General features: G+C 33.2%; 33 protein-coding genes, 3 long non-coding RNA genes and 1 other non-coding gene across 75 annotated transcripts in view; 10 read left to right on the forward strand and 27 right to left on the reverse strand.

Annotated features, from left to right (window-relative positions):
* The window catches only part of LOC123884658 (dnaJ homolog subfamily B member 12-like), a 2,518-nt gene extending 2,004 nt beyond the window's left edge, over positions 1–514 (reverse strand). Inside the window, exon 1 of the mRNA XM_045933807.1 lies at positions 456–514. The gene's annotated coding sequence lies outside the window, so the exon portion shown is untranslated. The remainder of the gene's footprint in view (positions 1–455) is intronic.
* A 3,167-nt stretch (positions 515–3,681) lies between these two features.
* On the reverse strand, positions 3,682–8,691 carry LOC123911055 (probable pre-mRNA-splicing factor ATP-dependent RNA helicase DEAH2). 2 transcript variants are annotated; one of them, XM_045962395.1, is made up of 3 exons: positions 5,848–8,300; positions 5,098–5,409; positions 3,682–4,161 (listed from the first exon to the last, which is right to left on the reverse strand). In XM_045962395.1, exons 1-3 carry the CDS (start codon positions 8,122–8,124, stop codon positions 4,051–4,053), a joined length of 2,700 nt encoding a protein of 899 aa, XP_045818351.1. In that variant the 5' UTR covers positions 8,125–8,300; the 3' UTR covers positions 3,682–4,050. The 2 variants fall into 2 exon arrangements, with proteins under 2 accessions (XP_045818351.1, XP_045818342.1); XM_045962386.1 differs by having other exon boundaries at positions 5,098–8,691.
* A 1,456-nt stretch (positions 8,692–10,147) lies between these two features.
* On the reverse strand, positions 10,148–10,834 carry LOC123888771 (dnaJ homolog subfamily B member 12-like). Its single transcript, XM_045937935.1, has one exon. It carries the CDS (start codon positions 10,832–10,834, stop codon positions 10,148–10,150), a length of 687 nt encoding a protein of 228 aa, XP_045793891.1.
* A 3,276-nt stretch (positions 10,835–14,110) lies between these two features.
* Positions 14,111–19,308, reverse strand: LOC123911067 (vesicle-associated protein 2-2-like). Of its 2 annotated transcripts, XM_045962416.1 has the most exons (9): positions 18,838–19,275; positions 18,676–18,746; positions 18,501–18,582; positions 17,654–17,769; positions 17,366–17,542; positions 16,943–17,025; positions 16,246–16,828; positions 15,174–15,251; positions 14,111–14,599 (listed from the first exon to the last, which is right to left on the reverse strand). In XM_045962416.1, exons 1-9 carry the CDS (start codon positions 18,887–18,889, stop codon positions 14,489–14,491), a joined length of 1,353 nt encoding a protein of 450 aa, XP_045818372.1. In that variant the 5' UTR covers positions 18,890–19,275; the 3' UTR covers positions 14,111–14,488. The 2 variants fall into 2 exon arrangements, with proteins under 2 accessions (XP_045818372.1, XP_045818363.1); XM_045962407.1 differs by having other exon boundaries at positions 16,246–17,025; positions 18,838–19,308.
* A 4,739-nt stretch (positions 19,309–24,047) lies between these two features.
* Positions 24,048–26,345, forward strand: LOC123911080 (acyl carrier protein 1, chloroplastic-like). 2 transcript variants are annotated; one of them, XM_045962428.1, is made up of 4 exons: positions 24,048–24,283; positions 25,016–25,126; positions 25,707–25,829; positions 25,924–26,345. In XM_045962428.1, exons 1-4 carry the CDS (start codon positions 24,221–24,223, stop codon positions 26,050–26,052), a joined length of 426 nt encoding a protein of 141 aa, XP_045818384.1. In that variant the 5' UTR covers positions 24,048–24,220; the 3' UTR covers positions 26,053–26,345. The 2 variants fall into 2 exon arrangements, with proteins under 2 accessions (XP_045818384.1, XP_045818391.1); XM_045962435.1 differs by having other exon boundaries at positions 24,058–24,279; positions 25,015–25,126.
* Positions 26,346–38,295: 11,950 nt separating this feature from the next.
* On the reverse strand, positions 38,296–40,652 carry LOC123902320 (protein CANDIDATE G-PROTEIN COUPLED RECEPTOR 2-like). Of its 2 annotated transcripts, XM_045952011.1 has the most exons (6): positions 40,119–40,652; positions 39,291–39,482; positions 39,038–39,200; positions 38,848–38,950; positions 38,677–38,758; positions 38,296–38,568 (listed from the first exon to the last, which is right to left on the reverse strand). In XM_045952011.1, exons 1-6 carry the CDS (start codon positions 40,392–40,394, stop codon positions 38,491–38,493), a joined length of 894 nt encoding a protein of 297 aa, XP_045807967.1. In that variant the 5' UTR covers positions 40,395–40,652; the 3' UTR covers positions 38,296–38,490. The 2 variants fall into 2 exon arrangements, with proteins under 2 accessions (XP_045807967.1, XP_045807966.1); XM_045952010.1 differs by having other exon boundaries at positions 38,848–39,200; positions 40,119–40,639.
* Positions 40,653–55,171: 14,519 nt separating this feature from the next.
* On the reverse strand, positions 55,172–61,269 carry LOC123902672 (sodium/hydrogen exchanger 2-like). Its single transcript, XM_045952454.1, has 15 exons — positions 60,806–61,269; positions 60,066–60,432; positions 59,304–59,422; positions 58,957–59,054; positions 58,654–58,713; positions 58,529–58,575; positions 58,252–58,446; positions 58,092–58,138; positions 57,719–57,785; positions 57,530–57,630; positions 57,319–57,420; positions 56,984–57,122; positions 56,819–56,881; positions 56,562–56,645; positions 55,172–55,799 (listed from the first exon to the last, which is right to left on the reverse strand). Exons 2-15 carry the CDS (start codon positions 60,240–60,242, stop codon positions 55,464–55,466), a joined length of 1,635 nt encoding a protein of 544 aa, XP_045808410.1. The 5' UTR covers positions 60,243–60,432; positions 60,806–61,269; the 3' UTR covers positions 55,172–55,463.
* A 5,921-nt stretch (positions 61,270–67,190) lies between these two features.
* On the reverse strand, positions 67,191–73,307 carry LOC123907271 (probable serine/threonine-protein kinase At1g54610). Of its 2 annotated transcripts, none has more exons than XM_045957470.1 (8): positions 73,052–73,307; positions 72,139–72,600; positions 71,603–71,887; positions 71,171–71,494; positions 70,022–70,249; positions 69,011–69,111; positions 68,035–68,152; positions 67,191–67,847 (listed from the first exon to the last, which is right to left on the reverse strand). In XM_045957470.1, the coding sequence occupies exons 2-8, from the start codon at positions 72,514–72,516 to the stop codon at positions 67,521–67,523; spliced, it is 1,761 nt and encodes a 586-aa protein (XP_045813426.1). In that variant the 5' UTR covers positions 72,517–72,600; positions 73,052–73,307; the 3' UTR covers positions 67,191–67,520. The 2 variants fall into 2 exon arrangements, with proteins under 2 accessions (XP_045813426.1, XP_045813434.1); XM_045957478.1 differs by having other exon boundaries at positions 72,139–72,543; positions 73,052–73,304.
* A 3,853-nt stretch (positions 73,308–77,160) lies between these two features.
* Positions 77,161–79,661, reverse strand: LOC123921452 (RNA-binding motif protein, X-linked-like-3). The gene is made up of 2 exons (XM_045974011.1): positions 79,087–79,661; positions 77,161–78,984 (listed from the first exon to the last, which is right to left on the reverse strand). Exons 1-2 carry the CDS (start codon positions 79,520–79,522, stop codon positions 77,576–77,578), a joined length of 1,845 nt encoding a protein of 614 aa, XP_045829967.1. The 5' UTR covers positions 79,523–79,661; the 3' UTR covers positions 77,161–77,575.
* Positions 79,662–82,240: 2,579 nt separating this feature from the next.
* LOC123885336 (gibberellin 20 oxidase 1-D-like) lies at positions 82,241–85,958 on the reverse strand. Its single transcript, XM_045934613.1, has 3 exons — positions 85,354–85,958; positions 84,343–84,664; positions 82,241–82,697 (listed from the first exon to the last, which is right to left on the reverse strand). Exons 1-3 carry the CDS (start codon positions 85,884–85,886, stop codon positions 82,419–82,421), a joined length of 1,134 nt encoding a protein of 377 aa, XP_045790569.1. The 5' UTR covers positions 85,887–85,958; the 3' UTR covers positions 82,241–82,418.
* Positions 85,959–86,904: 946 nt separating this feature from the next.
* Positions 86,905–103,680, reverse strand: LOC123921700 (WD repeat-containing protein 48-like). 3 transcript variants are annotated; one of them, XM_045974355.1, is made up of 20 exons: positions 103,051–103,680; positions 101,365–101,471; positions 100,225–100,383; positions 98,342–98,407; positions 98,145–98,234; positions 97,674–97,976; positions 97,434–97,531; positions 96,656–96,691; positions 96,424–96,544; positions 96,063–96,299; positions 95,475–95,570; positions 95,304–95,369; positions 95,148–95,186; positions 94,756–94,890; positions 93,795–94,156; positions 93,088–93,181; positions 88,370–88,581; positions 87,752–87,877; positions 87,253–87,325; positions 86,905–87,146 (listed from the first exon to the last, which is right to left on the reverse strand). In XM_045974355.1, the coding sequence occupies exons 2-18, from the start codon at positions 101,461–101,463 to the stop codon at positions 87,859–87,861; spliced, it is 2,232 nt and encodes a 743-aa protein (XP_045830311.1). In that variant the 5' UTR covers positions 101,464–101,471; positions 103,051–103,680; the 3' UTR covers positions 86,905–87,146; positions 87,253–87,325; positions 87,752–87,858. The 3 variants fall into 3 exon arrangements, with proteins under 3 accessions (XP_045830311.1, XP_045830308.1, XP_045830314.1); XM_045974352.1 differs by having other exon boundaries at positions 87,253–87,323; positions 87,751–87,877; positions 88,393–88,581; positions 103,051–103,195; XM_045974358.1 differs by having other exon boundaries at positions 88,388–88,581; positions 103,051–103,195.
* A 2,513-nt stretch (positions 103,681–106,193) lies between these two features.
* Positions 106,194–110,621, forward strand: LOC123908682 (kinesin-like protein KIN-14U). The gene is made up of 10 exons (XM_045959398.1): positions 106,194–107,176; positions 107,262–107,345; positions 107,455–107,616; positions 107,742–107,848; positions 107,952–108,136; positions 108,500–108,664; positions 108,756–108,974; positions 109,274–109,311; positions 109,478–109,605; positions 109,687–110,621. Exons 1-10 carry the CDS (start codon positions 107,002–107,004, stop codon positions 110,305–110,307), a joined length of 1,884 nt encoding a protein of 627 aa, XP_045815354.1. The 5' UTR covers positions 106,194–107,001; the 3' UTR covers positions 110,308–110,621.
* A 453-nt stretch (positions 110,622–111,074) lies between these two features.
* LOC123888780 lies at positions 111,075–112,958 on the reverse strand. The gene is made up of 2 exons (XM_045937944.1): positions 112,863–112,958; positions 111,075–111,591 (listed from the first exon to the last, which is right to left on the reverse strand). Exons 1-2 carry the CDS (start codon positions 112,956–112,958, stop codon positions 111,181–111,183), a joined length of 507 nt encoding a protein of 168 aa, XP_045793900.1. The 3' UTR covers positions 111,075–111,180.
* A 2,597-nt stretch (positions 112,959–115,555) lies between these two features.
* Positions 115,556–124,329, reverse strand: LOC123894804 (serine/threonine-protein kinase EDR1). Its single transcript, XM_045944913.1, has 13 exons — positions 123,599–124,329; positions 121,685–122,107; positions 121,025–121,128; positions 119,718–120,826; positions 119,182–119,222; positions 118,275–118,343; positions 117,868–117,968; positions 117,651–117,729; positions 117,469–117,567; positions 117,254–117,322; positions 117,094–117,143; positions 116,300–116,476; positions 115,556–116,156 (listed from the first exon to the last, which is right to left on the reverse strand). Exons 1-13 carry the CDS (start codon positions 124,037–124,039, stop codon positions 116,021–116,023), a joined length of 2,898 nt encoding a protein of 965 aa, XP_045800869.1. The 5' UTR covers positions 124,040–124,329; the 3' UTR covers positions 115,556–116,020.
* A 2,970-nt stretch (positions 124,330–127,299) lies between these two features.
* LOC123902730 lies at positions 127,300–130,266 on the reverse strand. Its single transcript, XM_045952519.1, has 5 exons — positions 130,084–130,266; positions 129,879–129,974; positions 129,688–129,789; positions 127,809–128,217; positions 127,300–127,718 (listed from the first exon to the last, which is right to left on the reverse strand). The coding sequence occupies exons 1-5, from the start codon at positions 130,108–130,110 to the stop codon at positions 127,561–127,563; spliced, it is 792 nt and encodes a 263-aa protein (XP_045808475.1). The 5' UTR covers positions 130,111–130,266; the 3' UTR covers positions 127,300–127,560.
* Positions 130,267–133,110: 2,844 nt separating this feature from the next.
* Positions 133,111–135,768, forward strand: LOC123888789 (late embryogenesis abundant protein 47-like). The gene is made up of 3 exons (XM_045937955.1): positions 133,111–133,215; positions 135,024–135,332; positions 135,435–135,768. The coding sequence occupies exons 1-3, from the start codon at positions 133,111–133,113 to the stop codon at positions 135,597–135,599; spliced, it is 579 nt and encodes a 192-aa protein (XP_045793911.1). The 3' UTR covers positions 135,600–135,768.
* Positions 135,769–136,685: 917 nt separating this feature from the next.
* On the reverse strand, positions 136,686–167,313 carry LOC123903083 (protein MON2 homolog). Of its 4 annotated transcripts, none has more exons than XM_045952957.1 (44): positions 166,964–167,313; positions 166,274–166,459; positions 165,952–166,041; positions 163,793–163,866; positions 162,923–163,078; positions 162,139–162,259; positions 161,893–161,948; positions 160,967–161,021; positions 160,801–160,857; positions 160,590–160,691; positions 159,840–159,920; positions 159,696–159,748; positions 158,431–158,500; positions 158,248–158,311; positions 155,450–155,598; positions 155,242–155,369; positions 154,740–154,797; positions 154,557–154,654; positions 154,359–154,443; positions 154,176–154,241; positions 154,037–154,096; positions 153,041–153,127; positions 152,705–152,891; positions 152,502–152,545; positions 152,285–152,416; positions 152,071–152,202; positions 151,924–151,976; positions 151,796–151,844; positions 150,482–150,540; positions 150,143–150,282; positions 149,884–150,053; positions 147,781–147,909; positions 147,617–147,702; positions 144,113–144,228; positions 143,906–144,018; positions 143,611–143,722; positions 143,402–143,523; positions 142,010–142,178; positions 141,660–141,879; positions 140,526–140,847; positions 139,759–139,898; positions 139,088–139,209; positions 138,787–138,994; positions 136,686–137,628 (listed from the first exon to the last, which is right to left on the reverse strand). In XM_045952957.1, the coding sequence occupies exons 1-44, from the start codon at positions 167,066–167,068 to the stop codon at positions 137,535–137,537; spliced, it is 4,920 nt and encodes a 1,639-aa protein (XP_045808913.1). In that variant the 5' UTR covers positions 167,069–167,313; the 3' UTR covers positions 136,686–137,534. The 4 variants fall into 4 exon arrangements, with proteins under 4 accessions (XP_045808913.1, XP_045808912.1, XP_045808911.1 ...); XM_045952956.1 differs by having other exon boundaries at positions 154,359–154,446; positions 166,964–167,304; XM_045952955.1 differs by having other exon boundaries at positions 141,992–142,178; positions 166,964–167,293.
* A 5,832-nt stretch (positions 167,314–173,145) lies between these two features.
* Positions 173,146–176,830, reverse strand: LOC123903089 (cysteine synthase-like). 4 transcript variants are annotated; one of them, XM_045952967.1, is made up of 11 exons: positions 176,671–176,829; positions 176,528–176,585; positions 175,795–175,904; positions 175,616–175,673; positions 175,253–175,516; positions 174,919–175,056; positions 174,784–174,835; positions 174,246–174,325; positions 173,978–174,037; positions 173,631–173,711; positions 173,146–173,510 (listed from the first exon to the last, which is right to left on the reverse strand). In XM_045952967.1, exons 2-11 carry the CDS (start codon positions 176,564–176,566, stop codon positions 173,421–173,423), a joined length of 972 nt encoding a protein of 323 aa, XP_045808923.1. In that variant the 5' UTR covers positions 176,567–176,585; positions 176,671–176,829; the 3' UTR covers positions 173,146–173,420. The 4 variants fall into 4 exon arrangements, 3 of the variants coding, with proteins under 3 accessions (XP_045808923.1, XP_045808924.1, XP_045808925.1); XM_045952968.1 differs by lacking the exon at positions 176,671–176,829 and having other exon boundaries at positions 175,795–175,900; positions 176,528–176,651; XR_006807822.1 differs by lacking the exon at positions 173,146–173,510 and having other exon boundaries at positions 173,649–173,711; positions 173,978–174,056.
* A 2,016-nt stretch (positions 176,831–178,846) lies between these two features.
* LOC123903090 (cysteine synthase-like) lies at positions 178,847–181,629 on the reverse strand. The gene is made up of 10 exons (XM_045952970.1): positions 181,487–181,629; positions 181,210–181,319; positions 181,037–181,094; positions 180,340–180,603; positions 180,123–180,260; positions 179,960–180,011; positions 179,725–179,804; positions 179,492–179,551; positions 179,265–179,345; positions 178,847–179,150 (listed from the first exon to the last, which is right to left on the reverse strand). Exons 1-10 carry the CDS (start codon positions 181,523–181,525, stop codon positions 179,061–179,063), a joined length of 972 nt encoding a protein of 323 aa, XP_045808926.1. The 5' UTR covers positions 181,526–181,629; the 3' UTR covers positions 178,847–179,060.
* An 886-nt stretch (positions 181,630–182,515) lies between these two features.
* Positions 182,516–198,928, reverse strand: LOC123903084 (benzyl alcohol O-benzoyltransferase-like). Its single transcript, XM_045952958.1, has 2 exons — positions 198,416–198,928; positions 182,516–183,556 (listed from the first exon to the last, which is right to left on the reverse strand). Exons 1-2 carry the CDS (start codon positions 198,881–198,883, stop codon positions 182,672–182,674), a joined length of 1,353 nt encoding a protein of 450 aa, XP_045808914.1. The 5' UTR covers positions 198,884–198,928; the 3' UTR covers positions 182,516–182,671.
* LOC123903086 lies at positions 186,039–198,201 on the reverse strand. 5 transcript variants are annotated; one of them, XM_045952961.1, is made up of 7 exons: positions 197,889–198,201; positions 197,839–197,847; positions 188,268–188,579; positions 187,941–188,179; positions 187,628–187,846; positions 186,483–186,803; positions 186,039–186,385 (listed from the first exon to the last, which is right to left on the reverse strand). In XM_045952961.1, exons 3-7 carry the CDS (start codon positions 188,575–188,577, stop codon positions 186,320–186,322), a joined length of 1,155 nt encoding a protein of 384 aa, XP_045808917.1. In that variant the 5' UTR covers positions 188,578–188,579; positions 197,839–197,847; positions 197,889–198,201; the 3' UTR covers positions 186,039–186,319. The 5 variants fall into 5 exon arrangements, with proteins under 5 accessions (XP_045808917.1, XP_045808915.1, XP_045808916.1 ...); XM_045952959.1 differs by lacking the exon at positions 197,839–197,847; XM_045952964.1 differs by lacking the exons at positions 186,039–186,385; positions 197,839–197,847; positions 197,889–198,201 and adding exons at positions 187,257–187,360; positions 187,442–187,534 and having other exon boundaries at positions 186,665–186,803; positions 188,268–189,459.
* Positions 189,816–197,055, forward strand: LOC123903092. Of its 13 annotated transcripts, none has more exons than XR_006807826.1 (19): positions 189,817–190,065; positions 190,185–190,223; positions 190,318–190,377; positions 190,457–190,627; positions 190,760–190,892; positions 191,111–191,235; positions 191,368–191,416; positions 191,505–191,620; positions 191,942–192,081; positions 192,645–192,687; positions 193,862–193,978; positions 194,188–194,316; positions 194,395–194,467; positions 194,558–194,668; positions 194,758–194,910; positions 195,038–195,103; positions 195,576–195,617; positions 196,209–196,510; positions 196,830–197,055. It is a non-coding gene; the product is annotated as an uncharacterized LOC123903092 (long non-coding RNA). The 13 variants fall into 13 exon arrangements; XR_006807829.1 differs by lacking the exon at positions 191,368–191,416 and adding an exon at positions 194,065–194,132 and having other exon boundaries at positions 194,235–194,316; XR_006807824.1 differs by lacking the exon at positions 191,368–191,416 and having other exon boundaries at positions 196,209–196,289; positions 196,369–196,510.
* A 7,435-nt stretch (positions 198,929–206,363) lies between the features above and the next one.
* LOC123903088 (cysteine synthase-like) lies at positions 206,364–210,712 on the reverse strand. 2 transcript variants are annotated; one of them, XM_045952966.1, is made up of 11 exons: positions 210,459–210,712; positions 210,303–210,360; positions 209,725–209,834; positions 209,552–209,609; positions 208,851–209,114; positions 208,635–208,772; positions 208,467–208,518; positions 207,929–208,008; positions 207,663–207,722; positions 206,867–206,947; positions 206,364–206,757 (listed from the first exon to the last, which is right to left on the reverse strand). In XM_045952966.1, the coding sequence occupies exons 2-11, from the start codon at positions 210,339–210,341 to the stop codon at positions 206,668–206,670; spliced, it is 972 nt and encodes a 323-aa protein (XP_045808922.1). In that variant the 5' UTR covers positions 210,342–210,360; positions 210,459–210,712; the 3' UTR covers positions 206,364–206,667. The 2 variants fall into 2 exon arrangements, 1 of the variants encoding a protein (XP_045808922.1); XR_006807821.1 differs by lacking the exon at positions 206,364–206,757 and having other exon boundaries at positions 206,891–206,947; positions 207,663–207,741; positions 210,459–210,615.
* Positions 210,713–211,348: 636 nt separating this feature from the next.
* Positions 211,349–215,262, reverse strand: LOC123903087 (cysteine synthase). Its single transcript, XM_045952965.1, has 10 exons — positions 214,997–215,262; positions 214,653–214,762; positions 214,168–214,225; positions 213,681–213,944; positions 213,451–213,588; positions 213,273–213,324; positions 212,723–212,802; positions 212,138–212,197; positions 211,930–212,010; positions 211,349–211,699 (listed from the first exon to the last, which is right to left on the reverse strand). Exons 1-10 carry the CDS (start codon positions 215,036–215,038, stop codon positions 211,607–211,609), a joined length of 978 nt encoding a protein of 325 aa, XP_045808921.1. The 5' UTR covers positions 215,039–215,262; the 3' UTR covers positions 211,349–211,606.
* Positions 215,263–218,066: 2,804 nt separating this feature from the next.
* Positions 218,067–227,856, forward strand: LOC123903093 (5'-3' exoribonuclease 4-like). Of its 4 annotated transcripts, none has more exons than XM_045952975.1 (22): positions 218,067–218,565; positions 219,282–219,384; positions 220,085–220,161; positions 220,246–220,437; positions 220,617–220,736; positions 220,836–220,898; positions 220,990–221,136; positions 221,221–221,385; positions 221,575–221,652; positions 221,855–221,941; positions 222,051–222,131; positions 222,412–222,507; positions 223,475–223,545; positions 224,558–224,686; positions 224,761–224,837; positions 224,924–224,964; positions 225,057–225,131; positions 225,605–225,756; positions 225,857–225,961; positions 226,040–226,115; positions 226,466–226,548; positions 226,831–227,856. In XM_045952975.1, exons 1-22 carry the CDS (start codon positions 218,359–218,361, stop codon positions 227,444–227,446), a joined length of 2,841 nt encoding a protein of 946 aa, XP_045808931.1. In that variant the 5' UTR covers positions 218,067–218,358; the 3' UTR covers positions 227,447–227,856. The 4 variants fall into 4 exon arrangements, with proteins under 4 accessions (XP_045808931.1, XP_045808929.1, XP_045808928.1 ...); XM_045952973.1 differs by having other exon boundaries at positions 218,077–218,565; positions 225,599–225,756; XM_045952972.1 differs by having other exon boundaries at positions 218,124–218,565; positions 225,599–225,756; positions 225,854–225,961.
* Positions 227,857–228,784: 928 nt separating this feature from the next.
* Positions 228,785–230,367, reverse strand: LOC123903094 (probable transcription factor At3g04930). The gene has a single exon (XM_045952976.1). It carries the CDS (start codon positions 230,240–230,242, stop codon positions 229,088–229,090), a length of 1,155 nt encoding a protein of 384 aa, XP_045808932.1. The 5' UTR covers positions 230,243–230,367; the 3' UTR covers positions 228,785–229,087.
* LOC123888796 (probable transcription factor At5g28040) lies at positions 230,356–233,091 on the forward strand. Its single transcript, XM_045937981.1, has 2 exons — positions 230,356–230,602; positions 232,139–233,091. Exons 1-2 carry the CDS (start codon positions 230,356–230,358, stop codon positions 233,089–233,091), a joined length of 1,200 nt encoding a protein of 399 aa, XP_045793937.1.
* A 339-nt stretch (positions 233,092–233,430) lies between these two features.
* Positions 233,431–235,367, reverse strand: LOC123903095 (guanosine deaminase-like). 3 transcript variants are annotated; one of them, XM_045952980.1, is made up of 4 exons: positions 235,232–235,367; positions 234,203–234,387; positions 233,846–233,950; positions 233,431–233,742 (listed from the first exon to the last, which is right to left on the reverse strand). In XM_045952980.1, exons 1-4 carry the CDS (start codon positions 235,263–235,265, stop codon positions 233,578–233,580), a joined length of 489 nt encoding a protein of 162 aa, XP_045808936.1. In that variant the 5' UTR covers positions 235,266–235,367; the 3' UTR covers positions 233,431–233,577. The 3 variants fall into 3 exon arrangements, with proteins under 3 accessions (XP_045808936.1, XP_045808934.1, XP_045808933.1); XM_045952978.1 differs by having other exon boundaries at positions 234,203–234,393; positions 235,232–235,363; XM_045952977.1 differs by lacking the exon at positions 235,232–235,367 and adding an exon at positions 234,911–235,184 and having other exon boundaries at positions 234,203–234,393.
* Positions 235,368–235,751: 384 nt separating this feature from the next.
* Positions 235,752–236,529, reverse strand: LOC123903096. The gene is made up of 2 exons (XR_006807836.1): positions 236,057–236,529; positions 235,752–235,976 (listed from the first exon to the last, which is right to left on the reverse strand). It is a non-coding gene; the product is annotated as an uncharacterized LOC123903096 (long non-coding RNA).
* A 353-nt stretch (positions 236,530–236,882) lies between these two features.
* Positions 236,883–240,974, reverse strand: LOC123903102 (guanosine deaminase-like). The gene is made up of 4 exons (XM_045952988.1): positions 240,850–240,974; positions 240,520–240,710; positions 237,447–237,551; positions 236,883–237,365 (listed from the first exon to the last, which is right to left on the reverse strand). Exons 1-4 carry the CDS (start codon positions 240,866–240,868, stop codon positions 237,216–237,218), a joined length of 465 nt encoding a protein of 154 aa, XP_045808944.1. The 5' UTR covers positions 240,869–240,974; the 3' UTR covers positions 236,883–237,215.
* Positions 240,975–246,697: 5,723 nt separating this feature from the next.
* Positions 246,698–247,111, reverse strand: LOC123903105. The gene is made up of 2 exons (XR_006807837.1): positions 247,017–247,111; positions 246,698–246,920 (listed from the first exon to the last, which is right to left on the reverse strand). It is a non-coding gene; the product is annotated as an uncharacterized LOC123903105 (long non-coding RNA).
* Positions 247,112–248,692: 1,581 nt separating this feature from the next.
* On the reverse strand, positions 248,693–252,470 carry LOC123903097 (probable serine/threonine-protein kinase WNK9). The gene is made up of 7 exons (XM_045952981.1): positions 251,945–252,470; positions 251,818–251,855; positions 251,387–251,614; positions 251,045–251,265; positions 250,643–250,800; positions 250,122–250,554; positions 248,693–249,883 (listed from the first exon to the last, which is right to left on the reverse strand). The coding sequence occupies exons 1-7, from the start codon at positions 252,017–252,019 to the stop codon at positions 248,859–248,861; spliced, it is 2,178 nt and encodes a 725-aa protein (XP_045808937.1). The 5' UTR covers positions 252,020–252,470; the 3' UTR covers positions 248,693–248,858.
* Positions 252,471–255,712: 3,242 nt separating this feature from the next.
* On the forward strand, positions 255,713–255,784 carry TRNAM-CAU. The gene has a single exon. It is a non-coding gene; the product is annotated as a tRNA-Met (tRNA).
* Positions 255,785–261,012: 5,228 nt separating this feature from the next.
* On the forward strand, positions 261,013–262,051 carry LOC123903103 (uncharacterized protein At4g04775-like). The gene is made up of 2 exons (XM_045952989.1): positions 261,013–261,627; positions 261,713–262,051. Exons 1-2 carry the CDS (start codon positions 261,445–261,447, stop codon positions 261,977–261,979), a joined length of 450 nt encoding a protein of 149 aa, XP_045808945.1. The 5' UTR covers positions 261,013–261,444; the 3' UTR covers positions 261,980–262,051.
* A 6,419-nt stretch (positions 262,052–268,470) lies between these two features.
* LOC123903098 (zeta-carotene desaturase, chloroplastic/chromoplastic) lies at positions 268,471–273,762 on the forward strand. Its single transcript, XM_045952982.1, has 14 exons — positions 268,471–269,031; positions 269,740–269,864; positions 270,081–270,215; positions 270,372–270,444; positions 270,599–270,672; positions 270,834–270,938; positions 271,238–271,482; positions 271,567–271,654; positions 271,746–271,788; positions 271,882–272,038; positions 272,172–272,300; positions 273,030–273,102; positions 273,209–273,373; positions 273,479–273,762. The coding sequence occupies exons 1-14, from the start codon at positions 268,854–268,856 to the stop codon at positions 273,641–273,643; spliced, it is 1,755 nt and encodes a 584-aa protein (XP_045808938.1). The 5' UTR covers positions 268,471–268,853; the 3' UTR covers positions 273,644–273,762.
* Positions 273,763–274,369: 607 nt separating this feature from the next.
* LOC123903100 lies at positions 274,370–276,684 on the forward strand. Of its 4 annotated transcripts, none has more exons than XM_045952984.1 (8): positions 274,372–274,711; positions 274,790–274,953; positions 275,174–275,271; positions 275,404–275,469; positions 275,855–275,937; positions 276,034–276,080; positions 276,168–276,246; positions 276,353–276,684. In XM_045952984.1, the coding sequence occupies exons 1-8, from the start codon at positions 274,640–274,642 to the stop codon at positions 276,434–276,436; spliced, it is 693 nt and encodes a 230-aa protein (XP_045808940.1). In that variant the 5' UTR covers positions 274,372–274,639; the 3' UTR covers positions 276,437–276,684. The 4 variants fall into 4 exon arrangements, with proteins under 4 accessions (XP_045808942.1, XP_045808940.1, XP_045808941.1 ...); XM_045952985.1 differs by having other exon boundaries at positions 274,378–274,711; positions 276,168–276,268; XM_045952986.1 differs by lacking the exon at positions 276,168–276,246 and having other exon boundaries at positions 274,370–274,711.
* A 347-nt stretch (positions 276,685–277,031) lies between these two features.
* LOC123903104 lies at positions 277,032–277,756 on the reverse strand. The gene has a single exon (XM_045952991.1). It carries the CDS (start codon positions 277,549–277,551, stop codon positions 277,123–277,125), a length of 429 nt encoding a protein of 142 aa, XP_045808947.1. The 5' UTR covers positions 277,552–277,756; the 3' UTR covers positions 277,032–277,122.
* Positions 277,757–282,450: the final 4,694 nt, after the last annotated feature.

A 282,450-nucleotide genomic window follows, 5' to 3' on the forward strand; every position in this document is an offset into this window, starting at 1 on the left:
ATGGTGTCCGATGCCCATATTTGTGTCGGTGTATCGTTGATTTAAATACAAAAAAATTACAATCACAACGAATTTAGATCTTCAGGAACATGCATAGCAAGTAAACAGTAATCAAGCATGAAACACAACTGAACCAATCTACCATACACATTTGTCACAATAAATAACTACAACAAATACGAAATGTGAAAACAAAGTTTCTGTAAACCAAAAAAAAAAAAGTTTGTACATTTTTCTATTTACCCTAAATTCCATAGCGCAAAACAAAATAAACAACATAACATTTTCCCTTAATTCCGGCCGATACTACAAAAAAAGACTATTATAATATTAAAAAAAAAAGTGATATTGATGATTAACACGGAATGCAAAATCGAACACCGAGAGGCACAAAGCAATGAAGAAAATGGGGAATAATATGAGGAAGAAGAAGATGAAGAGTACCCGGAACTTACTTGCGAGTTGTGAGTGCGAATACAGAGAGAACGCGCCACAAGCAGATGTTGGATTTCTTTAATATTTTACCGGATTTTTTATATTTCACCTACATTACTTATTTATATATTTCAAAAGATTTGTTATTTTTATTTAGTTAAGGTTGTTATTTTTATTTTTACGATCTTTTAGAAGATTTGTTATTTTTATTTTTCACTATTATTTAAGCTAAATTATTGTAGTTTTGAAGGCATAGTCTTGATTCAATAAAATTATATAGAATTTTCTCAAATTTGGTGGATTCCAAATTATTTTTTTTGGTGGATTTCGGAAATTTGGTGAATTCCAGAGTCTTTATCTAACAGGATTAGCGCTTGCTATTCCTTCCTGGTTCTGTACTGCGTCACAAGCCATGAAGTGAAACTGTTTAAAACACGAAAAGTCAGAGTCCGAGGAGGAAACATAGGGTTGTTTGTTACTCCCTCCGTCTCAGATGACTGTTTCATACATGCCAACATATAAAAAATTAATATTTAGAAAATATGCATTGAGACGAATCCAATAACATCTTATATGCTGATGTTTATTTTTATTTATCGGTAGAAAAATATGGTCAAACCAAAATGTGTGAATGATGCACAACAGTCAACTGACTCACTCAATTTAGGACAAAGGGACTATAAATTTTTAAAAAAGTGAATTTTTCTTTGTGTTTTTTTTTTTACTTAAAAAATAAAATTCTTTGTGATTTTTCTTTGGTCATACAGAGAGTATATGACTAAAATTATTTTATTTTAATTATATCTAATTTAAAAATCATACTAATGATGATTTATGATTAGGTTGACAATGAAAAATTGGCATAAAAATATTGGATTTTGATAACAAAATTATGTGTTAACAAATATGCATCTTGAGCAATGCTATGGATCTACCTTCTTACTTTTAGATTTGGATTTACTACATTTGAATTTCTTATATTAATCTACATTTAGTGTAAATTTTAATAAAAGATAAAATAGAGAAATAAATATTAAGTGTATAAAAGATTAAAATAAATTATATGAATCTTACAATCCGACATCTCCTTGATGAACATTGGAAGTATGTTTTTTAGAAAGCTAAGATCATCTTTAATGGTGAGTACTTATTTTGTAAGTACTAGTACCTAATAGGTACCACCATTGGAGCAAAACATAAATGAGTACTTACTAGGTACTAGTTCTACAATAAAAGTGGTACTTATATAATTTTTGTGGGACCTATTTAAAATTATGTAGAGTTATTGGAGAGGTGTGTTATTAGTGGGACCGATTTAGAATTTTTTTTTTTGACAGACGGACCAATTTAGAATTTTTTAAGACGTGTTGGATTGGAGAGAATGAGTACTTATTAGGTACTATTATTTAAAAATTATAAATAAGTGATGTGTACACGTGATGTCCAATTAAGTACTCAAAAAATGAGTAACTCCATTGTGGATGTTGTAATGAACGTGCATATATGATTGCAAAGATCAAGGGAGTAAAGATGTAGAACTGTGTTTTTTGATGACCCTTCTTTTAGGGTAGCTCATATTGTTATTAATGATGGTAGAGGTGTTTCTTTCTTCCGTTTAATTTTTGTGTAACCTTTCTTAAAATCCATTTTTGTGTGTAAATATTGACACATACTTAAACAAATTTGTTTAAACTTGTAACTTTCACATATTTTAAAATTTCTTCATTTCTCCAACCATTTCTTCTAGTTGAATTGTAAGGGTGTCGTTCCTATCCATTTCTCTTTCCAAAATTCTATGCTTTTACCTTCACTAATAACACTACTAATATTATTAGCAAACCAACCCCATCCTCCGCATTACCCAATCGCCAAATATCGTGCCACCATATTGACGCACGTTTGAGACCTTCACTCCTTTCACCATACAGAAAATTAGCTGCAAAGGATCCATAACGAAAAAGCAAAAGATTGTGCCACTGAATTGAGCTTTCGTTCATGCATCTCCACTTTCATTTACACAAAAAGTGAGGAATTAAAAAGTTCTAGATTTTTTATTCGTAAACCTCATTTTTCCTTTGGTTGACAAACACGATCCCAACTAACCCAACACATCTTGTTTCTATCTGCTTCGCCTCCCCATAAAAAACTTCTTTGAATACACATCAATTGGTTTATCACACACCTTGGTGCCTTATAGAAAGAGAAGAAATAGAGAGGTAAACTAGATAGAACAAAATTAATAAGAGTAACTCTACCTCATATAGATAAATGACGACCATTCCAAATACTCAATCTTTTTTTTTCATGGATTCTATTATAGGTAACCAAGTAGTCTTTCTTCTCGGATTAGCACCAACCGGAGTTCCTAGAAAGCGAAATGGAATTGACTCCACTCCGCAGTACAAAAAAGACGATGACGCACACAAAAAACTATCTTCTAGATTGATTCCATAAAGCTTACTTTTATAAAAAATTAACCTTCAAACCCGACACAATTTCAAAGCTTCTCAACACAGTTTTAATAGTCCAAAGATTGTCCCAATTACCATCACCTACTATGATTGTATCATCAACGAATTGAAGCGTATGAAACATAATGTTATTACTAACTTGATCGTGGACTATCTTTCAATGGCTAAACTCCAACTACATAGACTTTGTGACAGTACCACATCATTTCTCTCAGTTTGGAGAATTAACAAAATGCAAAAATAGCAAGCGATTCTGGCACATCATTTGGTTGGCGACTACGTGGAGTATATGGTGCACCCGTAACAACATTGTTTTTAGAGGTGGATGTATCAATGTGTCTTCTCTAGTGAACCATATTATTTACATATCTTGGATATGGTTTATATAGGCCGCATAGGATGCAATGCTAATTTAACTTTTTCTGATTGGTGTAACAATCATTTAGTTTGCTTCCAACACATCTAAAGACTAAAATAATTATCTTTGAATTGTAAGGGTTGAGTAACTCTTGTACTCTTTATAATTCAATTTTTGCTTATTAAAAAAAAATTCTTCTAGTTGAACCAAAAGCACCCTAACACATCTTTTAACATATAATCGGGGTGAAATTTTGTAAATTATAATAAATTATATGAATCTCATTCTTTATTGGACATGGTTCGAAAAAGAACCCTCACATTCATAGTTTGCTATCAAAGAAACAGGTTCGTGCAAGTGCAACTATTATTTCAAAGGCAGTATCTGTTGCATTTCGAGTACTATCAACAATCAAAATGGACGATCCATCACAGGTTGTATTCATTAATTAATGCCATAACTCAACAAAATCAAGACCAGTTTCAAGTTCACAGGGAAAACGAGAACAATCTCAAGCAACTTACATAACATTTTTCAGTTTTCCACTAATCTCACCACTATATATTTTGTACTATCTGTACCTTTACAAGTGCGAAATTCTGCATATACAAACTCAAAATGATTATGGACTAGACAGACCAGATGGAACATCACTGACCTCAAGTATAGAGAGATCCCTGATTATATTTATAGATATGAAGTGACGTTGTGCCTAAACTTCTGCTATAACAAACTTTGAAACAATTCAAAAGTTAGTATCTCCCTCGATGATTGATCCCCCAGATATCAAGAGTGTAAACGGTATCCCAAAACAACACAGATAAGTGCCACCATACAGACATAGAGAAGTGGGAACCCAACTTGAACTTTTCTTGGACTCTTGTTAATAAAATCAGCCTGTAAAAATGTAAAAGAACCAGCCATGAGTTTCCGAAATGAAAACTTTAAAATTGCACAAGTTCAAGCATGTAATGGGGAAGAATTCTCAAGTAGCAAGCAATATTTGTATAGACAAGAAAACTCTGGAATTGACAATTTAAATATCAATTTTGATCAACACTTCATCAATTTTGTCATTGTATTCAAATGTCAGGGTGGTTAACCCCTAAATCCCCCTCTCTTTTTCCTGCTGCAATTCAATTGTGACTTGTTCACAAGCTCCAAGGTAACTAATGATCATTTTATAACAAAAAAAATACAAAGTAAACACTAGAAAGACAGGATGCATGATAGTGAAAATGTATTTCGAGATTAGCATGAAAGTCAAGAACCACTAACAAACATCCAACCCATTTTAATAAGATTAGGAATCCCAGCTGCTTCATCACCGATGTTATATACAAAATATTGAAAAACATTTTCACATAGGATTGAGCATTCAGATGATCATATTCCACAAAACAGGACGGTATGTGAAGCCATATAATTTAAGAGTTTAATAACTACACATTGGAAGTACAGTTAGGTTTAACACATCTAATCACATGTCATCTCGCGAAATCATTAAAATATGTTTACAATTGCACCATAGCAAGATAGTGAAATATAATTGGATGTTTGTTTAAATTTAAAAACCTATTTAAACTATCAATGTACAGTTATTAACCTAATAATTTAAACAATGTGCCAATAAATATTACAGCAAACAGGCAAGAGTTTAACTAACATCTTAAATCTCAAAATTGAAAAACATGACCAAAAGAAGGGCTAAAACAAAGCATTCATAACCAAAATCTTGATGCGGTAACAAGAAAAGTTCATATAGAAAATTGTTTCGACATGCAACTGCAAGCAGATAAAAGAAATTCGCAGTAGAATGGTGGAATGCCTGACCTCATTTAGCTTTGATTCAAGTCCATCTAGTTTTAACTTCATCTCTTCAATGGCTTCCAGCAGTTTCAGCTCCTCAATACCCTTTGAAACTCTTGACTCGGCTTCTTTTTCTGGCTTCAGTTCCTCAACATTCTTTACTGTCTTAATCACCGTATCTTTTGAAACTTCTAGTTCTCTTTCTATTTCTGGTTTCAGTGCCTCTGCATTTTTTACTGTGGTCAAATGATCTTTTGACACCTTCATCTCTGCTTCATTTCCTGGTTTCAGTTCATCTGCATTCTTTACTCTGATTGAACCCGAATCTTTTGACACCATATCTGCTTCTTTTCCTGCTTTCAGTTCCTCAACATTCTTTACTGTCTTAATCACCGTATCTTTTGAAACTTCTAGTTCTCTTTCTATTTCTGGTTTCAGTGCCTCTGTATTTTTTACTGTGGTCAAATGATCTTTTGACACCTTCATCTCTGCTTCATTTCCTGGTTTCAGTTCATCTGCATTGTTTACTCTGATTGAACCCAGATCTTTTGACACAATCTCTGCTTCTTTTCCTGCTTTCAGTTCCTGAACATTCTTTACTGTCTTAATCACCATATCTTTTGAAACTTCTAGTTCTCTTTCTCTTTCTGGTTTCAGTGCCTCTGCATTTTTTACTGTGGTCAGATGATCTTCTGATACCTTCAGCTCTTCTTCTTTTCCTGGTTTCAGTTCATCTGCATTTTTTACTGTGATTGAACCCGGATCTTTTGACACCATATCTGCTTCTTTTCCTGCTTTCAGTTCCTCTACATTCTTTACTCTGATTGAACCCAGATCTTTTGACACCTTCACCTCTGCTTCTTTTCCTGGTTTCAGTTCCTCTACATTCTCTACTGTGATTGAATCCAGATCTTTTGACACTTCTAACCCTATTTTTTGCTGTGACTTCAGTTCCTGTACACCCTTCACTGGGTTTAACTTGTCATCTTTTTCTTTCTCTCGTTTCTTGTAAAGCTTTTCAAGAACACGCTTTGCTTCACATTGTGGGAAATTAGACAAATCATAGTAATGCGGTGCTATATCAACTAACCATTCACCGCATATATTTGTCACAGTACTTATATAATTCCGACTGGTAAGAACACATTCATTATAGATAACCCACTCAGGCTTGTGATCCAGGCAATTTGATGGATGCAAGTGTACCTCCTGGTTGTTTTTCACTGTCAAGTAGTATCTTGTCCGCTCAAGATGAGCCACCTGCATGAAATATCCTGCTAGCATTGCCTTTCTAATGTTGACGTAGTAGTCGTGACTATTGAAGTCTGTGCTGCATAACTTGAAGTTAAACCTAGCCATGATACGAACAAGTTGTTGTCGAACATTATCAGCTGATTTGAGCGCTCTATTATTAATGAAGTTGTCATAGCACCAAGAAGCATCCTCATTGTTTTGCTTGTAGGCATGATATACATTCAAGAGCATTAGATGATCTCCATCAATGTGTCCAAACCTAGCTTTCGCTTCATCCGCAGCTTTTTGTGCATCCCTAGGCCGGATAAAGCAATTGGGTACTGATAACATGGCTGAAATTGAAAGAATCTCGTTTGAACAGTTGAATTCAGGACTAACAACAAGCATCTTTGCCATCTGAGGGTCCAATGGAAACTCGCTCATAATCTCACCCAATTTTGTTAAGTTGCCTTCATCATCCACTGCACCCAAGTAATTCAACACTTCCAAAGCACGCATAAACGATTCAGGTGCAGGAGGGTCTATGAAGTCAAAATGAATTAAATCATCTATACCCAGTTTCTTCAATGTAAGAACCGTGTTGGCAAGATTAGATTTATAAATTTCAGGATATGTCTGTGGTTGAAGATCATTGTTGAAACTTCTTTCGGTATAAAGTCTAAAGCATTTCCCTGGTTGAGTTCTTCCAGCACGCCCAGATCTCTGGCGAGCAGTAGCCTTTGATATTGGAGACACCAACAAAGACTCAACACAAACTCGAGGGTTATAAACCTTTTGCTTAACAAATCCAGGGTCAATGACATAGACTATACCATCAATTGTCAACGAAGTTTCTGCTATGTTTGTTGACACCACAATCTTCCTTCCAGGGGGGCCTCCCTCCTTAACTGGAGGCGGAGCTGGCTCAAATATCTTCTGCAGCATAGCCGGCGTAAGAGTAGAATACAACGGTACTACTTTCACAGGGCCAACCTGATCCTGATCCCCCAAATTTGCAACTTCTTTCGATATTCTGCTGCATGCATCTTCTACCTCCTCCTCTCCCGTAAGAAAAACAAGTATGTCTCCAGCAGGTTCAGACATGTGAATCTGCACCACTGTCCTAATAGCAGCCTCCATGTAATCCCTTTCGGGTTCTCGAGTATAAAAAATTTCCACCGGATGTAACCTTCCAGGAACTTTCATAAGAGAGGCACCAAAAAAAAATCCCTTAATCTTTTCAACTTCAGCTTCAATCATTGCACTCATAACCACCAACTTCAAGTCAGTTCTGTTTTTAAGAACTTCCTTAAGAACACCAAACAGCACATCAGTAGCCACAGTCCTTTCGTGTGCCTCATCTAGAATAATTACTTTGTATCGCTTCAAAAGTGGATCCATCATTGCTTCTCTCAAAAGCATATCATCAGTTAGATACTTCAAAGCTGTCTTTGCGCTACTACAATCTTCAAACCTAATGCTATAACCAACTTCTTCCCCAATAGTTACATCCATCTCTTCCGCCACACGGCGTGAAACAGACATTGCAGCAAATCTACGAGGCTGAGTGCATGCAATCATCATCTTATTCTCTAAATCAAGAGCTTCCAAAACAAATTGAGGAATCTGAGTGGTTTTACCACAACCAGTTTCACCAACGAGAATCAAAGTTTGATTATTCTTCAAACGCTGCAAGAAATCATCTTTGTGGTGCCAAATGGGAAGGATTTTCCTCTTTTCTAGAATATCGTAGTACCTTTGAGAGTAGGGTTTACCGTTCCAGTGGTTAATGAGATTGTTGCCGTTGGATTTCACCATCTTAGCAGAAGTAGAGTCGTCGACGACGTCGAACAAACTCAGTTTTCTATTCCTCTCTGTACAATTGAATGAGACGAGAGTGAAATTGAAGGAAAACCCTAGAAAACACGCTCGCAGGCCCTCGCTCTTGACTTTTGAATTTTAAATTGAATGAAAAAACACAATTTTCATCTCAATTTCTAGTTCTCTTTAACCTTCTTTGTTTATAAATGTTTATTTATTATTACTGATTTGTTTCAAAGCTTAATTTTCTAAAAATGAATTAAGAAAATTTGAAAGAAAGAATAAAAAAAATATGAATGATTTATATTTGTCAAAAATTAATATTGAATTCAAAATGAAACATGGAAAATGTTTTTTAGATGGAAGAATGAGTTATTTTTTAAGAAGAATAATAAAGAAATAGAAGATATATAGTGTTCAAAATATATAATAAATGAATGTTGAAATAATGTGTTGACGAGATGATGAATGAATGTTAAAAGAAAAAAGATAGTGAAATATGAAGAAGATAAAGAATGAATGTTTTGAAGAAGAAAAAAGATTGAAGTGGGAAAAGCGATGAATGAATGTTGAAAGAAAAAAAAATGAAGCAAAAATGAAGTAGATGATGAATGTTGAAGTGAAAAGAATGAATATACGTAGGGGTGCTCAAATCCAAACAAATTCAAATAAGGGTCATGTTAACTTGTGCCCTAAGGGCACATGTTAAGCTACCTAAAAATAGAAATATAGCATTTAATGATACAAAGAATTTAATGTTTAGATAATTGAATACACCACAAGTTCAATAAATTTTTTCCACATTTATCTTCTTAACATGTGCCCTTAAGGGCACAAGTTAACATTCTCCTTCAAATAAAAACTGAAAATCGATCCAAAAAAACCGAAAATCGCAAAAAACCGAAGTTTTTTGGATGTGTTTGGATGTTCTTTGTGAAAACCGCTGGATCGGATCGGATTTCGGATTGATTTCTTAAAACCGATCCAAACCGAACCAAACCGCATACATATATTTTAATATTTATTTATCTTTTTATTAGTATAAATATATATATATATATTACATTAACCTTTTTTTTCATTTTAAATTTTGTTAATACTATGTTAGTTTAATTTAATCTATTTTTTTTACTTTTTATATGTTTCAAATATAATTGGTAATTGTCATTCCAAAATATTAATTTTTAGTATATTATATGTTATATTTTAAATCAAACTTAATATTTATTTTGTAAAAAATGTCAAACTATTATTTTTTAGCGTTTTTTATAATATTTATATTTATTAAAAAAAATTACAATTTATAATTTGGAAATCCAAAAACCGATCCAAATTAAACCGCATAATATTGGATCGGATCGGATTTTTTTTATTTGTCATCCAAAACCGAACCAAACCGCAAATGAATTTATTTTTGGATCGGATGAGTTTTTGCCTCAAAACCTTAGGAAATTGTTTTGAAATTTTCGATTTGCATTCCTAGGAAATTTTTCTATGAAATGTTTTCAAATTATATTTTTCCCCTAATTTTTCAAATTTTCAATTTGGTTTCCTAGAAAACATTCTCATTCTTAGTAAATTTCAAACTTCATTTTCCCGCCTAAAATTTCAATATTTGTTAAAAAATTTGAAACTAATTTGTAATTAATAAAGAATTCGAATTAAAGTTAAAAATAATAACATTCCCAAATAAATATACATCATATTGAAATTAAAAGTTAAAAGTATACAAATTTATACTCACCACCACCCTTATAGGAAGATGAAATCCTTCATCCTTGTGTTAAGGGAGGTTAGTGTTGATTTAATAAATAGAGGAGTGCGAGTGAGCAAACTTTAAAGGAGGTGGGTGTAATTTACCCTAAATATAATTACATAGTGAGAATAAAAACTTCTAGTCTTCGTCCTCCTAATTATCATACTCAAATGAGTCAACTAGAGCTGCATGTTATGATGTAGATGGCGGTACCGATGGGGGTTGACAGTTCATATTGGACACAACAAATTGCATAATTTGCTCTTACCATTTTCTTCTCCTTTTAGCTTCCAGCTTCTTCCGGTTCCGGTCCATCATTTCCCTTATTAATTGCGTTTGTCGAGACTGCAGCATTTCTAATTGCTTTTGTTGAGACTGCAGCTGCTGCACTAGTCTGTCTAAAGTTTCCCACACCTCAGGGTTCAACGCTGCATACATGTTCCCATTTGAGTGATGGGATGGGGTCTTGGGTACTGCAGTTCTCGCTGCAAATTTGTTCCCATTTGAGTGATGGGATGGGGCCTTACGCTTAGGTGCTGCAGCTCTCACATGGGCTTTAACCTTCATGTCATGTAAAGACCGCTTTGCTTGGTCACTCAACACGCTATTGGCTTCCCCAATCAACTTGAAAGCAGCTTCTGCACCAGCAAACTTATTTTTATCAGGATGAAGTAGCAGTGCAAGCTTTCTGTACTGTTTCTTTATGATTGCTTCCTCAGAGAGTCTTTCTGTCTGAAGAATTCGATACCAGTCCATTTCAAAACAAGAGAGTTTGTTCAATGCAGCAACGTGAACCTCACAAATTGCAAGGATCTGAGCAATGTTATCAACATCAGCATACATCTTTTTGGCCTTGTTAGCAAACTTCAGTGCCTCTACAAATTGACCCCTTTGCATTCTACTTTCTGCCAATTGCTTAGCCCTCACAGCCTCGTCCTTGTTGCACTCCATTAGTAAATTGATGTCAAAAGATCCAACAATCACCTCAGTTTGCTCAATATCACACAAAAATAATACCCCCTTGTACTTGAGAATATTCAAATTCCACAAGCAGCACTTTGTGTTCCACCTAATTAACACAGGCCAAACAAAGCTAAAATTAAGCCAACTCATCACTACTCTAAGAAGCAGCAACACAGACACCATTAAACACGACAATCACACATAGATATAGGTAATAATTTTTAAAAAATAAAATAGAAACACTTGAATAAAAGTGAAACCATGTGTTCACGCATTACAAGCATAAAAGATAACATCATAAACATGGTTTTATAGAAATGATTTGTTCAATTCAGTTCAGTTCTAGGCTAGCTAGCTAGCACACATGAACTGAAATGAAACTCATTTCAAATATAACACTCAAACTTAAATGGGGCTCTGCTAAAAGTTTCCAAGAACAAAACATGAATTTCATTGAGAAATTTAAACAAATAAAAATGGCAAGTATTTAAATGCCAATGTGTATCAGTATACGTGTATCTGTGTCGTGTCCGGTTTTCTTATTTGTGCCACTGTTTCATAGATTTAAGTACAATAAATTACAACACATTGAATTTACATATACAGGAACTTGCATAACAAGTTATCAAGCATCAAACACAATTCAACCAAATACTTGAATGAAACCATGTGTAATGTCGTGTCGCCGGCTCTATCATCAATCACTACCTTAATATATCATGCATTACTAACATAAAAGATAACATCATGAACATGGTGTTATAGACATGATTCGTTCATGCAAAAGAAAATGCAACATCATATTCATAACAATCAATTCAGTTCTAGGCTAGCTAGCACACATGAACTAAAATGGAACTAATTTCAAATATAACACCCAAACTTGAATGGGGGCATTACTGAAAGTTTTCAAGAATAAAACATGAATTTCATTGAGAAATTTAAACAAATAACCATGTCAAGTATTTAAATCTATGAAGCACAAACACCCTTCAGATTAGAGTATCCCAATGTCAGACACGCATAGATGTCTAATATGACACCGACACATATGATTACATTAAATTATGTAATTTGGTCAAATTATTATCGGTGTCAACATATCAGTGTCTATGTAGTGTTCGGTGTCCATATTTGTTTGAGTACTTCATAGGTTTAAATACAAAACAATTACAATCACAATGAATTTAGTAGATCTACAGGAACATGCATATCAAGTAATCAAGCATGAAACACAATTGAACCAAGTCATTTTCAAAATAAACCATAAGAATTATCCAATTTATTCTACCATACACATTTGTCACAATAAATAACTTCAACTACGTAGAGAACAACTCAGTTTTAGTTCCATAGTAATCAAAATATGAGGGAATTGAAATCAACAACTACAATGCAAAGCTAACATGAGATCCTAGGTTTAGTACTCACTGGCTTCATTGTAAACAACAAAAATTAACATGCAATGTTGCAAAATATGAGGAAGAACCGAAGAAGAAGAAGATGAAGAGTATACGGAACTTACTTGCGAGTGCGAAATAGAGTATCCAAACAGTTACTACACCAGTTAGCACGAATACAGGGAGAGAAGTTAAAAATATGGATTATTGTAGCATTCTAATAATGGTTATGATTATGACTGTTAATGGGATTATTGCTGGTAGTGGGTCGTTACAACTTCATGGGTAGTTTTATTTGTATTAATCTTGTTCAAAAAACGTTTTATTTGTATTAATTTCTGTTTAATAATTTCATTTATTATTATTTTTTCAAACATAATCCTACCTTGCATTGAAAATACGAAAAAAATCAACTACATATACATCTTTTCACAAATGACAATTTAATAATTGTATATCCAAAAAGTACACATTTATTACACTACTAACTTTTCTTAATATGCGTAAAAAACTTGAATGGGGACTTCGGAGGGAGTAAGACTTTACTAGTTGGTAGTAGCATTGGTCGAATATTTCAAACTTCGCTGTCGAACTCTAATTTACTGACTCTTTTTTTTTAAATTAGAGAGTTAATGTAAAAAGAGCTAAATATATTTTTAGAAATTAGATAGTAATGACTGAACTTAAAAAGGAAAAGCTTTTTAGTAGTAGTTTATCTAAATAAAGTTTGTTTATTAGTCAAGTTACTATAGCTTTCTTACTATATTTTCTATGTTTTATGTTTTGTAGGTTTATGCATGAATAAGAGGGAAAACGCACAAATAATGCAAATTTTGATGACTTATGGACAAGGAATTTTATGAGAACATTGATAGGCATTCCTTAATGAAGGGAAAGTGAAAAATCAAGAGGCAATAGTTATTTTTGTGGGTTTAAAGTCATAAAATTGTTACTAAAGGCAAGGAAATGTGAAAAGTCATGTTTTCAGCACACCGGGAGTCTGACACAGCCGTGCCACGCCATGCGGAAGCAAAAGAGACATGCCCTAGTGTCTGTCACGGCCGTGCCTCTCCTGTCACAACCATGAGAGACCCTACTGTCAGCATACTTCAACTTTTGGCTTTCCATTCCCCTCCTAATTTTCAATTATTGGTTTGTAACCCTCACCATTCCCCTTCTATATAAAGGCATCATTTCTTTGTAAAATGTATCAAACATTGCATTGTAAACTTTCCTTCGTATCAATAAAGTTATTTTGAAAAGTAATTTATTTTGGAACAAATTTTTTTTTACATTATACTTCACTTCACTGATTATGGGATGAAAGAAGTAGATGACTAAAATTATTTTATTTCAATTATATCTAATTTAAAAATCATATTAATAATAATGATTTAAGATTGGTTGTTAACTTTTGTCAAAAAAAAAGAAAGATTGGTTGTTAACTTGTAAGAGTGAAAAAGTACTTGCATAAAAAATGTGTTAACAAATATGCCCTTTTTTGTGTGTTACTAATATTGACAGATACTTAAATAAATTTGTTTAAACTCGTAACTTTCAGATGTATGTCAAAATTTCTCCATTTCTCCTACTACCACTTCTCGTTGATCTATAAACACAATATTTTTATTTTCGGTCGAATCAAACACTATTTTAAAATACCTCTTTCCTTTCATTCACCTCCCTCTATTAAAATTTATCCCTCTTCTTGTTTCCGTTGAACCAGATGTACCCTAACACATCGTTTAACATACAACTGAATGAAATGAAATTTTGTAAATTATAATAAATTATATGAATCTCATTCTTTATTGGACATAGTTCCAAAAAGAACTCACATTCTTTAATAGTTCGCTATCAAAGAAACAATCAATTTGGACGATCCATCACAAGGTTGTATTCATTAATGCCTTAACTCAACAAAATCAGGATCAGTTTCGAGTTCACAGGGAAAAGGAGAACAATCTCAAGCAACTTACATAACATTTTCCAGTTTTCCACTAATCTCACCACTATATATCTTGTACTATCTGTACCTTTACAAGTGCGAAATTCGGCATATACAAACGCAAAATGATTATGGAATAGACAGATCAGATGGAACATCACTGACCTCAAGTATAGAGAGATCCCCGATTATATTTATAGATATGAAAGTGACATTGTGCCTAAACTTCTGCTATAACAAACTTTGAAACAATTCAAAAGTTAGTATCTCCCTCGATGATTGATCCCCCAGATATCAAGAGTGTAAACGGTATCCCAAAACAACACAGATAAGTGCCACCATACAGACATATAGAAGTGGGAACCCAACTTGAACTTTTCTCGGAGTTTTATTAAGAAGATCTGCCTGCAAAAATATAAAACGCACCAGCCTTGAGTTTCTGAAATGAAAACAGTAAGTTTGCACAAGTTCAAGCATGTAATGGGGAAGAATTCTTAAGTAGCAAGCAATATTTGCATAGACAAGAAAACTCTGGAATTGACAATTTAAATATCAATTTTGATCAACACTTTATCAACTTTGACATTGTACTCAAATGTCAGGGTGGTTAACCCCCAAACCCCCCTCTCTTTTTCCTGCTGCAATTCAATTGTGACTTGTTCACAAGCTCCAAGATAACTAGTCATCATTTTATAACAAACAAATACAAAGTAAACACTAGAAAGACTGGATACATTCTCTCCCTTCCCCTCTCACGCATGGAGAATGTAGATGAAAAAGTGAGGTGAAGAAGCTCACTTCAACTTAAGTGGGAAAGTATTATTCATAATCACTGTCAGATTATATCAACTTTTCTTTTTTTCCTTTAAGTGCTTACTGAAAAATTCATCTAAACTGGTAATATGGCAGGAACCCATAAGTAAATCCCACAAAAACATTACTATTTACTAGCAAACTAGACAGCGATTTTCAAACTTACTAGTTTTTCTTGCAAGATCCTTGTCTCTTGATTGCTTAACCTCCTCTCTTCTGTTAACTTTGATATTGTTACTCCAGACTGCAAAGGAAGTAAAAGCCTGATTATCACTTTAATTAAATCAGTAGAGATTAGCATGAAAATCAAGAACCGCTATACCAAACATCCAACCCATTTTAATAAGACATATGCTCCATTGCTTCATCACCAATATTATATACAAGTGTTGAAAAACATTTTCACATAGGATTGAGCCTACAGGAATGTTTGGAGGAGCATTCAGATAATCATATGCCACAAAACAATATTGGTATGATGGAAAGAAAGTGGGAGGAAAGAAAATTACGCACACCAATGAATGAACTTCGACTAATTGGTTTGCGTAATTTTCTTTCCTCCCACTTTCTTTCTATCACACCAACCAAATATGTCTAAAAAGACATTCTTTGCTGACTCCTTTGTGGCCTTTTCTAATGCCAACTTATATTTTGTGAAATTTACAATGTATCAGACCTCAAATGTGTATACAATTTAATCAAATGAAAACAAAGGAAAAGTGGTGTAGACAAGGATCAAATATAATCACAGGAAGGTATGTGAAGCCATATAATTTAAGAGTCTAATCACTACACATTGGAAGTACAATTAGGTTTAAGATATCTAATCACACGTCATCGTGTCGTGCCAAATCAAAATATTACCTCTTAAAATATGTTAACAATTACACCATAACAAGATAGTGAAATATAATAGGATGTTTGTTTAAATTTAAAACCTATTTAAATTATCAATGTACAGTTATCATCCTAATAATTTAAACAAGGTGCCAATAAATATTACAGCAAGCAGGCAAGAGTTTAACAAACATCTTAAATCTCAAAATTGAAAAACATGACCAAAAGAAGTGCTAAAACAAAGCATTAATATTTAATAACCAAAATCTTGATGCGGTAACAAGAAACGTTCATATAGCAAATTGTTTCGACATGCAACTTGCTAGGAAGCATGTCTCACTCCACATATGCAACTGCAAGCAGATAAAAGAAATTCACAGTAGAATGGTGGAATGCCTGACCTCATTTAGCTTTGATTCAAGTCCATCTAGTTTTAACTTCATCTCTTCAATGGCTTCCAGCAGTTTCAGCTCCTCAATACCCTTTGAAACTCTTGACTCAGGTTCTTTTTCTGGCTCCAGTTCCTCAACATTCTTTACTGTCTTAATCACCGTATCTTTTGAAACTTTTAGTTCTCTTTCTTTTTCTGGTTTCAGCGCCTCTGCATCGTTTACTGTGGTCAAATAATCTTTTGACACCTTCAGCTCTGCTTCTTTTCCTGGTTTCAGTTCATCTGCATTGTTTACTCTGATTGAACCCGGATCATTTGACACCATCTCTGCTTTTTTTCCTGCTTTCAGTTCCTCTGCATTCTTTACTCTGATTGAACCCAGATCTTTTGACACCTTCACCTCTGCTTCTTTTCCTGGTTTCAGTTCCTCTGCATTCTCTACTGTGATTGAATCCAGATCTTTTGACACTTCTACCCCTATTTTCTGCTGTGACTTCAGTTCCTCTACACCCTTTACTGGGTTCAACTTGTCATCTCTTGACACTTTCAACCCTGATTCTCCTGGCTCCTTTGCATCCTTAATAACATCCAACCCCGTATGCTGTGACTTCAGTTCCTCTACACCCTTTACTGGGTTCAACTTGTCATCTCTTGACACTTTCAACCCTGATTCTCCTGGCTCCTTTGCATCCTTAATAACATCCAACCCCGTATGGTATTCTACATTCAACTCCATATCCTCTTCAAGCTCTACATCATGAACCTTACTGTGCTGTGGTTTTTTAAGAACCTGGCATATTTCAAGAACATAATAAAACATTTGAATAACATAATTAATAAGAAGTTGAAAAATTGATAGTCCAACGCATGCATATAGACAACATCGGCGAGGATGACAACAGCAGAAAAACAAGGGAACTTGTTAAAAGAGTACCTTCCCAAAGGGAATAAAGAAAATACGCAAGAAGGATTTGAAAATAACAATCCAGAAAAAATAATCAACAAACCCTTAGAGTGTGGGACTAAGACTTTCAATTATCTTTCTGAAGGATTTTATATGTCTATGAAACAAAAAGAGGTGGTGCAAAGAAAAGAACCGAGATCCAAACATCAATGAAGTTTCATCTAACCATGGGTTCAAGGGACTGGATTTCAAGTTCATCTTTACTGTGCATCTGAGCTTTTTCATGATCAAACCCATTCTTGGAGTTTCCATTAAAAGGAACTAGTTCTGGTGAATCAGGTGAGCTGATCAAGGCCACCTTCAGCTTATTTTCTTCGATATATCGCACTCCGTCTTTGACAAACTTCCATTATAAATTAAAAAAAAAGTCAGAATAGTTTAAATAAAAATAAATAAAATGGTAATTAAGGCTACCAGATACCAAATTACAACAGCCTAAGAAGTATATCCATACCAAGTTGGAAGTAACATCTTCATCAGTTGTTTCATTAGAAACTAATGTGCTTTGGACTAAGAACTTGTCTTTGCACACCAAATCTTCAGGAGCCACCCGTTGGGCTTGCATTGTAACTGTTTTGATGAAATAGTTTAAAAAAAAATACAAGAAAAAAATATTACGGGGGAAATGGTGGATCAACTTCAAATGTTGTCTTAGAAAACTAATATTCCCAAAAAATATTTTTGTTTGAAAATTTTATGATGCAAGGATACATTAAGCTTGAACTATAACATGTAAAATTGAAAAAGCCATGCTAAGTAATCATAAAAAAAGCCTAACATGAAAAATTCAAGTCCATTCGATGTGTATTCTAAGATTTGCCACCACTAAATTTCACTCTCAATAGAGTTAGTCTTAAGTGTATGTTTAAAATCAGATATGCCACAATCACACAGTGAACCACCACGATTTTGCATAAGCTACACTCTTAACTCATTTGGAACCACAAACAGATTTGACCTAAACTCGCTTGCAAATTTTCATCATAAGTACCTCGGGATTCGACAAAAATCACAGTGGTTGACCATGATTTTTACTCACTATGATACCAAACATGCACAATAATTATAAGTCTAATTGATAAAATCCATCATAAACTATCTTACTTACTCCCTCGGTGACATTTTATAAGCAAATTTCACCTTTCTATGTTCATTGCATAATTGCCCAGATATATTATTATTAATTATGCAATGAACCTAGAAATGTGAAATTTGCTCATAAAATGTCACGGAATTATAGAATACTCCTATAATATAACAAGTCTAAAAAAGATGAAGATGAAGGTGAAAATAAATGATACCTATGAATTCAGCAGTAGATTTTGGCGCGAGAACTCCAACATTTGGTCGCACTGAATATTTCTTAGGCGACGTCGTTTTCACCTGAAAACAAACACCATACCAAAAACGATAAATCTCTCCAAAAACTCCATGCCTAAAATTGAACGACGATAAATCAAAGAAAATTGCTAATACCTTAAAAGCGACATGGTGATAAGTATTATTAGTCACTTTAACCGAACAAGAACTTTGTTTCTTCAATTCAACTACAACGAAGAAAAATCAAAGCAAATTAGTGAATGGATCACACACATATAATACTACATTACAAGCATTAGAACGATAATCATCACTTACATATGAATTTGAGTTCCCTTGGTTCAATTTCGAGAATCGGTGTTCTGTTCATGATGATTAATCCAGAAAACAGTAACCGTAATCGAGATCAACGGCTAAAACGACTGCGTTTCAGTGAAGTCACACGATTCGAGAAGAAGAAGAAGAGGAGAACGAGTCAACTCAACTGAACTCGTACTTACTCTGAGAAAAACGGGGGAAAATTGGTGGAAAATTTATATGACCTATTTTCCAGGGAGAAATAGAAGGAAAAAAATAACGGAATCAGATTTTTATTTTTGTTTCTTTTTATTGATGAAGGATCATAAGTGATTATTGAATGGGATTAACTAACTTTAAGTGTGTGAATCGTGATCTTGTCTTGTTTTGTTTCAAACTAGTATAAGAGAGTTGTTGAGTTACTGATGAAAAATTGGAAGGGGAAGTAAATGTTGAAATGGAAACGGTTTTTAATTAATTTAAAGATTATTTAAAGATTATTAGTACTACTAGTTATTAGTAATAAATTAGTAATAAATATGTTGTTTATGGTAAAACGCGATTTTCATTTTTTGAAGTGAATAGCACGTAGTATCTCAAGGGAAAAGGACTTATATTGAAGTCACTGATTGTACTGGCTTTTTACCGACACTTGGTTGATTCCTTTTAGCGGCTCGGCGCGCTAGCGTTAACACAACAACGCACCGTCTCTGCTCAATATTGCAAAAAATTATTTATTTATCTTTTGATAAGTATTAAAAAGCAAAATAAAATATAATTCAACCTCTGCGTTTTTTATAATTTGTTTTGTAATAGAAAAGAAAGGTTGGCAAGGCAACCGTGTGCATGTTTTAAATTTTTAGATAAAAATTAGCTAAATAGAAAAATAGGATAAACGTTCACCAAAAAAATAAGAAAATAGGATAAAATATTGAAGTGTTAAGACAAAAATTAATAATCTAGGAAAGTTTTTGACTTTTTATTGTTTTAATAAAATTATTTATTTGTCATATAAGTACAATTCAATTATTGTCACGTAAATACAATTCGATTGATAGTTGTAATGACATGTTGAAATATTATTGCCTTTGTTGATAATTGCAAGAGGTGTTGAAGATGGCTAGGGATTATGTCGAAGTGGTTCGAGTTCAGCGTTTGTGTATGGAATCAGATCAAACAACCATCTTTATTGGGTGCAAGACTTCGCAGATGAGTTGAGTTAAACTAAATTCTGACGAGTCTTGTAAAGCGGATTGGTTGTGGTGGTGTTGTTAGAGGTGGAGAATGACTTATAGTGGTTTGGCTAAGTGTATTGGGTGGAGTAATGCATACATTCTAAATTATGACGCATGTTTGAAAGATTACGTTATGTTAAAAGTATGAGATTTCGCACGGTAAAGATTAATGTTGACTCTAAGATTATTGTGGACATTTTGAATGGGCAGAAAGATGGTGGTGCATTAGGTTGCTCGCTTGTTTGAAGGATACAACGTCTAATGTAGCTTGATTGAGAGAGATGGTGATCCATCACTCTTAATCTTATATTGAAAGTAACTATTGTGCAAATACTCTTGCAAATATTAGAAACTTAATTGGACTCTAATATGTTTTAATTTGATTATTTTCCCCCCTCAGATCAACCATATGGTGATTGTTGGTATTTTGATTTCTCATATAATTTCATTGTAATTTCTCTCTTGAACGTTTATCCCTCTTAATTTTAATAAAAAAAATAAATCAAAGTAATACAATGAAAAGTTCGAGATTAGCAAAAATGAAATTGATGAGAATTAAAAAAAAACTTTATTCACTAGATTGATTACAATTTTACATTGCTAATATAAGAATGTAAACAAAACAATTGCTTATATAAGAAATAACTCAACTAATTAATTTCTAAACTTGTCGGATGTTTATCACAAAAGACTTTGCTAGTTAATTAAAATATTATATTTAAGTGATTAATGAGTTCTCCTTATGTCAAATCGTTCGGAAAAACCCAACTCTAATTCTTGATGGAAATAATTTTTGTCGAACTTTACTTATTTATTTTCTGGGCTCTTCCCCTTACATTAATGCCAAAAAAAAAAAAAGCTTTGCTAGTTCTTGAGTTTTGTAGCCAGCTGCATCCGTGGCTCATTACTTGCCTGGCCCCAATCCCATAAAAGGCGATTCAATAATTTAAAAGTGAATCAATCTTTCTTTCCACTTTTACATCATGGACGGTGCTTAAGTCGTGGCGTTGTCGATCCAAGATCATGCTAGTAGTAGTGGTAGTAATGTAGTTTTCAATTTATTTTCTCTCGTTTTTTTTTCCTTCTTTTTTTAACATTATAACATACCTGCGCATGAGTCAAAAAGAAAATATAAAAGGCAAATGCTAACATGTGCCCGAACACATTTTAAGGTGCATTTAATTAACTAATATTCTATTTAATTTACTTTAAAAATAGTAATAATTAACTTTATTAATTAAAAGATATGCTCCACTATATTTATTACCTATTTAAAAGAAATGGAAAGACAAAATATTATATGCTGCCAAATTTAATTTATGATGATGCGTCTGATTATACGACCATAATTATATGATTCCAATTTTTGTTTTTGTTTGTTAACAATCAGGCTTATAGTACTCCTGATAATACTACTTAATTAATGATAACTTGTGTTTTTTGCTTTTTCTCGGTGAACAAGACCGAATATTATAGTATTATGTTGTAATGGTAACGATTGTTAGTACTATTTTAGCTTTTGAATTGCTAATATGTTTTAGAATTTTATAATACTTACTTATAATTTAATTTTTTTTTTCAACTTAAAAAAAAGGTTTGACAAAAAAAAAAACTTTGTAGCAAATTTGTTTTTGACCAAACGTGTGATCATACATCAAGTATTTGGCAAGTATCATATTTTGTCTATGCAGTTTTTTTAAATGGGTAATAAATATAGTGAACTATATCTTTTAATTAATAAAGTTGATTATTGCTATTTTTAAAGTATATTAAATGAGATATTAATTAATTAAATGCACCTTAAAATGTGCCCTTAGGGCACATGAGCAGAACCCAATAAAAAATACATGCGCATGATTTGGTTTATTTATTGTTTATATCCAATCCAAGTGATTCATTATTATTATTATTTTAATAAGGAGAATGTTAACATGTGCACAAAAAAATATGTTAAGAAAGCAAAAATAGAAAATATTAAATGTTGAAGCATTAAATTTTAATCTTTTAAGCATTAAATTTTTGTATCATTAAATATTAAATTTTTATATTAAGATACCTTAACATGTGTATGCACATGTTAAATTTCTAATAATAATAAATTCTGTTACGTTTGCAGCCGTCACCTATTCAAATTTTAGCTAATAAAATGACTGTAAGGATAGTTTACACTTCATGATGCATGCTTTCTTTCACACCATATCATTTTTATTTTTTTGAAGAAATATTTTTTCTAACTTTCAAAATCGCTTTCCAATGTTACATTGATCAGCTTCTTCTTACCATTTTTTGTTCTCTTTTCCTACAAGCACTTATTATCGGATTAGATTAATGCTCCAAGGCACTTTTCATAAAATAAAAATATTCCTTTCTGGTGCTTTCAGAACAAAAAAAAGGGAAAAACTTGTCAACAAAAAAAAAAGTTGCCTAATTAATAAAAATGGAAAAATCAAATCGGTGTTTGGTGGAGAATCACATTCAGGAACGGTCTGTCAAGCAGCCCAAACAAGAAATTTTAGACACCAAAAATTAAGTAAAGAAAAAAATCTCATATAAGTGATAAGTCTTATAGTCCAAAGCTCTAAATTCAATATTAATGAATGATATACACAATTTCAATAGACGATTGTGGTTGGAGGATTTATAAAAGTTATGCATTTTGTTTGCTAGGGTTTATTGTATCTATCTAGAACCACGCTAAAGAAATTATATGACTACGGTATACATGGTTGGATATTTTGACAAACCAAACCATATCCATATTTTTTTACAAAGACCTAACCGTATTATATAAACAAGAATGTTTATTGATTATTTTCAATCTCAACATACTTTTGGTTGGATGAAGTCACATATTTATTAGTGCATGTAATCACCGAGTTGTTGCTCATTTGTGGTTGAAATTGCCCAACAACCGAAGAACAAAAGATTTAAACAAGAGTTAAGTTCACATTTCATCATTTGCATTTTTTTTAGAGTGGTTGAATTCACCCCCTAGAATGTGAACCATGTATAAGCTGTTTGTTTCCTAAGCGAACCACTCCGATTCTGATGCTTTGTTGATCCTTTGCTGATTCAAATATGTTCTTTTTTTCTTGTTTAGATATGGAAAATATAGCCGAGGGATGTGCTAAAGGTAAAAGGCCAACTGCAGCAAGTGCATATGCTAAGAGAGCAAGACTGAGCATAAGTGTCATGCTTCTCCCGAGCTTGAGACTGAGCATCAGGGCTAGGTTCCACCTGCCAATGATAGTCACCTTAATGGTGAAGAACAAGACTAGATTCTTCATCATTTTCAACAGTTTTGCACTTAGAAGGTCCGTGGTTTATTTTCAGTCCTTCATACGCCACTTAGCTACTACAACATACTAGTTTAGTAGCATGAGACAGTTCCATATGTGCATGAGAAAATCTCATTGGAGTGGCCTCCGGTTCGGTTAGTCATATCATTTTCAATTTGGACACAAAAAGTTCATCGTCGATTACCATATCGCTCCCAGCCACGGTGACTAAACAACACCGAAGGGAGTGATATGACTAAATAACGACGATGAGAGAATGTGTGAAAAAAAAACTCACACAAATGGTCTCAATTTATAGAATTCACCATGAATTTTAATTGATCGAACCCATGTCACAACCACACACGTGGCCAATCACATTTGGCCACGTGTCACAAGAGTTTGACTGCGTGGAAGACTTTTTTTTTTTGTTAGTGCCAACAGGTTCGCGGCCTACAATGCGAATTCCGTTCGCAGTGTAGCTAGCAAACTATTTTTTTCTCATTTTTTTTTTGCAATTATACACACACTCGCTGCTGAAGTAGCAAGGGGTAAAATTGAAAGACCAGAGGACGCGTAAGAAGCTCGGGAGGCGCGAAAAGAAGAACTCATCATTCATTCATGTACTAAACCCATATTGGGCCATGTTGGGCTGCATGCCTTAATTCCGGCCCAATTACAGACTACTAGTCCACGACTATCACACTCTCTCTGAGTTAGTTAGAATAGAGAAGAAAAGTGATGAATGAAGTGTAAAGAGAATCGCATGTATTTGTTCCTTCTTTAACGATTTCTTCATTTCACACCCTTCGCATTCTCCGCCACCTTCTCAATTCTCTCCTTTTCTTCATTCTCCTTTCTCTTCATCTTTCCACACACCAACCTCCCTCCATGGCGATCAATATGCAAGCAGCTTCACACTCTCTGCTCTCTCTTAATCACAACATACTACTGGTATCACTTTCATGTCAAAATTCTATTTCGATTATGTTTAGTGTTTCTTTATTTTTTAGGAATTATTACTATATTTTGTGATACAGAAGAACGTATCAATTTCATTGATTCAAATTCAGATTAGTTACTAGTATAATACTATTATATAAGCTATTTCTATATATAGCAAAAGATTAAATTAAATTAAATTGAACTGTTTTTGTATATGTTAATAAGCTGTTTTCACAAACTATTTTGGAGAACTTTCAACTTATGAAAATGATCAGCTGAAAAAGTGAATCTATTTTTATCAATTTTCACAAACAGTCTAACAAAATTTATGCCGGTATAGAAACTCAAATAAGTCGATCCAAATACGTCCTATATATTGAGATTGCAAATAAACAATCCAGCCTAAGAAAATGCTTTAGTGATTATAGGCTATTGCTTTATAATTAAAGAACAACGATTCAGAACATTTTATTTTCTATCAGCTTTACTTGCAAAACGAAATTATGGCTCCATTTCCACAAGTGTTAGTGAAGATTTAAATTAAATATGAAAATTTTGGACCAGAATTTAGTTTGCATATTTATCAGCGTTGCTCATCAGAAAAATATGCTATGCTCATTGTTAAGTATTGGTTTGTGATTTTTCTTTTACTTAAACAGAAGCAACATTATTATTTAGTAGTTTTTGAATATTTTATATTAATTCTCTAATGAAATTCATTTGAATGCATATGTTGAACAGCCTGTCACTTCCACTGCTGGGCAGAGGTCATCCTTAATTTCAAGCTATGGGAGATGGAATGTGCCTTTTAGCTCACAGCGACGCCCAATTCACCTTACAGTTTCTTGCGCTGTATGTCAGACTACTATAAATGTGCTATACAGAAAAACTTAGGTCCATTTCTTTAGGTCCTTTTTGTATGGTTCTTAACATAAAGTTATATAACAAACTTTGAGAAAATCATAGTTTGTTATGTTAAGAACCATTCGAAAAGAACCTAAAGAAATGGACCTAAGTTTTTTCCTACGGATTTTACCATTTGCTTGCATGAACTTTTTAAAACTATATAGGTCAATAGTATTTTCTTATATAAACTGCACTTTTGATAAGTTTTACATTTGGAAGATGCGACAATGCACGAATAAGAAAATTTATGACGTGTTCATGAAAAACTGAATAAAAATACAAGATCAAATAGTATACATATTTATATTTGGTAACATATAGGGTGTGTGCTTAACATCTTTTTCACAAGAGATTATTCTGAGTTCTTGAATCCTGTGTTTGATGAAATTTTAAGACACCTTATAGGTCAATGTTTTATGTAGACAGTTTAATGCAGTCTAACTATACTTCCTTATGTGTGTTTTGGCCTTTTGGGGAGTGTATCTTCCATTTTCATGCTTATGCTGAATACCTTTTACTTGTTCAGGCTAAACCGCAGACAGTGGAAAAAGTGGCCCAAATAGTAAAGAAGCAGTTGGCTTTACCAGATGACTCTAATGTTACTGGCGATTCAAAATTTGCAGCTCTTGGGGCTGATTCGCTGGACACAGTAAGCGAAATCTTGTCTGACATTACAATCGATTCTGTATAATGCTATTTGGATTCATTTACTAAAATCCTATTGTAAATTAAATGCCCTTCAGGTTGAGATTGTGATGGGACTCGAGGAGGAATTTGGCATCAGTGTTGAAGAAGATAGTGCACAGAGCATTTCAACAGTTCAAGAAGCTGCAGATCTTATTGAGGATATCATCAGTAAACAGAGTCCTTAAAAGAAAAATATATCAGATGTAAAATGCTGTTGGTAGACATGCAAAGTTATTATTATCCTTATTATTTTTTAGTACGGGTGGTCGAGTCTCGAGTCTTTTATCAGCATAGTCTGCTACTGTCTTGTTTCTTAGGCCTCAAGAAAAGGCTGTGTAATCCGTTTTTACTTTCTTTGGCCATCAACAAGGGCTTATCAAATTGTTTGTAGCACTTCATGTTATTGAGCATGCAATACATAAATTGCTGCATAATAATGACTAATGAGCATAAGTGATTGATGTAACTTCTCCACTGACCATACCCACCTTCGTTACTACAATTACGATAATTAGTCTGCATAATATAGACTTCTACTCTGTATAGGTCAGAGGTAAACTGTTTTAAGGTTTGTGATTGTGAGGACCGGGGAGATCTAAAGAAATATTAGTTTTAAATCAAAATTCATCATAATCAAATTAAGTAAGGGTGCATTTGGCCCAACTTTATTTAAGGTTAGAAGCAGCTTTAAAACTAAAAGTAATAATAAGAGCCTTAAAAAATAAAGTAAAAGTTGTTTGGTAATTTTAATTTTTTTTTTTGTTTAAAAGTAGATTTCAAACTATAATTTGTTTGATAAATTCTGGATATATATAAACAAGTACTTTTTTTTTGAATGAAATATAAACAAGTACTTTACTAAATATATATGTTTAAATGAAAATACTTTGTATTTATCTCTTGAAATTGCACCAGAAGTCTTCAATTAGATAAAAAAATTATTGATATATGGTCCTTATCACGATCACTAACAATTGAAGTAGGAATATCATGTAAACGAACTATCTCCTTGATGAGAATCTCTGCTAAATTAGCTGTATGGGGATGTTTCAAAGGAACAAAGTGACAATATTTTGACAAACGATCCACAACTACCATCACAGCTTCGAATCTATGAGAGACCTACATAAGATAAACACAAATCTTAGAGACAACAAAATCGAAGAAGACTTAAACCTAAAACACGCCTCTAACAACTTTCACTTATTAGAAATTAATACCAAATAGTTTTTTGGTTCTATTTTATGCAAATTGTTTACCACTTATCTTTGCATATTTGCTACTAATGTTTACCACTTATCTATTTAGCCTTGAAATGTACTCTTTCTTTTATTTATGTTATTGCACATTTGGGTGCGAATCTGGTCACTCGACTTAATAAGGTCTCAAATCAAATCTAACTTAGATCATCAATAAGAATAAACATAACCTATGTAAACAACTATATGATCATTGAACAGACAACCAAATTTAGTTTATTATAATATTATCAAGTTGTGGCTAAGGTTACTCATTTTAGTGTATCCATGAGAGACCAACATAAGATAAACACAAATCTTAGAGACAACAAAATCGAAGACATAAACCTAAAACACGCCTCTAACAACTTTCACTATTGGAATCTGATTCACAAATGTTTGATGAAATACTAAGAGGAAAGGTAAAAGAAATGGTAACTTGTCTTCTTCAAAGTTCTCTTCATGCCAAAGTTGATATCATTCTGATGGGAGACTCAACTTCTAGGTATTAAATTTTGCTAAATACTCTGCTTTTTGCTTTAACTTTACTATATATATGGGGTTTGCTAATTTAGACTACCTAAAAACATGATGGTCTGAATTAGCAATCCACACATTTTCACTTTGGACAAAAAACCCTTGACATTTAGTTATTTTATATGGTTAGTTAGGTAAATTTTATTAAAAGTTGTGTATTCATTTGCTAATTTACACCCACTTAATAATAAATATATGCAACCTAAATAAACAACCTAGGAAATAAAAAAAGACAATTTGATACAATCCAAACATTAAGGTTTTTATAAATAAAGTGGGTGTAAATTAGCAAATTGGGTTCAAATTAAGGAATATATTTTATGTAAGGTACAAAACTATTAGTAGATGCAGAATTCCATAAAAAAGTTGCAGAGAAGGAGAGAGTGCCCGATGACCTTGCCCTTGCTGAGCATGAGACAGTGGATGCAGAATTCCATGAAAAAGTTGCAGAGAAGGAGAGAGTGCCCGAGGACCTTGCCCTTGCTGAGCATGATATAGTGGCCGAGGAGGAGGAGGAGGACCTTGCAGAGAAACATAAGGTCACTTCACTTAGTTTATATCGTCTATGTCTAAGAGTTTCATACTAATTTATTTTTGATTTTTTATTTGTCACTCTCTGTGATTGGTGAAACTTTTGTTTCACAATCACGACGTTTTCCTTATGAGGAGGAGGTAAGAGCTACTAGTGCCCCGAAGGAAAAGAAAAGGTAATCCTCAGCCACTCTGTAATTATACAGTTTCAAAAGAAATATCCTAGACATAGTATAGTTACTTGTACAATAATGTATTCTGATTAAACAATTCTTTTATGTATTAATATCCTTGTACAATAATGTATTCCTTATGCAAATAAACAATTGTTTTATGTATTATTATAAATGTGTCAAGATAGTTTATGAAAAAATAGCTTATAAAAATACAATTTATGTTACTTGGAACTAATAAATTAACATAATAAAAACTTATTTATTTGCCCATAGGCCACCAAAATCATAGAAACGGGGTAGAAGAATCCAAGGAAAATGTTGAACACGAGAAAGTGGATGCAAAAATCGATGAAGTAGTTGCTGAGCACGGGAGAGTGGCCGATGACCTTGCCCTTGCTGAGAAAGGTGTGTATATATATTGTCCATGTTCTAGATGTAGATCGTTAACTTTATATTAATTTGTTTGATTTGAAATTCAATTTGTGACTATGCATCGGTTTGTTTATAGAACGTAGATCGGTGCCTTTGAATATTATTTCATTCTCTTTTTAGTCTTCACCGTTGATTTTGACTTCTTACTTTCTTTTCATTTCTTTTCGGATGATTATGATGGTCCTGATCCTGAAGCTGAAGAACATGACTATCCCTCTGAGAGTGAGGAGGCTGACTTGATAATTTAGATCTGGATCTTGACGATGACTATTGGGATTGGCTTGAGTTTAAAGATCAAGTTTTGGAGCAAATTCCAGTTGAATTTTTACATGAAATTCCAGAGGAACCCCGTGTGTATATATATATATATATGTTGATTTCAAATGCGTGAATGTTTAAAGTAATTTTTTTTGTTAGTCTTGACTGTCAATTTGGATTACAGTTCATCTTTATTCGGAGCAAACTGTTTTATCTGCTTATTTTGAGCATCGACTCACTTATCCAGAGGAGTTAGAAGACTCCTCAGTGTCGTATTTGAGGGAGGGCGAAGAGGGCGACGACCCTAGGCCCCTATAAATTAGAATTCGAGGAAGATGTTGAACACGAGAAAGTGGATGCAGAAATCGATGAAGTAGTTGCTGAGCACGAGAGAGTGCCTGATGACCTTGTCCTTGCTGAGCATGAGACGGTGGATGCAGAATTCCATGAAAAAGTTACAGAGAAGGAGAGAGTGCCCGAGGACCTTGCCCTTGCTGAGCATGATATAGTGGCCGAGGAGGAGGAGGACCTTGTAGAGAAACATAAGGTCACTTCACTTAGTTTATATCGTCTATGTCTAAGAGTTTCATACTAATTTATTTTTGTTTTTTTGTTTGTCAGTCTCTGTGATTGGTGAAACTTTTGTTTCACAATCACGACGTTTTCCTTATGAGGAGGAGGTAGGAGCTACTAGTGCCCCGAAGGAAAAGAAATGGTATTCCTCAGCCACTCTGTAATTATACAGTTTCAAAAAAAATATCCTACGCATAGTATAGTTACTTGTACAATAATGTATTCTGATTAAACAATTCTTTTATGTATTAATATCCTTGTACAATAATGTATTCCTTATACAAATAAACAATTGTTTTATGTATTATTATAAATGTGTCAAGATAGTTTATGAAAAAATAACTTATAAAAATACAATTTATGTTACTTGGAACTAATAAATTAACATAATAAAAACTTATTTATTTCCCATAGGCCACCAAAATTATAGAAACGGGTAGAAGAATCCGAGGAAAATGTTGAACACGAGAAAGTGGATGCAAAAAATCGATGAAATAGTTGCTGAGCACGGGAGAGTGGCCGATGACCTTGCCCTTGCTGAGAAAGGTGTGTATATATATTGTCCATGTTCTAGATGTAGATCGTTAACTTTATATTAATTTGTTTGATTTGAAATTCAATTTGGGACTATGCACCGGTTTGTTTATAGAACGTAGATCGGTGCCTTTGAATATTATTTCATTCTCTTTTTAGTCTTCACCGTTGATTTTGACTTCTTACTTTCTTTTCATTTCTTTTCGGACGATTATGATGGTCCTGATCCTGAAGCTGAAGAACATGACTATCCCTCTGAGAGTGAGGAGGCTGACTTGGATAATTTAGATATGGATCTTGACGATCACTATTGGGATTGGCTTGAGTTTTAAGATCAAGTTTTGGAGCAAATTCCAGTTGAATTTTTAAATGAAGTTCCAGAGGAACCCCGTATATATATATATATATATATATATTTATTTTTTTTTTTGAAAACTTGGTATCCGGCCTTAGGACCGACTAATCCAAGGGGACCAATCCCACCGCCCACTTGCGGGGGCCCCATTTAAAGCCAGAGTTTTTTTGCTCTGTATGGACTTGGCCCACCGAAATTGGCACCGAAATTAATATATATAAATTAATTTTTTTTTGTTAGTCTTGACTGTCAATTTGGATTACAGTTCATCTTTATTCGGAGCAAACTGTTTTATCTGCTTATTTTGAGCATCGGCTCACTTATCCAGAGGAGTTAGAAGACTCCTCAGTGTCGTATTTGAGGGAGGGCGAAGAGGGCGACGGCCCTAGGCCCCTATAAATTAGAATTCGAGGTAGTGGCCGAGGAGGAGGAGGACCTTGCAGAGAAACATAAGGTCACTTCACTTAGTTTATATCGTCTATGTCTAAGAGTTTCATACTAATTTATTTTTGTTTTTTTGTTTGTCAGTCTCTGTGATTGGTGAAACTTTTGTTTCACAATCACGACGTTTTCCTTATGAGGAGGAGGTAGGAGCTACTAGTGCCCCGAAGGAAAAGAAAAGGTAATCCTCAGCCACTCTGTAATTATACGGTTTCAAAAGAAATATCCTACGCATAGTATAGTTACTTGTACAATAATGTATTCTGATTAAACAATTCTTTTATGTATTAATATCCTTGTACAATAATGTATTCCTTATACAAATAAACAATTGTTTTATGTATTATTATAAATGTGTCAAGATAGTTTATGAAAAAATAACTTATAAAAATACAATTTATGTTACTTGGAACTAATAAATTAACATAATAAAAACTTATTTATTTGCCCATAGGCCACCAAAATCATAGAAACGGGTAGAAGAATCCGAGGAAAATGTTGAACACGAGAAAGTGGATGCAAAAAATCGATGAAATAGTTGCTGAGCACGGGAGAGTGGCCGATGACCTTGCCCTTGCTGAGAAAGGTGTGTATATATATTGTCCATGTTCTAGATGTAGATCGTTAACTTTATATTAATTTGTTTGATTTGAAATTCAATTTGGGACTATGCACCGGTTTGTTTATAGAACGTAGATCGGTGCCTTTGAATATTATTTCATTCTCTTTTTAGTCTTCACCGTTGATTTTGACTTCTTACTTTCTTTTCATTTCTTTTCGGACGATTATGATGGTCCTGATCCTGAAGCTGAAGAACATGACTATCCCTCTGAGAGTGAGGAGGCTGACTTGGATAATTTATATCTGGATCTTGACGATGACTATTGGGATTGGCTTGAGTTTTAAGATCAAGTTTTGGAGCAAATTCCATTTGAATTTTTACATGAAGTTCCAGAGGAACCCCGTATATATATATATATATATATATATATATATATATATATATATATATATATATATATATATATATATATATATATATATATAAATTAATATATATATATATATATAAATTAATTTTTTTTTGTTAGTCTTGACTGTCAACTTGGATTATAGTTCATCTTTATTCGGAGCAAACTGTTTTATCTGCTTATTTTGAGCATCGGCTCACTTATCCAGAGGAGTTAGAAGACTCCTCAGTGTCGTATTTGAGGGAGGGCGAAGAGGGCGACGGCCCTAGGCCCCTATAAATTAGAATTCGAGGTAGTGGCCGAGGAGGAGGAGGACCTTGCAGAGAAACATAAGGTCACTTCACTTAGTTTATATCGTCTATGTCTAAGAGTTTCATACTAATTTATTTTTGTTTTTTTGTTTGTCAGTCTCTGTGATTGGTGAAACTTTTGTTTCACAATCACGACGTTTTCCTTATGAGGAGGAGGTAGGAGCTACTAGTGCCCCGAAGGAAAAGAAAAGGTAATCCTCAGCCACTCTGTAATTATACGGTTTCAAAAGAAATATCCTACGCATAGTATAGTTACTTGTACAATAATGTATTCTGATTAAACAATTCTTTTATGTATTAATATCCTTGTACAATAATGTATTCCTTATACAAATAAACAATTGTTTTATGTATTATTATAAATGTGTCAAGATAGTTTATGAAAAAATAACTTATAAAAATACAATTTATGTTACTTGGAACTAATAAATTAACATAATAAAAACTTATTTATTTGCCCATAGGCCACCAAAATCATAGAAACGGGTAGAAGAATCCGAGGAAAATGTTGAACACGAGAAAGTGGATGCAAAAAATCGATGAAATAGTTGCTGAGCACGGGAGAGTGGCCGTTGACCTTGCCCTTGCTGAGAAAGGTGTGTATATATATTGTCCATGTTCTAGATGTAGATCGTTAACTTTATATTAATTTGTTTGATTTGAAATTCAATTTGGGACTATGCACCGGTTTGTTTATAGAACGTAGATCGGTGCCTTTGAATATTATTTCATTCTCTTTTTAGTCTTCACCGTTGATTTTGACTTCTTACTTTCTTTTCATTTCTTTTCGGACGATTATGATGGTCCTGATCCTGAAGCTGAAGAACATGACTATCCCTCTGAGAGTGAGGAGGCTGACTTGGATAATTTAGATCTGGATCTTGACGATGACTATTGGGATTGGCTTGAGTTTTAAGATCAAGTTTTGGAGCAAATTCCAGTTGAATTTTTACATGAAGTTCCAGAGGAACCCCGTATATATATAAATTAATTTTTTTTTGTTAGTCTTGACTGTCAATTTGGATTACAGTTCATCTTTATTCGGAGCAAACTGTTTTATCTTCTTATTTTGAGCATCGGCTCACTTATCCAGAGGAGTTGGAAGACTCCTCAGTGTCGTATTTGAGGGAGGGCGAAGAGGGCGACGGCCCTAGGCCCCTATAAATTAGAATTCGAGGTAGTGGCCGAGGAGGAGGAGGAACTTGCAGAGAAACTTAAGGTCACTTCACTTAGTTTATATCGTCTATGTCTAAGAGTTTCATACTAATTTATTTTTGTTTTTTTGTTTGTCAGTCTTTGTGATTGGTGAAACTTTTGTTTCACAATCACGACGTCTTCCTTATGAGGAGGAGGTAGGAGCTACTAGTGCCCCGAAGGAAAAGAAAAGGTAATCCTCAGCCACTCTGTAATTATACGGTTTCAAAAGAAATATCCTACGCATAGTATAGTTACTTGTACAATAATGTATTCTGATTAAACAATTCTTTTATGTATTAATATCCTTGTACAATAATGTATTCCTTATACAAATAAACAATTGTTTTATGTATTATTATAAATGTGTCAAGATAGTTTATGAAAAAATAACTTATAAAAATACAATTTATGTTACTTGGAACTAATAAATTAACATAATAAAAACTTATTTATTTGCCCATAGGCCACCAAAATCATAGAAATGGGTAGAAGAATCCGAGGAAAATGTTGAACACGAGAAAGTGGATGCAAAAAATCGATGAAATAGTTGCTGAGCACGGGAGAGTGGCCGATGACCTTGCCCTTGCTGAGAAAGGTGTGTATATATATTGTCCATGTTCTAGATGTAGATCGTTAACTTTATATTAATTTGTTTGATTTGAAATTCAATTTGGGACTATGCACCGGTTTGTTTATAGAACGTAGATCGGTGCCTTTGAATATTATTTCATTCTCTTTTTAGTCTTCACCGTTGATTTTGACTTCTTACTTTCTTTTCATTTCTTTTCGGATGATTATGATGGTCCTGATCCTGAAGCTGAAGAACATGACTATCCCTCTAAGAGTGAGGAGGCTGACTTGGATAATTTAGATCTGGATCTTGACGATGACTATTGGGATTGGCTTGAGTTTTAAGATCAAGTTTTGGAGCAAATTCCAGTTGAATTTTTACATGAAGTTCCAGAGGAACCCCGTATATATATAAATTAATTTTTTTTTGTTAGTCTTGACTGTCAATTTGGATTACAGTTCATCTTTATTCGGAGCAAACTGTTTTATCTGCTTATTTTGAGCATCGGCTCACTTATCCAGAGGAGTTGGAAGACTCCTCAGTGTCGTATTTGAGGGAGGGCGAAGAGGGCGACGGCCCTAGACCCCTATAAATTAGAATTCGAGGTAGTGGCCGAGGAGGAGGAGGACCTTGCAGAGAAACATAAGGTCACTTCACTTAGTTTATATCGTCTATGTCTAAGAGTTTCATACTAATTTATTTTTGTTTTTTTGTTTGTCAGTCTGTGTGATTGGTGAAACTTTTGTTTCACAATCACGACGTTTTCCTTATGAGGAGGAGGTAGGAGCTACTAGTGCCCCGAAGAAAAAGAAAAGGTAATCCTCAGCCACTCTGTAATTATACGGTTTCAAAAGAAATATCCTACGCATAGTATAGTTACTTGTACAATAATGTATTCTGATTAAACAATTCTTTTATGTATTAATATCCTTGTACAATAATGTATTCCTTATACAAATAAACAATTGTTTTATGTATTATTATAAATGTGTCAAGATAGTTTATGAAAAAATAACTTATAAAAATACAATTTATGTTACTTGGAACTAATAAATTAACATAATAAAAACTTATTTATTTGCCCATAGGCCACCAAAATCATAGAAATGGGTAGAAGAATCCGAGGAAAATGTTGAACACGAGAAAGTGGATGCAAAAAATCGATGAAATAGTTGCTGAGCACGGGAGAGTGGCCGATGACCTTGCCCTTGCTGAGAAAGGTGTGTATATATATTGTCCATGTTGTAGATGTAGATCGTTAACTTTATATTAATTTGTTTGATTTGAAATTCAATTTGTGACTATGCACCGGTTTGTTTATAGAACGTAGATCGGTGCCTTTGAATATTATTTCGTTCTCTTTTTAGTCTTCACCGTTGATTTTGACTTCTTACTTTCTTTTCATTTCTTTTCGGACGATTATGATGGTCCTGATCCTGAAGCTGAAGAACATGACTATCCCTCTGAGAGTGAGGAGGCTGACTTGGATAATTTAGATCTGGATCTTGACGATGACTATTGGGATTGGCTTGAGTTTTAAGATCAAGTTTTGGAGCAAATTCCAGTTGAATTTGTACATGAAGTTCCAGAGGAACCCTATATATATATATATATATATATATATATATATATATATATATATATATATATATATATGTCGATGTCAAATGTGTGAATGTTTAAATTAATTTTTGTTAGTCTTGACTGTCAATTTGGATTACAGTTCATCTTTATTCGGAGCAAACTGTTTTATCTGCTTATTTTGAGCATCGACTCACTTATCCAGAGGAGTTAGAAGACTCCTCAGTGTCGTATTTGAGGGAGGGCGAAGAGGGCGACGACCCTAGGCCCCTATAAATTAGAATTCAAAGAAGATGTTGAACACGAGAAAGTGCAAGCAGAAATCGATGAAGTAGTTGCAGAGCACGAGAGAGTGGCCGATGACCTTGCCCTTGTTGAGAAAGGTGTATATATATATTGTCTATGTTTTAGAGTTTCAATGTTATGTCTTCTCTATGATTGGTGAAACTGTTGTTCCACAATCATTCTGTTTTTCTTATAAGGAGAAGGAGGAAGGAGCTACTTGAGCCCCGAAGGAAAAGAAAAGGGGCATTGAGAACCCCAATCAAATTTAACTTAAAACATCAATAATAATAAACATAACTTATGTAGACAACTATATATGATTATTGTACAGACAACCAAATTTAGTTTATTATAATATTATCAAATTGTGGCTAAGGTTACTCATTTTAGTATATCCATGAGAGACCTACATAAGATAAACACAAACCTTAGAGACAACAAAATTGAAGAAGACATAAACCTAAAACACACCTCTAACAACTTTCAATATTAGAAACTAATACCAAAACAAAAAAGTTTTTTGTTTCTATTTTATGCAAATTGTTTACCACTTATCTATTTAGCCTTTCTTTTATTTATGTGATTGCACATTTTGGTGCGAATATGGTCACTAAGACCTCAAATCAAATCTAACTTAAAACATCAATAATAATAAACATAACATATGTACAACTATATGATCTTTGAACAAACGACCAAATTTAGTTTATTACTCCCTCCGTTTTAAATTACTTGTCGTTTTAGAAAAAAATTGTTTCAAACATTGGTTTTTTAAAAATTTGTTATTGGTACATAACATATTAATTTTTTTTGGTACATAAATATATTAAATTTATTGGAAATAGAAAAAGTGTGTGCAAAAAAATAATTATTGGTAAATTAAATTAAGGGTATAATAGTAAAAATTAGGTGCAAAAATACACTTTCTTAATTTCTTATTTTTTTTTTCTTTCTTAAAACGACAAGTAATTTGAAATGGAGGAAGTATAATATCATCAAGTTGTGACTAAAAAAAAAACTTTCCTTTTAGTTTTAAGGTTACTCATTTGTTAAAAAGAACTAAAATGCATTCAAAACACAAACCATGTGCAAATTCACTAATGCTACAGTGCTACCACAAACCACAAAATCTACCTGCAAAACACCATCCAAACTATCATAGTAAAATAATTTTCTAAAAAAGAACTCGAGGAACCGGGAGAGATAAATAAAAAAGGAACCATTCACCAAATCAAACTAAAAACCTAAAAAGGAATTGGAAACATAACATTTTACTTTTCTTTACTACTATGAGTTTGTTACTTGAAGCATATTCCTTCTTTGTACCTTGGTTCTATGGATTAAAATTGTGACTTTGTAAATTTTGTAGCACAGCTATTATGGATTGAAAGAAGTTATTTCAAGACTAAGAGAAGATTTTCAGGTGAAGTTAATGCATGAATGCTTTTTATAAGTAGAGAATGAATATTTAGATGATTTTTTAGATTTTAGATTTAGATGATTTTTTTCTCAATAAGATAATGAATATTTAGTATAGTTTGGTCTGAATGCAACATACCAAATCAAGTTCAACTACTGTCTACTTATCTATGACAGATTTTTTTGAGAGAAATAATATTAATCAAACATTCGAATTAGTCAAAGTCTGAAATTTCATAATTGATAGGTTATACGTAAATTTCAATGAAATCTTGCATAAATTGCATTGTACGTTTCTCCCTTAACTTAAATTTTTTTAATATTCAATTATAGGGTATATCTGTCTCTTTAGTGAATTTCAACAGTTAAAATAATTCAACAATTATAACTTATCCGAAAGAGATGGGGAGTTTTAAAAGAGATCCAATTCTCAATTCCATATACGGCAACATTTTTATTTATTTTTTTTGTCGAAGAGCTTAATGACGATACTCAAACGGACTAAATTAAAACTTGCACCAAAGTATATCAAATATTCCGCAACTTGTTACCATCTGAGTTGTACTCACGTGATATGATGCCTTATACCGTTATACAAACTATCTTGTGTATCGCTACACAATTGACGGAAAAGTTGAGGCTACAAGTTACAACAACATAACAAACAATATCATCTATTATTAGATTATATATGCTACCATTCCTCTTGCAATTAAGCAATCTTCAATAATTAACTATGGTATAGCATAAACTATGACAATTCTTCCCTATCCCCAAAAGTTTTCAAGTATCTTTTGGACAATAGAATTCCACATCAAAATCCCAACAATAAACACACAATATTTTTTCCTTACTTGATTCAATCAGTGGGATAATTAAGATGTTTGTTCAAATGCCCCTTACTCTTTCTATGATTCATTCATTGCTTGAACAGGCTTCAAAATTTAAGATAACCAGCATAAGAACTGTTAATATAATAATATCTGTAACCTGCTGTGGTTGTAGTCTGGTAAAACAATCAAACACTCAAGGAGGCTACTGTCTACTACTAGTAATCAGTGTTTTTTTCAGAAGAAAAAAAAAAAGAAAAGGAAAAGAAGAACAATATACAAAGCGATCTACGAATATATTTACTTTATTTACAAATTTCGTGAAAGTTATGTCCTACAGTATATTGAGGACTTATTAATCTAATCTAACAGTTAATACCACATCACTCCCAATCCGATTCGAAAAAACCAGCATCTTTCATTTCAGAGTAATACACATTCTCCATGTGAAAATCTTCCTCCTGTAATCCAAACAAGAACAATCAGTCAGGCTGTCCAAACTACAAACAATACTGCATTTTGCATGGTAAAGAACAAAAACCGAGCCATCAAGTAAAGCGCGTCAGTACCTGAAAAAAGTCTGCCAGAAATGTAATATATAGCAACGGAAGATAAAAGGCATGGTAACACACAACAGTGACATGATAGAACCTGCAAGCAAAAGTAAACACAAAGCTTTAGAAAAAGAAGCCATAGAAGAAGGTTCAAAACTATTGTGTCAAGTTATAGAATAATCTAACCAGAAAGCAAAACCAGCGCCATTTCCGGTAAGCCCGCAAGCAAACAATGCAATTGTATTCAAGATGAACATAATAATAACATACTTGTAGAACGCAGGTCTTGCTACAAAAGAAAGGAAAAAAAATGCTATCATAGTCACAGAAATAATAGCAAACAAACATAATGTAACAAACCCTGAAATTAACTTACCAGGTAACCTTTCTCTCCACCTAGAATGATACATGGACAATATCAATCCATAAACAACGGTAAGGACTAGCTTGTGGACAACCCACAAGTTCCACTTCACGCGAGGAGTGCCGTTATCAGTGTCGATGAATAATGGGACCCCAAATGCAAACAGATATATAGCCTAACAAAGAAAAGGTCAAACTATTCATACATATACAGTAAACAACACCAAAAGGACAGTGAAATTTCTAGTGAAAAACAGAAGAATTACCTTTAACAAGACATCAAAACCAACAATGATACCAGATATACCAAATATTCGCGTCAACGCTTCTACGCCACTTGCATTATTACCCTGAAGTAAAAAAGCCAGCAAGCTCACTTCTAGAAAAAGCATTCCGGAAGAAGTAAACAAGGTCAACAAGTTCCAAGTGAGCTCTTTCCCAGGAGAGCACTCCCATACCTGAATTATCACCAGAACAAATTCAACAAAAGGGTGAAAAAAAAGTATCCATTGAATTTAATTATGCTAAATAGATTTATATAGTTGCTACTCTACTTCAGCTTATTACAAACCAATAACTAACTAGAATAGTGGAATCGAACTAGGCCCTGTTTGGATAAACCGTTTAATTAAGTGATTGTAGTAAGTTATAACAAAAACATTTATCAAATAAGTGCAAGCTTATAAAAATAGCTTATGCAAATAAATAAGCTTTTATGTTAATTTATAAGTTCTTGCTAGTAAAAATTGTATCTTCATAAACTATTATTTCATAAAATACCTTAACAAACTTATAATTAATGCATAAAAGCTTGTTTATTTGTATAAGTTGTTTTGCACAAGCTACTCTAGAGAGCTCATAAAAATAAGCCAAAAACAACCTATTCAACTAGATAAGCTCAAATAAGTCAATTCAAGCAGAACCTAACCACTTCTAATTAATAGACTTCAACTACTCTATAATATGAATCAACCAAACAATTGAAGCAATTTCACAACCCAATTAAGAATCATTGCATCAACATTTCACCAAACACCACAAAATCATTAAAAAAAAACATCATGCAACAAAAAAAATTAAGGAAAAAATAATACCTGGGAAAAACACCAAGCAAGATTGAGGATGCTAACAAGCCAAAGAGAAGCATAATATGAAATTATAATATAAGAGCGACCATTAGTGAGCTTAACGAAGCTCTTCTTCGCTTGAAGTGCCAAATACAAAACAAAGAGAAAGGAAGCGATTATCAACACAGCATTGTGCCAAAACCCATGACACTCGAAAATCCAATCGGTGAATCCCTTTGATAAAAATCTGTTAGAAGATTCTGAATCTTCATTTGTTATTGATAGTACTGATTTTTCAACCATTTGTACGAGAAATTATCGGTTTTTGGAAAAAGGGGAATGAAAAACCCTAATCCCAAATTTATGCGGAGAATTAGAATTGAGAGATGGAATAAGATTCAGTGATTAATTTGAGTGAAGCTGAAGAGATTTAGTTGCGGAAGAGTAAAAACATGTGAAATCGTACGATTCGGAGAAACGTTGATAATCGATTTTGGTTTTTGTCTTTTCTTCGGAATTGATTATTCAAGATTATTTATTGTATATTTGTATTTCTCAAAACGACTATGGTAAATGTCGGTTTTCTTAATATTAATCCTAATATTGTCTTGTGGTTTGGATGTCACTAATGTTTTGGTTTGCCTTTTCTTTTTACTGGCAGTTTAATTTGGTTCGGATGTTAATTTTGATATTAAATGGTTTTAATCCCCTTTCAATCTGGTTTGCTTTAATCCTGTATTGTTAATTTCGATCATAAATACAATATGATTTATAATTTTTAAAAGATAAAATAAATTTTTATAAAAGAAGATAAAATACATAAAAAAAGCACAAAATATATTAATTTTTTAAAACTGCTCTGCCCGCAACTGTATACATTAATATCTTTCGTTTATGTGTTTAAGTGGACAACAAATTCACTCTAACACTTTTGCATACCCAAATTAATATCATACTCAAGACACTGATTAAACTAGAAGAGACAAGTGACATTTCATCTAAAAGGTTAGAAACATAGACCTTTAAAACAAGTGGAATTATCCGTAAAAATAAAAAAGGAATTAATTAATTTTTTAATTGGCAAAGAGAAATCATTATTAATAAAAGAGGGAGAATGTTAACTTGTGCCCTTAAGGCACATGTTAAGGAAGCAAAAATAGAAATTATTAAATGCTAATTTGTGCATTTTGACTTTTGAAGCATTAAATTTCTTGTATCATTAAATATTGAATTTCTATTTTGGTATATCTTAACATGTGCCCTAAGGGCACATGTTAACAAGACCCATAAAAGAGTTAAACATGTTTTAAGTCTTTACATTTTGGTGGATTTCTAAAAATAGTCTATATATATATATATATATATATATATATATATATAGTAATGTTGCGGAAGTAAAAGAAAACATCATCCATAAAATATTATGATCAAAAGTAGGTAAATCATCCAGAAGTAAATCTAAATCAGTTGTTAAATAGAATATAATTTGAAAAGTTAATATAAGAAAGAAGAAATTATAATAAAACATTTTATTGAATAATAATATTACTTACAATAATTGAGGCAAGTCAAGTATCTGCAGGTTTTTGATCTGAAAATTTTGCATACCTCCTAAAACGAATGAAGGATCCTTTTATAGAGAAAGGAATCACTTCGGACTTCAAAATTAATACAATATAATTCATAAATCCTAACAGCTGTAAAGAGACATAATTATTACAAACGACAAACAGCTGTAAAGAGACATTATTACATCTGACAAAGTAACAGTAAAAGTAATACAGTAATTTCGAATAATTCAAACTAAATGGCCGACAAGAAGATTCCTTCACCGAAAGTAATAACTTGATTTGACTGACCGCTGAAGATAATTTTTCTGATACCTTTAATCAAAGATCATTAATACCATAACAATCATCTTCATTGATATTATCCGATGTACTGGTAATACTATCAGTATCTGAGAAGGCAGACACGGCTTCTTGTAATTTGCTCATAAACTGCTGAGGATTAGAAATAGCAGCTAACGATGCTAATAGCCGAGATCTATCTGATAAGAAATTAGCATCTTCCGGAGCAGTAATAGATGTTTTGCAAAGATCTGGATGCTTTTTATACCATTCTGCTAATCGTTTCGACGAGATTAATTCTGGATTGAACTTAGACCACCATTTCACTGAGTACCTTTTTACTAATTCTTGAGCAGGAGCAGCAGCCCATAAGGGTTCTGTTCCAAATGTCCAGGATGTAATCCAGGTAATTCCGAAAGTAGCACAAAAACACAGTAATGATTTGTAAGCAGGGCACGTGGTAACTTGCGAAAATTCTTCAAATGATTTCTTAGCATATTCTGGGAAAATTTCTAAAATTGGTCCAATGGTTTCAAACCATTTAATAAACCAAATCGGAAATTTTAATGAAATATCTTTATTAAACCATATAAACCAGGTATGGTTAAATGGCTCAATATCTAAAAAATTGTACCAAGCAATCATGTAATCATGGTAAGAGTAATTTTGTGGGATAAAGGTTCTTGAAAAATTTTTTACTTCTGAGGGAGGCTGACCCCAATCAGAAGGAGAAAGGACTTTATTAATTTTAAATTTAGAAAAAATAATTTTTTCTTGATCAATTTTATCATAATTGTGGGTAAGAGAAATAGATTCAGTATCAATGAGAATGAACTCATAATATCTTCTATTTTTGAGACGGTTTAAATCAGTAGGAAGAAAGAAAAATCCTGATGGTAATGCTTTAGAAACAATCTGTAATAAGGAGGCGTCTTGAGAAAGGTATTGGCTTTCTAATGGAATAATGGGCACAAAAGATTTTTTTGTAATAAAGGTGGTTTTTGGGGTAGTTGCTGGAGGAGTATAATAGTTTATCTTATTATTTTGAGGTCTAGGACTTCTTAGAGTGGAAGTAAAGGCCAAAGGAGTTAATAAAGAAGGTCTAATCCCGGCTGTTAAAGCCGAAGGGGTAATTGGGGTAATAGCCTTAGAAATGTAAGATGAAGAACTGGCTAATGTGGTGTCTTCTTTTTTAGTAACCGGAGGACCATATTCGTCCCGAGGGTCGGGCCTTTTACTCATTTTTCCCCTGTAAAAATTCTCTAGTTAAGAAATCTGGCAGGGAATTCTCAATTCCTTTAATATGCTCAATTTCAAAATCAAAACAAGAGAGTAATGCTTGCCATCTTGCAAAAATATACTTTGAAACCAAATTTTTAACATCTTTTCGTAAAACACTGGTTGCAGCTTTACAATCAGTTTTTAGTAAAAAGGGTTTTGAAAACAAATCATCTTGAAATTTGGTAATGCATAAAACAATTGATAAAATTTCTTTTTTAATAGTACTGTATTTTAATTGGGCTGGGTTCCAAGCTCCAGAATAATATCTGACCACTTGTTCCTTATTCATACCCGGTAATTTTTGCTTTAAGATTCCTCCAAAACCAAGATCAGAGGCATCAGTTTCCACTATTAATTTGGCTGTAGGATCTGGTATTCCTAAGCAGGGTAATTTCTTAACTATTGTCTTAAGTTGTAATATGCTCTGGGTCATAGTATCATCCCAAGGAGGTGGGTTTTTTCTAAGTCTTTTAAACAAAGGAATACATATAGTTCGTAAATTGGGAATAAAGTCTGACACATAGTTGACACATCCTAAAAACCTTTGTAATTGGGTTTTATCTTTTAATTCATTAGGAAATTTACTAACAAATTCTAAAGATCTACTAATTGGGGTGTACATTCCCTGAGCTATATCAAAGCCTAAAAACCTAATCTTTGACTGATATATTCTTAATTTTCTCTCAGATAAAACTAATCCATTATTTTTAATAATTTGATAAAATAATTCCATATGGTGAAAGTGCTGATTAATAGATTCTGAGAATACTAATATGTCGTCTAAGTATACTATAGTAAAGTCTGAGTATTTATTGAATATAGTGTTCATGATATTCTGAAATTCTGAAGGAGCATTTTTTAAACCTAAGGGCATAACATTCCATTCGTAATGGCCAAAAGGGACTACAAAAGCGGTTTTATACTTGTCTTTTTCTTCTAGCTGAATTTGATAATATCCAGATTTCAGATCGAATTTAGAATAAATACTTTTATTATGTAATCTGTTAATTAAATCTTTTTTATTAGGTATTGGATACCTAATCCATTTTAATGCTTTGTTTAAGGGTTTATAATTTATTACTAATCGAGGACTTCCTCGTTCTAGTTCTGAAGCATTAATCACATAAAACGCTGAGCAACTCCAAGGAGATTTACTCGGTCTAATCAAACCTTTATCTAAATATTCCTGTATTTCTTTTTTACAATATTCTAGGTGTTGTTGATTCATTTGAATTGGCCGAGCTTTGGTTGGTATATTAATTTCTTTAAAATCTTGCTCATAAGGTAAAGAAACAGTATGTACTTTTCTTTTCCAGAACGCATTGGGTTGTTCTGAACAAAGATCCTTTTTAAATTTTTCTAATACATGACTAATCTTTTCTTTAATAACGGGAGTTTCTAACTGTTCTTCTATTCTCTTAAAATGTATTTCTTTATTAATAAAACTAATTTGCTTCTTCTTTTTATTTATTAGATTGATTCTAGATATAGCTTTTCCTTTGACAGAGTTTAAATCTCTAATTTTTGGTTTATCCAAGAATTCAAAATTAATTTCTCTATCTAATACTGTAGTAGTTATACCTTTTTCATTTACTTTAAAGGGATAAAGTAAGGTTAAGAAAGGGGTTCCTAATATAATTTCTTCTGTAATATTTTTAACTAATAAAAAGGAGGTTATGTAACATATTTTATCTTTACAAACTCTAGCGTTAGATAACTTATATGAAACTTGTAATCTATTACCATTGGCTCCTCGTAATGACTCTTTAGTTTTTTCGTAAAATTGAGTAGGAATTAATCCTTCTTGTATGCAGTTTAAGTCTGCTCCAGAATCTACTAATGCAGTAAATTCATAAGTCGTATCTTTAATTATTAAATTAACTTTCGTATACCATTTGTGAGAAATCATTTTCTCTATTTTATTAATATAGATTTCTTCTTCTTCGTTCTTACTAGAAGAAGGAAGAGCTCGAAGCCTATTCTGCTCTTGAATAATTAAAGTTCCTTGTAATTCTAGAATTTTAACTTCCAATTCATCATCTCTATTTTTTAATGATTGTATTTCTTTTTTAAGGATTTTAATTTCCTCTTGTAAATCCCTTAAGGTTATGGGATTCTGAGAAGGTTTCTTAAAGAGTTCCATAACATCTTTAAATTCTACTTTATGTAATTCTTTCTTTTCTATTTCATTATCGTCGATTATATCTTTAATCTGCCTCATAAAAGCTTGTTTACTTTCAGATTCTTCCATTTTGTCTAATATTCCTATTAAGGTATTAGCTTGATGATTAGTTAAAACATTAATGCTTTTTATGCAATTATTACAATTACAAAAATCTATACCTAAGCATTCTTCTGTCTCTTCTTCACTAGACTCACTACTTTCAATTAAATTGTTAATCTCTTCAACTTCAGATTCACTAGATGAAGAGAAATCTTCATCTGATAGTAGCATTATATTTTCTAAAGTGCGAATTAAATTGTCTTTTAATTCTTCTGATATATTTAAATTACTAATTTGTTGAATTTTTTCTTTAACTTTGCAGTCATTGGCATAATGACCAAATCGACCACATTTATAACACTTAATGTCTTTATTTTTGGTATTATTTTTCTGGTAGGTATTATTTTTCTGGTAAGAGTTTCTACCTTTCTTTTTTCTTGAATTCTTATAAAACTTTTTATTTTCTTGATAATTTTCTTTTTGGTAATTATCTTTCTTATAATAATATTTTTTAAGATTTTTCTTATTTTTACTAAAAGTTCTCTTTTTACTCTTAGGATTACTAGGAGCTCTTATGGGGGTAGCACCGTATTGTTCGCAGAACGATCCCAGTTCTTTTTTGTTATTTGCTTTCTCATTTTTAATCTTATTTTGTATCTTATAATCAGTACAGATTTGTAATCCAGTTTCGACAATATAATTTGATATTTCTCCCATAGTTAATGAGTTAAAAGGTATCTCTCCGTTGTAGTTTTGCCTAATATTACTCTTAACTTTTTCTGCAAATAGTCTAGGTAACCCACTAATGAACCTTTCTTTCCAATAAATGGCCGCTCCATCAGGACGCAGACATAACTTAGAAAGAAACATATCTTTATACCAACGGTAATCTGACATGGTTGGACAATAAAGGTTTAATAATTGATCAGATGCTCTTTGTTGTAATTTTAAAGGTTCTCCTATAAAGAACTTAGTTATCGCATATAATAGGGTTGTAACACAGATTTCTTCATTCGTTTCTAATTTAACTGCCGAATCGATTTTTAATTTATCTTCCTCACTGAGGATATTATCCCACCAACCCTTCAATTGGCCAGTAAATCCCATTACTAGCATATCTTTTGTTTTTCTATCTGAATTCTTTTTAATCTTGAAGGCAGTAGCTGCCATGGTCATATTTTGAATAATATTTAATATATGTTGTTCAGATGCACCATCTATGTTCCATTCTATAATACAGTCTCCGGAGTAACTATCTCCAATGAAACTATTTCTTTCCTCAAACTGAACATCAGCAAAGGAAGGTCTAGGATAGTAGTTTCTAGTTTTTGGCCTAGGAGGCTTATCAATTCGAGAAATAATATTTTCTTCTTCATCTCCAAATGATAAAGTGTTAATTTTTACTCCTGATGTTGATCCTATATTTAAAACTTTTAATCTATCTACTAATTCATCTAGTTTCTGTTCAGGATTAAATCCTAGGGTTAAATCTTTAATTTCTTTATCTGTAGGTATATTATAATGATAGATTGGTCTAGTAGGGTCAGATTCTTTAATTTCTAAAGTTTCTGGTAAAAATTGTTCAACTCTATCTAATTGTTGAGCCATGGTGTGTAATATCTGATTAGTGTAGTTTAGTTGACTATGAATATTATTTAAATCTTTCTTCTGTTCGGTAGGATTACTTATGGCCTTAAAAGGTGAGGCTTCTATTTCGATATTTTCTTTAGGAGGTGTAATTTTTAAAGCTTCTAAGGGTGGATGGATAGAATCAACTATTTCCTTTTTAGAAGTTTTCCATTTAATACTCATTCTGGTTTTTGTGTTTAGAAATAATTTTTTAGCATAAGGGTTTAATATGGTATTATCCAAACAATATAATTCAAACCAAGTAAAGAAATAGATATTAATTTCGTGATGTTCTAAAAACTGATAAAATATTTTAAGATATTCATCTCTTTTATCTTTTGAAAAGGTCTCAAAATACCATTTACGCTTATCTTTATTATAATCTGATAAGAATTCTTCTCTAATCCAAATTTTATCGATTTCAAAAGGTTCTTCAAATTTAATCATTCCTAATATCTGAGATTCAGTAGGCGAAGGAGATCTACTGATTCTCTCTTGATAAATAGGTTGAGGTATGGTTGGAGCGAAATTAACTCCTGCTAAGTTTAGTCTAATTGTAGAGTCTACAGAACGTCTAGCAGAGGAAGAAGATCCTATGCTGGGCGACTGATTGTATCTAAACGATTGACTTCTATTCATTCTAATTCTAATGTTTCCATCTTGATCGGCAATAATATCTCTAATAGATCTCGATTCTAATTTTTCTGGTTGTGTAGTATTTTCTATTATCCATTCTTCCGGAATTTTCTCTTTTAGTTCTGAAATAGTTAATATTTTCGGGGTAATTACACTAGATTTCTTTAGATTAGCTTCTATAATGCAAGTTTCATTTCTAGGTGTAGATCTTAAGGATTTATAATTATAGTTAACATTTGTAACTTTATAGGTTATTCTAGTAATAATGTCTACATTAGATATTCCTTCTGTAAAATTATCATTTTGATGTTGAACGCAAATGACCAAGGATGAACTTGTGATTTCATCACCTAGGCTCATCGAGTAGTTTGGGTAACAGTTAAAATAAACAGGACCATCATTAAGATTAGATTCTAACATGGCTATAACAGAGTCATGAAAGTCTCTAATTCTAGAATCTCGTAAAATTAGTAATATAGGCGAATTTAATCCTAATTTATGTAAGGGCTTTACCGCTACTTGAACTAATCCTAAGTGAATATATCTGAATCCATTTTTATAATGTTGGTCTAGTAGTTTTTTATCTAATAACGTAAAAGTTTCTTGTTTATTCTTTACATTTCTAGCTTGTTCTAGAGTATGTATAATTTTTTGACTTTTAAAATCGAAGGTACTAATCTTATATACTTCGTTTAACTTAATTTCTGGCATATTCCAATTAATTAATTTATTTTCCATTTCTTGTACTTCTAATTCTTGATTTTGAAAAGTATCTTGATTTAATGTGGTTTCAGTATCGGAGGAAGTAGGTGGAACTATAGTCCTATTAGATCTGCTACTTCTACCACTAACACTACCACTAACGCTACTCCAAGCTCTATTCAGCAACCGAGACATCTTTGAATTGATTTTACTTTTTAAATTTTTAACTGAAGCGTTTTAAATTAAAACTTATAAAATTTTCTGACTAATCTTACTGTGTGACTCTCTTCTCCCCCTTATTTTTGTTTAAGTTTTGAAGAAAAATACAACTAGGCTAAACCAACGGTTTCACTGCCCCTCTTTGGGTCTTACTACCTGGACCACCTAGCTATTCAGCATCTTCTTACAAAACAAGCCAACACTCAGGGTTATGGGTTGAATCAAAAGCAAGATAAGAAAGAAAAGATTATAAAGTAGAATTTAAAGATGTTATGGAACTCTTTAAGAAACCTTCTCAGAATCCCATAACCTTAAGGGATTTACAAGAGGAAATTAAAATCCTTAAAAAAGAAATACAATCATTAAAAAATAGAGATGATGAATTGGAAGTTATATATATATATAGGGAGCCCCTAATATGCACCCCTTTTTTTTAGGTGCACCGGTGCACCCCTGTATTTTACCTACTATAGCAGGTTGCACCAGTTTTTGGACAGTGGGGCCCGCAAGAGAGAAAAAATTAATTTTTAAATAGAAATTGTTTGATTCCGTTTTTGTCCTTGACTCTCAATCTCTTTCCTTCATTCATTTGCATAAAAGTTATCTTTCTCTTCTTTTTCAAGAACAACAACAACAAATCTAGACCCAAATTCTAATCCAGAATTTTCATCACCCAATTTAAAAAGTCATCTTTCTCTTTTCTTTTCTTTTTATAAACAAAAATGAAAAAAGAAAGAAAAACACCACCGTTGCAAGCCACTATTTTTCCTTAATCTCATTCTCTCTCAAAACCGAAAACCACCAACCCATGCTCCCTCAATCGTTTCACTCCAGCATAGTTGTTTTGCTCTATATAATAATTTGGTTTTCTATTCTAACTAGTTTATGATTTACTTTTTTGAAAAGAACCAATTTTTTTACTTAAATTTTCAGATTTGATTTTATTGTCTTAAATATATTATAAAGTCTGTTTTTTTAGTTGCAGAGATCTTATGATATCTATGGTGTAATTTCTTTTAATTGTTATGTTGAAGCATTTATGGGTGTTTCAATTGGGACAAAATAAAAGATAAAATTTAGATCTAAAGGAAAAATAAAGGAACTTGTAGGGTTTAACGTGAACTCAAAAATTAATTATGTGTAGCGGTGGTGGAATAATCAGAATCGGAGTTCCATCATGGTGCTTGTGCAAAAGCAAAGTGAGATTTGGTAGGGGGAGAGAAAGAACAAAACGTGGTCGTAGAGAGAAGAGATAAAATGATCATGTATGGTAATGACCAGTGAGAAGTTGTAGGGACTATTTTTTACTATAGGACAAAATTTAGCAACTAAAAATATATTTTAAAAAGAAAATGCTAAATAATGTCTCCGAAAAGATTATTATTACAATCTGCCTATGTATCCATAGTCCGATCGTAAAAATTTTGATTCCCAATTGTTTTTCAGTCCAATTAGGTGATATTGAACGGTTAGATCGATGAAATTCGAATTCTTCAATAAATGTCGGTAGTTTTAGTCAAACTTCTCTACGCTTTCATAGAAACAATGATTCTGATGAGACTGTTATTACAATGTGCAAGTGCATCCGAAGTTCGATCGTAAAAATTATGATTCTCAATTGTTTGTCGGTCTAACTAGGTGATATTGAACGGTCAGATCAATGAAATTCGAATTTTTCAGTAAATGTCGGTAATTTTAGTCGAACTTCACGACACTTTTAAAGAAATAATGATTCACATGAGACTTTTATTACAATTTGCCTGTGCATCCGGAGTCCGATCGTAAAAATTCTGATTCCCAGTCGTTTTTCAGTCCATTTAAGTGATATTGAACGGTCGGATCGGTGAAATTTTAATTCTTCAGTCAATGTTGGTAGATTTAGTCGAACTTCACGACACTTTCTTCGAAACAAGGGGTCCAATGAGACTGTTATTATAATCCGTCTATACATTCGGAGTCCGATCATGAAATTTTTTATTCTCACTCGTCTGTCAGCCCAATTAGGTGATATTGAACGACCAGATTGATAAAATTCGAATTTTTCAGTCAATGTCGATAGTTTTAGTCAAACTTCGTGGCGCTTTCATAGAAACAATGGGTCCTATGAGACTGTTATTACAATATGCTTATGTATCCGGAGTCCGATCGTAAAAATTTTGATTCTCTATTGTTTGTCAGTCTAACTAGGTGATATTGAACGGTCAGATCGATGAAATTTGAATTCTTCAGGAAATATCGGTAGTTTTAGTCGAACTTCACTACACTTTCATAGAAACAATGATTACGATGAGACTGTTATTACAATGTGCACGTGTATCCGAAATCTGATCGTAAAAATTATGATTCTTAATCGTTTGTCAGTCCATTTAAGTGGTATTGAATGGTCGATTCAGTGAAATTTGAATTCTTCAGTCAATATTGATAGTTTTAGTCGAACTTCGCGACACTTTCTTCCAAACAAGGGGACCAATGAAACTATTATTACAATCCGTTTATACATTCAAAGTCCGATCTTGAAATTTTTTATTCTCACTCGTTTGTCAGTCCAATTAGGTTATATTGACCAGCTAGATTGATAAAATTTGTATTTTTTAGTTAATGTCGATATTTTTAGTCAAACTTCGTGGCGCTTTCACAGAAACAAGGGTCATATGAGATTATTATTACAATCCTCTTATGCATCCGGAGTCTGATCGTAAAAATTTTGATTATCAATTGTTTGTTGGTTCAATTAGGTGATATTGAACGGTCGGATCGATGAAATTCTAACTCTTCAGTAAATGTCGGTAGTTTAATTCCAACTTCACGACACTTTATAGAAACACGAGGTCCTATGAGTATGTTATAACAATCTGTCCGTACATACGGAGCCCAGTCATAAACATTCTGAATCTCACTCGTAGTCCAATTAGGTGATATTAAAAATCTCTAAAAAATAATATTAAAAATCAATTAAATAAAACATGATTTTTTTTGTTAAAAAAAAAAAAGAAGAGGTTTCTTCTTTGCATCAAAAAAACAAAAAGGAAAAGTTGCTTCTTCATCATCAACAACACCATTACACAAACAGAGTCACCACAATCATTGTATCATCATCAAATATAGAAACAAATCCCATGTTTAAAAACACAAACCCCAAATTTCAAATCTAAGAACACCATTGGATCCTAAATCAAAAAACACCAAAATCATCATTATTATTAATCATATCTGGATTAAAATCAAAACACAAAGTTTCCTCGTCGGTGAAGACGTCAGATCTCGTCGGTGATAGCTGTTTCGCCGAGATTCAAAGCTTAAGGAAGAGTCAGAATTTGTCTGTTGTTTTAGGTGATTCGAGTTCTAGATCCAGTTCCGATTTTGCCAGGAGAAATTTTTAATTAGTTTTGTGTGATTCCATAAGATTTCGGTAGAAGTTTTCAGTTTATATTTGTTTGGAGTTTTTTTTAGATTTGATGATGGTGATGAATCTGGTATTGTTGTTCATGGTGATGAATAGATGTCGTTGACGATGATGAAGAAAGAAGTTTTTTTTTTTAATTGAATAAAATTAATCATAATAATAATAACATGGGGCAAAAACGTAATTAACCACTCTCTCTTTAGAAAATCTGTTTTTTTTTTATTACAAATTTCGTGGGCCCCACTCACCAATAAAAGGAGCAACCTGCTATAGCAGGTAAAATAGAGGGGTTCATTGATGGACCTTTATTTTGGGGGTTCATATTAGGGGGACCCATATATATATATAGAGGGCTGCTAATTTAGACCCAGTTGGGTCTAAATTAGCAAAGTGCACCTTTTGAGTTGGACAAAAATACCCTTTCTTTTTATATAAAAAAAAAAAAAACATATTGGCGCTGATCCAGTGTCGCGCGCCTACCGCAGGACCACCGTTACAGACCGTTGATTTCCATCAGACGGCCAAGAGATGATCTCATCATGGCTGTCGGATAAATCAGACAGTATAGATCATCCAGCTCCATGATAAGCCAGCGCGTGCACCACACTAGATCTGCGCCTGGAGAGAGAAAATTTTATTTTAAAAAAAGCAGGACACGTGTCAACTGCTGGGTGGTTGGCGTGTTTTTTTTTCATTTAATACTTTAAACTCAATTATTTCGTTGTAAATTAATTTTTTATTTTTTTATTTTTATACCAAAATTCATAATTTTTTTTTGTCTACAAATAGAGACTTGGTTCGTTTGATTTGGACACAAAAAAAAAACTCAATTTTTCACTACCTTTAATTATCTTTATATAATACTGTGAAACCATTTAGCTGGTAGAATGGTTTCACAGTATAACTCTCTGAAACCATTTTACTGGTAGAATGGTTTAAGTGGGTAATTTCTTAATTGTTTGCTTCTGAAACCATTCTGAAACCATTTAGCTGGTACAATGGTTTCAGAGCGTTGTACTTTGAAACCATTTCACTAATAGAATGGTTTCAGGGGAGTTGATTCTTAATTGTTTGCTTCTGAAACCATTTTACTGCTAGAATGGTTTCACAGTATAACTCTCTGAAACCATTCTTCCAGCTAAATGGTTTCATAGTAATATATAAACATAATTTTTCACTTCCTTAATCTCGTTATTTATATGTTCTATTGCATTTTAAATTATGTGTATCGTACTAAGTACGTTACTTGTGTGTTGTAATTTAACACGCACCACTCAATCAACTCACTGAAACCATTATACCAGCAAAATGGTTTCAGAATATAACTCTCTGAAACCATTCTACCGGCTAAATGGTTTCATAAGCAAATAACTAAGAATCAACTCAATGAAATCATTCTACCAGTAAAATGGTTTTAAAGTACAACTCTCTGAAACCATAGTACCAGCTAAATGGTTTCAGAAGCAAACAATAGTTTTTAATTACCGTTTTATCTCATTTAATTAACGAAAAATAGTTTCAGGTCTCCAAAAATTTCATAAAATATACCAAAAGTTTCAGAATATTATCTAATATTTTATTAGAAACAAATAAAAAAACAATTGGTTTCAGAGTACAAATCTATGAAATTATTATTATTATTTGTTAAATGGTTTTAAATAATCAGCGGAATTTGTGAAAATAATTTCATGACTTGAACTAGGGAGAGTGAGGTACACAAGAGGGTTCTAAATAATTCATAGTACTTTAAATAAAATTTTGGAAATTTTTTATGGAATTATAATATTTTTAATTACCTTTTTAATCATTTAATTAATTAAAAATAGTTTCAGGTCTCCAAAAATTTCATACAATATACCAAAATTTCCAGAATATTATCTACTATTTTATTATGAAAAAATAAAAAAAAATAGAGCCTCCCTGAGGCCGCACGCGCCCCCACGCGCCTCCGGTGAGAGTGGGCGTGGGCGACGCGCACTGTTCATCGTCCCCCCACCCGTTTTATGCAGAAACGGGTCGCGCGACCCGGTTTTTGACCCGGTTCGACTCCCTCAATACTCAACGAAACTCGACGTTCCTTATATGGATTTTGATCGTTTTTCAATTTTACAAAGGTTTCCGGTATTAGTTTTTGAAATCGGCGTTCGATTCGCACGTAAAATGAGGTCGAAATTTGGAAGAAATTTAAAAAATGTAATAGATGTTGTTGTTGCATGGGGGGCGCGCTATTTTGGGGGGCGCGCTATTTTATGATGCAAATTACATACATGCCCCAGTTGCTCTATTGTTTCAAAAAAAAAAAATGGGTATTTTTGTCCAACTCAAAAGGTGCACCTTGCTAACTTAGACCTAACTAGGGTCTAAGTTAGAAAACCCCATATATATATATATATATATATATATATATATATATATATATATATATATTTTTAGTTCCACATTTTTACCATTTCAAACATTAGTCTTTACTGTAAAATTTTGGCTGACTAGACAAACGAAAAATATCACACAAATACCACTTAAATTTATGCATTTTAACCTGTTGAATCATTTTTCATCATAGACCAACCTAATTTGTTGATTGGAGAAACTTTCCATCATTCACAGTTTCACACTTCAAATAAACAAATTAATTAATTAAATTGCTACATTAAACAACACTATAGTATGTGAGATTGATAAAGAGAAAAAAAGGGTAAAGTAAAGAAAAAGGACAAGAGATTGGGGCCATTAATCATAATAAAGTTTGCAAAGTCATTTTTTAATATAATCATCCATAACCAATTATATCATGTAATAATATGATAAAATGGATGCCTGATTTAAGAAAAGAGACATAAATGAAAATTGATACCGAAACGAAAATTCATTGCTCTCCGTTAACAAAATAACAACCAACATTGTCCACAAGTTTTAACTCAACTAGTAACAATATGTCGAAATTGTTAGGCTAAATGTCATGGTCAGAGTTCGAACCCTGACTCTCAACTTGTGTGTGAGTTTATAATGATTTTATCATTTTGTCTATCTTCAAAAAAAAAAACAAAAACTTACATTGAAAAACCTACTAATATGTGAGATACTTCTTTGAAGTCATCCATGACCATAACCAACGGCATGTCATGGAATAATAAAGTGACTAAAAAATCATCATTTGTTCATTAGAGGAAGAAGCTGAACGCAAAAAATAAAACCAACACATACACAAACATGTGGCTGAGAGAATCTAAAAAATATTGTAGTTTACACAAGAGACAGAGATGGCTTATGGTACAAGGCCTTCTCGTACTAGCTACACTCAAACAACTTAACAAAATTTCATTACAATGTTCTTATGTGTGTACATACATTTATACATACAATGCTTGATTTTTCACAAATCATACATAGTATACAACACACGTGACATATTTGCTCGTTTTTTCTTCTCAACGCCATACAGTACCATTGCGTTCAGTTGGTGAGCCAGGTTCTACAGGAACAAAACCCCTGCCACCAAATACAGGACGCATGAATGAATCGTCAAACTTTCTCCATAGTCGATGAACTGTGTGAGTTGGAGTGGAAAGTAAGGCACGGATGCTGTTTGGACGGTGTATTTCATGGCCTTCAAGATCAGCTTCAGAATCTCGAGCCTCTCCTAGAAGTGGGACAATGACCGATTTTGGAGTAGATGATTCTGTGGTTGTCATGCTGTTTGTGGGTTTCTGATGATGATGAGGTAGTAGAAGCCTTATAAGTGGCTTAGTCAGCAAACCAAACACCTGATAAATTGGAATTAACTTGTGTTAGTTTCATCTGTGTGCAAATTTTCATATACATTTGTGCTTTTAACATATTAAGTGGAAAAATCAGTTTTTTTGTAGTCCTAATATCATATATAGTCTATCAAATAGTAATTATTATAAGGTTTAAATGTTTAATTCAAACATGTTTGCACGGACTAAAATAAAACCTCTTAGAATTTTGAGTTGGGCCTAGTCAACCTTACAAAACCAGTTTATAAGGTGAGGATTGCCATCATTATAAACATATTTCCAGGCCATCTCAAAATCAATGGAGACTCTTAACACCCCTCTCACGCCCAACTCTATTGGGTTTGGTGCGTGGATATAAATGGTGGATGACCTGATAGCAAAAACCCGATAGCAGGTAGCCCAACGGATCTTGGAACTTTGGATTGAGTCTAACTCAACCTTACAAAACCGGCTTGTAAGGTGAGGATTGTCATCACTTACAAACACATATTCAATTTTCATGTTATCTCTCAACCAATGTGAGACTCTTAGCAAAAAACAAGGATCAAAAGAGTTTCCAACATTCAATGGACTAAAACCAAAGAAAAATTGACACATAATAGCAACTCAAATTGAAAATAGGTATATTTGTATGGACAAAAAAGATATATGAAACTTAAAATAATAGAGATTATCAGTGATGCAGAAGTGACAAAATAACCCCTGTGGTGAAATAAAACCAACGGACACTGCCTAAGAATGCCAGAAACTACAAAACTGATGACTTACCACTGTGCTGAAAAGGACAACGGTGATGGTGCTGGTGATCATGATTGCATTGCTACGCAATTGAGTGTGCCCCGACCTAGTGAACTGCATCAGACAATTATTAGGATCAGTTTTTATGCTGACAACAACAGCCTTCAAGCTTTTCCCCAATAGATGGGATCAGTTATTATTGCTATTTATTTTTTGACTGAAGCAGTGGCCAATTATTAAAATTTCTAGAAACCTCTAAAACTCCTAATCAGCAGTGTTGCTCATACCTGATTATACGCGAGGGCCATTGAAACAGCGCCTCTCATAAGACCAGCCCACCAAATGATCACCTAAAATGAGGAAAAAAGAAAGAAACTTGTAAGCATAACTTTGTAGTAAATTGTAAGCACAAGAAATACAAAAAAGGGTACTTGATAGAAATTTGGCCGTACTTGCTGTCTGAAGGATAACTTCTGATGTTGTTGTTTTTTAGTCAAGTTGGATAAAAAGGATAAGGGGAAAACAAACGCTGCTCTTCCAAGAAGTATTAGACCCAACAATACTGCACTTGTTGCTATAGATGTTCCAGGACTGCAGAAGAAACCAAGTGCAGCACATGAATTGTTTTATTCAATAACAAAAGGAAACAAAACCGAGATTTTAGGAATGTTTCAGTATATCAGATCCATTGTACCATATATAGACATGAAAGAATGAATGAGATTCAACATTTTTTCACTCAGTAAAAAAGGGTAATCATCAGTGCAAAATATAACATAGGACATACCTATCACTAACAAACTTCCATTTTTCAATGTCCAGGGCATCCATACCAACATAAAGGAAGATAAATATCTCAGCAACAAACGACAAGGTAGCAAAAGAATGCCTGTGGAGAGATAGACAATAAATGTTTAGATATATAAAAGATTTGTCTGTATATACAGATAGACTCGGACAGTGCGCATAGCTTGACAAAATCTGTTTAGAAGACATACTTGGTAGTGACTCTTGAACTCTCGGTCACATTATGCCAAGTATAATGAGACATAACAATACCGCAAAAGAATACCGTGAGAATGCCACTTAAATAGAATAACTGCATAAAATGTAGATAAGTCAGCATCGAGCTAGTGACAAATGTTGGCAGCATCCATAAAACATTACGGAAGCTCTTCAAAACCTACCTCAGCCAGCATATAGGAGAGGTATGCCATTAGCATCATAAGAGCAACTTCACGATCTGTAGAGTGCCTGGAAACACAAAAGGAGAGGTATGCCATTCAGCAAAGAACTGTTTCAAATAGTCCTGTGCTCTAAATAGCACTCAAAATGGACACACAAAAACCGACAAATGCACATTTAGAGAGTTGACACATTTGCCTAGTAAACAAGTAATACAAGAAATAGGCAGAGCTCAATTATTATCATACAATTGTTAACAACTTTTAAGTTTTACTATGAATAAACTGCATGTATACAATATAAACACATTGGAATACCATCATATCATAGTTAAATTGAAAATACAATGAAAATGGCAAGAAGTCCAGAAGATACCTGCCAATGTACAGCTTTTTGATAACGTAAGCACTAAGCAGACCTGTCTGCAAGGTGATAGAAATAAATTAGACCAAAACCTGAGTCACATCAAGCAGTGTTTATATATATCTTGTCTGTGTAATGCGTGCATGAGAGTGCTAGACAGAGAAAGACATACCAAAACACCAAGGAGCGTGCTTGCTATAAACAAATACAAGAAGTTGCCCAAAAAGTGCACTGCAATTGAAGGATTAAGTCGGTCGAGATCAAAGCTTTGAATTGCATTGAAAAGCACCACCGAGGTAGCATCGTTCACAACACCTTCCCCAAATACAAGACTATATAACAAAGGTGTCTCATCCTGATTTAGCACCTGCATCATCATTTATAAGGTCAGTAATTATCTGTCATGCATTAATTGCTGGAAGAATGCAAAAAATAGATCAGTTTCAAACCTGTAATGTGCAAACAGAATCTGTCGCGGCAAATATTGCTCCAATAGCTAAAAAGTTATCACAGATTAGTAAGTCGCAGACTGAATTAGTAGTTGCCAACTAGATAAGATTGACTAGTATAATACCTAGGTAATCGCCGATATCCAGCGGCCCAATATCCATCATCTTAAAAGCTTGGGTAGCACCTGAAATAATGCCGCATATTTAAGTTAGCAGGACTGGACAAATTTCCCTGCGGTTGGTGTTTATCAGGTAATTATCTCTTTTACTTGATGAAGACGTTTTCGAAACAAAGTAAAAGCTTTCAATTGATAAAATTAGGTTAGTGGGAACAACATTTGTCGGTGCTCACAAATTATTAGATAACAATCAAACTAAGTCAAATATTATATAAACCTAATAAATAAACCTAAAGCGGTAAGACATACCGAAAGTTATGATGACGCAGGATATTAATGTGCCAATAGCACCAAACGACGTGATAGTCATGAAGTTGACGAAAAATTGCTTCTTTTTCACCTGAAACCTGAAATATATTATAGAAAACAAATTCATACATAAACAGAAATTGCAATCCATCATACTTACACATGATGAAATTATAAGAAACAAACAAGAAAAATGAATGTTTATGAAGCTTTTCATTTTATCAACCAGTTTATGGTTTTTAAAGAGCTTAAACAAAACATCCTTCCCTTTTAATTGGAATTCGAATATAATACATAACCAAACATGGATTCCATAGTAGGAAATAAGATGATGCAAAATAACTTACCCGGCATTGAATATAATAGGCGGAAGAAGGTATATAAAGAAAAGATCTTCACTGAAAACAAGAATATGCGAGCTTTTTCCACCACTTAACAGCAAAATGACTACACCAGTGGCAATACCCTAACAAAAATCCAATCAAATTTAGCAAACATCATCCAATAGAAACCAAAAAGAGGAATAGATGCACCCAATATAGCTCAAAAAGGTTTTAAATAGTTGTCGCTGTCACGTTAAGGATTTTGCGATTTCGGCCGTTACGGCTACTGCATTACGGATTACGGTTGTCGCGGTGTGAATTGTTTACAATATCGTACCAATCTTATTAAAATTGTTTGTACTATCATATATGTATAACAACTTAAATTAGAGATAAATGTATAGTTTTGAACTAGGAAAGAGTTAAAAGGAGATAACACTCTATATATAAGTTAAGTTCATATTTGGATTAAAAATGTGATTTTTATTCATTTCTATTGAAAAAAATGGAAGTCTCCATCTATTAGCATTTCATCGTGGCCGTATCGACGTTTCGGCGTGATTTTTTTACCCTATAAAAACGCTGAAAAACGGTAACGGTAGCTACTTATACCGTTTTGTCGCGACTGTTTTCGTGGTAACAGACCTTTTTTAAAACCTTCTCAAACTAAGCATGTAGAAATAGACAATATTGCACACTTTAAAGTATAGCAAAATATTTGAATTAGTTAGCTTATCTCCAAATAAATTCATTGTCAAAACCAGTTAAAGAAAAATGAAGACTTACGATCAAAAGGGCAGTGATGGACTCATTCATCCACCGATTCTCCTCGAGAAGATGGCCAAGGACAATACAAGCACATAGAAGTGCAACAAATAAGTTCATGGAAACAACGGAGGCATGATCGGACGTGGATAGCATTTGTAACTTCGAGACAACAGATGATGCCACTTCAATAGCCATGTCGTCGTCGTGGTCGTCCACCCTCCAAAAATAAATAAATTACAAAAGCAAACAAACTTAACACAAATTGAGATTATTGCTTAGTTTCCAAATTTCAAATCCCAGTAGTAGTAGTAGTATTAATGATCCAAATTTATGTTTCTGAGCTGTCCATTTTAAGAACCTTCTGATCCCATCAGCAAAAGAATCTCTGCAATCACAGCAACATTTATTTCAAAATAAATCATAGCAACAAAATATGCATATAAATATTTTGCATTAAAGAGATCAAAAGCTCACAACTAGCTCCTACTATTTAGAAATACATTCCTAATTAATTCCAAACAACAAGATAAAAGAAAAAAATAATTATGATAAAATAGAATTAACCCCTAAAATTAAAATTATGTTAGATATATATATATAAATAAATTACATAATTTGTATATAACTAAGATAAGAAATCTAGGAAGAAACATGGTTATTTAGAGAATTGATGATCAAAGGGTGCTACAGAAAACCCTTGAATAAATTTGAGAGCATATGATTGGTTAGCGAGAAAAGAATTAGAGAAAAGTGGTTACCGAAAGGGTTGAAAGCAGCATTATTATGAAGAATTTGAGAGAATCTGAATAAGAGAGAAGGTCCAAAGAATTCGAACAGAGAAAGATAAGAAACAATCCTCCCTGGTTCGAATTCCTGGTGAATGGATGAATCGTTGAAACAGAAGAATGATGAATATGAAAGTTGAAGATTGAAGAGAGGGAGATTGAAATTGGAAAGCTCCGGAAGGAAAGACAAATGGTTCAGAGAGAGAGAGAGATGAATCTGAAATATGAATAATACGATGAATGAATGAATGAAAGAGTAATGATAACCTACGACGCGTTGTGGAGAAGCAGTATGTGTGTTGTTGGTTATATTATGATGAGGTGTCGTGGAAGGAAGATTTTGCTACCTACTGATCGTTATTCGTTTGATCGTTTCTAATAATGTTGTTGTCAGATGTTGTTTTGTTCTTCTTAAACGTGATTCATTTGATTAACACAATTTTTAGATCATAATTAACTAATATATATTCTCATCAATTATTATTATAAATAAAAAATTTGATTTTTTTTTGGTACATTGAAAAAGTAAGTATGTAGCCATGAAATACATCCGTCACTTTTTAATATATATCAAATAAGTCAAGTTTATTTATATTGATGATGATAGAAAGGAGTATGTATCGGTCCGTTTGAACTGTGAGATACAATAAAGATAATTACCGCACAAAATAACACAAGACAAAAAGATTCGTCGCATAATGTTGTTTTAGTATTTTAGACAACATAAAACTGTCATTGTTCAATTTTTTCATTTTTTTTTACTAATCAAACACAATTTAATTGTCTAAGTTCGTGGTTTCGAGATTCCAATTGAATAAAAAAATTAAAATATATTTTTTTTGTAATAAGAAACATTGGATTTGTTCATATTGTCCAAAAGAGGTAGTATTTTTATTGTAGTTTGAACATTTTCAAATAATTACCGTAAAAATATAAAAAAAAACTCAAATAATTGAAAAGTTAGTATGTGGTTGAGAGGGAAGGTAACTTATATGTTTTTTGACTTATATTTCGAAAATATCAAAAGCAAATAATACTAAAAAAATGTGCATATTTGTATTTTTGTGTTAGGATGAATATTGGTCTTTTTTTTAGGAAATTACTAACTGATTAACTTAAAAACACGGAGAAAAATGGGTATGTGTACAATGCAAAAATAATCTTTTATCAAATTATATTATTAACTAGTCAAATTTACCTCTAAAAAGAAAAGTCAAATTCAAGCTTTTAGTAAATTCTTTAAATAAATGTCTAAAATTCATAAACAGTCATTTATTTTACAAAGTAAGTTCCAACTTTTGTTTTTTACCATTGATATTAAGTTTTGTTGCCAACGCAACTCAAAATTTATCCAAATTTTGTTTTTTTAAAAAAAAAAAAAAAGAGAATAGAGTACTCACATTGCTCGACTAGTGAAAGGATTGTTTCTATCTGGAGGTTAGAATTTGAACGTTGAAATGATGGTGGAAAGGGAGGAAGGGAGGATGCATGCAGAAAACACTTTGACGCTCAAGTCAGTATAAGTTTAAGGTGTAAGTAGAAGTTAAGAGTAATGCCTAATTGTGAGATTGTGAGAGATTATATATAGGGGATGTATAAAGTGAGAAAGGGATCCCCGTATTTTTTTTTATAAGGTGAAGAACATCTAGATATTAGAGGACAAATCAGGTTTCGACTCCATCCTTTATCTATATCTCTTTATTAAATTAAAAAAATAAAAAAATATAGCGATTAAGAAATTAACAATGAGATTCTATTTTTAACAGGTTTAGTGATGGAACTTTTGTATTTTTAAAGACAAATTTCTTCCGTCTATAATTTCAACTTTTTTAGTAGTGACAACTATATACCCACATTTTAAAAAACATTTTATATCATCCATTCTCACTATAAAAAATTCGCCATTTTCCCACGGTCTATTAGCCACGGTTATTGTGTCCGTGGGCATTTAAGTCCATTTTCCACGGTTAAGCCGTGACTAAAATAATTTTTCTATTTTTAAACACGCACGCTCTATTTTTGTTCTCCCTTATTTTTCTACTTTCACTTGAGAGCTATCCAAAATATTACTAAAGGAATTGAAACTCGCACTTTGAATTTTTCACTTCTACACATTTAAAATATGTGAATTATCCACTAACCGAGTCAAACTCTTAAAATAAAAATGCAATATACATTTTAGGGCATCAAAATTCATAATTTATTAACTATGAAAATAGTATTAAAATTAATAATGCTCTAAATGATTTTATTTTTTAAAAAAAGACATACAAACACATAAAAGACAACATTTGTATGTAACTTACATGAGATGGCTACCAAAAACTAACAGATCAGATTCAATCTATCTTTATAAGTACTATAAAGTATAAAATGCAAAAGAACATGAAAATATCAACAAAAAAGTATAAGATGCAAAAGTTGTTCTTCTTTATTTTTTTCTACATTTTTTGGCAAAACTACACGTGACTTAACATTATAAACGGAAATCTCATGAATGTGACAATGGCGGGTGTATACCTGTCACTGCCAGCACTGCACCCTAACAACCATATTATATTATGTATGTCTCCTCTATAATAACCATATTATATATCTTCTATTAATAATCACGGGAATCCATCTCAAAGTAATTTTTTTTTTACATGTAAAAATGGAATATATATATATATATATATATATATATATATATATATATATATATATATATATATATATATATATATTAATAAAAAGTAATCGAGGAATCTCCTCAGTACAAGATGTATTGAGATAGATTACGATCAATGTTTTTTTTCAAAGTATTCTTAAAAGTTAAAATTATTAGTGAAGTATAGTTCAGTTAATAATATTAGATTTATCATTGAAAAAATTGAAGTTTGACAAAAAAAATTGTAGAGTTCATTTAAAATTTTATATTGAGATGACGACGGTCACTTTTTATAAATTTAAAATAGACTTTATTTTTAATTTATGTGTGACTTAATTTCTGTAAGACTTAGTTTCTGTAATAGAGTTTAAAAATCAACAATTCAAAAAAGAAAAAAAAAAACTTATACATGGACACCATGTCGTTCCCACACTTTATGTGATAATCACCTACATAGTAATCTTGTACTATAACTCATCATCTAATAAAAAATGAAAATAAATTAAAGGGGTGTTAATGGGAGTTATTTAAGATATCTCTATTTTTACAAATAAATTGACAGTTTTACTAGTATAATTTTCTTTTTGTCTATAATTTATGTCATCATCATCGGTCTTAGAAATGTGTAAAATTTTTGGTGCTCTTAGAATTTGATATCATATCACTGCTCCCAGACACTTTTCAAATGCCCCCAGAGAGGAATTATCATTTTTTGAGTATATATTAGCATGGACTTTGGATGATATTGGACAGCAACACGTAGGAAGTTGCTTTATGAGTAATCTATAGGAAAATACTTAGAAAAAAGCGACTTGACAATGGCAAGTGGGAACAAGTCCAAAATAATAAATAGTTCAATTATTTATCATCTCATTAATTTACAAATTTATCTATCCTATATATAAAGATAATAAATGAGTTTTGGTGTGGACTTTTCATAATACCAACAATATTCTTGATTTTTTTTAGTAACAACAAAAAAATTTATTAACAAACTCACTATAACATAAGATATATTTTGGACATAAGTTAGATACAGACATGCGCGATGGTCCGTTTGTTTAAAATAAAAACTCAAAGTTTAAATGAAATCTCATTCCTACTAGGGATTTTTAGGCTAAATATCGAATAAATAAAAAACCATTATTATTTCTGGCGGGGCCATGATTTAAGTCATAGCCTAGTCATGTCCCTTATATTTATATATATGTCCCTTGACAATCTCATTTATATACCCATGTCTCTTGACAATAATAGTTTAGTTTCTCGTACCAACAAATTATAGATGAATTATTGTTTTTATTTGTTTTTCCATGTCAAATGAGGAACTTACTCGGATTAGGGCTTTGTTGGGGGAACAATTACCTCAAATTGAAAAATCATTCAGAAATCTAATCTCTGATACAATATTAATTACTTAAAAATTTAAACGTGTTTTGATCCCTTATTTTAGAAACCGTTTTGTTTTTTTATATAAGCAAAAATGGAATTATAAGGAGTACTTAGATGTACTCAACCCTTACAATTCGAGAGAGTATCATTAGATGCTTTGTAAACAAGCTAATGGAACATTACACCAGTCAGAAAAAACAAAAGATGAACTATTTTCTATCCTTCCTATAAACCAAAACAAAAAAATGTAAATTATTTGATCAACTTTTTATAGAATTTTGGACTTTCATCTTATTCATTATGATGTTCCCTTTTGTTCATTTATGAATTTGCTCTCACCGTGATGAAGAAAGTTTCGGTGAAGATTTTTGCGGTCAAAAGGATTCTAAATCATATGCATATAAAAGATAGAGATCATAAGACTCTTAATATGTGAAACTAGAGTTGGAAGCGTCATCTTCATCGATAGAGTATCGCTATTATACCATATTTCTTACGATGGGTTTGAGGGGAGCTGTTATATTATACTATTGTTAGTTAGTTTAGTTAGGAAGTTAAAAAGTTAGCTAGCCCAATTGACTCTATAAATAGAATCTTTCATCGTATAATTCCATATATTATCAATTACAATGACACTTCAAAAATCTTATGTTCTCTATCTTTCATATGCATATGATCTAGAATTGTGAAATTCTCTTGGACATAAAAATCTTCCGCCAAAACTGTCTTCATCACAATCAAAGGCAAATTTATCATCACTTTCATATTTATATACGAAAGGATATTGATATTGCTCTAATACCATATTAAAAATTACGAAATCAAAGAATTGAAAACGAATCTCATAAGAAAAATAAGCTTGAGAGCTTGATATATAAAATCCTTAAAATTCATATAGAATGATTTTGATAAAAGAGAGACAAATTGTGTACAAAGTAGTCTATTTATAATGTGATAGAATACACAATTATCATAAGAAAAAAAGTGTGTAAATAAATTATAGCATGTCTTTAAAACGAAAACCCAACATCAATATTATGTGTATAACCGTTTTCAACTTCTATATCTAAATTATATTTTATATTATATCGGATACGGAAATCGTCATTTGTGTGTCTAAATAACACATTTTTTGTCCTTGTGAGTATAATTTAATCGGTAGGAATTTTACATTTTATATGTATGGTTGAAATTTTGAATCTCCCACTTATTCACTTAAGAGATAAATTTATAATTTTTAGACAGAAAAAAAAAGGCTAACCCATTCTTTTATTATATATAAATTATATTATCATTTCCACAAGAAACCGACTTGTCGTTTCATCTAGAGGATTATAATTTATAAGATGGATAATGCAAATTTCATTGAGGCAGACATTGAGGCACCTCCCTTTGTTTCATTTCATATCTTTGGGGTCAATTCTATGACGTACGAATAAAATAAATCAAATCATGCACGACTTTGTTTTTATTATTAGGTCAATAAGACTCTTCAATAAGGTCAATAAGACTCATCATTAAATTGAATAAGATAAGATCAAAATATTAATCCAATGATTAAAAAATAAACTTATTAAATCAACCGTCTTGTAAACTTAGCTCAATTAACATGACGTGTTTGATTTTAAAACTGTTTTTGGGACTGGATAAACCGGGAGTCGAGGAACTGAACAAAAACTGAAATTCTTGTCGCTCACTGAACTACGAGACAACTTTTTATCCTCCGTACAAGTTGTCTAAAATATCAAAATAACTTTTTATGCACCAAACATCTTACAAGATAAAATTTGATCAACACATTAAATTTTGTCCTATGCTATTTTGTCTTGTACTATCTTGTCTAGTACTTATATTTTGCAGATAAAACAGACCCTAAGAGTGAAATTTCTAACCACACGGGTACTTGAAAAAAAAAAAAAAAGACTAAGGGCAAACATTAACAACTGCCTTAAAATATTTACAAAAAAAATAAAGACTATAAATAATTAGCTACAAACAATCTTATAAACACAAATCATCTTGAATATCTAAAACACCCAATATTTTGAAACAATAAAAAAAAAAAAAAAAATTAGGAATTTTTTTTTATAAGCAATGTTTTTTTGCCGGGACTTACCTTGGACCTCATGCTCCTTAACCTTTAGGACAACTAGTTTAACCAAAATTTAGGAATTGATGGAGGGAGAACCCAAAAAAAGAAAGAACAAAATTAAATGTAGAAAGCATACATGAGGACCACAACATAATTTTGGTTTTTGGCACAATTAAAGACTTGTATAAATAAATGAGGACCACAACAACTCAAATTTATTGCAATTCTCAACAAATTAAACAGATTTCAGATATTGACAGAAAAGTTCAAAAACAAAAAATCAAATGTACATCATAGTAATCCTCTATCATACCAACAGACTCCATACCTCCCTCTCAAAAGAAAAACAAAAAAGAAAAACTCCTATCTAAATTAAAACTTTGAAAGAAAAAAAAAAGGTTTTTCAAAACCTTAATAAGAAGGAATTAACTTCACTTAGGAAGCAAGCATGACATATTTTTAGAAGTGCATTTTAAACAACATTTGGATTCCAACACAAAAAAATGAGATTGATTTATAATTTGACTCTAAGAATGTAATAATATTGAATATATTTAAGCTATGATTTTCTTTCCTTTACCCTTATCCTTGTGAGTTCCTTTATATGGTTTTGATAAATCCAATGCATCATTTGCGGTGTTTTTCTTCCGCTTTGTGAAACCGTTGCTAGTAGGATTATTACCTATGGGACCCGACCAAGCTTGGAATGGTTCCTTTGAAAAGGTATATGACATTGAATCCAAAGGGACGTCGTGAGGAACTATATCTGGATCAATATGGTTTGAAGCTCCCAAAGGAAATCCAAGTTGTCCGTCTTCATGTGGCGGAGGAAACTTTTCACTCTTGCTTTTAGCATTCGCATGAGTGATTAGACGCCTTCTCTGTTGTTACACACGAAATCATAGGATCAAATTTTAGTCAATGTTACTTTTTCATTTCAATCATAATAGTGCATATTTTCAATTATAAAAGATAATATTTCTAAAAGCAGTACTGTTGTGAGACCTAATAAACCAATGCATCAAATTATATTTATGATTATCAATAGAAGAATTTCTTTTAACATACATCGATATTGTATTGAAGCTCAGCATTGGCTTCAGGAGCAGGAGCAGCTTTTACAGCACGATCACGTGTTCGATGCTTCTTTCCCCCATCAACTCGAGCTTTGGCTGCAGCTCTTGATCTGAACATTCATATTCCCAGAAACTCAGAGTTGATTAAATATAATAGGGGTGGCTAACTTAAAACTTGAAGATGCAACCAAAAAGAATAAAGGAGCTTTTCACTCCACTTATCACTATATGTGTCAACGGTGTAAGAAAGTTGAAACAGACTACCATTATTTGGTGATGTTCCCATTCAGTGATAAGCTTAAGGGTCAGTTTGGCAAACACAACAAGCTAACTTATAGCTTATAATTTGAAACTCATGAGTCATGACTAAAAAAAGACTCGTTTGGTAACCATCATTTTCTCACAAGCTTATAGCGTTTTCTGATAAGTTAATTCAAGTAGCATACATAACTAGTTTTCTCTCAATATTTTCCTGTTATCTTAATTGAAAAAAAAAAATTAAACATATTTCTTTTATGTCATTTCATATTTATAAGTCGGTTCAATCGCTAATTTTACCCAACACTACAAATTCAATTAGATTATTCACTATCAGCTATCCGCTATAAGGTCATCCGCCGACAACTATAAGCTAGCTTATTAGTTATCTGCTATTGTCTACCAAACAGAGCCTAAATCATGATTAATGGTAATAGTGTCACTACGCTTAACAAAGAAAATATGTAGAGTTTTTCAGTCTCCACTTGTTGTCCAAAAATATCTGAAAGAGGCATTATCATTTGCATATATCTGTAAGTTACACGATAAAATATAAAAATAATGCCTTCCATTTCATCCTCTATGTCCATATGTGTCTCCAATTTCTCTCTCCTAATCCTTTTTCATACATCATTATTTAAAAAATATTCAAACGAACATTTAACCTGTCTCACTTCTAGTGTGCAGAAAGCAAACATAAGAGCACATACCTTCTTGCTTCATCATCGCGCCGTTTAACGTCCATTTCCTTGGTTGGGGGATACTCCGGAAGACTAGAAGGATCGCAAGCATAAGGTTCCGTGTTAAAGAACTGCAAGAAAGATAGGACAGACAAGCAAAGCAAATATATGGTCAAGAGTATAAAAAAGAACATCTAAATTTGACAAAGATAACATCTACATCATATTCAAGAGAAGTTTCCTTAGAGTACAAGATCATCAAATGATATACTATAACGAATGTTTCACCAATTAGACCCTCATTGAGGTCACAATCTTAGATAAAAACTAAAAAAACCGTGTTAATTTTTATGGATTATATATTGTAACAGTCATTATGATGTAACTTGGATATTATCTTCATGAATTGAAGATGTAATTTACATTTTTGAATGGTCAAATAGAACTTTGGTAACATACACTGATATACATAGATGAAAAAAGAAGTTTGGTCCAATATTTTTGACGTTTCTAAACATGAAGGACTAACTTGACACAAAAAATATATAAATGACCGTGTTTGAAACTATAAATTAAGTTAAAGGACGCATGGTGTAGTTTTGCCTATTTTAAAATATAAACAAAGCTTGGGAGATAGATACATTCTCAGACCGGGATAGAATTCCAATGATTACCCTAGGACACATTCTTAGTTCGTTTTTTGTACAAAATATTTAGGGCATGAAGGTGAAGAACCAAGCTCGTAGAAGATTTGTTGTCAACATCAAAAGAATTCACTGGCAAACAATTGCAGTTAAGGAACATCGTGCTTGGTAAAAGTTAAAACTAGTTACACATAATAAATAAGTCATAGGGTTCACACAAGAGTCTGAAGTATGTGTTCAAGGCAATCTATATGCACTGAGAATATATCAGGATCAACCAGCATAAGACGGTCTAATTGGCACGAAATAGTAAGATCAATAAAAAGGTGGTATGATATTCAAAAACACCATGTCTGCATTATAATGACAAAAAGATCAAGAATTTTCAAAAGCCTACCTCACTTCTTAGAGCATCTGTAGCACTCTTCCGCTCTACTGGATCAATTGCAAGAAGAGTATCAATAAGGGGCAGAGCAGAAGGTGGAAATTCTTTAAATACGTCTCTTATGCATCTTTTATATGGCTCTCTAGGTTTGAACAAGGTAGCATTAGGCAACTTTGACTTTTTCCAATACTCATCAGAAGGTGAACCACAAAGCTTGTATATCTTATGCAGTTGTTCCACCTATGTAAAATATTGAAGAATAGAGTTAGAAAATATCCGATGGAGATTTCAAATAACCAGAAAATGTCCTTAATGCAGCAAAAATCCCCTCAAAATATGTAAGATATGTTAGAAGTAAACATAAGATCTAGTATATGACTTAAAAAAAAATCCGCTTAAAAAGGGCGACTAGTGAAACAGACTTAGAGATGCATTTTCACAGAATACAGAAATCCTATACATTACGAGAACACAATTTCCTAGACATCAGTCCATCATCATCTTCATCATAGTTCCTCTAAACCCTTAAATCATCATCACCAGCTCCTATAAAGCCTTACAAATGCAGGACGTGATTATCCTTCTAATCATAAGGGTGCATTACTTGGTTTACTATTAAGCCACAGCTAACTAACACGGTTAAACTATGACTTAATAGCAGTCAGCTTAGATAAAATGTTTTAGGGAAATAAGATATCAAATAGTAATAGTTCAACAATTTCTATCGCGTGCAGTTTTTCTATTGAGAAAACTATAGTTGAGCTCCACCACTTCATTTACCTGCAAGTTTTCAATGAATTTCTTTTGACAATTGTTCACCCCCCTATAATAATCATACTCGTTTTTACCCAGTTTTTGTTCTCAAAAGTACAAACATGTATATTAAACAGCATGAACAAGTTCCTAAACCAAGAAATAATCCACAATAATCAGAGAGACTAGAAGAATTAACAAGCAGTTACAACCTCTTCAATTAGTAGCTTTTTACATTTTCCGAGTACAATTCAATTTCTTCTACTTTTGCTAATAAACTTGAAAGCTCAATAGATGCTTATGCAATTGTGTATGTTGTATGATAGTTTATAATATTATGCAGCAACTGTTATAGATTGAGAGGAACAGAAAGTTCTATTAAACCAAAATAAGACATTAAATTATCACCTCAGTACGACCAGGCATAATTGGTTTCCCGTACAATAACTCTCCTAAAATGCAACCGGCACTCCAAAGGTCCACACCCACACCATAATCCGTGGCACCGAGAAGCAACTCAGGAGGCCGGTACCAAAGGGTAACCACACGATTAGTCATAGGAATAGGATGTCTGCGGTTTGGATCAAAGAAAGATGCAAGTCCAAAGTCGGCAATTTTGAGTACTCCTTCGTTGTCAATCAGAAGATTTGATCCTTTAATATCTCGGTGAAGTACATGTCGAGTATGACAGTGCTCAAGTCCTGATAGCAGTTGATGCATGTAACATTTGACCTGCAATAAACAAGTAGATGGATACATCAATTACTGCAAATTGAAAGGAAAGTACACCAAACAATATCTATTTTATTACTCAAATTATCAAGGCAAACCTGGTCTAACCTGAGGCTCTGTGAACTTGATGTCAGGGCTTGCAGCAAGTCCAGCTAAATCATGTACCATGTATTCAAAAACCAGATACAAACTCCATGACATTCTAGATGTAACTAAACCTTCTAACTTCATAACATTGGGATGATCCAATCTTCGCAGTATAAGGATCTCTCTAGCCATGAATTTCACACTCTCGGGTTCCAAATTGTCAAATCGAACCTTCTTCAATGCAACAATCTTACCCGTTAATAAATCTTTAGCTTTGTACACATTACTATATGTTCCTTGACCGATCTAAACAAAGGGGGAAATATAATAAAAACAACACAAGTTATTAGGGTATGGAAGAAACTTGTTAGCAACAAGCAAATGAAAGATTCTACGCGATTAATCATTCCAACAATGCATCATGTCATGAGTGTGGAAAACATTATCACCACAATTCGCAACATCAATCAAAGATAACATCAGTTTCAAGTTCAAACCACATGAACCCAACAAATAAACTAAAGTCCAAAAAATATAGAAAATAAATACAAACCAACCTTATCTATTTTCTCGAATGTATCAGCCTTTCGCGGAGTCCACCCATTAAGAGCTTCCCCACAAACCGCTGTAAGCCAAGATGGCCATCCAGCTGCTACTTGCTCCCCTTGCAAATGCTTTGACGGATTACTTAACCTCGGATTTGGCTTCGATCTTCTTCTTTCACCCTTCGGCCGCTGAACCCCATCACCGTCACTCTTCTCTTCCTTCTCCTTAACATTCACTTTCTCACCATTCTGAACCTCTACCACACTCTCCTCAACTCTACTCGTCGACACTTCTTCAACCTTCCTACTTGACTCAACTCTCAAATTTCTGTCCTCCTTCGCCTCCGACACAATACCCGATTCCGCTTCTCGGCTAATTACACAACCCATTTCTCCTCAAATCCAAAACATTATTCCCTAATGTAAAGATTCCATTTTTAATCACCAAACGATCAATCGCTACACTAATCCAATCTAAAGAAACAAAACCATCACCATAATTATCAAATAAAAAAAAAACTTATGCATCATGTGATGAGAATAATTCGGAATTGAAAGTTAAAATCCAAAAACTAACTTTTAACTTTTCATCCCTAATTCGGCAATCCTACTACAATTGGCAACATCATATAGTAAAATCCAAAAACTTATGCATCATGTGATGAGAATAATTTGGAATTGAAAGTTAAAATTGTTGATGAGTGGCCCACAAATATGCACGAGCAAAAAAAAAAAAAACCTAATAACGAATTTGGAATTGAGTTAAGGTCAAAGGTATAATCAAGATTCAGTGATCTATAAACAAGGAAAGTGAAAACGAAAGATTATAAATTTAATTGTTTTTGTTGAAATAGAGCACGTGATGGGTTGAAAAAACAAAAGGGGCAAAGAACAAAAAAAAGAACAAAGAGGGTATCTTTCTTACAGTAACAGTAACTGAAGCTGAAATTTCTACGAAGAAGAGATGGTTGTTGTTGTTGTTGTTGTTGTCTTGTCTGTGTCTGAGACAAAGAAAGAGAAGGAAGATGAGAGAATGAGATCTTCGTAGTACTACTCACTGAGATCAAAGTCAAAGTTGCAAATCTCTATTTCTTCTATTTCTTTCTAATAAAGTCATCTATTTCTTCCTTTTTAGGATTCGACTCATTCCCATTGTTAAGGCCCAAAGCAAATACTCCTCCTCTTTTTGGTTTTTACGAGCATTTTAATATCGTTCGGTTCTGACATCAAGTAGTTTCAGCATCCGATCATTTTATTATAACCTTTCATCAACATTTTTCACACATATTAAAAAGTTGATAATGTAATGAATGTGGAGTATTTTTTGGCTATTACAATTACTAATTATTTTTGGTGAAAATATGTATTTGTAGTTGATTTTTTTTAAGTAGCCTAGTGGTTACAATCCCACACATATAAATGTAGAAAAATGTGAAATTAGGGGTTCGAATCCCGATCAATCTAATAATGTCTTTAGTAGCTACCATTTGAGCTACACTTAGGGGACGTAATTGATTTTTTATATTACAATACAAAGTAGAACTATGTTTGGAAAAGTAATAATAAATATGTCTATGAAATTGAAAATTGACTTATATTTTGAGACAAATTTTACCCTTTTTTTTACTAAAAAAAATAACGATATTCATTCATTCCAATAATCGATAGAGTACATACATCAGATCCAAATACAAATTCAACATCGTTAAAAACAAAAGGATGAATCTACGAACAAACTCACAGCATCCGTGTTAATAACATACAACGGCAAAATGCCCACAAATAATAATATGATAAAATTAAAGTCACCGAAATGTCCATGCTTCCGGATTTGCAATGTTGATGCCCAAATCATTGATTGAATCTGCAATTGATTGGAGATGATATTTCGACATGAACTAAACGAACACCGTAACAAGACGGAGAAATCAACAACGTCGTACAAAGACGACCACCAACACAAACGCCGCACTCAGACGACGATATCACAAATACAAAAGAAAAACAACTAAAAGACTCAATCTATGTGAAAAATCACTTATTTACACCAAAAACAACAATAAAAAAGATATGACCTAAAATCACCCCCTAACTAGTAGAGGAAGAAGAAGTTTAGAGAAAAAGAAAATAGAATATTAGGGCCGACGGTAGGGGGGGGGGGAGCAAATGATAACGCCCTCTATATTTTGTCCTGAGACATATTTTACCTTTGTGCTTATAATTAGGGACGAAGGGATTACATAATTTTTTTTTGAATCAATGGAGTACATAATTAATCATACATATACTCTTTTTTCTTTTTCTTTTTTAAAATCGACATTTTTTTTTTGTTTACAATGAGCTTAGAATCAAACTTGGAACTTCTAGTTTAAAAATAAGGAAAGAATGTCGAGCTTAGAATCACAACTAAACCAAACCTAATAGTTTAAAAATCAACATCTTTTGCACGTAATTGTAGAGAATAATCTTTTGAGTCTTGGGAGACTAAAAAGGCTAACAAATTCTCGCTATAATTTTTAATTTTGATTAATACTCAATGTATTTAATTTTGAGAAAATAATAAAAATCAGAATGTTAAAAAATAATTATTTTTATTTATGATGATTACGTTAAAATAAAAAATATAATCTTGATTTCAAATATGATGACTATGTTAGAATAAAATAATAACAATAGGATTAGTGATTTATTAATCCTCGATATTGAATGAGACTTATTTTGTAATTAGAAAAAAAAAATGATAGTATGTACAAAAAAATAAAAAGAGAAAAAAAATGATAGTACCAACATTAACCGTTAAACATGATATTATGGGTTCAAAATAATAGTGATTTGCTCTCGAAATTGACATGTTTTTAGGAATTGGTTTAATGACAAAAAAATTTCAAAAATATGTTATTATTGACTTTTTTTACGTGTGATATTTTTTTTTAATCTAAAGGAATTATATTAAAGAAAAGAATCCAAATCCAAATTATTAATCCCAAATTAATGTGTAATTGTATATTTAAAATATTTGTAATAGAATTGAAAAAATTATTGTAAAAAATAAAAGAGAAAGTTTAGGTTTAGGATTAGCTTAATAAAATAAGCTTATAGTATGTTTAGGATTAGCTTAAGAAAATATGTTGCCTGTCGGTTTTTTCATTAGAAAATGAGCCGTCGGTAATAAAATAGTTAGAATTAAATTGTTTGACAAACAACATATTATTTTGTGAGCTTAACTCAATTGATATGAATATTGTATTATATATATAGGGGTCGGTATTCGGACCCTCAATCATCCCACTTATTCATCTTAAAAATAAAATTTCTAACAAATAAATTACTTGACAAAAAAAAAAATAAAGATTTTTTTTTTAAGCAAGCAAACTTAGTGCATTTCATTTATAATAATAGTTTTAATACAAGGTGGACAATAATCAAAGATTTGGGGACTAACATTAAAACGAGTTGCCTGCGCAAGATCATGAGCTACTCGATTGACTTGTCTTCTAACATAACTGACCTTACAGTTTTGACTCATATTTAATAATCTACGACACGACTCAATAATAACAGCAAACTCGGTGTTATTTCTAGACTTCTTATTTATAGCTTGTACCACTTGGAGGCAATCAGTTTCAATTTGATCATTTGACATATTAGCATTTTGTAACCATTGAAGTGCTTCAAGAACATCCAGTGCTTCCGCCCATGCTATCTCCGGTTTTCCGTCAAGTCTTCTCGTGTATGCACACACAAATTTCCCTTGATCATCACGCACACATGCCCCTATACATTATATGTTCAGCTCCGCATAGCAATGATGTATCTATATTACATTTTACTACTGCTGCTGTTTGTCTTTAATTGCTGCGCCAATTCCTAATCATAAAGTGTGTCTTTTGTTCTTCTAATTACCTCATACACTGTTGGTAATTTCTCGTGCCAACATTTTTGATTCCTCCTCCACCATATATTCCATATCAGCATAGCAATATAGGATAAATCATTAACATTTATTTCTTCCATCATTTGAAACATCATAGAATTAGGAACTATGCCAGCCTTTGATGTATAATCATTTATTTGTTCTCATAAATATGTTTCTCTCCATACTTCTTCAGCTGCTAAACAACCAAAAAAACAGTGCCACTCATTCTCTTCCTAACTATCACAATTGAGACATTTATTATCACAAGTCACACCTTTTCTCACTAGCCTACTTCTAACACGCAAGCAGCCTCCCAGCAAACGCTACATAAATATTTTTACTTTGTTTGTGACGTGTATTTGCCAAAGTTGCCTCCAATTACCTTGTTCTTTGAGATGATTATTGTCAACAATATTCTCCATAGGCTGGTAATAGGCTGACCAAACCGTGTAAGTGCCTTTTTTTACTATACCTCCATATTGACTCATCATCTTGAATAAGCAATTTGAGTGGTATTTTGGAAATTGTAGCCACGTCTCTTTCATTAAAAATTTGCTGCACGAGATCATGATTCCACATACCCGTGTTGTTATTTACAAGTTCAGCTACTCTCATGAAAAGAACAGAGATCTATACACTTATATTCTTTTTTTTTTTAACAGAGATACACACTTATATTCTAAATAAGTATGCTTTTTTCCATATAAATAACATACTACAGTTTTTTTTTGTGACTAATGCAAAAAAATTAATTAAAGATAAGGGAATAATTGATCTATAATAGAAAAAAGATCGTGACTAAGCCACTAGATTTGGTCTAGCGGTGATGGATTTTGGTAATATGCTAGAGATTTTGGGTTCGATCCTCAGCTCATTGTAAACAAAAATAAAAATAAATAGTGCCTGAAAACTGAAGTGTATCTTTGCAAGCTCTTTGGCTTCTCCTTTTCTTCTCCAATTTTTCTTTCGATTACTCCTTATTTTTCTTTTTTAATTTTTATGCCTTTATTTATACTAGTAAATTTAGATTTTAGTCATTAATTTAGGTGAATCAATCAAATTAGTTTCTTGTTTAAAAAAAATAAAATAAAATCAGTTTCTGATTAAAATCACTGTAATTAAATCAAGCCAAACAATTTATTGATTGATGGTCAACCCCCTTAAATGGTAGATACTTAGGCCGGAGAGGTCATCCTCCTATATCACGGTAACCCCAAAGTAATAATAGACTAATAATCATAACATCATAAGCAGCTAATGCAACAATCACAATTTCATGTATACATGGAATGATCAGCCACTAATTGATAAAAAGGGCTTTTACTTAATAAGCACTCCACATGCATATTTATTTATTTATTTATTTATTCATTCCTTCAACCCTTAATATTTTACACTAGAAAAGGTAGACAACCATATAGATATAGGTGCACAAGATCCATACACTTGAAAGGTATACACTAATCTTTAATATAAGCAACCATATATATTACTTAATATTCATACTAGCTTAGTAAAGTTGCTAATTAATTTTCAGACTGTGGTGCCTTTAAACATCTTCTCAGCCTCCCTACTGTCAATGACTGCATCATGGTATCCATAACCATAACGTCCTGAATCATCCCTCCTGTAATAATCATCATCATCATCATCTCTACCATCATCAACGAATGTGACACGCGTTGTTGAATCGCGTGGTCGTGATTGAGGCTGGTTGAAATTTCCATGAGGTCTTGTGATACCGGAGCCTGTCCTGTCGGTAAAGCGAGGAGAAGAATTACCTGGTACACCCCAATTGTCTAAAGGGGTTGGAGTTGGACTATCGTAGTAGTGATTGCGCTTTGCAGCTTCCATCTTCAACAAGTCCATAGCCTTCTCAATATCATGAATTGGCTCGCTTAACAGAACCCCTTTTCTTGGTGCTTTAGTCCAATCTGAACTAATTTTTGGTCCATTGGAATTGGATCTGTTGTTGTAATAATTGACATTATCACTATCATCATATTTAGGATTGCTACTACTTCCAAACGGCTTGTTGTCGCGGTTAGCTATACCATAGCTGTTACCATAGTTGCCATTCCTAGTGGGCTTGTATCCTTCTTTTTTGTTGTAGTCACTACCATATCCATTAGGACCATCATAGTTGTCATTCTTAATGCTACTTACAATCGGCTTGCGTCCTTCTTTGTCACCACCATATCCATTATTATAGCCATCAGGAGGACTACTCCTTATGCTACCTACTCCAATTGGTTTGCGTCCTTCTTTATAAGGATTTGGATCTCCTAAAGCTACTGCACGACGGTCACCACCATAGTTGTCATTTCTAATTGGACTAATTCCAATGGGCTTGCGCCCTTCTTTTTCGTCACCATATCCATTATAGCCATCAGGAGGACTACTCCTTATGCTACTACCTCCACCAATCGATTTACGCCCTTCTTTGTCGTCACCATATCCTTTATAGCCATCAGGAGGACTACTCCTTATGCTACCTCCACCAATGGGTTTACGCCCTTCTTTGTAGGGATATGGATCTCCTACGAATCCTGCACGAGGGTCACCATCATAGTTGTCATTCCTAATTGGACTAACTCCAATTGGTTTGCGTCCTTTGTCACCGCCATATCCATTATTATAGCCATCGGGACTACCTCCTCCAATCGGTTTACGCCCTTCTTTGTGGGGATATGGATCTCTTACAACTCCTGCAGGATGGTGACCACCATACCTATTTGGACCATCATAGTTATCATTCCTAATTGGACTAATTCCAATTGGCTTCCGTCTTTCTTTGTCACCACCATATCCGTTATTATTATAGCCATCACTAGTACTCTTTAGGCCAACTCCTCCAATTGGTTTATGCTCTTCTTTGTGGGGGGGATATGGATCCCTTACGGCTGTTGGACGACGGTCACCACCATAGGCATTAGTACCATCATAGTTGTCATTCTTATTCGGATGACTAATTCCAATCGGCTTGCGTCCTTCTTTGTAGGGACTTTGATCTTCTACGGCTGTTGCACGATATTGGTCACCACCATATTTATCATTTCTAATTGGACTAATTCCAATTGGCTTTCGTCCATCAGCCGTTGGCTGTGGACTATGGCGATCCCTATCAGCTACAGGACCGAACCTTTGAGGATTACGGCTAGCTTCATGATTCTGCACCTTGGTGGGGAACCGATCATCAACTTTACGCGGGGAGTTATAAACCGGGCTTGTTTGACGATACCTCTCATCATCATCAGATTCATCCTCTGAAGAGGCATATTTTTCTGTTGCTGGTTCATCATAAGGCCTGCTAGTAACCGGAACTATTGTTTTTTTGGTAACAGCGCCTTCGGAGTAATTATTACCGTTACTTTTGGGAATGAAAGGAGCAAACGGTTTTATGACAGCAGGCTCACGCGTTCCATTTCTTGTGGTACTGTAAGTCGAGACACTACGGTACACATAACCATACTCTCCCATCACTTTTCTCTCCTTTGTTATAGATCAAATTCTTTTAATTACAAATCTAACTTAACTTCTTCTTATATATAGGAAAAAAAAAAATACAGTAATTATGAAACTTAACATATGATTGATGAACCATATGTTTCCACGGTTCAACTAAGAGACAGAAGATTCAAATTTATTGTGCATCAAAGAATCATATGCTAATTTATGCAAAATCAAGTGGATATGGATTACATTCATGGTCAAGAAGAATCTCAAGATAAATGTTGTCTGTGAAAGTATAGAGAATCATATTCTGTCAACAATAATATGTGAACGGATAATATTAACTAGAATGGAAGCTAACCAAAAATGATTAAATTCTAGTGACTTTTTAAAGTGACATACATCGTTTTCAATTGGATATAAATGCATATGTTCGGTTGATGTTGGAGTCCAACGAAAAGAGAACAAAGTAAAGAAAATATCATAAGAATCTATACAAAGCTAAGGTGCAAGGAAGGAATATGAAGCTTTTTTTTTTTGACAAAGAATATGAAGCATGTTAGTTGGTTGGAATTGGCACATAGGGGCAGCAGGGGTAGAGCCAGATGCGTGCACGGATCTGGATTCGCGGCATTTATAAAATCACACAGTTTTCCACAGTAGTTAATGTTAGCCGTTGATTGGAGATCAGATGGTTTAAATTATATATATCATCAAATCAATTACAAATCATCATGTCCATCAATTCTAGATTGGACGGTAATTGCATCATGCGGTTACTGCGTCAAATCCATTTCCCGCGTGCACTAATAGAAGAGGAACAGTAGAGGTGTGACATCGAACAAATGTGTGATGTCAGTGTAAATATTGGGTTTACATGTGAGTGGTTAGTCCCACGTCAACTATGAATGAGCTAAATGATATATAAGAGACATGAACCAAGTACCTCATTATGAGAAGATGCCGCGTTTTCATCTCTTGTACCCTGGAACATTGACATGTTGTTTCCGTCGGTCCTCGGACTCCCCCAACAGATACAAGGCGGAAAACAACAGGGTAGCTACATAAAGCAAGAGATACCATTATTAGCTATGCCATATAGCCTCCCGTGAAACACCTTGCAATATCAATGATTTTAAATATAAGAAAAAAAATAATACTCTTTTTAGATTCATTGAATAATTGATGTATTTAGTCTAAAATATAGACTAAATAAATCAATCATTAAACGAACTTAAAAAAGAAACTTTGCTTATATTTAAAGTCGGAAAAAGTATTCTGCTTAATCCAAAATAGAAATATTCATTCTTACAAATATCCATTGTGGTAAATTCTAATATGGACCACTTCATCAAGTGGTCCATGGTGGACCAGTCACAAATAACATTATAACGAATACGAATTTTACAAAATCTACCGTTAAATTGAAAGTTTATATCATATAGATCATCCATAGAAAAATTTAGAAAAATTGAAAATCATTTGATATGTTATTGAGACACATCAAGATTAACGGTTTATTAAAAAACGTAAATCTTGATGGTTCTCAATAACACATCCAATGATTTTCAAAAAAATTTAAAAAATTTATGAATGATCTATACGATATAAACTTTTAATCCAATAATGAATTTTGTAAAATTCATATTCGATATATCACTTGTCCATATAGAACCACTTATGAAGGTGGTACACCGTAGCATTAGCCATCAATTGTTGGCCTGTTTGGAAAATAATTGAGAAATTATATAGGGTAAGGGCTAAGGGGTAGAGAGGTATAGGTATTAGGTGGTAGACTAGTATAGTAGTTAGGTCAATATTGTCACAGTATTCCAGTTTCCAAATTAAACGACAAAGTCTTCTTATCATACTAATTTTACCATGTTCCCTATTCATAATCTTCTATCAACCTTTTTTTTTTTTGAAACAATCTTCTACCAACCTTAGATCTTTCTATTGTGACAATAATTTGAATGAGAAGTTGAACATGAATATGATAATTATTGATAATTCTCAAACATGTGTTGACATTTAACACACTAATAAACTTTAATGACACCAATCTTCAATGAATTTTGGACAGTTAACTTGTATCTAACCAAACTCTTCACAATAATAACATCCGACAATACATATATCTTTTAGTTGAACCTTTTACTATATTGATCACTGTAATTATTTTGGAGCCTTATTTTTTGCCCACCTTTAGTTACTAGTCTTCGGAAGATTTACCAACACTCATCATTTGTTGACTTTCTTTCAATGATTTCACCAACTCATCTAGCTGTAGGGTACTTTTTCCAACTAGCATTGACTGCACAAGTGGTTTATAAGATTTTAGCAGCGAAACCAACAAAAGTAACACTTGCTCTTCATCTTTGATATCTCCCCATGCATTCATAAGTTTAGATAACAACTCATTAAACTTATTAATATGATCAAACACATTACTTTTTAGTGAGTACAAATTTATTTTCATCATCAATCGGTTGGTTAATGTTGTCGATGCAAATTTGGACAAGTTTCTTTTACAAATGATCATTTTTGGTAAATAAAAATTCTACTTCACCATTGTTGAAGAAATAAAGGAATGCAAATTAATTCAAATACTTCTTTCAATACGTTAACTCGATTACAAAAAAACAAATGCAAATTATAACCTAATTTATCATCTTAATTATATCCAAAAGTTGTGTACCACGGCAAATATGTCACAAAAGTTTCATCCCTCGACAAGAATTTTTGAATTTAATAATCTCAATGGGCCATAAGAAATGAAATGAAAATCAAGTTGCATAAACAAAAAGGTCCATATGCTCAATTCAATAAATGGAGCTATAGGTAACAATAATGAATACGATAAGGAATGTATCTCAATCAACCAACCTCAATAGGCAAAAACCAAAACAATTTGTTTGGTAAATTAAGGTAAATGGTTTGTAGTTTTGGAACATTTCAACCACTTGATGAAGTTTTGAAGGGTAGCTTCGTCAGCTCTATAGTAATTTTGTGTGAATTGAAGCAATTGTGACCATGTGAATTCAGGATATTGTTTTGTCCCATCTCTACTCACAATATCTTGTGGGGGTCTTAACATTTTGTCATCTTTAGGGCACAGAAAGAATGCCAAGGACCTCCTTTCTTTGTATCTATTAACCACTGCCCTATGCAAGCAACTCTTGTATCTCCCATTTGATAATGCCTAAGTAACCAAACAACAAATAATAACTTAGCAATTTAGTTCATATCTTTATCCTATCTACAATATCACTCGTTTTCAAAGAATTAATTAAGGCATCAAACGGTGTTTTTATCCATAGAAAGATTAGATTAGATTAGACCATATTTGGTCTGTTAATTTCAAGATTAGATTAGGCCATTTGGTTTGTTAATTTGCAAAAAAATTTGAACGTTGACATAGAAAACAATTTTTTATCAATTATTAATTAATATCCATTTCAAAGTGTTTGACAATTTGTTTAAAGAATACAATAACTTAAGTATTTATCCCCTAACATCAAACATTTAAGGATTAAAGAAAAAATGGTAACTGACTACATTGAAGCTTTTTTCTTTCAATATTTATAATAGTCACTTTTATAACCATTTTTAACAAAACACAATATAATTAAACTGAAAACAGGTCCAAGAGAATATTTATCAACAGCAACTATACACCTAATCATATATATATATATATATTTTTTGGTGATAAACTATCATATACTTTTGTAGAAAAAACCTCAAATTTTCAATGGCCGATGACTGTTAAAATATGTCATGCACACGTATACATAGACACGCATCAATATTGTTACATATTTTCAAAACATTTTAGGAAATTATATATGTAAATGTCTTTCAAATTATACATGGACCTTAATTATTTCTTTACTCATATTTTTTATGATTCGTAATAAATACACCATGCAACATGATCACGATAAACATGCATATAGTTAATTGTCTAATTATTAATAACCGATTTTCCTATTCATTTTAATGATCCAACTAAGTGGAAACAGATTTCCTACCGTTACAGTAGGACACAATTTTTAATCTTATCTATCTAATATGATCTCAATGGTTCAAATTAAAAACTGCGTGAAGCTGTTACAGCAGAAAATCAGGATCCCAACTCTGTTACTCTGTTTCTTTTTATTTCATGTATTTCTTTCTACCATAGATAAGTAAACAAACAAAAGTAGAAAGTTATTAAGACATGTGTGTAAAGTAACATAGCATCTAACAATAATGCGCGGTCATACATACATGTACTATGCTTCACCATTATTGGTGTAATTTGATCATCAAAGTAAAAGTGATATGCACATCAGTCAGTTTATAAGAAGCAAAATCTTTGATCAGATCAGCATCAGTTGATTGATTGCAAGGGGATCATAATATGTCAGTCAGAGTACGCACAGCCACAAAGTAAAAGATACAAATATTGTCTAGATATCGGTATCCGATACGGGTATTAATACAGAATACAGAGTTTTTGAAAAATTTAAGGTACCGTTATACGGGTATTAAAAAAATTATTTTTTAAGTAAATTATTATCATTATGTTTTGAATATTTACATTTTTCTGTCTACTGTTTCAATTATTTTCATCAAAGTGAGAGAGTTAATTATAATAAAAAATTAAAATATTTTAAAAAAATTTCAACCGCCAATACGTTTTGTTATATCACCATCCCAAATCAACCAAATTAAAATAGATACGGATCGGTACATACCATACAAATATAGTACGTGTACCCGGTACTGATACACAGACATGTGGTATGAGTATTTAATGATGCATATATGATGCAGTAATATTTAGAGAAGGGCCTACATACCGTAAAAGTATCACCAATGTTAACAACAAAGGCATCAGAACGAGGTGTAACCGTTTGCCATCTCTTGTCAGCAAAGACATCAAGACCTCCAACTTGATCTTGATGAAGTATTGTCAATGTTGTTGGGTCACAATGTGGTCCTGTCCCTAAGGCAACACTTGGTTCTTGGCATGATGGATAATAGTTGCATCTCATGATAGAACAACCATCTTCAAATAAGTACTTATAATGTGACATATCTACTCCTAAGCTTATTGCCAATATCTCCATCACCTTCATCCCTAATTTCTTCATTGCTTCACAGTACTTCTGGAATGCCTCACTGCATAAATTATAGTGCACAAGTACAATAATTTTAAGTTCACAAGTACAAATTATATATAACTCATGTTTTGTGTGTGTCTATATATACCAATATTATATTGAAAAAATTCAAGTCCCAGATAAAATAAATATTAAATCTGACTTGAGTTTAATTATAATAAAAATGACGAGTTAGGTACAATATAAAAATAAGGTATCATAGTCTATATGAAAAAAATAGTGAAATTTTTATGAATCAGAGTGAAGTTAGACTCGCTATAATTAGACAAAACACCTAAAACTAGACATATGAAACGTGATTTAGTGATGTGACTAAGTGGATCTTGAATACATTTTTTTTTTGTTTGTTAAAATCTTGAATAAATACTAATATCCACATAATTAGAAATTTTGTGGTGAAAAATATCTCACACTTAGAAACAATTTTTGTCAATTTTTTTAATTTCATGACATATCTTAGTAAAATATTAATTTATTTTTCATATAATAAGAAAATTTTGAAACTAGTCCACATGAGCATTGCTCAATTTATAAAGATATTGCATTTTATATATATGACAAAAATTCGAATCTCAGAGATCTACCATTTATTAACCTCAATATGTGAATTTCTAGCCGAAAAAAAACTTTTGAAACCAAAATAAAGCACATTAATCTTAATTAACTATAGCATATATATAGTCTTACCCAGCTTGTTGAAAATCTTCCCCTAAGGTGGAATCAAAGTAGTTAGTAACAACAGGCTCAAAGGTATCATTATCATGAAATGGAAAAGAAAGTGTTTCCTTCCAAGGCAATTTAGAGGAGAATCTATCAGCATGAGCACCAGAATAGCCCCACATTGAACCCTTCACTTTACGGACACTAAGTTTTCTATCAATTGGAAGCTTAAAAAAACCATCCATTTGATCATAAGCATCACTAATGAGACTCAAATCAACACCATGATTAATGACTTGAAAAATCCCATGTGTTGAACAAGCTTTAGATATGAGTTTTGCAACATTTTGTGTGTCCTCTTTGTTACCTTTAAGGAAACCATCAAGGTCTATCAATGGTGCTTGAAATTCTTCATTTGCATTCACTAAATACTCTTTTGGCCAAACAAAGTTCATTGGAACATTACGTTGTTTTTGTAACCAAGAAGGGTCATAGAAATGATTTTGATGAACTTTGTTTTGATTGTTTAGACTAGACACTAAGCAAAGACCAGAATCCATGATGACACAAATGTTAATGTGTTTGGAAAAATAAATTAATTGTATAGTTTGAGAAAGTTAAGGAATGTGGAAGTTAATGATTAATATAATATACACATATGAAGATTGGTGGGGTTATTTATAGGCACATATCAATATATCATGTAAGGCCAAAATATGGCATGTATTTTGTAGGTTGAAGGATGGAATATAATGTAAGTATTAATAAAATTGCAACAAAACAAAATAATGCTTTGAAAAGTGGAATCAAATTTATAAAATAAAAATGAGAATGAGAATGAATTGAAGGTCATGCCTCATGCGTGAGGACTTTGTGCCTGAATTTGCACGCTTTTTTGAGTTAACACAATTTGGGACGAATTTCATTATGAATCATGATGATAATCATAGGGATGAATTGGATTGACTAGTGGACCTTTTTCATAAAAATTGTATTAAAAAACTATGAATGTCGTATTAATAAAATGTTGACTTTATAAGAAATACTAAAAGTAAGGTTTAAAAATAAGTTGACTTTTATTAACGAAAAAAAAATTGACTTAAATTTTAGTATGTGTTTTTCTTTAGTAATAAACTACTATGTGCTTTGGAATATGAGAATGCATGATGGAGTGGAAAATTACAGCAATTTTTTTAAGACTAACATGAGTAACAACAATCTCCTCGGAAAAAGTAATAACAACCAAGATGGACTAATAAAAAACTAGACATTTTCAAACTAATTAGTCTTAAACTGCTCGATCGATTATGGGTAAATCATTATGTATTTGTCAAACATTACTCAGTTAAATCTTTCTGTTAAACTTCGTTTGTTGACGTCGTTACCAGCGCTAACATGGTCAGGCAAGTGCCTTTCTCTTTAAAAATCTCAATCTTCTTATAACCATCTTCTTCCCCAATTTTCTTTCCCAATAGAGGGTGACTGATTCTAAATTTAAGAAAATGAGAATAATAGTACTTGCAATTAATGATAACCAAAACTTCTAAATAACAAATAAAAGGAAAAAAGAAAGAAAAAAAAAAAAACAGAACAGAGATGAATAAGAAGGAAAACACATCTATAGAACATAATTTCTAAGTTTAGGTATTTAACATACAGATCAAATGTACAATGGTTTAGTTGCCATCCCTAAATTTGCTACCTACTTCCTGGAAAGAACCCGTGATCCCCACTAATACTCAATGGAGCCAATTATAAACCTTCGTCTTGCAGACTCAAAATCGACGATTCCTGGTATGTCCACCGAAAGTATATTCCAGCTAGATGTAATCCAAAAAAAATAAATTAATAACACATTCCAAGCAGGTTTGAGTAATGCCACTAAATTTGGTTATCAAAAGAGTTTAGAATATACAAATCTCTTACAATGCCACTGATCAAAGCAGGCACCTGACTAGAATCATTGCTCTGAAGTGTTTAAACACAATCAGAAGAAAACCTGCAAGCATCAAGAATAATTAAGTTTGTGAACCTTTCTTAGACATCAAATAAAGAAAAATTAAGGATAACAAGGAGGTTATTTATATGCATTCTATCCAAAGTCTTCCAAAGTTGTTTGTGATACCAATTGCATTGACAAAACTTGCAGAAATGTTTTCCTACAAATTGAGAGAATTATATTGATAAAGTTTGGGCTTCATAATCTCACTATATTTCTCAGCAGCCAAGCTACAGAGAAATGGCTTAAAGCCTTCTCAATTTGGGGAGCAATATAGGCATCAATAAAAGAAAGATTGCAGAGTAGCCTTTTACTAAGGTCTTCCTTCCCCATTCTAGATGGTAGTAGATACAAGTAAAAAATTGCAGGAACATATGCAATTAAAGCAATTATATCTGTAGCTAAGCAAAGTTCAAGATGCTATACCACCATCAATGAAAGTACAGTTTCCAATCACTTCCCAAGAATTACTCTGTAATGTAGGACAAGGTCATCTGTTTTCTTCCATACATAAGCTCGCACTGTGGCTAAGCTCATTTCTGGAGACAATATCTGGAATTAAAAAAACACGGCTATGTTAGATGATATGAAAATATAATATCTCAATATTATCCTAATTATTATCATGATCAAGTGAATATATCCTAAAAGATTAATGAAGTTTCTGCGAAGTATTTTTCCAGTTGAATAAGAGCACATTTTAACCTGATCATTTCAAGGTATTTTAAGGTATATAAAATGGTTTTCAGGATAATTACACCAAAACATTTCAAAGTAATTGTTGTCACTGTTGTGGATAATAGAAGCTGATTAAAGTTGTAGCTTTAAAACATCAAAGGAAGAAAGTCTGATGGAATTATGTCTTTAAATTTTAATAACATGCAGGAAACAACACAATGAGTAACCAAAAATTTCTATAGGAAAAGTGAACAGATTTGAAAGCATATGCATAAACTGAAGAGTAGGCCAACTATAAGAAAATAAAGCATGAACTTGCTCAATCTTGGCATCTAGAAAACTAAATATATACAGACATAAGACTACCTTGATAAGAACACATAACTTGCCTGATTGTTGCACAATATTTCGGTAGAAGGTTTGACTTTTTGCCAAGGTTTAGACCCAGATCGGGAAGATCCATCCCCAACTGTTTGGTGCTGTAACTGTGACCCAGGCCCAGAGGGATGACTACCTTCGGCATTGATACTATCCAAAGGTTTGTCAAGCACAATCTTTTCTACAACATAATTAATAACCTAGCCAAAAAAGTTGAGTTGATCATTAATGAATGCATCATTGAACCGAGAATAATTTGCCAATAATATTTATCTATAAGCAAAGCAATGAATCCTTTTGGAAAGTACAATCAAGGTCAACTACACAACACAGAGCGAAGAACTATAAATTCGTGAATATAACTCCGTGACAAGCGACAAAAGCAATCAACCAAAAATATATTCAAGTTTGTTACCATCAGAGTAGAACTAAAAAAAATCCTACCACTATTTTATCAATTATATGTCTTCACAACTCTTCATTACAGTCAATACATGTGAATGCTAAATTTGTGTTTTCCCACTCGTGGCCTTTCTCGGTCCCTCCCACATAAACCATTTTGATAATAAAAGATATAGACAAGAAAAAAAAAATTACAGTGGCCTCAACTGTTCAGAACTCTATTTTAGTTAATGACCAAAATTAATCCATAACCCATTGAGCACAGAATACAAAATGAGGAAGTGGAAAATGACTTTTTACGGGGAATATGACCAACACAAATAATGAGACAGGTAGAAATAAGAACTATGGATGAGAGAACAAAAATAAAGTGATGTAGGATGAAAAGGACAATGTATGGAAGGGACAGGCTATTAGAGAGAGAGAGAGGGAAGGGAGATAAAAGGCAGAAATAGGAAACTAGTGGTAAAGTAAGTCGAAATCGTAATCTTAAATTCCAGTTTCATCCGAATAACCAAAATTGATATCCGAGTAACCATAAGTCAAATTATAAAAATACTTTCATAACCCAAAATCCATCTTCCTAATACTATTTTTACTAAATTTTCCTTTGTATCGGAATCTATTACAATTTGTTAGAATTCATACTTTGAGACTTGAATTTTATCGGTTTGTCCCTAGAATCCATCTTCCTATCATAATCGGTATTAGAAGCTAACTTGGGGGTATAAGCCAAATTGGATAATGGAAAAAATAAAATAAAATGTTGGTTCATGTCTATAATTCTCTTGCTTGGAAACTATGTGTAGCACACCACATTCTGCTTTTGTAGGCTATTTTTCACATAAAGATGATAAATAGGGGAAATGTTGGAGATGTTAAAGTTCTAATCAAATGGAAAGCTTTGCCTCTTAAATATGGCACTTGTGATTGTTCATCCTTGAGGACAAGGATGTTTGAAGGGGAGGGGATTGTTATAGGAGTTAAGTATAGTTTAATAGTGGTTTATTTTAAATAATAGTTTACCTTATGTCATTTTACTCATTTAGCCTTGATGTTTTATTTAACAAGGCATTGTGCCTCATTTGGTAATCAATCAACATTTGAACAATATTTATCTTCTTTTCTCTAAAACGCTCAATATTATCCTTACTAATTTCTCTTTTGTAGTGGATTCTATTCCAATTTGTTAGAATTCCTTCTCTCGAGACTTGGATTTTATCAGTTCGAGCCTAGAATCCATTTTCCCATCTCAGGACTAAAAAGCAATAATACAGAGAATCCTTGAAGAAAAATAATTTAAATTCCAAATACAGATTGAATGAATAAAAACATAGCATAGGATACTGATAATTACTACATAACTACATATCCCAAACAAGTCAACATCATACAAATTAATTAATTTATTCAACTTACTGTAAATATCTTATTTACGAATTTACAGTAAATTCCCAATCTAAACCAATATGATATATGTTCATATTTCCTTTCAGTGTTGTCATTGGCAGATGGCATGCCTAAATAATGTAATGGTAAAGGAGATTCCCAGGTTGAAAACATCCATGATGTGGTATCATTTACATAAGAGGAATCTGCCAATAACAACACTTAGGGAAAATTATGGGTGAAATAAGGTATGTTGAAATATTTAGTCATTATTAGCCTAGATACTATTTGATTTTATGTTTATTGCGTTTTATTTTAATTCCTTAAATCACTCCTTAAGATGATTGATGATATCGTTGAGCAGGTTGGGGAAGATAATGTTCTCCAGGTTGTTACAGACAATGAAGCGAATTACAAAGCAGCTGGAGTTTGTGGGGAAGATGTTGTGTATTGCATAAGGGGTGATTTCCCCCTAATTAGGGTACTCCGCATGGTGGATTCAGATGAGAAACTGGCCATGGGTTACATTTATGAAGAGATGGAATGAGCAAAAGAGAGGACTCGATCTGACTTCAAAGGAGTTGGTAGCTGGTAAGTGGCGACTAAAACTTTTTTTGGTTTTATAATTTATACACCTTTTCTTGTGGTTTACAATGGAGCTGAGGATCGAACCCAGGACCTCTAGCATACTACCCAAACCCCTCACCACTAGACCAAACCTGGTGGCTTATAATTTATACACTTTGTTTCAATTCTAACTCATTCTTTTCCTTTCTTAGCTACAACAGCTAGGCCATTGCATGTTACCGGCCATTTTCGTAACCCAGTCTTACATTATGCTCCTGAATTCATTATTGATAATGAAGTATTAGATGGCATGTAAAAGAACTTGGAAAATCATTCTAAGATTGATCATCAACTTGAAAGTTTCAAAGAAAATGATGGATTGTTTGGTGGTGAATTAGCTACACTCGCACCATCAAGCCATAACACCAACACAATGGTGGGGATCTTATGGAGGTGCATATCCAAAATTGCAATGGTTTGCTATGTGAGTACTAAGTTTAACTTGTAGTCCATCCCGCTGCGAAAGGAATTGTAATGTCTTTGAAAGGGTAAGTAAGATTTCAAATTTATGAAATAAATTGCATTCAATTCTTTATAGACACGAGTATTTTGTTTTAATTCGGTTTTAATTTATTTAGGTCCACACTAAGAAAAGGAACCGTTGCAAAAAAGCCATGAATAATGTAGTCTATGTGATGACTAATTCAAAGTTGGCCAAAAAGAAGGAAGCTAGGATATCATCTTACAATTTTTATGAAGATATTCATTTTGAAGATGAAAGGCAAGACAATAGGAATGGTAATGATCTATGCAAGGTTGTTAAATTTGCGAGTTAACTCGTAAAATCGTACAATTTCACGAGTCTAGGTAGTAAGTTCGAGTCAACTCGTTTATAAACTCGAAATCTAGTAAAATCGGCGTTGTGGCCAATTTGCTTTTTGGAATCACGAATTAACTCACTCAAACTCGTAAGAGCGAACCAAGTTTACCAAAGTTAAAACTTTAGCCCAACACAATTTAAGCCCAACTAAACTCAATAAAAAATTTAAAACTGGCTTAGGGTCTAGGGGACATTAATTTCCACTCTTCCGAAAGGAAATGTTTCAAGTCCATAGTAATAAAATTCTCACTGTGTACACCGCTTATATATATAGCTAATCTTCCATTCTAATTTTTCAATCTTTCAATATTTTTGAAGTGGGACTCCACTAAAATGCTATTATTCGTATGAGAGCTCATTATACTGACTTCCACTCAAAACAATTTTCTATTAACATAGTTCTTCCAATGTGGGATTCCTCTTTAAGTCCCACTCCAATTATTTATGTCCAACAAACCTAAATCTCCTTCTAAATTGGTATGGTGAACTTGAACATGTAAAGGGACCGTGCAATTACTTTTATGAGTTTTACTATGCAATTAGAATATATCTTTTGTTAGTGATATTGATTGTAACATTATATATCATGTTCCATATATCCATCTTTTGTAGTTGAAATTTTGGCATACTTTTTATTGTGTTGGATAATTTGGTATATTTTCACTTAATAATTAAGTTGAATTTTTGAATTATTAATGTATTTATGATATTATATAAATACATGTCATATATATAATAATTATAACTTGAGGTAAACTCGTGCGAGTTTAAGAGTCGATTCCACCTAGGCAAAACGAGTTGACGCGAAAACTCAAGTCTGACAACCTTGATCGTAGTGTTGTTTTGGGGTATGAATTTATGGTTGCAAACTTATGAGTTTATTGTTATGAACTTGGTTTAATTTGTGATTTAGAAGTTATTTTCTTCATATATGATAATATTTGTGCATGCGTATATATAGTAGGATTTTACGATACGTGCTATGATCCTCGAGTTACGATCTTTCAACCCCCTACCGATCTTGCATAGACTCTCGAGTTTTAAAACATTGGTCCTAGGTGTGAGTGGTATTGTTGAGCCACTTGTATTTGTCCTCCATGCTCCAAATGTCCAGCCCTAGACATTAGAGTCTTGGACGTGAGGGGTTGTGGTGAGATCTTACACCGAGCAAAGATATGGTGAAGATAGTCCTTGTGAGGCTCGGACATTCCTCGTCTCACTAACCGGTTTTTTAAAGTTGAGTTAAGTTCAACCCAAAAGTCAGCTTTATAAAGATGAAATAGATTCATCAGCAAGTTCAAGGTAATGTCTTTAATTTGATGTTAAAAGCAATTGACAGCTTCAAGGATAAAGGTATATCACATTGCTCTCTTGCTACATAACATTTTCTTTTCGTATAGAAATGAAGACTGAAAAAGCATAGGAAACTTTGATTTCGCATTTGTCGATATGAAATATCAAAACTTACCTTATGAATTTTTAATATACGTGGAGCACTTAGCTTCCCTTGAGTGACGATCTGGACAGTAGAGCCTTCATAAGGATATAAATAGAAACTGCATCTGCAAATGTTATGATAAAAATATGTATATTAAAGTAAACAGTATATAACTGGCCCAAGAATAATAACCATAGAGATTTCTAGAATTATAAAATTGCAATTGTGGTCAGAAACTCAAACCAGTATTCTCCCACTGTTTTTAGGTGTAGAAAAGTTCGAAAATAAATTCATCATTTTAGGAGAGCAAAAAATGCTTAAAGATGCTGTAAGAACTACATAAAACCAAGCGACCAATAGTGGACTAGTAGGAAGCACGCCAATACAATTCAATAAAATCACAAGTTGATTTCCATCATAACTGCTATGTTAAAGTACCGCCATATTTGTTGGGAGTTGTATAGAGAACAATCATTATATAACTATCAAGAGTCAATCAGTTCTTACACGGAAGGCAAGGAAAGCAGGACCTTTAAAACATCAGAACATGCTGAAGATGTTGCTTTGAGACATAATATGAAAACAATAGATTGAGGGAATAACTAGATCATGCTATGATAAATTTTAATAAATGCAAATTACCAAGCACAAGCAATCTTTCACTCTTGCTACTATAAGCATGGGTAACATGCAACAATTTAGAGAGAACAAAAATGGACAGGAAGACAAAAAATTACTTGGCATTTTCTCTAGGAGGTAATCGGTTATTCAATACACAGTCCAGACACCACCAGGGGATGTCTTTATCATCCTCAGTTCCATCTAAATCTGTAATCTTTTTCCTCCATGGACCTCCATGAGTTCCCTCGGTAATAATGGAAGGGGGGGAAGCAATTGAGAATTCAAAAGGAGGATAAACAATGGTATCAATCTCAGAACTTCCATCAACCTCAACTCTTGAATGTGAAAGACTTCTAGTACCAATATTATTTTCAGACAATAACTCCCCATTAGCAGAAGCATGAGTTCCCATCCTTTGCTTTCGTTTCCTCAACCAATGAACCAAGAGTCCTTTCAGTGTTTCTCGAGCCAAGTTAATCTGTAGAATAAAAGGAAGAGTCATTAGCTGCTTCCATATTTCATTTATTTGTGTCTTTGTGCATGCATGCATGCATAAGCATTGATTTTGGTGTGTACGAATTTTCATAACTCCGCCTCTTACGTAATGAAACTGTAGATGCATAGGATAGAGTACCTTGACAGAAATATGACATTTAAATAAATACCAAAAAAAGCAATAAATACTATCATATCAGTGATAATAGTATCATGGTAAGCATAATAAAATTGGAAGATCGTTAGTAACTTACAAAAAAAAATGGAAAATGAACACTGTAATTGTGTAAAGTGGGTATTATTTGTTACAGCCAATAATAACTAGTCTTATCAATGGCGGTAAGCTAAAAATCAGCAATATAAACACACCATCGCGGCGTACAGCGCCGCTGTAGCGTGCATCCGTTCACAAATTGCCTAAGGCAGTTGTCCAAAAATCCTTCACACGCCATTCCAACATGGCAACCGTGTAACAACAATGATAATAACGAGCAAAAGACTTCAAATCAGGGAAAATATCAATATGATTCAGAAATTCAAGAAAAGGGTATGCAAATTGCTTATGAAAATGTGTTCCCTTACCTTGTCATCTTCAGGCTTTTCTACGATGTTAAGCTCTTGTGAATAAATCTCAGCAGAAAAGCACTGTGGGGTGTCCAAATGTACAGACAAACTTCCAAGTCTGGTATCCACTGTGAACCATGCAGGAACGCTAACCTGAAGTAATTGGGAAAGCAAATATAAATCAACCGGAACTAAAATAATACTCCGTCCGGTTTTGAATATAGGCAAAAAACAACTTTCTAGGTTCATTAATAAAGTATGTATCTGGACCAGGACCATAAAATGGTCCAAAGACATACTTTATTCAATGAACCTAGAAAGTTATTTTTTTGCTTATATTCAAAACTGTAGTAATATATTTAAAAAAGTGTAACAAAATAATTGATGACGACAAATACATGCAATCATACCATCTCAAATAGCTCTTCCTTTTTCTCGTCAAATGGTACCTGTGTAGTCCCATTGTAAAACATGAGCTATTTTGAACTAACAAATGAGCCCTGTCATCTATAGTTGAACTTTGAAAATAATAATCGGTACTAAATGAAAGTATAACTTATTCTAACCTTTCCATAATCTTCAATTGCAACACCTTTCGTGATTTCCCATAACTTCACCGAACCAGAAGTATCCTGTAAAGGAGTCATTTATCAGCTTAGAAGATAACCATACAACAGAACACATGACAATATTAACATACTTGGCATACTAACACAAACACAAAGCACCGCGATTACCTTAGTTAGCACATGCCTCTTATTATTTAAAACTTCATGCTGTACTATTGCAGGGATGCCAGGAATAGTCAAGATAGGCTGTTTATATTCAGGAACCTATTTATATTTGAATGGCAACAGGAAGAAAAATTATTAGTGGCCCTGCCCCAGAACAGAAAGAATCTGTTGAAAATATAAAGATCAGGGAGAGACGGTGTAAATATTGTGAAAATAATCATCTGGCATTCCCTGTAATAAAGGAATTAAATCAGGGAGATTTATTTGAATTATTATCAAATTTAGATATCTTACAGAGTTAAGATTATTAGGATTTGATTTAATTTCCTTTTTTCTGTTCCTATTGTATCTGTTCTACAACAAACCAAATCAAAAGAACATTTATCTTTGAATAGAAACTTGTTTCAAAAAGAGATCCCATCATATCCCCAAAAGGGAAGCCCTAAAGAGAGACAAGTAAACAATTATTTTTCACATTTACATTTACATGTGCATATGCAACCAGCATTATGTATTCCCAGAGCAATACAACATTTGGTAGATAAAATAGTAAAATTAATGTTCCCAAGAAATAAGTTAAATATAACATACAGGGGTAGATCCTTCTAGAGACACCCTTGCTCTTGAAAATGACAAATTTCCAGCTAAAAAATAATTGCCTCTTTCGAAAATCTTTTGAGGGTTGCATACTTCAGCAGGCCATCTGTGAACTGATGAGTCTGTTGATGCCACCCATATGCTATCATCATGCAAAGCCAATTGAAGGATTGGTTGTTCCCCTGTGCTAAGCAAAACACTCTCTCTAGTATGCAAATCTGTCAAGTATAACTGGGAAAATCAAATAATAGGTCAGAAGAAGACCTCACAAGTTAAACAGAATAAGAAGTCACAGAAAATTCAAATTACAATAATAAAAACATCCAGTTTATTTTTAAGGAAAAATTGCACTCACAGAAGAGTCTCTACCACCACTATAAACATGACTAAACGTTGAATTGCTAGCAAGAGCCCAAACAGAATCTGTATGAACAGCATAAGAATGCACACATCTTTGCTGACCGAGATCCCAAAGCCTACAAGGAAAGATGTGACAATTGTCAAGCATATAGCAAACAACATAAATTACTATAACAACATACACACACACACACACACCACCTTATCGTAAAAAAAAAATACACCACCTTAACATAGAGTCTGAAGATCCTGATAAACATAACCTACAATGATAAATTTTAGAAATATCTCAGCAGCAGTAGGAAGAAAAATATTTCTTAATTCAACCTAACATAACTTATGCAATGAAAATATGTATATGCAATGGCAAAGAAAACCAGATAGCATTCCATTCAGTATACCATGGCCAATCAAAAAGCAACCAATTGGAACATTGCCACTGAAAATATTAAACGTTAGTAATCATTATTTTCATCCTCTAAGTCTAAAGATACAAGCATCATGTGTTTCAATCATCACAATATTTTGTCATCATTTTAGTTCCTCAATAATGCCATAATTTTGGTCCTTTGGTTACCATAATTTAACTGTCTCATTGGCAAATAACATGGCAAGCAGATAACAGACTAGCCTTCAAATAGAAGGTTACAGAAGGACCAAAATGATTACACTTTCAATTATTGACTAAATTGACAAAAAAATAATATTGAGTACTAAAATGGTGATGCTTTTATTGTATCTTTGGATGATGAAAATAGGGATTTATACTGCATGCTATTTATGTTGTAGCTATTTATATTTTGTGGCAATAAATAGAAATACCAAAGCAAAAAGACAAAAGAAGAAAGAGATAGAGGGAAGTTCATAAGTTCCTGACTCCAACGTTTGTAAATGGTAACTTGTCCAAAGTAGAAGAAATATGGTATTTCTGGGTAGGGGCCAAAGGAGACTTAAAGAACTATATGTAAAGTTTGTAAACTAAAAATGTAAGACAACTGAACAAACCTGCCGGTAGAATCCAGAATCAAAGCCCTAATGTTATCTGTATGCCCTTTTAGCTTCATAGTCTTTGATCCAGATCTTGGATCCCAAACACGTACAACCTAGATAAATGAAAAAATTAAAAGCAAAAATAAACCATGCAATATAATCAATAAAAACTAAATGCCCCTTAAAACTCAAACAGTAATAACAGAAGCCAGAAACCGTTAGAACATAAACACGAATATGGATGTCATATAGTACCTTTTCTGTACCACCGGAGACAAGAAGTGTTCCACCTTCATTCATTGCCAATGCATAAACAGATTCCTTATGGCCTTTGGCAGCAACCGGAATGTATCCTTCAGTTTGGGCTTGCATGGATATACTGTTGCTAGAGCCGATGGTACGTAAGCTTGTCATTGGCAAAGAGTTTCCAGAACTATTGACACCATTTGAAGCATCATCATCCATAGCATCATTGCACTTTGAAGCTGAAGCAAGTGCAGCTTCAATATCCCAGATAAAAACCTCCCCGCCAAGGCCACCCGAGGCAACAATATTGCTCTATTAATTCACGACACTATTAAAGGATCAGAAAATGGATTTGATAAGATTCAAACTTTAAATCGAATCAAACAATCTATCAGAATCAATGATGAACACGGGAAATATGAAAATGAAATTTTTCTTGATGAACTTAAAAAGAAGCATGGGAAGTTCCAATAACATTACATTTTTTTCAGCTGCTGCAAGACAAGTGACATAATCTGAGTGTTGGCAGAGTGTCCTGGTACATGTTCCCGTAGACAATGCATTCCATGTCTGGCACAAACATACAGCAGCCAAAAAGGAATAACAATCATATCAGTACTGCTTTCACAGTAGAACAGGGATTGATTACGACAAAATACCATTAACAATCAACAAACCTTAAGGGTTGTATCTGAAGAACAAGAAACAAGTGTACTATCACCCACAAGTACTGCATCATTTACCTGTTTAAAAAAACACTTCAGTATATTTAACAGTACCTTAAGCTGTTATTCATTTCATGTATCATAAATTATGATGTTTAGTTGGTAGAGAAGGCTCGGTATTACAATTCCCAATTAATGCTGCATGTAAATTCATGGGTCTTGGAATTAAAAGAAAAATATATAAGTTGAACGATTGATTGGCTAGATCTTAATAAACGTAACTACTAACTGGAATTACTAGTAAAATAAAATTAGATCCAAGAAAAGGGAATTATTCAAGGGAAAAGAAGTATCAAGCTTTCAAGGCACGAAATGAAACATAATGCAACAGTCAAGAGAAGTACAAGAATTTAATGACTATTGAAGTTGTTTCTTTCAGAAATCAGTGTTAAAACAAGTCTCAGTCATGGTTTTATATTTCCATTACAACAGAAACTGATGGGAATATGGCTACAGTACTGACCTGTTATAACCCCCAAAAAATAAGACATAATAAACAAATAAAAATGTACTCTACAAAATAAATTGTTGACAAGAGGAAAACAAAATTGCATTAGTGAGTGTGTTTGAACTTTGAATTACACACTTGAGGAAACTATATATTATATACAAAGAGTCATATAAATAATATAAGACTTGAATAATTTAGAATGACTTACTTGCATCCATCAAAATATATATAGAAGTGAGAATCCCTCAAAATAAGAAAAAGTGGGAAACTATATCAATATATCAATTCTAATAAATATAGATATAATCTTATTATCTTAATTATGACTATAATCAACACTCTCCCTCAAGTTGTAGCGTATATATCATATGCGTCCAATTTGTTACATATAAAATCGATCAGAGGTCACCGTAGGGATTTGATGAAGATATCAACCAACTAATTATTGGAGCTCACTGAAGAGGTTCTAATAATGTCTGAAAGGATTTTCTCTCTGATAAAGTGACAATCAACTTCTATGTGTTTAGTCCTCTCATGAAAGATAAGGGTTTGAACAAAGATATCATGCTGATTGATTATCACACTGTTATAAGGCTTCAATAGTCCTCCCTTTACAAGTCTGTTTAGTAGGGTTGAGTTAGGCCTTAAGCCTAAATTATGGCGTCAAAGCTTATCCTGTATCTATTAATGAGACAAGATCTTTGTTATTCCACCCATATTTTTCTATGCCCATATGTCCAATCTTGGACGCGTGGGGGTGTTGAGATCCTTGTTATTCCACCCACATTATCTTATGCTTCGTCTGTCCAATCTTGAGCGCGGGGGATATGTTGAGAGTTCCATACACGGTAGAGGTGGCATAGGTAGTGCTTGCAAGCTTCAATAGACCTCATCGTACAAGTCAGTTTATGGGGTTGAGTCATGCCCTAAACCCAAATTCTAAGAACTCCCAACATATATAAATAAAATTTAATATCAACTGAACTTATAACAACTACAGACTACCTTTGCCAATAAAAGACAATAAATAGGAAAATGATATTCATTTCAATCGCATTTCACACATAAGGCCCATCTAATGTATTCTAGGCTCCCAAGAATGATATATAATTTGCACATAGCATAGCGAATAGCTTTCCCGTGCTGCATCATATGCACCTTCTCATTTGACCATCAAATATGGTGTTTAAGCCATAAAATTACTACATAATTAACATGAATTTCACTTACCTATCTATCTTAGGAAAGTTTTGGAGACTATATGGGGCAAGTAGTGTAGCTAAAGCATCATCACTAACCCTAGAAAATAATCATATTCTTAATAAACCATAGGTCACCAGACAATTGTAGTGTGTTAAATTTTGATTAGAGAGATAAGTATTACCCAATCCGAGTGAGATTCAAAGGTCGCAGAGCATGTCGCTGCATCCACAGCTAGACCCCATCTTTTTAGTTTGCCATCACGGCTTCCGGTGAAAAGATAATCAGATTCATCAGATGCTGCAGACTTAAGTACAGCCAAGCAATTTATGCCGGCACAATGCTGCAGAAACAAGGAAGAAGAAAAAAACTTTTGAGTGAATATAGATGATAAACTAAGAAAAATTTCAATGAAAAGATAATCAGATTCATCTGATGCTGCAGACTTAAGTACAGCCAAGCAATTTATGCCTGCACAATGCTGCAGAAAGAAGGAAGAAAAAAAAACTTTTGAGTGAATATAGATGATAAACTAAGAAAAATTTCAATTTTCAAGTTTTCAGCTAAAACCAGCAAAGTTGGTCCTGAAGTAGCATTCTATTACATGTACTTCTAGAAGCAAAATGCCAAGTACCAACTCAAAAGGTAACAGGTACCAAAGTGTATAGTAAAAAAACTATTGATGAAGTTTTGATTGTTTATAAGGTTAAATAGTGATAATTATTAACAATAAGGAGGAAAGTAGTCCCCGTGAGCATGGCACAGTTGGTCCACATTGCAATATGCAGAGCCCCGGGATTTGAAACCGGGATTCCCCACTTATTCACCTTCGGGGCTGAAATTTTGGTCACTAGGCTACTTGGCCAAAAAAAAAAAGGAAAGTAAATATGCCATTGAATGATCTAATATAATATTGAAAAAAAGAAGAGAGAACAATATGAATATTGAATACAACTTTATTAACTATATCAACGACACAATCAGCAAGATTAAAAGAAGTGTTTTTCTTATTGTATAAAAAAGTTATTATTAATTTTTGAGATTTTTATGTAAAGTATATGCTAATTTGTGTTTGTTCAAAATTATAAAGGTAGTTTATTTAACATTTTCTCTCAGCTATCACGCTGATAATATCAGTATATTTCTCGGAAGAAGCTACTCAATGGTTTTTCATTATACTCACATTACTGTTTTATCTCATCGAGTTCACAAGTTTGAGGCAAATGTCAAAGGAAAGGCCCATGGGGGCAAAGAAGCAGGTTATAACAAACATGAAACTTGGCCATTTTTCTGGAATAGATAAAATAAATAAATAATGAGTTACCTTTGTGTCATCAGAATCATTCAACACGTATGTCAATCTCTTCTCCTTACGCGGGCGAGTAAAATTATTTGGATTCCCTACACTACCCGCGTGGTGCATTGCCGAAACTGTGGCAGAGAATAAATAATAAATCACATAGCACATATATCCAGGAGTAAATTAAAGATAATGAAAAAGGTGGCATAGTGGCATACTATACTAAACTTTTTGCTTCAACCACACGAGCCACCCCACATAACATAAAGTATACAATTTGTATTTGAAAATGGTTGGCATGATACATTGCGGATGTAGTAACCTTAACGGAATAATTTACTGCAGTGTGCATAGACATTTGACTTTTATACTCCACAATCAACCCTAAAACTTCTGAAAATCCATACCCTGAATTTTCAAAATATGTTCCACATAAACTTGTCAAACTAAACCCACTAACAAGATATCAAACACCAGAAGCAACGCTACATTTCTCTGCCAATCTAGTTGCTTATGCTTCTAGAACAACTGTAATAGCTTTCTGTACAAAGGAGCTCTCAAGTCTCCAAGGCACTGTCAACTTCCGAAAAGATGATAAATGAAGTGATTTTACCCAATTACCCATCTTAACTATTGGTGTACTTCAATTGTCATAAATGTAAAGTGGAGAATAATAAATTGAAATTGAGGGTACAATTGGAAAAATAGCAATTAATGTTGTATTGGAAACTTAAAATGACAATTTTTTTTTACAAGTTTTTCTCACAAATATGACAATTATTATAATGGAACAGAAGGAGTACCAAAAAGCCCCTCAAAAGACAAGATTGATCTCAGTATAACCAATAACTTCAATTAAATGCAAGAAACATAAACAATGCAATGCAACCTCATGCAAGGCCGTGACATTATGTAAATGACACACAGAGAAAAAAAGCCAAATCAGAATTTGTGAATTGAGGCTTAAATCACATCATCAGAGATTTTTTCCCAATCCATGTCCAGATATGTTCCCCAAATAATTTCCATCAGCCGGTAACTGTTCAATTTCTGGACAAATAAAATCTGTCATTGTTGCCATTAATTAAAAGTACGAGTCATCTACTTGATGTCAGAACTGACCCCCGAACCAGATTAAACCGGTGGTGAAAGCCAAAAAAAAAAAAAAAAGTATGAGTCATCTACTAACAGTGTGCCTAACACTACTTGCCCCTTAACTAACCTACTCGACATTTTCCTGGAGGAAAGGTAAATGTAAATACATTTGTAAGTGCTCTTTTAAGCCCTAAGGTCTTTTCTGTCTTGGACCGGGGCACCATCCCCGTAAACCTAAATTTGCCTTATCAACAAAATAAAAAAACACTACTAGGCATTTGGATTCTATCAATTACACTTAAATTGCATTTGCATCAAACCAAAGCTCCAACTCATTCACCACTGAAAACTCATATTTAATATAGAATTCGCAGAAACCTTAATGTGGATTCAAACAAACTCAAACGCATAATTACAAAAACCAGCCAAAGCAGTAGAATTTCCAAAATCATTCCGAATATATACAAAAAATAACAATTATAATAATAATGATTAATGATGTACCGTTACGAAAATTGATAACCTAATCATAAGAAGCGTTTGTGATGAAATGATTACATTTAATGCTAACAGATAATGGAAACAGAAAATTTGAAATTAAAATGAAGTACGAACCTCGATGAGTGATGAATGTGTGTTTTTGAGCTGGTTCGATTTTGTTGAAGATTTAAGTTTGTTGTGAGAGAGAGAAGAAGAAGAAGAAGAAGAGAGTGAAAATGGATGCAACTGATTGATTTGTTGTTTGTTGGTAATTTTCAATGGAGCGAGGATAAGATTGTCTTTCCATAATTCACAGGTGTGTTTGCTGATTTTACTGCTTAAGTGCTTGATTCTCGATTTACCACATGTCACTCTCTTCTTTATTACTCGCACCACAATTTCATTCAGGATCAACGTTGGGATTTTTTTTTAAGTAGTCTAGTGGGTAGAAAATTCACCTTAGTGTGTTTGGTTTTGTGAAAAGAAAGTGGAATGAGAGAAAATTACAGAAATCGATGGATGAACTTCGATTAGAGTTAGTCCAAATTCATCCATCGATTTCTGTAATTTTATTTCCTTTCATTTTCTTTTCTTTAAACCAAACAAAGCCTAAAGGTGAATACGCAGAGTGTCTCGGGTTCGTGCACATATAATGTAATATCTCTACCAACTGAGCTAAGCTCAAGGGGATATCAAATTTGGGATTTTGATGTATGAAAAAAGCCCAAATTGGTCAAACAAAGACCAACCAAATAATTAAGAGATTTACTTTTCTCCTTCTATCTTATTTTTCACGCATCATACAAACTTATTTAAATATTCCTGTTTGTTATTTAAGTAGCAGATTTTACGATTAAAATCTTGAAAATTTTATTGTGGGAGAGTGTTTTTTCCTCAAAAATCTCATTTTTATAAGTATGCTACTTAAAGGTGAATATGTTAGGTAACATTTGGCCCGACTTCTTTTCCTCTTATTTAGAGCTTATGCAAACAACTTATGCAATTTTTATATATTATTATAAGTTTGTCAAGGTAGTTTATGATAAAATAGCTTAATAAAATTACAAATTTCAGTGAACTTATAAAATAACATAAAACTTAATTTATATTGCATAAGTTGTTTCTATAAGCTCTAGTATAGCTCATGATTGTTGATGATTCTTGGTTCTTTGTGAGGGGAAAAAAATATATGCAAAATTGTTAGCATTTCAACGCTCAAGTTAGTATTTGAATGAGATATAAAGAGGGTAAGTAGCGGACGGAATATCGGATGATATAAAAACGGAAATTTTGTGTCCATGAGTCCTGCTCAACTGGCAAAAATTGCCGAAATTGTTAGGTCGGACGTCGTGACCCGGGTTCGAACCCGAGATCTCACAATTATGTGAATTTATTTTCGGTGGATTTACCACTTCATCTCCCAAAAAAAAAAAGAGAATAGCAGATGATATGGAAACGATAAATTTTCATGTTATGGGTTTTTTTTCCTCAAATTTCTCAATTTTTTATAACGTCCGCTACTTAAGTAGCGGACAAGTAGAAGACAGGTGAAAACCTTGAATTTCATGTAGGATTTTTTTTCTTAAAAATTTCTCATTTTTATAAGTTCGCTACTAGGGTCAAAATGAAATCGGTAGAGTTACAAAGAGTAAATCTCAATAATTAAATTAATATCATATATATGGAGTACTTTTAAATTATTATCTTTTATTTTGTATTTACAATAGTGAAAAAATCAACATAAAATCTATTTCATACAATTGTATTCTATTTTTACCCTGGTATAACAATGAATTCTTTTATCTTTTATTAAACATATTTTTGCTTGTATAGATATCCGTTTGTGGTCTATAAGAGAAGTCTACATGCATCGAGTGTGAAATGAGTTTAAGACCAGAGATTAAGAAACACTGATGAATGTAAGACATTCACAATTTCTTATATTGGTGAATAAAAGTATAATTTGCGATGAGAATAACCGTGAGAGCACACTATAAAAGTGCAAGAGAGACATAAAAAAGTTTAAGAATAAGAACAAAATAATGTCACCGTATTATTCTCCTATAAAGTTTAGAAGCCATAAAAATAATCCAACAATTTTACGATATTATAAGTTTCCCTAGCAACTGAGCTAAGCTCACGGAAACATCTTCAACTTAATTTTGATCGAAATCAATTTTACAAATTCAATTCTAACAAAATCAATTTTTCTCACGGCAAATCCACCGAAACTCTTTCAACATATTGGCAGAAAGGAAGAAGCAACCAACCACGTTGTATGGCAGGCTTGTGTTGGATAAGTGGATTAAGAAATTCTCTGAAGAGCAACCAACGAAGCAAGCACGTTCTCTGTTGCGTCTAGTCAAAGTAGTACTCTCCATTATTCAAAACAAACACTGACATTGGAGGCACTGAATTGTTTGTGTGTTAGTTACCAACAAACCAAAATTAAACACTCCCTCCTCCGCTCCTCACTTACAGCTTTACACTTCATCTGTTCATATCTCAACATCAGGACCAACCGAAATTATTCTTTACAATCTTTATGTTTATTTGGTTCCACTTATCTTTTTCATTTTGTTTACATTTACAATTTTACTTTCAGTGTAAAATATATTGACACCAATGTTTAATAGGAATAAATTATTGACTTTAATTGTTGTGCACGGTTGATATAAAAATTCTTTACACATATATTCAATAATGCGTTGTCACATCATGTGTTTATAAATATCGTACATGATGTGTCAGTATATTATTGGATGCATGTGTAAAATAACTTTACACTGACGGTGCATATAAATTAAATTCTAAATTATTTCTCTATATCATATTTTAGGAGTAAATTTGTTAATGTCATGTTAACTTGTGTCCTACAGACACAAAATAAAATATAAAAATTTGCATTAACAAATATAAAACAATTAATTTTTAAAATGTTAAATGTAGAAATTCTAAAAAAATATTATTACATTTGTGTCAAAATAAAATTAGAGAAAAAAGAATATGTACCGACAATTTTACACTGTCAACTAATCACAACCATATTTTTCGCCACGTCACCCCACTTAACCCCCACCTTCTTTATATGACATGGAAGATTGAATCATTCTAATTGGTTGTACGTTTAAAATTAAATTACACTGACGGTGCCTGTTCATTAAACTCATAAAATTATTACATCAGATGCAAAATGTTATTATATTTTTAAAATATTTTATTGTATTTCTTAATATATGAGGATAATAATATATAACCACATCCCTTTTTGAAATAGTGGGTGGGTGGGAGTACTAATTTGATTAACTGTCATAACATAATAATTTTTGATTAACTGTCATAACATAACCATTTTTATTAAGAAGTGAAGGATTATGTCTAATCAAAATCATGGTCCACCAACAAGATAAGAGTATTGAATCAATCATATTTTATTTCCAATAATAACATGAAAGTCTTCAATCATTGAAATTTGAAACTAACTAACTCAGTATTATTATAGTAATATTTTTTTCTCTGTTGCTACTGAATTTTCACAAGGTGCTTGCTTCAAAATGATCCCTGCGTTATTTGAACCTTGATCCTTACTTCCACCACATGCACCTTCCCCTTTTCTTTTCATTTTATTTGTATTTTATTGTTTAAGTTACAAGAATCACGGTTTTATGTTTTTTTTTCCTCTTCAAAAACAACATTAGCTTCATCATAACGCATGTTTCATTATGTTTCTGTTTTAGATTCTTGTCGTTTTGCATGACAAGTTAAATTTTTCACTGCTTTTGAGCCTCTAGAACTTTCTCTTACCTCATTTTCAACACAAGTCACATTTTTTTCTCATCATTTTATTATTTTATTTCAAAATTTAATTTCCATGTTGACCAATTTGTTGAAATCTATGTATGATTGTTATTTCTCATGATGAGTCAATAAAAGAACAGATCTTTCTTTGATTTGATTTGTTGTACAAGGAATCAGTGATTGATTGTTTTCATGTTCAATCAGTGTTTTGTTTTTGTACAAGGTTTCTAGTTTCTACTTTACTTTACTTTACCATAAATATAAATAAGTGATTGTTGGAAAACAAAAATGTTGGTTTTTAATGAAGAAGAGAAGATTCTGTTGTCTTCAGAAAATGAAACTGAGGTTTCAAAGTCAGATTCAATTGATGGGTCATTACCGGTTTCAACGGTTTATACCGATGTGGGTGTTGTTCCTGAACACCAAAAGAATGAGCTTGAACACTTCATATCCAATTTACAAAGTATATAAATAAACAAAAGTCACTTTTTTTTGGTATTCTTTTTGGTTTTTGTTGAAATAAATGTTAATGATTTTGTTTTGTGCAGGAGAAGTTGAGGAACTGAGGTTGAAGCAAAGAATAGTGGATGAAAAGAGAAGAGAAGCATTGAGTAAGATATTGGATATCAAAGGTAGTGTTAATTGTGGATTCTATATTCAATGTTGATGTATGAATTGGAATTTTGTTTGTTGATATGTTATTTTGGTTCAAGGGTTGAAGACTTTTATTTTTAAATCCAGGGAGCATTAGAGTGTTTTGTAGAATTCGACCGAATCATTTGACAGAGAAGAGAAGAAATTCTGAACCGATATCAGCTGGATCGGATAGGATTCGTGTTAAGTTGGGAGGAACAAGGAAGGATTTTGAGTTTGATAAGGTTTTTCCTCAAGAAACAAGCCAAGGCTAGTATCAAACACCATAAATTTCTGTTGTGTTTCCCGATTTTAACTTTTATTCGAAAATAATATAGTATCGAATTTTACTGAAGTGGAGGTGTTTGTGTTTGCTATTGTTTAAACCTTTGCAGAAAGTGTTTTTGTTGAGGTGGAGCCAATTCTAAGATCTGCAATGGATGGACATAATGTGTGTGTTTTCGCTTACGGTCAAACTGGCACAGGCAAAACATTCACTATGGTCAGTGATTTCAGAATTGTGTTGAAATTTTGTGTTCATGTTCTATGTAGCAGCATGGCTATAATCTGATGTATGGCGTGGCTTCTGATATGATTAATTTTAGGATGGTACAAATGAGCAGCCAGGGATTATTCCTCGTGCTCTCGAAGAGCTCTTTCGTCAAGCCTCGATGGATGGTTCGTCTTCTTTTACTTTTTCAATGAGTATGTTGGAAGTTTACATGGGCAGTGTTAGGGATCTACTGGCTCCAAGACAGTCCTCTAGACCACATGAAAATATGACAAAATGGTAACCTTTTTTAGTATTCTCACTAAAACTTCTATGTGCGTGTTTGGTTATACGGTGACAAAAATTGATTTTGAATTAATTGATTTTGTTTAAAAGTGAGTTGAATGTAAGATACTAAAATGCTCATGTTTGGATATATTCGTGTAAAAGTGAGTTGAACAATAAATATGAGGCTAAATATCAATTGTAGAGGCACAAACTCTAGATTTTAACTTTAAGTTGGAATCAATTTTAGAGGCAAAATCAATTTCACTCGAGAATCAATTTTGCCTACTTCAAAAATGGAACCAAACATACAATATGTATGATTGAATTTCATAGGGTAATTTGTCTGAGACTCTGACTCACCAACTACTTTTACAGTAATCTCAACATCCAAACAGATCCAAAGGGATTGGTGGAAATTGAGGGTCTCTCAGAAGTGCAGATTTCTGATTGTGCTAAAGCCAAATGGTGGTACAACAAGGGAAGAAGATTCAGATCAACCTCGTGGACTAATGTGAATGAGGCATCAAGCAGGTCACACTGGTGAGTCATAGTTCTAATTAGGCACTCGAAAATATTTTCATGGTTTTCTCAGCTTGATAGTTACATTATCTGTTTAGCTTTATATATCTAGCTTGACAAGGATAAGCATATTTAGACGCGGGGATACTTCGGAAGCCAAAAGTGAAACAAGTAAGTTGTGGATGGTTGATCTTGGAGGCAGTGAACGGTTGCTGAAAACCGGGGCCAAAGGAATAACACTTGACGAAGGGCGAGCTATTAATCTCTCTCTTTCAGCTCTAGCTGATGTCCTTGCAGCTTTGAAGAGAAAGAGGTGTCATGTGCCTTACAGGCAAGTATTCTGCTGGTGTTGATTTGTCATATTTAATTGTCTTCTAAGAAATCTATACCTAAGATTCAGATCAAAGTAGAATTTAATTGATTATACTTTGTGTAAAAAATGAAATTACTCTGTCAATCAATTATAATCGTTAGATTACTAATAATGGTTGGCTTTAATCATAACTATTATAAAAGGCATACAAAAGATAATTTGTGATTATTTAACAGTGTAAAAAGTTTTACACCAACAATGCATCAAAATTAAATTCATCGGTGTATTAACATGATTTAATGTTACTTTGTTTGCAGAAATAGCAAGCTGACTCAACTACTAAGAGATTCTCTAGGTATGGTACCACTTTCTTCTCTAATACTACTAACTTATGTATGCAAAACAGTGAAAAACTGAGACTAGAGTAAGAACGTGCGCACATGCGCAAATATGATATGCAATATTTTATGCAGCCTATAATATTAAAATGTCTAATCTTTATAATGATGAAAATACTTAAGGTGATGGCTCAAAGGTCTTGATGCTCGTGCATATTAGTCCTTCTGAAGAAGATGTTTGCGAGACAATTTGTTCGTTAAACTTTGCAAAGAGAGCAAGAGCAATAGAGTCAAATAGAGAAGTACCAATGGTAAACTTACTAAAACCTGTCCTAAACCAAGTTCCACAGTGGAAACTTTTGAAGATTGCTTACTGCATATATGTACTGTAGGAATTGAAGAAGCAACGGGAGAAAAAAATTATGGAGCTCGAGGAAGACATTAAGGAAGCTGAAAAGCAATGTCAGAGTTTAAGGGATCAAATACAGAATGTCGAGTTAAAGTTATGCGAGAATAGAAAGCTCTTTTCAACCATATATAGTCTACAGGAAAGTGATTATGAGTTGGTAACCTCTACTAGCCAAAAAGATGATTTAAAAGAGATTACTGAAACACCTAAAGCATCTAAGAAGTCTACGCAAAGAATTGTCTCGAACTCGGTGCCTCGATTCATGAGTTCAACTGTTGCTAGTCGGCACAGACAGATTGCGTCTGAACAAGAAATTGGCGGGAGATTAAAAAGTTTAAGATCAGTAGCCACTAGAAGTTCAATCCAGTTTTCATGTTCACAATCATTAAGTTGTTCCGATCTTCGAATCAAAACAATACTGCGAAGTTCAACTGGAAAATCTCGGTATGCTGAAACAAATAATGTTCCAAATACAGAAAGGCCTAAATGCAATGAATTGGAATCAAAAGTCATAACTCCTCGAAGTACAACGGTTACATCGTCAGATTCAAATTTGAGAGTAACATTGTATCATCATAGAAGAAGGATGTCTAATCTGATCTAAGGGTTACAAGACATCTTAATATTAATAATGTTATCAAGTGGGTTGCGTGTTAAACTCCTCTCACTTGTCCTTAGCAAATTGTTGCCAAGGGTGTGTTAATATGTGTGTTTTCTTGAGGTGTTGGTGATTGGTGTCTGTTAATTTACTTGTTTAACATTTTTTTTTTCTTCTTTCCCGTTTTTGAGCATGTTGGGTTTTGGTTCTTTAGTCATTTGTTCATGTGATTGTAACTTATTTGGTGGCGATTAACTTTTTGTTAAGTTTGTCACACAACACTTAATAGATATTATGAATACAACAGTTTTTAGGCTTGACTATGTAGTGTGGATTTTTGTACTTCAACAGTGTTACTAAGGGTCTGTTTGGTTCAAAATAGGGGGAGGGGAGGTGAGGTATTTTTATAGAGGGGAGGGGAGGGAAGGGGAGGGGAGGGAAATTTTTTAATTACATATGTGTTTGGTTCAAAAGATGGGAGAGGAGGGGAGGTGAGGTATTTTAATTAAATATATGTTTGGTTCACAAGGGGAGGAGAGGTATTTTAAAAGCAATTTACTTTTTTACCCTTAAAATCTTATAACACTCATATTGTAAAAATTAATATCTCTTTATTATTACATCAAAACAAATAACACATACTTTTCAAAGAAAAAAATATCACATACAAGAAACTCACTACCGCACCAAGAAATTCACGACATAGACATTAAAACAAAAACTTTGATTCAATAAAACACGGAATAAAATATTCAAACAAAGTACATCGTACAACCTCCAAAATATTCGTAAATATTCAAACAAGTGTTCCAAATATTAAAAAACATATTAAAATGCAAATAAAGTATTCATAAACATCATAGCACCATTATAGGATGATTAATCAGATGAACCAAAGACCAGTTGCATTATCACAGCTTTGCGTGCTTCAAGTGGACATTGGAGAATCATTCTAAGCTTGTTAACATCGTTCATGACAGCACAATATATCTCAGGCAATGACGCTGCCTCACACCCGCAACCCTCTATTAAATTCCATGTTTCTTGACCAGAAATTAGAGGCAGATCATATTTTTGACGTTCTCTCATTATTTCATTTCCTTCTCGTAGTGCTTCAGCAACCATATTCATTGACTCTTTCATTTCAATCATTTCATTGTTTGACTCTTTATTCTTAGCCACTTTCAATTTTTTCTTTTTACTACCACTTGCTATAGGAGAAGGGTCTGATGATTGTGTTTCAGGTACAGTAAAATCAAAATGAGGAGCATCAAAACCCTCCAAATTCACCTCATTTTGAGCAACATGACCATCAATGTCTTGAATAGTTTCTACAAAGTCTTCATCGATGACCGATGAACTTTGTTTTCTTGTCTCCTTTAAAGTCCCAGATTCATCGCCATCAGCTCGGTTGGGTCCTTAAAGTGTCACCATCTTCTCATAATTTGGAAGTGGAACATTTCTCCAATATGCTGCTTTTGGTTTTGACTGAAAAATAAGTTTCACAATAGTTATACAACTATTAATTAATAAAAATATTGTAAAATAAAAGATTTATAAAACTTACCGCAATTAGAGCATCCCAAACTTCTGGCTCAGCATCCCATAATTGTGTAGTTGGATTCATAGAAAATCCACTCATACCACCTTTAAAAATGTCGTAATATTCGGTGAAGTTTTTTTTCAAAGTTTTCCAACGGTTTTTTATCTTCACCCTGTCAATTTTTCCCCCAAATAATGCACTGATTTCAGCTGTAATATGGTCATACGCTGTTGATGTGAAGGTACCATTAACTTTGTTACCATTTTCAAATTCATGCATGAAAGCATCAACAAGAGCATCGTCCATGGCTCTAGTCCAATTCAAAGTCCTAGAGTTACCATTGTTGGTTGATAATTGCTTTTTCGATGCCATAAGCTATAAAAATGATCAATTATAACATAACAAAATTAAAATATATCTTAATATGAAGTCTCAGTATCATTCGCTAAACATCATAATAAACTCAGTACTACTTTGACAAAGAACATCAAACATCAAAATAATAATAAAACATACAAGATAAACTATTTAGGCAAAAACATTATTTTCATAATTTAACCACATTTCATGTGCTACACTATTTTTTATAACCCCGCCCAAAGCAACTTCGTCCCTGTCACTTGTTGAAGCTTGATGATTTTCTTGAGATAGATTTTGATTTGCAAGTTCAGCATCTACTTCAGCTATAAGGTCTTCATCTGGGTCTGCGCTCATTAGATAATTGTGAAGAATACAACATGCAAAAATGATTAATTTTTGAGCTTTGACTCCATAATTGGGCTTTGTTGAATTAGATATAATCTCAAATCTTTTTTTCAATACACCAAAAGCTCTTTCAATTGCATTGCGTAAAGATGCATGTCGGAGATTAAACAATTCTTCGTAAAGTTTGAGGGCTCATTCTCAATAGATTTCTACTAGTTTCACAATTACTAATTCGATACATTATTTCTTCACGCACCCTTTCTCTCTCAGAGTTCATGCTATAACTTAATTTTCTCTTACGAGACATCCGAACATAAAGGTAAACAATTGCACACATAAGTTGAGCTACAGCTCTTCGACGCAGATCAAACCATCTATTAATAACAATTTCTCGATCTTGATGATCCATCTAATTCAATAAAAAAATTAAAAAAATAAATTTCATATTTAATAGTTTAACAAACTATCAATAATCCTATAAAAAATAAACCACCTGATATATACAAAAAATATGTTAAACGTAAGGAATATGTATTCATATGTTAAACGAGTGCATTCATATACAAATATGTTAAAAGTAAGGAATATGTATCCATGTGCAAGCAGTAACATATACCTATGAATAGGCACACCAATACACACGTATAAACATATATATATAATAAGATCAATATACAAACAACACACATGAAGAGTGAAAACGTGATGAGCAAAGCAAGCAGTATAAAAACAACACGTATAAAAATATGTTCAATAGTTAGAAAAAACATACACGGGTACGAGCAAGCAGAGGCAATGAGGATGAGCAAGCAGCCGTAATGATGATCAAATTGTGACAGACAAGGAGTATAGGTAATACAGACAACAAAGACCTAATAATAAAAATGGTAATAAGGATAATATTGGAATTTTAAAATATATTGAGGATAATTTTGTCAGTTTAATAAACTTTGAAAAAGCTTCCCTCCCCTCACCTCCAAATCCCCCGATTTGGGGGGAAGCAAAAATTGAGTTTAGGAGGGATTTTGCTTACCTCCCCTCCCCTCCTAAAAATTGAACCAAACACAAAAAAATTAAAATATTACCTCCCCTCCCCTCACCTCCCCTCCAAAACCCCCGAACCAAACAGACCCTAAAACTCCAATGTAAAAAGACATTATTATGATCAAGGTTGTAAGAACCGGACGGGTCATCGAACCGGCGAGCTTACCGGTTTAAGGTTCAATTGGCTGGACCGGATTCAATCAGGGTCGGACCGTTTTTAATTAAATATATAGGCTTAAATGCAGTTTTACCCCCCCTATTTTGAAAAATGCGGAATTTTACCCCCCCTATTTAAAAATGCGGAATTTTACCCCCCCTATTTTATAATTTGTTGGATTTTGCCCCCCACCAAAATTTTGCACAAAATCTGCTTCTGAGCCTCAAGTTCAAAGCTTCGCACAAAACTCAATTTGGATCAATAATTCACCAAACTGGTACCGAAACGACCGCAATCGAGTTAGTTTTCCACAGAATCAAACTCCACTAAATTTGGAGTTACAGAGAGAGATTAATTACCGTTTTAGTGAAGGTCTGTTCAAATTAATTATCGTATGAAACTACTACTGGTATTTTTGTCATTCCTCTCACCCTGTAGCTCATTTTTTAATACTATTTACATGTATGGAAATCTAACGAAATTACCCTTGTTGGCATTTCAATTTCGTCGAATTTGAAGTTACGATGTGTTCAGTAGACGATGTTGAATTTGAAGATCACAAGTAGATTTCTGCAGAATTAGTAATTGGACATACCTTTACTAAAACGGTAATTAATCTCTCTCTGTAACTCCAAATTTAGTGGGGTTTGATTCTGTGGAAATCTAACTCGATTACGGTCATTTCGGTAGCCGTTTGGTGAATTATGGATCCAAATTGAGTTGTATGCGAAGCTTTGAAGTTGTGACTCGAAAGCAGATTTTTTGCAGAATTTTGGGGGACATACCTTCACTAAAACGGTAATTAATCTCTCTTTGTAACTCCAAATTCAGTGGGGTTTGATTATGTGGAAAGATAACTCGATTACGGTCATTTCGGTATCCTTTTGGTGAATTATTGATCAAAATTGAGTTGTGTGCGAAGCTTTAAGGTTGTGACTCGAAAGCAGAATTTTAGGGGGGGCAAAATCCAAAAAATTATAAAACAGGGGGGTAAAAGTCCGCATTTTAAAACAGGGGGGGTAAAATTCCGATTTAATCAAAACAGAGGGGGCAAAACTGCATTTAAGCCAAATATATATTTTAATTAATATATAAATAAAAAATATATGAATAATTGCTCAATATTTCATAATTTCACACATTAAAAAAATAAAATATCACAAGTCAAAATAAAATAAAATTTATAATTCAAATCAAATGAAAAACAAATGACGTCGTTTTTTTGTTTCAGATTTTTTTTTTTAAAAAAAAGTTAAAACGATGTCGTCTTGCCCTGTTTTTTTTTTTAAAAAAAACAAAAATATCTGTAAAACCGCTTGAACCGTTGCGGCCAGTTCGCCGGCTCATCCCAGTTCGACCCCGGTTCACGCATTTTTTTGCCAGTCGGTTTTCTATCCGTTTTTTGCTCAAAATCGAACCATTTTAATGACCGGTTCACAGTCCGGCCGGTCCGGTTTTGATAACCTTGATTATGATTTACGTTGCATAACTCAGTTGGACATAACTCGGTTGGTAAGAGTTCAAATGTAAAAGGACATTACATTATTATGAACTATAATTAACGCCTTTATCAATTTTATAACTATGATTTTTAAAATATGAAATACAAGCTTTCGTTGCCCTTTGGAACAAGGATTTGCTTCCGTTCATTGAAAAGGATGGAATCCTTTGATAGATATTGACAAAAGTAGTGCATACATCATGCATGTCAAGGCGTTAAATAAGGCATTTTTCAGTCCTCTAACTTCCGGATTAATTATATTATATAAATTTGCTAACATGAAATTCGTGAAAAATCAAAGAGGTTATTGTAAAAATATACTTTATTTCTTCATGGTAATCTAACCTCAACAAGGAAAATGGATGGTAAATACTTTTTCTGCAGTACACCATTACTAGATAAAATATCAAACACAAACTACTTCACTAAATTCAAGATTTTCCCGGCAAAACATCAATTGAGACATCTTTTTGGTCGGATCAATTTTGAGACCTTTTCTCTTTACAAGAACTTGAGTACAGTAATTTACACATTATATTTGCCGAGTTTTGATTCCTCAGGCAAGCTATCAACACAATACAAAAATCACTCCACAGTTGTTTAGCTGCAGCAGCTATTGATAATTTGATGAATTCCTCAATAATTGAAACTTTGTCTTACCAAGTTTTGCTGATATTTTTTTTTCCTTTTATTTTTCTTGTTATCTTTATACGCATATAAGTAATATGCAGAAATCCTAGTTATTCACACTTGAGAAAAGGGATATTTTTCATGGGGTAGAATTTACAGAAATCTCCTGAGGCAGAGGTGAAGCTACAGTGTCTTGATAAGATGGGATAACCAGACGTTGCAAGGGCTTTAGAGCCGCTGCGAGCTGTGCAAACGAGGGGCGCAAATTTGGATCCCTGACACAAGAGTGGGAGAAAGAGGAAGCAGAAAAAGATCATCAATAGGAATGAAGTTTAAATCCACATTTTCCTCAACATTTTAAGTTATGAAATATAGAAGAAAAGAAGAGTCAATCAAACTTCAAGTTGAACAGACTTACTGTTGCCAACATTCCCAGATTATTCTTGCAACTAATGGATCAACTTCCTTAGGAATTTCAAGGCGACGGTTTTGGAAACCTACGGCACCAACAACTTGCATAGGATTCATCCCAGTCCATGGCAACCTTAAAGTGGCAAGCTCCCATAGGATGACACCAAAACTATAAACATCACACCTGTACATTTGAAATGATAATTAACAGAGATACACACAAGAGACAGAAGTTGTCACAAGTGAAGTAGAAAACAGAAATTAGTATATGTATTTGAATCTAAATGTTTAGAAATTTTGGTATCATCCTTCTCAAACAGCAGTTACCTTGTCTACCAATCATTAAATTTATCACGAAAGACATAGAAAAACGAAATTCCACACTTATTTAAGATTATAGGGTCTGAAGGGCCATCACCAAATTGTTTATTATAGGAGAAAAATATAATTATGTGAATGAAAAAGAGAATCACTTTTATAAAAAAAAATAAAAAAGGATCACTATGAATTGGCAAACAATTTTTTTTTTTTCTCAATGCGTTCGGGAAAAGAAAATTCATCAAGCAAAAGCCTGTTAAAAAGGCCTACTCAACCAATTTTACTGACTACTGAGTTATGAAGCAGTGGATATATTTTTTTGTAGGAGAAGGCTGGCAGATGGATTAGATTAATAACTTCCACATTTATAGAATCGGTAAAGATTTAGCCACTGATTATAAACAAATATTTATTACACAAATAAGATAAAACATAACAATTACAATCCAGAAAAACATTTATCTTGAATTAATAAGTACTCACTTCTCATTTGAAGGCTCATTGCGGAGAACTTCAGGAGCCATCCATTCCGGCTAACAAGTTGACAATAATTATGTCAGATATACAAAAGACAAACAAGGCACATACTGCATGTGACTAAACAAACGAGCTCCAGAATAACACATAATTTTTTAATTCTCACCGTTCCAGCAGTTGATTTGGATGATAAAAACGTGTTATGCTTCAACCTTGACAACCCAAAATCGCATACCTGAACAAATAATGGCATGCTTTCAAGATCAAATCAAATAAAAGTAAAATCCACCAAGCACAAAAATTGATTTCTCCACAGTTCAAGAAATGACAGAAACAACAGATAAGGCATACAGGACAGCTCATGAATTGTCAATCATATACCTTAACATTCCAGTTCTTATCAACCAAAAGATTTGGGGACTTCAGATCTCGGTGAACAATTGTAGGTGTGCTGGCATGCAAGCAATTCATACCCCTAGCCTGTATAAATTGGGATGTTCTAAAATTTGAAGTTCATCTATGTAAATGACGGTTGACAGAGAAGATGGAAAATTATTTCATACCACATCCAGAGCCATTTTTATTCTTTGTTTCTCGTCGATCTGACAATTAGGGCGATGAAGAATTCGGTACAAGCTTCCTCTGTAAAATTTTACAACAGTAATGCCAGTGACACTCAAATATGGAGAAAAAAGAAAATAATGATGACTATTGTGGCTGATAATAAGTAACATTATTTTGTTAAAAAAATAATGATGAAAAAAGAAAAAATATATCTACCTTGGGAGAAACTCCGAAATGATTGAGAGATTAGGAGGCCGGGTGACAGCACCCATAAAAAGAACAACGTTTGGATGACGCAGCCTACGCATTATCCGTACCTTGCAACAAAAGGACAGAAAGCAGATTAAGTTTGGCCTTTAAGAATAACAATGGTGGAACCTTTCCTATATAATTGTTGTCTTTCATTTTATTATTGCATATCTTACACATTATCCACTCCTTCGCAGGTAACTTATTACTTTTTCCTGACTGGTATCTCAATCTAAATTTTCTGATTAGTTTTATTTTGAAAGAAACATATAATAATTTCTTAAAGTTCACAGGGTTTCACCGTTTCCTTCCAATACATTTTATGCAAGTAAGAAACATAAATTTTGCATGCATAAAAACTAAATAGTGCTTACTTCTCTTTTGAATTCAGACAAGGCGGCACCTGAAAAATCCTGATCCAAAAATTTCTTCACAGCAACCTCCTGATATTCAGAAAATCAGAGATAAAAACTCATTACCTTCAGGGCAAAAGCTTCTGGTATAAAGAAACCAAGAAAAATGATTTTGAGATTTTATTAGCCTAGCAATGTAGGCTTTTAACCCTTTTTTTTTTCTTTCCTTCTTTTATTTTATTCAGACTTACATGGAGTTTAACAAAGATTTAAAATATAACTTCCCCAAGCTCTTTAAATAGTAGTCTTAGTCAGAATTGAAACAAATGATTTTGATGTCCTAGGTCCATAATAAGAGCAGAATATCCATTAATATAGAATTATAGATAGATTGCATAACAGATAGCAAACATAAAGGGATCTCAAGTCATTCAATAGCTGATAACTTCCTGAGTGTTGGTCTTGTGCTTCTAAATTTTTATATAAAATTAAATTCAGTCATTCACATATTGTGCAGTTACTTGTTAAAAAAACATATTGTGCAGTTACTGTGAGTTAGTAATGCCATCATTTTCATTGCATTATTGTCACTATAAACGAAGATAAATGGCTCATAAAACAACTCCAACATGGTCATAATTCTTTATTATTGGAAAACAGAAACTGCGAGAAAAAGATAGCAAAATAAAGAGCCAAAGGCATATATGCAAGAAGCAAGTACACATAATAAGTGACAGTATGAAGAAGGACCTGTAGATCTTTGTATTTATTATTATTGTGCTGTTATTGTTTGATTTAAATTACATTTCTATCATGCAAACAGAGTATAAAACTGTCATCACTAAAAATAAGACAATATAAACAACTTCCATTTCAATCTATAACAATAATCTTCCATGCAAGTATGTAAAGGAATTATAGTACTCACTGTGCCATTCCAGTCTGCACGGTATACCTCACCATATGAACCTATTTAAAAGAAAGCAGGAACATCAACAGATTAATACTCTGAGAAACATATCAATAGACATGCAAAATTTAAACATGCCAGGAACATCCCAAACAACTACTACCAGTCCTTTTCAATCCGGTAAATCACATGTAGAAGAGGAAAAATAAGAAAATTTGAGAAGTGAATACATGTTTGACACAACCTTTAGACTATATGCTTGCACAAATAGAAGAGGAAAAATAGTAATTTAATAAAAAAATAATAATTTAGAAATGGAAAATGTTAGTATTGTTAGTATTTGGTATTATGTTGGGGGTTTGAACCCTCGGTAATTTAATCAATTAAAAAATAGAATAGAAATTAATGTTAGATCTAGGCGATTAATGATTGTATGCATCTGATGCGAACTTCACTTAAATACTCGCTGAAATAGAAAACCAGAGCCACATCAACTTTACAGTATATATTAATGACATTTCTACAAGAGGAAAAAGACAAATGATTCACATTACCCAGACCAATTCTTTCGCCAATAACCAGATCCTCCCATGGAATCTCACATTCACCAACATCTGCATCGTCCAATATTTGATCGACCCTATTTGTAATGTAATCAATTGAAGAGCTAGGACTATCTGAATCTTTTAATTCCAAACTGCTTCCCATGAATCTGTCATATATGCACTTCCTCCTGTCATGATGGTTAAGTTCAGTGTTTTCAGGTTCGCTAACCATGACATTTTGAGAACTTCCCAAATCACCCCTTTTAAAATTAGCATTGAGACCCTCAATCCGGTTCAGTTCACCTACACCAGCTGGTGAGGCTGAACCAGTAATTTGTGCCGAAGTTTGAGAACTAGTATCATTGTTTATATTTGAATTGTATGATGGATTGGAAGTGCTGAGATCAGTATTTTCAGATCTGAAAGGAATATTGGGAGCAAATAAAGGAGGGTTATATTCATTAGGATTATGATTATTTTTCCTGGGGACTTCGTTGTAAGCATGCTGATTCTTCCACATCAGTGGTGACACGGGTCTACCAGAAACGTTTTTGTTTTTTGTACCGTGCACAGGAGGTTTATTTTCCACAGGTTTGTTATGCACAGAAGGCTTCCCAGTGCCTTTTATCAAGAATGGGTTCAGTTCTGCAAAAAGGTTCTGAGGGTCGTTGGGGTTGTTTTGGGGATATGGCACAACATTGACATTCAATCTTGTCCCATCACCAACTGCATTCATTCCAAGAGTACCTTTGTACAAAGAATTACCATATGACGGTGGCAAATTTTCCCGTTGGTTAGGACTCCCTCTATTAGGAATTTTAGAAGGACCAACGCCAGTGTCTCTGTTCAAACCAAAGTTTGAAGGCATATACTCAGACTTCTCGGTATACGGTTTTCCATTCCAAGGCGGCGCATTACCTTTTATCACAGAAGTCTGACTACTACCTTCACCATTAGATGCTAGTATAGGTTTTGAGTAAGAAAGCTCAGTTTCCTCAGCGGAAGGAAAACTCGGCACAATCTTGGGGTTGTAAGACTTAAAGGCATTATCCTTTGCATTTAAAATATCAGCTGGGATGAGTGTTCCAGGAGCAGCCATGAGATCAACTAAAAACTCCCTAAAAGCAAAATATTATAATATCAGTACCAAGGGACTAGAATATCCACACAAATATTTGGGCACACTTACAGAGACTTCTAATGATTCTCAACCATTGCCAGCACATAATAGAATTAAAAAAGAAGCAAAATATAGCGATGCACATACAAGTTAACAACAAATACATGAAAAATACAAGAATAACAAAAGCCTTAACCTTTCATCCTCCAACTTTATAATGTTGACAGCATCATCCTCAACACCAGTGTAATGACTACCTTTAACCAGTCTACAAGGCATCTTAATGTTGTCTGCTAATATCTACATCCATAAAACAAAAACAAAAAGTGTATTACACAACCAACAGATTGATAAGAAAAAGAGTAAGAGTAATCTAAAATGCACATAAATGATACTAAATTTAACAAGACAATTAATTCTCAATATGCAAAACTAGACTTAGCAAGTATACACTATGAATTTAAAGCTTAGAAACCTGTAACAGTGTTAGACTTAGAGGTACCGATAAACAAAGTCAACCAAAAATTTGATGACTCGTTCTTAATTAATTGAGCAGCATTTTCCCATTGAGTTAAGCATACTTACATTCAGTAAAACTTATTTCTGAATACAAAGCCTAGGCTAGATTGGCAGGGAGTACTTTCCCAGTGTGAATAATTCTAAAAAGAAAAAGCATCAGATTCAATTTTATTGATTCATAAATCATTTATTCTCAAAGCAAGTTTTAAGTGATTGCATATTTAATAGTACTGCATATATCATGTAAATAAATTCTTTTTGCAAATAATGACTAGACTTAACATCAAATTATTTATGGCCCACAAGGTTTTAAGCACCAAAATGCCATAATGCTAACCTTGAAAAGTAAAGCACGATGCCTAGAGAGCCCAATATCTAAGGACCCAAGCGGTAATACGCTTGTGTGAAGAGATGTCCTTAACTCTGTACTTCTTTCTGTCCATCTTGCTAATATAATATTAGCATCCTTTACAGGGCCGCCCATATGGCTTGTAACAAGTTCGGCAAGCCTTTGTACCAAAATACCAATCTCGGTGACAGGGCAGTCCAATGATATACATTGTGCTATTTGCACCAGCTCTTCGAGGGCAGGATCAATTGTTCGATTAACTATGACCACTTCAAAGCTAGAACTGCCAGGGTTTGTTTCAAGATCTGCTAGAGATGGCATCTTTCCTTGCATTGCCGGGTCATTGTAGAGTCCATATACATCATAAAAACCATCTACTACTTTCTCCTCATAGTCAAGCACATTGTATTCCTAGTCCAAAAATAAAATAGAAATGCAAGACAACATTAATGGAAAGGTGAAAAAAGTATTAACGGAAAGGTGAAAAAAGTATTAATGGAGATAAAAAAAACTGGCCAACATTGCATATTCACAAAATACAATTTATAATATTAATTTGATTGTTTAAATTTGTTTCCATCTTGGTGCTCAACAGATGAATATAAGTTAAAGAGTACATGTTCACTTGCTGCGAGTAAGCATGTACAGCAACCAATATAATGTGATGGAGCATGTCTGCGTGTATAGAAACTTTACCTAAAGAAGCAATAAAGCATAAAGACACATGGATATAATTTTCTAAAAAAGATAGGGTTTAATATGTTTAGTCTCTATAAAAACATTAAGTTTCAACTTTCAAGTTTTGTCTCTACATAAATTTTATTCAATTTTAGTCCGTATTTTGCTTTTATAGGGACTACGTTTATAATCCTATTAGAGGGACTAAAAGCATCCATTCTTTGTGAAGAGTTTCCAAAATATGGACTAAAATTGAATAAAATTCATGATTTTATAGGGACTGAACTTGAAAATTCATGATTTCATAGGGACTAAACATATTTAATTTAACACAAAAAGATATTAGGTAGAAGACTAAAGCAATTTGTATTAATAATATCAACTGTTATTTTGACATGAAAATTGACAACAAATTTCGACAACAACTTAGATTGTAAATGTGGTTCAAGTACATGGTTAACTACGCTCAGTGGATGGTTAATGAATATAACAATGTGTTGCAACTCATTAATCATCAATATTTCACAATTAACCACAATTCTGAACGTTGTTAACTATGTTAGTGAATATCATGTACATTTGAACACAATTTGAATGGATAAGAGCTGTTAAACAATATCATTTCTCCAATGATATCCCCACAGAAAGTCAATAACATACAGTCATACACAAGAGCTGTTAAACAACCAATTGCTGATTATAGCAGAAATTCATCTTATTATACAATGAGTGAACCAGCTTAAAAATTAAATCATGAAGGTGTCTTATTTTTAATGTCAATTACCAAGCACAAGTCCAGAAACTGCAAAAATAACGATCCACATATCTAATTTCTAGCTATGTCTTAGTATTATACTTCCTAAGGCGCATAAATCTTCAACATAGGTTGGTCCAAACAATCACTTTAGTTCAGTTCAGACTATAAATGGGGAGATATTCACATAATTCTTAAGATCCCACAAGACATAACAGATTCTGCTAAAGGTCGATAAATCGATATCGGAATACTTTCAGAGCTAACCCTAGTGGCATCTAAATCCTAAAATCTAAGCTCCAAATACAATAAAATCTCCTACAAAACAAATTGACTAGAGCTATAAAAACCTAGAACAAAAATCACTCAACATAAAACCCTAATACTGCCCTAACAGGTTTACTTCAATTAATTATGATAAAATTGACCAACATTGCAGGAAACTCATTTAAAAAATCGACGAAACTCACCCAATACTGCCTCGAAAGCGCCTCCGCCACATCATCCTTATTCCCCGTCGAATCAATCCGATGTCCTCCCAAACTAAGCAGCGTCGCCGCATGGATCTGATCCTTCTCCGGATCATCACTACGAAACTCCGAATTTGAAGCACTAATAGCTAGGGCAAGCTGCACCTGAAATTCCTCCTCCGACGAGAAAAAATCTTGCCGATTAACCGCCGCAGACACACCGCCACCACCAAAAGAAGCAGCAGGAACCGGCGCTGTAGACGGCGACGAGGAAGTTGGAGTTACTGTAGAAGTACCGGAACTTTGAACATCTTCGGCAGCACACGACGGCGATGGTACAGGTGGCGGAGTTTCATTGGATCGATGAGGATCATGACTGCTACCAATATGAAGCTTCTTGAAGATGTTCTTCATCCTATCTTTTTTCCCTCTTTCACTCATCTAAGTGAAATCAGAATCACTTATTCGAATTCTAAATAAATAATTGATTAAATTATAATCTAAAATTCTGAATCTAGTAGTATCTATTAGTATTACTGTGATTTTCTCTCCGATTGGTTTTTCTCTCGGAATTCTGCACGCTTTTTTGATGGTGAAGAAAGGGAAGTGAATTGAGAGGAAAATGTTAGGAGGGAAAAACTTTTGGGGAGTGAATAGTGATGTTGTGTTTGGACTTTGGACTTGGGGAATGGAGGGTAAATAAGAAAGGGCAGAAAATGATGAGAAATAACGAAAATGACACGCGTAGTTGGACGCGGTAATATAACAGCGCGCCACAATTTGATGACGACATTGGGACCTACGTGTCTGATTAAAATAGTCTATGTGGAGGTCATGATTTGTCTCAGGAGAAAATTATTTTTAAGCTTTTTTTAAAAGGTCAACAAATAATAAATAAGTTGAAATTGTAACGAAAGAAACAAAAAAAGTATTGGAAAAACAATTTTTTTTTTTTTGGAAGATATTAAAGAATCTCTGCCAAAAACATTAAAAGAATGAACACAAATTTATTACTCTTTTTCAATGTTAAGACTAACAAGGTATATTTTTTTTTATTATTTTAAGAATTAAGATGATGAATTTTATCCTCTCTCTATCTTAAATTATAAAGAAAAAATAAAATTTAAAAGTCTCATTTATAAATAAAAACAAAAAATAACTTTTTAGATTAATTGAAAAACTATAGACTAAGCTCACAGGACAAGCAAATGCTTACCTTAATACCCTAATATGTTACGAAAGGGTACAATTTGGATTTAATTTCATAGAAATAAATAAAAATATTTTTTTTTTTAGAAATTAAAGATATCTTCGGTGCGTAACTATGACAACTAATTTCTTTATAATGTAGAGATTAATTTAGGATCAAGTGATTAGGGGCTCAAATATCTACCATATGTTACATTATGTTGGTAGTAAAAAAAAGAAATATTGTTTTTTTTTTTCATTTCTTTTATAATTTGAAATATATTTTAACTTCAAAGGACTACTACTCTTATAAATTAAATTGTTTCAATAACAATTTTTATAGTTAATTTATAATAATATTAAAGTATAAAGTTTCTACTACCAACGGTGATTAATCTTCCGTCAAAAACATGTGAGCACGCAATATGGATCATCTCCTCCCAACTGAATTTTTTCTAAACCCTTGATCATCTATTGAAAAGGTTCCGAAAATTTACAATTTTTTTTTTAGGCAAGAGATTTTTACTACTTAAACCGATTGATTGTTGGTTTTTTTCTTTAAAATTTATAACCCACCATGATTATAACATTTGTCTCTCTATGTAAAAAAAAAAAAAAATTGTCTCTAAGGGGCTTTAAGGTATTCACAAACTTATAACTTTTGGATCGATTTTAGGATTAATCCTCGAGGCTCAAGTTAACGCGAGACTCTTACTTAGGCACAACCCCAAATAAAATATATTTGGACACACACAAATGAAAAAATTAAATAGTAAATAATTTAGTCACATAACTTCTACTATTTTAAATTCATGTGTGTGCCTAACATGTATTATTTATGATTGTGCTAACCAATTATTCCTCAAAGTTAACAACAAAACAAGAACATTTGATTTATTATTTTTATTTATTTATCAAAGTTAACTATTTTTTAAATGGAGAATTTTAAAAACCAAACTATGTTTTTCATGGAGGATATAAAAGGTTGAAATGTCTCCACGACGTAAGAAACTTCTTTCTTCAAGAAGATAGATGAATTCATTCATGCCAGCATTTTCCTAACAATAATGAATTTTCTTGCTTTTCTTCGAGAAGATAACAATTTCTTACAAGTCTCACATACTTTATTTTTCTGTTGGGGACTAGGTTAATTCGATGCGTTCGCACATTTAATTTCTTAGTTAAAACCTATCCAGTTTTTCTCAATTTATTGACTGCTATGTCATTTTGGGACGACTTCATTCATACACTAGTATTATTTTGCAAATCTTCTGTGCTCGATTTTTGTGTGTTATGAACCTTGGCTGGGATACATGAGTTATAAGTAGAGGTGAGAATAGGTTAGGCCGAGTTAGGCTTTGTCAAGACTGAGCGTGACCTGTCAAAAAATTGAAAGTCTGAGCCTGGCATATGGCCTATCATAGGCTTATTTTTTAGGCTTGAGTCTGACCTTTTGAAAACCTAATGTGGTCTGTTAGCCTGTTTAAAAACATATTTCACATGAACATATTTAAATAAATAATTATATTTATTTTTAAATATACTTATGAACTAATAAATCAATGTTCTTTTGATATTTTAGAGATTTTGACTATATATGTCATCATATTATCATATTTCAATCCTAGTTTATAACTTAATCAAAGTTAATAAATTTATAACTTAATCAAAGTACAAATTTTAATATATAAATAAAAATAGTAATAAAAATATTATTGATATTAACTTAAATAGGCTGGCCAAATAGGCTAAAAGGTTTTTTCAATGGTCTGCGGCCTGACCTATTTAACTAAACAGGCTTATAAAAAACCTTGATTTGCTCTATTTAAAGAAATAGGTTGGTCTAGCTTGAGTCTATGTAGACTAGGCCTTAAGACCTCGTAGGCCGACCTGACCTATTCCCACCTCTAGTTATAAGCAAAAGGTTTAAAAGAAAAGGTAATTTTGTATTTTCTTCGATTAAAATAATCTATCCAAGATTCTAAATTGGAGATACTTAGTTAGATTTTTTTATGTATTTGGTCCAAATTAAAAATTGATGCATGAGTCTCTAAACTAAGGGGTTCAAATCCCTTGCTATTTTGATTTCCCTTTTTATTGTTGGGACTTGGATTTTATGCCCCTTTTATTTGCCAAAATAAAATATCATTAATTTAAGAATAAACATACTCTTTACCCCATTGTTTTAAAAAAAAAAAAATACTCTTTACCACATGACTCAACTATAAAAAAAAAATACTATACTTAACTGACCCCGAACCAGATTTTAATCCGGTGGTGAAAGTAAAAAAAAAAAAAAAACTATATACTAGCATCACACTTTTCAATATACTCTTTTTTATTAAAATTCATGTAGATTTTTAATCTGTAAGACTCAAACAGAAGAATGTAAACATGGATTACACCGTCATATAGGGGTAAATGTAATCATTATTGTATTTGAGAAGCTAAAGATACAATAGTCACCATATCATATTATATAACTATAATAATCATATGTATCCACCAAAATCTTAACAAAATAAGTTTTATAATTAAGAAAACTAAAAAGTTTAGTAGTTAAATTTCACTCTCCAACACAAAGTATTGATCCATACGATGGTCTGATGAACAGCCTAGTATTAGTAAGCAGTGTATTATAGACACACTGTTTAGGCCATGTAGCACTAGCACATGTTTCCACATATTAACACATTAAACGCATTTTTCAAACCTTGGAGCTAATCTGATACTTCTCTTACACTACTTACATGTAATATCCTGCTCTGTTCCCACTAATTGACCCCATTCACGAGCTTATGCAATGCAGATAGTTCTATTAGATCCTCCTCTTCTTCTTCTTCATCATCACTAGAAAGCCAACCATGGCAAGGTCTACGCCTCTTGTGACAAAGCTTCCCAATAGGTTGTGGGGACTTTGTCTGAGGAGGTTCTGCAAGAGGGATCATAGTAGTATATAACATGCTTAAGTTATGCTTCAGAACTAATTAAAATGAATTAACAAGGATGGGAAGTTGATTACCATATTCATTCTCTGCTGATACACTGTCTATAATAACCTTGATAGGAACTTGGTCGTCAATTTCCATGATTGCTGATACAGTGTCTACAGCTTTAAGGGGAAGTTTATTAACAGTTTTGCTTGTTGCAGTGTCCACAGCCATAATGGAAAGTTGATTAACAGGTTGGCTGGTGGCTGCTGAAGTGTCAACAGGCTTGATCGGAAGTTCAATAACAGCTTTGCTTGTAGCTGTTGCACTGTCCACAGCCACAGGAAGTTGATTACCAGTTTCACTGGCTGCTGATATAGTGTCAAGGGCCTGATTAGCTAATGGTGCATCATCTGAAGTTTCTGTGTTAGTGCAAGGTAGAAGAAGGGTTCTTTTTGAGCAACCAGCAGCATTTCCTGGATTATCCTCTATCAAACCATCCTTCACACAAAGCAATACAAGAGCACAGAACAGGACATGTTAATCAAAATTCTATAAGATATAGTGTTCATTAGGTAAAGGAGCTAGTAGGGGATTTTCATTAGGTACACTTTCCAAAAGATTACGAAATTTCATTGGATTACTTGAGCAAACTTCATTTGGCATCCTCAAGCATGGTATATGAATCTCCCAAAATTATAACCGTTAATCAAACATACTTGCAGGTTTAAACTAAATAATCTTTATTTTAAAAAGGAACAATTATAATTTAACATTGAGATTAAAAAGAAGGTACCATGTAGGAATTCAAGATATACAACTACACATTAGAAGCAAATGGGCTTTGCCAGCATGTATGATAGACTCTAAAGTAATATGTTTTTGGAGACATAGCTGCTCATAACATAAACATAAACTAAAACAGATTTTGAATATGGGAAACATGATTCATAACCAGACCTGAAAGCCTGAAACAATGTAGGACATAGAAACCAGCTCATTGTATCCCATAACACAAAACAAAATATTTATTTCGTGAGACATGATTCATAACTAGAGCTGATCAAATGCAGGACATAAAAACAGGAGATACAATTCAAAGTGTGACCACAGACAAAAGAGGATTGCAAATTAGCGAATTGCGATCATCGTCACAGTGACTATGCCAGTTGTTAAATAATCAAGAGCAACCTATGATTAATGTACACCACCCTCAGAATTCGAACAATTTCTCTTTAGTTCTGACTTCTGATTTACAAGACATTTATAATTGAAAAGAACCATTAGATCGTTTCAGCATTACAGGTCAACCGAATAAACCACAAACCAAAGAGAATACAATAAAGTAAAGCAACAAATGAAAGAACTATTAGATCATCACTTATTTGAACATAATCACCTCTATACATGAAATATTAGGCACATTATGGACTGTGATGCCATCTCATCCACACACGCTTTCTTACAAAACCACATATATGTTTTAATCTTCCATCCAAAAGTGGGGGGATTTGGACAGGAGCAATATCTGTTTTATATTTAGACTTAAACATCACTTTATTTAATATGATCTTAAATATTAAAATGATGAAAAATATAATTTTACATTTTCCTTCCCCTCGTCAAACCAAACAAAAAAGATTTTAAAATCTCTCTCCTCCCCTCCATTAAAATCCCTTCTATCTCCTTCGTTGAACCAAATTGACCCTAAATTTCTCCGGTCAATGTTATTGGATTTTGTATCCAATTCCAATTGATACTGATACCGAGGTATAGGATTCAAACCCTAGCTACTAACATAACATACCAACAACCAGCATTTATCTATAAACAAATATCATCAGAAATCCTTAAAAAAAATTCCATAAACCATATTAAATATTAAAATTTCAAAAATTAAACGGTTTCAAATAAATAAATTGTTTCTGAGTTGCTTGGAGAATAAGCAAAGGAAGCAGAATTGAAAATTACCTGATCCTGATCCTCTTGTTGTTGTTGTTCAAGAAGAGTGTTGATGAGAAGAGTATAAGCAGAATCTTCAATAAAGACCCAACCATCGTTACCGCCATAAACCTAAACACAGAAATTAAGCATTAATTAACGAAAACGAAATGAAATTAGAAGATAATAACGAAGATTAAGGAATCGAAACGAAAATTGACTTTGAGTAATTGATCAACGGTTCGACGAACGAGTTTGTTAGGGAAACCGTAAGGAATCATGGCGTCGAGAGCTGCGTCCATTCGTCTCTCACCTTTCTGTTACGAAAAATCACAATCAGAATCAGAATTCAATTGAATTGAATTGATGAGAACGAATAAGATAAGAAGAAGAAAATGGAAATGGTTGAATGAAGTATGAAACGACCTTTAAGGAACGTCGTTTTGGCGCCATTGGAAAGAAAGAGAGAGTGAAGAGGAAAATGTAGCAAATGTAGTTCGATTTTTGAGTTAGAAAGAATTGAACTATAGGATGGATTATTATTTATTAGGGTTTAATTTGCATTTGAAAACACAATTTCATTTCATTTGATTCACAGTTGCGTTATATAGTGTGAGTGAGCAAGTAGAGTAAGTGGAAACGTGAAGAAGGTGAATAGACTCTAATCCGTACTGGTTAAAATATCATATTTTATTTTTGGCTCGCATGTGGTTGAGATCTCGTGGTTCGGTTTGGATTTGTTTTGAAGTAAAAATTAATCTATTTAAAGTTAAAATTATTCACTATTCGGTTAGATTTTGGATGGCTAATTAAAAAATTTGATCCAATTTTGTGCGGTTTAATATGGATAATTTTTGGATAACCAAATTATAAAATTTTTTTTTAATTAAATATCTAATATTATAAAGACACGATAAAATAATATATTTGATGAAAAATTTAATAGTACATTAAAATTAATATTTTACGATAACAATTATCAATTATATTTGAAACTTATAACATATTAAAAAAATAGATTACTAATAAGTACAAACAATTAAATAAGTATTATTTAAAAATTATTGAGAAAATTAAAAACATACAATTAATATGTTAATGCAATATATCATACTAATAAAAAGTTAAATAAATAATAAGTCAAAAAAATATTTAATAAGTATTAAAAAATATGTATGGGGTTTGGTTCGTTTTTTAAACATTAATCCAAAATTCGGTTCATTTTTTAAATATTAATCCAAAATTCGTTCTGATCCAGCAGTTTTCACAAAAGCACATTCAAATACATTCAACAATGAATTAATCCAATATATGAGGTTTGATTTTTATTTGAATTGATTTGGATTTGAGGGCCCCTACCGGCCGGAACACTAGTTAAGGAACTAATAAAGTTAATTTTGCATTACCAACAATGAATTAGTCAAAGTGGTAAGGGTCTTGGTCCCCTTAAGCATGTGGTCAGGACTTAGGGGTTCGATTTCTAACTCATGCGTATGAAAAAAATTCGGTTGGGAGAGGAGAACGTGTGCCCACAGGTTTCCCGACGAAGATTAGTCATCGCTAACGACGGTGAAAACTTCGTATCAATTATATCATTGTAACAAAAAAGAGAGAATCAATTTTGCATTAAAAATGATATTTTTAAATTTTAAATATATTGACTACACAAGTTTTAATATAATTATAGTACTTTTACTATTCTTATCTAGTGTTATGGGGCATTAGTTAACATTTTTTTTATTTTTGCCCTAAATCAAGTATGTTCTGCATGTAATAGTAAAAACCAATCCTTCGAGATCTTGTGAAATTCAAATGGGCAACAAACTCTTCTTAAAAGTTTTAACGTTGTTACATGTTAAGTTAAAGACCTTATATAAATATGCACTTAAGTTAATTTGGACAACAATGGTGATGATATTTTAAATTTGTTAATAAATAGAATAGCAAAAAAATAAAGGAGATATAATGAAGGTAATTTTTGTGCTTTTTACTCGGAAAGTTCAATTGTCAAGGGAAATAAAAATGGAGACCTAGGATAAAAGTCGTGTTACAATTGCCAAGAGAAAGAGTGAGATACATAGATGACTTTTTTGGATATATGAAAAGTGTGTTGGTTGTGTGATGAGATGTCCGCATTTTTACTTAATGATTTTTTACATTTAATTTAACGTCTTTATGTGATTTAATTTGTTATTTTTCCAAAAGTCAACTTTTACTATAAAAAATGTAAAAAAAAGTTAGAATAATTTCAACATAAATTTGCATAATCAAAAGCTATAGTCATTTCTTTTTCGGCTTCTCAACCACACCTTCAACAAGGGTAATTGTTTATTTGGCATGACTTACACTAGTGACTTAAGAAGTGCTCGTAATTTTGGGTAGTTCAGTATTTACCCAAACACTCCCTCCTGAAAGAGTAACAATTTGACATTTGACATTTTTTTTCTTCTATTTTTCTCTCCAAAACAATTAACATGAAAAGATAACTTTAGTTCATCTTTCAATAAACAACATAATTAAATACTTATAATATAAGCATTTATCATAAAAGTGCATATTTATGTAAGTTTTTAATACTTCTAGTTTGATTACTTTGTACCATTGCTTTTAATTTTTTGACAATGTAGCTAGAAAAAACGTTAAAGGAATATAAGATGAAAAAAAATTCAATTATTTTACACCTCCTAGGGTGCGAATGTTGTTGTTGTTTTTCCAAATTTTCAACGTGATGAGTGCTGATGTTAGGGTTTGTTCACACAAAATTGCCACACGCTACATACTATGCGAAAAATTCACTTTCTAGAAAACAAAAGGGGTATTTTCGTTATTTTAGGAGGCGCGTGAGAAAAAGTGGGATTGCAAAAAGAATGACTTTTGTAATTTTGTCTCTAGACTTATTCTTGTACACCGGCGAATCCACACTTATGTAAGGCGATGTAATTGCAACTTTAAAACTTTTTTTTTTTGTCAAGTAACTTAGTGGTCGGTGTAATTACAACAATTCAGCTGTACTTAAACTTTTTTTTTTTATATATATAATATTATGGAAGCCATTAAGTTTTGGATTAGTGGCGAGGGGTTTGGGTAGTACGTTATATATTTTGTGTTCGATCCCAACTCATTGTAAACTAAAAAAAATATTACACTTGTCATTATTAAAAAAGAAATTCACTTATAAGTTATAATACATGACTTGTCTTTCTCAAACAAAAGGCAAATAACGAACGGCTGATGTACAAAAACAACCCCTGCTTTTTCGACAAGTCACTCATCCATGTTTCTCTCATACATCTGCCACGTGTCAACACTATCAATGCATGATGATCCATGCACGTATATATTGTTCATTCATCTAAATTTCCACCTCTAAATCGGAAACCACATTGACATTCACAAAACAAAACAGATAACAATTAGTTATAATTAATCGATTTTGTGTCCAATTCCAAAAAGATGAGTCACGAACAACCTCGGAGGGAAGAAGGAATAAATGAGAGAGATGGTGGTGAGACTGATGTTTCAGGGAGGCATGTTATCTCTGAGTCTATCGGCGGACAGGTTCTTGTTTCAAATTTTTTATTTTTGACAAAACGTTGATTTTCTTTTTCTAAGGAGGGAGAATATTGTTTTTAATTTTCATTAATTGGTTTAGAATTTGAACCAAAATAAAAAAATAAAAAATTGGTTTAGAATTAGTGTCCGTTTGGATTAACTTAGTTTTGAGCTTATGCAAACAACTTATGAGTTAAGAGTTAATGAGTTGAAAGTCCAAAGTTTAAGTCCTGACAATGAGAGAAACCAATATATCATTTATGTTTCAACTTATTACACCGTTACGTACTCTTTCAGATAATGTCTGCTACCTTGTTGCAGCGTGGTCGTTAATAATGACTTACATTCATGGTGGATATTTTGATGAAAAAAATGCACATATTTTAGAGGAGATTAACCGGTAGGGTAACAATGCAACAAATTTTTATAAAGAATAGATAAGTTTGTTATGACTTTTTTTAGAATACCCTCAAAGAATTTTAAGTAGTTTTTTCAACAATACTCCATTTGTCCTTAATCTTTAGTCTTTTTAGCTTTTTAATTTTTATCTCAAAGTTAAGCATATATATTTAATTAATGATGTTTTACTATCTGAGAAAGTCTTAGATAGACACAACTAGTTAGGCACAAATTTTAGGCACACTCACACAAATCAAAAAAATAAAAGAAAATAAAATTTGTCACATCAATTTATATCACTTTAATTACTTTATCTTTAATTTTTTTTACTTGATGTGAGTGTGCATAGCACTACTCATTTGTATTTGTTCCTATACAAGTATTTTCCTTACTATCTAGTACTCTTACAAAAACTAAAAGCATTCATTAAATAAATTTTACTTTATTAATAAATCAAAGATAAAAATGACTTAAATTTTCTAAATTTAATATTTCTTAATTTATGTGCCAAATTCTAAAAGGGACAACGATTTGGAACCGAAAAAATAATAAAGATTAATCATATGTAAGTAGGGTTGGGAACAGGCCAGACAAAGGCCTGAGCCTGGCCTACGATTTTTTTTCAGGTCTGAGTTTGGCCTGTGGCCCATCAAATGTTATTTTTTTGGCCTGGCCTGAGCCTTTTAAAAGTCTGGCCTGGCCTTGTAGCCTGTTTAAAAGCCCGTGTTACATTAAAGCTTCTCTATATAGTTTTTTTAAATAGGCTAAACAGGCCTTAAAAAGTTCACATTTAAATTTTTATAATTTCTACAACATTAAGAAAAAGCTAATAATATGATTAACACAATAATTAAAAACTAATAAAATAACAAATACGATTACGAAAAGTCGCAATAATTAAAAGCTAATAATATTTATATAAATAATATTTATTTATAAGATATAAATAATAATATTATATAAATAATTATTATTATAAACAGGCCGGCCTATCAGGCTTCGTAGGCCTTTTTAGAAGCCTAAGCCTGACCTATTTATGTAAACAGACCGTTTTCAAAGTCTAAGCCTGACATTTTTAATAATCAGGCCAGACCAGGCTTATACAGGCAAGGCCGAAGGCCCTGTAGGCCGTCTGGCCTATTCCCAACCCTATAAGTAAGCAAATTTATAAGTGTACTGAGAATTAGTTTGTATACCCCTTACTAAATTATCCATAATTCTTCTAAAAGTAATATATGGCCGTTTGTTATTGCTATTAATTAACCCTTAAGTAAAACTAAGATTGTAGGTGGAAGCTTGTCATAAAGTAATTAAAGGAAATCTTGAAAATTCTGTAATTTGATCAATCATGTTTATAACACAAGCTATTCTAATTAGTTACCTGATTAATTATTATATTATTATTATATATATAGGTTGTAGAGCAAGTTAGTCATAATGCACCCATGAATACGATGACGCCAGCTTCTCTTGTTGAAGACATGAACGCAGGAGCTAGTGGCGGAGTAACCATAGGAGAAGCACTCGAAGCCACAGTTTTGACAGCAGGAAAGAAACCAGTTGAGTGGAGTGATGCAGCAGCTATTCAAGCAGCCGAAGTCAGAGCCACCGGACGCACAAACATTGTCCCTGGCGGTGTTGCTGCGGCAGCACAATCAGCAGCAACAATTAATTCTCGAACAGAAAAGGATGAAGACAAGACCAAACTCGCTGATATTCTCTCGGTATACATATTTGGCGAATTTATGGCATGATGTGTGTTTACGTTTGCACTGAAAAGAATTGAAGTTGTTAATTGGACGATTGTTTGTTATGATTTGGTGCAGGATGCAACTACAAAGTTGCCAAAGGATAGAGCAGCGACGAGAAGAGATGCTGAAGGAGTGATGGGTGCAGAAATGAGAAATGATCCGTCTCTTGCTACTCATCCCGGGGGAGTGTCTGCATCAATGGCAGCAGCAGCTAGGCTTAACCAAAACAATGATAACTAGTTGATAACTTGGGAAACAGATCCTCTCCCGTGTGTTTTCCACTCGACAATATCCAATTGTAATCATAACCGTGCAATTTTGTGGAAACCATTGAAACAATAAAAAAATTATTGGCTGAGATTCCACTTCACACAATTTACGCTGCAGATGATCTCTTTCTACCAAGCTAGGTAGCTACTATATATGTACATTAATGTCTATGGATATGCTTTTCTGGTAATGCTTCAGTTTACTTTCTTTAATGCAATGAAAAATCCGAGTTACAAATCAGGGTACACCATTTCTTTTTTTCTCTTTTCTTTTTGGAGCAAAATACAATAAACACTCTTCAAAATGGAAGGATTTGCATGTTATGTAGTATTCCTTCAATTTTTTACATCTAGATTAAAAATAAAATGAAAAACTATTACAAAATAGTTTCTTTTAAAAATATAAAAATCATTTTATCATTTATTAGATATTAATCATTATCTCAAATAAGACATTAACCATCATCATATATTTATATAATATCGAATAATAAACTGTAAAAAAAAATTGAATAATTTGTTATTTCCTTAATGTGACACTTAAAGGAGTGAATAAATGTTGTAGACATGGAAAATGTTCTTCTCGTGGCCAAATTTCTAACAATAGACACCATTTGGGGTTAAAATTAATTCTGTTATCTATATATATATACAGGATTCTATTTGGATATAAAAAGACACAGAAGAGTTTGATAAGACCTATATTCAAAATAGGTCATACTAATATCTTATGAATTTGGGAAATTGAGGATTCATTTGATGAAAAGGACGATAATTTAAGTGAGATAATAAAAAACAGGCTCCGTTATAGTTAGCCCGTTAAACTTAATCTCAAATACTTAACTAACTGCACAGATTAGTTGCTTATTAATAGGTAATCAATCCCACAATTCCTGCATACATCATCGCAATCACAGTATTCATAATGATATGTATAGAGAGACTTGCAGTTTCCCACATGCTTTTGTCAGTTAATCATTGGACACTGCTAAGGAATTCGTAAGAAACTACTACTTACATATAAACAAAAGTCAAAATAGATCGATTCTCCAACAGATAACCATCATAAGTAGTGTTTTTTTTTAAAGCAAAGTGTAGTTTTTGAAACAATGAATTTGAGAACGAAAATGAAGCCAATGGCGCTTACAATATACTAGTATAGCCATCCTACAAGCATATTCAATTCTCAATAGCTGCAACTAAGGACGGGAATGGGATTCTAAGTTTCTGACAGTTCTCACCAGAAGATCTTGTAATTCAAGAATTCGGTAATGTAACAGTTCACGTTGGTCAGTCTAAAACCAAACTGATACTTTACATGACTATGACCATTGCAAGTAGCAAGAACTGTTAGTATATTTAAAAACAACGAGAGGAAAGCCCTGGCTTAAGTTTTAATTTTCTAAAAAATGCCTGGATTCAATGCCGGACTCATACTTCACACTGTGATTAGGTACAACAAAATTGGCAAGACAAGGGAATGTGGATCTGCACACTGTGATTAATAAGTTTTCTCCACTCCTTTTGCTGTTCCCGTCTGATTGCTCAACCACACATATTTCAGTAACCTGGACAGCTGTTTTAACCAATTTATGGTTCTCCAAGTTTAGCTCCAAATAAGTTGTGTTTGAGCTGGAAGCAATTGAGTGTATAGAAAACTTTGATCAATGTTTCAACATCAGGCAGGCCAATTATGGGCATGTGCATGATGGAGCTGAGAAACGGCTGACCATAATTTATGACAGCAATAGCAAGAGCAGACTGGGGAAACCTCTGGGTGATCCTATTCTAGTATACAAAAGAATATACAATTCCCAGCCAAGAGGATGAAGGGTCAAAAACCTCAGTTTTGCTTAAGCTAAAAAGTTGAAGTAATCAACTTTGATAATGGGCTTATCTGGATTGTCTATTTCTCACACGCTAAGCTCAGCTTTTCCAGACACAATTCCTTGGTTACTAATCGAAGCAGTACTTGCACCAGCTCCCGTATTCTTAATTCTCTGTCCATCAAAAGAAAAAATTTAGAAACCAGAAAGGGCGAAGAAAGGATTAGATGATATAAAATAAAAAAATTATGTTTTATCTATTTTTGTTAGAATGTTGTAATCCATTCTAAAGTTATATAATTTTTGTTTGAATTGTAAAACTAAATAGGATTGAAAACAGATAACGATATGTTGGACACGTAGGCTAAAGTATGCATCATCTCTCATCTGATGTTGTCAGAGTTCAGAATCTAAGAGTTTTTATTTCTGGCAAGTGGCCTAGCATCTTCAGAATAGTTAGTGCCTTTTTGTGGCAAATTTTGAGATTGCTCCACTACACTACTACCTTAGAATATTTTAATCACGTGTGATTATTTGTTATTCTTGGTAGATACTAGAACCTTTTTCGGTGATTTTATAAGTTTTGACTCCTGTGGACGAGCTTTTATTCTTGGCATCTATATAGCCTATGGCACTTCTGGGGGGGTTTGTTGGTGCGACACGTCTTTTTTAGTGGATGCATGCCTTTTCTTGCTTTATAATTAATTTATTGCCTGTTCTTTATTGTTCCTGGAAGATATCTAATCCAGAATCCTGTTAGTATTTCTATTTAAAATAGAAGCTGCTTCATTTTTTATAAAGAAGATAATATAAGTACAAAGGTTAAGAAAATAGAACATTAATGAATAGTGTTAAGAGAGTCCCACATCGGATGTGAGATGACCTGAACATAGATTTATAAGTAGAGACAATCATCACCTTAAATACCGGTTTTGCAGAGTTGAATTAGGTCCAACCCAAATTCTAAGAAATACTATGAAGTCTAATTTCCACTCAGCACACTAGCATCCACTCACAAGATTTTTGCAGGTGTTCAAGCCAAATATTAAGCAGTCACTTAAATTTATGAGTTAAATATTATTTTTTATGTCAATAAAATAAAAATTATGTTGATTTTAATCCCTACATGAAAATTTATGTTTTTAATCCTAAAAGTACAAGAACTAATGGCCTTTATTAGTCCTTGACGAGGGACTGTGATGAACTAAAATAATATTATTTTTGTAAAATACAAGGGACTAAAACTATAAACATTTCAATAGAAACTAAAATCAACAATTATTACTTTACGAGAACCAAACACATAGTTCACCCAAATTATATTTACTTTACCTCGATGTAACAAGCTCACAAAAGGAAGGTAATAGCACAAACAGATGGGAACGATTCCCATGCTTCTCCTTGTCCTCTGCTAGGTCAGTTCTCAAGCATGGGTGTAAGGGGAGAATGGATGCTACGTCTGGATGAATTAGAAGACGTTCCAATTCTTGGAGGACATAAATAATTTCTTCCAGTCTTGCTTTCGGTAATGGATACTTCCCTGCAAGAAAATGAAAACAATTAATCAGGTAAACAATGGGAGATGAAATAAAGATTATCATGTCTACACTCTTTCATCAAAGAAGAAGCTCACCTAAGACATTTTCATCTGTCAGAAACCTGCTCAAGATGTATTCACATCTGTTCATAAGCACCGTAATTGAGATTTTGCTGACATCAGATCTCGTCAAATTCCAATTAACTTCATTAGAATAGCTGAGAACGTTATATAAAAAATTGTCAACATTTTTTTGACAGTAAAATTGTCAACATTATTTTGACAGTAAAGAGTAAAATGGTAAACATTACAAAGATAGTATATAGTGAAAACTAAAAGGCGAAGAGGCAGAAGGAAAGAAGGACTTCATATCAAAGCTGGTCAATATCAGAGTATTAGAAATCAAAAAAGTAAAGAGGGGAAATATGCAACGGACGGCATATTCTTATTTTTAACTATGGTGAGTTGATAAGATCTCATCAACGGAGAATTTGGCAATAGAATGAGGCATCTATTCAGGTCTCCAATGGTGTTACTCAAATTACTAACCAGGAACCTAAACTAAACTGCAAAGGAATATGCATAAAATATATTAAAAATTGGATTTCAAAACGTTTCTCGTTTGGTAAAAGAATATAAATAACCGATGCATTAGAAAAAAAATCCAGACCAAGCAGGCCACTATATGCAATCAAGAATGCTATATGCCCGGATATTAGAAAATGAAAATTCATTAATATGAATGATAGGCCTTCAAAGGATGGCACCTGATCAAAGAAAATAACTTCTGTAAACAAGTCAAGGAAAATCTGCTGCAGTGCGGAGGCATCAGCTCTACAGTCTCAACAGGTAATGAGCATGTGCGTGATGCACAACGGTCCAGCGTGGAGACCAGTCGCTCGACAACCTGAGAACACACAGTATTAGATAGGAAATGTAAAATTTGCACGGAAACATCAAGCTAATGGAATTTTCATTGGTGTATATAATCTGAAGGGAAAGAAAAGTTCATTCAGTCAGATGATTTTTTGGAGCATAAAGAGCAAACAACTTTGATGGCATGAAATATGTTATCAATAACAAAATAATTACTCACAAGTCATCATAATAAGGGGTGGGATATCATTCACAAATAGAGCTAACTCCGACAACGAAATTTAAGAACTCTTGATCAACAATTTACATGTTACTTTTCCAAAACAGTGGTGTTGGATGTGTTACCATTTTCAGGAGCAGTACTACATGATAACTTATAGGTTGTTTTAAAATTTCTGGCGAATATATTTTTTTATGTGGTAGGAATAGGGATGTCAACAGGGCGGGGAATGAGCAGAGGATACTTTCCCACTCCCTTCCTCACCATCTAAAATACTACCCATCCCCATTCCCCAGTGTGGGGAGTATTCTTTCCCCATCCCCATCCCCGCGGATCCACACAGTTCCTGCGGAGATCCATCAACATTAAGACATTATTGTGAGTCTTTTAACAACAATAAACATCACATATAAACAAAATTATTGGTTAAAAACTTACATCCATAGGGGTGTCAATTGGCAACTTGAGGACAGTGTCACCAAGAGTATTCAAGATAGTCATCTCAAGGGACTCATCAGCTTCTAACGCCACTGCCGAGAGAGAATTTGAAGAAAGAGCTCGTCCACAGTATCCAACAAGGAATATTTCATAAACATCAGCAATTTCTTTCCATATACGGGTTCTGACAGGTTTAGTAATGCCCGATCGTGGATCACCATTTGTTGATTCGGTGACATAATCAACAAGAACACGATTGAATGCTTCAACTGCTAACCTCCAAAGCGCACTATCTGGGTTCTCTCGTCTTGTTGTCATACATCTGAGAAGTAACAAAAATATATAATTGCACAATACTCACAAATCCATGGACAAAATATAATACTCATTAATTGGCTAATGACAATTTTTACATTAAGTGCCAACGGCTATTTTGTTTTAATTGCACCTCAATCTCTTTTCACTATAAATAGGTGCATTGTGATAGCTCACAAAACAACTCAATTTTGCATTGAAATTCTATAAAAAAAATTACTCATCACTCTCATTCTCATTATTTTTACACTTGCTGATATATTGTCTTCAAAGCTTTTTCATACTACATAGTTCATTTTACAGTACTTGTGCTTCAATTTGTTATATCTACACATTTTGTGTAATCTTTCAATCGTTGTAATTTTATTTGTATTCGGTGTGATCCCAAGGTTTTCAAGAGAGGTGATATCTCTCAGTTGTAATGGTTTCTAGCATATCGTATTGTAAAAGCTTAGTTTAGTCAAGGTGTTTTCCTTGGGGACTGGAGTAGGCCCTTGTTATGTTTTTTTGGCCGTACCAGTATAATTTTCGTGTGTTCTTTTTTATCCCTTTCATCTCTTTTATTTTCCTTCCAACTTATTTTCAGTTTATTTATTTGTTTTCAGCAACTTTATTTATAGTTTCTTGTTTTATTTAAATTTATTATAAGCGCTTTATTTTATTTGCCAAAATTTTTATGTGCTTATTTTTAATCGGGTTTTTATAATACAAAATTCAGCCCCCTCTTGTGTCTGGAGTCACTTGTTCAACACTAATCCTATCTACCACTAACAGTATAGTAGCAGAAAAAACTTGAAATCAATCATGAGCAATTACTACCTTCCCAGGCTTTGAATAACTTCAGGGTACATAGTATACTTTTCAGCTGTAGGTGCCTGCAGGAATAGATCTACCAGCACAGGAACTAGCTTTTCTGCAAATATATAACTAGGAATGCCTGCATTTATAGCCGCAGTTGACTCAGAACTTGGAGACACTGCTACTTTATCACGTGATATTGGAATAGTGCCATTAGGTGCTTCATAGTTCACCGGAGAATCTGCACAGATGGGCATAGTTTTTTATTTTAACTTAAAGGGAAAACTAAATTAGCTCCGATAGAACCAGATATGAGCTAAAAAAAAAGAAGATAGAACCAGATATTTTCATGCCTGGGATAAGATCCGAACCTCTTGCTTGATCTATTTTTCCGTCCTCATTCTGTACATGGGTATCCTGCCTAGGAAGATACTGCAGAAACTCTCGAAGAAGAACAGGCCACATGGAAGAAATATGTTCAGTTGGACCTAACAGCGGTACGATTTCCAGTATAGTCCGTAGCACAGGTGGGACATTACCCTAGAAAATAGGAACAACGCATTTATGAAATTTTTTATAAAAATGATAATTCTGCTACAACTACAAAATAGGTTCTTTGAAATATATAACAGAGTTCTTCATAAAAGGCAAAATTTGAGTGTGTCTCATACACAAAACTACAAAAATAGTCAGTTGGAACATGAATAAGTTAACATGTGCTCATAAAAAAATGGAACTTTCCAGAAATTTTATTGCTGTAAAGCAGATATTAAATTTATTTCCCTTTCTTCAACTGTGCAATGAACTAAATATGAAGGAGGAGAATAATTCAGATACTCCTAAGTTTACAACTCCAACTCCTGTTTTTACAACAACAACTGCTTCCGCTTCCATGTGATTATAAAGCCTTATGAGGATGTCAATGAAGTTAAAGGAAAAAATTTAGAATGTACAACAAAGCCATCTTAAGTTACAAACAATATATACATTTATCAAGAAACTTATTACAAGTACCAGTGATGTTAAAATAAAAATAGCACTCCATCTTTGTGCTGCATTTACTCTTTACTGTCCAAACTCCTTTTCATTTTTTTAACAAATCTTAGTTTTCAAATTATTTTGCTTACTTTCTATTGGACCATGAACAAAACACTTAAGAACTCTTCAGTCATCCTATGCAATTCGGTGAAAATTTCAGCTACACCTAGCTATCACCTTGTTACTGATGAGTAAATCATTGTTAAACAGTTATAATTTAGTGACAACAGCATCTGATTGCATAGTTACTTTTCTTTTTCCAAGGTAACAATACATGAACTTGACGACTCTATAACACTAAGTATTCTGAAAAGTAATATACATGTGGTTATTGTAATGTGCTGTGAAGATTAATAAATTGTCTTCAAATTGATTCAAATAAATAAATTGTCTTTGTTTGTGTTTGTCTATTGGATACTTGCTTGCTAGTTGCTACAGATATCCTGGTGTTAAAATTAAAAATCTTTAGATATTCCTCTAATTGTACAAGTTCCTAGATTGATTGTGCATATTTCTAGAGTATACAACTTCCTAGGCTAGTGCTTATTGATTAAGCATTCAATGTATTTATTGTAACACCATTATAAATTATAAATACAAGTTGTGTGATCTGAGTTTAGACACACATAGTTTACATATTTTACACCTGGTATGGCTGGGAAAAGTATCAAAATTAGCAATAACAGTTACAAACGAAAGAAAAAGTTATTAAAATACGGACTTACAAATTCTATTTCAAAGTTATCATTTGTTATCATGGCTTGCTTCACAGCCAAATCTATGATTGCTAACAACTGTTTGTATATGACATCACTGAATGATCCTTGAGCCTGCACATAAATCTCCCCTGGTAGACGTTCAAAATATTAAGTGAAATCAGCCTCATGTAAATAGAAACTTAAAGGCGTGACTAAAATGAAAACCAATACATTACCAAGACCATGCAGAATCTCCTGCTTCACTTTGTCACTGTAACTGGATGGCTTTTTCAGAACATGCTCGTAAACATCAATTACTGAAGTCAGGTAACGCATCGGCATATTTCCCTAATTCATGAACTTCCGTCAGTACTTAAAAGAGTATATTTCAACAAGACTGCTTTGTTATATTTGTTCATTGAAATAAAGTCAAAACAGCTAATGTTTAAGACGAAGGGTGTTGGGAGACTCATTTTGGCAGCTAAGTTTACAACTACAAACAGAATATCAGCCTTGACTCACTGCCACTACCTTCAACGAATGGGAGTTAACATTTGTCTGCAAACAATTAATTGCAGCAAGTGCTACTTCTTTGCTACCATTTAAAATGCTATTTTCCACAAATTGAAGCAATGATTCCCAGCCTACACAGGGCCAAATTAAATCACCATTACTTGTACACGATACCAAAGGAAACTAAACTAGCAGATAAATAAACTTTTTAAAAAATGAACGTACCAGACCAAAAGTTACTCAAGCTTGTGAAAAACGGAAAGAACAATCGTAATATCCGTGCTATTCCACCAAGAACAAGCACAAGGGTTTCATCCCACTGCTTCTGAGCAGTGTTACGGCTACAAAAATTATTAGAATGTAAGTACATATCAACATATAGTGGAATGGGTTATGAAATTAACAAAGTAGTTACCTACAATGCATCTATAGCAAAAGGTATAAGTGTGATAATGCAGTCATAGTATCAACTTAAACACAGGTGTAGGAATCGGTATTCTGTACACTGTTCCAGAGATTTTCAAACCTACTCTTCTCTCTATCTTTTCATTTTTCCTTATCTTGTTACGGAGCCATTTTACTCTCCTCTTTCAGTTTTTAACTCAATATGTGGATCCAACAATTAGATTTTAGGCTTTAATGCACTTTTGGTTCCCCTATTTTGAAAAACTTGAACTTTTGATCCCCTATTTCAAAATTCAGCTTTTTCATCCCCATATTTTAGTTTTTTCTGAATTTTAGTCCCCCAACTCATTTTGGTCAAATTATTGCTGATGTGTCAAGCTCATTAATGACGTGGTAGTGTCCATGTTAACAAACATATTCCATGTCATTAATTTTTTTCTTTAAATTATGTTTTAAAAATATTAAAACAACATAATTAAATAAATAATTAATAAAAATTAGAATACCAATATGGACACTAAAAATTAGAAAAAAAAAACATAATTTTTTCAATATGGACACTACCATATCATTAATGAGCTTGACGCATCAGCAAAAATTTGACCAAAATGAGTTAGGGAACTAAAATTCAGAAAAAACTAAAATAAGGGGATCAAAAAGCTGACTTTTAAAATATGGGGATTAAAAGTTCTAGTTTTTTAAAATAGAGGGACCAAAAGTGCATTAAAGCCTAGATTTTATCATCGTTTTTCTGAAACACCCAAATATATATATATATATGTGTGTGTGTGTGTGTGTGTGTGTGGGCAGTGCTAATACACACCCACTTCAATATTAGGTGTGTGTCAGCAATCAAAACCTTTTCAATTGGACAATAAAACCCAATTTTTATGTTTTTAAAAATTGAAGATACAGGGATATAATTGAAATTTCAAATTTAATTATTTAAAAAAACCTAATTTTCTATCCTGCTTTTTGCATCTCCGTACTGGTCGGTCTGTCCGTAGAAGACTGCTCAGGTGAAACAGATTGCTTGTTCTTTCATCTTCCTCCGACTGCCCTTTCCGTATAAAACAACTTTTTTTTTTTAAAAAAAAAAAACGAAGAAAACAACTTATTTGTTGAGCAAAATACCACACAGGTCAACAAAATTCTCAAGAATTGGTTTGTATCAAAGTCCTCTATTGAAAACAAATTCTATAAAAATTGGCTTATTTTGTTGTGCTTCTTGGAAAGAATCTAACGATTAATGAAAGTCTAAAAATTATAGAATGACATATTTGGTGTTGATTAGCAGGAACAAGAAAAAGAAACAGCAATGAAGTTTTTTTTTTCCTTTCTATTCGTACAATAAAGTAGAGCAAGAGAGAACGTGATGGGTATGGTGGGGAAATGACTTCAAGAGGCAGCATTTAATACTACTTTGCCGGGGTTTGAACCCTGGACCTCCCATTTCTGTCTAAAACAAACGGAAAAAGGGGTATTTTTGTCTAAAACAAATGGGTGCATCATGCTAATACACACCTAATATTGAAGTGGGTGTGTACTAGCATTACCCTATATATATATATATATATATATATATATATATATATATATATATATATATATATATATATATATATATATATATATATATATATATATATATATATATATATGGGGGAACTTCAAGTGAGAGGGGTGTCTTATTGTGAGAGATGAGAGGATAAAATCACAACCCTTAATTCAAAAACAACGGCTGTTATTCAATTTCTCTTAAAAAACTATTGTGTGCGCTTTCCCATTTGTTTCGTTCTCATTTTGCTTGATTCATACTTGATTCTCCTTTGTCTCCGATTTGCGAATTCAACTTTCATGGTCGGTGGCGGTGGATAAAAATTGAGGAACCTGGTGATTGTGTGTCTTTCATATTATTTTGATTTGTGAATAGCATTATTCAACCGATCTTTCACAATTAATTGGATTCAAAAACAAATAATAAAAAAAAAACAATATTTCACAACTAATTGGTTCTGGCGATTTCAAATGTTTTGAATGTGTTGAAGTAGTAATTTATAATCAAAGATTTTAAAAGAAATGTTAAGAAAAGGAAGGGTATTTGAATACTGTTAAGAAAAGGGTTGTTGAATCCCTTTGTGATGGTGAATAATATTGGATAAATCATCAAACTGCTCTTGAATCTTGACAAATTGGTGGTGGAATTGGGAGAAGCGTTGGTGGAGGGGATCAAGAAATCTTTAATCTCTGTTGTGAGCTATGAATAAGTGATGCGAGACGAAGGTGATTGAACTGGGAATTGGGAGGAAGCAGAATAGGGGAAGGTGCATTTGACATGTTTTAATCACAACCATTAATTTTGATCAGATGGTCAGGATTTTATCCTCTCATCACTCACAATAAGACACACCTCTCACTTGAAGTTCCCCCTATATATATATATATATATATATATATATATATATATATATATATATATATATATATATATATATATATATATTCTCCTTTGCCGGGGTTTGAACCCTGGACCTCCCATTTCTTAACCCTTAACTCAAACCAGTTCAGCTACCCAACCCACCCCCAATCAGATTATATCTTGCACTTCCTGTGGTTTAATACATGAGCCATTGTTCATTGCAAGTTGGGGTCTGTTGAGCTAGTTGTCATCCATTGATCTCTCTACCAGTTCTGTTGTTAGTTACTTAGTTTGGTCGTAGTTGTTTGAAGCTCATTACAGGCTGTTACTGGAGTTACATATTAAATAGTAATTCACAATTCTTTATTTTTTGCCTCAGTTCAAGTTTCCATTTGTCAGCTTTGGCTTGCTGAATAGAAGCAGAAAGCTTATATAAGCTTCAGCTTAAGGAAGAGTGTTGGGCAATGTAGCCAATGGTGGAAGGCAGTTTATGCCATAAGGCATAATTCCTCCATATAAATGTGGAATTGCAACCCATGGCAGCTGGTACAAAATCCTCCACCCCATGGCTGAAATTTAATAACACAGGATGTGGGATTAAAAATATTTGGTAGTTTTGATGCATCCAAACTAAAGGGTCAAAGTCTTCATAATATAGTCATAACAATTGACAAATTTCTTTACTATAAAGTTTATTTATGGAAGAAAAGTATAATTAGTGGATACAAATTTATTATGACTTTAGGGATCACTATCATGTACACTATTCAGTCTTCTCAGGCAACTTTAATTTTTACCCCTAATTTTTTCTCCGCTTCTCATTCTCTATTTTCTCAACAATGTGTATCACTGAGGCCACAAATAAATAAAATGAGTATAACAAAGTAAACGACAATTTCAAATACCTATGATGTATGAGCATGTGAACCGCCTTTCCTCCTCGAGTTCCAAGTTCTTTCCCTTGCCATTCATCTTTTGATGAAGTAGCAACCTACTTGCCAAATAACCAAAATTTCAAAATGCATCCGCTTGTGCTTAAAATATAGCTATCAAATATCAAATATAATACCATGAAAGAAGCACGATCTAATGTAGGAAATACATAATTCCAAAGACAATCTTCCCACATGCTCTTTGAAAGCTTTTGCCCATGAGTTCCTAATGTTTGGAAAAGTGTCCTGACAGCAGAATTCCTCACCTGCAAAACAAAACTTTCAGGGACAGAAATCCTTCATATCCAGCAGTAATTGTAGAGAGTAATGTTATTTAGGAGGTTACAGTTAATGGTTTTTGCTTTATTGTCCAAATTTGCCTAATTGGCATAGGAAAAGTATAAGCACAAAACAATGGGAGTTTGGAGATCCTTGGGTCTGTTTGGGAGGGGGTTTTGGAGGGCTAAGTCTATATTTTAAAATACTTCAATCAAAGAACGCCATGATAAATGATTGTAGAATACTTCAATCACACTTAATTGATTTTAATAAAACATTTTATAGTGTCCGTAATTTAAAAGAAAAAAGCAAGCCCGCCCCCACCCCCACCTCCATTCAAACATACCCTTAGAATTTGTGCTATACCTAATTCAACCTCACAACGTAGCTTAAGAAGTGAGAAATTTGCCCGAGTCTTGTAAAGATTATTTTGGCCATATCTCTAGTCTATGTGGGATATCAACCTACCCACCGACCACCTATAAACCCAAAACTGGACATTCGGAGCATTGACAAAATTGGGTGCCGAGTAACAACCTCTTCCACGCCTAGGACTAGACATGAATGTGGAATAATAGATCTAAGATAGGCACCGATACCATCTTAGCTCAGACAGGTTTAGCATAGATGAAAAATACTACTCCCTCTGGTCCCTATTATAAGGAGAGAAAAAATTAACTTTTTAGGTTCATTGAATAACTAATGTATCTGGTCTCTACTATGGACCAAATATATCAGTTATCCAATGAACCTAAAAAGTGAGTTTTTCTTATAATAGGGACCGGAGGGAGTAGAAGATAGACAAATGAAAGAAATTCATTGGTTGGCTCCAATCCATAACCTATGTGTTTCTTATATTTAAAGGTCACACATCTAGGAAGCATCCCCGCAGCAAGCACAGGGAAATTTTGGATGAGGGTTGCAAGAACTGATGATGCATATAAAAAGACACAATTGGACGAGATCTTGCACAATTGGACGAGGCACTAGGGATACACTTGAGATACCATCTTGACTGCTGTGTCGAGTCTAGAGCAGGCGACAACATCGAGGAAAATATGGGGGGATAGGAGCAAATACAAGTTGACTAAAATTGATTAGCAACTTTACCTTTAACCACCAGTTCTGCCATTTACACTGAGCATATAGGTTCCAACTTCCACATGTTCCCCTACACCCATGGCCATAATAGCTAACACCTCACCTTCTTCTTATACAGTGGTTATCATTCTAATCCACCCTGTCCATCCAATATCACCATATGCAAACTTGGTTTAAATCAGGAATCATAATTGTTCCTATTTCCTACTCTCTAATTCATTTAAGATAAAAATTCAGTGAAACAAGTCTTGGCTGATCTCTAGTGTTTTGCTGCTATAAAAACCGAGTATAAGACACTGCACAACAGTTATACCTTTTCCTTGGTGTACCCACTTGGATTATCTTCTCTATTTTTGCTTACCCTATGTGACCTACATCTTGCCTCTGCTCACTATTTCATGATTTTCATCTGTCTTTGTACTCCTAAGATTCCATTATATTCCCTCATCATCCGCATCTATATATTTTGTCCCCTGACTTATCTTAGTTTTGGCATCTACAATCCCTCAAGCACTCTTCTTTGCCCAAAAGGGTAATTGCCTCTATCACAACAAGGACCATGCATCTCCAGAACTTATTTTTGCATCTTTTTAAGCTCAATCGTGATCTTCCTCAAAAAATGTTGTAATACAAGATCACTGCCTCCAAGGGTACCCTTCACTGAGGATTTCTCCTTTCACAATTAGAATATCATATTGCTTCCTCTATCCATTTTTTTCTAACCAAAGTAAACCTAACTATTCTAACTTCAATTTATTGTTATTTATCCTAGCAGATTCATATGAACATCACCAGTACACGTAACAAAAGGAGGGAAAAAGAATAAAGGTAAAACAAGATTAGAAATTTAATCATCATACCTCTGGTCTCTCATCTGCCCCAAGGTTTTGTAGTAATGAGAAAATAGAGAATAAAAGCTTCTCATAATCAACATCTACATAAGAAGGTCGGTCTCTTGCATTATTAGGAATACTACGTGCTTGATCCTCCATCTTTTCGCTGTCTGTCTGCTTCAATATGGAGCCAACACCTGAAAGGTATAACCATTATAAAACACTTGGTATAATTTCAGAATAATGACAGTTTATGACACAGATGGCTTGACAACATAATTTAAACCTGTTTCTCTTTCTTCAAAAGGTTCATTGAGAAGGCCCTTTGCAATGAAATCAGTCATAGTCCACAGGAGTCCAACTGCTGTCAAGCTTATGTTCAACTCCGTCTTTTGAGCACTGTATGCTCCTGTCACATCAACACACCTGTAATACATATAATAATCCACTTAAGTTGACAGAAAGAGCCTGTCAGAAACTAGTATACATGGGCACAAGTTGTGCATACATGAATACAACATTTATGAAGAAACTCAAAACACATTACGTTTGCAACCCAAAAAATAGTCTCAAATCATTTATGAATGCAGTATGCATTTAGGTAAGGTCAAATTTGAGATCTCACACTTGAAGGCAGTCTCTAGGTAAGGCGGACAGTCCATCATTCATTATCACTCGTAGGTTCTAAGCATAAATAAAAATTGGAAAGTTAGAAAACATAACAATGTTAAGGAGAGAGGAATATTTTAAAAAAATAAGTAACAATTATTCGGAAGCATGTGAACCATTCAGTTCAAGTATTAAACTATTGCTACTCAAACAAGAGGTGTCAGAAAAGTTGAAAAAAAAACAAAAATGACAATGCCCATAAACAACAGTTAGAGGTAGAGAGAAATAAATATTTTTTTAAAACAAAACCATTAAAATAAATGGTCTATACTCTAGCATTATGGAATCATTTGATTTACTTCACTGACTCCATCTGCTGAGAAAAGGTTGGGTTTTTGTTGTAATAGTTCAAAATCACAAAAAAATTATGAATCCAAAGCACAGTTTGGTGAAAAAGAAAACGTAAAAGAAAATAATACTACAGTTATCTGCTACAATCAGTAAAATAAGTTAATTTTGATGTATCTCATTGACATATCAAATGATTTCCGATTAATGTCATATTTTATAGACATGATCTATATTATAATATAGTTCAATCCATGATCTATGAATATTCTAGAACAGTAGAAACAGAAATATCTCACTAAAAGGTAAAACAGTTAAAACTAAACTCTTTTTTTTTTTTTTTTTTTTTGAAAACTTGGTATCCGGCCTTAGGACCGACTAATCCAAGGGGACCAATCCCACCGCCCACTTGCGGGGGCCCCATTTAAAGCCAGAGTTAAAACTAAACTCTACTGCTACTTTTACTACTCTAATAATGATAGATAACACTCAAGATGATAATCATATGTTTTATGTAACTCACAAGGAGTGACGTTGGTTAAAATGTGCTGTTGTTGGTCAAAGGAATAGAACTTTCACAAGAAGTTTGTGAAAAAGAAAAATAAAAAAATAGAAGGTTTGTGTAAGTTTACAAAAGCAGAGGGGAGGAATTCTAAAATGAAGAAAATAGAGGGAAGGAATTTTCAATAATTTACTCAATTATTAACTATTAAACCAATGCCTTGAAAACAGGACAAGTAAACATTTAAAATAATCGTAACTAAGTTTTTTATGTTTACAAAGAAATTTTCAAGAGAAACTGCAAAAATATGGAGCCAGGGAGTGTAGATAACAGTGAGTTTTCTCTTGAAATCCCACATAAAATACGGTACTTTTCAGAATTGACATCATAAGTTGCTAGAGAGAGGTGCTAGTGGTCAACTCAATATATCAATAGCCCTGTTACAATAAATGCTGCAAACTAACTCAAGAATCAAGATACCTGGAAACCAAGAGTAACAAGATCCTTCTCTGAGACATCTGCTACATACCTGACAGAAGTACAAAGATTAACCAAAGATTAACCAAAGAATCACCAAAAAACAGGGGCATAGGAATTAGAAGGCCAACCTCAACATTTCAAGTATATTTGGCCAGCTGTAATGAAGTTTTTCTCCGTATCTCTGGAAGAATTTTTAAAAATAACATCACTTGAGGAAATTAAAAATAAGTAGATAAAAATGAAAACAAAACTTGACCATTAAGAATTAGCATTACCTCTAAGACATGCAAAAGAATTTTCAAAGATCCAACACGAACATCTACATTTTGGGTAGAAAAGTAAAGAACCTTTAGAGGAGATATGATAGAACATTCAAGAGATGTCAACTTATCAAGACTGGCTTCCATCTGTATATAATTGGGACACATTATAAATCCTGCTATGAATAAAATATGGGTTTCTGGTTATGAAAATGGTAGAAGGTCTCACTTCCTGAGATGTCTGAAGAGACTTGAGTTGTTTGTAGTTTTGGAATCGATTGGAACCTAATACTGCAGAAATAGATTGATCGAGCGCATCAAGTGCCATATTCTTCAAATGTGGATTAGGATTATCAGCAAGCTGCAAAATCACATGAGAATATCAGGAGGGATAAAAATGAAACTAACATTGCAGAATCAAAAAAACAAAAGGTAGAGAAGGAAACCTCAAGAAAGTGACTAACAACTTGATCCCAAAATGGCTCAACCCCTACAGTGAAAAAAAGATGATAGATAAATGTTCAAGCCTTATTAAAACATTCAAGAGTGAAAATATTAAAAAAATCTAAATAGGTAAATATCCTAAATATTACAAGAGATGAAAAGTGAAGAACAAACAACATCCAGCATAATTTTTTAAGCCACATACTGTGAACATTATTTACAAGGATGGATATCATTCTCTCCACTGAAAAGCTGATACTTCCAAGTTTTTGACTTGCTGTTGGTCCCAAACCACTTGAAGTGCCCGACATGCATTGATGTGAAAGTTGACATAATGCAGAGAGGAGGGATTTTACAGCAGATATGTGCATCAGAGCAGAGCTCTCAAAGAGCTTTCAAACAGAAAACAATACAAGGTTAGATCAATTGGCCTATAAATTCTGAACAATTTTCATTATATTCATATTCATCCTAAGTTGGGTGTGGCAGTTAAATGTATCTTCCATGCCGCCACCAAACAAAATTAAATTTGTTCTTTCACCTGAGAGTTCAAAGAAGAGAGTATATTGAAGTCACTGTACTGTGCTGATAATTCCCTTGCAAACTTTGGGACAGGGGTAGAAATCTCCTGCAGATTTCATGGTCATGTACTCTATAAGCTTCAATTGGTGAAACCAGAAAGAAATTCAACAAAACTATGCTGCATATGAAACTTAATTTGACAAACGTTTTTTTGCAATGTCATTTTAGACGTAAACAGACTAGAGTACAACAGGAGAGGATAAGATATCCTCGTAAAAAGAGGTACAAGAAAAGATACTTAGAATAATCAAACAAGTTAAAAACAGTAAAGCTCTCCAATCCCTAAAAGCATTATTTACAAGGGATAACCACTTAAAGAAACCTTTACCAAGCACCAAAACAGTCAGATAGGACAATCATTTCTTAAAGCAGAATTGTTAGCAAAATCAAATAGTTTTTCCAGATATTCCAAAGAACAACATAAATTGCGTATTAATATAGAGCTATTCCATCAGCTATGGTGCCAATCCCTCAAATTGAGCTTAGGAAACATATCCAGATAGATTGAGCAATAAGGAAAAGTAAAAAGGCAAGCAACCATTTCACGGCTAAAGTCATGTGATACACATCAAGAGAAAGAGAGCTAACATGTCTCCTATTTTGCAGCAGTCAGTAGAAAATGGCTGTATTCATGAAAGTTTAACCTATAAGGAGAAGGACCGAGAATGGTTGTGATCTACATCTCCATTCTCCAACAACAATAGTTACATTGGCACTCAAAAACTATCTCTCTATTCTACTTTTACTGCTTTCTCTTTTAGCAATTTAAAATCAAACAACCAGACCATATATTCATTACATTGACATAGCTTGGCCCTATATAACGTGACCACATATTATCAGCATCAAGGAAAAAGGTTGTTGCTTCCATATTGCTAATCCATGACTTCAGCAAAACTTGTTTCGTAATTGAAGCTCATTTTACTAGACAATAATAGAACAAAAAATAAAATACCTGAGTAGTAGCGTGTGGGGAATGAATTGCTCGATCCAAAGCTGCTAAAGTTTCCAAAACCTGCAGGTATTCATTGTGACCTCTCATGAGGTAAAACACTAAATCTATTAAGGGAAAACAGGAGAAAAATATAACGTACCAAAACCCAGGATGGACCCAAAACATTATGCAATCGATGAGCAATGTTGAAGAGAGTTCTCAGGGCCTATAGTTAAAAAAATCAGCCAGGGATATGTATATCAGTAGTTGCAATTACATAATCAAATACGCATATGTACTAAGAAAAATTATTTGGAGAAAACTGATTACAAACAAGGACCACCTGTACATTCTTGGGCGTAAGTACAATGCTATCCCTCTGGTCAACTGATAGTTCTGACCGTTTTGATACAGGAGACGGCAAAGCACTGCTAATATCTCAAATTATGGCAAAAATCTCAGTACTGTCAGCTTGAATTCTTTAAAGACAATCAAATAAATGATAAAGAGAAAGAAATAAGTCGACATTTAAACACCATACCCCTTCTTTTCAGTTTCAACAGGAAAATTGATGGTAAATTTGCAAAGGGATGCAAGAAACGAGTTTAAAGGTTCTACAGTTCGAAGAATCCCACAAGCCTGTGAAATCATATAAGCCCAATTTAATTTTTAAAAGTTCCAAGTTGATTTCAGATGTCACTAAAAAACCCCAAAAGGGAGATACCTGAGTGAAGGCTTGATATCCCTTCAATATTTCCAATACAATGGCCTCTCCTTGTGACCTTTATATTAACCACAATCAGATGTCAAGAATATATTGAAACCATAAAAAAAACAACATAGAAATAGGAGGTTGAAGCCAGCAGAGTATAAAAGAATTCTTAGATAACATTTTATAGGATGAATTTCTCAAAATCCAGCAAACTATAAAATATTTGTCCACCATGTTGTCCACACTTAATTTTCATATGGATTATAAGTTTGCACTCTATCTTTATGCCTTCCTTAGTACTAACTATTAACACACTATTTTTAAAAATACCAATCATATGCAATAAATAAATAAAAAACCGGATGCAAGATTAACATAACGATCAATAAATTAAAAGGATGAGACAGAATAAAGTCAAGTCTATAATACGTTTATTTCTACAAAAACAGTGCAAGATTATTCCATTAATATCAATTTATATTTCTACAAAAATAATGCATGTTTAAACACAAACCTTGATAGAATAAGAGATAATGCATCAAGTATTGTCAACCACAGCGAGTCAACCATTGAGAGGCAGAGAACTGTAGTTTTACCAGTCCATTTTACAGGTGGATTATTATCACATCTAGGGGACTCAAGCTGAATTGAAGTGGAGAAAACAGGTCATTAAACAACATGACCAAAAGAAATTATAAAATGAAGACAATATATAAAATTACCTCTCCAACATCTATGGCTTCATCTGTTAAAGTTGCAACAGTGAAAACGACTCCCAAGAGTCCTTCAACTGCCAAAGTTATGGCATGGGCTTCACTGGCAACTAAGACTGCCGAATTCGATGCATCATTATCTAGACTCCATTCAATGCCTACAAAAGGAACACCGTATAATTTGTTATCATAAATCTTTCCAATATCATGATGTCCCATGCTACTACTGAACGTAAACAACCCCCAGGCTTAGAAAAATTAAGGCACTTAGAAGAAGACTGCTAACTTTTATGAGTATTTAGTCAGACAGTCAAAGCACAGAACTGTGTATTAAAATAGTCAGCCACATCAAATATATCCTGTCATATAGATTAATATTTCTTTTTCAGTGAACTGCAAGTCGAATTGTAATTTAAATTAAGGAACATTTTCCAGTTGGCAAAATAGCCTGATATACACCAATAACAATTTCTTTCTTGTTCATCACTTAAAACTTTGTTAAGAATTTAGATCAAATTTGACAGAGGAAAAGCCGTATAAATTAGAAGGAGATGTCAGCCATCGAATTCAAGCTGGGTGGTTGAAATGGAGGAGAGCCTCGAGTGTTTTATGTGATACAAAAGTAAAGCTTAAGGCAAAATTTTATCGGATAGCTGACCAGCGATGTTGTAAGGGGCAGAGTGTTGGGCTGTAAAGAGCCAACATGAAAATAAATTAAGCATAGTAGAGATGAGGATGTTTCATTGGATGTGTGGTAAGATTAGACGGGATAGGATTAGAAATGACAACATTAGAGAGAGAGAGAGAGAGAGAGAGAGAGAGAGAGAGAGAGAGAGAGAGAGAGAGAGAGAGAGAGAGAGTTGGGGTAGCATCTATAGAGAAAAGATGGTGGAAACTAGGCTTAGTTGGTTTGGGCATGTAGAGAGAAGATCCGTGGATTCTGTAGTAAGGAGAGTGGACCAAATGGAGGGTAGTCAAACCACTAGAGACAGAGGAAGGCCAAGAAAAACTATCAGAGAAACTATTAAGAAAGATCTAGAGATTAATGAATTGGATAAAAATATGGTATATGATAGAACATTATGGCATCGTTTGATCCATGTAGCCGACCCCACTTAGTGGGATAAGGCTTGGTTGTTGTTTGGAGATGTTAAAAAAATTAAATAGACCATGGTTTGGAGAAATAGATCACAAATAACCAAAGACTTCAAATAAACTTATTAACAACAAAGAACCGTGAAAAATGAAGCTTCAGCATTCAGCTGTTAACCAAGCACAAACATAGATGGGAATAATTATTTCAGTCTGTTCTAATAGGGGGTTTGAGAGTCTTGGTAATTTAGTGTCAAAAACCCTTGTTCTGGCTGTGTTAAATGGATTTGGTATTTCCCATAATTACTCTCTTCGGCACCAGGAAATCCATAGTTTATATGGTTGGGATGCCAACACCGTCATCCAAGCCTCTCATTTAGTACATGGAAATTTATCGCTATAGGTTAATCTACCTTCAGGTTTCTGCTTTCCTTCAAAGACAATAACAACTCTCATTGAACTTTGACCCGAACTATAGTTAGGAGATATTCCTTTTAGTTATGTTTTTCCATGCTTGTACCATCTTTCTTCTAAACATTGGTCTATTACATTGATTTTATAGTGCCTTTTTTTCATTGAAGATTAAACGACAGGGAAATTCTGAACCAAACACCCTTTTGGGCGCCCTTGAGACCTAGACTTTATTTATTTATCTTCTTTACCTGATAAGAGGAGTTAGTCCCTTGATCCTTTTAGAGATTTTTCATGTAAATGTTTTTCAATTCCTCAAACATCCCCTGAATAAGTTTACTTTCTTCTTCTAAACCGTGAAATAAATTACTAGGGAATAGGGAGGGATACTTTTCTGTATGTCAACTCTTATTATTTGGAGTGTGGTAGTTTATAACAGAACTAATATTAATGGTATGCTGCAGGTTCATAGGCCACATAAGGATATTTCCACTTATAGGTGTGCAATGCATTGTGTTTGCTCAGAATCTTCGCTTCATTTGTTATCAAATTGTTCTACTTCTGTTTCTATATAGCAAGTAGCAACCCATATTAGGTGTTTTCATTAAACGTTGTGTGTGGCTTAGATCCATGGAACAATTTAATAGATACGTTGAAAGATTGAGAAACTTTGTTATAATGATATTCTCTTTTTCATGTGTTCTTTTGTTTTGGAGGATTCAGTATCCTCCTCATTCTTTGTAATTCTTTCTTTTCATCTCAGTAATTTTTTCCTTCTATAAAACGTTCCCATTTGTACAAAATACTCCAGCTGTCAGGCGAACTAAACTAATCAAAGGGTGGCTAGATTTGAGCTCTAAAGCATTATGTCAAATAGGGGTTAACAATTAGACTAGTTTTTGAAAGAAAAACAACAAACAAAAAAAAGTAAGAAAGAAATAGAAGAGAAGACAGAAATGGACAAAAAGGCGTTGTTTTGAAAAGCCAAACAACAAACGATAGAAAGAGCAACAAACATTCAACATCAGCGAACCAATTATCGGCTAAATATTTTAAAGTTATAAAAAATGATAATACAAAAATAATACCTAAGCAACAAAAAAACCCAAGAGTTGGCCTAATGTGTAGTAACAAGTAATTCTTTAAACAAGAAATGGTAAACAAAACAAAAAAACACCACAACAGGATTACACAAAAGAGACAGATAACCTCTGGGTAAATAAAGGAACTTAACACAAATATTTGACTACACAAAAGAGAAGAACTCAACAGCATTGTTCCAATTGAAATATGAAAAGGAATACCTTTGGCTTTGCTACTAAACATTCCTGCAACAGCTGCCAGGCTCTCCTCGCTTGTTTCTTGAAACTACAGAATGCAAACGAAGATTCAAAGCAATCATCCTGAGATATGGAATTCAATTTTTCTTTGTACCATGACTGAAATACATTGGAAACTGAGTGCATTTTTATGCTGTCAAATCATACCTGTACGTTTGAAACAACCCTAGCAAGTGATTTGACCATTCCCTCCACAACATTTGTATTCTTAGGGTGCCTACAATGCCAATGGATAGCAACAATGGGTAATAATATCCTATCTTGAACCATATCTAATGACAAACCATTCAACTCCAAGTCCTTCTATATAGCTTGGCCTAAGTTTTATATCATACAAAAAGAAATATGAAAAAAATTAAAGAAACTGACTAGGATGTCCAATCTCTATGTGTATCAGAAATACAAGCATGGGTCGAGGACCAAAAAGAAATCATGTATATGTCCTATAGGCTATAGCGCATAAGTACTGGGGAAATGAGACACCCTTAAAGACCCCAAGCATTCAACTCAAGCCACGTGATTACACACACAAACATAATATACTCCACATCAGCATGGTTATTTAATTTTATCTCTCCGGTTGTTACCACAAACCATCATTTTCTTCAATCTTCTCCTTCAACCTTCTCTTCCGTTGTTTTCATCCTTTCCCCTCCAACTATTTTCAATAACCCACCCCCATGAATGGTGGTTGGTGCCCCTCCCCACCCCAAATTTTTAAATATCTCACCCCCATTAATGGTGTGGTCTGTGCCATTTTTGGCTTCCTATTTTTCCAATTCCTGCACTTTTTTTAGATAAAATAAACTCATATCGGACAACCTTGTACTCTTTGAATCTTCATAAAATTCAAACCAAGCAAGAAAACAAGAGCGTAGAACTCATGAGTGCCACAAAGGGATCTCATTTTGCATTGCCTTGCTTTGTGTTTCTTGTTGGGATGTGAGATATAGATAAGAGGGAGAATTTGTGGTGCAGGCAGTTTTCAATTATTATTTTAATACAATTTATACAATATTTGACATGGCAAAATTTGATTGGTGCCGTCAGTGCATATCCAGCGCACTATATATATATATATATATATATATATATATATATATATATATATAACTACGGCTTACCCCCTCCCTCTTAAACAAAAGCTCTATCAGTTTCTTGATCATATTAACAAACTGGATGCAGTTATACTTTCTGAAGAGTCTTTAATTCTATATAAATCTAGTATAACTTAATGTAAAATTTTAATCAGTAAAAAAGCAATAAGCTGTGTTGGAAAGTTTCACTCAACATGCAAACTGGTAGGACAGAATATTGTAAATTTACAGCATATCAAATAGACCAAGGCCTTTTAGCATTGGGCATAATATAATTGAGTTTATTACACGCATACACATGTATATTGTACTTACATATCAAAATGTTGGAAAAGAATCCGCAATGTCCGGGCCTCAACGCAAAACCCCTACACACCACCATTTTTGGTTGTTAGATTAATAAAGACTTGCAAAGTAATTCAACAACTCATACAATACACTACAACACAACTGCATTACCCTCAAAATCTCAAGAACTAGAATGCGATGCCATAATGGCAAATCAAGAAAAGTAGCCTTCAGTAACATACTGAGAAAAACCTGCACATAAATCAGAAAAAATAGCATTCTGTGAGATGCTATTTAGAATATATCTCTTAGAAATGAGTATTGGGCCTAACTCATCCTTACAAAACCGGCTTGTAAGGTGAGGATTGCCTTTAGTATATAAACACTTAGTCAGACCATCTCTCAACCGATGTGGGACTCTTAACACACCCCCTCACGCCCAGCACTATTGGGCTTGGTGCGTGGATATAAACGGTAGGTGGCCCGATAACGGAAACCTGATAACAGGTGGCCCAACGGATCGTGGAGAAGCTCTGATACCATCTTAGAAATGAGTATTGGGCCTAACTCATCCTTACAAAACCGGCTTGTAAGGTGAGGATTGCCTTTAGTATATAAACACTTAGTCAGACCATCTCTCAACCGATGTGGGACTCTTAACAATATCAAAGGGGGTTGACAATAAAGGTCAACATAACAAAAGCTTTCTATCTTATTATTAGTTTATCAACAAAAATTAGATCTCAGTTTGGGAATGACTTTATACATTCTTAGAAGTAACAGAAAATAACATTTTACGTGGTACAATTGTCAACTCCCCCTGCTCCTCACACCCACCCAAAAAAAGACATTTGCACTGACCATTTCTGTAACTTAATTTGTGGGTCATGTGGCTGGATGGAAAAAGAAAGAGAACCTTACCTCACACTCAGTGATAAGAGAAGAACTATAAAGCCTTATAATATGAGCAACTGAGCGCAAAACCAAACGACGAAAGCTAGGCTCACCAGCTTCTCCTTCAACCTGATTGAAATAATAAAATATATTAACAGTGTCCTTTCTACACATAAAAAACAGGGATAAAGAATCTCAAAAGTGATATAAAGCTATGATACTACATAGTCCAGGGTACCTCAGCATTAGTACGAAGTGAAGTCATTAGTATTGAACATATCTGCCGTCGTAAAGCCTGACAAGTTTTGTGCAAATATATTAAAATAAATGAACAAAAGAAATGCCGGTGCCTGGTATGATTAAAAGACCAGCAACAGCATTCTGAATTACAACAAACAATTCACCTGTTCATAGGGCAACAAGGTTCTGAAAACAGCCACATAATTGGACAAAATGAACCTGAAATACTCAACGGATAAACCAATAATTCAACTTTCGCCTCTAATGCTTTCAGTAACCAAATTCAAATGTTTACAAATCAAATTTTATATATATATATATATATATATATATATATATATATATATATATAATCTGAATTAAAATAGTAAATGATGCATTATGAATAAGATGAGTTTATATATATATATATATATTAAAATAGTAAATGATGCATTATGAATAAGATGAGTATTATCTGTATTAAGCCACAATCTAATAGCCATAATCATTTAAAAAGATTAGAAAATGTATCTTGAGGGGTGAAGAGTTGTAAACTTAGAGAGAAACTGTAACTGCTTTCATTGATCCGAATATTTTGTTTCCATTGATCGGTAAAGAGGGTGATTACGGCATTATATAATTAGCCTTATCCTACACACAGGTGCAGGATAGCCTTAACTAACTCTTATCCTACACACAGTGTGTAGGTTAACTGTAACTAATTACAGCTGTTACTACAGCTGGTACAATCCTATTGGCTTAAGTATTAACTAAGCTACTTTTCTTATAAGAGTGGAGATAATTATTTCCATCTTGCAGCGCATTTTGATTTCCTGTTTTGCTTAAATGAATAAGAAAAACAAGAACTTCCATTTTGATTTCTTGTGATTAAAAAAATACTAATGCTGATCATGGTTTAACGGTTCATTCAGGTGACATTCAAGCATATGAAAACAATGGAATAGATAGTTTTTTTTTATTCTTTTTTAGAGTAGTATCCTCTCAGAACAATGGAATAGATAGTTTATTCGAGGTATCTCAACCAAAATATCTGATCAAAAAGTAGCTGCAAAATTGTATAATCCACAAATTCCAAAGTATTTCTTACTCGAGAATATCAAGTGCAAATGTCCTTTGTAGAATGTTTACGCGCAACCAAATTGCCTGTAGAATAGACAGGAAGTTAATGTCATCCAGTAAGAAATAGCATTTAACAAAGTATCACCGACCACTAATTAAATCAATAAAAAATGAGTGCTGAAACAGGTTTCTTAAGACTCGCACACATACAAGAAATTCGAACAAAATGGATATCATGCTACGGGGAGAAAAAAAGTTCCAAATAAGCACATACAGATCCACCTGCAGCAAGAGATGTAAGGTCTTCAAGCAAACGCAGCCCGAGTTTCCCAGTTTCAGTCAATGTCTCCCTCATCACAAGAGGCCCTCCGCACGTAGATTCGTGATCTAATGAGCTACATGATTATTAACATGATATAACTTAAAATCGTGACAGTTACATAGTCGACATGTAAAAACACTATTAAACAAGTCTTAATTAACAAGTAGCAACCCTCAATAGAAGTAAAAAGGCTTAAATGCACTTAAGTCCCCCTATTTTTGCTAATTTACGGTTTTAGTCCCCCATTTCTAAATCCAAAAATATAGTCCCACAATTTATAAAATTTCAGAAAACTACCCTTCACTGATTATAAGCTTTTTTTTGACATTGCATATGTGGATTAAATCTTATTATTTTATTTTTCATATCATTTAAGTATTGTTTTAAAAATTAAAACTTAAAATTTAGAAAATGTAAAACACTAAAAATATCATATTTCTCCAAAAATATGCAGTGCCACATCATGCAATGATTTTCCAGCTCATTATCCAACATGACACATTAACAAAAATAAGCCCAAAATTCAGTGGTGATGAAAATTGTTGAAGTTTTAAAAATTGGGGGACTATATTTTCATATTTAGAAATGAGAGGACCAAAGCCGTAAATCAATAAAAATAGGGGGACCGAAAGTGCATTTAAGCCAAATAAAAATTAAGCTACATAACCACTTTAAACTGCAAAAAATAATAAAAGAATAGTGAGATGCAATTGTATTCACAAAGGGGAAAGCATACTCAGACGAATTGATACTTCGGTTAACATCACCAGTGACTGAACTAGTCCGTGAGGGCTGGCGTCCAAAACCAAATTTGCCGGCAGGAAGAGACTCAGCCAAAACTACTCGATCAAAAACCAAGGCCACTGCTTGCCTGAAGGTAGCTGCAGCAGTACTGCAAAACAATTGCATACAAACACACATATTGGATACGAAAGCTAGCTGATTGTAACATTAATTATTAGATATTTATGAGACAGAATCAAATGACACCAGTAATCAGGAGCCCAACTTAGATTACACCAATTAATAACTTCATGTAGGATACAAAATTTACCAAAACGACTGTTGAATTCAAAATTATTATAAAGTAGGTCATGTTTATAAAATTTCATGCAAATCAAAAAACATTTGACACTTCATCGTTCTACTTTGTTTATGGATAACATATTATTTAATAGATAAGAAATACTCCTTATTAGATAACACACTTACAGGTATCCATATTATTTAAAATTTGACATACATCATGACGGAGATAATATCAGATGATACAACGCCAATGGCCAGACTGGTAAATTTCATTTTCTACATGAAGTATTTAATCAGTGTAATCTCCAAGACACTTGGTGTATTTAATTCAGTCCCTATAAAAGGGATATTTATATGAATGGAAGGTATAGATCTTGGTCACATAATCATACATGGATGGTCCATTTTGGAAGTTATTTAATGGTCACGTCATGTGATCACTTAAAAAGCAACACTGTTTATAGTACAATCTAATGACCAGGATTTACTCTCCTGCTGGTACATAAAAAAGTCCTCTTAAGCACAGACACACACACACAGTAGGTAGGTAGGTAGGTAGGTAGGTATGGGTGCTTACTTTCGCACACTATCAGAAGATCGGCTGTTTTCAAGAAGCCTGAGACAGATACCAAGAGCTTGAGACATAGTATCCTGAAATTAACAAGATATGGTGATAAAAAGTCAGACACATATGTAAAGGTGACAACAGTCTGACGGTTTTATATGAAAACATTGAAATTGAACCAAACTTGGACTATATAATATAAAACAACTAGTCTGTTGCATCATTTTTATCAGTATTTTCATTAATCACATCATGATTTGGCCATTTGGCTAGATGATGCATTACATGATTTGTCCAACCACCAGTGCCCCCAAATGCCCTAAAATAAAAAACTTCACCTTAAAATATAATCAGCCATTTTTTGTAATGTTGTGTCATTAGATTTGCTCATTCTACTCATGTAACCATACAAGTCTGCACCAAAAATAATGATAAGGAGAAAAGTGCTAGTAATACTCTTTTTTCAACACTCTCTTTAACAGTCACTCTTTAATTGGGTGAAACACATGTGGGTCTCACCACTCTATGTGGGACCTATTTCCAAAGTGACAAGCCCACATTGAATTCAACCAATTAAAGAGTGAGTGTTAGAGAGAGTGTTGAAAAGAGAGTTTCCTAGCACTTATCTAATAAGGATGGTTTGGTGGCTGGGTTGATGTGTCACAAAGTGGAGTGATAAGGAGGTCAAGGGTTCGATTCCCACCCTTAGCAAAAATGAAAAATAAAAAATAACAATGCTAATTACTAACACTGGCCTTTCAACAAAAAAAAAAAAGTCTGCACCAAAAATGATGAATTCCATTCAATATAATGCTTATATTGGTATTATTGGATTAGGTGCAAGGTATGGCCAGCCTATACTATAAGGCTAAGTTAAATACTGTACTAAATAGTTCAGGTTGAATGTGTTCAACTAGCACTTTGAGCAGTGGATCCAGTTTCTGCTTTCACATAACCCTAGCATCTACTCCAATTTGAAAAAAGAAAGAAAAAAATTAATATTCCAAAAATTTTAATTCATTTTTATTTATCTAAGAGTCAATATCTTTTTGGTGACTTGAAATAGAAAAACATGAAAGGCTTAATGATATAGCTTCTCCAAACTTGCAAGCTAGTGCAATTGATTTGTCTGAAGATTTACAAGCCAAATTGGCATTTCTACTTCATGGGTTTCAAGAACTTTTTTCTTCAAAGAGGAAGTGAGATAGATGTTGAAGAATGGAATTAAAGAGATACAAATTCTAGGTTTATTGACAGGGAAACAGGTGGAAGAATAATTATATTTTACCAGAAATTATTTCTCAAAAATTAATCACTGTTAGACAGTCTTTTATCAATTAATTTATGCCTTACATACTTTTGATAATTTTATTTTTTTGTAGTTTTGTTTTTAAAAAACTATTAATTGATTGAATGATTCATTCAGATAAAATTTAATAAAAATGTTTCAATATTAAACTAGTGGACACGGAGATTAGAAAATATTTTAAATAGGATAAAATAAAAAGATAATACAAATGAATGAACATTAACATTTACCCACCATTGTCATAACAATATTAGTTTGCTTTATGGTTGGTCTTAGTGGGTGTTTTCCATCTTCAATTTGAAACACATTTGGTGAATTTATTCCCCAGAAGATGTCTCTACAGTTTTATTGCATAAATATTACTTTTATATCCACCATACTATTTTAGAATTTTTATATACTTTCTATTTATGTTGGATTTTTGGCTCCCTGGAACCCAAATTGATTGATCCATAAACCAACCTATCCTAGTAGAGTAAGGCCTTGTTGTTATAATCAAATTTAATTGTGTTATATATTATTTAGATTATTACATAACTATAACTTGTATTTCCTTATCCAATAATTCTAATGAGATCTGTAGCTAAGTATTGTTAAATCATTCATCCCGACATGTCCTTAACAGAGTAAAAAATAAGATAAGGTTCAATACCTCTACAGAGTAAATTGTGCAATCAGAATGTCTTAATTGTATCAACAATCCATATTCACAATACATGGTCCTTATTAGATCTATTACTTTTGTTTTGATCAATATCTATCTACAATCATCTTACCTACTAAATTCCAGGTCCAACTAAGCTATAATACAGTTTACAAATGGCAAACAATAGCACATATAGTTCATGTTGTTGAATCTGACCTCATTTTCAGGGTGTAAACGTGACTGAAAAATTATTGATATTGTTTGAAGGGTCTTCAGCTGAACACCCTCATCCGCCATTTCAGCATGCTGCAGGGGTTAAGCAGCATGTTATCAATGCATGAGTAAGCCTCCTTACTTGAATAAACATAAATATCACATTCCAGCTCTTGCATAAATCCGTATAATCAAATCAATAATAATCAAACATAGCAAGGCCAAAATATAAACATTATGACACAACCACCGATATGGCCAACAGTAAGATCTCACTGTAAGTTTTGAAACCATAAAACAATCTAAATACTAGTTTTAAGCTTACGTCTTTCAATGTAGATAAAATCTCCCTCAGAGCAGATGGAGAAACAGCATCATGTGATATCAGTTTCTGCAGACAGGAGAGACCAATAATGCTAAGCTTGACTGTTCGAACCTCACACGCCATCAAAAAGATCCGTAATATGTCATCATTATGCGCAATTTCACTAGGACTTGATAATGTACGAAGCTGCAAGTAAGAGACATAAACATTCTATAATTGCCATTTCTATCTAGAGGTAAAATTGGACAAAACATGCACGCAAGCACAAATATTACTTTGAAAACTACTTCTTAGTATTATCACACTTCCAGCAACTAGCATAATAAATTCAGAACGTTGCCAATGAATTTTCCGTCACCAGAACTTTCCTAAATATTGATTCGATCATCATTCAACAATTGACGTTAAAATTTTCCAAGCAACCAAACCTCAAGAATTTACATTGCTTTAAACTAAAACCTACAATTCAATTCAGTCACACTACATTTCAATAATTGCAATGATCTACCAGCTAAGAAGTTGAAATTGAAATCAATAGCATCACATTTTTCTTCCTTTAAAATCAGTTCATAAACTAACGAAACACTTCATCACAAACTTCCTATTTGAAAAACCTAATCGCAATGCAGAAGAATTTCAAATGTTAACTAAAATCAAATGCAATTCATAAGTTCCATGGTGAAGAGTAACCTTGAGAATTGCGTGCTCTGCGCCGTCTTTAACAGCGGGATATCGACGGCGAGCTTCAGCGGAGAGAGCGCGGAGGTCGGATTCCAAGACCGCCATGAAAGCCATCTCGGAAGAGCGTCGATGGAGTGAGGACTCACGGTGATCGATTCTTGTTATGAATTTTCACCACTCGGGGAGAGAAGCGTGGTGCGAGTAGATCTTGAGCCTGCGAGAGAGACACAGATCCACAACACAGTGACTCACACGTGTGGAGGATTTGGGTCGATCAGTCGATGTAAGAGAGGAAGATTTGGGACTAAGTAACTACTATTACTGTCTTTCACACCTGCCAATTTCTTCACACACTCCCCATCGCCATTTTTTAATAAATTTTAGATTTTAGTCTTGTTTTTGTTTAATTTGAATTGTAATAAGACTAATATAGCTTTGGTTTTATTTTAATTAATTAAAGTGGTGTAAGTTTAATATGGGTTTAGAGAATTAGTCTTATGGCTCATTATTATTATTATTATTATTATTATTATTATTATTATTATTATTATTATTATTATTATTATTATTATTATTATAAAAATAGGAATTAGGAAGAGTCCTTCTTTAAATACTCATGTATGATTGTAATTTTTTAACTTTGAAATGAATTAGAATTTTCTTCTAATGAGAATTATGAGTGAGTTCAATAGAATAACATGTAACAACAATCGTCAACCAATTTCATGAATTCATAATTTTGCTCATCATTACAATCATTCATGAAAACACAACAACATCAACCAATTTCTTTAATTCATTATCAAAGTTTATAACAAAACCAAAAACTAGGATGAAAAAAACAATAACGTTGAAAATAGTAAAAAAGAATCACATACATAATTACGACATTATTTGCACATTCAACAAATGTACGTAATACTAATCTACCCACCAATTTTGGATGTCAGAGGTATGTTATTGAGCAACCTAACAACAACGTAACAAAGGCTTCTAAAAAGCTCACAATTAAAATAAAATATGATACATCATTTCAATAAAAATTATTTTAATTCTGAACAACTTTTTTTGTTTTTACACATATATAATATTGAATATAACCATATCGTAAAAAATATTTAACTATGTATTTTAATCGAATGTGTGATTATACTTATCACAATTATTATTTTTAATTTATAAAAATATTTTAATTATGTATTTTAATCGAACCCGTGCAACGCACGGGTTTACCCCTAGTTAACTTTAATTTGGTAGTGACAAAACCACACTTTTTGAATATCAATGGTTTTAGCGGCTATGACTAAAGGTTTTCGTTGATATATGGTAGTTTTCTTCTAGTTTATATGTACCCAAGTATAACTTCTCCTTCTTCTCCATAAATAGAGAACTTTGTCATCAAATATGAAAATTTTTAAAATTTTGAGTTCGGATTATATATAAAGAGCTACGATTAGTTTTGATCCTCTTTTCTAAGTTAAAGTTGATTTATAGTTACTTTGACATATCTGTTCTTAAGGTATGAAAACACAATATCATCAAGTTAGGAAGAAACACTTCATGACTGATCGTAGGTCCGATTCATCGCAATTCAAATGCATTAAACTAAATAGATCATCCAAACAGAAAAAATCAACTTTGATATAGATCATGGAAACATAAAGCAAATTTACACATATAAAAAATAAATAAAAAAATTCATTGATTAAACAATAATATTTACATCTCTCTGCCTCATTAAAAACCTTAATAAAGGGAAAAAGAGTACAAAGATTCAAATTTCAAACATAAACATAAATAATAAACCTACTCTTTTTTTCTTTTTCTTTTTTTTTCAAAGATAAACATATGCTACTTAATTAATTATATGCGAGAAACTCAATTATTTCATCTCCTTACATGGTGATCTAAGAACCACCAACAACGAGCTCCATCAATGTGTTCTTAAGACCATCTATTTTTTTTTCAATTTGATCCTTTATCATATTGGCTTCCTTTGATGGAGGATCAAATTGCAAAAAAATTATATGGTTTTAAGAACACATTGATGGAGCTCGTCGTTGGTGGTTCTTAGATCACCAAGTAAGGAGATGAAAGAATTGAGTTTCTCACATATAATTAATTAAGTAGTATGTTTATCTTTGAAAACAAAAAGAAAAAAAAAAGAAAAAGAAAAAAAAGAGTAGGTTTATTATTTATGTTTATGTTTGAAATTTGAATCTTTGTACTCTTTTTCCCTTTATTAAGGTTTTTAATGAGGCAGAGAGATGTAAATATTATTATTTAATCAATAAATATTTTTTTTGATTTTTTATATGTGTAAATTTGCTTTATGTTTCCATGATCTATATCAAAGTTGATTTTTTCTGTTTGGATGATCTATTTAGTTTAATGCATTTGAATTGCGATGAATCAGGCCTACGATGTTGTTCTTTGGAAGAGAAAATATGGATTCTATCAAAGATTAAAAAAATAAAATAAAAAAGAACCAATCCATCAAAACAAAAAATTATTGCAAATAATTTTCTAAAATCATCTTCATCTTCAAAGCTAGAGTTTGAAATCAAAGTAGCACCATTGATCGACAATTCAAAGCCGGAGTTTGAAATCGAAGTAGCACCATTAACATCAATAATTCTTATGAATTCATTATTATCTTCATCAACTTCAAACAACAACATCATCCATATCAATTACATAATTAAACAAATAGTACACACAAATTTTAACACGAAGAATTACATAAACAATAAAGAATAAGAAGAAAAGAAAAAAGACATGAGGTTAATGATTTTTCTCAATCTCTATGCTCAAACACCCTTATAATGCAAATCCACCCCCTTACCTCGAATTTGCAAAACAAACCTTTGAAATTTTGACGGTAAAATATCTTCTTTGTTCTCCTAATTTTCTCACTTCAAACCCTTATTTTTACCTTTTTAAAAGTTTTTAGGAATTTGACTATCTGCCGTTTTCTAATTCACTTTTTAATTATATAGACTTAATTAGGTTTATTCTAGTTCTAGTAAATAATCATAAATTAGACTTACTTACTTAGTTTTACTAAAAACTATTATCTCATCTTTAACAAAGTAAGAGATAGATAGAGAGTGTGAGTCTCAGAGAGTTCAGCTCAAGTCTTAGCAATGAAGGAGGCGAGACAAATTTCGGACGAGGAACGCAAAAATGTACCAGGCCGTGTTGAAGATTAGAGCATTTAGGTCAGCAATGGAGGAGGCGGCGATGGAGATGTTTAGACAGAAAAGTAGACAAACTTCGAATAATTGTTTGAATCAATTTAAGAAGTGGAGTGAGGAACGAGAAATGTATGAGGCCATGCTCGAGAGTAGAAAAGTTTTTGTTCTTGGCGTTAAGGCGATTGCGTCGTTTGGGTCTATGTGATGGATTGCTGGTGGCAATCGAAGAAGCAAAAATTACAAAATTACATGAAGAGGCAATGATGGAAATCGACTACTGGATGAGCGAACTTTTAAGATATGTTCCGGTTAACCCCAAACCCAAAGTTAAAGTTAGGCGTGATGATGATAGATTTTATTGGTTAATTGGATAAATGGTACTCGCAATTTGCCGGGTCTTCTTCACATCACAAGTTGAAAGCTGGAATGAACATAGGACAGTGACACTTAATGGATTTCTACCTTCTATATAATCTGAAATTTAAACATGGTTGTTTTTCAATTGTTCTCAACTGAGATTAGATGAAAGATGTGTATTGGAGTGTTCTCCAAATTTCATATATAATATACTTATATTGAATAAAAAGTATTGTTGACTAAAAAAAAAAATTTTTACTAAAAACTCTATCTTAATCAAAAACTCCTTATTTTAATAAAAAGTAACTCATATTTTCTAGGCAAAACGATTTTCTCATTTTTCTTTCTTAATTAATTAAATGAATAAAATCAAATAAAAGTTCTATTTTAATTCTGATTATGATTTGCTCACCAACTCGCTACATCTATCCTATTTAATAAAAAATTATTTGCAATGGAGCTGAGGATCGAACTCGGACCTCTAATGATGACAGTCAGTCATTTGAGTATTTGTAATTATTATTTTATAGTATTTTAGTTAATTTTTAGTAGTAATTCATGGTCAAAGAGAAAAATATTTGAAGAAATTGACATAACAAGAAGTTTGAAGACAAAAGATTAAAAGGAGAAAAGACTTAAAAAAAAAAAACAAGTTTGTTTGAACTAGATCACACCTAGATTTTTTTTTGTCGCGCTGCAACACAATTCTCGCCGGGACGTGGTTTTATGTTTCCCATTTGCACATGACGTCACGTCATCAAAGCATCAGCATGATGCGATCCAGCTTTTAATCACATGCCACCTAGGCACACATGACACGATTTGGATTGTTTCGAGGAATGTAATTGGATTGTTTCGAGGAATGTAAATAGAGTAGCTATCAAAAGAAAAAGAGGGACAAATCAGTGTAGCATGAGAACACAATTCAAGGGTTTTTCGCCGTCGTGCTTTTCACCGATTATTCGATTATTCATGTATAATTTTTTTTAATTCATTTGTTATGTCAATTATTATTATTATGAGTAACTAATCTCATCAGATTAGAAATTATAGATGATTCTGTTTAAAACTATCTGAGTCATGTAACTATGTGTTCCAGTTTATTCAATGAAAACTTATAATTATTAAGTTAATCTTGTGTTTATTGTTTTTCGTTAATTGATCACTTTCGAATTTATTTTAAGTTATAAATCACTATTGACCCTAGGGTTTATACTCGAATTAGATTAATTGTTTGCCAATCCTAATTGCTATAGGAATATTGAATTAATTGACATGATTGTTAATATAACGTTTCTTAAAGCTTTTGATAATATTAGTTTCGCCTAAGGAATTAGGGTACTTTATTAGATTCGCCATATTCAATTAAATTCGAATAAAAATAATAATTATAAAAATCGGGGTGTAACAATTATCGATGGCGTTGTCATTGTCACTCACTTCACCATTATGCTTCGTCTCAAGAGAAAACTTGTCGAGTTGGAGACCCCGATGAAGATACGACTCGAAGTAGCTCATCCATGCTAATTATTATTTTTTACCAGTATCATCCATTTGTATGCTGGGTTATTTTTATACCAAGTAAATTGATTGATTTCTTATCCACAGGATTTGAGAACGACAATTTGCAGCAAACATATTCAGCTTTTGTAGTGGATAGTGCAATATTTGTGTTTTACTTTCTACAATACTAATTTATGAGAGCTTTTCCAAGAAAATTGACATGCTCCACTAATGCTTTTTTTTTTCCAATTTATCTCTCTAGCATAATCAACATCACAATAAGCTACAAAATCAAAATGAAAACCATTGTTATACCAAAGGTCAAGATCAATAATACCTACCAAGTTTATGAAAATTCTTTTCACACCAATAAGATGAGATTCTTTTGGACAAGATAGAAATCTAGCACAAAGATCTACTACAAAAAAATGTCAGGATTGATTTGATATGTTACAAAATCAATATTCATTCTAGATATTATGGGAAAATAAGCAATATTTATTCTTGATAAATTATGGGAAAATTCAATATTCATGATTCCTAAATTGTTCAAAGATTTGTTTCCCTTTGTGAGATTTGGATTGATTTGATGATTAATCTAGTTGTTTCTTCATTTATTATGGAAAGCTTGAATTATAACACAAAATTTGCTCTTAAATGAGAATTTTCCTTCTCGGATAGAATATGAGATATTATGGTTGACATGAATTAGCTAATCTGGTGGTAATAATTATCTTGAGGTTAATGTTAAATACCACTGAGATGAGGGTGACCTTTTAACAAATCCTTGAATAGTCTTAATTATTTGACTATTACCCATTCGGACATATCATTTGATGTTTTGTAAGTCAGTTCATGCAATCTCCTCCCCGCATCTTCACTCGTCAACGGTGCATGTTTCTTATTTATTCGTTGATCTAATCGAAAAGTAAAAAGCAAGCAAGAGTCTCTAAATTCACTCTAAATTGGAGTACCATGTCATGTCTAATGCTTGTTCGGATATATAATCTTGCTTCGTGGTCTTTTGATTGAATTTGAATTTCCTCGATCACAACCAACATCTCTTTATGCTAACAATATGAGTGATATTCAAATTAATGCAAGTTCTATTTTTAAACGAGCGAGACCAAATGGTTAAGAGACACAATATCTACCATTCATACCACATGTTGTTACCAAATATTCTTTATATACAATATATAGTTGTAATAAATTTATGACTAAATTAAAAGTAAAGGTTTCAAAATTCATAGCTACAAGGTCACTTATTGAATTGTATGCCCAAACGTTATCATTCAACAAAGTGTTAATCAAAACGTTCTTCAACTTATTTTAGACCATGCTTGTGACGGATGAGCTTGAATGAGAATGATTACTTCTTTTATTTAAGCTATTTACGAGTATGCACTTCAGTCAAATGTCATTTGTTCAACTTCATGCCTGATGGATTCAAAAAGTGGCGAAGATATGTAACGCTCTCCAAAACTAGGAAAAATAGCCTGCACAACGATGGATTCATAATGATTTCATAATCATAAGTAATATATTCGTATAAGCCATAGATTATAATCATTTCACAATTATGCATCGGATAAAATTATGAAGGACCGGAAACTTACAACAATGAGTTTTCCTGCATTTTCTGGTCTCTTTCCTATTTTTATTGCAGCTGCTGCTGCAGCTCCTGATGAAAGTCCCATCTGCAAAAGACATCCATACATAATCAACATGAAAAATAATGAAAGTTTAATAGATACTCCCTCCGATCACTATTATAAGCAAAAAAACCAATTTTTAGATTCATTGGAAAGTTAATGTATCTGGTATATGGTCTATAGACCAGACACATAAATTTTTTAATGAATCTAAAAAGTAGTTTTTTTTGCTTATAATAGTAACAGGAGGCGGTATACACTAACTAACAATGTAAAACTTTTTGTTACACAATTAGTGAATCATGTCATACCAGTAAACCTTCTTTCAAGGCAAGCAACCTAGCAGTTTCTACAGCTTCTTCACTTGAAATCTGTAATTTATAATATAACCTTGTTGGTCAAAATAGAATCACTTGTATTAGCTAGCATCTAGAATTGAAAACATTGTTTATATTCATAAATTTCAAGAATTAAAGATTCATAATCAATATTCCTCACTATCATATATATGAAGGAAAATACTAGTTTCTGCATCATTAATTGATAATTGAATACCAATGTATTAGTGTTGCAAGCTACCTGAATAACTTCATCTAGGAGATCAACTTCCAAGACAGGGGCAATAATACCAGAACCGATCCCTTGGATTAGATGTTCGCCTTCGAAATGTGACAAATCAAGAAATCAATCATTAAAGGGCCTCAAGTTGATGCCTAAGAACTTGCTTAAATATTAAAGAATAAAGTTGTGACATTTATATATGACATCTAAAAAAAATCAAACTATAATAATTCAAATAAATAGCAAAAAAATTTAGTAGCAGAGATTAAAAAAACTACATTAAAAATTATTCTTGGATAACAAGAAATCCAAGGCTTCATTGTCTTTGTTCCAATTTGGACTTGGTTCCAACTCTCTTGTTGATGACATACAGCAAATTTACATCTATATATTGTGATAGATTCATTAACAAACAATATTATAAGTGATTCTTAAAAAAAATAATTCTTGCCTTATAATCAATCTCCAATGAATACAATAGCACTCACATATAACACTAAAATTAGCAACAGAAGAGTGAAGACCAGAAAGAGATATTCCGAATCGTAAAAATCACCTGGCTTTCCTCCATTCAGAATTGCACTTTCAGTCGGTTCGACGCCATACACCTAGGTGGAAAAAGCAACATAAATCATAAAGTTGTTTGCACAAATAAATAGTATTAAGTTCAAACTTGTTCACATATTCATACCTTAATTTTTGGGTTTGTCTCCTTGAGGAACTTCCCAGTACCTGTTATTGTTCCACCAGTTCCTACCCCTGCAACCAAAATATCAATTCTCCCTCCAGAGTCTCTCCAAATCTCAGGACCCGTAGTCTCATAATGAATCTAAAACAATGACAAATTAATTGGCTATAGTCACTACAATAATTGGCTATAGTCACTACAACAATTTTGACATTAACAGTGCCTATTTAATAGCGCTTTTTGACAAAGCGCTATTAAAAAGTTCAGACAGAGACCTATAATAAAGTTTTTTGGTGGGAAAGATTTTCAAATTAGGAAATAAGAATCATGAGAATACCTTTGGGTTGGCAGGATTTTCAAATTGATTGAGCATATAACTGTTTGGTGTCTTCGCTAGTATCTCATCTGTTTTCTCGAAAACTCCATCAGCTCCTTTAGCAGAGTCGGTAAGATATACCTCGGCTCCGAAAGCTCGTGGTATAATTTTTCGTTCAAGACTCACATAAGATGGCATAATAAGTAAAAGTTTATAGCCTTTTAGTGCTGCTATCGACGCCAATCCTATGCCGGTGTTACCACCTGTTGGCTCAACAAGAACAGTCTTTTGAAAAGATTAAATTCAATCTAGCCATTCACGCTGTTGAGATCCCCTAGAAATCGAAATTCTACGAAAATCTAGATATTTAACTTGACTAATTACCTTTCCAGGTGTAATGAGACCTTTCTTTTCGGCATCTTCAATCATGCTCAATGCTATCCTGAGTGATAAAAAGGAAGATTATCATTACAAATTCTTATTTAATTAAGAATCTTAAAACCTTACTATTCAAAAAGCAACTCCTCTATAGTTTGTGAAATTAAAGAATTTCATTTCCATACCTATCTTTAACACTGCAGCAGGATTGCAAGTATTCTAGCTTAGCAGCAATACGTGCTACACACCCTTCAGTAATGTTGTTTAAATACACCAATGGAGTGTTCCCTACTAACTTCACAATGAACCAAACAACAAAATTATTATTCTTTTTTAAGACTAAGTTTTTGAGTGAAATTTATGGTAAAAGAAATTTATATATTTGTTTCATGAACTTAGTTGGCCCGTGCTATATATTGTTTATGTCCTTGGTCCACTCTGCAACTATATAGGATAATAAGACATCAACTTGTCCCGTGAGCTTAACTCAGTTAGCAGGGATATTGCATTATTATATATGAAGGGGCCGGAGTTTGAACCCCAGTCATCTCATTTATCCACCTTAAGAGTAAAATTTCTAGTCACTACTAGGCTATTTGACAAAAAAAAAGAAGGCATCAACCTGAATTCACTGAATTAAAAAAATAGCGCACTCTTGCATTCATTGGTTTTAGGCCGTATGATCTTGATCGGACAGTTTAGATGTTATCTCAAATTTTTATATTAAACAAAAATAAAAAAACTGTTTTAAAATCTAAACCATCTTTTTTTTTAATAGCTAAATCTAAATCGTCTAATTTTGATCAAACGGTTTTAAGTCGCTGACTAGATGTAGTCACGACTGCAGTTAATCTAATTCCATAAGACATGAAGATAAAAGATATGAAACAAAAAATAGTTATCAAGAGAAAATATTACTTGAGTGATATCTTTCTTGATTGCAAACTGTGGCTCCATGTTATCTGATGAACAAAGCCTGCAAAAGCTTGATTGTTTATAAGTTCCTTTGAGAAACCAACAACAAAAGAAAACATCATAAAACACAAAAGAGAAACTAGTACCAAAAAAGCCAAACTTTGAATCACTTATTAATATTAACTTGTATATGTCTTCAATGATTGTTGAAAAACCAACAAGTTTAAGCTTGACCATGTGAATATTTATTAGATTTTTTTGGCCGGTGTGGTGTGGTCCTAAATAGCATAATGCCATATTCATTTGTGGTGCTAAATATGGTGTGGATAAGAAAAATTGTACTCTAATCACTTGGTTTCACTCGTTTCCGATAAGTTAGATCTTATTAATTATTCTTTTTATAATGTTCTTCAAAGCATTTTGTGTTTAAGCTTTTCTCTATCATGCAAATTGAAAACTAAAATCCAAAAATGTATGTGTATGGAGTTCACAATCATAGATACTAAGCAATTGGCATATTTTTTATGCGTGAATAAGAGTATCTCGATATGCAGGCAACTTTCGATATGCGTGCAATTTTAGAGATAATTTCTTTGTGCTCGGGTAGGACCACAGATGATGACCGACTAAGATTCACCGTTGCAGCAGTTTTTCACAATTAGATTAGACGGTTTAGACTAAGGACATCGAAATCATTACATATTCAACTTAGCTAAAAATTAAAAAGGATAAATTTATGGACAAATACACAACATTCAAGTTAATAGCATAAAACGACTCAATGTCTACAAATATGACAAAGTCTAAGATTGATATAATAAACTTCAAGTGTCCGGAACAGTCATGACTCCGAATCTGCAACGTTGACACTCTAAAATCATTGAATCTGCTCTGAATTTGGATCGAAACAAATCTGCAAATTTAAACCAAACAAACACAGTAGGAAGAGGAGACAAAATTATGGAACTTTTCTTTCGTACCGATTTTCTTAGGAATAAAATTATGGAAACAAGAACGTAGAGAATATGCCGCTCTGCAAGAACATCACCGATCTGCAAACACTATTTGTCGTGGTAGGATTATCACCGCTTAAACAATACCACACATGTGCTTTCCAAACAGCACGTCATTAATTGTTGTGGTAGAATTAATTATCACCGCCTGCTTCACCAATCATCATAGAAAGAATCCAACATCATCTTTTATTGAGAGGGGCTGTGTTGTTATTGCATCATCACTGCCTTTTACTGTACCAACAGAATTTTGTGTGGTGTGGCAAAATGTGCTCTTGGCCGTGCATGGTTTCAACTGTGCCGGCGAAGCCAGCCACCGCTCCGCCGCGTTCGTTTGTGCAGGTTCTTCACGTCTCATCATGTGATGTTAGAATTGATCCGCGATGAAACAAATACTATGCCTACCCTGGCTGCGGAAGTTGAAATAGTTTTTGCTGCAAACATAGAAATTGATAAGACTGCAAAATCAGTTTCTGCAGTACCAGTGCAACATGTCCAATTTTCGGACCTGACAGCAGCAGTCCCCCGTGAGAACCTTATCAGAAAGGAGAATGGATATTCTTAAGGATAAGGCTGAAGATACTGTTCAAAACCAAGAGCTTGAAACTGACAACAGACATGATGAGCAAGATACGGAGAACGGTTACACTGTCCCGCAAGACAAGGTTTCAGTTTGCTCCGATTGGTTAGATGACTCAAAGGATGTGCCTGAGACACAAGTGGTATAATCCGCAAGCAAATATTAAGCTGCTTTACCCGAAACAACACAAAATATTGTGATATTGCCGGATGAGGATTTTGATGAGGTTGTCGGAGCTGACCTTCACGTGGCTAAACAAATTTGGGCCGCGATGGAGAAAGGAGAGAAGCCTTTCACCCATTTTATTTCTAAAAGTCAAAAGAAGATGATAAAACAATTGGCTCGGAGTGTCGGACAGCCATATAACACTCGTTCTAGGGGTGGCTCACATGTCCCTATGAAATGAGAGGAAGATTAGTTAGCCCTCTTTGTTAATTCCCCTTGAAGGGATGATTGTATTGTACTACGTTATTTTGGCTACTTCTGGGGTCAGGTCCCCATGTACATTTTTTTTTTTCTTTCTATTTTTATTTATAATAATATGAGATATAGGTATATGATGGGAGTGTTTAGGTGTGTCAACTTAGTTGGGACGTCTATCTAATCTTAGATGCTCTTAATTTATAAAAAATTATAGAAACAAGAGAAGTTATTGGAAATTATTTTATTCCAATGAACCTTCATACCCATGAATAATTTTATGTCAACCTTCTATAAACATGGTATTTCTATTCCTACACATATATTCCCAAGAATATTATTTCAAGAAACAAACACCCCCAATTCATATACTGCATAGACACTTATTGATCTGTCTGTCCAAACGTTATTCAATAAAAATTTTAATCAAAACATTGTTCAATATATTATAGACCACAGCTTGTGCCAGAGCCCAGAAGAGCTTGAATGAGAATGAATCACTTATTTCAGCAATTTATGCACTTCAGTCATGTGTCATTTGTTCAGCTTCATGCCTGATGGATTCAAAAAGTGGCGAAGACAAGTAACGCTCTCCAAAACTAGGAAAAATCACCTGCAAAACAATGATTCATAATGATTCATAAGTAACATTATTTGTATAAGCCAAAAGATCATAATCATTTCATAATTCTGCATCGAATAAACTTATTAAGGATCGTAAACTTACAACAATGAGCTTTCCCGCATTTTCTGGTCTCTTTCCTAATTTTATTGCAGCTGCTGTTGCAGCTCCTGATGAAATTCCCATCTTCAAAAGACATTCATATAATCAGCATGAAAAATAACATTAAAATATGCATACTCGCAGCAACAAATAACTGAAAGCAAAATACTACAAAGCCATTAACAAGAATCAAAAGTTATCAATTATCAATCATGCCATATATGATATACCAGTAAACCCTCTTTCAAGGCAAGCAACTTAGCAGTTTCTATAGCTTCTTCACTTGAAACCTGTAGTTCATAAAACCTTATTGGTCAAAACATAATCCCTTTGTATTAGCATCTCTTAGAATTGAGAGTTGAGCATAACTCAACCCTACAAAACCAGCTTATAAGGTGAGGTTTGCATCTTACTTATAAACCGGCTTGTAATTGACTACCAATGTATTAGTGTTGCAAGCTACCTGAATAACTTCATCTAGGAGGTCAACTTCTAAGACAGGGGCAATAATACCAGAACCGATCCCTTGGATTTGATGTTTGCCTTTGAAATGTATGCAAATGGAAAAGTTAATCAGTAAAGTGACTTAAGTGGTTAAGAACTTGCTTAAATATTAAAAGAATAAATTAACAATCAAACACACTGAAATTAGCAATTGAAGATCAGAAAGAAAAAAAAATTCTGAGTTGTAAAATCACCTGGTTTTCCGCCATTCAAAACTGCACTTTCAGACGGTTCTACACCATACACCTAGAGGGGAAAAGCAACATAAATCATAGCATAAATATAAATAAATCGACACAAAAACACGTTCACATATTCAATCTCAACATAAAAAGTAGACATGGTAAGCAAATCAACCTTGATCTCTGAGTTTTTCTCCTTGAGGAACTTCCCAACACCTGTAATTGTTCCTCCGGTTCCTATCCCCGAAACCAAAGCATCAATTTTCCCTCCAGAGTCTCTCCAAATTTCAGGACCGGTCGTCTCATAATGAACCTAAAACATTGACAAATTAATCGGCTACGTCTTTTTTCAACTCATGAACCAAATTAGGCAATATGAATTATGATAATACCTGTGGATTGGCAGGATTTTCCAATTGATTGAGCATATAACTATTAGGCGTCTTTGCTAATAGCTCGTCTGCTTTCTCTAAAACTCCATCAACTCCTTTGGCTGGGTCTGTCAGATACACCTCGGCTCCGAAAGCTCGCAATATAATTTTTCTCTCGAGACTCACATAAGATGGCATAGTCACTAATAGTTTATAGCCTCTCAGTGCTGCTATTGACGACAATCCTATGCCGGTGTTACCACTTGTTGGCTCAACAAGAACAGTCTTTTCAACCATTGTTTAAAAAGATTAAAGTTAGATCATACATTCAACAATATGGATAATACTATAGTTGGCTGAACATGCACCTAACATTATAAGCAATAACATAGGAAATTTTATGTGAATAACACAATTTTCCATATGAAATTCATGTGTAGAAGTGCATGGCTTAACTATTACATGTTTGAGTATCGGAAAAAACTCAAGTCTCACATTGGAAATAAATAAGACCTTAAAAGAGTTTATAAAGGAGAGTTAGACTCAATATGAAAACCTAATATGGTACTCCCTCCGGTTTCTATTATAAGCAAAAAACTACTTTTTATGTTCTTTGGAAAACCAGATGAAACCGGGTGAACTCAGACTTCAGGTGATTGTGATCCTCACCTTACGAAAGTCCGGTAAGAAAACCTAGATATCTAAGATGACTAATTACCTTTCCAGGTGTAATGAGGCCTTTATTCTCGGCATCTTCAATCATACTCAATGCTATCCTGAGTGAAAACAACAAAATTATCATTACAGATTCTTATTTAATTAAGATTCTTAAAACCTTACGATTCAAAAAACATCTGTAGTTTGTGAAATTAAAGAATTCCATTTCCATACCTATCTTTAACACTGCAGCAGGATTGCAAGTATTCTAGCTTAGCAGCAATACGAGCTACACACCCTTCAGTGATGTTGTTTAGATATACCAATGGAGTGTTTCCTATTAACTTTACAATGAACCAAACAACAAAATTATCAGTATTATTTTAGAAAAACTAAACATAAAGATTAAAAATAAAGCTAACAATAACATGGTAGGAGGATTATGATAAGAAAGTGAAGATAAAAAGTAGTTAAACAAAAAAAAATTTAAGTCATTAAGAGAAAATATTACTTCAGTGACATCTTTCTTGATTGCAAATTGTGGCTCCATGTTAAGTTAATATTATTGCAGCAAGATAGCTTAGCAGCAATACGAGCTACACCCTTCAGTAATGTTGTTTAAATACACCAATGGAGTCTTTCCGATAAGTTAGATCTTATTAATTATTCTTTTTATAATGTTCTTCAAAGTATTTTGTGTTTAAGCTTTCTCTATCATGCAAATTTGAGTTCACAATCATAGATACTAGGCAATTGGCATATTTTTTGTGCCTGAACAGAGTATCTTGATATGCAGGCAACTCTCGATATGCGACCTCACACAAAATAAGTTGAAACTTATCAATCCTCTTCCAAATATTGCTTTTTGCTTACTTTATATTTTAAAAGTAAATCACTCACTTTAAAGTAGTCGACGTCCTCGCCATTAACGACTATCGGAATAACGGTTGAAAAACTATAATTGATAACATTTTGACGTTGGCCGTTACTATTATGAATCATGGAATTGAAGGGATAAAGATCATAGATGTCAGCAAGATAGAGTGCATAAGAGTATTCATGAGGAAGATACTCATAGAAATTCATATTGAATGGATATAGATTGATAAAAGAATGATTAAAATGTACAATGAAGTAGCTTATTTATAGGACTATTTGGAGTAGCTAACTAACTCTCTAACTAGCTTTCTAACTTCCTAACGAACTTGGTAACCTATCAACTAACTCCAGTTGATTAACTAATTATCTATGTTCTTAACAGTTACAGAAGGCTAGCTTCCCTTTTCGTTGGGTGAGAGACGCAACCTTGGGCCTTTGCCATGTTGGACCGAGCTCGACACATGGATGAGTGAGATCCCCGTATATTGGGCCTCAGGCCCAGTCCAAGACACTTTTTAAAATAAACATGTAAGAAGTTCTGAATTCTAAATTTACTCATATGTTGTAATGTCCTACCAACTAAGTTATATTTACATCAACATCAAAATAAGTAATGTGGCACACTTAAAAAGCTAAAGTTGGACAATTGAGCAACTACTCATTTGATTATTTTGATAGTAGATTTCTTATTAAATATTTAAAATTACATTGATATTTCTTTATTAGCTCATACAACCAAACCAAACTCTTGCTTCCTTTGCACACAACATAAACCACACTTAAAATACTTGAATAAAACATTATGAAGTATTATCACTCAAGCAATCAAGTCATCCAACTCTTTGGCAAAAGCTAACATAAGTTTAGTAGGCAATGATATCAAAACCAATATACCTTCCTCCCCTTTTGCATTTTGACCCGGAACATGAAAATGTACTGAAGGAAAAGTCCCAGCCCCAGGTTTAGCAATTCCACCATACACTGCCTTCCCCCATCCAAAATTCAAATCTCTAAGTCCAGCATATGTGGTATCCAACACAATACATGACCTCACTATAGTAAACAATGGCTTTCCTTTAGTCACCATTAGATCCGCCACAGAATGCATATACTCCTCACTCACTTCATCGCGCACTTTCTTTATCAAGTCCACAGCAAACTCTAATGGCTTTTCACAAAGCTCCCCTGCGGTTGTAATAGCCGCAGGGAAAGCAAAACAGTTTCCGTAGTAACCAAATGGAATTGGAGGATCGAATTTATCACGTGCGTCCACAATGCACATCATTCGAACCTCTTCATTTGGATTTGGCTGCAACACTTTTGTGCGGCAACGCCAAATGTACGATGTGAGGACTTCGAAGGTGGTTGACTTGCTATCGAGATCACGTGGAAGTAAGCTTCGAATTGCGGATATTTCAGTGGGGCCGAAGAAAAAAGTTTGTTCTGAAAATTCTGTTGCAGTTAAAACGGCGTCAGTTTGGATGTCAGTCAGTTGTTCGTATTCGCGGTGGTTGAATGTGACACATGGTTGATCCCTTGCCCTTAGACGCTCTCTATGCCATGAGGGTTGAATTGGAGGTTGTTTAGCTCCCTGAGCTATTGCTGTCACTGCTAACATGAAATGAACTGTGCCAACTCCGTCTACCATAGTGTGGTTAAATCGGAGAGCAAAGATGAAATCACCACATTTCAAACGTGTTACCTGTTATCCAAAAAATAAAAATAAAAATCATAAAATGATTATATATTTGAAAGCAAAATTACATCAGAGATTTTTTTATCTTTTTCTTTTTGTATCAGATTTTGTTGGGTCATGAGGGGGTCCAGGGGATTATCACATCGGGCCTTGAACAACTTTACAAGTGAGTTGGACACCACACTTTAACTCAAAAGTGTTAAGTTTACGGGTCATCTCCCTTATAAACTATTCAACCTTCATTGTTTCATCCGATGTGAGACTCAGCTCACACTTGAAATACCAACATCTCCCCTCAAATGTGAGTCCATCCATTACTTTATGGGTATGCTCCCCCTCGAACGGAAGCTTTTTCATCCACTTGTACTGCCATTGTGTGCCATCAACGGGACACGCCGCCCAAACACCCCGTCAGGAAGACTTTCGACACAAGGAGTCGGATCAACAACCATTAGCTCTGATACCACTGTTGAATCTTAAGGGGTCCGGAGGATCATCACATCGGGCCTTGAACAATTTCACAAATGAGTTGGACACCACACTTTAACCCAAAACCTTAAGGTGATAAGTTTATAGGTCGTCTCACTTATAAACTATTCAACATTCATTGTTTCATCCGATGTGAGACTCAGCTCACACTTGAAATACCAACAGATTTGTCATTTATCTTCTTTTTACCATATCAATCTTTTATCTTTATAAACACATATGTTAATCATTTATTTTATTTTTTATTAAAAAAATGATAAAGTGGGCAAGCCATATAGGATATTTTTTTATTTTAATATTTTTTAATTGAAAATTTAAGAAATCTAAAAATCATGATAATTATTCATCTCTTTCATCTTCATTAAACTATAACAAAATACAGAGTTTATGGGTCATCTCACTTATAAACTATTCAACATTCATTGTTTCATCCGATGTGAGACTCAGCTCACACTTGAAATACCAACAGATTTGTCATTTATCTTCTTTTTACCATATCAATCTTTTATCTTTATAAACACATATCTTAATCATTTATTTTATTTTTTATTAAAAAAATGATAAAGTGGGCAAGCCATATAGGATATTTTTTTATTTTAATATTTTTTAATTGAAAATTTAAGAAATCTAAAAATCATGATAAATATTCATCTCTTTCATCTTCATTAAACTATAACAAAATACAGACAAATATACTTTTTTTTGAAGCACAGACAAATATACTTTAAAATAACATGAATTATGTATTTTGTTTACCTGTTATCCAAAAAAAATCATAAAATGGTTATATATTTGAATCATTAAAATATCACGATCATAAAAATAAAATAGAATTAGTGATAAAATTAAAGACTGAAAAAAAATAGGTGAACACTATCCCTACCCTAAAGTATTGTTTGTATTTTCAGCACTCTTTGGCCATTTGTAATTTAGCAGCGCATATTAATTGGGTGAGGATAAATATATAGTAGATTAAAATGTACACCCTCTACTTTCGAATTTTAACACCTATCGAATTATATCTCGGCGTGTATTATAACATCTACTGGATTCTATCTCCCAGTAGACATGAAATCACTTTTTTTTTGCTATTGTTGTTTGTATTTTAACTATTTGTTTATATTTTGAAGTGTGGTATGTTATTATATATTTTTAATTATGATGAATTCAAACCGGACATTGCTAAATCAATGGTGCATGAACTTTTGTACCAATAGGACATATCATGCTCGAGATCATTTGATTGACTAAGTTCGTTGTGAAGCAATAAGGATAAATTTTTTGGTAGTGATACATAGTAAACTCTGATAATTGTTCTTGTTGAAGAAAACAATATTTTTGGGGTGTGAAAAGGGTAGTGTCTATTGAGGAACTCAAAAGAATTTGGGTTCATGGGTTTGGAATCATAAACACGTTACTCGAATCAAACCACTTCAAATTTGAAAAGATTTCTTCGGATTGAACTTGCATTTAAATGAATTCGGATAAAATATGGATTTGAGTTGGATTTGATCACCTGATTGAACGGGTCGCACGGCCGTACCCGTGAATATCCCTATCTGTTGCTAATGAGTTTTGGATACTCTCATGGATCACTACAAGAAATTTGACTTATAGCCACGGCAAAATCCCGTAGGTAATGGTCCCAAAACCGTTGGTATAGGCCAAAAAACCTACACCAACGGCAGTTTTTTTCCGTGTACTTTGCTTCGCTATACCCACGGCAATACGCGGTTGCAATAGCCTATAGCTACGGGTATTTAAGGCTGTTGGTCAAAATCTCATACCTATACCCACGGCAATCGATAATAAGAAAATCACAATACCAACGCATTTGTCCGTGGGTATATGTTTGGCAGAATTTTTTTTTTGGAACATTTTTTTTTAATAATAGGTACTTTTTTTTAGTAATAACAAAAATTTGCAGACTATATTAAAAAACTAATAAGTCTTGCAAACATCTTAAACTAACAAAGTATATTAAAACACCAAAACAATGTTAACTAGAAAAATCTCCAAAATTGAAATTGCACCAAATTTTTTAAAGTTAAATAAAATTAGTACAACTTGAAAGCAACATGACAGCCACTGTTTGCTTGTAATTCACCCTAAAACTACAAATCGAAAAACTACCAACCACCAAAATACATGTGTATGTCATCCCTACCAAACAATAATCTGAAACGGACTTGCAACGGAATCCAACTAGATAGTAGCAGCCCCCAAAACCAGCCAAACAGGACAGCAAAGAACCCAGAACACAATATACGTTTTCTCTCTTTAATCTTCGTTAGTGTATGGATTTGGAGAATCCGTTTGGTTAGGGGAACTAGAAGAATCAGTAACCTATAGAAAATAAAAGAAAACAAATTTAGGAAATCAATTTAATTGACGTTTTCATAATATTCAAAATATGAGCTCAAAGTGTAAAATAAAAATATACCTGTCTTGCAGCTCGTAAAATGTCATTCACATCTTCTCCAGAAAATCGATTTTGAATCAATGACAACACATTTACCAACACCGCATTTGTATTGTTTTGTTGTTCTTGCATTTGCTTAACTTTATCGCGTAACTCTTGATTTTCGGACAAAGAAGCTTTCAATTTTTTGGGTTTGGGAATCTTGCCCATACAACGCACTGGTCCTCTTTTTTCAGGTCCTTGTACTTTGGAATATATATCATCCATCCAAGGCATGTGACTTTGTATCTCTTGGACCGATTGAGATGTTTCAACCTCATTATCATGTTTCTTTAGTTCTTCCTAAAACATATGATAAATCATGGAATCAATAGCAAAACAATACTAAATATTGACACTAATTAGTACTAATTACAATTGAGTCAAGTCAAGGCATTGCACAGGTTGAATCATGGCATTTCACAAAAACTGAAAACCAAAGCTTTAATGTTGGTTCACTAACTGAATTGTAATTTCATACAGTCCACAAACCTGAACCAAACCCAAATAACCCAACCAAAACTGTGTGAACCGAACTGCTCAAACCCACTTATTTTCACCTGTTCAAGGAGTAGGGAGCATTCTAAATCCTGGAAATTCAATAACTACAATATGATGAAGGCCCAAACAGAAGGCAACAAATGAGAAGGCCAAAACCAGAAAAATATAAGGCACACCAACAAAGCCAAAAGGCATAAACCAGAAAACCTTATGAGGCATGATAATCAACTAGGTGCGAATGAAAGAAAATCTTACAATCACTCTTGAAGCTTTTTCACTAACAATTGAACCATCTTTACGGGTACGAGTATCAATGTAAATCTCTTTACGTTTGGGTGATACTCCATTGCCTTTTTTTTCTAAAACCAAACAAACAAGATTATAGGTAATTTGTATTATAAGTACAATGTACTCAATAAAAAGTTCAAAAATATACAAACCTTTTCATCAATAAATATTGGGAGACTTTTTGTACCCAGATGATGAACATCTTCAAACTTAGCACGATTTTGTCTATTAATTTTACTTATTTTCTACAATTTATACAACACAATATTAGTCAAGAGAAGAAACCATGGTTAAAATATAGTTCATGTTATGAAAGAATCTATTTCAATTTAACTTACTTGGGCTTTTTCAGAAAACCAATGATGAACCAATTCTCTCCATTGATCGGGATCAACCCTACTATCTGGTACAACAGATGCAACTTCTTCTTCTGTTTTACTTGGATCATATGCCTTTCCTTTTAAATCGGTCTTCCATTGTTTCCACTTGTCGTTCAACTCAGATTTCAACATTTCCCTTGTTGTGTCATTTATAGGAGGAATGAACTCAAATTTGGACTAAACAAAGAGAGAAATGTTAAACAAATATAACATAAAATAAGTGATAATAATAATTTTGATACATCATGATTTAAATATAAAATTATAATACCTCAATTTTTTTCAACATATCAGATTTTTGCTTTAAGGGCATCTCTTTCCAAGATGTGTATTTGATGGGAGCAAATTGTTTCCTTCGAACCATACTTCCTATGAAACGATTAAGAATTCCCCCTTCCTTACCAATGGGTCGACCATATTTATCCAAATTAACAATTATGACATCATCATCATCCATATCCCATACATCTAACATTCTTGTTGGGCCTCTTTTTTTTTTAGGTTCAACTTCTACAAGTAAAACATAAGACATAAAAACATAAAAAATTATGTTTACATAAAATAAATTGTAAAAAATGAAATTATTTATAATTTACACCTTTTTCAATATGAGCTTCTTCCGCTTCTATATCAGAAGGAATGGAGTGGGAATCTTCAGACTCGTGTGTCTCATCTTCCATATGACTAGGATTGGAGCGAGTTTCTTCAACACCACTTCCTTGGGCATGAATTGAGGTTCTAAGAGTTTCTCCAACACTACTTCCTTGGGCATCAGTTGAAGTTGTATGAGTTTCTTCAACATTACTTCCTTCGGCATGAGTAGAGGTTGTTTGAGTAGCATTACTTCCTTGGTTGGATTCTTTTAATATGCGACGCCCAATATTTAATTTTCTCGTCGTCCTTCCCATTGCTGTAATACTTTCAATTTAGCAAGTGGGTGATTAAAAGAAACTTGAACTAGCTTTTGACATAGAATAACAAATGATAGAAATATAATTTTTAAATTATGTAAACTTAAAATATCAACAGTTAGCAACAATATGATGACCATAAAATACAAAGGGAATGAAAATATATATAGAAAAAAAAATAATGAGTATCAAATCAAATTCATTAACTAAACAAAAAGTCAAGTCTAATTGCATAGAAAAAGTATAAACTCATTGACAATTAAAACATATCCTTCTCTTCTTCATCCCCATCCTCAACCAAAACTTATGGTTTAGCAGGGCAACCCAACCAAAACTGATAGCAGAACAGAATCAATCCAACACTAAAAAATTTCAATCCTCGATATCTATCTAAAATTAAATAACACCACCTATAACACAACTCAAAACAAGAACACCTATAGCAGTAGCAAAGAAAAACCATTCCAACGCATGATAATGCCATCCTTTTTTTTTAACACTGATAATGTCATTCCTTGATATCTAAAATTTAATAACCCCATCTATAATAACAATTCAAAATAGCATCACCTATAGCAGCTATACAAATGGACTTAGCAGTTAGCACCACCACAATTAATAGATTTTATAATTTTAGTTCCACAATGATGATATGGCCTTATTCAATTGTTACGGAGCATGTTATCAACTACACAACTTATATCAACTATGAATTGAACTAGCAATTAGAGAAAGGATGTGAAATAGTAAAAAGTGAATGAAAGATTGACTTCCAACCACACAAATCAAAGCAAAATTGGGGAACAATTGAAACTAGAGCTAACCACAAATTTAAGGAACAACAAAATCAATTAGGGTTTTTATATGGGATTTGAGGGAGAACACACAATCTTTATATACTAAAGGATCAGATGTTTTCCAAGTTCTTTTTCCTAACCCTAAATTCTTGTCCAATCAATCCTCTACATTTGTTTCTTCTGACCAGCCACATCTTGCCATGCCATTTAGGGTTTATTTCATTTTAGGGTTCAATTAGGGTTCAATGTTCACATTTACATTTTTACATTCATTCAAATAATTCTTTGCCAGATGTCTCATGTGGACCTCTCCTATAATTGCTGGTTTATGCAAACAACTGGTATTGCTGATTTATGCAAACAATTGGCACAAGTGGTTTATGGAAACAATTGTGGTTTTATGATTGCTTTCCCAATTTTTTTCATTTGTGGAGTTTTTTTTCTCTCTCTTCCCCCTCTCTATCGTACGCTCTAGCTCTTTCTCACCTTCCTCTCACACTTTCATCTCTCTTTCTCTCTGCATTCCCCATCTCATCCTTCACCATAACATCCACACAACAACCTCCACCACCATCTACAAATCAACCACTCGTGAGAGTGAGGGAGTGGCCGAGTGAGAGAATATTTGCCGGCGGGAGAGAAGTTCCGGCGAGGAGGAGGAGTTCCGGCCGAGAGAGTTCTTGTGGCGGTTTGTGGAGACTAAGCTTCTTGCTCCTTCTTTCTCTGGTTCCATCTTAATTTCTATGCTCTATTTATTTATTTTTATTTTTTTCGTTGCTTTTTTTTTCTTGGTGAGGATGGTTGAAGATTGGAGGTGGTGGTGATGTGTGGTGGTTATGGTGGATGGTGATGTATCTCCAAATTCATCTTCTAGATTTCATCTTTCTCAATTTGTCAATATTCATCTCTCTAATTGGATTTATATGTTGTTTTTTTGCAGGCTCCATGGAAGGATAAGGCTCCTCCATGAAATTTGATCTTTGGATGTCAATAAACTCAGGTGACTAGAAAAATCTCATCTCTCTTTCAAACATTTTTCGTTTTTTTTTTTATATTTTTTTTATTTTAAATTTTTGCAGGAAGCATTCCAATGATAAAATTGAATTTTTATCAATTGGTATTTATATAGTTTATCACAAAATTGCTTACTAGATTGTGAGGTTTTGTTGTTAATCCCATTGTAAGTGTCGTTGTTGGATTGTCTGCTCTTAATGCTATTGGAGACAAGAAAATGAAACTCAAACTTGGTGGTGAGAGTCTTCTCTTTAATTTGCACTATCTTCATATGTCAGATCTCATATTGATCTTATTTCAATTTATTGTTCTTTTCTTTGTTAATTTGGAAATGATAGATCCTTATTGGGAAACTTTTTCTTATGTAGGTGTGGCATTAGGAGACAGTTTGACTCTATACTAAAGTGTTCAAAGTCACAGACACTAAAATACCGGCAAATCAGTTTGAGTTCATGTCTTTCCATGACATTCTCTCATGTACTAAAGAGGATCAGTTTCTTGGTATGCTTTTTTTGTCATTGTTATTGCTGTTTTGAGATAATTTGGCGCTGGTGAAGACCATTTTCTGTTTGAAATACAATCTGGTCAAGCCATCAAGGTCTACCAGTTACACAAGTGAAAGTCCCTTTGTGTTTGTTTATATTGTAAATTTTATGGACAGAGAAATTCTGTTTCTGTTCTGCTTATTCCAATCAATGTTCTGTATTTAACTTTGGTAGGTATGTATCATGCGTTGTTGGATGCCCAGTGTCTCCATCAAAAGTAGCTTATGTGGCTAAAGAACTATATGATATGGGTTGCTTTGAAATCTCACTTGGTGACACAATTGGGGTAGGCACACCAGGTAATGAGTTAAGTTGACTTTATTTTACAAAAATGTTACCCTGTTTTTACCATTTCATTTTTTCAAAGATTTATTAACATTTAATAACTTAAATGTTATTCTCACCATTTCTCTACAAATAATTGAAAACAGTGAAAAGAGTATACGTCTGTCAAATATTGAATTGAGACTGGGAAGAATTGTGAGATTAATGCCAAACTGTGTTTTTTTCTCTTAATCTGGAATATACATTCTTTTTTCTGAGAATTTTCTGTTTCTTTCGTGATCAGGCACAGTAGTTCCAATGCTTTTGGCTGTAATGGCGGTTGTACCAACGGAAAAGCTTGCTGTTCACTTCCATGACACATATGGGCAATCCCTTTCAAACATTCTTGTATCCCTCCAAGTAAGTTAACCAACCTTCAAACCACTATAATTAATGGAAATTCACTTGGATTTTTGGCAGTCGGAAAATTTTGAATTTGTCGCAGCCATTTTTCTAAGGGCTGCCTTATTAAGATCAAACAGATCATGTTGCAACTGCATAGTTTGAATGTGCTTGACTGAGTTGAAACATGAGCAATCCTATCTTTAGATCGGACAGCCTGAGATACATGACTGGCAAATTCAGGATTTTCTAGAATATAGGTTTAAACTGGGTCTGCTTTTTATGATTTGGTAGTCACAGTTATTAATTGACATCATTGGTTTGTATTCATATAAACAGATGGGAATAAGCGCAGTTGATTCTTCAGTTGCTCTGGTCTTGGTGGCTGTCCATATGCTAAGGGGGCTTCGGGAAATGTAGCTACCGAAGATGTTGTGTACATGCTTAATGCTCCCCTCTAGTTCCTTGGGTTATCACTGGTAGTTAACGAGTAATTTTGCCTTCGTAATTTTTTTGCACAAATTGTTAATTAATGAGTAACCGCGGGAAACTTGAAACAGTTGATTATTGATGAGGGAATAGAACAATTTATATACATTTCTATTAAAAATCCACTAGAGGAGTAGTGGCAGTTGTGCCCTCACAAACTATAACTTATATCCACCACTGGTTAACAGATTCAGTGATGACAATAGACCACAGCTCATAGACGGGTATTCTTAAATATCTTGGTTAATTACAATTATGATCTACTGAAGTTTGGGTGGAGAATCGATTACTAGTGCTTTGTGGGCTTGTATTGTTGAATAATTGGTCTTTTGCTACTGGCAAGCCTGTGTTGCCTCTGTAAGGATTGCTACTGCCGAGCAGAAACATCATGGCGGTCTTTTGAGTTTGATAGGAGAATATGAGGCTGTTATTAATAATTTATACCCTTCTGTTTTGCCTTGTGTGGAAATACTGATATCTGAAATTGTCTTTTTCAAACTAATTTGTTTGTATCAACTAACAAGGCTTTGCAAAATATTTTGCCATCATTTAGGTATATCCAAACATGCGAGCGGCATTCATGGATATCATTTGAGGTAGAGCTGTCAAAATGGGCTAGCACGAATGGGCCGGCCCGCCAAGCCCGATTTTTTCCCGGGCTCGGGCCTCGAAAATCCTAGCCCGAATTATTTCCGGGTTTTTTAGCCCGGCCCGACAAAGCCCGATTAAAATATGGGCTAGCCCGAATGGGCCGCGGGCGGCCCGCAAGCCCGAAAAAATTAAAAATAAAATATAAATATAAATATAAATATAAATAATTTGTTTCGGATGATTTGAAATTAGTTTGTAATATAAATTATAAAATACCGTCCGCTACTTAAGTAGCAGGAGTAAAAATAGGGCACCCAAGAAACTCGTAGGTAGGGGATGAATAAAAATAGGGCGCGCGAGAAACTCGTACGTAGCGGATGAGTAAAAATAGGGCGCGCGAGAAAGTCGTAGGTAGCGGATGAGTAAAAATATGACGCGCGAGAAACTCGTAAGTAGCGGATGCGTAAAAATAGGGCGCGAGAAACTCGTAGCTAGTGGATGAGTAAAAATAGGGCGCGCGAGAAACTCGTACATAGTGGATGAATAAAAATAGGGCGCGCGAGAAACTCGTAGTAGCGGATGAGTAAAAATAGGGCGCGCGAGAAAGTCCTAGGTAGCGGATGAGTAAAAATATGATGCATGAGAAACTCGTAAGTAGCGGATGCGTAAAAATAGGGCGCGAGAAACTCGTAGGTAGTGGATGAGTAAAAATAGGGCGCGCGAGAAACTCGTAGATAGGGGATGAGTAAAAATACGGCGCGCGCGAATTATATAATATTTATAGCGAATGAGTAAAAAATATGACGCGCGAGAATTATTAATGTTATTTATATAGTTGAGTTTGAGCACTAAAAGTAAAAAAAAATAAAAAAAGATAAACCGGGCCGCCCGAAAGCCCGACTACCCGTACCGGGCCGGGCTCGGGCACTAATTTTGGTAGCCCTTTTTTTATCCGGGCTTTTTAGCCCGGCCCGACGAAACCCGAAGCCCGACCGGGCCGGCCCGAAATTGGCCGGGCCGCCCGTTTTGACAGCTCTAATTTGAGGTAAGGCTCTTATATGTCATGTTTCAGCTCTATTATGTTTCCTATTTGCCTCTTTGACCTGTCATCACTTGCTTGGACAATATTGATTTTGAGTTTGCATACTTACATCATGCATTTTTAATTTGCTTGGACAGTTTGCACTCTGATTGGTCCATGCTTCAAATCTTTGCATAAGCACTATCCAGGCATCAAGTGGCATGATTGTAGATGCAAATGCAACGCAAGATGAACTGATATCTACTCCTACTACTGTAAGTCTATTAACTCTTAACAATATTCCACTTTATTCTTTGATCAAATCTTTATTATTTTACTACTTTTTGTGTAAATTTTACAGTTTTAATTAATTCTCCTTTTACAAGTTTGATTGATTGCCTCATTGAATTGCACTTTCACTTGATGCTGGTAATAGAAAAGCTTTCATTATATTTATATTAATTTCAGTGATTATTTGTTTTAGGCCTAAATGGTGAAAGCAATATTTTTGTTCATCCTGTCATGATGCAGCAACTGTTGCTAAAGTAAATCACTTCATATTAGTTACTTCATTGGGAACAAACAAATTTGGTTTTCCTGCAGCTATTCTCAAGTGAGTACGAAAACTTTCTCGAGGATCATGTTTACATCATAAAGCAGTTTAACTGATTGCTTAGTTCTATTTCTATAGTTTATTTTGGGGAGTCTTGTGTTGGAAAAGAAAGGCAGAAGAAGCATTGCTAGCAAGTGGACTTCCATACACAGTAAGTCATTGTGATACTAATTTCGCCGAAGCACGGCGCAGGGTCCTAATTATCTTATTATAATGTTATGGCTGTGTCACTCTTTTTCAGATAGTGAGACCTGGAGGCATGGAGTGGCCTACCGATGCTTACAAGGAAACTCATAATGTAACCCTATCAACTGAAGATACTTTATTTGGGGGTCAGGTTTCAAACCTTCAGGTACTTATTGTCATGTAATTTTTTTCATGTATGTAGCTATCTATTTAAGATATGTAGATATATGGAAGTTGATAACTCTCACAATGCAGGTTGCTGAACTCATGGCAGTCATGGCCAAGAATCGCGATCTTTCGTACTGTAAAATAGTGGAGGTCGTTGCCGAGACAACTGCGCCACTGACACCTGCTGAAAAACTTCTTGCAAAAATACCTTCTCAACGACCTTATATTTATCCGCCTAAGGTAAGTACTTCCTCATAAAATACATTTTATGATGTATATTTAGAACTTAATCAAACCTTTTTTTAGTACAGATGTGTATTTTATATTTAGCCAGCCGGCACCTAAAACTAATAAGCATCAATGGCAGGTTTCAAGGCCACGATGACATTTTATACTTTATCTTCATGTTCTCTACAGCAGATCATCCCAACAAGTGAGTTTAATTGTTATCCAATTTCTCCATTTTCTTTCTTCTTTTTCTTCCGGTGTTTTTCTTCCTAATTTTGCTTGTATCATTGTTGCTTTTCATCTTTAGAGGGTAATATAAAAGTTCAACTTCAGGAAAAAAAAAGATAAAGGATTAATCTGAAGTCCCTTACTGCACATTAAATATTGTAGTCTCTTACTTTAAATTCATGCCTTAAATTTGTTAAATGATCACATGGTCTATCTTAAGAATTAACATTTCCGAATTTCAATAACCAGGGACTATGAGTGAACCTCCAATTCCCTGTTTTAAATTGTGTTTTTATTTTAACAAAAGGATGCATCTAACACTTGATAGTGGAAAATGTATTTCTCATAGAATGAAAAGGATAGATATGGATTGTAAAATTTGAAATTTCTAGATTATTTGATGATTTATTTTCTAATATTTGCTGAGATTGTGTTTTTTGCATATAAAGGATGGATTAGCTTGAAAGTTTTAATCATCTGTGTTATAAGAGGTAGTTTCTCTTCTTCTATCTCTTACATTATGATCCTTAATTCCATGTGTTAACAATGAAAGTTAAAAGTGGTTTTTCCATGATGTAGCTATTGGAGGTTTGTTTTGTTGGTTTGGGAGATTAGGGATCTTCCAATTAGAAACACACTAATTAAGCAACTAAACCCCTTCTTATTTATTTTTTTGTAAGCAACTTTTTATTCATTTTTTACTTGTGCATATAAATTTGGAACTCATGTTGGCGAATCATAATTGCTACTTTTTAGGGGAGGAGGGATAGGTATGTATGGTTACTATTATTTTATAGGGATGACTACATCATCATTGATACTTTTTAGGAAGTCTTGAGCATCCAATCCTATATTTTTGAATAACTCCTTCACTAATACACACATATTTTCTCATTGATCAAATGCACCACTCTTCTAATTTTCTTTTCTATTCATCTCCTCTTAAATAAATAAAGGGTTAGAAGAAGATAATTTTGACATGTTGAGTGTTGAAGTAGTTGACTTTTTCTTAACGCAAAATTGATTGGTATTTGATTATATTTTATCTTCTTATGGTTTTTTTTTTTGCACTTGAATTGCAGAGTATTATAGTATGGGGAAATATTGGTGGTGTTTGATATAGGTTACCTGGTTATGCCTTTTTTCCTTTTGAAATGCTAGAGGTAAAAAGATTCTAACTTCTGCATTAATTTTCTCTGATTATGTCTCTTTGTGATATTTCAATTAATTGAATTTCTTTAGTTTTGTTTGGTCGGTGGAATGAGATTTTTATTGAGCATGGCTTAAGTGGTGGGGATTGAAACATAGATGAAACACTTCTATATACACCATGCATGTTCTCATTTAAACTAATGAGGTGAAAAGTACAAGCAATACTAATGAGGTAAATTTTTTGTCACATAGCAGCAACGTGGTTCTATTTGTAACATTTGAACATCATAATTGTCTTGGCAAAATTAGTAGTTTTATTGTGTAAATTATATTATTTTTTCTGATTTATATTGAAATTTATTTTTTAACAATTAAGATTATTTTTCTGCTTGATTGCTTGCTTTTTAGATGTTAGTTATTCTTGATTTGATTATCCATTTGATTTTCTCCATGACTATGGATAAACTATGTTCAATATAACTATATGCTGGTAACATTCAATGTAGTTATCTTTTTATCTCAGATATGATGAATTTCCAAATTTTATGCAGGGAACTTTAGATTGTAGGATATGATAGAAGATTATCAATTTGGTTTTGGGCCTTCGATCTATATGTCCTAAAGAGGGAGGGACCTGGAGTTTGAAGTTATCAACCAAATTAATGGAAAAAAGGAGCTATGATTATTTTTGAATTATTGTTTAGAGGAAGAGAGAAATAGATTGAGTCTATGTATTGATGTTTTTCTTTAAAGTATATCCTAATGTACTCTTGCATCCTTATTGTGCATTGAAGCTTTTTTTTCTTCATATTGTCATGATAATGATAATTTATGTGGTTGTTTTTGTAAATTGAATTTGGCTTCATATGATATAATGAGATTGGCCTAGAAAAATCTTATACATTGAAGGTTGATGAGAGGAAAGGAAGGTAGAAATAATTCTCATATGTTGAAGAATACTATTTTGGAACTTGCTATCATGTACTTCACAAAATTCTTCTATCATCACTAAAATTTCTCCTACCTATATTTTGAATAGCACTCCTATGTCCCATAGCACTTCTATTTATTCTCAAATAGTAGTAATCTTCTTTCTATAAATGTCATGGGTCATAGAAAGTTCCATTATAAAATTCGGTGTGATGATTCTCTTGAAGTGTGCAATTATGTTTAACCCACTTAATTAAGATTAAATTATATGATGCCTTTAATTTAAAACATCCTATATTTGCAATGATATATTATGCTTAACCCACTTAATTGACAGCATTCATGATTGAAATGAATTTGGTGTTCCACCAAATGAACCAATTTGATTAATTTTTATATGCTTATGACTAACTTCATTTGGCTCATAGCATCCATGATTGACAACAACCATGATTGTTATGTATATGACGTTCTTGCAAACCCGTGCATCGCACGGGGCGGTGACTAGTTCATATTAAAGCTAATGATAGATGTAAGGAGCGACAAAATCAATTAGGGATTTTATATGAGATTTGAGGAAAACACAATTGAAATTAAGGCTAACCACATATTTAAAATTAGAATACAAACCTTTCTTTTCTGGCAACAATGGAGAAAGCGCAGTTAACATGAGAACTTACCTCGCGAAGAAGGTCGACTCACAGTGGGAGAGAGCAGCGGTTACGACTCAGTGGGAGACCGAAGGATTAAGCGATGGGAAAGAGAATGTGATGATGTTAGGGTTTGTGATCTTTTGAGTTTTTTTCTTATTATTTTCGGAAATCAAAATCAAAATAAGCAAAAAATTAAGGAGGGCAATAACCCCGCGCGTTCAATATTCACCAAATTCACAGCGGGAAATGTGAAAAAAAATTTCCAGACCTATACCCACGGATAAGAGACACCTACACCTACGGCTAGAACTACTGTGGCTAAAGGTGTCCGTTGGTATATGGAATATTTCTTGTAGTGGATGAATCTAGCATGAGAGAATTATATATTAAAATGTGTTGGATCCCCTTATATTATTATTTTTTTTCTTATTATTTGTTTATAAGTTTTGGACGGGGGAGTAATTCATTTTTATTTTTATTAAATAAATTATCTTTTTTACTCATTAAATAAAATATCTAATGAACGTGAAAAATGTATTATGTGTGTGTTGAACCTGTATAAGTAGGATGGGAGTATTAAGAACTCCCTCAGGAACTGCAGCATCATAAAGAAGTTCTTGGAAGCATGGAAAAGGTGGTTTAATTTCACCAAATTGTTCAAGTGTAACATCAGCATCAGCCTCAATGAACATCACACCATCTTCATTACAATCCACCACAAGTTTACCACTAGAATCCTCAGCTTCCTTAATTCTACCAGCAAGTGGATAGTAAAACACAAGTGCTTGTGCAATTGCATTTCTTATGACTTCAACCGGGTCTTTTCCCGCCATTGATGGCTCGTTACGATAGAATTGTATGATTGGTATATTGGCGTGGAAACTGGCTTGTTCATCTATGTCGGATAGTAGCTTAGTTTCGTGGGGTGTAGGCGTAGCCGGAGCAATGAGCTCCGGTTGACGCCTTTGGACAGGAAAAACAATAGAAGGAGATGAGGACTCAACTTGTTGAGAGAAGGCCATTGGAGAAGAAGAAAAGATTATAGATGAATTTGTTTAGTTGAAAGAATGATGTGAGTGAGATGTGAGTGAGTGGATGCGGAACTTTGATTTATATAAAGAAAAGAATAGCAATATTTATTACATATTTGGATTTGGGAATATCAACGTGATAATGAGATTTAGTTTCTTAAGTAAAAATTGTTGAAGTGGTTAGTCTCACATTGTTAAAGTTATTTGAAGTCGCATTGTTTAGGTTCTCGGATTATTGTGTGTATCAGAGTCGGGTTAATTAAGATTACAATGTGAGAATTAGATTCAGGTTGTTAGGCGTGAGAGTGGATGTTGAAGTTGTTTGAAGTCTCACATTGCTCAAATTCATCTAATAAAAATCTCCATAATATATAGTTGGTTCGTCTATGGATTGATTAAATCACATTGCTGTAATATTTAAATAATGTTATATTGTTTAATAACATTTTAATAAATATAAATTTTACAAGATCTACCGTTGATTGAAAATTTATATTATATAGATTATCTATGTAAAATTTTACACTAATCTAAAACTGTTTGATATATTATTGAGACCTACCAAAATTAATATTTTATGTATTTTTATTGAATACAATTAATATATTTTAGAATTAAATAAATTTTTTATCCATATAAATATCTTGAATTTTATTTGTAATCTCTCTGTATAAAATTTCATCAACTTTTAGTCCCTCAAATATCTAATATCATAGCTCTAAATCTCTACGTTATTCAAACTCTTGTGTACTTCAATGAAATTCGTACTTCATGCTCCTATACATAAAATAGAATAAAAGCTGGCACATGAAATAGATAGCCTGTAATGTAGAAGCTCTAGTAGAGAATAGAGATCGAATAATTTACATTCAGGGACCATAATTAATTTTTCTAGGTGGTACATAAGCTTCCATTTTTTCTAGGTGGCTGGCCCCCTACCATTATTTTCATAGAAATAAATTTGCATGTGCGTTTCTTTTCTGTTTGTTTGTATAAATTGATAATTTGATTAAGGAGAATGTCGTAGAAATTATTTTTAAAAATTTGTGTATTTTAATATTTTAAGTATTATTATTTTTTTTGCATAAAAAAGTTAGGATATCTTAACCCATTTTGATTAAATGTAGAGATATGTACCAAATGTAGATATTAACATTTTGAGTTTTATAGGATGAAAATAGATCTTAAATTTCTTTCAGAAATTCTAACGATATTACATAGCGAAGATCTAAAGTTGGAATATTATATAGACTTAAATGCAGTTTTGACTCCCCAAATTTCACAATTGTTTAATTTTAGCCCTCACGTTTCAATTGCTTGATTTTAATTCCCTAAGTTTCACAATTGCTTGATTTTAGCCCTCCAAATTTCAATTGCTCGATTTTGGCCCTCCAATTTTACCCCCTTTTGCATTTGCTAGCCCCCCATTGAATTTTTTGATTAAAAATTGGTTATGTGGTATTTTAAAATTAAATAAGTATTTAAAAATATATAAATAAATTACAAATTGTTTTTTAAAAACTAAATTATAAAATATATTTTTTATTATATGTAGTTTATAAAATAATTTTGTTAAATAAAAAAGCTAAAAAAAATTATGAACTATTTTTTAAAAACTTTGTAAACTTTTTTTTAAAATAAAAAAGAATTATTCAACCTTTTATTAAAAAACAATTTTTAATACATTTTTATAAAAGAAAATAGGGTAAATGATCATTTACCCCCCTGCAAAATAAGCAAATTTTCGTTTACCCCCCTATGCAGATTTTTTTTCTGTTTACCCCCCTGCAAAAAATAGATTCACTCATTTTGCCCCCCGTGTGTACAGCAGGACATGTGAATGTGCAAATCTGTTGACATGGCTTGTACACGTGGAAAAAATAATTAATATTTATTTTTTAAATTCCACGTCAGATAATATTATTTTTTTTAAAAAAAATTCCTACAAAATAAAAAAACGTATTTTCTTTTTTTTTCCCCCAAAAACACCCTACAAATAAATTTTATTTCCTACAAATATTTTAAAAAAATTCCTGCAAAAAAAAAAAATATTTCCTACAAAGAATTTTAAAAAGTTTCCAACAAAAAAAATGAATTTTCTTATTTTGCTCCCAAAATAAATATTTACTCCAAAATAAAGTTTATTTTCAGAATAAAAATTTTAAAGATTTATTTTCAAATCTTTTTGAATTAAAAAAAACCTGATCTTTATTTTTTAAAAACAAAACATTATTTTTTTGTTAATCTCTTTGAATTAAAAAAAATAGAAAAAGAAGTTTTATTCGTGTTTTCCTCTTATACCAAAATCATTTGCCCTAGAACTAGAAAAATAGAAGGAAGCACAAGACAATAACGAAGTAGAAGACGATTCCGGTGATTGAAGAAGACAACGACGAATATGATCACGACGGTGGAAGCAAACCGGTGAAGATTCTATTTTTTTAAAATCAAAAAGATTTGAAAAAAAAATTTTAAAATCTTTATTTTGAAAATAAACTTTATTTGGGAGAAAAATATGAAAATTCGTTTTTTTATTTTAGGAAAAAAATAATAATTTTGTACGAAAAAAAACTATTTGTAGGAATTTTTTAAAATTTTGTAGGGAAATTTTTTTTATTTGTAGGATTTTCTTTTAATTTTGGGAAAAAAAAATTCGTTTTATTAATTTTGTAGGAAAAAAAATTTAAATTTTTTTTTGAAAAAAATATTATCTGACGTGGAATTTAAAAATAAATATAAATGTTTTTTTTTTCCACGTGTACAAGCCCCGTCAGCAAATTTGCACAATCACATGTCCTGCTGTACACACAGGGGGCAAAATGAGTGAATCTATATTTTGCAGGGGGGTAAACAGAAAAAAAATCTGCATAGGGGGGTAAACGAAAATTTCCTTATTTTGCGAGGGGGTAAATGATCATTTACCCAAGAAAATATTATTATTTTTTTAATTTTTTTAATTAAAACATATTTTAATTTTTTTTTTAAATGTCATATAAGCAATTTTTAGTCAAAAAAAGTCAACGGGAGGCTAGCAAATACAAAAAGGGGTAAACATGGGGGCCAAAATCGAGCAATTGAAACCTGGAGGACTAAAATCAAGAAATTGTGAAACTTAGAAGGTTAAAATCAAGCAATTGAAATGTGAGGGACCAAAATCAAGCAATTGTAAAACTTTGAAGGCCAAAAATGCAAGCCTATTATATATATTGCCGAATGTGGACACTAGATTTACTCGCACCATGAAATTATCTCAAGTCATTTTTGAAACTGACTACTCATTTTTGTGACAAATTTAAACATCTCTTCTCTTTAAAGAGGTTCTTAATCTCTTTCACCTAAAAAATTGGACAACTGCTATTTCGGTATGCCGCTCCGGTAAGTATTCAACCACAACCTGCAAAATTGCATGGGAACGTCAAGATGTTTCATTTATTACGAAGTAGCTTATCAATTACTTTAAAGGGATAAGCCTTTTCATTTTTGGTGATAAGCCATAGCCTACAGGATGGATGGATATCTTGAAATATCATGTCAAGGTCCCATATACCCACTACATTCAGATTTGAGAACCACGAGTCCCACGAGTTTCATACGTAACACAAGTTTTTTTTTTTTTCAAAAACCTTTTTTTTGTTGTCATATATTATAGTAGTTTGTTGCCTAGAACTTCCACTTTTAAGATAAATAAGTAGGATGACTAAAATTCGAACTCCGACATATGTATATATAATACAATATCTCTGTCAACTGAACAAAGTTCACGGGACCGTAACACAAGTTTTAATTGATAAAAAAAAAGTTATTAATTAACAATATAAATTTCAAAATAATTATGATATAGAACTACTTGGGTTGGTCTGGTGGTATTGGATATGTTCGATTCTCTCTTAAGATCACATATGTTCGATTCTCTCTTGTTCTAATTTGGATGGATTAATTTAACTTATTAAAAAAATAATTATTATGTTATATGATATAAATTATAACCGATAAAAATTTCGAAATAATAATAAAAATGTTATAATTTTTTTTAAGGTTAAATAGTATTATAATTTTTTAAAAAAAAATCTTAAAATGAAAAGCTAATTCTTTTCTAAAATCTATTTTTTTAGGGTAAAATAGTATTTACCGCCTGGGATGATATGAAATTTCGGTTTACCCCTTGTAATATTTTTTCTACGATTTCAACTTTGAAATGTTAAGATTTCGTTAGTGAACATACTAGCATATAACTGTTTGGATTAAATAGTGTTTTACCACATGTAATGTTAGCGAATTTCGGTTTATCCTCCTCACTAAGCATGTCATGTATCATTTATGTCTAGTCATAAGCAGCATATTCAATGAGGGACTAAAATGACAAAATCTTCACATTATAGGGTTGAAATTGTTAAGGGAGGTAATCTAAAATTTGCTAATATTACAAGGGGGGTCAAAACTATCCAAGAAACTTAAGTGTAGGAGCTTAAAAAATATTTTAAAAAATAATTTTTATGATAGTAAATAAATGGAAAGTAGTAATATATTTTTAAAAAAATCTCTAAAAAATTTCAAAGTTGTTTTACTTCCGAAAAATAATAATGGAAAATTTATTTCCAAGTATTTTAAGAAAATTATGTTTGGTTAATATTGATAAAGATGGATAAATGAGTAGTTATTAGAAGTTATCTTCTTTAAACAGTATTGGCATATCGTGGGAGATGACATTTTCAACCTGGTTAAATCAGCCTTCAACACTGGATATTTTGACCCGGCTATATCGAATACATTGATCGCCCTCATCCCCAAAGTTGATCCGCCCAAAACATACAAAGACTTCAGACCTATCAGCCTCTGCAATACAGTGTACAAAATCATCACCAAAGTCCTGGTCAACCGTCTTCGTCCTATCCTAGCTAATATTATCGGGCCGTACCAGAGCAGCTTCCTCCCTGGTAGGGGGACCTCTGACAACGCCATCGTTCTTCAAGAAATCATCCACTTCATGAGACGGTCAAAAAAGAAGAAAGGTTATGTTGCTTTCAAGCTTGACTTAGAGAAAGCTTTTGATAATGTCAACTGGGATTTTCTCAAAAACAGTCTCCAGGATTTTGGTTTCCCAGATATCACCATCAGGCTAATCATGCACTGTGTTACTTCATTCAACCTCTCAATCCTCTGGAATGGGAACCAGATGCCTTCTTTCAAACCTACACATGGCCTAAGGCAGGGAGACCCACTTTCCCCTTACCTTTTCATTATTTGTATGGAGAAACTTTCTATTGCCATCCACAATGTTGTGCTAAACAAAACCTGGGACCTTGTCCACATCTCTAATGACGGACCCCACCTATCTCACCTCCTTTTTGCGGATGACGTCCTCCTTTTTACAAAGGCCAAAAACTCTCAAATTAGATTCATCACTGAACTTTTTGACCGCTTCAGCCATGCCTCAGGTCTTAAGATTAACCTCACCAAATCCAGAGCCTTTTACTCCACCGGTACCCCCCAAGACAAGGTCAACATGCTTACTTCTCTCTCAGGCATCAGAAGCACAACCTCTCTCGACAAGTATTTGGGTTTCCCGATTCTAAAAGGGCGCCCAAAAAAGAGTGATTTCCTTTTTATCATTGATAAAATGCAATCTCGTCTTGCATCCTGGAGGAATAGACTCCTCAACAAACCAGGTAGAATAGCTCTTGCCTCATCTGTTTTATCCTCTATTCCTACTTACTATATGCAGATTGCGTGGCTTCCCCAAAGCATTTGTGACAGTATTGATCAAGTTACTCGCAACTTTATTTGGCGTGATGCTAATAACAAAGGCATACACCTTATGAGTTGGAAGAAAATCGCTTGTCCCAAAAAGCTTGGCGGGTTGGGTTTGAGATCGGCTAGAGATGCAAATACTTGCCTCCTTGGAAAGCTTGTTTAGGACATTCTCCAGTCCAAAGACAAACTTTGGGTAAATATTTTCTCTCACCGTTATGATGCAGGTGTCAAAATTCTTCACGCTATTAACCATCAAGGAAGCTCTTCCACTTGGTCTGCCATCATCCGTGCAAAAACTGTCCTCCGTGAAGGATTTACATGGCGTGCCGGTTCGGGCTCATCATCCTTTTGGTTTTGTCCCTGGACTGTTCTTGGTTGTTTCTCTAAACTGGTTCCATACATAGATATTCATGACTTGCAGTTAACCGTCAAAGATGTAATTAGTAGCAACAACCCTCACTCTCAAATCTTGTATACTAATCTCCCACATATGGCTCTCGACATCATCAACAACACTCACACCATCTTTAATGACCAAATTTAAGATACTTTTATTTGGTCTAACAATAAGAATGGTGTCTACACCGCTAAAAGTGGCTATGATTGGATCTTGACCTGCACGGAACAGGTTCAACCATCCCCTCACACTTGGTCTTGGATTTGGAAGTTAAAAGTTTCGGAGAAAATCAAGTTCCTCATTTGGCTCGCCTGTCATGACAGTGTCCCTACCCTTATGTTGCTTCATCATCGAAACATGGCTCTCTCCCCTACTTGTCCTCGTTGAGGGCACCATGAAGAATCCTTTCTCCACTGTGTTAGAGACTGCAATTTCTCTCGATCTATTTGGCTCAGCATGGGTTTTACCCCGACAATTTCTTCACATCTACCTCCCCTCATGATTGGCTCAAAGAGGGATGTTTTAGCCCTCGAAGTCGCAGTTTTTCAGCTGGCATATGGTGGATTTGGAGACATAGAAATTTAATGTGTTTGAGCAATGAAACTTGGTCTCCTGTTCGCCTTTCTTTTAACATCCACAACATGGTTGAAACTCTAAAGGTTAGCTTCCCTTCCACTGACAACAATGCTACAACAGACCGATTTGTTAAATGGAATAATAATAATTTCTCGGGAATTATCCTCAACGCTGACGGCAGCTGTTCGGGGACACCAGCTAGAGCTGGTTTCGGATGTGTCATCAGGAACAACGATGGTTTGTACTTGGCTGGAGCTTCGGGTTTCATTTCAGGCTCCGCTGACATTCTTCTCGCTTAGCTCAGCGCTATATTCCATGGATTGAAACTGGCTAAAGACTTGGGTTTCAATCAGTTATCTTGTTACACCGACTCACTTACCTGCATAAATCTCATCCAAAGCACCTCCTCTTCTTACCATGTCTATGCTGTTCTTATTCAGAATATTAAAGATATTTTGTTACAAGGTACCATCTCTTTGTGTCACACTCTCTGAGAGGGCAACCAATGTGCTGACTTCCTAGCAAAACTGGGTGCTTCTTCAAATGATGATATATTAATCCATACCCCTCCTCCGGTTGGCCTCTTGTACCTCAATGCAGACGCTACAGGGACTCTCTTCATGAGAGAATAGTTTTTCTTTTTCTTTCACATTTAGCTTTGTAACAAAAAAAAATTAGAAGTTATCTAAAAGAATTTAATTTATATACACTGTCGGTATAAAATTATTTTATAAATGCATCCAATAGTATACTGACACATGTGATGTGTTTTAAAACACATGACATGTCAAATTTTATTAAATGATGTTGGAAATTATTTTATTCCAAGGAACATTCATACCTATGAATAATTTTATGTCAACCTGGTAACAAACATGAGTATTTCTACCCTAATTCATATACTGCATAGACACTTATTGCACTGTCAGTCCAAACATTATTCAACAAAAGTTTTAATCAAAATATAATTGTTCAACATTATTATAGACCACAGCTTGTGCCAGTAGAGCTTGAATGAGAATGAATCACTTATTTCAGCAATTTATGCACTTCAGTCATGTGTCATTTGTTCAGCTTCATGCCTGATGGATTCAAAAAGTGGCGAAGACAAGTAACGCTCTCCAAAACTAGGAAAAATCACCTGCAAAACAATGATTCATAAGTAACATTATTTGTATAAGCCAAGAGATCATAATCATTTCATAATGTTGCATCGAATCGAATAAACTTATTAAGGATCGTAAACTTACAACAATGAGCTTTCCCGCATTTTCTGGTCTCTTCCCTAATTTTATTGCAGCTGCTGTTGCAGCTCCTGATGAAATTCCCATCTTCAAAAGACATTCATATAATCAGCATGAAATATAATAGGCTTAACTATACATTTGGTCCCTTACGTTTATTTTAGGTTTCAATTTGGTCTCTTACGTTTAAAAAGTATCAATTTGGTCCCTTACGTTTATTTTAGGTTTCAAGTTGGTCCTTTCCGTCAATTTTGTCACATGTGGCAGTCAATTTGCATACGTGGACTGACACGTGGCACTTGGACACGCTGACACGTGTACTGTTCAAACGGTGTTAGTGACAAAACTAACGGAAAGGACTAACTTGAAACTTAAAATAAACGTAAGGGACCAAATTGATACTTTTTAAACGTAAGGGACCAAATTGAAACCTAAAATAAACGTAAGGGACCAAATGTGTAGTTAAGGCAATATAATAAGAGTGTAACGCATATGGACTGCAAATGTAATTTTTTGTTACACTGTTATCAAATCGTACGTCAATATGTGCAAATTTATTGATATATTTTAGAAAACAACATAACAAACTGACAATACGGTGAGATATGATTGGATGACTGTGTAAAATTTGTGTAAAACTGACAATATGGTGAGTGCATATCCATTCAACTCAAATAATGTTAAAATATGCATATTCACAGCAACATATTTGAAGAGTTTTTATATAACACAAATAAGTGAAAGTAAAATACTACAAAGCCAAGCCATTAACAAGAATCATAAGTTATGAATCATGCCATACCAGTAAACCTTCTTTCAAGGCAAGCAACTTAGCAGTTTCTATAGCTTCTTCGCTTGAAATCTGTAATTTATAATATAACCTTGTTGGTCAAAATAGAATCCCTTGTATTAGCATCTAGAATTGGAAACATTGTTGATATATTTCATAAATTTCAAGAATTAAAGATTCATAATTAATATTCCTCACTATCATATATATGAAGGAAAAGACTAGTTTCTGCATCATAATTGACAATTGAATACCAATGTATTAGTGTTGCAAACTACCTGAATAACTTCTTCTAGGAGATCAACTTCCAAGATAGGCGGAACGATACCAGCACCAATCCCTTGGATTTGATGTTTTCCTTTGATATGTATGCAAATGGAAAAATTAATCGGTAAAGCGACTTAAGTGATTATCTAAGAACTTGCTTAAATATCAGAAGAATAAAATTCTCACATTTATATATGATGACACCTTACCAAAAAATATAAATTATAACAATTCAAATGAATAACAAGAATATTTAGTAGCAACATTACAAGAAAAACCAATATTCCCTCCGGCCTTAATTATAAGCAAATTTCCACTTTTCATATTCATTGGATAACTAATGTATCTGACCTTAATTATATACCAGATACATTAGTTATCCAATGAATCTAAGGCCGGAGGGAGTAATCAACAAGGGGACTAAGTGCAGCTTTGAACTTCCAAAAAACAGCTAAGTCAGCAATCTAACAGGATTTGTCGCATACATTTCAAAACTGCAAATATCAAATCATAAAGACCAGAAAAGAAAATTCAGAGTTGTAAAATCACCCGGCTTTCCTCCATTCAAAACTGCACTTTCAGATGGTTCTACACCATATACCTAGAGGGGAAAAGCAACATAAATCTAAAGTTAGCATAAATATAAACAAATCAACACAAAAACTTGTTCACATATTCAATCTCAAAACAAAAAGTATGCATGGTAAGCAAATCAACCTTGATCTCTGAGTTTTTCTCCTTGAGGAACTTCCCAACACCTGTAACTGTTCCTCCAGTTCCTATCCCTGCAACCAAAGCATCAATTCTCCCTCCAGAGTCTCTCCAAATCTCAGGGCCAGTCGTGTCGTAATGAATCTAAAACGTTGACAAATTAATCGGCTACATTTTTTTCAACTCATGAACCAAATTAGGCAATATGAATTATGATAATACCTGTGGATTGGAAGGATTTTCAAATTGATCGAGCTTATAACTATTAGGCGTCTTCGCTAATAGCTCGTCCGCTTTCTCAAAAACTCCAGCAACTCCTTTGGCAGGGTCTGTCAGATAAACCTCGGCTCCAAAAGCTCGCAATATAATTTTTCTCTCGAGACTCACATAAGATGGCATAGTCACTAAAAGTTTATAGCCCCTCAGTGCTGCTATGGACGCCAATCCTATGCCGGTGTTACCACTTGTTGGCTCAACAAGAACAGTCTTTTCAACCATTGTTTAAAAAGATTAAAGTTAGATCATACATTCAACAATATGGATAATACTATAGTTGGCTGAACATGCACCTAACATTATAAGCAATAACATAGGAAATTTTATGTGAATAACACAATTTTCCATATGAAATTCATGTGTAGAAGTGCATGGCTTAACTATTACATGTTTGAGTATCGGAAAAAACTCAAGTCTCACATTGGAAATAAATAAGACCTTATTAAAAGAGTTTATAAAGGAGAGTTAGACCCAATATGAAAACCTAATATGGTACTCCCTCCGGTTTCTATTATACGCAGAAAAACTACTTTTTATGTTCTTTGGAAAACCAGATGAAACCGCGTGAACTCAGACTTCAGGTGATTGTGATCCTCACCTTACGAAAGTCCGGTAAGAAAACCTAGATATCTAAGATGACTAATTACCTTTCCAGGTGTAATGAGGCCTTTATTCTCGGCATCTTCAATCATACTCAATGCTATCCTGAGTGAAAACAACAAAATTATCATTACAGATTCTTATTTAATTAAGATTCTTAAAACCTTACGATTCAAAAAACAACTGTAGTTTGTGAAATTAAAGAATTCCATTTCCATACCTATCTTTAACACTGCAGCAGGATTGCAAGTATTCTAGCTTAGCAGCAATACGAGCTACACACCCTTCAGTGATGTTGTTTAGATATACCAATGGAGTGTTTCCTATTAACTTTACAATAAACCAAACAACAAAATTATCAGTAATATTTTTTTTTTTATATTAACCCTCTAGTTCCCGAGGAAAGGGTCCGATAATCCAGAGTTCGGCCGCGAAGTAAGTAAAGTCTTGCCAAAAATTGTTCCCACCAGGAATCAAACTCGGGTTCTCCCGAACGGTTTGTCCTAGAGAGCTCATTAACCACTTGAGTCTAATGTCTTGGTTAATTATCAATATTTTTTTGGGTGGGGCGAGTAGCTCAACTGGTTTGAGCTAAATTTTAAGGAGTCCAGGTGTAAAAAGGTTTGTGTTGAAGTACCGATGAAGGAGAAAATTACTAATCAATATTAACGATTAATTATTAACTTTGGCTTTTTTAGAAAAACCAAACATGAAGATTAAAAATAAAGCTAACATGGTAGGGTATGATAAGAAAGTAGTTACACAAAAAAAAAAATAGTTATTAAGAGAAAATATTACTTCAGTGACATCTTTCTTGATTGCAAATTGTTGCTCCATGTTATCTGATGAACAAAGCCTGCAAAAGTTTGTTTGTTTAGTTCCTTTGAGAAACCAACAGCAAAAGAAAACATTATAAAACTCAAAAGAACAAAATTAAGGAGATTGGAACTTCACTTGTATCAGTTGTGTGTCTTCAATGACAGTTTCAGATTGTTGAAAAGTTGCCAGGAAGTTTAAGCTTGCCCTTGTGTATTAGATTAAGATTAGACTTTTTGGCTTTAGCTAAAATCCAAAAGCTATCTTTGTTTCTGACGGAAGATCCAAAAGATATCATGTAAAATTATTGGATAAATATTGTTAGTCTTTTAATTTAATTTCAATTAACATTTTAGTTTTTATTTTACTTTTACAATATTTTTAGTCCTTTCCATTTAGTCTACTCTAGGATATGATCTCTGCTTAAACATATCAAAAAAATATTTGTTGAAATTAGTCTTCGCAATTGTACACGGAGAATATGTTAATTTACCAAAATAATAATTAAAATCTACACCTTAACTAAATTTTTTTCCTAAAAATCTTAAAGAGGATGCTACTTCCCACAACCGGCAGCATTGCTTCCGGAAGGTTTTGTGTGTACGAGGAGATAGAAATAAAAAAAAAAGAGGTGATGAAGAGAGAGAAAAAAATATGAGAGGTAGACATATTATATGGACATGATAGAGAGAGCACGAGAAAAAAGGCAATAGAGGATCTACACTCGGTTGTGTATTAAAAACTCGCACACATAAGTGGAAGAGCCGGATTCGAACCATATCCACAGAGCAACTGACATAACAATTTTGGCATTTTTACTAGTTGGACTAAGATTTGTAAAAAAAATTATTAATATCTTATTTTGACTAATACACACAAAAAAAATAATAACCTTTAACTTAGGCTAAAAAATGGAGACTCTTGCTATAAGTTTGTTTGGATATTCTTACACAACGAAAAAATAGGCAGATGTGCCGTAAATGTAGTTCAATTGATAACTATCAGAAACATTATTAGAGAGACCGAAATTCGAACCCAAAATTCTCCATTTTTCCACACTTAAAATGTGACAATGAATCCCTTTTGCTAAAATTCCAGATTTCCTTTCCCATTATTTCAAACGCACATTTCTAACAGCATTAATGAATTTGAATTTACAAAGATGAGTAACTGAAAAGGCACATCTGATGGTTCAAACACAAACTGCAACATGAGATAATACCATTGCCTCCCACTTCAAATTTGAGAAGCAAAAAATTAATTCAAATGGTTTTTACTATGTAAGTTCAATGCTCGAAGATCATGTTCTCCGCTTCTCGCTTCACAGATTCAAAGAGCACAGATGATAGATAACGCTCTCCAAAGCTCGGGAAAACAACCTATTTATGTATCCAATGAGCCTGTTAGTGCTAGAATAGTATAAGGAAAATGCTAATGAGTGCCTCCAGACACTCTTTAAGCATTTCATTTAAAGGAAAATGCTAATGAGCCGGTTATTATGCACTCGAGGAGATTGCTCAGGAAAACATTAGATAAGAAGTACCATTGATTATATCTAAGCTACCTTTAGAAGAATGTTTAAAACTAGATGAACAGATAACAAACTTACAACAATGAGTTTTCCAGCATTTTCTGGCTTCTTTGCAATCTTAATTGCAGCGGCTGCGGCAGCACCTGATGATATCCCCACCTGCAACAGAAGTTCACCAATAAAATTGAAGTATCATTAGAATTTTATTTTTCTTCCCCCTTTCGCTTAAACACGCAAAATGGAAAGACGGTTCAAATGATACTAGTAACTCAAAATGATAACTTACCAGCAAACCTTCTTTTAATGCAAGAATTTTAGCAGTTTCAATAGCTTCTTCGCTAGATATCTACAAAAGCACAAAAATAAGAATTGCCATTGATCTATGGACTATAGGGTGTAGAACAAATAGATTATATGGATATTTAACATGCCTTAAACAATTAAAACATGCATTTTCATAGCAAATGAATTATTGTACTTTGATCGGTCCGAAGGATGAATTGTAAGTACATAAATTTTAATAATGTGGTGTCACCTAGTAGAGAGGGAAAAAGATAATTCAACAGTCTGCATACTCATAAGTTGTTTTCGTTTACAAAATTGGGGAACGAGAGATTATTATTAATTAAAGTGACACTAATAGTCGGTTTACAACTTTCCCCGAGGGAGTTGAACTATGTCCCTTGATGTTAAAAAATCAAGCTTTTAACGTTGAGCTGACAGACACTTCATGGACCACATACTCTTAAGTTAATCAAAAGTACTGCTACATATTTTTACATCAACTTTACTATTGAAGGGAGTACATCAAATTATTATACAAAAAATATATTTTTAACTGCAAATATATCTCAAAAGATTCACGCCTTACTTGGATTACTTCATCAAGCAAGTCAACATCCAGAACACCAGGGATGAAGCCAGCACCAATTCCTTGGATCTTATGAGGGCCTTGAACATGGAAAATATCGCGCATTCGTCAGAGAAATTATGCATATAAGGGGAAGAGATTTGATATGTCTATATACAAATACAGAACAATGTACAAAATAAAGAGTGATAAGTTATGCACAAAATCCAACTTTTTCTTCTTGTTGATAGAATGTGGGAGCAAAGGTGAGAAGGAAAATCATAATCAATACCATTTTAAATTCCAAAAAAACACGTTCAGTAGTAAGTATCAGACAGAATCCATGTTTTTACAAGAACTTGTCAAGTGTGCATATTGTGTACAAGTACATATAATCATCAAGGCAGTAACAATCAGTGACAGTTTATGTGCCTCTAAATATAGGAATTAGAAATCGGATTTGCGAATGGTGATTTAAAAGAAAAAACCTTACAAATGATATAAATGAAACTTAACCAGTGATATGAATGAAACTTACAATAATAATAGATAATAAATATGTCAGACTCACCAGGTTTCCCTCCGGACAATACTGGACTTTCAAGTGGTTCAACGCCATATAGCTGAGGAAAACAAAAAAGAAAAAACTTGTAAGCAAAACAAGGAGAATATTAGAAAGAATACAAAACTTGCAAAATTTATAGAGGGTAATGACTAATAACATACAGTTACAAATTCAAAAGCCTAACCTTAATATCAGGGTTCTTCTCTTTCAGATATTTCCCGGCACCTGTTACTGTACCTCCAGTCCCTATACCAGAAACGAGGGCATCGACTTTTCCACCAGAGCTTTTCCATATCTCTGGTCCCGTGGTTTCGTAGTGAACCTAAAAGTAGGTCAGGTGGAAGAGAATGAGTTAGTTAATTCACTTCAACCAAATGATTCTCTAAAAACAGCACATTGGTGCAACTAATATACCTTTGGATTTGCAGGATTTTCAAATTGCTGAAGAATATAAGCATTAGGAGTCTTTGCAAGTATCTCTTCAGCTTTCTGAACAGCGCCTTTCATACCTTTAGCTGGATCTGTAAGAACTAACTCAGCACCAAAAGCGCGAAGAATGGTTCTTCTCTCAAGACTCATTGAAGCAGGCATGGTTATGATAAGTTTATAACCCTTAGCAGCTGCCATGAATGCCAAACCAATGCCAGTGTTTCCGCTAGTAGGCTCAATGAGGACACTCTACAAAATGATCAACAATTATAAACATTGAGAATTCATCTTTAATTTGATAATCAATAGTCTCTCTAAATACCTCAAAAAACCAATCTATGTAAACATTTTAAAATTTGAGAGTGATAATGATTATCAATTAAAATTAAATAACAATTTTCTTAATGCAGCTGCAAAAGTTGGACAAAAGAATGAGTAGAAGGAAGCTTTAATATCAAGAAGGAAAACTAACTTCTTGTGGTCTAATGAGTCCTTTCTCCTCGGCATCTGCAATCATGCTATATCCTATCCTGCATCAAATTAAAGAATTATATATCATTATCAACACAGAAACATACAGGTCCCACGTACGTAGTATGATTGGTGAGCTTTAAGAAGGTCCGGAGTTCAAACCCTGAAAACAAGCATATTCACTAGCTAACGTTCGCCTACCTAAGAAAAAAAATTCAGAATAGTCGAATAGATCTTTTGGCAATTGGCATGAAACAGAATACAGGCATGGATATCAATAATGCAACTTCAACACCAAAACTACATGTCCAACAATGTCAAATAAAATGATCTCATAATCAAATCCAATAAACTAAACCAATTGGAATCAATCTCTTAATCAACATTACAAATAACACTATCAATCACATTACTACAATCAATCAACAAATCAAGAGAATCTTAGAGGAAAATATTTCAAATCTAAGAAAGAAGAAACCTACATACCTATCTTTGACACTGGAGCAAGGTTCCATCATTTCTAGCTTGGCAGCAATTTGAGCAACGCAACCATCCACAACATGGTTGAGATATACCAGTGGAGTTTTTCCAATCAACTGTGCATTGCAATAAAAATGAAGAAAAACTATATAAACATATTCTTAGAAAGAATGTTTGGTCACATGGATCCAAAAAAAAGAGTCGTATTGATCTCACAAACACTCCTCAAATTAGACGTGTGTCTCGGTGTCAGGCACGACGCGTGATACATATGATTACATTATTGAATTGTGTGAATTTGTCAAAGTATTATCGGTTTCAACGTGTTAGTGTCCGTGCTGGTAACTTACTTCAGTGACATCTTTTGCAATGGTTGACTTGTGTTCCGCCATTTTAGGAATTGATAGTAAAATAAGAGATTAATGAAAAACGTTTAGAAGAGGAAATTGTGAGAGATAGGTTAACAGTTGAGAGCGTGTTATTCTCTTGTGGTAAGTTGAAAATGAAAACAAAGACGAGACTGAGGTGTTGTAATAATTGTAATTGTAGAAAAGGAAAGACACGTGGCGAGTATCTGGAAAAGGAAAAAAGAAATGTTGTATGTGTTGCGTGGTTTTCATTGGGTTTAGCGTTGAATTTTCCCATTTTTATGCTCCTGGTTCATTCACTCATATCATCGTACAGTATTATTCTGTCACGCTGCCTTTGACTTTTCGTACCACACCAAGGGACTTAGAGTATCTCCAATGGTAGTACTTATTAGTGGTACTTATATAGGTATCTACTTATTAGATACTACTATTGGAACAAAACTTATTTAGTATTTAATAAGTACTGCTTCTCAAATAGGTATCCTCTCTGACCTTATTATAATATATTTTTGTGGGACTTACTTATAAAGATGTAGTATTATTAATGAGAAATAGAGTTATTAGGGGGATCGATTTAGAACTTTTTAAGAGGTGCTAAGTTGGAGGGATTAAGTAGTTATTAGGTACTATTAATAAATGAGTGATGTGTACACGTAGGACCCAGTTAAATACTCAAATTTGAGGAGCTCCATTGTGGATGCTCTTATGAGTACTACTCCTACTTTTTTTCGTCTTACAAAATGTTAGTTAAAGTTGAGATTTTTTTTAAGGGTCATGCTAAACAGTGCCCCTGGGGCACTAGTTAAGCATACTAAAAAAGGAAATAAATGATAAAGTTAATGATGAGAGAGAATAACTTTTCACATCATTAAAACATTGAATGCACAATTTACGAGATAAAACTTCTATATTTGTATCCTTAACTAGTGCCCCGGGGGCACTATTTAGCATTTTCCTTTTTTTAATGGGAACACTCCTTTTTTTCATATATTATGTTGATATGTAGCGGTATACAATTTAGATGGATGATTGTCATTGAACATAAATAGTATTTAATAGTATTAAAAAAGTAATAAATATTATTTATAAACCAATAAGAATCATCTACCTCAACAAATGTACCGGTACATATCCATAATATGTGTACCAAATAATTCACTATTTTTCAAATATATACTCATATTTTCCGTCTTATACTCCCTTCGTCCTAAAATAAAATATAAGAGAAAAAACTCTTTTTTTGTCCTAATTTATAAAAGAAAAACACAAACATTATTTCTTTTTTAATACTGAATATGACCTAAAGCAGATTTTACCATATGGGATCTTTTGGTATGTATATGGGGACATATTTGTTTATTTAAAAAATAAAAATTTGTTGGAGGTCTAAAGAGCTTTAGTAGTCTTGTCTTTCGGCCAACCTAAGGTATCATTTTTTGCACGGTTATTTTTTAAGTTACATTTTTATGATTATATAAACTACAATTAAAGATGATCGAGGTGGCATTCATCACACCTCACACTATAGATGAATGACTTGCTATTTTGAGTTCATAAATTTAAATCATTAGTCTTACAAGTTGAGAGGTTTCAGGAGTAACCAGGTTGATGTTGTGTCTGAGATTTTAGAAATCATGATTTTTAAACTAGTTCAAATTTATAGAGGGGTAATATTACGTCACTTTAGAGCATCTACTTATAATATTGGTTGAAAAATTGATAATGACTTTTGGACAACTCTTTGGTTGCCTCATAGTGGTTTCCTGGCCGACCTCTCATTAGTGAGGTCTCGAGGAGTGAAATTGAAAAAAATGTTAGAAGTCATTGTTCTAAAAGTACTTCGTGGGATTTTCATAATGTGCTATAATCCTTCAAGATGAGGTCGATAAGAATTTGATAATTCGAATAACACAAAATTCTTGCAAATCTCATGTCTCTAGCAAGTCTCGACTCATGATAAGTCACTATACGTTCAATGAAAGTATTATCCATACTATCAAAATTCTAACTAAAATCAATGATTCACCGGACGTCTCCTCGCCATAATAGGCCACCAAACACAGTTCTACGCCCATATACTCAAATAACATCCATCCACATTGAAAATATAACCCTCCTCGCGCGTAGGATGCCAAGTTATGTAGGATTATTACCAACAATTGGACTAGGAAAACAAGAAGCAATGATTGAAGTAAGCTTATGCACTTCCAGCACAATCTTGAACAATATGATCGATTCTTTGCCAACACACACTATGTTTATGGCCCTCAAATTCCACCAAAGTCCCGCAACAAACACATAAATATCTGAACCCTTCAAATGATTTGTCGACCAAATCTTAAAGTTCATCTCACTAAAGGAAGCCACATTCTGATAGCTAAAAGTCTTCCATATCCAAACAACTTCAGTGCAGTGATGCAGACAATGCAAAATAGTTTCTTCATTGGCTAAACATCTATGACAAATATTAGATCGAGAGAGATGTATTAATAGAATTATGGCAAACACCCGAAATATTCGATCCAGATCATGATTCGAACTCCACATATTCCACTAATTCACCTTAAAGATGAAATTTTTAGGCGATTAATTGCTAAATAATATATATATATATATATATATATATATATATATATATATATATATATATATATAAAAAGTAACGATTAATTTAAAAATCCTCCAAAATTTCCAAATACTCTTGTGCTAATAATAATTTTAATTTCAATAGAATGAAATGATTTTGACTTTAAAAAATTAGATCATCTCATGTGTAATAATGAGATTTGGATTTGGTGCTCTCGAAAAAGCATGTAGTTTCACCGCTATTGTGTATTTCATCCGCTCATTATTGATTAGACATCTTAGATTAAATACAAATAAAATAATCATCAAATAATCTATCTATCAATAATTGATTAGACGGCTAAGATGCACAACAGCGTGAAACTGTGTGCTTTTTCAACAACACCAAATTCAAATCCGTAATAATGGAATTTGAGTTTCCTTGTTTGTTATTCCTCCATTGAAGAGAGATAGAAACAAGTGAAAATTAGTGGATTCCACGACACAAATTACCCGTAATAATGAGTTTGAACGGTGAGAGATCACATTTTCACATAAGCTGACGAGTCTCAATGGTACAGTGAGAGATCAGAGACCTTTCATATTTTTCTGTTTTTGTAAATGATGTGAGTTTAGGTGATACTGATAGTACTATTTTGTAACCGATAGCTAATTAATGTGAGCATGATGGAATCGCTGAGCCAAATTGAATGAAGCAACAGTAACTATACAACAACTCGTAACGATTCTTCTCTCATTTCGTCGTTCCCAAACCTATGGGAGTTCCAGCTTTTTACCGATGGCTCGCCGACCGTTACCCACTCTCGATCGCCGACGTACTTGAAGATGAACCAACCGTCACCGACGACGGTGTTCCGTTACCTATTGATGCATCTAAACCTAATCCCAACGGAATGGAGTTCGACAACTTGTACTTGGACATGAACGGTATCATTCACCCTTGTTTTCACCCTGATGGCAAGGTATGTAGCAGTAGCAGCAACATTCTTCTCTTCACCTCGTTTCTTTCTTTTTCCCAGTTTCAACTTATTGTTTCAAGTTTTGCTAACAATTTTCTTAATTTAATTCGATTTAGGTGTTATTATATAGTGATCTGATGTGAATTTATGTGATGTTGTTGGGAAGTGAATTAGGTTTTTTTTTTTTTTTTTTTTTATAAGCAAATTGTTACGCAGTATATTACAATGTTATGTTAGTTTTTCTCCGACTTGAACCCTGGACCTCCAACTCCTTAACCCTTAGCTCAACTAGCTTAACCAGTTGAGCTACCCATCCCACCCAGGAAGTGAATTAGTTAATAGTTGATAAGCTAACTTATAGCTGAAATGAAAACTTAGCTGGTAGCGGATAAACTATCTGATTTAGTTAATTGTGTTAGTTAAAATTAGTTTATAAATATGAATTGACATGAAAAATATATCTTCAATTAATATTTAAATTTTTTTAGATAGTATAATAGAGGTAAATTGAGAGAAAAAAATGATAAGTTATAAGCTACTTGAATTAGATTATGAGAAAACGCTATAAGCTAGTAAAAATAAGATACAAGCTCGTGAGAAAAAAATGTTACCAACCAAGTCTTGTTTAGATGTATGAACTATAAGCTAACTTATTATGCTTGCCAAGTAGACCCTTGGTGCAATTGCATTGTTATGATTAATTGATTTTATAAATGCAGGCAGCACCAGCTACATATGATGACGTGTTTAAGTCGATATTTGATTATGTTGACCATCTATTTTCGTTGGTTCGTCCAAGGAAGCTTCTCTACCTTGCAACTGGTATGAGTACGATTATATTATGATGTAGTGGTCTTTTCTTTGTTCTGTAACATGCTAACATCACTAGTTGTGGAGGTGGCATATTTTTTATGTTAAACCCTAGGGATATTAGAAGTTAGAACTTTATGTCATAACCTAGAAATCACATTAAAGCAATGTTTTAAAAACTGATCTGGGGATCAAACAGTGAGACCTCCAGATCCTGGTTCAATTGGTTTAACTTGCTAAAAAAAACAAAAAAAATTCGGTTGAACCAATTGCTGTTCAACTGGTTCAGGCCCAGTTCAATCCGGTCCAACCAGACCGCAGTACCACTGTGGTCTAACCAACTAGTAAACTGACCGGTTCCTGATTCAATCGGTTGAACCGGCTGATTCGGTCCGGTATTTAAAACATTGCCTTAACTAGGTGGGTGTATCAACATTCCCACAGGATGTCATGTCTTAATTTTTTTGCTTCTAACTAGACCGGCGACAATATGGTTTGAAGTCTTAAGATTTAAACTCAGTGCAAATCTTTCCATACTAAGACATCCTTTTTTTTTTGAGCAAAAAACTCACACTTCCAATTTTCGGAAGGCTACAATGTATCCCACAGCATAAATCCTCTGTCCATCTTCATGTGTTTTTTGTCACACTCACATTTACTTTTCTTGCCCTGCCAGCTTTTGTCTATTGTTTCCTTACTTTGAAATCTGCAGATGGTGTTGCACCAAGAGCAAAAATGAATCAACAACGTTCTCGGCGCTTCCGAGCTGCAAAAGATGCAGCTGAGGCTGTAAGAATATTAATATGCTCATGCTTTCAAGGTTCTTGTAGTTTTTTCAGATGGATTTACTGTCCTCATGTGTAAATATTGTAGGAAGCTGAAGAGGAAAGGTTGAGGAAAGAATTCACAGATGAGGGAACACTTTTGTCTCCTAAAGACAAGCCTGAGACTTCAGACTCAAATGTCATTACCCCTGGTACTAAATTTATGGCAACTCTGTCAGTGGCTCTTCAGTATTATGTACAGACTAGATTGAACCGCAACCCTGCCTGGAAAGATATAAAGGTGCCATTGAAACCGCATCCTATTAACTCTTTACGCCGATTGATCCCTTCAAGATGGGATGATTCCTTTCTTGCGGAGTAATCCCATCTATTTTCTTTTCCCTTATACATCTGGCTTTCAGGAGGCTTTGTCTGTATATATTTATTTACGGGCTGCATTGGATGATTAATTATTTGAAGGTTATACTTTCTGATTCAAATGTTCCTGGTGAGGGAGAACATAAAATAATGGAATACATCCGGTTACAACGTAATGTTCCTGGTTTCAATCCGAATACTCGACATTGTTTGTATGGATTGGTGAGTTTTACCTTAATTTGAATATTCATCTTATCTGTTTTTATGGTGCTTTTCTCCTTTCCTTGATTTTTGCATGAAATTATATGATCATCAAACCAGGATGCTGATTTAATTATGCTCTCCTTAGCTACCCATGAGGTTCACTTCTCAATATTGAGGGAGGTTAGTTTCCAATGTGTGAATTGCTCAGATGTTTTTGTTATCTCATTGATATCGATGGACAGTATAAAATGATTAATTGCTTGATGGACAGGTAATTACTTTACCTGGACAACATGATAGGTGTTTTATGTGTGGCCAAGTTGGCCATTTCGCAGCTGATTGTCACGGTAAGCCGGAAACTAAAACTGAGGACGGTAATACTGCTGAGGATTGCCCAATTCACAAGAAAAAATATCAGGTTGGAGGATTAGAATCCAGCATGCTGATCTGAATCTTCATTTTACATTTTTTTTAACTTTAAACTAATTCGTGGTATTCACAGTTTCTTAACATCTGGGTGCTTCGTGAATATTTGCAATATGAATTGGAGATTCCCAACCCTCCTTTTGTGATTGACTTTGAACGAGTAGTGGATGATTTTGTATTTCTGTGCTTCTTTGTCGGCAATGACTTTCTTCCTCATATGCCAACATTAGAGATCAGGGAGGTAAGCATCTGGCAAGCACCATGGTACACTAACCTGTACTTGAAACAGAAAATATGGCATTGCCATTTCCTTATTATTACTATATGTATATTATGTGGGTCTTAACATGCTTTGGTTATGCCTTTTTATTCCACTGCATATTTGTCTTCCTACCTAATTGTCAATGTTGTACTCGTTATTCTATTTCAGGGAGCAATAAATTTACTGATGCATATATATAGGAAGGAATTTACTGCCATGGGTGGCTATCTTACTTATGCTGGCGAGGTAATCTTTTTATAATCCCGTATCATTTTTGTTTGCCAAAATGTCATTAGGTTGCGATGTGTTCTTATACAGTCTTCAACAATGATATGTTCACTTCTTCAGTTGCTTATATTGTACTTTGGATATAACTCTTATATCGTCAATTTGGTGTTTCTTCTTTTTTCAAAAAGTGTTGAATTGTGAATATCTTTATCCCTCCCAGGTTTTCTTAGATAGAGTGGAATATTTTATCCAATCTGTCGCTTTTCACGAAGATCAAATCTTTCAGAAACGAGTTCGAATTCAGCAGGTATTTTGCTTTCTAATTAATTTTTGAATTGTACACATGGATTGTGTGTTACTTTCATACAATATTATATAGTAGGTTGCTTCCTGATATGTCGTTACTATAATTATAGGTGGCAGAAAACAATGAAGAGATGAAAGCTAGGGCAAGAGGAGTAATGCTTCAAGAGCCACGACCCTCATTTTCCGACAAGGTTCAGTATTAAAATTTATTGCCAGAATATTTTTGTATTTTCTTGGCTAAATTTAGTTTTTATGTTGTTGACTTTCTGCAGCATGTTTCGGAACTCCACCAGTATAATTTTTCTGGATTGCCAAAGCAATTCTATTCACCAGTATAATTTTTCTGGATTGCCAAAGCAATTCTATTGGTGAATCCCAAACATGCACGGAGGGTAACTTGTTTGTGACACGAGCAATCTAGAAATTGTTGCAAAGTTTTCATAATGAACTACATGTTTCTTATTTTCTCAGGTCAAGTTAGGGGAGCCTGGATACAAGGAAAGGTATTATGTTGAAAAGTTTGGCGTATCAAGTCCGGAGGAGATTGATAAAATTAAGAAAGATATAGTAAGTTCTATCCATTTTTCTTACTTACAAATAATCAACCTTGTCAAATTATTTACTGTTATTGGATCACATTGCATACTTATGTATTGGACCGACTCTAATATATTATTAGAAATATCATATAAAGAGTTATAAACCATTCTTAAACCATATGTTTTCACCTAATAGCTTCAGCTTTTTGAGTAGCTGATTCGTAACATGGCATCAAAGAATCCATGACCAAGAGGTCTGGAGTTTGAACCTTGCCACCTTATTCTTCAAATAAAAAGCTAAAAGATAGGCGTGTTTGTGCGTGGACACACTTCAAATCCAATGAGCCGTTGCATGAGGGGCTGTGCTATACATAAAATTAAGAGTTAAAAATCATTCATAAACCACTTGTATCTTTGATAGCGATCCATGTTAGGTGGTCTTGAAATTGTGTTCTTACCGTCTGCCTTTGTTCCAAAGGAGAAATGGGAGTCTGTTCATGTGAATATGTTGCCATCGTATGGGTTAGATCAGTTGATACTGGTGTAAACCAAATTCAAATCCAATGAGCCGTTGCATGAGGGGCTGTGCTATACATAAAATTAAGAGTTAAAAATCATTCATAAACCACTTGTATCTTTGATAGCGATCCATGTTAGGTGGTCTTGAAATTGTGTTCTTACCGTCTGCCTTTGTTCCAAAGGAGAAATGGGAGTCTGTTCATGTGAATATGTTGCCATCGTATGGGTTAGATCAGTTGATACTGGTGTAAACCAAATTCAATCTTTTACCTAATTACAACTTTTTTGCTGGATATATATTTCACAAAAATCCAATGTTGGATTCAGATTACGCTTCATGCAAATTCTTATTATTGGTAGATGGACTTGTTGATTTTGAATATTTATCTTCTTTGTGACAATTATCCTGCTCATTCTTATTATTTCTGGCTTTTGAAAAATAAAAATTTGCATTATTGTCTTTGTTGTCCTTGTAGGTTTTGAAATATGTTGAAGGCCTTTGTTGGGTTTGCCAGTATTATTATAATGGTGTATGTTCATGGAAATGGTTAGTGATACTTTTATTTATTAGTTATGGGACAATGGTTAGTTACCAATTGCTTCGTTTTTCATGATTGACTTGGTAGATTGGTAAGTTTACATGCATGACATGATATACTGTTAGTAACAAATTTTGGTGGACAACTCCTCTTGTAAACACATATTCGGAAAACGGTGAAGTTATCCCACTGTTGCTCTCTCGGAAGGTCAAGTCCAACTACTCGGACCTTTTGTAGGTCTAAGAAGCTGTTAGACTGAATGTTAATGTTTAATTGTCTTTATGATTATTTCTTTGCTTAAAGATATCCTAGTACAATGGATAGGCGTGTATTATGGCATCTGAATATTATAATGTGATAGAATAATCTTCCTATTGGACAGGTTTATGAAAGCGGAAATAGATAAGTAGTTAGGATAAAGAGGGGATTACTGAAGTTGTTGTAATTGCAACTGTCAATAGTTAGTTTATAGCAATTTGGGACCAAAGCTATTATTAAAAGGAGGAATTAAACAGAAAAAGGAGTTAGTTGAGATTTCTGGAGTTGGTTTATGGAGGTTCCAGGTTCCTCAAATTTACCTAGGTTTCAAGTATTCTGTCATTCTTTCATTTGTGTCGGCAATACAATTCATTCTTCCGTCAATTTATTTCTTCTGTAATTATTCTGATATAAATTCTATCAAAATCCTCCACTCAAAGGATGACAAGATGTTGGAAATATTTATTCATTATTTTTTTTCTTAATTTTATTAAATGATTAAGTGAGTGTGACTTGGCAAATGGCTTGGTGCGCATAACAGGTCCAGCATCTTTCTATTGTGTGTGAACTTCTGTGTGCTACTCCCAAACATAATGTAGACTAGATTGATTTGATGACTAGGATATAGTCTTTTCTGTCTGAGTTGCTTTTAGATAATTGTTGTGAATTTCTAGGAGTGTCTCCTTCGTTTTAGCTTTAGTTGAATTGCCACGCATAATCATTGTTCATTTTTCTCTCTATTGACTTTTATTGTGTTTCCAGGTACTACCCATATCATTATGCTCCTTTTGCTTCTGATCTTAAAGATCTGTTTGATCTAGAAATAATATTTTCCCCTGGAGAGCCATTCAAACCATTTGATCAGCTTATGGGGGTCCTACCTGCTTCAAGGTTCTTCCTCTTTCCTGTCCTTAGATCTATACTGCTTTGCTATATATGGTTTGCTGATACTAATTTTGTTACAGTTCAAATGCACTGCCTGAAAAGTATAGGGATTTGATGACCGATCCTTCATCACCTATTTTTCACTTCTATCCTGCTGGTGAGATAAATTGTCTATTAAATTTGTATTCTGCTATATTTTACATAGTTTCGTATTCTGGTATTACATGGATACCCTTTCGACAGATTTTGAGATTGAAATGAATGGAAAACGGTTTGCATGGCAGGTATTATAGTGCTTTTTATGCATTCAAACTGTTTATGAATTAACCAAAGATTAAGGTTGATCTTATAAACTACTTTTGGGGATTCTTTTCAGGGTGTTGCCAAATTGCCATTTATTGATGAGAGGAAATTGCTCGCTGCCACAAGGAAGCTTGAAGACACATTAACGGTAAGTTTTGTTTGGGTGTGTGGAAGGGAGAGGGGAGGGGAGAGGAGAGGAGGGATTGTTAAATGTTATAATAAGCTGTAAAACTAAGCCTGCCGATTCTTCTGCAATCCACCAGGAATATTTTGATGTTTAGGATTATGCAGAACTAAGGATTCTGCAAACAAATCAGAGTTGTTTCTCTCCTGAGATTATTTGTTTATTTTATAGGAACTCTTGAATCATAAAAAGAGTTACATTAAGAGGTGTTAATTATTCCTTTGTTGTATTTTTGTTTCCAATTGCTGGAAGCTTTTGTTTTGGATCTTTTTTACTTTTCAATAGATGTTTCAAATGGAAAGGTAACTGTGAGATGCATTGAAGTGTTGTCATGTTTAAAAGCAAAAGAATTCAAGATTCTTTTTTTTTTTTTTGACAGAGCATTCAAGATTCTTAGTTGTGTCTTTAGTGCTAAATTTCCGTTTTGTTAGATGCAGGAAGACGAACAGCTTCGAAATAGTGTGATGCTTAATTTGCTTTATGTCAACCGTGCACATGATTTGGCTTCACATATTTTATTGTATTACAAAGTTTATGGCCAATTACCTATTCATCAAAGATTTGTTTCACCAATTGACAAAAATGCTAGGTTGGTGAATGTCAATGGTCATCACTCATCATTCATGAATATCCGTAGATATTTACGAGGCTCATATGCTTGTTTTGTTATCTCTTTTATTTGTTAGCAGTGGTGGGATGAATGGATATCTTTGGGCATGTGAGAGAAATGTTTTGAGCTCTATTGTACCTTCTCCCATTGATGGATTGCCAGATATCGAGAGTAATCAAGTCCTGTAAGTTTTTTCTTTTATACTCGCCTAATATTTTATGATCTTTGGTGTGGACTCATACTGAATGTTCTTGAATTTCAGAAATATCACGTATCTTAATCCTTCTAGACATGGACACATCCCAAAACCTCCTGATGGTGTAGTAATGCCCAAAAAGGTTTGTATATGCTATCCACACTTAGCATCCTACTTAAGGTTTATTGGATTTGTTCAGAAAAAAAAAAACTTACAGTTTATTGGTTCATAGTTCATACTTCATCCAGTGAATGGAGTTCTGTGAGTGTTAATTATTCATTTACCTAATTGCGGAACTAACTAGGCTAAGATAGTTGGCATGGATGGAATCATCTATATTTTGGCCTAATGTTATGTTTCACTCATAAAAATAAATGTTTTTTTTTTTTGACACACTCATAAAAATAAATGTTGATCCCTTATGTTCCTTCCCTTCCTGGACCAGTTATATTATACAGACCCCACTTACTTTGGCATTGTTTTTATTTGCAGATATTAGAAGACACTGATATCAAACCTTTTCCAGTACTGTGGCATGAAGACAATGTTGATCGGGGACAGCAAGGAAGGGAAAGGTGAGAATAAAACTTTGAGGATCTCTAGTTGCTATAGTATAAATTTCATGTTCTTGCTGCCTATGCTTCAAACATACAAAAGACTCTACCAAACCATACCTGATGATTAAGTTTAATGTTCCATAGTCATTGCCATCTGTTTCCATAATTGAGAAGTAATCATAAGTAAATTCTAGAAAAATCAATGTCGAGGAGCTTGAAAAGTTCTGAATGGCTTTCAAGTTATACACGTGAATTTCTAGATGCCCGTCCTTACTTTTGTCTATGTGATGCATCTGACAGGTCCCAAGTACCTGGAGCAATAACTGGATCTCAATTAGGAGAAGCAGCTCATCGTCTTGTCAAGAACAGTCTTAACATTAAATGGAATAATACATCCCATGGATTGTTGGAGCAACCTCCACATCGCCATACAACGAACAGGTTCCAATCAGCTGGACCATCTGGATATGGAAAGTATTATGGAGAGAACACAAACAGTTATCATGGAGAACATAATCACCACGGCATTATGGCTAGAGATAGATATCCAATTTCATCTAATGGTGGGCAGATGGACAGACGGAATTTTAGAATACAAGATAGGTCACGTCATCAAGAACAGTTCCAAAATGTGAAGACTGGGTTTTCTGCTTTGACAATGGAGGAAGGATTGAGACCTAAGCCATCAAGGCTGCCAACTTCTGGACCACCAACCAATATAGAACCTCGATTTGTGCAGAACACAGGTCCTCCAAGACCATCTCCAAATTGGAATAACAAAGCACCTATAAATGGAATGTATACTAGGCGTCAAGAAGCTGCATTTGGGGCAGTACCTCATCATAAGCAGGTAAAGAAGGTTTACCAAGTTAAAACACGTTCACCCCAAGAAACTCCAGATTGTGGGAAGCAATAGTGGCGTTTGTGGGTTTTAGTTGTTTTGTGTTTGAGGTGCCTTTGTTTCTCTCTTCCTATTCGAATTGGAGCTACGTTGTCTCTCTTCCTTGAATTGGAGCTATGCTCTCTTTACGGCCATTGACGGGCTATAGGAATTAGCGTAAAAATTGTTGTTTTGTTCCATGGCATGGAACTAGCTAACTAGGTTCTTATATCATGTGTAAAGTATGGTCGTGCTTTATAACTTTTTTCTTTTCTTTCAGAGAATGCTTTGTAAGTTGTCTTTACAATTAACTTGTACATAGTTGGTGTGAATAGAACTTGACATGCCAAATGGGCAATGTTAGATGTTTATCTGGGATCGTAATGCCCAGCATCTATATTATGCACAGAAAAGATCGTGTTTGACACATTTATCATTTCTCTTCGTCAATTCCTTTCCCATTTTCTTGTATCATATCGATATTGTGGATGATTACGTTTGAGATATACTGAACTATACAATCACGACCAGTGATTTGAACGCCAGTCATTGGTTTTGAAATTGTTGAAAATAAGTTTGTGCCGGAGGTTTATTGTGATGTTAGCAGCGAATATGATCCAGGGTGGGTTCGTCTTGAATCCTAGCGTGTCGGAGGGTTCAAGGGACTAGATTTGCAGGGTCATTGTAAGAAGATTCAGTTACAATGTAGATTTGACCTATTCTCGTTAAATAAGAGCTTTGGTCCTTTGGGAGTAGCTCCCTTCTGGAAAGTTACAAATCAATTTCATGAAATAACAAAAAGAAAACTAGTGTTTTGTTTTATTTTGATTTGTTGAATGAAACAGGGAATAATAATAATAAATGCATTAGTTTTGATTTAGAATGTCGAGTAGTTGGAGTTTAGCTTGCCATTGAAGTTCCTGAACCACAATTTCATAGTAAAGATGTTGATTTGGGATGAGAACCAACACATTAAAAGAATACAGAAGCACAAGCCTTGTTACGTCGTGGCTGCCTTGTTTCTGTCTGGCGATTTGGGTAGTATTTAGCGGCCACATGTGATTAAACTAACAAAAGTTGACAGCGTTTAAAATGGAGTGATATCATAGTATACGTTGTAATTGGAGACCAGTAAAAACATTTATGGTATCGTATCTAAGTTTTGTCGATATTATATTAAAAAAATAAAGTACAAAAGTTATATGCTACATTAAAAAATGATTGATGTTAAAATGCACAATTGACCACACTAATAATCAGAAAATCCACAATTGATCACAGATAATCAAAAATAATTTTCCAATGTTGAACATTAGAAAATGCCATTGCTAAAAATTCTGAAAACACAAAATGCAAAGACATTCATCCTAGATATTAAAATGCCAAGTAACTATGAAGTAAACTCCTTGAGTTTCATCTATCACAAATCACAACTGCATGTTTTACAACACATCAGAATACAATCCACTGCATTCTGAATTCTCTCTGTAAATGTACAAGAAAATTCTACAACAGACTAAACCAAAAAAATTGAACATATTATTGAACTGTTTCTATGCAAACAAATGCAATTATCATCAAAAGCCAAAGCTGTATTCTTTCCAAACTAACAAACAAAGCCAAAGCTGCAAAAGAAAAAATCACTAACTGAGTCTGTGTCTAGATATATGCTATCAACTATTGATGGTTGTTTCCTCCCCTAGCTCCAGCTCCGGAAGACGATCGCAACTCCTCCAAAGCAACCTTGATCTCGTCCTGTACCAGCTCCAATCGCTTCGAGTACACTTCCAGCTCCAATATCTGTTGCTTCTTCCACTTGTCATCCAGCACTTTTTCGCCATTCCCAAAATTCATAAAACTAAATGGCATAGGATCCAATGAAAACCCTCTTCCCCCAAAACCAAAAGGACTCCCCATTGTGTTACGACTCGATAACTCCTTCAACACCGGAGTCAAGCAACTCTTAACAGTCTCTTCAATCAATCCAGGTATGTTATGTGTATGATGACTAACATTACTTTTATCAGCATTTTCATCATCAACATTGCTACTATTGTTATTAGCAGAATTATTATGATTATCCTTATTATTCAAACCTAAAGAATCATTCAATTCACGCTTCTCATCAGTTGTTGTTCGTGACCGCTTTCGTGATGCGGTTTTCTTCTCAATAATCAGCTCATTCTTGACCGGTGTTGTCATATGAGCTGAATTAGGGTTAGGGCTAATTTCTTCATCGTCTTCTACAGGAACGCCAACAGCAATTGGAGCGACGTTTTTCCAAATTTTGTGTGAAATTTCAAACGTAGCTTGATCATGAGGAGTTTTGAAGACAAATTCCTTACCAGAATCAAATTTCTGAACAACGTTCCGATACTTTTTCTTCAACCTTCGGAGTTTATCAACAAGCTGGCTCTTGTTGAAATCGAGTTGAATCTTGGACTTAATCTGATCATAAAACGAACCAGTATCATTATGATAAGACGATCCACGATTCGCGTTGTAATCAAGAAACCCTTGCAAAATTACGATCTCATCTTCGTCCGTCCAAAGACGCTGAAACAGTTTACGTGAATCGTTCTTCTCTTCCATTTGGTCTCGTTTTGGCTCAGGCGAGTCGGTTACGACGGTTGCTGCTGTGGCGTTTGGTAAGGCTAGTATGACGGTGGGGACGGCGGAGGAAGGTGATTGTTCGGTTTCGTTGTTTTCGTCTGGTTCGACTAAAACTTCGTCGAATTGTTCTTGTTCAACTTCTTCTTCTTCGTATTCGGGTTGGAATTGGACGAATTCTTGTTTGGGTGAAACGACACCGTTTTGAAAGAATGCTGCCATGAGAGTTAGGGTAAGAGCGTGACCGGTGGTGACGGTCACGGGGTTTGTTCGTTTGTTATGTTGTTAGTTGGAGTGTGATTTCAGTTGGTTGAAATAATAAGAAGAATAAGATGATGACGCATCATGTGAATGTGGAGATGCCGTGTGGATTAGGGCTTTACGTAATTTGGACCAAGTACGGCCCATGTGATTTCCCTAGTCTCGTGAATTTAACTCAGTTGGTAGGACATTGCATTATATATGTTGGAGCTGAGGTTCGAACCTCAGACATCCCACTTATCCACCTTAAAGGTGAATTTCTAGCCAATAGACTAATTGACAAAGAAAACAAGATTTCTCTAGGGCATATTCTATCATGTGGTTTGTTATGCCGTAATTTCGATAATTGATTGCTCTTTAAGACAATTTTTTTATTTTAACTTTTACCCTTTAAAATATGCAGTCGTTGGGTTAGGGCATGATTGATGATAGAAGACATTGAACAAAAGATGATTTACTTCTAAAATGGAAGAGGAAAAAAAAATTAGGTTTGCTCAATTTATCTATGCTCTATCTGTTGTCTATTTATGAGAAAGCTAGACACAAGTCAGAGATTAATGGAACTACTTGTGAAATCTATTTATTAAACTGAGTGTCATTAATCATCCTTACAAAAGACACGTCAAGAGTATTAACTAGTAAGTTTGAGGGAGGACTGCATACTTACAAAAGACACGCCAAGAGTGTCGACTAATAAGTTTGAGGATAACCTAGGAGGGTCTAGATGGAGAACACTTAATTTATCTAAGTTATAAGCTGATCTCTTCATTAAAATATTCGCATAAGCATTTCCTTCCCAAAGAATGTGATGAAAATATATGATTTAATAATCTTTTTGCATAAATTGGGGGTACTTTTTTTTGTGCAAAAGTAAGATAAAATTTTAACATGCACAATTTTCCCTCACCATATCTTACTTGATCTTTGCTGATACTTATTGATCTAATGTTTGAAACAAATGTATGCATTATGCAATATTTGTATCACTTGTGCACTATAAATCAGGTTGACCTCAAAATGGTTATCAATCGGCACCAAACTTTTTGTTTTTTTTTTTTTTTGATAAGCACCAAACTTTTTGTTTGGTTTCTAGCTTGTTCTCGAGGAGATAATCTTGGTTTGACTCCCGATCAAACAATAAATGTGACAATAAAATTTATAAGGATGAATATCAAATTCGCAATTCATGTACGTTATATGAATTGAATATCAATTTAACCATATTTTAAAATGGTTCCCGTCTGGTTAGTTTCTTGCACAACCCTTTCAATATGAGTCATAACCATACGAGTTCAGCCATTAAATTAAATTAGGATGCATCCCGCATTTAGAATAAATGTTAATTGACATCACATGTTTCTTTGTCTCTAAAACTTGTTTTATGTGTATTTTTATACGCTATTCTTATATGATTTCAAATTTTCTATGTTACACCAACTACATACACCTAATATAATACGGTTCACCTTATTTTTATGGTGTACAATAACTATTTTTTGTCCTTTATTCATTCTTACTTTTAATGAATTAAAAATTTATGGATGTGTATGTACCATGAGAAAATAAATTGTCTCCATTTACAATTAGAAATTATTATAGATAAACATTCTATTCATAGTAAATACATAACTACCATCAACAAACAAACGGTTGGTTCAATACTCTAATATGCGGAAAAGGAAAAATATGTTCTTTCCTCAACAATGTTGAAACCATTGGTTTCTTGGATTTTTTCACCCTCATCCTCTTCCTCCTCCTCATCTGAAGAAGAAGAAGAAGAAGAAGAGGAAGAAGAAAGTTTTGACATTAACAATGAAGAATCAGACTATGAAAACTATGAAAATGACAATGTGGAAGACCAATTGGAGAATGTGGATAATGAGGAAAAGAACAATTTTCTAAGTCCATGCGACGTTGATGATGCACTTGAGGCTTCTGATGCAATCCCCGCTGTGACGGTGGCCTTGCCTGCCCCCACAGATGACACAAACATTGCCACCACCTCTACTGCTACCACTATAGCAACACGCTCGACAAGACAACGCAATAACAAGTATTCAGGCGGCGTTAGACAATATCAGAGGCTATGGACAAAGCAGGACGAGATGGAACTGTTGAAGGGATATCTGGATTACATCAAGCAGCAAGGAAGAACAGCTACTACTCTTCAAAGCGACGTAGCTTCGTTCTACGATCAAGTTATGCCTAAATTCAATACATATTTCAATAAGAATCAGCTTGTTGATAAACTACGTAGGTTAAAGAGAAAACACAAGATGGTTTTGGACAAAAGCAAAGAGGTTCAGGTTTCTTTCAAAATCCCACACGAACAGGCCATTTTCGAAATTTCTCACAAGATTTGGGGCAATGACACAGACCATGATGTTTTTGATGTTGATGAATCAAGACATGTTTCTGAAAGTCCTGATCTTATTGACAATGTTAAGATGAAGAATGAATATGTTGACGATTGTGAAGAAATGGATAAAAGGCCGCACAAACGTATGAGGTTAACAACAGATGATGTGAACACAAAAAATGACCAGAACTATGGCGACGTTACTAGTATACACGGCTTCATTGAGGAAACCATGAGGTCCTGTTTCCCACCATTGTTGAAGGAATTGTTGGATGACGCTTCTGTAGAGCCTCTTGGCGCGTTGCCAATGATGTTATCCACTGGGGAGGCGAGGGATGAGCAATGGTTAAAACGGAGGATTTTGGAGCTTGAGGTGTATTTGAATCGATTGGAGTTGTTGCAGGGTCAGATCAAGGCTAGATTAGAGGAGTTAAAATCTAGCTTAGATTGACTAAGGTTTTACTCTTCAGTGATTGTGCACAAGCAGCTTGTGATTTCTTAAATGGGCAATGATGTATATAGCGAAAGACTACTTCATCAGCATTGTGAAAATATCTGAAAGATCCCTTCATTGTGTATAGCACCGCTGTTCTTAAATACATTGGTTTCTATGACTTGTGATGTAAATAGTAGAATAGTTCTAAATTCTGTAAACTTTTGTACTGTATTTTGTAGCTTTCCCTCCAACGCAACTCTTGAACAATCAAACAAGTGATTCATAAATTTAAGTATCAATGACCATTTTGTAATGCCTTAAGCATAATACCAAGTAACCAACAAGAAATAGTGGTACTAGCAATAGCAAGTGTGTATTTATTTAAGTCATCAATTCTACTGACAATCCAAAGTTACGATGAGAAAACATATTAATGACGAGGAAATTGAATTTTTCCAGAACAATTGTAACTTGTATTCTCTTTTACTTACATGATTAACATCAAATAAACTTGCCCTTTGTCATCTCAAATACTTGTTCTGCACCACTATCGTCTATCTTTTTTACCTCCAACTGAGGAAAACCAGCGTCCTTCCATGCATCACCAGTAAAACTACTAAATCCAATTGATCCTGCAGCTTCTGCTGTGGCTCCATAAGCTAATCTCTGCTTGATGTCAATAATAATATAAGACAAATATGTGATCAATTTAACAAAGATTACAAAAACGTTTGGCGTGAAGAGAAAATGAGAGGCTTCAAAGGCTTGCCTTAATCCTTGAAAAATGAATAGCACCAAAGCACATTGGACAAGATTCACAAGAAGCATAGATTTCACAGTCAGCAAGAGAAATTTGATCCAGCTTTTGACTAGCCTGCAGATAACTTCCAATTAGTATAACATGATGTAATAAATGATGTGCATTAAAGAGAATAAGTAGAAAATGGATATGGTTTTGAAAAATTAATTATGGTTTCTTATATAAACATAATTACAGCCCTCCAAAGATTTAGAATATGGAAAATATACATGTATATAATGAGCGATATGAAGAAAGCTTTAAACATAGACCAAACAAAATGAATTTTTAGAAACTTAGACAACAGAAGGATAAAATTAATTTTACCTCTCTTATAGCAGTAATCTCAGCATGAGCAGTGGGATCTTTGTTTCTTAAAACCATGTTATGACAGCTTACAACAACTTCATCATTTCGAACAATGACCGCACCATACGGGCGTCCATCACCACATTCAACACCTTTATATGCTTCTTCAATAGCTATTCTTAGGAACTTGTGGTCTCTATCCTCTGCAGCTGATATAACAAGAGTAATTTCTTATAGATAGAAGCTTAAATGTCAATTAGGCTAAAAAGAATGCATCCATCTTTTTTTATGGATAGAAGTCAAAATGTCAATTAGCTTGCTTAGTCAATATGGCTAAAAAGAATGCATCCATTTTCTTTATAGATAGAAGCCAAAATATCAATATGGTTTCTTGTTAGTCTAATTGACATTTTTTTTTAATAGATAGACGAAATAACAAAGTCATTATAATGTCACACACATAAATGGAGTAGTCGGAGTTCGAGCACCAATTATAATGTCCAACCTAATAAATTCGGCATTTTTTGTCAGTTCCATCAGTGAAATTGACATTTAACTTATGATGCACGGGTACTCCATTTGAGGGAGAGTACCAGTACCGGGTACGTACCCGTATCAGTACCGGGTACATACCCGTACCTTAATTTATGCCCATATAAGTACATTAGTTTTTCTAAAAATACCGTATCCCGTACCGGTACCGTACGGTTTCTGGATGGTTTTTACCTCTTCTAGAGGGCTTTTGGCTGCCAAAAAAGGGCTGTTGTCTTGTAGTGCGGTAACCGTATCGGGTACCGGTACCGTACCCACACCAAGGCAACATTTAAGCTTCTTTGGATTCATAAATCTGGATGATGATTTGTGTTCTGAATATGTTCATACTACTACACTACATATAGCAACTTATGGTGATTTGTGTATAATCATTCAATCTGGTTTTCATCCATATAATAAAAGTGAAATCTATAATTAGCAAAAGCAATAATAGTGGAACACACCAGAATATATGGAAGGAAAAAAAAATAAAATCAATTAGTATTACATTACCGTTAGCACTAGCAGCAGCATCTAGCTGCTCCATGATGCTGAGTGAATGAGACTTGGAGAGAAACTAAATGCTCCCACAAGTTTCTTGTTAGTCTTTTGACTCTTTTTTTTTTTGTTGAGAAAATGTTTTAAAATCAAGCGGTGCTATATATTTAAATAATGGAGCAAAACCTCGTGTTGTTTATTTGTTTAAGAAAAATGATCAATAATATAAAATAATGCAAGTTTGTATGTTTGTATGGAAATTGGATTCTCTCCATCCCTTATTGTCTCCTTCTCTCTCCTTCTCCAAATCCTAACCATTAGATTGATCCAATGGATAAAAGACAAAAAGACATGTCACCCCAAAAAAATGCCATTTTTTCCTTCCCCCAAATTTCTCCAAGTTTCTGTTTTGTGCGGGATTTTTACCATAACATTGATCGATCCATAAAGATGCGAAGCAAATCTTAATGTTATTAATTTAGTGATATACTATTATTATTGATTTAGTGTTATGCTTTGATTTAGTCATACAATATCATAAACAAATTTTCTTGATTTTTCTGGTTTATTGGTTTAGTAACAAAAGTAATTTGAGAACAAAACTTGAAACTTTTACCTTAGATTTGCCAAAAACCAAACCAATATGATACAACCATTGACTACACTTCCGAACAATATGATACAATATATACTCCTAAATCAACCACTTATCATTCATCTATATCCCTCACAAAGCCACAACTATGATGACAACTTCAACCTTCATCCAAAACCATAAAACACTGTGCATATTGCATATACAAAAGAAACAAAATCAATAGAGAAGAGAAAAAAACGAACCTGAAATTTATCACCACCGCGTCACCTGTTGTCACTTGCCGCTGCTTTGCCAGCCTCTGTGTCTCTCTCTTTTTTTTATTGTTTTTCGTAGTTTTAGGATTTTATTTGTGTTTAGGGAGGTTAAATAAGGGTTTTACAAATAATTTGGAATTATTTTGGGTTTTCCTTCGCGACGGTCGTCATGGCGCTGAAGCCACCGGAGTCTAGGTGTAAAGGTGGTTGGTCGCCGGAAACAGGGTTTGGATGAAGAACATTGATGAATGTTCTTGAGGAAGAGGATGAAGTTTGAGAGAGGGGAGAAGAGAGATCGTGAGAGTGAGAAAGAGAAGAGAGAGAAAGAAAGGGGAGAAATGAGAGTGTGTTCCCGTGTGCGCGCGTATGCAAGCTACGCTGCGCCAACCCTTGATCTTTGATCAAGTGGCTAGTTTTGGGGAAGGAGAGAGAAGGAGACAAGGGGTGATGGAGAGAATCCGGATCCGTTTGTATGTGTGTAATGTGGACCATGGTTTTTCTTCCTTCCATATGTTTCAAAATTTTCAAATTGACCCCCTGTAATAATATTTTCAATTTTTAAATTTGACCCAAATTTTTTTTAAATTTATAAAAGTGGTCCGAAGTATTTACAATGAAATTTTTTATTTCTTTATCCAAACATACATATTTAAAAATTTTAATTACTCTATCCAAACACATATTTAAAAATAATGGTTGCTTGGGAAATTAATTTGAAGAATGTTGAGGTTGGAGAGAAAGAATCATTTTGTAATGCCTCAAAGGCTCAAGCAAAATACAGTACCAAGTAACCAACAAGACAAGAAAACAGTAGTACTAGCAATAGCAAAGTGTCTTAATTTCAGTCATCAATTCTGCAGAGAATCCACAGTCACAACGAGTAAACATAGTATTAATGACCATTTTATAATGCCTCAACCATATAGTACTTAGTAACCAACAATAAACAACTAGCAGTATCCCCGCAACTGCGATCAGGAGGGGGCTGAAACCACTTAATACCATAACTGACATCGAACCATATTAAACTAGTGGTGAAAGAAGAGAAAAGAAAAAAAAAAACAACAACTAGCAGCAGTAGCAATAGCAAGTGTGCCTTTATTTCTGGAACAATTGTAACTTGTATTCTCTTTTACTTAAACTTGTCCTATGGCTTCTCAAATACTTCTTCTGCACCACTATCGTCTATCTTTTTGATCTCCAGCGGAGGAAAACCGGCATCCTTCCATGCATCGCCAGTATAACTACTAAATCCAATTGATCCTGCCGCTTCTGCTGTGGCTCCATAAACCAATCTCTGCTTGATGTTGTTCAAATTAACAGAGATTACAGAAATGCATGGTGCGAAGAAAAAATGAGAGGCGTCTCGAAGACTTACCTTAATTTTTGAAAAATGAATAGCACCAAAGCACATTGGACAAGGTTCACAAGAAGCATAGATTTCACAGTCAGGAAGTTCAACTTGATCCAGCTTTTGGCTAGCCTGAAGATAAATGATGTGCATTAAAGAAAATAAGATGAAAATGGATATGGTTTTGGAAAAATAATTATGATTTCTTAGATAAACGTGTAGAATGAGTAAAATATACATGTACATAATGAGCGAAACGAAAGCTTTAAACATAAGACCAAACAAAATTAACTTTCAACAATCAAACGTTATTTGGTCCAAACCCACTTGAGTTGGTGCATTGGTATTGGCTTGGGATTTGGGAGTGTGCTCCTCTTGAGGTCTGAGATTCGATTCTTTCTGACGCCAATTTGGGTGGGCTAATTTAGCTTCTTCAAAAAATCATTATTTGGTCCAGTGGTTATTAACGCTGGACTTGGTATAGAGGACCACGATTCGTATTAGAAAATAGAGTTAAATAGATCTATTTTCTAATAGTTCGATCCCCGCAACACAACTACGATCTAGAGGAAGTTTGAACTTTTTCTTTAAAGTTTAAACGGTCAATGTTAATAATTAATTGTTAAATTAATATTTAGCTCTTTGTTTGGATTTAAACACATGACTTTCAACTCATTTAACTCTTACTTTAAATCAATTGAGTTACCCAACTTATCTCAGCTACAAACTAACTTATTGTGATTGCCAAATCGACTTATAAGTGTTGAGACAAAATCCTATTTTGATGTTTTAAAGATAACAATCCTTAATTAAATTTTAATTTGATTCTGATCATTTTGTGATCTAACAAGTGCTCTTGAGTGATTTAATTTAAGAACAGATGCAATGGATTAAATTAACCATGTTTCACTCATAAGAAAAAATCAAACACGTTTTAGACAAATCTGCCTCAAAGAATGATCTCAGATTTGTCTTCAGGCTCACGTGTTCAAATGCATAATCACTTATTTACGTCAACTTGGTACAAGACAAGAATGAACTTTTTATTAGACTTACTTAAAGGATCATAACAGTGCAAATAAGTCAATTAAGGCAAGAAATCAATTTTGGTTTATGGACTTACTCATATAAGTTTCTTTAAGAAATAATAACTTCACATCTTGCAACAAGGCTTTATGTTCTCCAAGAACATCATTAAAGAAGATAATCTAGACCAATGAAAACTCAACAACAAGTGGTAACAGCTTGCAAGGAAGTTTCACTACTCATCCAAGTACAAGGTTATAACATGGGTGGCTACATTCCTCCATAAAAGTGTACTCACATCACTATTCATGTGTACTTTGAAGGACAAGTGAACAGTTGCTACTATATGCTATTGTTGAGTGTTTACCGTTGTGTTACAACTTGCAACAACTCAATAATCATGTTGGACCTTATCCACACCATTTCAGATAATGGTCTCCAACATCCTGGAGAATGATCTCCTAGGTTTTTGCACTTATGTGGCAATCTTATCCAAAGGCATTTCAATCTGATTTCCACACATGGGGAATATATTTGCAACGGATATATACTCAGAAACAACTCATTGACAGTTAGCTAAAGAATATTTTTGTCATCAAGTACAATGTGACAGTCAGAGACCATTGGAAGAATGATCTTCTGAAGCATCTAAAGGACAGATTCACATGGATTGTTTTGTTTCTCTCACAACGACTATTTCTACACTCACAACAAATAAGTTTGATGTCCAAGCAACAAGGGAACATCTTCATCTATAAATAGCACGTTGATTTGGTTTAAAGAGCAAGAACTTGAAGCACACAAAACAATCAAGCTCTTCTTTCACTCATACTCTAAGCTCTCTAGAAAAATAGGATTAATATTGTTAGAGTACTTTTGAGTGTATAAATTTGTAAGCTTCACAACCAGTTAGGTTTATAAGCTTAGATCCATAAACCATTGATAATCTTTGTAAGGATCTTACTCAAGTCGGTTTGTGTTAAACTGTTTGAGGATACCTTGTTAAGGTAGATCAGCTTGTGATAGTTGGATACTTTATGATCTTGGTTTTAGATCATAAAGGGTCTTTGATCTGGGCTTAGATCAAAGGGAAGTTTTTGTAATCTTGGTCTAGATTATAGTGGACAATCTCACGCAAGTGGGGACTAGAGTAGCCCATACTATTAAGGGGTGAATCAGGATAAATTCTTTGTGTGATTCTCTCCTCCCTTACTCTTTTATCTGTGCAAACACTACTCACACAAATCACTTTATTGCACTTACATTTTTTAGGAGAACGGTCTCCAGTTAGTCTAACACTATACTACCGTAGTCTGTTATTGTTTTAACTTGTTTTGTAGTTGAAATTTTAAAAGGTCACAATTCAACCCCCCTTCCTTGTGACAAACATTGTTACTTCAATAAGCTCGTCCGAATAAAATTGTTGTTTAAGAGATTTATTTTTTGTGGTTTTCACCACCAGTATATGGCCCACTGGACCGCCTAATTTGGTTCGAGGGTCAGTTCTAGCATCAAGTGGTTTCGGTCACCTCACGATCGCAGTTGCGGGGGATCAAATTGTGGTCATCCCTACCAAGTTCAGTTTATAAATTATAAGTTTTGTATAAGCTCAAAATCATCTTTTGCCATTTTAAATCTATTTCCGGTCTTTCTTCCGATATCATTTATTTTAGCTAGGTTTAAATATGTTTTTAGTCCCTATATTTTGCTTTATAGTCAGAAGTAATCCTTATATTTTTTTATGGTAAAAAAATTCACAATTTTTTCCGTTATCAAAATTGATCCCTGCCGTTAATTTTTCAAACGGATTGCTGACACGGGAATTGCGGAAGATGACTTGGTGGCAATTAGTATTGTTAGTTTTCATTGAGAGTGAAAATCGAAACCCCAACCTCTTCACCTTCACTCCCTAACACATTCAGCCTCAGCCACCAAGTCATCTTTATAATTATCTGGCATGATATATCATTAACACTCCATAATAACCTCTAATTTGTTTTAACAAGCTAGCTACTACTATATTGATTTTAGAGAAATTTGAAATTACACAAATGAAAGATAAAATTAATTTCACCTCTCTTATAGCAATCATCTCAGCGTGAGCAGTGGAATCTGTGTTTCTTAAAACAATGTTATGAGAGCTTACAACAACTTCATCATTTCGAACAATGACCGCACCATACGGGTATCCATCACCACTTTCAACACCTTTATATGATTCTTCAATAGCTATTGCTAGGAATTTGTGGTCTCTATCCTCTGCAGCTTATAACAAGAGAAAATAGACAAAAGTACATTTATGATCATTAAATCTATTTTATATCCATAATAATAAAAGTCTAATACGTTTTGCATGCGTCCATAATAAAAAATGAGAAAATTATCATAATATTATTAGTGTTACCAGAAGCATCATGCTCCATGTTGATGATGATAGAGAGAAGTTAAATGCTCGTAATTACAAGTTAAGGAAGGGGGGTATGTTGTTATAATGAGTGTTGTTGCATGTGAGAGATATAGATATAGATAGATGTCGTTTTATAGTGTTGAAATGTGTTGGATTTCATTTCATCTATGAGCTGTTCCAGTAGTGCATGTTTATGAGGTGTTTCCGTACTTGTGGTGAGAAACACATGTGAGAATTAGTTACCTAGATGCCGGGGGCGTCTCCGAGTTTTAGGAGCCTCTGTGCAAAATATAAAAGTGATCCCTTAATAAAAAATTAAAAAATTATCGATTTAAATTGCATATAATATAAAAAAAACATTCTTGTAAACATATAAATTATCAATATTAAATCTTGCATTAAATTAAATGGAACAAGAAATACAAAATAATTATCTTTGTATATAACGTCAAAAAAGAACATCATAATCTAAGATTAAATTTTATGGAAAGATTAAAATGGACTAGAACTATATTTACGAGTATAGATAACTAATATATTGATACTCATATGATATTTATGAACATTAACAATATATAACTATTATTTTAGGGCCTAAAAATTAATCTATTAATATATATCTGATATTTTATAGGTATAAATAATATATAAGTAATATTATAGGACCTCAAAATTTTGAGTTGAGGCCCTCAAAATTTTAAGGCCCTATACCGTCGCAAACCTCGCACATGCCTCCAAGCCGCCTCTGCCTAGACGGACAACATGTACCGAGTGATTCTGAATCATCTAATTAAGATAGTGATTCTGAATCTGATTAAGATTAGATGGTTCAAATTTTAAGATAGTTATTTTTTCCTAGTATAAAATTTTGGAAAGACATTTGAGTCATTCAATCAAAATCGATCGGTCTGAAATTTGTTGACCGCATGACTGTGGCGCTTTTTGACCGTATAGAATTTAGGTCCAATATAGACACATTCATGCGGATAAAAAAGTATAGAAAGATTTTTTTTTTTATCATTTCTCTTTTTTGTGGGTGTGTCTAAATGATTTTATTATTATTATCATTTTAAAATAAATAAATATATTAAAAATCATGGTTACAAAACTCTTTGTTTTTCTAAAATTTATTTTTTTAATGAACAAAGAACTTAGGTGTAGGAGCTTCACAATTTTTTATAAAAATGTTTTTTTTAGATAATAAACAAATAGAAAATAGCTTTAGAATTTTCTTAAAAATTTCTATAAAAAAAATCTAACTTTTTTCAAAATAAAATCATTTTTAAAGCTTCAACAAAAGCACCATTACAAGATTTATTTACAATTTTTTAACGAGTACTTAGTTATCATCGATGAAATCGAATTAATAATAAGTTAATGAGAATAAAACATTATGATTTAATTTGTATACAGCAAATTTAATTTTGATATGCATCCAATTCGATCACAACATATATATAGCTATTTGTGAGATACTTTTTAAATCTACAAAACTTATATGCGGTACTTTCTATATAAAAACCTGACACGTAAGCAAATTATTTTATGCTATACTATTATTACTAACATTGTTAGTATTTTATTTCAAAACAAACACAACATAGAAAAAAAATAAGCATACTCAAATTTGTAGAGGATTTGACCTGTTGGATTATTAATCTAACATTGGTTTTATATGCGGATAATTATATAAGGTAAAATATGTTTTAGTCCTATTTTTATAGTCAGTTTTGATTTTTGTCCTTATATTTTAAATTATTTTTTTTCATTCTTAATTAATTTTTCGTTTTGGTTTTAGTCCTAAATGTTAGGTCAACTAACTGTTGACTAAAGAAAGTCCATGTGGCACTATCATGTTGGATTCTTGTGACAGGTGGCATCTACGTGGACTCGCACATCATATTTTAAAAAATAATTTAAAAAAAGATTTTTAAAATTTTATTTATGAATTATTAATTGTTAATTTAATATTTTAATCATTAATGAAAAAACTCCGTTGAGTGCGTCCAAATAAAAACTGAGTAAAAAAAAAACCTCCTCAGATTCATCTTCCAAATTCATGGTCTCAAATTTCTAGCAAAATTCAGAATGAAGAAATCAAAAAACATCTCAATACAACAACATGAAACAATTAAACCCATAAAATATAAGTAATTATAAACTTCTCTCACTATTTCAATTCGAAAAAAAATTGCTCACTCATAATTCCCCCAATAAAAAATCGATCTATATATGGGTTTGTTGTATGAAGCCGCAACCACCAGCACCCTGTGAAGAACAACCACAAAACAAGAACTGGGTTTGAGTCGGAATCGTTGGTGGAATTTTACTTTCTACTTTGCTGCCATAGAAATAAGGTGAGAAGAGGTTGAAGAACAATGGAGAGGTGACGGTTCAACGGAGAAGAACTTTTTTTGACAAAAGAATTTTTTCATTAATGGTTTTTTTTTTTTAAGAGTTTTCATTGACGGTTAAAAATTTAAAGGTTTTTTCTAATTAACCCTCACATAAATTGAGGGTAGGTGCCCTATGATGATGTGGCACCAATGAAATTCATCCACATTTATTTAAGTCAAACATAATTAATTTTTTACCATAAATTATTTTGACTACTTTTATTTTCAATTAATTATATTTTATGTATTATATTCTATGAATTTATATTTTGGACCTAATTACTTTTGATTTGTTTGCTTCTTCTTCAAATTGTATTACGTCTCAAACAACTTTCTTCTTCGCGTAAAAAAAAAACTTTCTTCTTATCGTCAAAAATCTTTTTTCTTCTTCTTAATGCTTTCAATCTCTGGCGCAGCCTCCACCACCGTCATGTTAGCATTCTACGGCTCCTCCGCTTTTGTGTTATCCGATGTCAATCTTTACTGCAGCCTTCGCCACCGATCTACCGGATTTCTTCAAGATTCTAAAACTTGTGATTTTCAATTTCTTAGATGTTATGTTTTTTAGCGTATTTTTTCCTGTTTTTTTTTCCTTATTTTTTCCTGTTATGTCATAGAATGTGATTCCTATTCATCGTCATTTTGTTTTTGTTTTCTTTGATTGTCCATATCGGAAAAAAATTGAAAACAAAATAGTTTTGAGAAGACAAAACGAAATTAGGAGAAAATTAGGAAGATGAACTAATTCTTGAACTTGTTTAGAAGTAAAAATATAAATAGTTCATCTGAACTAAAAGAAAGGTCGGACCATTGTCGGAAAACATACACACGGGAGCTCGCCCGATCACAAGTGCGGTCTACCTGAAATTTATCCGATCAAAATGAAAAAGTTCGACTATTATAAGAAGACGAACTAACTCTTGAACTTGTTTAGGGTTTAGGGTTTAACTATTGATCAAAAGTAAAAATATAAATAGTTCATCTGAACTAAAAGAAAGGTCGGACCATTGTCGCAAACCTAAACCTAATTACTTAACCTAATTTTTTTCCCTCTTTTTTCTAAGATCGACATCATGTCAACCAACGTTAATCTATGCAATGATTTAAAGAGATTGAAAAAATAAATACTATATACTCCCTCTGTTTCAAATTACTTGTCGTTTTGGAAAAAAATAAAATTAAGAAAGTGTATTTTTGCACTTAATTTCCTATTATACCTTATTTTAATTCACCAATAAGCTTAATTTGTTTTTTTCCATGCATTTTATCTTTCCAATAAATTTAATATGTTATGTACCAATTTTTTTAAAAAACAAACATTTTTTTTTTGAAAACTTAAAAAAAAAACTTTAATTTTCCAAATATATAAATCTTTTACGGTTTCGACTACTCCTAAATATTTGGAATTTACATGAGTGACTTAGATAATTAACAATTTTTTTTCTAAAACGACAAGTAATTTGAAACGGAGAGAGTATTTACACCGGAATAGCATAAATTATTTGATTTGATTTTTTTTGAAGCATTATTTGATTTCATTTAATAAATGTACAAGTGGAATTGTATATTTAAATTAGAGATATTAGTTTTTTTTTTTCTTTGTTGTTTTTGTTCTCTTATTATTTTTATTTAAACTAACATTGATATATATTTATTTTTTTGAGCCTACAACATTGATTTTTTTTTTTTTACTAATAACATTGATATTTTAGAATCAATATATAATGTTTAGAAACAAGCATTCAATGCTCAAATTAATTCTAATTATATTTACACCTAGTCTAAAATATAATTAAAGAAAACTAGTAACATAAAATATAATTAATTGAAAATAAAAGTAGTCAAAATAATTTATGGTAAAAAATTAATTATGATTTGACTTAAATACACGTGGATAAATTTCATTGGTGCCACATCAGCATAGGGCAACTACCCTCAATTTATGTGAGGGTAGAGAAGTAGTCACCAAATTTAAAATAACAATTCATATTTACCCTTAAAAATTTTGATGTGGCAGTCCACGTAGGATGTAATGTGTCATCAGAATCCAATGTGGCAGCGCCATGTGGACTTCCGTTAGTCAATAATTAATTGACTTAACATTTGAGACTAAAATCAAAACTAAAAATTAATTGAGGATGAAAAAGAAAGATTTTAAAATACAGGGACGAAAACCAAAATTCACTATAAAAGTAGGGATTGAAAATATATTTTATCCTTAACTGAATTATATCCGAGTAAATATAATTTTTGTAATAATCATATATTTAATTTATGTGGATGATATAGCCCAATCTTCCTCAATTGCTATGAAGGAAACAACAACAACAACAATAATAATAATAATAATAATAATAATAATAATAATAATAATAATAAAAAAGGGAAAACTTGAATTTTGGTGTGTGGTGTTGCCGGTCAACACCGGACCTCCGGCGCCGGCACGGCGGCCCAGGGATGTGGAACCCAACTTTTCTAGCGACCGACGGTGGTTGGTGGCGGTGATACGGCGGGGGTTCGGTGGTCGATGGTGGTGCTCCGGCGTTGACTGGTGTTGCTTCGGCGTTTACCACCACCCTTTTATTTTAATTAAATTATTAAGTTATAATATATTTTAAATATTTATATTAATTTAAAAACTGGATTTTTTTATAAAATAAATTCCTGTTTTTTTAGAATTTTTTTCTGTTTCTTTTATACTAAGTTTTTTCAGTTTTTTTTTTATAAAAATTGTTGATGTATTTAAATAAAATTAAAAAATTTTAAATTAAGAAAAAACTTTTACTAATAAAAATCAGTTTTCTTCTTTATCAAAAAAAAGAAAAACTGATTTAAAACCGGTTTTTCCAAAAATAAACCGGTTTTAATAAAAAATCAGTTTAAAATCAATTATCCAAAATTAAACCAGTTTAAAATATAAACTGATTCTCAACTGAATTGAAACTGGTTTTGGAAATAAACTGGATTTTTTAAAATGTGGTTTCAGTTACTGAACCGAACCATATAAATGGTTCGGTGCAATTCATAAACCATGAACACCCATAGTTCTTGCTTAAGCTCTGCTTCGAAAGCTTCCAAAGCAGGATTCTCAACAAAGCTTTTATGTTCACAAACAGCTGCTCAGGATGAAGAGCAAATCTTGAATGCATTTCCAATGCATTATTCAGAGAGATGTCCTTAGACCGAGTCCAGTGATGATTTGCAGAGATGCTCCTCGGACCTTTCTTCCTAAGCTTTGCATTATCAACTTCTTTGTTAACACTTTCAACCCAGCATCAAAGAGAGTCTTTGAAGTTCTGCATTTCATGAACACCGACAGACTTCAGCTCTTCCATGTATCATCAATACAATATGGCCTCTCAATTCATCTCATTGTTCAATATAGTTATGAATGCTCATGGATGTGAACCTCTTGTTGTATAACTCATGAACCCTATTGTTAAACTGAATTCTCAAAAAATTGGTCACTGCTGGTACTCAGTCTCAAACATATAAGTAGTGAACAACAAAGTACGAAAGACAATTACAGCAAAATCCTCCATTCTAGAAAGCTACAAGACTATAGAATAGCCTTAAGAAAATACCAAAAACAAAACAACCTTTAATATCATAACAAAATGGATGAAAACTTATTTCTTCTTTCCACCCTTTGGCAGCATCGCCAGCCTTGGTCTGCAAAAATAACATGCCAAAGTTAATACTTAATAGATTGATTCACAAAACAAATTATATAAAATGAAAACTTTAACAGAAGGCGGCATGTTTTACCTTCTTTACTCCACGAATCTTCTTTGATCTGTTCTTTCTTTCCTTCATTTGCTTCCTAGACTTTTCAACCTTAGTATCAAGTCCGTTCTGCAATAGAAAGAATTGAAGAAATAAATTACCATCAAGAACATAGGGAAACTTTAAAAAATAAATGAAGTGGTCGGAATCATCATAAACTACGTTTAATGAGCCAGTAGTGAATTTTGGAATAGCACAAGAGGAAAATAGAGCACACGCAAATCAGGCAATAGAAATTATCAAAACCACTAACAAATACTACAAGCAAATCATTTTATAATCTAAGATTGACAGCACTAGACAATTTCTTCAAAAGAAAACATGATTATTAGAAATTGTGTCTCTAAATAAATTTAAAAGTGAAGGTTATATCTACTCTAGAATATTAACAAGGTTAAACCAGATAAAAAACTTGAAATCAAACAAACAGTGGATAAGCCACACTACTTTAGAAGAACTTGTTCCAAATTCTGAAATACAAACACATTGAGTTGAATTGCCAAAAACCATTTGAGGTTAAGTTTTATAACAAAAAAACTTTTAAGATGCTCATCACATTGAGTTCAAAATATTAGGGTTTATAAAAAATTGGAGAATGTGAAAATCGAAAATCACAAATTGCTTCCTGGAGAGAAGCCTGTTGGTCATGAACTTCCTGATTCGGATGGTGACACCCTTGTCCGCCATGTTAGATGGGTACGTACCCAGTACTGGTACTTGTATCTTAATTTATGTTCATACACGTACATTAGTTTTTTTAAAAATGTCGTACCCCGTACAGGTACCCGTACCGTACCGCACCTAGGCAACGTTGTTGGAGAGAAAAAACAATAGAGGATCCAAATTCATTGAGTTTCACCGATTTTGATTCTCTCCAATTTTTTCTCTTATTGACAATGTAGTAATCTTAGTCATTCATTCATTTTTCTTCTCTCTCATCTTAAGTGTTTTTTTGCTCTTTGTAATTTATAAACAATTAGATTAAGAAAATGTGAGAAACATTTTAGAAAAAATTGGAGAAAATGCAAATCCACTTTTAACACTATTTCGTAATAATTAGAATGCAACTAGTGTAACACCTCAATTTTGACTATATGCTGCTTTGTTTCTTTGTCCTTCCCAAAAGCACCTGAATTTCGACTATGCTCTCTTGGTTTCTATAGCTTCTATGGTTTAAACAATGTTTTAAATGTCGGAGTAGATGTCGAACGGGCGAGAGACTTATGTGTCATGATTCAATTGGTTCAACTACCAGATGACTAATAAATAAAAAGTAAATAATTTACAAAATAGAAGTAAAAAAGTAAAAATAAGTTGAACCAAATATGGTTGAACCAGGCTGCAATGTAATCGGGATCAATCCAATTGGAAAACTAGCCGGTTCTCTGTTCAATCGGTTGAACCGGTGGTTTGTTCTGATTTTTAAAACATTTGGTTTAAGTGTAGATTTTATCCGGTTTACTACTCAACTATGGAATTCCATGTTGAAGTAAGCAGCTTATTGTGGTCTTATTTTGACCACGATTTCCGCAGTACAAAGGGGTCGGGTAGTATGTTATAGGTCCTGGGTTCGATCCTCAGCTCATTGTAAACAAACAAAAAAAAAGTACAAAATCACTAAAATTAAAAGATCAAATCAGCATCACAGGATCAAGATATATAGGTTCAATGATTCGCATTTCGACTCCAGTAAATCAAGTTCAAAACGCAAAATTAAAATGTCGGCCATCCAATCTTAATTCAATGGCACACAGAGAGCCTCTATGTGAAAACTCATGTATACTGTATAATCTACAAAAGAATTCAATAATAGCCTCAGGAAAATTATATATCAACAGCATCAACAGGGAGAGAAACTGTCCTGTGCAGAGAGTGCGGAAGCAACGAGCCAGTATAAAAACTCTTTGCAGTAACCATACCTTCTCCACCAGAGGATTCCATCGCCTCACAAATTTGGTTCCTTACGGTGTCCGAATTGGGGCTGCTTTTATGAACATGTTTCAAGCCAATCCCATTGTTACCTCCGTTTAATGTTTCTGCCAATAAAAGTGACAGAACGGCATAATCTGTTATGTGCTCTCCGTTACCGCTACGAGAAGTTTTATCATCTGTTAGCCCGAGTTGTCGATCCTTACGTTCCCTTGACTCCATTTGGTATCTTGCTTTAAGCCATCTCAGTTCCTTTTGGACCTCATTATCATCGTCAAGACCACAATATAGCGATCGGATATTGGAGAAATCATGAGTTCCTGATGAATATCTCGGGGAAATTGTTGCACTAACAAGAAATTTATTTTCCCAAACATTCTGTCCTTGATCTTCAGCTAATATTGATTTATCTATTTGTTCATTTTGTTCATCAGAATGACTTTGATCTGACTCTATCGGACTCAGTTCACGGCTTTCATGCTGATTCCATAGCTCCTGATATTGCAAGCCATCCGATCGGTTTGATATGTTCAGATTCTCTCTAACATGATTGTCATACTCCTCGGATGGGAACGTAATCTCCTCGAACCGGCCGTGCATTGAAGCACATCCGTGCTTACAACATTCAGGAAGTTGCAAGTTACCCTGATTATGTGAAAGAAACTCCATGAGGGAGCCACTTGAAGTATGATTAGACACACAATTGCGGCAGAAACCTTGATTTGCAAAACGGGGAGTTTCGACGATTCCTGGTCCGGATTCCCATTCAGGTACCAAGGAAGCGATTTCCCCGTCTATCATATCTGCTATACTGGTAACATCCTGATCGGTAATGTCAAGTTCTCCAACCATCTCAGTCGCCACACTTATGGCTGTGTCCTGCTCTATGTCAAATGGGAAATAAATATTCCGAATGTGGCCTGTGTCATACAATTAAGTCACACCATTAAATATATAACAATAGCATTAACGCCATGCCAAAGCACGGACGTTGAATAAAACAACACGGGCGCGTGGGAATTGAAGGCACAGGCGGGAATTTGGGGCACAGAGATATGACACGCGGCATATAAAAGTTCATTCCTTTATATATAGTAAATAGATAAATAGATAAACATGACGTGTATATAGTTATAAAATGAAAAGTGACAATCTTACCTTCTTTATCAGAAATTCTTAGTCTCAAAAATATGCCGCCGTCTTCTTTCTTCTTTCCCTTGATACTTATGTCCACATGTTCAGAGGGTTCGTCGTCATCATGGTGCTCAAAAAGTTCAATTCCACAAACTTCATTATCAGCCGGATGCACATACGAGTCTCCTTCATAACCACAGCCATTTGAGTATTCATTACTGAAGTTACTAAAGCCTCGATGAAGATCGTAGAGCGGCTGCCTGAAGAGGGGACCAAAGTCATCAAATTCTCCACTGTCTACAGGTTTCAAATCATATTCATAATCATCGATTTGAAGAAAAGGGTCATCGAGAAGCTCCCTAGCAGAAAGTCTTAGAGACACTGTGGCCAAGCATTTATCAACAAATTGCCGCACTTCCGGATCCTTAACTTTATACAAAGCATCTGGCTTTTTCCCCTGGTGATAGAAAATGCGAATGAAATCTTGTCACCGTGGGAAAAAACCCTTTATAACAATTGTGGAGAGGTTAAGAGCAAAAACTTACAGACATAACTTTCTTGTATATTTGAGCTGGATGTGTGCATTCGCTATAAGGATATTCAAATGTGACCATCTCTAATATGCACATCCCAAAGGAATATATGTCGACTAGTTCATTATACGATTCTTCATATACTTCTGGTGCCATGAACTCGGGCGTTCCTACAAAAACAGTAACGTAACAGATGAAGTATGTCCAACTAGAATCGCTGATCCTTTTGTCCAATTATAGTTTAAGCATTGCATGTGCAGCCAGGAAATATTACGGTTTCTTATGACGTCATTAAATCATTTCAAAAAAGGTATCAACTAAGGGAACTAATTGGCATTAATGTTTGAGCTAGTCACGTCTTCCATCGATACCTTACGATATACGTTATTAGTTAATTCAACTTAATAAACATACCAACACAATGCGCGGCATGAGATTTCCGAAGAATTGCGGCTAGACCAAGATCCCCAATTTTGACTTCTCCTTGATTTCCATTAATAAAAATGTTATCACATTTGAGATCTCTATGGATCACTGGCGGGTCATGGCTATGTAGATAAAGAAGTCCTCTCAGGATCTGTATGCACCAATGCTTGACCGCTCTTATGTTAACTCTTTTGTGCTTTTGCCTATACCTATTACAATTTAAACAAACGCACAACAAAGCTAAGAATTCAAAGATGAACAGACAACACAAGATCTAAAACACACAAAAACGCGTGATATAACATACGAGGAAAAATAATCGGAACTTACTGTCTAAGTGTACCAGAAGTGAACATTTCAGTAACAAAATTAATGTTCCTATTAGCAGTATCAACCCAAGAGGTATAAAATTTCATAATGTTTTGGTGTTTCAATGTTTTCAAAAGATGAATTTCACAGTAAAGCCTTTCAAGATCTTCAGGACTTTGTAGGAAATCATACAACTTGACCTGATTCCAAGCAACTTCAATCCCTTCATACTCATCAAATGCCTTATATCTACATCAATTAAGAACCCATCAAACAAAAAACAAATCTATCAAAATCCCATTTTTACAAACTCAAACAAAACAAATAAAAGCTCAAATTCTAAGCAAATCAACACTAGCCCAGATGAAAAAATCAACTTGAAAAACCAAAAAGACTTCAAATTTAAGACCAACAATAATAAAAATGAAATGGGTATAAGTTTTTAAACATACACTGTTTTTGAAGCTCCTTTGCCAAGGATTTCATTGTACTGCAAAAAAACCAAACAAAAACATCATTAAACTGAAAAAACCAAGAGAGAGAAATTGAAAATGTGTGATGAAGAGAAAGAGGGTATACTCTGCCATATCTTCCAGTTGGATCAACTTCAACAAACTCAGAGTCACCTTCTTCAAGGTGTGTTACTCCATTCATTCTCTGCTTCACTTGATGCTATGTTTTTTTTTTCTCAGTTTTTTTTGTTTGTTTTGTTTTTGGTTTTTCCTATGATTAGATTTCTGCTTGTGTTCCTCTTTTGTTACGACACACATGAACAGAAACCGAAAGAGAGGAACAGGCAAAAAGGAACAATATTTATATTTCTTTCTCAAAAAATAATATTTTTTCACAACCTTTCAAACAGATTTTTTTATTTATTAAAAATATGAAGAAAAAAATGGAAAAAAATTATCCAAAAATTCACGAGAAAGAGAGGAAGAAAAACTATGAAATTGTTTTTTTGTGTACCACATTTTTTAGGGGGATACAAACATTGGCACCCACCCCATGAAGGAACGTGACAAATAGACAGCGTGAGAGTCCTAATTACATGTTTGGGTCCACTTAAGTCTGTTAAACTGGATTTAGTGATGTGGTAATTTTTGTTTTGGATGAAATTATATTTACGGAAAGTTGATGTAATCAAAGATATAAGTGTGAGATTCAATGATGACATCAAGTATATTAGTTTTACATCGACATTTAATAATCTATGTAAGAATGAATATACAAATGTTATGAGTGTGTTTGGTTCTGCGGCGGAGAGAATTGATTCTGTAAAATTGATTCTGGCCAAAATTGATTTTAAGCTGAAGTGGTTTATGTTTGGATATATTCATGAAAAAGTGAGTTGAACAAAAAATTTGAGTGTAAAAATCAATTCTAGAATCAGAAGCTACGATTTCTAGCTTCAAGTAGAATCAATTCTAGAGGCAGAATCAATTCTACTTTTGAGAAACCAAACAAGTCAGAATCAATTCTACACGTTCAGAATCAATTCTGGATGCTCCAGAATTGAAACCAAACATACACTACGTGGTTCAGGCTCAATTTCTTGAGATATGTTAAATGTGACTTAAAATTTGTTTGAATCACAAATGTAAGTTAAAATTGATGTTTAATTGCTAATATAAAAGGTCTCATGTTTAAGAGAAAATATTGAGATATGTCAAACTTGATTTTTTATTTTATTTTTAGAATTTTTCATTGGTATTCGTCCCTACTGGACCGCATAATATGGTTTGGGAGTCGGTTCAAGTATCATTTGGTTTCGGTTTTCTCTCGATCGCTGTTGTGGAGGATCGAACAATAATCTTTCTTACCAAGTCCAACGACAATCACTACTGGACCAATTACTACGATTGATAACGTGATTTAAAGTCTCACATTTGATATAAAGTTAATGTTGAACAATATATAACTGAAAGAACTCATAAATTCAATGTCATCAATTTTTAGAGAAGATGTAGTATCAAAATCACTTATGTGGTTGCTCCTAACTTAATGTATTGATTTAACCTAATGAGAGTCTAACTCGACTTGAGATGATCCATAAACTCAACGTCATGAATATTCCACGTTTAAAATATGTTAATCTAGTTATAGATTTTTTTTACTATATGGTAGTTATTTTTCAAAAAGTTTAATTTGTGTACACCTAATTTTATTTTTTTATCAAGTAGTTTGGCTAAAATTTCACCTGTAAAGATAAATAAGTGGGTGTATCAGGATTCGAACCACAATCCTTACATTTTAAATGCAATGTTCCTACCGATAAAGTTATGCTCGTGGGAACACCTAAGTTTGTTTTTATACATGAATTTACTTAAATTATTTTATGCTACTTACTTAAATTAATTTTTTAAATATCTTACAAATTTCCATTCGAGATACAAAAAATTGATTGTATAAAAGAATTTTACACCATTAATGCGTATACATTAATCTATTTTAAAAAACTAACTGTATATAATACTCCCTTCAATCTTAATTATAAACAAATTTTCACTTTTTAAATTCGTGGATAACTAATATATCTGACTAGTTATCCACTGAATTTAAAAAGTGAAAAAGTCAGATATATTAGTTATCCACTGAATTTAAAAAATGAAAAAGTCAGATATATTAATTATATTAATTATCCACTGAATTTAAAAAGTAAAAATTAGTTTATAGTTAAGCCCGATTGCCCGAAGGGAGCATATATATATATATATATATATCAGAGAGTAAAACTATTATTTTAATCATTGATACATCAATCCTTGCCTAGATGCACCTAATTTATTAAAGAAAATAATGGAAAATGCTAACGAGTGCTCCAGAAATTCTATAAACAACTTATACTTAACTAATAAGTTTTAATGAAAATGTGTGAAGTCAACGTCTTGAGAATTGAAATGTTTCACTTTTTAGTATAGTAATTTATTTAAATAAAATGTTTAAATAGTGTTATAAGTTATCTATAATTTTTTTTTTTGCTTAATTAGTAAAATGGTCCCTTAAAGATATTTTTGGTTTCAGATTGGTCCCTTAAAGAAAAAAATGTCCAAATAGGTCTCTTAAAGAAAAAAAAGTCCGAATAGGTCCCTTAAAGACATCTCCGTTAATCAGTTTGGTCCCTAAAAAGAGGTCTAAATAGGACCAAACTGATTAACGGATATGTCTTTAAGCGACCTATTCGGACTTTTTTTTCTTTAAGGGACCTATTTGGACCTTTTTTTTCTTTAAGGGATCAATCTGAAACCAAAAATATCTTTAAGGGACCATTTTACTAATTAAGCCTTTTTTTTTTGGATTAAAAGTTATCTATAAAATTGAATTCAAATTCTTTCAAGCGAAAACAAACCATATAAATGAATTTGCATGTGATACTCACAACTAACTTGTAACAAACTTTTGAATTTATATATGAATTTTCATATGACTTGTTCTCATTAACTGATGGCTAAATATTTCTGATCTAACCTGATGATCAGAAAGGTTGATGCCGGTCCGTTGAGCAATTGTCCTCACCGAAGGGGGGTTTGTACCTGCAGGTGCTCCGATGCCTAAGTCAGCAAGAGAACAAGAGATACAAAATGAAGAAAGAGAAAGTAAGGTATAGAATGAATCAGAATACCTGGCTCTCCTGTCTAGGAGAGCTTATATAGTTGCCCCCAGCGTTGGGCCAAAGGTTGGTCTATTGGGCCTGGATAACCGGCCCAATAGACTCAACTGCCAAGATAGTCCCTGTATCGTAGGGGAGCCTGTTATTTGCCTCTATCTTGGTTGGAGTCGTTCCGCTATTCGCGGGTAAGGGATAAGCTCCGTGACAGTTGTGGCTGAATGGATGAGCACGTGCTAAACGTGCTGCTTAGTTGTTAAGCTATGGTGGAATGGATCAACATGCGTGGATAGATGAGCACGTGTTTAACGTGCTGCTTATCCATTATGTCGAGCAGGACACGTCATTGGCTGACGTGTCGGGAAAGTCTCCCCTTATTGGGCCGTGCCCCAAATGACGGGCAGAAACGATTGGGCCAGCTCTTGGCCCAGTCCAGAACAATTTCCAAAATTATAAAGCGATGCATTAGAAAAAACCTTTTCAAATTTGTAGTATTATCTACATATTATTATTTTCTTTTTTGACAAAATTATATACATCTAGGTATTATTATTAACGCTCTATTAATGCTCCAAATTATGGACACTACAAAATATCTACATCGCCAACTACAATTGAACACATGTTTCGTGAGGTATGGGTAACATCTCTTGCGTATTTGTTCTACCAACGTTCATCAGTATAGCAATTTTTATTTTTAAAAATGTCAGATATGTTGAGATAATAATATTATATTATAATAAATCAGAGTGGCGCAGCGGAAGCGTGGTGGGCCCATAACCCACAGGTCCCTGGATCGAAACCAGGCTCTGATAAAGATTAAACTTTTGTAACCAAAAATTATATTATATAGGATTTTCATATCCTTTTTTTAATTAAAAAATTATAAACATTAAATATTTTACTTTTTCTTTTGACACGAATTAAATATTTTTTAAGAATCTTGTTCAAAAAAAAATTATTTTTTAAAAATTTTATTTCTAATTAATATCAACTTTATACTCCCTCCGGTGTTTTTTATAAAGAACACTTTGGGGGAAAATTTGGTTCTTTTTATAAGAAGGTTTGACCAATTTTCAAATGTTTTAAATATTTAATTTCACTTATGCCCTTATTTATTATGATGATAATTTTAAAATTAGTAAATTAGTTGAATTAAAAGTAACTAAAAAAGGATATATATGGAATCAATATAAATTTTTAAGAGTATTAAATGAAAATAATCATATACAATGTGATTTTTTCAAAGTGTTCGTTATATAAAGGACCGGAGGGAGTAGTATTAAATTTTTATAAGTTGGTCAAACTATATACATTGAATTTTTTTACATTTTCTTAATAATGAGAAACTATTTGAAAAGAAAGGCACTTTGAAATAATATTTTTTTTGTTTTGTTTTCACCACTAGTTTAATCTGATCCGGGGATCAGTTCTGGCATCAAGTAATTTCAGCCTCCTTTCGATCGCAGTTGTGAGAAATCGAACTGTGGTCCTCCCTACCAAGTTCAGCGAAAAAAAAAATCTCAAACTACTCTTTCTTTTGGAAAAATGTTATCTACCTCTCAGAAAAAACAAAAGGAAAAAAAAAAATTGGCACAAAATATTATCCAATATTTTTTTTTTTCTATTAGTGTAGTGGCGTTATTCAAGGATTATAGTCTAGTCTAGATAAAAATGGCAAACATCCTCTTAAACCGTGTTTGGTATACCAAATCTTTCCATACCCAACAAATAATGTCACATTCAAAATATAATTTGACCATATATTTTATCCAATTGACCCCTTTTCTCCCGTTTATTTTTTACTAATGACCTCTTCTCCTTGTTTCAATAATGATTATTGTAAAAAATAATAATTAAGAGCTCAATAATGACATTTTTTATAACACATCCACCCCAACACTGCAGAGACAAGGCCTGCAAAATAAAATAAGCAGTCATAGTAGCGTGGCTGGTGGTGATGTTGGACTTCCTCAAACAAAACAACAAAAACTCTTCAAATTTTTTTAAAGCACCATTTCCTTTTTTTTTGTGTGAGTGATGTAGTATATAATTTTTTATAGACAAAATTAGATATTCGTTTAATATGTTGATATAACTAATATATAGTGAGACTCTGTGAGCTTAGCTCAGTTGGTAGCTCCGTAAGCTTATTCATCTTTACTGTGGATTTTCTAGCCACTAAACTACTTGACCAAAAAAAGAAATAACTCATATATAGTGTGTCCTTAGAAACTTAGCTTAGTTGATAAGGAATATCACATTTTATAAGAGTCGGGTTCGAAGTCGAACATTCACTTATATAGAGAAAAACTCAAACAATTTTATTGTCTCAATTTAACCTATACAATAATACGACTCTACCCATGCAATGATTTCCGTCAAAGACACAACTAACTATCTTTTGCTATTGGTACAAAAATTGTTCATAATATTACGTAATACTCCCTCCGTTCCAAAATATAAGCAAAAAGTGGTCAACTAAAGTGAATGTATTTGGTTAAAAATTTAGTCCAAATACATCCATTTTGGTTGATCACTTTTTGCTTATATTTTGGGACGGAGTAGTATTTAGCAATACTCCAAATATATAATACCTTATTTTAAATTGATCCGTTCTCATTGTGATCACCATCTTGTTTATTTTTTTTAATAAGTAGGGATCGATCTTGTATATTTTAAGATTCCAAAGTTTGATTTCAAACATAAAATATTCCAAATTTGATTTCTTTTCGTTGATTCCTAATTTCCTATAGTTTATTAGATGCCGTACACTTTTCCTCAACATCAAAAAATGCCGTACACTTCGAAGAGGATGATAGCTCCCTTTTACAATAGAAAAATAAAAATCATAGCCTTTTCTTAGGAGAAAAGGATAGCTAACAATAAAAAAAGAACAAAGGGGTTAAGATGAAAATTTTCTTTGACGATGTTTCCACGAGAAAGTTTTGGGTAGTCTTAAAAATTTGGCCATTCAATTTAATCACACAACATACATGTTTGAAAAAAGTTAAAAAATAATTAAATAATTTGCATTTTTAAATAATTAAATAATATATATTTCTATGTGGGTGTAGCTAAATAATATAATTTTTTATCAAAACTCCTCAAATTAAGTATCATATACACGTTGTGTTGATCCAATATATAAAATGAGTCGCTCTCTCCGGCCAATGTTTGTCTTCATCACCCACTTGTCAGTTTTTTGACTCAGGTTTCCCTTCCAAAAAACGTTCATGATCTTCTTAAAATGACGCAATGAAAATTTTCTTCCCTCATAAATAATTTTTTTTTTTTAGTTTTTTTTTTCTCTTTTTAGCTTCCTTACTAAAAAAAAATAAAGTGATCAAATATTTGTCACTATATAAATATCTTTCTAGTTTCCATGGTTGGGAAAATAGTAGTTTCCGTAGATGCCGTACACACGTTGAAAAATAGTAGTACAACCAAAATTCAAAGTTATATATATGGCCAAATGAAATGGTAGCCAAAGAAATAAAGTAAAGGAAATCTTGTCAAAAGAAAAAAGTTAAAAAAGAAAAAGGCTTTCATTGATGATGGAATATTGACCATTGGGGATTACAATTCTTAGAGATTACAACCCAATTTGATATGCTAATCTAATATATGGATCTAATTTTTTCTTGCCAGATTTGTAATCTTCACTAAAACCAAGCGTTGAATAGTCACGGACAGAGTTTGAGATGTAGATGTAGTGATAGCGATTATGTCATGGCAAAGATTCTTACTTAGTTTTGGTAAAAAAAGACAATTAAAACATAAACACATAGTCAAGGTTTGCAACATAAATAGTATATCATATAGTACAAACTAAAATTTCTTTATAGAGTAGAATAGTTGACTTATAACCAAGTCGTTAGACTCAAGTGGTTAATAAGTTTCACCAAATGACGAATTATTCGGGAGAACCCGAGTTCGATTGTTGAGTGGAATAATTTTTGGTCTGGTCGGTCACACGAGGTGTGGTATGGTGTTTTCCTTAAATGGATAGGTGTGCGATGCATCGTAGGTGTTGGGATGTGGGAGAGAGGTGGAGTTGTTGAATCATTATCTCATCTCTTCTTTGTGTCTGGTCGGTTACACGAGGTGTGGTATGGTGTTTTTCTTAAATGGATAGGTGTGCAATGTGCTTGTCATGATAATGTGATGGCTCATGCTCAACAATTCAGTGGTTTACAAGTTCAATTTTTGAAGATTAAAGATTGCTTTCGAACTATTTAGTTAGCGACAATTTAGATGATTTGGAAGGCTCATAACGGTTGTTTTTTTCGTTAGTAAAAGTTTGGCTAAATTGCACTTTTGGCCCCCTAAGTTTCAGAAACTTGCAATTTTGGCCCCTTATGTTTCAAAATAACACTTATAGCCCCCTAAGTTTCAAAAAGTTGCGATTTTGGCCCCCTATGTTTCAAAATAGCAATTTTGGCCCCCTAAGTTTCAGTAGTTGCGATTTTGGCCACCTATGTTTCAAAATAGCACTTTTGGCCCCTATCTTTACCCCTTTTGCAAAAGGTCAATTTTGATCGAGTCAAAGTTGATGTGGCAAGTCACTTAAGTGACTCAGCTGCCACGTCAACATTTTTTGTCATCTTATAATTAAAAAAACTAAAAGAATAAAAAAATAAAAGGAAGAAGTCACATGCTTTAAATTTATTCTTTCACTACGTTCAAAAAAAAAAATTATTCTTTCACTAACACACATATATAATCTCAAATCCTAAAGAATTAACCAAATACTTCGTGACGTTTATTCAAAAGGATTTTTCACTATACGTAAAAAAAAAACTAATTCCAAATCCAAAAATAGGAAACAATGGAAATTGAAAACTCTTCGTGCTTTTTGTTATGTCTTTTTAATTATGTAATGACTTCATATATGTAATGACTTGATTTGTTATGTCATTTTGATTTAGAAAAGTGTCTTGAACTTTCATTTAGAAAAGTGACTTGAACTTTCATTTTGCAAAAGGGGTAAACATAGGGGGCCAAAATTGCTATTTTGAAACATAGGAGGCCAAAATAGCAACTTTTTAAAATTTAGGGGGCCAAAAGTGCTATTTTGAAACATAGGGGGTCAAAATTGCAACTTCCTGAAACTTAGGGGGCCAAAAGTGCTATTTTGAAATATAGGGGACCAAAATCGCAACTTTCTGAAACTTAAGGGGCCAAAAGTACAATTTAGCCTAAAAGTTTTGATGCAGACACAATGGTTTCTCAAATTAAATTTCAAGTTTGGTGGTGGCTCTTGGTGAAAGTTAAAAGTTTTGATTGCACTTTCGGCTTATGGTTTATAAAAGCGTTGTCTTTGAGAGCATACACAACAATTCCATAAAACATCATCCTTAGTCATAATACGCAACCGTTTTAAAACTTTCTCAATGTGTTCTTTGAAACTTAGCACACTTTTTATTGAAGGAACTACATATTATACATATATTGATTATAAGAACTAATGACGAACTACTAAAAAACTATGTAAAAATTAGTCTTTTGTACTTACACTTTTTTTAAAACTTAGCTCTTAATTTTTTACACATTCTTGTGAGTATTTAATAACATAAATCTCAAAGTAAATTTTAAAGAACACTTTAGAGAACACTTCTAAAAAACGCTTTTAAGCTTTACGAACCGTTGCCGATTCTAAAAAACAGAAAAGAAAAAAACGCCAGAACTGAACACTAGCTTGGGGATGACGCTTACTTCCTATGGACGCTATCTTGGGGAAGGCGCGTCCTTCCCGTGGACGCTACTTTGGGGATGACGCATCCCCCTCACAATGAAGCAGTGGGGCATTTCAGTATTTTTTGAAGTTAGGGTAATTTGGTGTTTTTTTGTTGCTACAGGTGTATTTTGATAAAAAAAAAATCCAAGAAAAGTGTTAAAATATCATTTTGTGCAATATAATTGTGTAGGGAGGAAAATATTGCGGTAAACTTATGGTTGTGTGAGTAGTGAGAGAATCAAACACACATAAAATAAATGGTCCCAGATGTGATGGTAACTTCTTACATAATAAACGAGTAAACTGTCACTTTCGTCCCTGAAAGTGGCACTCGCTGTCATAATAGTCCCCGAATCATCAAAAAACAATTTAAGATCCCTGAAAGTGACTTCCGTTAGTCAGAATAGTCCCCGTCGTTAGTTTGCGTCAAAGAACCGTTTGGTAGTGCTGATGTGGCCGTTTTGTTGACTTTATTGACCAATACATGTCATTTCTTTTTAAAAATTGAAGCCACGTACGCAGGGACCAAATTGAAGGTAAAAAAAAATTCAAAAAGGTAGATACCGTTGAGGGACTAAATTGACTAAAATAGAAAATAACCCCCATTTATAAACCCTAAATCAATCTCCATTTCTTCCTCTTCTCATCTCCATCTTCTTCCTCTTCTCATCTCCACTTCTCATCTCCATCTTCTTCCTCTTCTCATCTCCATAACCATTTTCGATTAGTTGAAAGATGAAAGGAGTTCCACCAATTTCACAGCAAAGAGAAGCTTCAACTACCCAAATTGGAAGTCAATCATCATCCTCACGTTTTGATCGGAGGCCTGACTGTTTTTGTGAGAGAAAGACAGTGATGCTTAGAGCAAAAACATTGAAGAATCCAGGGAGACAATTCTACACATGCCCACTAAACAAAGTATGTCATTTTTGTGGTTGTGTTTAATTTATGTTTGTTTATAGTTTTGTGCTTGTGTATGATGCTATGTTATGTTAATTTGCAGGAAGATAGTGCAAATTGCAAATACTTCATGTGGGTTGATGAGTGGGAAGACTATCTTGCAAATGAATCTTTAAGAAGAGTAGAAAGAAAAGAAGGAGTAAAAGATGATGAAATGAAAACTAGTGTTGACAACAATTATGAAAATGATAAGTTCAAGAGAGATGTAAACTCAAAGTTGGATATGTTGGTTGTTGACATGAAGCTTATAAAATACTTTGTATTTGCTTGTATTGTGATTCAACTTTTGTATATGGTTGTTCACAAGTAGTGTTGTTGATTAGTGATTGAAATTAGTGAGTGTAATATTGTTGATTAGTGAGTGTAATGTTATTGATTAGTGAATGTGATGTATTTTAGCTTTAACCAAAACATATTTGTGTTAGTTTATCTTTAATTAAACATAACCTTACTTAAGCTTTAATTAAACTTAACATTCATTACATAACCTTCAAACATAAAGTACATATATGTCTTCAAATATAAGCATTCTTAAAACTAGCCTTCAAACATAAGGCAAATAGATGTCTTCATAATAATAATAAACATAAACTAAGGCAATTACATGTCTTTCATCTAAACATTCAAACTATTGCTTCAAACATCAAAAGTTGCCTTAAAAAAATGTCTTTATAATTTAATCTTCAGTTAGGCCCTCTTGGTGGAACACTTGGTGGCCCTCTTGGTGGTCCTCTTGGTGTAGGCATGAAGGTCATGAATCCTTGATTTCCACTTGCAGCACCTCTAGGGAATGGCACATGATACATATTTGCAGGTCCCCTAATTGGTGGTGGTCTAACCCCTATTAAACCTCCATCAAATGTACCTTGACCAAAGCCAACTTGGAATACTTCACTAGAGTTAACAGCATGTGAAGTTACTTGAGAGCTAGGACCCATAGCAAAAGCATGACCAATGGGCTGAGATGAAGGCTCAGTAGTTGGTTGAGATGCTGTCAACTCAACCTCTGTTTGTCCTTCATTAGGACCTGTAGCAGCTTCAGCAACATTACTTGTATCATCTTCAGCAGTTACATTACCTGCTTGTCTCTCCTTGCCTTCAAATTCATCATCAGTGCTAATGGGACTTTTTAACTCCTCTGAATGATAAGAATTATGTTCTTCTTCACTACTTGAATGAATAACATTTTCATGAATGATATTCTCTTGAACATCACCTCCATCATAATCATTATGCCATACAAATGCTGCATCTAAATCTGCATTCTCAGCATCAGAATCATCATCCGAATCACCATCCACCACACTATCCACCTCAGTCTCAGCATCATAATCACCATCCACCTCAGTCTCAGCATCAGAAACTTGCACCTCCACCTCAGGCTCATTTTGCACCTCCACATCATGCTCATTTTGCACTTCCACCTCCACCTCAGACACATTTTGCACAGGCTCAGCATCAGTCACATTTTGCCCCTCCACCTCAGGCTCAGATTCACTTGCAGGTGTGATGATTAGAGGTACCTGGATGCCATGTTCAAAATACAACTCAATCTCATTGTTGTTATCCTTAGCAACACTAACCATGTCCATAAAGTCTTTATCATTAACCAATTCCCTTAAACCATCAAACATGGTCATCTTAGGGAGCAAATACCATATATGGCTAATGTTAAAGTAGCGCCCACACTTCTTCACCATGGCTTCTAAGTCTAATTTGTTGAGGAAATCAACTTCAAGTCCTTCCCACACACACATTTGACCTCGAATGTACTGCAAGTCGGCGCTTCCAAACTTGATGAAATCTCCACCATGGTGGAAGATTAGTGTTAACTCAGTTTCAGTTTCCATCCTAAAAATGATAGCAAAACAATAATTTAAAAACACATTCAAATACATTACATTTTTATGAAACCCTAAAAAAATTCCTAATCTTAAAATACAACTATATAATATAACTAAACATCCACAAATACACTTCTACAACATCATTAAACAAAAAGAAACACAAGTATGAAAAAAGCCCTAAAATAGCAACATTGTTAACAACCACATAGACACTAACACACTATAAACTTGAAAAATGTGTTTTTGAGGAAACAACAACAACAAAAAAACTTAAGAAACCATCAAACCCAACACAAGAACACCATTCTTAAGGACACAAAAGTGACGAAAAACAGAATAGATTGACGAAAAATTTTACCTTGTTTTGCCGAAATCGTAGGCTTGCTCGATGATGATGAACAAAACAATGAACTTAATAACCAATAACAATGGAGGAAGGGTGATTGATGAAGAAGATGAGTGACAATTGCTTTGTCACTTTGAGAAAGGAAGAGTGAAAATGAGAGGAGATAGAGAGATGAAACCAAATAGAATCATCTACCGTAAAAAAAAAAAACCATCCATCTACCTTTTTTTTATTTTTTTATCATCAATTTGGTCCCTGCCTATGTGGCATCAATTTTTAAAAAGAAATGACACGTATTGGTCAATAAAGTCAACAAAATGGCCACATCAGCACTACCAAACGGTTCTTTGATGCAAACTAACGTCGGGGACTATTCTGATTAACGGAAGTTACTTTCAGGGACCTTAAATTGTTTTTTGATGATTCAGGGACTAGTATGACAGCGAGTGCCACTTTCAGGGACCAAAGTGACAGTTTACTCCATAATAAACAAAATGGTTTGAAATTCGAGACCATTTGCATATTTAAAACTTGAATATATTATAAATTCCTTCGGTTAAATCACTAACCACCAGATTATTTCATCTTTTTGTAATGGTTTTTTCAGCTAATGTTTCTCAAAATTAATATCCTTTATTTTTTATTTTTTATAAAAAAAAAAATCCTTTAGAGGGAAGTGAGAAGGCTTGTAAAATTCATTAGGTAAAAGTGATAAGATGTGTCTTGATGTGAGAAAGAGGGTTGGGTACGTGTAATTTGCGTGTTTTCAATATTATACTTATGAATAAATGATATTGAAGATTGATGGAGAATAAGAGGATTGTGATTTAAGGTGTTATTGCATATATATGGTGTGTCAAGTGGTAGTGTGTTGCTTGAATCTAGTAGAGATTCAGTACGGTTAAAACTAGTTTATAGCTGAAAAGCTATTTTATAACTGATAACTGATAGTTATAGCTAAAATATTAGTAGAATAGAATTAAAGTATTTGGCAAATTTAGTTGTTGTAAGTACAAATGACATAAAAGTACATGATTGGTGGCTATGGTCAGTGGGTAGTTATTATATTTAAAAAAAATAAAGAAATAATAAATAAAAATAATAAGGGTAAAAATGGGAAAAATGTAAAAAGCTATAAGCTCATACGCTACTTGAAATAGCACATCAAAAAACACAATACGCTAGTTAGAGAAGCTCGTTATCAAACACTTTATATTTTTATCAAACAAGCTGATGCTTATTTTTGGTTGGAGGTGTGTGTGTTTTGTAATAGGGATTAAAAATAAAATTTGTATATTTAGAGGGACTAAAATTATATAATTTTTCCTGCATTTCATATGAGATAAAGCCATGTATATATATATATATATATATATATATATATATATATATATATATATATATGTTCCTGTGAGTTCAGCTTAGTTGGTATGAACACTACACTATATATGCAGGAGCTGAGGTTTGAACCTCTCGGACACTCCATTTATCGATGAAAAAAAAACTTTTTTTTATGGAAAAAAATGGTATTGATTAGAATATTAAATGTTATGGTATTACCTCTAAGTTTGTATGAAGGTCTCTCACTCATACTTTTCTAGAGAAATAAATATAAATAGAAAAATGTTAAACAATGCTTACCAGCACTAGTTAAATACTGTCACCAGTCATTAATATAAGAGAAAATTCACTTTTTAGATACATTAAAATATGAATGTATATAGACTATATTATAGACTAGATACATTAATATTTCAATGTATCTAGAAAATGAACTTCTTCTTATATTAAAGACTACAGAGAGTATAATAATAAAATACTGTCTTGAAATTTGTGTATCTAATATCTTAAAAGTGTAAAAAAAATTTAACCATTATTAATTTTATCTTTTTTTTTTTTAATATGCTTAACAAATCCATCTAAATATTATTTATATTTGTTCTTAATCTTTTCTATCTTAAACATCAGCATCATCCTCACATTCTAAATTTAAATTCACCGATTCATATGAATGAAGGACCATATCAAATGTAAATTGAGCGAGCATGTGTGCTGCATGGAGGTTAGGGTGCATTTTATTTGGTCAACACATGTACATACGAGTATATCCTATGACAATCTTCAACCAATGCTTTTTGAATTTTGATCTCTACATCTAATCTAACCTTTTATTTTATTTTCTGACTTAAACCTCTCCTAACTTCTTCTTTTTCCAATCAATCTAATTCTAACTTTTTTTTTGAAGCAAATCTAATTCTAACTTAACAAGGAGTCAAGTTCCCAACAATATACATGCATGCTCTTTTTTTTTTTCTTTCCTATATTATTTTATGTTCAAGTCGCAGAAAATCAATTTTACCATGACATTTTTGACATATTTTTAAATTTATGAAAATAGTTTATACAAATAAATAAAGTTTTATGTTAATTTCTAAGTTTTCACCAAAAATAGTGTATCATTATAATTTGTTTTATCATAAACTACACCTTGAACAGCTAATAATAATATATAAAAGCTTATTTATTTGCATAAATTATTTTGTATAAGTTTAAAAATAAGTCAATTCAAACATGCTCTTAGTAAGAGTACATTATTTTGGCATGCAATCTCGCTCTTTTTTTTTCTTTCTGTTAGATGCACCTCTTTAATTTTAAATTTGATTATATGAAGTGACAAAATACTAAATTTTAATCAATATTACTATATTAGTATAAAATAAATTTAAATTTTTAGCATAATCATTTTTTTGGTGAGTGAACTGTAAGTACCTTTGTAAATAAATTTTGAGCTTCAAGACCTGTCCTGATTCAATGACCCTAATTTTGAAGGCCAATTTACATAAACTTTTTTTTTTTTATCAAAAATAAAATAAAATAGATTAATATAAGACTAATTTAGACTGCATGCCCCTATATCTATATTTCTTTTGATCATTTTATCAAAGGGAAAATAGATGAAGTCTTTTTTGTTTTACACTAAATGGATGAAGTCTTGTTGACAAGGGCCTTTGAAGTTTGAATAGCCAGGCCACGAAAGTGGGCCTAGCCTTTAAGCCCGTAAGTATGTCGACACGGGGTGAAAAGAGAAAATTTCTTACTCTTTGGCCACATGATTGGTTTTTATAAGTGATTCCCTTATTCATTCTTAGTTATCACTTATCAGCACGTTGAATGGTAGTACTTAGGACTAATTTAATTTTTTAGGGTGTGTTTGGAGGGAGGGTAGGGAGGTGAGAGCTTTGAAGAAGAAAAAAAGGAGTTAATTGAAAGAAATTGAGAGTTTTGGGAAAAGAGGATAATCAACTCTTAATATTAGGGGCTTTCTTTCCTTCAAAAACAAAATATTAGCGGCTTCCATTAATTATAAGTATTTATTTATTATTATTTATAAAAATTTAATTTTTTAAAAAAAATGAAAGATTTATGTATTTCCTCCTCCTCCTCCTCTAGTCCTCTTCCTCCGGTGACATTTTCCCTCTCCTTCCCTCTAAACTCCTAAGTAGAGCCTTAGGTCTGTTTAATGGGTCAGATAAAAGGCAAAATAATATAATTATCTGGAATAAAATAGTACCGTTTAAGTTTTTTTATTTTTTTGCATATAGGTTTCTTAATGATCGTCTTTCGAATAATAGGGAAGAAAATCATGTAGCCGATAAGTTAACTAATTTTGGCCATTGCGTTCATTGTTTTAGCTGGTTTAGTGAGCTTCATTTTCTTTTGGAGGATTTATAACATGAACAAACTTAGGTGTCCCCCCTCTTCTTGTTTTTGCTTTTTCTATTCAATATATATGAACGCTGCTTTGCCATAAAAAAGAAAAGAATAATGCTAGCAATACACTCTTTAACAAATACACTCCAACACACTCTTTTTTATTGGTTGAAATTCACATGGGTCCCATAAAAAATGTGGACTCATATAACTTTTATGGAACCCATATAAATTTTAACCAATAGAAGAGAGTGTGTTAAGAGTGTGTTTGTTAAAGAGTGTGTTGCTAGCACTCCTCAAAAGAAAATACATGAAACAATAATAATGATATATTGTTTCTTATCATGTATTCAGTTTTCATCCTATCATATGCTTTAAACGAGCTTTATAGTTTTCAATACCTTTTATGTGATCAAGTATTTATTTTGTGAGTGTGTAAAATTTGAGCCAATTCATCTGAGCTCTAGTTGTATTTGTTATGTGTACTTGGCGAAATCTGAATTCGCTTCACTTCTAATTTCTTACATCATTATCCTTCCAATTATCATATGTTACAAAAACTTGTTGTATTATTACTCATCCAGTTAACCTTCTCTAATATGTGTTTTTTTCACCAAAATACCCATCATGATAAAAGTCAATATTAACCGTCAGGGTGCAACAAGATGACAAAAGTTAAATGAAAGACTAACATTACCACAAGTTAAAAACATAAAAAACCTATTTGTTTCCCGAAAAACTTAAAATCTAAAGGTTGTTTATTTTAAAGATTTAACTTTTACAATCGTAAAATTGAGTTTTTATATAATATACTCTCTCCAATTGTTTTTATAAGAAAAAATTGAGTTTTTTAAGATTTATTATATAGTGTGAAAGTGGATGTATTTGATTTGATGAGTGATGACTAACTAACCCGCAAAAACGATGAAGTAGTGTTGTTTGTTGTTCCATTATGTATCGCTAATGCCAGAAGCAGTGGCATCTCCACTTTCCATAATATAATTAGAGTTTGTAGTACTATTGAATATCAAAATAATTTAAATTTAATTAATAAAAATAATGGATGTGTGGGTTACTTCACCACCACTCACAAGTTCCAATCCTCTCAACTAACTAAGTAACTAACAGACAAATTCACCAATTTCAGCATCTCCTCTCAACCTACGTAGCTAGATACCCTCCTCTCCTCCCCTTCACTTCCTTCCTACACATATACTAATACTTCAATTTCCTTTTTCAACTAAGTCGGTTTTCGGTTTTCATTTTTTATTTAATTTCCGATGATGACTTCTTTAATTCATTGTCCGGCGGCAACTTCCCTATCTGCAACTCGAGCAGGTGATTCTGTTGGATTCTTTGTTCGCCACCGTACTACTACCCGTTTCACCAACACACATAACCATAAGGCTCGTGTTCGTTGCTCTTTGGATTCTAATGTTTCTGACATGAGTGTTAACGGTTAGTATTCTTATCCAATTCTTAGTTACTGCCTGTTTCTGGATCAGAATTGAGGGTTCAACTGTTCGGATAAACAACTTAATTAAGTGCTTATTGTATAACTTAATTTTTTATCATATAATTTTTTCACATAAGCTGAAAACAATTTATGGATATGTCATAAGTTGTTTTCATTTCAAACGGTCTCACAAGTGTTTATGCCGGTAGATAAGTTTAGATAAGCAATTCAAATAGGCTCTAAGGCCCTGTTTGGATAAACAACTTATTTGCAGTTTATAGCACAAACACTTATCATGATAAGCGCTTGTGTATAAGCTTCTATGAAGCACAAACACAGACACCAGACACGACACGTACACTGACACGTCAATTATAGGTGTTGGTGTCGTGTCGGTGTGACACCGGGACACACTTAATCAGAAGAGTGTCTGTGCTACATAGATAAGCTTACATAAGCTATTTTTATAGCATTATTATATGCTATAAGTTGTTTTCATAAGCTATGTTAGAGAACTTATAAAAATAAGATGAAAAAAGCTTATGAAAAATGTAGCTGTTTTTATAAGTTTTGCCAAACAGTGTCACAAAACTTATATCACAAAACTTATGCTAGTAGATAAGCTCAAATAAGCCAATCCAAATAGGCTCTATGTAACATTTCTTAAGATAAAAATTTGACAAAAGAAATGTTTAACTTTAACCTGCCAGCACCAAAAGGATTGTTTCCTCCGGAGCCTGAACATTATCGAGGACCTAAGCTGAAAGTTGCTATCATTGGAGCTGGGCTTGCAGGCATGTCAACTGCAGTCGAACTCTTGGATCAAGGACATGAGGTTTTGTTCCTTATTTGTCTGTCTTTTTGTTTGAATGGTCTACTCGGATTATAGTATTTTGAAATTGGATGTTATTATGGTTCATACAGTGAAGTTTACCTTTCGACACAAATTGAAGTGAATTTTTATGTGTTTTTTTTTGTGATCATGGTGCTGAATGTTACGAGATATCCGACTAATTTATTGTGTTTTCTCTTTCAATATTCTCTCATTCAGGTTGATATATACGAGTCAAGATCTTTTATTGGTGGCAAAGTTGGTTCTTTTGTTGATAAACGTGGAAATCACATTGAAATGGGATTGCATGTTTTTTTCGGCTGCTACAACAATCTTTTCCGACTAATGAAAAAGGTAAACGATTATTACTTGCAGTCCAAATGCGCATCCTTCTTTAGTTGTAGTCTTGCTATTTTTTTGGCATGCCTGTACTATTGCCTTTCTTGCTGTGTCCATTTTGTCATATCAATCCATAACTGGATTAATTTTTCTTCATCGTGCTGGGGTTAGGTGGGTGCAGATAACAATCTACTTGTGAAGGATCACACTCACACTTTTGTAAACAAAGGGGGTCAAATTGGAGGTATGTTATGAACTAGCTGCAAATTGCAATACCTTGATTCATTTTGTTCATTATTTTCTTGTTGAGTTTTTCTTTTTTCTATCTGAGTGTGCTACTTTTACGAATAGAGAATAGTTTCATAATGCATTGTTCTTAACTTAGTTTTACAGTGCAGAACTAGATTTTCGCTTCCCAGTTGGGGCTCCATTACACGGGATAAGAGCATTTTTGACCACAAATCAGCTTAAGGTAATTGCGATGTGTATTCTATTACACAATACCACAGTGTTCTGATTGTGTGACTCGATCAATTGTATTATGCAAAAAGAGAAAACTATAGTTGTGTGTGTGCGTTTTTGCCTCCTTGGGGCTGTCATTGAATCTAACTTTACATATTGTTTATGTATCAGACTTATGATAAGGCTAGAAATGCTGTGGCTCTTGCACTGAGTCCAGTTGTCAGAGCTCTTGTTGATCCAGATGGTGCATTGAGGGACATAAGGAATTTGGATAGTGTAAGAGGATGTTATTTTTGGTCCTTTTCCAAATAATATTTCCTGATTATTTGTCTCCTTAGCTTTATATTTGGACAACTTCAACATTTTCCCATTGCACATGTGCATGGCCATCCATATATTCACATACACACATGCACTCACATACAAAGGAACGGGTGGAAATGAATCTTTTGAGGCCTTTTCTGTATACCAAATCTTAAGTCTATTGTTTCACTTTGTACCGTGTTTGTTAACCTTCTGTCTTAAGTCTTAATGTCGAATTCTATCCTTATAACCATTAAATCCATTTCTTGCAGATTAGCTTTTCAGACTGGTTTATGTCCAAAGGTGGCACACGCACGAGTATTCAAAAAATGTGGGATCCAGTTGCCTATGCCCTTGGGTTTATTGACTGTGATAATATCAGTGCCCGTTGCATGCTCACCATATTTGCATTGTTTGCCACAAAGACCGAGGCTTCCCTTTTGCGTATGCTGAAGGGTTCACCAGATGTTTATTTGAGTGGCCCTATCCGGAAGTACATCACGGATAGAGGGGGCAGGTATGATCCGGACATTAGAATATTGCCGTCATCATAACTATCCAAATTTCTCCATATATAGATTCTCATTCATGGCTGGAACAGGTTCCATCTTAGGTGGGGATGCAGAGAAATACTTTATGATAAATCTGCTGATGGGAGCACTTATGTCACAGGACTTTCCATGTCAAAGGTGATATGATTTGTCTGTTAAATTTAAAATCTTTATATGCTTGGTAAGATTAGAAATAACATTCCTGAAGTCTTAATGTTTATTTTCTCAGGCTACCGCCAAGAAAATTGTGGAAGCCGATGCTTATGTTGCTGGTGAGTACTAGTTTACTTGCTTTGGTTTTTGTATTTATTTCATATTACTGCAAAAGTTTACAATGCCTTAACTTATCATTGACTTGATATCAGCCTGCGATGTCCCTGGAATTAAAAGGTTACTCCCATCAGAGTGGAGGGAAAAGGAGTTTTTCAATAACATATATGAACTTGTTGGAGTTCCTGTGGTCACAGTGCAACTCAGATACAATGGTTGGGTTACAGAATTGCAGGATCTAGAATTATCAAGGTAATTCTTGAAATTTTAGGCTTCTTATAGAAACTATAAAATTAGATATTTTGTTTCAAGAACAAGGCACAATACATTTTCTTTGACCATTATTTATTAATTTCTTTACGAACCCTTGCATTCTGGATGGCAGGCAACTGAAGAAAGCTACTGGGTTAGATAACCTTCTCTATACTCCCGATGCAGATTTTTCTTGCTTTGCAGACCTTGCACTTGCATCTCCTGAAGATTATTACATTGAGGGACAAGGTTCATTGCTCCAGTAAGTGATGTTTTATGTTAAGTTGTTTGAGAATTAATTTCAAGTGAGACTTCTGTGAGTTTTTGGGTGTTTCACATTAAATATACTGATATTTATATTACATGGAAAAATAAATAGAACTACTCATTTCCAACTATTTATTTATGCATAAAATCATTCATGACTAAGCATGTTATGCAGTGGATGAAACTGCGCCATCAGTTCATCATGCAACTTGTAGTCATGTAGTACTAGTTTGGATAAACTTTCCAAGAAGCACTCAGGAAAAGGAAAATTGAAATGAACTTGCATTGGCTATATGACGAATCCTGAAAGTAATAACTTCTTGCATAAGTTGAAATTAGCTTATGCACCTCAACTTTTTAGAAGATCTCTCATCTAACTTCTCCATGATGAGCACTTATAAACTTATAAGTGCCCTTTTGTAAGTTGGAACCAAATAGTTCCAATGGAGTACAGGACTATAAATTCTAATGTTTCTAATACATCATAAGTTCCTTTTGTTACCATTTGCTAAAGGTATAAATTATAATGACTACCGTTATCATTTTACACAATTGATACATAAAATAATAAATGACTATGTTATGCAATGATTGCATTGTCAGTTCATCATAGGTGAAAGGACAAGCTTTACTGTTTTTTTCCCTCTTTCCATGTTCAACGCATAATCATATAATATTTAATTTTTGTTAACCTTCTAAATATGTTATTTCATTTATCTGTCAGATGTGTTCTAACACCAGGAGATCCATACATGCCCTTGCCAAATGAAGAAATTATTGCAAGAGTAGCAAAACAGGTAGTTTAAAAAACGTGTGGTATCTGTTATTTAAAGATATTTCATAATGTTTTAGTAATGGCATTAAAATTGTGAACATTAAATTGATTTTAAAAACCATTATCAGGTTATATCATTGTTCCCATCATCTCAAGGTTTAGAAGTGACTTGGTCATCTGTTGTTAAAATTGGTCAATCTCTCTACCGTGAGGGACCTGGTAAAGATCCCTTTAGACCTGACCAAAAGACACCAGTGAAGAATTTCTTTCTTTCCGGTTCTTACACAAAGCAGGTATGTTCAAAATACCCTGCACCTTTCCTCCAGTGTCACAGAAGTGAGCAGTCTCTAGATATCGAAGTTTCACTGATATTACTGACTTCTATTGAATCTTTTCAGGATTACATAGATAGCATGGAAGGTGCAACATTATCCGGCAGGCAAACTTCAGCCTATATCTGTGATGCGGGGGAAGAATTGGTGGCATTGCGGAAGGAACTTGTTGCACAGTCTAAAGATGACATTAAATTTACAAATACTAAAGATGAATTGAGTCTAGTATGAGAGGAATTTTCAGATAAGTTAGTCACGTTATATGAAATAAGCTTGTTCTTTATGCATGTAACATTTTGTGTTGTATATTTATTCAAAAAGCAATTAAAAAATTGTTAGTATTACAGCAATTAGTAGTGTTGTTTATACTTGTGAAATATGGTGTCTAATGTCTATAAACTGTGATTTGAATCCAGTTGATGACATTCTTAATGATGTGTTTAAAATCAGGATTAAGATAATAATAATGATGAGTTAATGCTGGAGGAAGTGATCATTGTACAAGTGGATTCATTTAGAGTGAATCATAAATTCTCTCTCTATAAACTTATATTTCTTCTCCTACTTTACCATCTCAAACAAATATAAGCAACAACAATGATATCACTATCAAATGAATGTTCCAAAACTTCAATTGAAGGATAAAATGAATTTGAACTAGGTAATTTGAAAGCTGACCTAAATTTGTTCATGACAATTGGACGCGGCTTACTTTAATCACCTCTTTTTCAATGCAAATACACGATGAAATCCTGACTAAAACAAATTATTTTGTCAGCTGAATGAAATGAATCACCCATGCCAGCTTTAGTTGTCGACATTTTCTTAATCTGCCCCTCAAAAATGATGAATGGTTTATCGAGAGCGTGCTTCTGGTAGTGTATTTTGACAGGTTTGAGCATATAGGAGGGGGGGATTGAGAAACTGTCTTAGTTGTGCTAGTATTTATTTGGGCCTACTCTTCCAAATCAAACGGGCTAACATGAAGGAGTTATGAATTGACAAGCATTGAGGGAGAGTGAGCCTTAGCCACACTTTCTATTTTCTTTTGGATAAATAGCTACACACAATTAGTTGAACGAGTGCATGTGTATTCAATTATTATTCATTGATGATGATCAAACAGAGAAAACATATGGTGAACTGATTTGAAACCGACAAATAAAACCAAGGAAACAGTAAAACACAAACATCCTTTGGAAACCAATATGTTTTCTAAGTGAGCATATGAATGAAATGGCAAAAATATGCTGCTTCAATGGAACATCCACTAAACTACCCTTACACTCTCACTCCCAGGTACAAACACTAATCTATGTACAAGATTATGCAGAAGTGAATTCTGATGATTAATGTTCACTGATGTTGCTTTTGCAGCTGCAGAAACAACACTGCTTAAACAGTAAAACACCCAATAGCAGAAAGACTTGTGCAATTTATAACATGGAAAAAGAAAAGAAAGAAACCTCCCAGGTATTGAAGATTGCTGTGAGCGGAGTTACGGAGCTCTTGAGGCTTTTCTCTCCTTCTCAACAACCAAGGTATCTATAGTCTATGCCATCGAAGTCGTGGCGTCTGGTGTTTAATATGTGTCAGTATTTTCTTAAATTATTGTTAGGCTTTACCTGTCGATGTTAGTGTCGGGTTTCTGTGTATGCGTAAGCTCTTTATGTTTTTGCTAACAATTTCCAGGGAATATGCATTCTTCTTCAGTCCTCACTAGTCCTACTCCAATTTATTAATATGCCGTGTTTTGTGTAGTGATATCGAGAAACAGAATAATGAATTCCCAGTTTCAAGTGTTGATGATGTTCTGATCATCATCAAGTCTGATTATGACAACTCTTACTTTGTCACAGGTACCTTTCTTTCTTTCTTTCAAAATATTGCTCTTAATTTCCAATTTAGCATTTTTTGCTATGTTTTTAATTCAACATCAGCTTCTTTTCTGGTATGTTATCTAAAATTGTCTCAATTTGTTTGTGCTTTAGGGAACTTCACTTCTTCAATTTATGCACAAAACTGTATCTTTGAAGATCCAACTATTAAATTTAGTGGTAAGAATTGTACCTTTTACAAAAAATTACTACCTCTGTAGCACCGACGCTTCTGATGGAAGGTGTGTTGGCTGTTCGACAAGATACCAATGTAATTACATTCAATAGTAGGAGTATCACATTTTCCCAGTGTTAATGTGTTAATGTCAGTATCATGTCCCGTGTTTGTGTTAGTGCTTCATAGATAAGATAACTACTATTATGTTAGTCTTTTTGTTGCGTTTGGAGACTTTATCAGTAACCAAATGTTACATATTACATTCACTTTCTCGCTGTTTTCAAATCTTTAAAAGGACTGTAAGAGCTAAAAGTAGAAAGGAAAAAAAAACCCATTCAGTTTGAGAATGTGTCTATTAGCTGAAGCTTATGATGTGTGATCACACAGGTACGGAGTTATATGAGCGCAACTTGAAATTGCTCGTTCCCTTCTTCGATTGTGCGTCAATTAGACTACTAAAGATCGAAAAGGTAGATATTATCTGTAAATTAACATCTTGAACTACAAATTTTTTGCGTCAAAGAAACATCATCGTGCTTAACCCACGATATAAACTCATAATGCAGGATGTTGAGTCTGACACAAAATTTTTGCGCGCATATTGGAAATTGAGGTGCTTACCCTGCTCATTAAGCATGTTAATTTAACATTGGTTTTTGTTTTTTCAAACACGTCAATCTCAGCATATACTGATATGCAGGACCAACTTAAAGCTTCCTTGGAGGCCTCTGATAGCTATTGATGGAAACACTTGTTATGAATTAAATGAAGATTTCAAAGTCGGAATTAAAATGCATCCATGTATTTCTGCCATATACATTTCCACTCATTAGTGTGATTTGAGATCCATATTAACTAGTCATTTGCAACATTTTTGTTTGACAGATTGTTAGGCATGTCGAGAGTTGGAATGTTTCTGCACTTGAAGCAGTTTTGCAGATTTTCAAGTTTGGAAAATCGGGTGGTTGAATCTCATGATTCATGAAGTTTTGCACTCATACTTCACTCTTTGTTGGCGATGCGGTTGAAGTTTTGCACTCACACTTCACTCTTATCTACTCAATGTGAGCCTCATAACGAAGGAGCAATTCAAATTATCAGTTGAGATCGATCAATAATAACTTGTGATGTTGTACAATAATACAAAGCAATGAATGTCATATCAACATCAACATATTTGCATATAAAAAAATAAAAATAGAAATCATTTTTTGCTGCTTCGACTTCTAAATTTCCACCAATGCGACTTTTTAACTTTCTCCGTCTTCTTCTCTTCCATAACTTGTGATTCGACAACTTGTGACACATTTGTTCATTTCACATAAATTAAGGAAATACTAAAGAAAAAAGTTTGCATAAATATAAATGAAAGATCTTATAAAAAACCAAAAGAAATAGAATAATATTTTTACTACGATAACCTTATTATGAAAGTAAAGTGAAAGATATATCGACTTGAAATGAAGAATTAAGTGAACAAAAAATCTATCTTTTCTAAATTGTAAAAACCATATATTGATCAAACCAAATTCAACATGCTTAAAGAATTTATCTTACAGCCACACAATTTTTTTTTTTGATGTACAAGAAATAACACAAATTAAGACATCAATTAATGCTAAATAAGCAAAGAAATAAAAAAAAAAATAATTAATTCATGAAGGATATGATTGTGTTGCCAATTCGGGATATGATTGTGTTGCCAATTCACGTTGAACAGCCTTCATAAGCAAGCTATCTTTTTCAAGAGCAACAATAATAGGAGAACCACCAATTCCACGAGCAACGGCGTTCATAATCTCGGTCATTAACGACTTAAACTCGTTTAAATCAAGTAAATCATTATGATCTTCATCAAATCTCGTGAATATCAATTCCAACACGCTATTAACCTCTTCTTGTGACTGTGAATATGAACCTAATGGCATAAACGTACCAAATCCACCACGAATTTCGTCGCGCGAAAGGTTACCGTCACCATTTGTGTCTACCATTGCAAACGATTCGTTCACAAAATTGTCGAAATTTGTTGTGTCGTTCACGAAATCCGTCACGGTGGCGCTGTTCACAACTGCTACGTTCATTTTTAATTTGGAAATGATGATACAAATAATGTAACAATTCAACCTACGTTAGAGTATAGTTTGAGGTTTGATAAAATGTGTGTTTTGTAGATGTATAAATGGAAATGATAATACAAATAAAGTAACAATTCAACTTATGTTAGAGTATGGTTTGAGGAAATGTGTGTTTTGTGTTTTGTAGATGTATAAAGTAATGGTTGCCCTATGCTACGTTTCTGACTTTCCGATGGTTGATTAGCCTTTAATTTAGAGTATAATTATCATTATGTGATTTTATATATACCGTCAATGAACATGATATGCATTTCACATAAAATAAAGAAGCATGGTATTTTTTATTTATTTTTGTTTTAGGCAGAAGAAGAAGAATGTTATTTTCACCATATATAAATTTATTTTCACTATTAAATTAAATTAATAAATCTCATAATTTGATCAATATATCACATCACATCTCATTCAATTTAATGATAGAAATTTTTTATTATAAAAACAAGGACAAAAAATTTACATGCATTTCCATACATGCATTTCTTACTTTTCCACTCACAAAGAGGTGGTTATTTGTGTTTTTTCATTTTGAAAAAATAAAAGAAAATTATTTTTTAATAAAAAAAACTACCTCTTTGTGAGAGGAAAAGTAAGAAATGCATGTATGGAAATGCATGTAAGTTTTGTCCTAAAACAATATGGTAGAACTTTTAATCTGATAGTGAAAATAAACTTGTACATAATATATAAAGGCTAAATTGGACAATTGGTCTCTTAACTTATTTATTGGTTTCATATAGGTCCCTTAACTAATTAATTAACGTTACAAATTGGTCCGTTAACCAATTAACATTGTTAGTCAAAAACGAAGAAGCCAATTACTCATTTCAGCGTGTTACGTGGCCACAGAAGTAGCCAAGTAAGCAAAGTCAGGGTTTTTTTTATAGAAAAACTAACGTAAATGACCAATATGACAAACATAATTAAAGTTAAGGAATCAATTTATAATGTTAATTAGTTAAGAGACCAATTTGTAACATTAATTAATTAAGTGACCAATATAAAACTAGATCAATTGTCCAATTTAGCCTGCTATGAATATGAATGACTTTTTTTTTCAAAAATAAATGACTTGTTTTAACTTGTGCATATTACACAAAATCTCATAATGGTATGCATCATCCGATGATGTAATGTTGATTATACACATTTTTACACGTAATTGCTTGGGCGAGTGAATCACAATATTTAATGAGTTTAGTAGAGATATACCGATAGGGTAAAATAATTTGACACGATCCTCCAATAAAAAATGACAATTTGTCATGTCATCATATAAAAAAGGTGGTGTGAAGTGGAGTGATGCATATACCTTTTTCTCATATTTAATTACCAATTAAATAAAAAAAATTTAATAAGATATCTCTATAAAATAAAAATAATCAATCAATAAAATAAAATTAAAATAATCAAAGTAATTACAAAAAAAAAATAGATAGATAAAATCATCTATACATGGGCGGATCTATATTGTGGCATAGTGTAGCCGTAGACACACCAAAATTTTCATATATATATATATATATATATATATATATATATATATATATATATAGGGGAGGGATCAAATTACACCGGTGTAACATTTGAGTAATGTTACACCGCTCAATAACGTTTTAACGAATACAAATTTTACAAAATCCACCGTTAGATTGAAAGCTTATATCTTATAGATCATCCATGTTAAATTTTACAAAAATCTAAAATCGTTTGATATGTTATTGAGACCGATAAAGATTAATGGTTTATGCATTTTTATTGAATACCGTTAATCTTGATCTATCTCAAAAACACATCAAACGATTTTAGATTTTTATACAATTCAACATGGATGATCTATACGATATAAGTTTTTCATCCAACGGTGGATCTTGTAAAATTTGTATTCGTTAAAGCGTTATTAAGCGGTGTAACATTACTCAAATGTTACACCGGTGTAATTTGATCCCTCCCCATATATATATATATATATATATATATATATATATATATATATATATATATATATATATTTGTTCTTTATAAATATATTTGTTCTTTATATTGTGGCATAGTGTAGCCGTAGACACACCAAAATTTGTTCTTTATAAATATTTTAAATTTTGTTTTTAGTTCCTATAAAAAATTTCAACGAGTTTTGGTCTTTCAAATATTTTCTGTCACGTTTTTTAGTCGCAATTTTTTAGTCACCTCATGTATATCATTTAAAAGTTTTAATTTTTTTTCCGTGATCATGTTTAAAAATGAATTTATAAGTTTTTTGCGCTTAAAAATTCATAAATAATTCATCTTATGTTAAAAAATTCTTAATTTTTGTGAAATAGGTTCTTATAATATTATAAAATTTGAAAGTAAACAATAGTTGATTAAAAATAGCTAGGGACCAAAAATTAAGACAAGAAATATTTAGAGGATCAAAAATTGTCGAAATATTTTATAGGTACTAAAAGAGTGTGAAGAGTCACCTATGTAACAAAATGAGCGATCGGTGATTAAATAACCTCTTGTAAATTTTTGAGAAAACATGTTCTTGAAACACGGATCCTCTCCTTCAATATATGGATGATAGGCGATTCTCACTGTAAATATATTGCATTAGACAATATTATTTTTTAGGGGGCTGCTAACTTAGACCCAGTTGAGTCTAAATTAGCAAAGTGCACCTTTTCAGTTGGACCAAAATACCCATTCTTTTTAATTAATTAACCAAATTACCATCAACGGACGCGGATCCAGTGTCGCGCGCGTACCGCAGGACCATGGTTACAGACCGTTGATTTCCATCAGACAGCCAAGATCTGATCTCATCAAGACTGTCTGATCAATCAGACAGCCCAGATCATCCGAATCCATCAGATTCCATCGCGTGCACCACACTGGATTACACCCTGGAGAGAGAAGAATCTACTTTTTAAAAGCAGGACACGTGTCGCTGTCTGATTGGCTGGGCGTGATTTTTTTTCCATTTAATACTTTGAACTCAATTATTTCGTTGTAAATTAATTTATTATTTTTTTTTATACCAAAATTCATAATTTTTTTTTCTCTACAAATAGAGACTTGGTTCGTTTGATTTGGACACAGAAAAAAAAACTCAATTTTTCACTACCTTAATCTCATTTTCCACTACCTTACATCAACTCACTGAAACCATTCTACCAGGAAAATGGTTTCAGAGTACAACTTACTGAAACCATTCTACCAGCAAAATGGTTTCAGAAGCAAACACAATTAATAAATTACTCACTGAAACCATTCTACCAGTAAAATAGTTTTAGAGTACAACTATGTGCAACCATTCTACAAGCTAAATGGTTTCAGAAGCAAATAACTAATAATCAACTTACTGAAACCATTCTACCAGCAAAATGGTTTCAGATTACAACTCTCTGAAACCATTGTACCAGATAAATGGTTTCAGAAGCAAACACAATTAATAAATTACTCATTGAAACCATTCTACCAGTAAAATGGTTTCAAAATACAACTATGTGCAACCATTCTACCAGTAAAATGGTTTCAGAAGCAAACATTAGTTTTTAATTACCGTTTTATCTCATTTAATTAACTAAAAATAGTTTCAGGTCTCCAAAAATTTCATAAAATATACCAAAAGTTCCAGAATATTATCTACTATTTTCCTGGTATAATGGTTTCAGTGAGTTGGTTGAGTGGTGCGTGTTAAATTACAACACACAAATAACGTATTTAGTAGACAAAAAATGAGATTAAGGTAGTGAAAAATTGCATTTTTTTTTCGGTGTCCAAATCAAACGAACCAAGTCTCTATTTGTAGAAAAAAAAATTATGAATTTTGGTATAAAAATAAAAAAATAAAAAATTAATTTACAACGAAATAATTGAGTTCAAAATATTAAATGAACAAAAATCACGTCCAGCCAACCATTGTGTGACACGTGTCCTACTTTTAAAAAGCAAATTTTTCTCTCTCCAGATCAGACAGTCTTGATGAGATCAGATCTTGGCTGTCTGATGGAAATCAACGGTCTGTAACCATGATCCTTCGGTACGCGCGCGACACTGGATCCGCGTCTATTAATGGGTATTTTGGTTAATTAATTAAAAAGAATGGATATTTTGGTCTAATTAAAAAGGTGCATTTGCTAACTTAGACCTAACTAGGGTCTAAGTTAAAAAACCCCTATTTTTTATTTTCAGTATAATTTAGTTCATAATTTTTTTTATTTTTAGCCACACCGGTATACAATGTATGGATGTCCCCCTACCTCTATATAATATTAGTAGTAATTTATATTCAAAATCACAAAAATAGATAGATAAAATCCTCTATATTAGTATTTTTATATTGAAAAACACAAATATAATCCTTATAAAAAATTCAGTTTTCGTTACAAAAATTTTATAAGCTAACATTAATAAACTAATTTATAATTTATTGAAATAATTTTTAAGCTTGTTTGCTAAAATTAAATGTTTTTGATAAGAAACTTTTCACACTAACTTATAGTTTTTTTTTCTTCATTATTATGTTCTTTTAAGTAGTGTTTAATCTTAATAATTACTTATATTGTAACCTTCCATAAAAAAAAAAAAAAACTACCCATCAAATTAAACTCAAAAGTGCACGTTACCATAACATTCTTCTCGGATTATATGTTCACGCACAACCTTTGTAAAGTGAATCACCACCATCAACATAGAGGCTTTTTACGGATTTATCTCTTTTCTACAAGTTTTTTTTTTTGTTGATCAACAACCGTTGGATTAAAAAAAGAAGAGAGGATTAACACAAAATGCATATGAGAGGATCTTCTGCTTATTACTTCAATATTTTTTTTTACAAAATTGACGTCCCAAAAATCTGCA

The sequence above is a fragment of the Trifolium pratense genome, linkage group LG1 (genome assembly GCF_020283565.1).
Source record: "Trifolium pratense cultivar HEN17-A07 linkage group LG1, ARS_RC_1.1, whole genome shotgun sequence".
NCBI lineage: Eukaryota > Viridiplantae > Streptophyta > Magnoliopsida > Fabales > Fabaceae > Trifolium > Trifolium pratense.

Coding starts and splice junctions, on each gene's coding strand:
- LOC123911055 (XM_045962386.1), bottom strand. CDS start 8,124: ATGGTGAAATCCAACGGCAACAATCTCATTAACCACTGGAACGGTAAA. Junction 4,162..5,097: donor TTGAATCAAAGCTAAATGAG/GTCAGGCATTCC, acceptor ACATTTTTACAG/GCTGATTTTATTAACAAGAG.
- LOC123888771 (XM_045937935.1), bottom strand. CDS start 10,834: ATGGAGTGCAACAAGGACGAGGCTGTGAGGGCTAAGCAATTGGCAGAA.
- LOC123911067 (XM_045962407.1), bottom strand. CDS start 18,889: ATGAACAGAACACCGATTCTCGAAATTGAACCAAGGGAACTCAAATTC. Junction 17,770..18,500: donor ATCTACTGCTGAATTCATAG/GTATCATTTATT, acceptor TCATCAAAACAG/TTACAATGCAAGCCCAACGG. Junction 17,026..17,365: donor TCCAGTCCCTTGAACCCATG/GTTAGATGAAAC, acceptor GAAATATGCCAG/GTTCTTAAAAAACCACAGCA.
- LOC123911080 (XM_045962428.1), top strand. CDS start 24,221: ATGGCGATCAATATGCAAGCAGCTTCACACTCTCTGCTCTCTCTTAAT. Junction 25,127..25,706: donor ACCTTACAGTTTCTTGCGCT/GTATGTCAGACT, acceptor TTACTTGTTCAG/GCTAAACCGCAGACAGTGGA. Junction 25,830..25,923: donor GGGCTGATTCGCTGGACACA/GTAAGCGAAATC, acceptor AATGCCCTTCAG/GTTGAGATTGTGATGGGACT.
- LOC123902320 (XM_045952010.1), bottom strand. CDS start 40,394: ATGGTTGAAAAATCAGTACTATCAATAACAAATGAAGATTCAGAATCT. Junction 39,201..39,290: donor GTTTTGATGTCTTGTTAAAG/GTAATTCTTCTG, acceptor TTTCTTTGTTAG/GCTATATATCTGTTTGCATT. Junction 38,759..38,847: donor GGCGCTGGTTTTGCTTTCTG/GTTAGATTATTC, acceptor TTTTGCTTGCAG/GTTCTATCATGTCACTGTTG.
- LOC123902672 (XM_045952454.1), bottom strand. CDS start 60,242: ATGGCTATTGAAGTGGCATCATCTGTTGTCTCGAAGTTACAAATGCTA. Junction 59,423..60,065: donor CCATCACTGCCCTTTTGATC/GTAAGTCTTCAT, acceptor GATTTTTGTTAG/GGTATTGCCACTGGTGTAGT. Junction 58,139..58,251: donor GCACGCTCCTTGGTGTTTTG/GTATGTCTTTCT, acceptor ATCACCTTGCAG/ACAGGTCTGCTTAGTGCTTA.
- LOC123907271 (XM_045957470.1), bottom strand. CDS start 72,516: ATGGGTTGTGTAATTAGCCGAGAAGCGGAATCGGGTATTGTGTCGGAG. Junction 69,112..70,021: donor CAGATGCTCTAAGAAGTGAG/GTAGGCTTTTGA, acceptor TCTTTCTTGCAG/TTCTTTAACACGGAACCTTA. Junction 68,153..69,010: donor CGCGATGATGAAGCAAGAAG/GTATGTGCTCTT, acceptor ATGAATGTTCAG/ATCAAGAGCTGCAGCCAAAG.
- LOC123921452 (XM_045974011.1), bottom strand. CDS start 79,522: ATGGGAGAGTATGGTTATGTGTACCGTAGTGTCTCGACTTACAGTACC. Junction 78,985..79,086: donor AATTAGAAATGATAAATATG/GTGGTGACCAAT, acceptor ATGACAACTATG/ATGGTACTAATGCCTATGGT.
- LOC123885336 (XM_045934613.1), bottom strand. CDS start 85,886: ATGGATTCTGGTCTTTGCTTAGTGTCTAGTCTAAACAATCAAAACAAA. Junction 84,665..85,353: donor GAAGATTTTCAACAAGCTGG/GTAAGACTATAT, acceptor TAATTTATGCAG/TGAGGCATTCCAGAAGTACT. Junction 82,698..84,342: donor ACATTGGTGATACTTTTACG/GTATGTAGGCCC, acceptor TTGGTTACTTAG/GCATTATCAAATGGGAGATA.
- LOC123921700 (XM_045974352.1), bottom strand. CDS start 101,463: ATGCACCACGCGGGTAGTGTAGGGAATCCAAATAATTTTACTCGCCCG. Junction 98,408..100,224: donor TTGAATCTCACTCGGATTGG/GTAATACTTATC, acceptor TTTTTTAAACAG/GTAAATGATGCAGTACTTGT. Junction 88,582..93,087: donor GTATATTAAAAATTCATAAG/GTAAGTTTTGAT, acceptor TTTTTTGGCTAG/GTTATTAATTATGTTGTAGA.
- LOC123908682 (XM_045959398.1), top strand. CDS start 107,002: ATGTTGGTTTTTAATGAAGAAGAGAAGATTCTGTTGTCTTCAGAAAAT. Junction 107,617..107,741: donor TCCTCAAGAAACAAGCCAAG/GCTAGTATCAAA, acceptor AAACCTTTGCAG/AAAGTGTTTTTGTTGAGGTG. Junction 108,137..108,499: donor CATGAAAATATGACAAAATG/GTAACCTTTTTT, acceptor CTACTTTTACAG/TAATCTCAACATCCAAACAG.
- LOC123888780 (XM_045937944.1), bottom strand. CDS start 112,958: ATGGATCATCAAGATCGAGAAATTGTTATTAATAGATGGTTTGATCTG. Junction 111,592..112,862: donor GTGCAATTGTTTACCTTTAT/GTTCGGATGTCT, acceptor GCTCAAAATGAG/GTGAATTTGGAGGGTTTTGA.
- LOC123894804 (XM_045944913.1), bottom strand. CDS start 124,039: ATGAGTGAAAGAGGGAAAAAAGATAGGATGAAGAACATCTTCAAGAAG. Junction 117,730..117,867: donor ATTTCGGAGTTTCTCCCAAG/GTAGATATATTT, acceptor AAAATTTTACAG/AGGAAGCTTGTACCGAATTC. Junction 116,157..116,299: donor ATCTGGGAATGTTGGCAACA/GTAAGTCTGTTC, acceptor CTCTTGTGTCAG/GGATCCAAATTTGCGCCCCT.
- LOC123902730 (XM_045952519.1), bottom strand. CDS start 130,110: ATGGCGCCAAAACGACGTTCCTTAAAG. Junction 129,790..129,878: donor CCGTTGATCAATTACTCAAA/GTCAATTTTCGT, acceptor TTCTGTGTTTAG/GTTTATGGCGGTAACGATGG. Junction 128,218..129,687: donor AACAAGAGGATCAGGATCAG/GTAATTTTCAAT, acceptor CTTTGTGTGAAG/GATGGTTTGATAGAGGATAA.
- LOC123888789 (XM_045937955.1), top strand. CDS start 133,111: ATGAGTCACGAACAACCTCGGAGGGAAGAAGGAATAAATGAGAGAGAT. Junction 133,216..135,023: donor CTGAGTCTATCGGCGGACAG/GTTCTTGTTTCA, acceptor TTATATATATAG/GTTGTAGAGCAAGTTAGTCA. Junction 135,333..135,434: donor AACTCGCTGATATTCTCTCG/GTATACATATTT, acceptor GATTTGGTGCAG/GATGCAACTACAAAGTTGCC.
- LOC123903083 (XM_045952954.1), bottom strand. CDS start 167,068: ATGGCTTTCATGGCGGTCTTGGAATCCGACCTCCGCGCTCTCTCCGCT. Junction 151,845..151,923: donor AATATACTTGAAATGTTGAG/GTTGGCCTTCTA, acceptor TACTTCTGTCAG/GTATGTAGCAGATGTCTCAG. Junction 142,179..143,401: donor ATAACTTTGAAATAGAATTT/GTAAGTCCGTAT, acceptor CCTATTTTCTAG/GGTAATGTCCCACCTGTGCT.
- LOC123903089 (XM_045952967.1), bottom strand. CDS start 176,566: ATGGAGCCACAGTTTGCAATCAAGAAAGATATCACTCAA. Junction 175,674..175,794: donor TGCTGCAGTGTTAAAGATAG/GTATGGAAATGA, acceptor TTTATCACTCAG/GATAGCATTGAGCATGATTG. Junction 173,511..173,630: donor ATGCAGGAAAACTCATTGTT/GTAAGTTTCCGG, acceptor ATCGTTGTGCAG/GCTATTTTTCCTAGTTTTGG.
- LOC123903090 (XM_045952970.1), bottom strand. CDS start 181,525: ATGGAGCCACAATTTGCAATCAAGAAAGATGTCACTGAA. Junction 179,805..179,959: donor TTTGAATGGCGGAAAACCAG/GTGATTTTACAA, acceptor TACATTTCAAAG/GCAAACATCAAATCCAAGGG. Junction 179,151..179,264: donor ATGCGGGAAAGCTCATTGTT/GTAAGTTTACGA, acceptor ATTGTTTTGCAG/GTGATTTTTCCTAGTTTTGG.
- LOC123903086 (XM_045952959.1), bottom strand. CDS start 188,577: ATGGGAAGGACGACGAGAAAATTAAATATTGGGCGTCGCATATTAAAA. Junction 187,847..187,940: donor ATATGTTGAAAAAAATTGAG/GTATTATAATTT, acceptor CTCTTTGTTTAG/TCCAAATTTGAGTTCATTCC. Junction 186,386..186,482: donor TTTTACGAGCTGCAAGACAG/GTATATTTTTAT, acceptor TATTTTCTATAG/GTTACTGATTCTTCTAGTTC.
- LOC123903084 (XM_045952958.1), bottom strand. CDS start 198,883: ATGGCCTTCTCTCAACAAGTTGAGTCCTCATCTCCTTCTATTGTTTTT. Junction 183,557..198,415: donor CTCCCATCCTACTTATACAG/GTTCAACACACA, acceptor TTTGGATAACAG/GTAACACGTTTGAAATGTGG.
- LOC123903088 (XM_045952966.1), bottom strand. CDS start 210,341: ATGGAGCAACAATTTGCAATCAAGAAAGATGTCACTGAA. Junction 209,835..210,302: donor TCAAGAAAGATGTCACTGAA/GTAATATTTTCT, acceptor TTTATTGTAAAG/TTAATAGGAAACACTCCATT. Junction 208,009..208,466: donor TTTGAATGGAGGAAAGCCGG/GTGATTTTACAA, acceptor TACATATCAAAG/GAAAACATCAAATCCAAGGG.
- LOC123903087 (XM_045952965.1), bottom strand. CDS start 215,038: ATGGCGGAACACAAGTCAACCATTGCAAAAGATGTCACTGAA. Junction 214,226..214,652: donor TGCTCCAGTGTCAAAGATAG/GTATGTAGGTTT, acceptor AATTTGATGCAG/GATAGGATATAGCATGATTG. Junction 212,011..212,137: donor CATTAAAAGAAGGTTTGCTG/GTAAGTTATCAT, acceptor CTTCTGTTGCAG/GTGGGGATATCATCAGGTGC.
- LOC123903093 (XM_045952972.1), top strand. CDS start 218,359: ATGGGAGTTCCAGCTTTTTACCGATGGCTCGCCGACCGTTACCCACTC. Junction 221,137..221,220: donor TTCACAAGAAAAAATATCAG/GTTGGAGGATTA, acceptor TGGTATTCACAG/TTTCTTAACATCTGGGTGCT. Junction 222,132..222,411: donor GACCCTCATTTTCCGACAAG/GTTCAGTATTAA, acceptor TTATTTTCTCAG/GTCAAGTTAGGGGAGCCTGG.
- LOC123903094 (XM_045952976.1), bottom strand. CDS start 230,242: ATGGCAGCATTCTTTCAAAACGGTGTCGTTTCACCCAAACAAGAATTC.
- LOC123888796 (XM_045937981.1), top strand. CDS start 230,356: ATGACGCATCATGTGAATGTGGAGATGCCGTGTGGATTAGGGCTTTAC. Junction 230,603..232,138: donor AGGGCATATTCTATCATGTG/GTTTGTTATGCC, acceptor ACAATGTGGAAG/ACCAATTGGAGAATGTGGAT.
- LOC123903095 (XM_045952977.1), bottom strand. CDS start 235,007: ATGTTGCCTTGGTGTGGGTACGGTACCGGTACCCGATACGGTTACCGC. Junction 234,394..234,910: donor CCAAAAGCCCTCTAGAAGAG/GTAAAAACCATC, acceptor TTGTTATATCAG/CTGCAGAGGATAGAGACCAC. Junction 233,743..233,845: donor TTCATTTTTCAAGGATTAAG/GCAAGCCTTTGA, acceptor GACATCAAGCAG/AGATTAGCTTATGGAGCCAC.
- LOC123903102 (XM_045952988.1), bottom strand. Junction 237,552..240,519: donor AGATGATTGCTATAAGAGAG/GTGAAATTAATT, acceptor ATTTATCTTCAG/GCTAGCCAAAAGCTGGATCA. Junction 237,366..237,446: donor TTCATTTTTCAAAAATTAAG/GTAAGTCTTCGA, acceptor AACATCAAGCAG/AGATTGGTTTATGGAGCCAC.
- LOC123903097 (XM_045952981.1), bottom strand. CDS start 252,019: ATGAATGGAGTAACACACCTTGAAGAAGGTGACTCTGAGTTTGTTGAA. Junction 251,856..251,944: donor CAACTGGAAGATATGGCAGA/GTATACCCTCTT, acceptor GTTTTTTTGCAG/TACAATGAAATCCTTGGCAA. Junction 250,555..250,642: donor TATACAAGAAAGTTATGTCT/GTAAGTTTTTGC, acceptor TTCTATCACCAG/GGGAAAAAGCCAGATGCTTT.
- LOC123903103 (XM_045952989.1), top strand. CDS start 261,445: ATGAAAGGAGTTCCACCAATTTCACAGCAAAGAGAAGCTTCAACTACC. Junction 261,628..261,712: donor ACACATGCCCACTAAACAAA/GTATGTCATTTT, acceptor GTTAATTTGCAG/GAAGATAGTGCAAATTGCAA.
- LOC123903098 (XM_045952982.1), top strand. CDS start 268,854: ATGATGACTTCTTTAATTCATTGTCCGGCGGCAACTTCCCTATCTGCA. Junction 269,032..269,739: donor TTCTGACATGAGTGTTAACG/GTTAGTATTCTT, acceptor TTAACCTGCCAG/CACCAAAAGGATTGTTTCCT. Junction 273,374..273,478: donor CCGGTTCTTACACAAAGCAG/GTATGTTCAAAA, acceptor GAATCTTTTCAG/GATTACATAGATAGCATGGA.
- LOC123903100 (XM_045952984.1), top strand. CDS start 274,640: ATGAATGAAATGGCAAAAATATGCTGCTTCAATGGAACATCCACTAAA. Junction 274,954..275,173: donor TCTCCTTCTCAACAACCAAG/GTATCTATAGTC, acceptor TGTTTTGTGTAG/TGATATCGAGAAACAGAATA. Junction 275,938..276,033: donor GACTACTAAAGATCGAAAAG/GTAGATATTATC, acceptor CTCATAATGCAG/GATGTTGAGTCTGACACAAA.
- LOC123903104 (XM_045952991.1), bottom strand. CDS start 277,551: ATGAACGTAGCAGTTGTGAACAGCGCCACCGTGACGGATTTCGTGAAC.